The sequence below is a fragment of the Diabrotica undecimpunctata genome, chromosome 4, assembly GCF_040954645.1.
Source record: "Diabrotica undecimpunctata isolate CICGRU chromosome 4, icDiaUnde3, whole genome shotgun sequence".
Lineage (NCBI taxonomy): Eukaryota > Metazoa > Arthropoda > Insecta > Coleoptera > Chrysomelidae > Diabrotica > Diabrotica undecimpunctata.
In genome coordinates this window covers 72,176,644-72,420,436 of record NC_092806.1, presented here as the reverse complement: position 1 = coordinate 72,420,436, position 243,793 = coordinate 72,176,644, and the positions used below count along the sequence as shown (strand labels likewise).

The following is a 243,793-nucleotide window of genomic DNA, read 5'->3' as shown; positions in this document are numbered from 1 at the left end:
ATTTTTTAAGACAATATAAAAAAATGTTAGTTCACTTATGTGAAATATTTTATTTTTTTTTGTTGAAATATTTTGTGGTTTCCCTAAATAAATAATATATTCAAACCAATCTAATATATATATACATATACTTTATACTTCAGCATAACCATAATCGCGATATTATGGTCGTAAAATGCAACAGGCAGAAACGATAGCAAGTTGTGGAAACAAATTTCTCGAATCGCGATATAGTGTCCCAAAAGCGTTTGCGTACCGAGCAACCTTTAAAAGCCGATCTCCTCTAGTCCACCCCTTACAGTTTCCCATTTCACTTACACAACACCCTCGAGTAAAGCACAAAATAAAATAGCGCGCCAAAAACTTTCAGACCTGTTGATACTCGTTAACCGTGACATGTTTTGAATTATTCGCGAAAATCAACGATGACCGGGCTGTTAATTTGCATGGTTTTACTAATTTCCGTCGAAGGGCTACCGATAGGAAAACCACCTTTGATAGAAGAATATCCCGATTACCAGCTAGGCGTGAGATATGACGAATATCCGGTAAGTGACAATGATATATAGTCTATTTTTTGACACTTATTGCTCCAGAAACGGATGCTATTTTTCATTTTAATTTGATAAATGTCACGTGGCTTCCTGATTTTGGATACCAGAGACAAACAACGATGACTTTTAAAAATCAAGCATATTATGAAGAAAATCGTCAATGCGGCAACTTAAAATTACAAAATTATTGTCCTTTAATTTTTTACTTTGTCTAAACTTCCTTCATTGTATAAAAAATATTCAAACTTTGTAAACTAAATTTCAAATATAGTTATTTTGATTTTGATTTGTTTTTGTCGTTTTATGATAATCGCTCTTTCTATAACTTATACAGAAACTTAAGGATATCGTTAGAACCTAATAGAAAATAATTTTATTTGTGTAATATCGACTGATGTTTTTATAGGAAGTAGAGTATATCTGAATTTATCAGATTATTATATATATTATATATTATATATTATATATTATATATTATATATTATATATTATATATTATATATTATATATATATATATATATATATATATATATATATATATATATATATATATTATATACTATATATTATATTATTTATATATGTTAAGACTTTTTTGGTATATTATTTATTTCGTCTATCTTTTTAATATTTGGATCTTGGTTGATTGTAGTGGTGTGTCTAATTTTTATTTACTTACACATACATTTGATTGTTTTAGCTGTTGTATGTTTTCATTTTTTTTCATTTTCTTATTAAATTATAGTGTAGATTATTGTTGACTTTTATACGTATTTTTCATGGTTAATGGTGGTGAATTGATAGTTTTACGTCTTTTAATGGATTTTCTGTGGACAATATATAACCTATTTAATTTTTATTTCGTTACGTTTATTTTTAAGTAATTTTAAGTAAGTTTATCAGTAAATTTAGACAAAATTAAGGCCAAATGTAAATGTTCATTTTTCTTCGTCAATAGCATTATTGATTTTTTCATTAATGAATTCTATATTATGAAATTACGATCGTCAGTTTTGGGGATATAAACTTGAATTATATTTAACATTATTATCATCTTTATTTTTAATGTTAGTTACTTAATTTATACCAACGGATATAGACAACCCAACATCTATGTTTTAATTTATTGTATTATGTATTCTATTCATTTTCGTTACCATGTAATAGAATTAGTTCAGGATATAAAATAGTAGAAGGCCTCTGAATTTTTTTATATGCATCGATTTGCTTAAAATTGTTACAATAGTTAAAAAATAGCTTAAAGATCAAAATCTCTCCTATGGAAATATGTACTTTTCCTTTTGGGGTGATAACCATCCCAACTCAGGGATGTAAAAAGTTTATATAAAAAAAAACGACGGTGGTCGCTAGAATAGTAACGTTTAAGACAAACAGTTCAAAAGCGTTGTTGAACAGCAGGAGGTAAAGCCTATCCGAAACTAACAAACATAGATGTAGGGGACACGATTGAGATTGGACAGATCTAAGAGGTCATAAAACTTTTCTTGAAATCGATTTTCAAAAAATCTTCGTCAAATAAGAAATGAACAATTGCCTAATATTATATCAACTTTTTACAATAAACTTGTGTACTATGTAGAAGAACAGAAATTATATTCTAAGCATCAAATTATTAAAAATGTTGGTGATCCGATCATGTTAATTATGTTGAAGAAAACTATTCTAGAATAAACGTTTTTCAATAAGTTTCGACGGATAAAAAGTTATGTCTTTAAGTTATTTTGGAGCAATGGTGTAACTAGATGTGTTTTTGTAAAAAAAACAAAAAGCGAAATAGGTTGTGAAAATTGGAAAAGTAGTAAAAGGGAAAGAAACTAAATCTCCAGTACTCTGTGATAATAATTCTAATTATAATTTTAAACATTAAAAAAAAAAAAAGTCTGTTAAAAAAAGTTAAAAGACAAGAAAAAAATCTGAATTTTGGTTTCGTCAAAGAAATCTTCGCATTTCTACTTTGGTGATTTAAAAATTTAACTTTTGCAAAACTAAAAGGTGGTGTGTATTTAATTTTTTTCAAGCCCTTCTGTTTAAAAAGGGTTAAGCTGAAAGGGCTTGAAGATGGTACTAAACGCATGCGAATACAATCTTTAAACAATCATATCTCAATTAATTTGTAGTGTATAGAAATAAATAAAATAAATTCTTCAGTAAAATAAGCTGTTTTTTTGTATTGTAGCATGTTTCTGTATCTCATTTTGGTTGTTGAGTTATTTTGAAAAAATGGAGACGTTTTGAGAGATTACGAAAATAGTGTCTTCATATTAAACTCGGATATTTTCAAAAATAAACCTTTAAAACTAGTTAAACGTAAATAAACAACGAATAATATAAACCAGGATGGTTTTGGCGGGGGTTGGTTTTGCAACATTCTGCGTCACAAAAAATTTAGGCGGACATTACTTTATTTATAACTTACCTTAATTTTTTGCAAGTTTCAGTCCTTTAAAAAAAATTCTATAAGTTTTCCATAATAAACTTACCGTTTTCCGGTTATTCAACATCATATGTTTGGATTTTTTATTCAATTAATAAAAGTATACTTTTGAACAGCCATAATTTCGTTAATATTGAGTTTACGGTAATAATAAAAAACAAATCTTTGTTTTTTATGCCTAATTTAATATCCAAACAGTTTTCCCGATAAAATCTAAATTATTGGAGTTCTTCGCGAAAAACCGCTTAAAAACATACTTTCTTATTGACAAATTGTGAACTTTCAGTCAAGAATAATAACTTTAAAAATATTGGTTTTTCGAAAAAAACTCCAAAGAACATTTTTGTTTTCAAATTTACTATTCAGGCGATTACAATAGTTTTTTTGATAAACTTTTTACACCGCCAAGTTGGGGTGGTAACCACCATCATTATTCTCTTTGCCTTTATGCCTATGCGTGGTCGGCTTCCCGAATTACATTGCTTCATAAGTGTCTATCTTGGGTCATATCAATATTAATACCCTTTACCGACATGTCCTGCCTAAGCGTCTCCCCCCAGGTTTTTTTGGTCTTCCTCTCCTACTACTTCCAGGAATTCGCATATCAGCAGTTCTTCGTATTAAGTGAGTAAGGTCTCTACGTTAAACATGACCAAACTATTTTAGCATATGCTCTCTCATCTTGGCAACAATTGGTACCACCTCTAAGACTTCTCCTAATGTACTAATTCCTAATTTTATCCTCTTTTGTCACTCCACTCATCGATAAAAGCATTCTCATTTCCGTCACATGCAATCGTTGTTCCTCTTTCTTTTTAACTGTCTAACATTTAGTTTGTACATCATAGCTGGTTTTATAGCTGTTTTATAGAATTTTCCCTTCAGCTTCATTGAAATTTTTAAAAAACACACAACACAACTCGTTTCCTTCCACTTCATCCATCCAACACTAATTTTACTGCATGCATCTCTATTTATTCCCCCATTACTCTGCAACACAGATCCTAGGTACTTAAAACTATTATTTTTCACAATCACTTCACCATCCAGATATATTCTGCTATATATTCTATCATTCTATTTGTACTAACTCCATCTTTAAATGAACATTCCAAATACTTTATTTTTGCCCTACTAAGTTTTAAACCTTTTTTCTCAAGAGCTTGTCTCCGCTGTTCCAGTTTTCGTTTTAAGTCTTCTTCTTCTTCTTCCTTCTTGTATGTAGGCTTTAAAGCCTGTTTCTTCTTCAAATTTAGCCTCCTAAATTGTTTAAATTGTCGCACCATCTTTTTCTTGGTCTGCCAATACTTCTTCGTCCATTTGGTCACTTATCTCGCGCTATTCGTATTATTCTATCCTCTGTGTTCGTTCCACTCCTGTTTCCGTTTTGTCACCCATCCATTTATCTCTTCTATATTGCATGATCTTCTTATGTTTTCGCTTCTCTTTCTATCCAACAGACTTATCCCTAATATTTGTCGGAGTATTTTCATCTCTGTTGTTTCTAGTAGTCGTCTCGTTTTAGATGTGTCAGCTCTTGTCTCCGCCGTGTATGTTAATATTGGTCTAATTGCTGCTTTATAGATTCATGTTTTTGCGTCCGTAACTAGTTATATCTATTCCCAGATATCTAAACCTTGCTTCCTGCTTTATTATTTTCCCATCAATTTCGATTTTATATTGTAGTGAGTATTTGGATGTTGTCATACATTTGTTTTTTTCTGCGGATATTATCATATTGTATTCCTTGGCTGTTGTATTGAAGATGTGTGTTAATATTTGAGCTCGTCTTCTGTCTCTCTCAGCGATTAATGCGGCGTGGTCTGCATAACATAATATTTGGATTTCTTTGATCCCCATTCTGTAGTCATGACGAATTAATACTGCTTGTATTATTTCGTCCATGATTATATTAAAGAGAAGTGGGCTTAATGTGTCACCCTGTCTGACTCCGTTTTGTACTGGTATACACTGTGTTTGTTTTCCATTTATCTTTGCCTGTATTCGATTATGAAAGTAGATGTTTTCGATGGTTTGTATACTATTGATTAGTATGTTTCTTTTATACAGTAGGTGTAAGACGTCTTCGACTTGATCGAAAGCCTTTGTCAGGTCTATAAAACATAGATATGCTGGTTTATTGTACTCGATGGCCTTTTCTGTGATTTGTCTTACTACAAATACGGCGTCTACGCAGGATTTTCCGGATCTGAATCCTTGTTGTTCATCTGATAACGTTGTTAGTTTATTAATTTTGTTGGTTAGGACTTTTGTGGTAAGCTTATGTGCAGTGTTTAGTAGATTTATAACTCTATAATTGTAGGGGGCTTCTTTATCTCCTTTCTTGAGCATTGGTATCATTATGCTGTTTCTCCATGCGTCTGGTATCTTGCAGTGCAATATTAGTTTTTGTATAAGTTTTGTCATCTCTAGGGTTATACTTTCTCCTCCGTGTTTTAGAAGCTCGTTGGTTATTCCGTCTGGTCTGGTCCTGGTGACTTTCTATTTTTAAGTAAATTTATGGCTATTTCTACTTCCTGAAAACTTATTTCTATTTCGTGTCTTAATTCAAGTACGTTATTGTGTTTATTATTATTTTCCTTTGCTTTAAACAGCTCCGTCAGGTATCTTTTCCATTCGTTTGCTGGTACATTATTGTATTCCTTCAATTCTGCCATTTCTTTCCGTTGGTTTCTTATGAATCTCCATATTTGTTTTTGTGTACCGTAGAAGTCGCTTTCCATCCTTTTTGTAAACTGCTCGCAGTGTTCATTTTTTGTTTTTTTTTTTACCAACTGCTTTGTTTTATTTCGGTTTTTCTATAAGTGTCTCTATATTCTGGGGTATTCGATGTTTTTCTATTTCACTTCACTATTTCCTACTAACACTACATTATCAGTATAATTTAAGCACCACGGATTATTACCATGTAGTTGCTCTGTTATTTGTTCTAGAACTAATAGAGTAAATAAGGAATAATAAATATATGGTAACCACCATAAAAGGAAAAGCACATATTGGCATACAGTAGATTTAACATGCATATAAAAAGAATTCTGAAAAGAAAACCGTCATATCCTGAACTAAATCCCATAAACGATTATTTTCACTTTATAAAAGTCTCCATTTGCAGGCAAATATAAATAATATAAGATTATTGTTGACTACTGGTTATAGCTCAGTATATCTGCTGCTGGGAGTAGACTGAATGCCCACTAACACTTTTTAATAAGAAAACAATATAATGTACGTCATTATTGGTCGTACGTTTCGTGATCTTTTTGAGCATTGTGCATTAATATTATCAACAATTATTTTCAATGTTATTTGTTCTTCGTCTAGAAATTGACTGACCGTCTACAAATGATTTAATACCTTTATCATAGTAAGTGGGAAATATTCCTACTAGTATACACAAATTGACTTTGTAACTAATCCCATAACTGAAGCCAAGCTTTGACAATAGCGTTGTAATAACTATTGTTTATGGTAAAATGCTAAGGCGATCGTCACGAAATTAGCGTCACGAAATAGTTATGAGAGTCAATTTACCCGACGCTGTTATACGGACTCCCCTCGTCATAAACTACACTTTCGAGCAAAAAAATCGACTCAAAAGTAAAATAAGTTATATTTTTTGGCTACGTTGTTTGGCCAGTGTATATCCACACATATATAAAATTAAAAGTAAAATATAGTGAAAAGTACTAATTTTTATTGTAATGACACCAATATTTACAAAGTTAGCAAGTAAAGAACATGACAAAGATAACTTAATATTGTATGTGAAAAAACATCTTATGAAAGAAAGTTATTATGTAATGAATATAAAAGTAAATTAACACAAAAATTAAAATTAATACTCGGTATTTCTTCCTCTACGTTATGTTACATTTCCATGCGATTTTTTAAGGACCTTAATAAATTTCTGACTGATTCTCGAGGAATCGCTTCCCACTCTTCATCTATTGCGGTTTTGAGGTTCACCACTGTCACTGCTGCTGGATTACGGACCCAAACCCTACATTTCAGTTCATCCTATAGGTGCTCGATGGGATTCATATTCGGACTCAATGGAGCCAAGTCCATTGTTTTTATATTGGTGTTGTCCAGGTAATCTTGCGTAATTCGCACGGTGTGAAAATCGAGCGTTATCATGCATAGTCATGATGCCGTCGCCTATGTAGCCGGTTTAAGAGACAACATGGTCTTGGAGAATATTCATAATGTAACGTTTTGCTGTTAAACCCTCTCCGCGACCACTATCGGGCACCAACGCAAGCTCCTTTTTTCTGTCCAAAGATATACCGTTCCAAAACATATACGAACCACCTACATAACTTATTGTTTCGACACTGCAGCACTATGCAAATCATTTTTAGAGTCTTCGATAGATGCGTTATATTCTGTCATTGTTATACAAGCCCAGTCGACTCTCATCAGAGAATAAAACTCTGCTTTATTGGCCAAGGTCTCAATTACGTGTTCTCGGGCAAACTAAAGTCGATTTTGTTTTTAACGTGCGTTTAATTTGGGACCTGTGTTAATTTGTCTTCGCGTCAAAGTGGCAGCCTTAAGTCTTCTCCTAACTATCCACTGAGTGACGGTGACACCTCATACATTCCTCAAGGATTATTAGCTCAACTCCTATCGTGTGCTTATTTCCGCAAGGCATCCAAGACAATGAATTGATCATTTCTCTCTGTCGTTACACATCGCCGACCCGAACCTGGTCGTCGACTGTAGCTACCGGTCTCCTGGTATCGACGGTAAACCCTTGAGAGTTCAAACTGCATCATAAGTATGTGATCGGCGACAGTCCTCTGACTATAACCCTCTCGTAATAATGCAATTACCTGAGCCGCCTTAATTAGTATATGTTGTATTAGTCCTGGGTCTATATTACATAGAACATGCTCATTACCATGTTTGCTGCATTCCCTGTGCCATACAGAAGGAAGCACATTTTACATTACGTTGCCAATTTGCATACAAAAATTATTTTTTGGAATCTCTATAATGGATAATATTTCTGAGATATAAAACAAATTCAAAGTGTTCCAGAAGGATCAGTCCAGAGAAAAATACTCTATTTTCTTTCTGTAATTTTCATTATTTCTCCGCAGGCAAGTATAGTGTAGTGAAGAATTTACTACAATATTTTAAAGAAATCAAATAGAGGAATAAAGAAAGAAAACCTAATAAAGTTAAATAATATGTACAAGCAAAAATAATTACGAGTATATAAAAATAATATGTTACATCTATAGGTCAAATAAGCTAATATATGTATAAGTTAAATGAAAGCACTCAATTAGTGGGTTAATTTAGACGTGTCCTCCAATTTTATGAGTAACCAGTTTCCAAGATAAAAAAAAACATCTCATAAAAAATAAAATATATTATAACTATAGTCTGCATTAATTTACTATTTACTTACCAATTCTTTCAATTTTTGTTGATTTTTATAAATAATGTAAAATTTAATTTCATAGAAATTTATTTTATTTTAATTTTCGTTATAACCGGTTACCGATCTTTCTATGTTGATTTACCGTTCCATTCGGTTTCTGCTTTTTTCATTTTCTATTAACTGCACATACATATATTGTGATGTCCAATATTTAACATAATTTTTACAAAAATCGTTTTGCATTATTTTAACTACCAGTCAAATATTGCTCTCTCTGAAAACCGTATTAAAAAAGGCGTGAGATTGGAGAGAAAATATTATCGTGCCAATCTGGGATACAATTCTCCCAATTTTGAAACTCCTCATAATATTATTATGTGAAAAAATGTTAAAAATTACCTTAATTATTATCGTTACTTCCTTAATTATCATGAGACAACATGAAATTGTAAGAATATTGTCCAACTCCTACTTATTCGCCTGATCCCATTTTATTCTAGTAGGTATATTTGATTAAATATTGTCTACAACTCGTAAACGTGGGGTTGAAATTTGAGTTTCTTTGATGTTATGAAGTTCAATCAATTACAGCTCCCAAGAAGACACCGGTTTACTAAAGGAACGAAAATATGAAAATCAAATGCAATCAAAGATACAAGCTATATATAGTATTTATGATTAAACTTGCCATCATCTTTTTGTATAGTTTATATTATGGAAATAACATCTTATTAGTAACTTTTTCTTAATTTTGAAATTTGAATTATTTTAGTTTTTTATTTGTATTAATGCTTGTTTCATGTTTCTCATTCTTAATTAATCATAACTTTTTATATATATCGTGGATCACATAATATATATATATATATATATATATATATATATATATATATATATATATGTAGATATATATATATATATATATATATATATATATATGTAGATATATATATATATATATATATATATATATATATAAGGAAAAGAAGTCTTTGCTGACAACGTTAGAAAACAGAGCTTTAAGGTTTATTGGGATTTGCAGCGGTGAAATAAGTGTACTCTTTTAACTAAGTTTTAAGTTCGAAAATGTTTATTTTTATCATCAGGAAAAACTGAAATAAAGTGCTAATGTTAGTAAAGCATCCTCGAAACCTATTAAGAGTGTAAAAGGTTATAAAAACTTACGTTATTGAGATTTGGCTTTCGTTTATGTTCTACTCACATGTGACAATATCACGCACCACTCATTGATTAAGTCATTAATTAAATAATCTATAAATTGCATGGTGTAAAAGACCAAACTTGACAATTATTATTACTTTTAACACATAAGAAAAAGACAATTACAACAATTTAAAACGGCCACGTGTGCCGGCCAACAGTGGAGCGTTAGGTTAAGAGTAGCTGTCATTCCTGGACATGGCAAATAACAGATCTTCTTCTTGTCTTCTTTGTCTTATGTAGTACTACTAATATTACACATCAAAATTTAACAAGGATTGTATTTAGGTTGAAAGAATAATTTTTTAAGATGAGAATATACTAAATGAAGAAACCTGGAAACTTTACAATGACTCAGATGTTGAAACATCATTGAAATGTGAATGTGTATCCAAATATAATAGGTAGAAGTAAATGGAGCTTAACTGATTAATGTCACTCCTTTTGTTCATTGCGTTTGAATTTTGAGCAATGAATGCCATTTCTAAGAAGATTCTTTTTTTGTAATTGGATTCAGTAGCTAAAACTTTGACCGATTCATAATTCATTATGTGATGTTCTTTATTTACATGTTCTGCAAGGGCAGATCTTTCCGGATATAGTCTGCTGTCGCTTCGATGACTGATTAAGCGACTACCTAGGCTACGAGTGGTTTGTCCCACATATACCAAATTACAATTGTTGCAAGGAATCTGGTACACTACGTTGGAACAATCTGTGATGTCACTTTTATCTTTGACTTTGGAATATATTGATCTTGCAGTAAATGAAGTTTTAAAGGCTATTTTTAAATTAGTGAAATCTTTAAAAAGTCTTGTCAGTCTGGGTGTTATGCCTTTTATGTATTTTAATGAAGTATATGAGCAATTGGCATTTTGTTCTCCACTTGTGACAATAATTTGCACCTCATCATTTTGGCGTGCTATGTTCGGGGTCAAACTAAATAAGATCTTGGTGACTAGGTGTTTTGGGTATGAATTGTCGATGAAAAGGTTAGAAAGGATTTTCAGGTTCTTCTGATGGAAAGAAGGATCACTGATTGCTATGATTCTAGCTTTCATTTGCTTAAACAAATTGATTTTAATTGAATGTCTATGATATGACCAACAGTTAAGGGAGCGTCCAGGACTATGAGGTTTTCTATGCCAGTCGATAATCAGGGAGTTGTTCTTTGTTCTGATGAACCGGGTATTATGAAAGGGGACTAAGCATAGATCATCCTCATGTTCGATTGTGAACTGTAATAGAGTTATTAACAAGCATTAATACAAATAAAAAACTAAAATAATTCAAATTTCAAAATTAAGAAAAAGTTACTAAAAAGATGTTATTTCCATAATATAAACTATACAAAAAGATGATGGCAAGTTTAATCATAAATACTATATATATATCTTGTATCTTTGATTGCATTTGATTTTCATATTTGTATATATATATATATATATATATATATATATATATATATGTATTTACATACATATATTTAATATACAGCTAATTATAATTAAGCTAATATAATAATATAATACATTACTTTAAAATAAAACACATTTATTCATTTTTAAAGTATAATTGTCCAGTACTTACCAAACAGTACTGATATTTTCCCTTACCTACATAGTACCTACTCATTGAGAAATAATTGCATATATTTTGTACAAACTTATAAACAAAGAATGAATTAATGATAAATTAATGAAATTGAAAAGAAAAATACTTAATACTTAAAAAAGTGTGTAAAGCATTTAATTCCTAGCTACGCGCTTCCGGTTTACAAAGCTATCTTCAGAGCAATGCTACAACAGATACTGATGGCAAAAATGCAACACCTAGAAGGACAAATATTTTTTAGAATAGTTGTTCATGAAAGTAAACATTTAACTATTCTTATTTTATGGTAAGATAAATAAATTTGCAACGATATTTTCGTTAAAAAATTAATAATGACTGGCCCCTCCTAGATTTTCTATCGTTAATCGAATTAAGTAGTCTATCATATTGCGAGATACTCATTCAGATTCTTCTTATGGTATTCCACAGGTCTTTTAAGTTTGCTTGAGAACGTGGTAATCGATTTACTTTTTGACCTACTAAATCTCAGACGTGTTCAATGGGTGACAAATCAGCTGATCTTCATGCCCACTTTAAAGTTTTTATACCAGATTCTTGTATAAAGTCCATGGTTTTTTGGACAATATGGGGTCTTGTGTTATCCTGTTGAAAGAACGCATTTAAAACGATTTATAAGTAGGGATGTAAAAACGGTTGCAGTACTTCACTAATATATCGTCGAGCTGTCAAAGTGCCATTAATAAGAACTAGAGGTGATTTGCTTCCCAAACACAGCCCCCCTATCAAAATACTTGGTTGTTTTGTTATGTGACGTTCAACAGCCAAGTCTATATTTCGTCTGCCACATCGAAAACGTATTACTTCTATGCGCCCATCAGGGCCACCCAAACAAAACCTACATTCATTACTAAAGTAGACAAAATTCCATTGACTATTTCAGTTTTGCGGAGCTCTGTATCCTCCTAAGCTTCGAGCCTTATGCTCTGGTGTCAAAGGTAATACCAAAAGTGGACGGTATGCTCTCAGTTACATTTAAAGTAATGTTTGATTAACTACTCTTCTTGAGACTACCTTTTCTGTAGCTGCAACTAAATCGTCTTTTACTTGATAAACACTTTCCGTGTATTTCTGACAGCAAGAAGTCTAAGATGGTGCAAATCACGGCGTGGCAATATTCTACGACGCCCAGACCCTTCACGACGCCGATAAGTCTCATCATTGGACCACCTTTTTTAAATTCTTAACACCGTTGTTGGATTAGATTTTGCCTACAATGCGTCCTTTTTTAAAGTCACCTAAATAACGAAACGGTCGACGACCGCGAACTATTGACATTTTTAAATTAAAGACAAACCAAAATGACAAAAAATTATAAATAAACTAAACTTTAATACACAGAAATAAACTTTCTTATCTTTTTGTTTTTGGGAAAAAAAAAATGAAAAGAACTTCAGTTCTAATTTATTAATTTATTGTACAAACTTACCTGTTGCTTTAGCTGTTGTTTCTTTCACAGTTTTCAAGGTATCTGCTTCAAGCTTAAAATTTTTGAAATAATAACACATTATATATGATCTCACGAGATTGTCCATCAATAACAGAATTAGTCTTTCTATTACTTTCTAACGCCATCATTTAAAGAAACTGCCACAAACACACTTAACTATCCAAAATAATAAGAAATCTGAAAATTAACAGCCGCACTTCACTTTTGTGTTACACACCTGACCACTGGGAGGAGACTGATGACAACCACCTAATCCACCCTAAGCGGACTTCAATTTTGGGTTTGTGCGCCTCGCAAACTTAAGTGGCGTTGACAGTAACAAAATAAAAACGATAATAGCTGCATGTGTATCCTACGACGCGACGATACAAAAGAAAATTTTTTGAAAGATAGGATTAAGAAGATTTTTTGGGTTTTTTTTTATAACAAACGAAACAAAAGGAAACATATTTTTACCAGGTAATTTTAATAGCATATGACAATATAAATCAAGATTTCCTAATACAAAACAACTAACAGTATTGATAAACCTACTCTAAAAGTATAAAGTTCCCACTAAAGACTACGTCAGGGAGATGCCCTATAATGCATCTTATTCAAATAAGATAAAAGTCATCAAAAATAATAAGAATTAATATTCAAGGAATAATAATTATTAAAAGTATGCAAATACCAGCCTTTGCAGTAATACAAAATCTAACAATGGGAGAATACAACATTAAGGAGGTAAAAACTTTACATACTTAGGATTCCTAGTCACTTCTGATAACAACGTTGCAGAGAAAGTGAAGAGGTAAATATGCATTACCAACAAATGCTACCATCTCTTATTTAGACAACCAAGGTTAGGTAACGTCACAAGCAAAACAAAATGCCAAATATACAAAACCGTTAAAATACTGGTACTTACATGCGGTTTAGAAACCTGGACACTCTTTAAAAATAGATTATTAGCAAGCTTTGCGAGAAAAATCTTGTGACACTTACACAAACTCACAAATAAAATGAAATTTAGTAAAGATAAAACTTTGAGCTATACAAAATATACCAGTATCCAGATATCCTAACATTAATTAAAATACAAGATGGTAAAAAAAAATAAGCAAAGAGGTGCCAGTAGAAAAAAAACAAGGGGAAGACCGAAGCTGAGATATATATACAACAAATAGTAAATGTACTATAATACACCTAAAAATAAAAAACTGGACAAAAAAACGAATGGTCGAAACAGATTACAATGGACAAAAATCCTAAAATAGGCCAAGATCCAAAAAGGGTTGTCGAGGCGGGGATGATGATGATGAATTTTAATAGTAGAAAGAAAATATAGTTTGTACAAAGAAGTGATAGTAATACATAGCGTAAACAACAGAAAGCAGAACGGAAAAAGAATGCTAAAATTTTATTTAATATAAAACTTATCATATCTAATATATTCTACAAGCACAAATTCACCAGAGAAGTGAAGAGTAGAGATCAAATATCAATAATTGACTATAATTGAATATAACAATAATGGACACAAAAACCAATAGAGAACCAGAAATAGGTAGTAATCACTTTTTATTTAAAAAAAATCACCAAAAAAAAATCAACAAGCATTAATTCCAGCAATTATTAAAGTGGAAACTATAAAGAAATACAAACTTATGTAAAAAATACAGCTGAGAAATACAAAATAGCACTAGAAATAAAATTTAATAACAATAAAGAAATCAGCAGAAATACCAGTGTAAAATATGTTTATAATATATATCTGAATTATTATTATTTATGAGTGAGACGGATAAAATTAAAGTATCTACACACCAAGGGTGTTATTAAGATGATTACGCCAGGAGAGCAATATAATCCAACCAGAGGGCTTCTGGCCCGAGGGATGGATGTTGCTCGATAGGCGTAATCATCTGGTAATAGCAGAGGTACATAAAAGATTTTATGTTTCTCTAGTAGTCTGAGAGTTGTTGATATTTTGGCGTTTGTTGATTATATTTTGTAGTTGTCAGTGGAATTTATATTCAGTAGTTACAGATTTATGTTATTTATTTATGGTAACCGTATCCAAGCTAAAATAAACAAATAATATGCAAGTGACAAATAAAAAATTTTTTCGATTTCCAAAAAGACAAAAATTTTTTTATTTCGATTTTTATATCGATATTTGAAGTATAACTTAAAACGTTAAATATTTATTTTATTTTATTTTTTAGAAATAATATAATCTGATCAACATAAGATCAATCAGCAATTTTGTTTTAACCTAATTGAATTAAGTTTGTTCCTAAAGCAAAGGTTCCACGCACTAGTGTTTCCTACGGTCGAATAATTTATCTACATTATAACTAATGACATTCATTTTATTAATTTAAAAAGGCTTTGTCCCTGTGAGCCTTCTTACTATATCTGTGTTTTCCAGTAGCTGGATGGCCTTGACGCTAACATGTTGAAGCAGTCGTTTTTGGTAATTATTGGCAATCTTATACTTAGCTTACACTCTTCATTTGAAGGTTTCCATGAGAACGGGTCATTTCATCCACTACGTAATCGATATGCTTAGAGCGATGTTGATTTATTAAATACATTAACTCTACCCTAAATGCATTTTTATAGTACGTAATCATTTTTTCGCAGCCATTTTTGAATTCCTGCCTTTCGGCTGTTTTAAGTGGGAATTTGTTCACTCCGGTAACTATGATATGATTGTCCATAACGATGACGCAGTTGACAATTGACCCAAGTTTCGTCTAAATAATAGATTTTTCTATTTCATTCACGGAACTTATTTTAGGCAGATAGATGCGATGCCATGTAATGATTTCAGGTTTTTCCATCAACGCTGAATTCCTGTTGTACTTAGCATAAGTAAATTCCAATTATGAAACTGCTTACGCAAAGTTTCACGACTCATTTGGGGAATTACTTCATTAGTTTTTATTGAAGAAAAGATTTTGTCTAGAGTACGAATTTCCTTATTAAAATAAAAAGAATGTACTGTACGTCTTATTTCTGAATTGTTATATTCATTAAATTAAATTTGTTTTCAACCTCGTAGATGTGTCTGTACTTCACTTGAGCGTTTTTTACGAACAATCCTGTAAACAGTGGATGACGATACTCCTGTTAGAAATTCACAACACTTATTGCCTCCGTCTGGGACAATGTTTTTCTCAAAAACTCATACACATTAGACACTGTTTTTTTAGCTTCAAGTCCTAACCGTTTGCGATAACTTTTCACATTTATACCCTTCCCCTAGTACTAGGTTCTTCCATTTTTATTTAATTAAACACAAAGGCACCCGTATACTTCTAACACACGATGTACTTATAACTCTAAATATATACTAACCATATACGCACCATTTCTCAGCTACTGACACACTTCTTGGTAACCTTCATTACTAAACGATATGAAAAACCCAACCAAGCACGCTCATGAGTCATTTTATTTATTATTTGCCAGACTATAGTAGCCAATACAACTCTTTATTTTAAATTACATGTCTTCAAGAACTCGATTCTTGAACTTCAAGTTTTACACGATTTGTTTACATGAGATTTTCAGCGGAGTTTCGCATCAAGGGTCATGTCCAGGTATTTTGCTATATTTGCATAAAAATATAAACTTTTTCTAGTAATACCGGCCCTTAAAATTTTTATTGTACTGTAACTATAATATCTCATAGACTGCCTTTATTGCCTCTGTCTACGTCTTATTTCGTGTAGTCATATCATTATTTTCGTCAGTGTTTAGACAAAGTTAGAAGTGAGTAATACTTAGGCCATAAAACTAATTGCGTAATATAAACACAGACTCACGTATCTAATAAAAACGCTTATATCAACATTTTCAAGTTTTCTGACAATTGGGTATATACAACCTAGACGCCAAGTTTTAAGACATTTTAGTTTTGTATTACGATGGCAGCAGACGTTAAATAATCAGTTTATTTAAATAAAGTTTTTGTGGCGAAAACATGCATGCTATGGTCTATTTTTTTGTTATTTGTTTATAAAATATAGAAGGAACTTGCCTTTCTACATTTTTATTGCCAGGTTGCATTTAAGAAGCTCGTGTTGTTATTAGATCATCAGTTCTCTTTCTTTTGGTCTTTTACCGACGCCACGCTAAAAGGCTGAACGAACGTGGAATCGTTGACCTAAAATGTCAAAAGTAAGTGCGAAAAAGAAAATTTATGTTGGAGTTTTATGGTTGACCAAAGATACATTTATGTTATTCATTTTATTACTTATACTTAATTGTCATTTATTTTGATTATTAAGAAGTTAAATATTTTATTTTGAGAATATTATGAGTTTGAAATATAAATTTTTTTGAGAATATTACTAGTAATTTGTAATGCATGATCTACGAACCTACAAAAAGCTTTTTCGATTGACAAATTGTGGTCCTTATCCTATAATTTTTACGTTTTAAGTAATAAATAATTCACTTTTTAAAGAATCGTTTTATTTTTATTTAATCGAGGGCCGCAATTTATTTATGTATTAGATTATCGATGTCAGTATATGTCCTTCTTTATAGTAATGAATAAACTTTTCGAAGTTTATTTTTTTTTATAATTCTATTCTATTGACGATATCATTTTTTGCATTTTGCATAGGTTAGCATGTCAATTTTAATTGTTTTTCTTATGTCTCAACTTGATATATTTATTTCATTTGAATCCTTTATAAATCTCTGGTTAAGATTTATTGATCCCCATCTTTGCAGTTTAGCTGTATTTAGTATTTATTGGCTTTTTGGTCAAACAGTTCTCTATCTTTTATCTGTATTATCTATCTAGTGTTTATATTCTTTACGATTATCTCCTACTGCCATAACTGCTATGTCATCGGTGTAGATAGATACTGTATAATTTTGAAACTCAAAGATATCGCTAGTGTATAATAGATAGAGTACTGGATCTAATACACTAGCCTGAGTTACTCCTCCCTTGATTTTTTTTAAGTCCTATTACTTTATTTTTAAGTATCTGTTAGTCAAATAATACTTTAAAATTTGAGCTTATTGTCATGCCAGAAGCATCTTCAATTCGTGGAATACTCCTTTATTTTATGCCACTCTTTACTGAATCGTAATATATAATATATTTTAATTTAAAATTGTTGTTTATTTCCAATAAATACAGTAGTTATTATAACAAGAAAATAATTTCAAAATCGCAAGGTGAAAGTTTCGCAGAGTGCTGCATTATGGAGAGATTTTAGTATGACGGCAATTTATTCATAGTTTGTATGAAATGTTACATCGGTTATATTTGAGACATTTTTTACTTCTATGCATAATAATGCAAATTCGTACACTACTTGAATTGTTCAGATCTATATTGTAGAGGTCGATTTTCGGGTTATGGTCTGGTCAGCATGCAATCCGGTCCTAATTCCAATAGAGCATTTATGTGATGTGCTATAACGAACATTACAATTTAGTTATCCTGTCCCAAAATCGATCCCACAGATCGTTACACTTCTTCTTTTTCTGGTGTACTACATTACTGGAGGTTTGCGATCACTGCATCAAAATGTTCTCTATTCTGCGTCACTCTTAGTAATTATTGTTGAACTTTAAGTTCTGATATGGCGAATCCATGACATGGCTATTCTGCCTACTATTATTCGAACCAGAGGAGATTTCACGCTTATTAGTAATGGTATTAGATTTTGAAACTTTGTTTTGAAATGAAATTTTATATTGTTCTATCCAGTTAACTACATAAATTTTTACCATAATTAAAAGTTTTGTTAAGTCTATAGATATCTTAAATAATAAAAATATGCTTTATTGTCACTGAAAATTGTACAATTTTATCGACAAAGCTTACAAAAAGTCAAAAAAATGATAATAAAATAATTAAAATTATATAAATCGTCAATATCACAAAATAAAACATAATAAAAAATATATTAAATTGCACTAAATCGCAAATTGCATAATAAAACCCTACGAAATAGTTTACGAATAAGTTTAAGCTGCTGCATGTGATACCCAAATATATATCAAAATACTTTGTTGCTTGTACCTAAACGGACTGTAATTTCTTAGCTATTCGTTAAGAAACTCTGAATAATATGGTCTTTCAGATAGATAGGCTTTTGTTAATTTACGGAACTTAAGGAAATAAGTTGTAGATTTAAGTTGCATAGGGAGATGGTTGTATAATTTTTTTGCCGAGTATAATAAAAATTTCTTTACTCACTCAGTGAACAGGATCGGTAAATACACATCAAAGCTTGAATTTCTAGTGGAGTAGTCATGATTAGGTCTTGCTGAAAAAACATGTAGATGTTTACGAATTAAACAAACAGGTTCTAGAATATATAGAGAGGGAAGAGTTAAATCCCGTGATTTTTGAAGTAGCTTCTGCAATGTTTTATTGTACTGAGGCCAAAAAGATACCGTATTGCTGTTTTTTGTAATTTAAAAATAACATCAGCTTGAGCAGCTTTACTAGAACCGCAAAAAGGAAGGACTTATCAAAGATGAGACTCGAACAAAGAAAAGTATGTTATTTTGAAAGAAGCTAAATTGTTTTCCTTCGAAACAGATCTTATTATGTAGCAGGTTGGAGCTAGTTTCTTACTTAACACATCGATATAAAGGGACCATTTAAGGTTGCTGTCCATAAAAATACCAAGAAATTTTACAGAATCAACGATACTAATCTGGCTGTTATTAAGAAGCAAGGGTTGAAGAGCTCCTTTATAGGATAATGCTACCGCCTTATCCACATTAAAAGAGAGTAAATTGGAGTCGGACCAGGATTTTATTTTAAGTAGATCAGAAGTTATAATTGCATGAAGAGTTGCAATATTCGAGTTCCTCTAGGTAATACTGGCATCATCAGCAAAAAAAAAATTTTTTCATCGATTTTTAAATCAGTGATGTTATTTATAAAAATAAGAAAAAGTAGAGAACCCAGTACTGAACCTTATGGCACTCCACACACAATGCTTCTGTGACTAGAGTCAGTATCATTTGCTGTAACTAGTTGTTTCCTATTTCTCAAGTAAAATTGGAACCAATTTAAAGAAATACCTCGAATTCCGTAGAAATTTAGTTTTTTATCAAAATGTCGTAATTTACACAATCAAAAGTTTTGGCATAGTCACAAAAAATAGTGACAGTATAAAGGTTATGGTTTAGTGCTTGATAGACTTCATGTAGTACAGAAAACATAGCATCGCTGGTACATTTATTAGATATAAAATTCTTGTTATAAACCAATGAAAACTCAAAAAAGGATTCATTCAACACAAAGTTATATTTTGTGATAGGAGAGAAATCATTATTTGTAGAAAAAATTAGGGTGCCACCATAAGCTGAACTTGGACGATCATACCTAGCAATTGAAAGCAAATAAAATAATCAATTACACGTTATAAAGGCTCATTCTAATTTGATTGCAATTTTAATAGGGGTAACTTAAGTTTCTTCTTAGAGAGTACACAAATATTACAAAATAATAGCATACCGTATGGCACATGCATCCAGCAATACAGTTACGAGATGTACATTATGGGATAATATAAAACGATTAAACATAAAAATATTTAAAGGGGTTTATAAGCTTTTAGCGTAAATAAAAGTTTATGGTTATATTGCTGTTTCTCCTTGGCAATACTCAAGTTCTGTTCATTTCAGTACTTTACGTTTCAATTCATAATTATATTATCTTTCGTTAATTATTAGGCTGTAATGGTATTTTCATTAATAACGAAAATAGGACAAACATAAATATTAATTTGATTTTACTGACAGGTATTCATCATTAACAATTATACACTTACCGGCAAAAATATTCATTGGCCAGGCTATAAATGTCAGAAATAAAATCACTTGAAAATACACCTTATTTCATATTTTTCGTAATTACATTTCAGCAATAATGAGTTTTACTACTAATGAAATGGTTGATATGATCTGGATATTGGGAAAATGTAGTAACAATGAATTATTATCAGTTATAATTTATCAAGAACGGTTTTCTGATAGGCTTTAACCTAAACAAGATACTTTTGAACAATTAAAAGATCCTTTGAAATAAAAAATTTAACCTTTGAAACAAAAGTCTGAATATGAAAACCAAATGGTAGAAAGCAGTTATTAAAAATTAAAAGCCCATAAAAAAATTATATCCAAAAACAAAATTCACCCTTACCACAAATGCACAAAGAATTAAATAATGATGATTTTGAGAAACGAATAGTATTTAGGTAATAAGCTTAGAAAACATTAATCAGAAAAAGATATTTTTTGATTATGTACTATTTGAAGATGAAGCTACATTCCATCGAAACGGTTCGTTAATAGGCAAAAATTTCACTACCATTCAACCAGTAATCCATACAACATATTAACACATTATCAAACAAGCCGGTCTCTAAATCTGTAGTAAAATGTCGTCGATAACTATCTCGTAGGACCGTATTTATTAAAGATAACTTAAATGGTGAGATAGTATATTCGCATAATAATATAATAGATTCGCAACAAAATATTGCGAATCTTTTATATCTGTTGCGATATTATAAGAAGAAGTTCCACTTTACATACGTCAATAAATGTGATTTTTACATGATGGTGCTCCTCTTCACTATTACAAATTAGTATGTGGTACACTTAATATACCATATGATGCAAAACTATGGAATAAATTTATTATTTCACAATTGGACGCTTTTTGAAAAAAATCTGAAAACACGTCAGTTAGACATTACGTTCTCAGTGTTGGCGTAATAACGTAATCGACGATTTTTTAAATGCAACCGAGGTCATGAAACACCTTATTTAAAAGGTCTTCTAATCGCCATTGCAACGATTTATTATTTGAATATTTATTTCTACAAGGTTAACCAAAATTATGTATTTAGGGAAGTATAATGCACAAATATGGAATAAATTCATTATTTTAGAAACAGACGACTTGTAAAAGATTATTAAAACATGTTAATTTAAATTTTTGAATCGCCGTCATAATCATAATCATAATCATCATAATCACTATTTTAACGACCAATTTCAAGTTCATCACATTCAAAATAATGGCCTTATGCTATGTTTGTCCGAATCTACGAAAATCAAGAATTAAAAACAGATACAATTCTGAATGATCAACTTGAGACACACAGTTATTACCTTCTCAACTTATTCACTTAACAACTATTTAGTGTGGAGGCATAGTAAAATACAATACTTGAGAAAGGCACTCTGCCAAAATAGCTGTAGTGAAAATAAACTTTATTTAATTTTGTCAAATTGTTGTTTAACGATAAGACTACCTAAGAGAACTGAAATATTATCATAAAATAATACCTCAATCAACTATGGGAGCTTATCGTCTATGCTTTGCCTAGCTCAGTCTCACAAGTGTGAATACATCTTGTCTTAAACCATGAATTAAACAATGAAATTTCAGTTGGTAACAAATACAACAATGAATTGACTAATCATATTTATTTAACACAAAACAACCAAAATAATGATATTTTGCACAAGCAAACCCTGCTTATTGCTTTACAATAAACAAATTTAAAATTGATACTTATGGCTGGCTTCATGTGGTTGACAGGGTAAGTTCTTGATGGCTCCGATTGTGGTTGGATAGATTGTCACTAAATGAGCAGATTTCAAGTTGATGGAACGCATTGTAGTTTTAAGCAGAATTCATTGATATAACTTTCATCTTCGTAGATATCGTTCCGTCTTACTACACTAGTACCAATAAATTATTCCATAAATTATTCCATAAAATATTCCATTAAATATTCCAGAAACTAGCTGTATTAGAAAGACATCAAAGGAGGTTAACTTCCTTGTTAATTATTTTACAAAATCACAATCAAACAAATAGCAGATGGTAAGGATAAAGTGAAATAAAAATATTATTAAACCTAGTTAAGTTTTGTAAGATTCCGGCATGCATAAAATTGAAAACGTGGCTTTGGAAGAAATGAGATTATGAATATTGAAAATATAGGATAAAGTGAAATAGAATTATTATTCAAATTAGTTTTTGTAAGATTTCTACATGCATAACATTGAAAACGTGGCTTTGGAAGAAGTGAAGTTATGAATATTTATTAAAAATAAAGTCAGAGTTGTAAAATATAGGTTACAATGAAAGTATTCACCCCAAGAGATTTCTACAGATCATAAAATGAACCATATTTCCTTCTTTTATAAATTTCAACTACAGGCAAAAAAAATATATATCACATCACGTTTGAAAGCTAATTGACTAAAATTAGTGGGGAGTGACTACAATGAAGTATAGCACAGAAGCCATAGAACGTATGCCTATGATGGAATTAGTTGTTCTGTCAATATAGAACAGAATATTTAGTTTACCGGACAGAAAGAGAGAGGGCGCCAACTATTTTTTAAAGACAAAAAAGTAAAACAGAAACTGAAGGTTAAGGAATTATAAATTAATAAAAAAATTAAAATAAAATAAATATTTAAATATAAATTAATAAAGATGTGACGATTATAGCGTTACAGTAGAAAACAAAAGTTTTCAGTGTTTTGTTCTTATACAATATGATGTAGTTAAACGGTACTAATCGTCAAACATTTCTAATATTTAATTAATAAATCATTGTTTTACACCCAATTGGGTGGACAAACAAACAAAAATTTGAGTTTATTTGGTGGAACAGCTAAATTTAATAAATTCGATAATTAATAAATGGGACATGCCAAAAAAAAAACGCTCGAACACGTAGATTGATATTTTAGCTGCGCATATTCTGCAATAAAAAACTTTTTATACATCATATAATAGTGGTTAATACCAATTTTCTTATTTCAAATACATTCTATATATTATTAATTTTTTGGATTTTCCAGAATACTTTACATATATTTCATGTACAATGTCCAATATCTGCTCTTAACTTTTTTGGACATTTTAAGTTTTTTTCGATTTATTAAAAAATTTGCTTATTTTTCATGTAGGTCTTGATATTGAAAAAGTAGGCAAAAACTAGTTCAGGGTTCCTTTTTACTGATATGAAATAACAAAAATATTTTTATAATAGTTTTGTTTATTTTAGTATAAAACGCCTGATAGATGGAAGAGTTAATTTATTCGAAGGGATGAGTCTGTTATATAACATGTAAAATTCTCAATTTTATTAGAATCTAGAACAAGATATTAACTAAAACGGTTTAATGTACTTTCGAATGTACAAAAACTTGTTAAAATAAATAAATGAATGTTGTAAATCGATGATTGTAAAAAAAGCACAAAATAAAAAAAAACGGGAGTGGCAGTCCAGTGGGACTGCCGGTAGAAGTTATACTTCTATACACGCGTTCGTCGTTACTAATTTATATGTGAGTAAATCTGCACAAGCATTACATATGTAATGCTATAGGTAAAAGAGAGCAGAAAGAGAAAAATAATTAGGTATACAGGTATATGGTGCATCGTTTGCTGTATATAAACATTTGACCTATAATAGGAGTATAGTAAGTAAATGAAGGATTGAATCAATATTTTAATGAAAATATATATTTTTATTTTCATATATCTATAAAAGGAGTTGAATGCAAAAAAATTTTTTACACATACTCTGCAGTAAAATTCATTGTTAATTTTGTTATTAAATATAAAAGACTAAAATAATTATGAACATTTAATAAATAATACAAAACATATCACATAAATAATATTAATAAATATTATATTATATATATAATATTATATATATATATATATATATATATATATATATATATATATATATATATATATAATAATAATAAATATATATACAAAAGGAACATTTTTATTCTCGAGAGATGAAGAGAGAGAAAATATATCTTCTGTCTCTCTCTTACTCATTATCTTACATATGTAATGATTTCACCGATTCACTCCCGTACAAATTTCCAACGTGGAGCGCGCGTATAGAAGCATAACTTCAAAAAATATTAAATAAAAAATAAAAGTGCTTTCTTCAATTTTAAAATATGATTTAAAATTAAAAAAGTATAAAAAACAGTATGATTCTTTGTGCTAGTCTACAGTATCAGCTACTGTACCACTTTTTTTATTATAGTTTTGTTTATTTTAGTCTGAAACGCTTGAACTTAGCAAATTGATTTCTCTCGCCATGGCAGTAGTTATCAGTGGTTTGAACATGACAGTCGTTTGAATTTTGTTAATTGCATATTAAAACAATGATTCATTTAACACACGAACACAAATGGATGTTGCTGGCTTATTTCATAAAATATTTCCAAATTTACCGCCTGTATCCCAAGGAACAATTACTAAAATCGAAAAACAGTTTGGCGAGCTTGGATATATAAAGCAAATAAAAAAACAGCTGGCAATGCAATAATTGGATATTATGCTTGGTTCTAAGCAAAACCCACATATTTCTAGTCAAAAACAGCCCCAATATTTTATGTTAGCCATTCATCGATTATTGAAACATTAAAACAAAATAAAATGCATGCCTATAAAATGATACCAACTCAGGAACTCATGGAAGACGATTTTGATAGGAGGACGTATTTTTGTGAACAATTGATGGCAATGTTAGTATAACAATGTAATCCAATTAGAAGATGTTTTGGTTTTTAATGAGTGTCCCTTTACGGTTCAGAGGCATGCTAATCAGAATTGACACTATTGGTGCAGGAAAAATCTTCAATGGGTGAGAGAATATCAGATACAATACCCTGCAAAGGTATGTATGGACAGGAATAGTAGGAACATATAGGTATATCATAGGACGCTGTTTCATTGAGGCACTTTGAATGGCGATAATTATTTAGCATTTTTCCAAAATAATTGGGAAAGCTTATAACCTGATCTACAAAACCCACAAGTTACAGCAAATATGATATACTTTCAACAAGATGGAGCACCACCCCATTACAAAATCAATGTTCTGAAGTACCTTAACCGGACATTTACAGAGTTAAAAAGATGAATAACAGTTGCGTTTAACGTTAGAAGAAATTTATATTTAAGACCTTTTTGGCGAGCATTTTAAAGATCTGCTACAGCCACATTAATGTATTTTTCTACATTATCAAGAAATACACAGTATCACTAATTGGTTTTTAAGTGTGCTGTAGCAAATTTAGAGCACAAATCTAAAAACACTTAATATTTTCAAACGATTGGTATATGACATTGTACATGAGATATATCTAGAATATTTTGGGAAATCTAAAAATTGAATAATATATAGAGTGTTGTATTTATAATAAGAAAGTTAGTATTGGCCACTGTTATATGACATAACCAATATAAACAATTTTTATTGCAAAATCTCCGCAACTAAAAATACCAATGAATGTGTCCAAAAATTTTCTTTTGAATCCACCGTCATTTGTTAAGTATCGAATTTATTTTATTTGGCTGTTCCACTCTATATATATATATATATATATATATATATATATATATATATATATATATATATTATCGTACGAGCTTTTATAATTTTTCTTTTAATTTAAATATAAAAAAATATAAAAATTATCAATAATTTTATTACATCTTTCAAAGATTTATTACGAAAATATATTGCACCCCCCCAAAACTGCTATATACTTATATCCCAAGGGGAACTAAAGATAGGTAAGATCTGTAAGTTTTACAAGAAATTAGCTCTTGAAATATGACATATCTTATAGCACTCTACTCGATGAAAAAACAAAGTAATGTTATGAGCTTTATTTATCACTTTCATTTAAGAAAAGAAACTTTTAGGAATATATTAAACGAGCAAAACTGAAAATTATAAACCCAGCAATCAGATAAAAAATGTTCAATATAACAGATTAAATTATTATTAATGTGCTAATAATTTTTAATGATTTTATAAAAAATTTTATTATACCAGCACCATAATCTTTGTCTACATAACTTAGCGTGCGTATTTCGATCTTTATACAAAACCGTGCGTCTAAAAAAATCTTCTTCCTTTTTATGTAGACATGACTCTGTCTGTTTTTCAATGTGCCTGCAATAATTTATCGTTCCATTATTTTCAAGGTCTTGCTACTGATCCTCTTCCTATCGAGAAACCGTTCCTCACCGTCTTTATTACACTATTTGTTTCCTTTTGGCTTATATGATCGTTTTGTTATACTCTTCTTTTTCTTACCCAGTCCTTGATATTCTCCAACCTGCATCTTTGTCGTTATGTACTTCTAGCTCTGTCCCATAGTCCCTTACCATCAATTTTCTTAAGAGTTTTCATCTGTGCTGTTTCTAACATTTTTTTTGTGCGCTCTATGTCTGGTCATGTTTCTGCTGCGTATGTCATTATTGGTCCGATGACTGTTTTGTAAATTCTGCCTTTCATTTCTTTCCTGATGTTTATTTCTTCATATTGTTTCATTAAGGCAACCTGCGGCTTTGTTTGCTCTATTCACTTGATCTTCCACTTCTGTTTTCGGCTTTCTATAGCTAGTTAGTGTGCTGATATTTAACGTGACCTTCCTGCTCCAATTTACATTTAAGTAAATTATAACCATGCACTTTGTCTTTTACTTTATACATAATTTTCTAAGATGCTGAAAGAGAAACATTTACCATTAAGATTACGTTTTATAAATCTACAATTATGAAACCCACAAACTTATTTCTATAAAATCAAATCCTTTGCTGGTAAAAGCTTGTACTGGTATACTTCTGCTAGACAGACTTAACTAATACTCCAGCAATAGTCTGTCATGATACTATTCTCTCAAAATTCTTGGTAGCTCATTCATGCTTTATTTCCCACATAAAATCCTATAAGAAATTGTTAAGGTTCATTCTGTTCATTTTTTGAGCGTTTTGTGGTGCACCACAGCTGAATAAATCCTAACATGCAAAATAGTGAATGAAAGGAGATATAACGAATATATTCAGACAGAAAAAAACAAACAAGGTGACTACCAAAAGGGCACTACACAGTGTCTTCATTATTAATGAACGTATAGCAATATACGAGATATCATAGTCAACTTTAATCTATTGACTTACAGTCTGAGTAGAAGGTCTCAGGCTGAGTACAAAATAAAAAACTGATCGAATCGTTACATGCGACATAGCAAATAAAAGGGGAGGATATAAGGAATGTATTTAGATAGAAAAAAACAAACAAAGAGACTACAGTAGACTCCCGTAAGTTCGGCCTCGGTTAGTTTGGTCTCCGCTTAGTCCGGCCGGCTCTCTGAGCATGAGTCACGCACTGGGCGAGCGCCATCTAGACGCGAGCAGACAGCAAGTCTCAACTTAATTACAGTATTTTATTATTTGACAATAACTGTTTCGCGTCGTGTATTAAACTGTTTTTAAAATTAGTGAAACGTAAGTACAAGTCGATAAAACGGAGACTACAAGCTCTGGAAATATTAGACAAAGGAGAATCCGTATCTGCATTGATTTAAAAGTGGACAAATGTTGGTGAAATAAGTTCTGTGGTTATGGTTCGATCAAGAACAAAGACAAGAAAAGCCGTTAAGTGGACCAATCCTAAGAGAGATCTTGCACTCAAACCTTCAACCAGAAGAGACATTCTCGACTAGTGAGTAATTTTTTCACCGATGGAAAAAGAGACAGGGATTACAATTTTTCTGCAAAATTTTTAAAAATCATTGGTGATAAAAAGTTAAACCCAGAGAAAATGTAGAACATCGGCAAAACTTAGTTAAATTATAAACTTCTGCCCAGAAAAACCTCTGCTGTCCCGCAAGAAATATCTGCTGCAGGGTTTAAAGTCAGTAAAGAAAGGATAACGGTAGCTTTGTGTTTAAATGCTCCGGTGACCCACAAGATACCCCTATTTGCCATTGACACAGCAGTAAAATCCGAGAGCGTTTAAGAACATAACGATGAGAAGCTTTAGAAATATAAAGCGAAACGTTTTCGATAAACTTATGAAGTAGTTGACTTCTCTTTTTATTTGCCAACCTGAATGACCGATTAAACCTCTGAATTCACTAGTTGAATACTTTAATATATATATATATAAATACGTTCATGATATATATATATATATATATATATATATATATATATATATATATATATATATCATGATCTTTCCAGTTCTTTACACTTTAAAATACACCTTAATGTTTTTTACTTAAGTTATTATAATAACTTTTTTATATACATGTATGTTTATCACGTGTTATTTTGCTGTGCTAATTTTTGTTAAATTGCAAACTATACCAAGTTTCAATTAATTGTTTTATACAACGTTAACTCTGAATGTCCAGCTTCGTAAGCTTTTTCATATTTTTAATATCATTGACTGCTACATGTCTTTGTAAGGTAACACACTTTTATTGTAACTTCTCTATGGATGTTTGGTTTCATATTGTTCTTTTTAGATGAACTGATGATGCTTTCTGAGCAGAAAGCGAAACGTCTTCAATAAATAGATGAAGTAGCCACCTTCTTTGTCTTTTATTTCTCCACTTTGACCGAAAAACCCACCACTCTTCGAGTGGTGGGTTTATATCATATATATATCATATATATATATATATATATATATATATATATATATATATATATATATTATATATATAATATATATATATATATATAATATATATATATATATATATATATATATATATATATATATAATATATATATATATATATATATATATATATATATATATTTATGAAATATTAAAAGTGATTATTTCGACTCAAAAGTGATTAAGATTTATAAATATATGTACAATATAAATGTGTGTCAATCACAGCTGATTGATTAAATTAGAAGATAAAGACTTTTTTTGGGAAAACAGCTGAAAGAATATAAGTAGGATATGTGTAGTTGTGTAATCTTTATTTTTTTTTTCCAATATTTCCAATTTTACAAATTTATTCTTTAATACCAATGCGAGGGTAATGCCATGTCGATAGCTGGTCATTATTTTAAAAAATATATTACAAAGATATAAAACATTGAAAAATGCTACAAATAAACACACATAATTGCTATTGTAAAAGCATGCTATTTTCCTTTGTGTTGAATTAACATTTTATTTAATGACTTTGAATAGTCTTAACCACATGTTCAGTTTATTGGCGTTTGAAGGATATAACCTTCAAAAAATTAAATCTTCTTCGTTTCTCTGTATGGGCTAAGAAGAAGGTTTGTTTGACCATTGTATTGGCTAGATATATTAGCTCATATAGTAACTTCTTTATTTAAGCACTATTAAATTTATTTTCGTAAATCATAAAGTTCTGCAATTGAGGTTTGGTGATTTTAAACTTTAAGATATACGCCACCGTTATAATTTTCTACCTAATAGTTTTGTTAAAAACTATTTTGCACCTTTAAAACCTAGGTTGGTAAATTTGACAAATGTTTTACTATTATGGACGTTTAAAACACTGTTTCGCAAAGTAATAAGCGATGAAGATCTTTCATTTATTAAAGTGCATATTTAATAAAAATTAATGAAACGACTATAGTGCTTTGTACAATTATCATAAAAATTTTTTAGAATATAAAACGAGCGTAAAACAAAATTTTTAATTGAAAAATTCATGTCCCACTTTTAGATTGTCCGTCGTTTGTAGAAGCACTTAATATAAAATGTACATTGAGATTCTCAGGTATGCTGAGAATCTCAATGTACATTTGTATGTACAAAATGTATCATAATGTAAAAAAAAACAATGAATGGTATTGAGAACAAATTAATCGATGCGATTGAAAGTACAAATAAAACATTTCTAAAACTATATAAAAAATATAGTATAATTATGTAAAATAGATCAAAAGTGGAGAAAAAAAATACAAATCAATCAGCAAATTTCTTACAAGACAGCACAAGAAAAATTCTTACTCGTCTTGGGATATTTAGTCAAACACACTTAATAAAATATATACAAGTACTTTACGAAGTAGATAATAAACTCTAAGAATAAAAATTTCTAAAATAGTGGATAAAAAGAAGCAGCAATATCTTCAGAAATTAATACCTAACAGTTCTAATGAAGAAAAGATCATCAAAATTTTTAAGAAATTATTCAATATTAGTTTAGGTGGGATCTGTCGAAAAGCAGGCCATAATGGACATATTCCATAGGAATCTATTTTTTTAAAAATCACTTCAGGATGTACCTTGTGTCAATAATCACGATATACGTTAGTCGCAAACCTTATGCCCAAATTTTTATCTACCAAAATTTGAGATAAATTAAAAATTTTTGCTCTTTATAATTTCGCCTGTAAGCCGAAAGATATTGCCTCTACAAAAATGAATTCGTTTTTCAATTTTACATAGTACTTGACTAGCTAAATTTTCAAATTTAGTAAATTATTAATTGTTATAAAACTACTGAAATAAATTAATTTTAATACATTATTTCTTGTTAAACGTTAGGGGTCAAAAAACTAATTGATTATGTTATTTACAAGTTTAGAAACAAGAACTGCATAGAAAGAAAATACGATTATTGAATGGCATAAAATACTTACCGTTTTTTCCGTTTTTCAGTTAAAATAGGTGTTTGAAAATATTATATTTAAAATCCTTGTCATCCGCCACGTCGATTTAAACAAAAAAGATCAAAATCAGATGATAGGAAGCCGAGGAAATGCAATTTTTGGAGCGCGTTGTAATTTTGAACTCATCGATTCACTTTTGGCTCGGCGCGCTTAGGGACTACACCCACCCTAACTGCCATGCACTTCGAGCGACTTTTTACTAGAAAATGATGTTTTTGTCTGTTTATGCATGTTGTTATAAGGCGTATCATGCAAAAAAATTGACAAGAAAAGGGTATTTGTTTAAAAACGAGCCCTGTATCACTTATCGTAAGGCGGCAAATACATGCCAACTTTAAACTTCGATATCTCGGCAAACAATAAACCGAACGCTTTTGTTTTTTTTTTTTAAGGAAAGTCTTTCAAAGTCCTTTAAGTGTAAAAATTTGAAATTTATATGTGTAAAACTCGCGAAGTTGTTTTATATATTTATAAGCAAAAAAATTGATCATAAATCTAAAAAAAACCATAGGCTCTCCTAGTTGATCGATTGTAATTTTTCAAAGGTTGTTTGAGAGCGTTCGAGACTTTCTGTAAACATACAAGAAAACTCGACCCTTTAAAGCATAATTTTGCAAATTTGCAATTTTTTTGCGGACCCTGGATTGCAAATTATTATGCAAAAACTATTACACTGATCCTAAAAACAGTTTAGCTTACATTTTAGTCTTGTTATAAAGTTTTTGTAGGCAGAAATGGAAGCCGTAGATTATGTTTAAGAGGTCGAAAAAATTTAAATAAAAAACTTTTTCTTGCATTTTGTTCTCAATTATTGTAATTTTTGTAATTTTTCTTGTAGGAGCAATACCTCTCGAGGTATAGGCGAAAGTATGGGTAAAAAAACCAAAAATTTTCCATTTTTTTTTAGATTTTAGTAAATAAAAAATTTAGCACACGGTTTTAGGCTGGCGCATATTCTGAATATTGACACAAGATATATCATAAAGTGATTGCAGAAAAAAAGGTGGATATAAAAGAAGCATAATAAGAAAATTATTATTGCGTTTAAAAAAATTAAATTTAATAGGTATTTATATGTAGTATACTTTTTCAGTAATCTCCAGTAACTTTTATTTACCATTTTGGGTCACCGCAGAATGGTCAGATGAAACTAGTTTACTCATTAATGAGACTATTTGTAATCTCGTTATCGGTAATTTATTTAGGCTCTAATCCTTCCTGTTATCCAGAAAAAAACTATTTTGTTGTGTATCCGCAGTTACTTACGGAGCTGTTTATACCTTCAAGCGCTTACGGATTCACTAATTGCAGATATCAAAGAAGTACAGTTTGACTGTCAGAAGTCAGAAATTTTAATAACTAAAAGCTTGTTCTATCTGTCTACTTGCAAAGTAGATACTTAAGTTATAAAACTTATTTACATACATATACATCATTTAACTTTCATTTGCCTTTCATTAACTGTAGAAAATACAGCATGCTTTTCATATGAATTGTTATATGTTCACCCGATAAATATTATTTAATTCAATTTTAATATGCTTTCTACAAATGAAATGTTCTCGTCTCATAATTTATTCGGTATTTTGCCTTTTTCGCCAAGACCCATTATTCAATACGATCAACATGAATTTTACAATATAGACAAAAACTACCACTAAACGACATTAGCGTTTAAGTTTCCATGGTGTTCTCAGAATATTTTGTACTCTATTAAGAAATAAATATATAAGAGAAATCTAATATCACTTTTCTTTTTGCCTTATCTTTAAATCTAACCCTTAGCCGGAAGGAGCTTAATTCAGTTACAACGATTTGTCTAACATTGCCTTTATATTTAAATATTAATAACGTTTTTTCCATATCTAATGTTAAAGTGTTGCTATAACAACTGTTTTGAGTAGATAAAGTATCACTTTAACCGCAAGGGTAGATAAAGTGACACTTTAACAGCAAGAGTAGATAAAATGTTTTAACTTTTTTTATTCAATAAAATTTACAAATTCAAACACATTAAGAATTAAAAACAACTGAAATTTTACAATTAACATTATTAAAAATATCCATTTTTGGAGCATCACAACTTGTACTCGTTTGCTTAAACACTTGATTCGAGGTACTGGATTGATTTTCTGGTCCGCCAAGTATACACTTGGATACAGCAATCTCATTCCTTTTCTTGTGTCAATTATTTTTCGTCCATTTCGTATTTATTCACTTTGTACACAAAACGCAACAATATTCTCCGCAAAAACCAAAACGTAATATTTGTTTGACATTTGTTGACAGAGTAATTCATATCCCTAGCAACGGAGCAACACAATTGCGATTTTTGTGCTAAAAATTACAATTTTCTTTGAAATTCTATTTTTCACCTGAACTTAAAGTCTTGCTATAGAAAAAAATGTTGTATTGCACACGACGATAAAATCGCACTACCTTCTCGAGCATACTTAGCGTTTTGACTGACGTCTCGACACTAAAAAACGCTATCGAAGATAAAGTACAATTTTATCGTCTTTTACAATAAATAACTATTATTTCCATGAAATAAACAATTAATAATATTACAATAAAATAATTACATTATAATAAAATATTTAAAAATATTACTTTTATTTTATAGTTCCGTAAATGGTTCAAGGTAAATAAACAGTAGTGCCCATTAAACACTGAAGTCGAGCATGGGCCATTTTTTAAATTTCTTATTTATATTGAACTTACAGCAAAACGAGAATAAATACTTTATTAGTGATAATTATTACCTATATTAAGATAAAATAAAAACACAATAAAAAATTTTACAAGAGAGAGACAATTCATGTATATAATCAACGCAGATAATAACTGATGCATATATAAATTTTTACAATTTCGTAATCTATTGTTAATTTGACTTTATTTATTACCTAATTGGTCTCAAAAAGGTGGCTGAACATTTCTCTGTGATTTTGTTTCAAATACCTAATAAACAACGTTTTAATCATTTTTTGCGAATTTATAGTGGTTAGGTATGTTTTGTAAATTTCATGGAGCAAATTGTAGATTCTGCCTTGTAAATACTCAAAATTTTGTTTACCAACTGTTTTCTTTGCAATATATAATCTAACAAAAGACTGTGCTCTATTTCTCATATGATAGGTATGCCTTATGGTGTGAGTAAGTGTTTATTTTTGTATAAATTGGTGATTATCGTAAGAATATAATAATTGTCTTGTATCTAACATTTGAGATTCTGTATAAAGATCATTAGTAGGGAATCTCCTCGTAGGTCTATTGTAAATAATTTATTTTGAATAATGTCTAATTAGTGTAGATATGTATTTGCTACTCCACCCCAACTAAGAATTCCATAACGTAGACGTGATTCTATCAAAGAATAGTAAACAACCTTCAGATGGTGGATATCCAGTATGTTACGTAAATATCGCATTTTATACAATAGACATCTCAATGTTTTACACGTTTGGTTTATGTGTATATACCATCGTAGATATGAGTCGATTTAAACACCAAGGTATTTTGTATTACTACTGCATTAATACTCAGATTTTTTATTTTTATAAATTTATAATCTGGTAGACCTCTTATAGCTTGTAAATGGAACACAAATTGTTTTATCCATATTTACTGTAAGAAGTTTGTGGTTAAATATATCAATAATTCTTCCTAAGTAATGTTCCATTTTTCGCTTTAGTTCCATCCACGTGTCTGCAGAGTACAAAATTGCTGTGTCATCTGCAAAACTTAATATATCACCTTCAGTCCGACAAGTAAGGATATTGTTTATGTACAGTATAAATAATATGGGTCCTAGTATAGTCCCTTGTGGTATACCAACATTTATGCTTCTGGCACTACTCAATTTCCCTTCTAGCCGCACTCTTTGATATCGATTTGCTAACTAGCTTTCCATTAAGTTAAATGTGTTTCCTCTTATACCAATGTCTGCTAAAGTATATAATAGTTCTAAATGACTAACCGTATCAAACGCCTTTACCAGGTCTAGGAATACACAAGCTGTTGATGTACTGCTCTCGAATAAGGTGTAAATTTTATTAGATAGGTACGATATTGCATTTTCCGCTGATACTTCCTCCCTAAAACCACATTGTTTGTTTGAAATTAACTTATATTTTTCTAAGTATAATACTAGTTGATATTTTGTATCTTTTTCCAATACCTTGCAAACTGAAGAGATTGGTCTGTAATTGTTTGTTAATTTTGGATGGCCTTTTTTATGAATGGGAATCACCACTGTTGGCTTGAATTGTTCGGGCCATTTGCCGGTAAAAAATACATTATTTCTTAAAATAAGTAATGGGACCAGTTAGTATTTGCCATAGTTCTTTAAGTACTTTAGATTTAATACCATCTGTTCCTGGAGCTTTGTTCGATTTTAAGAAGGCTACAATCTGAACAACGCCATTTTCATTCACAGGTGATAAAAAGAAGAAGTTTATTGTAATGTTTCTCTTTGGTGGTGAAGAAGAAGGTTTTATAACCTGAGTATATTATGTTTCTCCAACTTTTGAAAAATATTCGTTGAGTTCATCATCAATATTCGTTGACTCATTTGTGTCGGTAATACATTGGTTATTTGCAGTAAGTATTTCTTTGATATTTTGAGTATTAACATTTTCATTACTATGGTTATTTACTATTTTCCACATATTTTTTGAAGACTTATTGTTTTTCATATTTCTTTTTTAAAGTAATTTTTCTTTGTCAAAAAGTATGTTCAATTGTTTACGGTAATCTAGGTAAGCTTTCTCTTTTTATTTATTTGTTGGCTTATTTATGTGATCTTTATATAGTTTATTTTTTTATTAATTGATTTGACTAGTCCTGCTGTAATCCATTTTTTTCGCTTTTCATTTGCTTGTTTAACTTTGATGCTTTGCAACCATTTATTGCCTGTCCAGATTTAAATTTAACAAAAATGGGATCTAAGCAGTTCTTTTGCCTCGTTGGTTTATTAATCATAGAAACAAAGTTATGTTGTGAAAAATTATTTAAATAAGCATTAGTTATAGAGCCAAAATCACAGTCTAGTTCCCTTACTATTACCTCAAATTCATCGATATTCTTAGATAGGCTTCTGATGTTTTGATGCAGTATCTTAAAATGTAGACGATCATCCTGTAAATATTGTTTAAGGTTTTTTAGATCATTGATCTCTTTGGTTGCGAATGGTATGTAATTGATGTCCCTTATATAAGCATCTATTATACAATTAATTGCACAAGTTCTCTCTAAATATTTCTAATTATTTTAAAAAAGGCATCAAAATGTATATAAAATATTTATAAAAATTTTAGTTAAATTAAAAGAAAGAAAAAATAGAAAACAAAAATGGACAAAACCATGATTAAGTTAGAATAGGTCGAATAAGAATATAGAATTTATAAAGAATATAATATATCTAAATGCCAAAGTATTGTACCAATAGGAATGTTATTAGTACCAGTTAAATATATAACAATATACAGTTAAAAGACAATAAAGATAAAAATAATTAAAAAGTACATGCAAATACAAAAATATAAATCCTATTTGAGCCTAATTTATTGATATTTTCTGTACAAGCTGAAATTAATACCAAGCTGAAATTAATAATTTATGTAATGATTGAACTTTTCAAACTCTTTCTGGTTCTATTGGCGATATTGAGATCCGTATTCTCTTTGTTAGAATTATCTGTTTGGTGTTCCTTGATGTGTTAATTTTTGATTTGATGTTAATTTTATTTCAGCCTGTTGTGGTTGTGATTTCTTGTATCCGTGTTTTTCCTGAGATGATGAGTTTGCTGGTTGTTGGAGTTTCACGTTAGTTTTACGGGTAACTGGTATTTGTAGCTGTGTACTTTCAACTACTCTTTCGACTAAAGAAGTTAGTGGGGTGCTAGGTTCACTTTGTGTACGATGTTCGCTTTGTTCCTCTTCTTCGGTGTGATCTAGATTTTTTAAATCTTCTATTGTATACTTTCTACCATTTACAAAGAGAATATCTTTTTTAAGGTAAAAGTTTGGTTAGTTACTTTCTCTGAACTTGAATAGATATTTTTTTATTAGTTTGGGCTCTTGTCTTTGAATTTCTCTTTGGTCGTTAACAATGCTTATTTTTGAACCTTGTAGGTTTTTTTATTTTGAAAAATTAGTTATATTGTGAGGTACGACAGAAACTCTATTTTAATTGGCGCAGATTTACCTCTTCCCACATATAGTTAGTTATAGATATAGTTATAATTAGTTAGTTATACTGCCCTATTAAGAAATAACCCCGTATCTCAAAAATTTGAAAAATTGGGATATTTGCACCATATAAATAATTATGATTTATATAACATATTCACATACAGAAAAACCCGTATTTTACATTTCTAAATATTTTATGAAAGAAAATAGTTTCCCCGTAAACGCCAAAAATGACTATTATGCTTAGTATAAACCTGGCATTTAACGCTACGTAGTATCTATAGTTATAGATAGTCTATAGATATAGTTTATATCACGCTCGTTTATTTTTATTTTTAATAGACTATTTATCGACGCTAATACTGCATGAAATGTCGAACATTTCTTTTGTACTATCCAATCCAAATTTGATAATATTATTTTTTCTATTTGGTCTCTGAAGTCGTTCTATTTATTATCTTAGATGCAAATTTTCTCTTTCAATATCATTTATTTTTCGGTTCAATTCTTCGATTCTCATTATTTACTGCCTTTATAGCATCTTCCAGTTGTTTTAAATTTTCTGGTTCAGGTTGATACATAATTAATACAAATTTTCGTGCGTGGCCACCTTAAGTTCGAATTCTTGTTTAGCACAACAAAGTTAGTAATTGATAAATTATTATTGTATCGTAGGTTAGCATTATTCTTGTTTTTAGGTTTTATCTAATTGGTTACTGGTTCAATCAGATTTATTATATCATCAACAAGTAGTGTAGTGAATATAATATATCAATTTACAGTAGTCTGAATTTATTATATTCGCCTTATTCCTTAGAGTTTTGCAACAATTTTTGTTCTTGTAAAACTTTTTCTGTTTGTCCAACTGTGTGCTAAGTCCTATCCATATAATCCATTTTGAGGTCTAGTCGAAAATCAGGGATTTTCTTTAAATATGTCTTGTTTATTTCATCGTTTTACAAAGCGTATTAAGCGTTAACTTCGATAAGTTGGTGATAATTGTAATGGCGACTTAACTTATATTTAACGAGAACCTCTTTTTAACTGAAGTAAAACCATGAAATTTTGTATGCAGTGCATGTCCCTTTACGTTACCGTTCTTTATCTTCATCTGTATCGGGTTTACACGTAAGTTTTCATAATGCGTTTATAAATTTTATAATAGGTTTTCGATATCCTTAAAGCACAATAAACATTCGATCCAGACAATCTTTCATCATCTTCTCATTCTATATTCGGAGCTTTAAATCCTTCGTAAACATTAATTCGAAAACATATGAAGTCTTTTTAATGACAAACTGCAAAATACATACCTGCATTTTTAGTTTAAACTACTGTACGATAGTCGATTTTGTGCATGATATGAGCGAATTATTGGTTGTGTATTCGGGTATAAATGCTTTTGAAGTTTAGCTCACAATTATCTGAAACTCATCGTAGTAAATACAAAAATTAGAGTTCAGAAATATAACAGACGCTTGGAAAAATAACAACGAAAATTATTAATATTCTATCGTATAACAACTTTTTAAAACTTCTCAACAATATACTTATTGTTCTCCAGCTGTCATATTTCTAATATGAAATAAAACGACAAATAATGTTTTTTATGGGATTATGCCACAATTATTGGTTATGATTGTGATGAAAATTACATTTTTAATTAACTAATATTTGACGTTTTGATTTCCACTCCGGCAATCATTCTTAAAAAAAGTTTTTTTGGACAAATTTTGAAAAAATGTGTATAACTAAAGATTTTGTTATTGGTTATGTCATTTCGAAATTGACATGCCTGATTAAAGTTGTCAATTAAATTTTTTTTAATTTTGATTATGATTGTACCAATCTATATATTTTTTAATTCCAAGATGGCTTCCGTTATTTGCGAAAGAAGCTAGTATATTTTATGTTTCTAAAACCGTAGCTTCTTTTTGCAATTTTCAAAAAAATTAATATATTCCCGATACTCCAGTCTTCAGAGACCAAAATGCCACTGAAACTCTAAAAAATCATACGAACAAGCTGAATTTTGTTGAGAATGTTAATTTTTGGACCCTAAAAATATGCAGAAAGTTTACCAACTCCTAACCCCCGAATTCTCGCTAAAGCCACCCTTTGTAGGGGGAAGGGGGAAGGAAAAAAATCGATTAACCAAAAATCTTCTTCCTCTTTATAAGTAATTCTGCTTGTTCATTCGCAGATTAATACCTTCATCTGTTACTTCATCTTTTGCGCGGTCTTCCTTTACTTCTTCTGCCAATTGGCCACTTATCTCTGCTATTTTGACGACAAGGGTCTCATCCATTCTGCTTAAGTGGTTATGTCATTCTTTTTTCTATTTAGTGTCCATTCGTTTATACACTGTATGTTACATTTTATTCTAACGTCTTCACTTCTTTTCCGATCTATCTGCATATTTCTTGTAATTTTTCTCAGTACTCTCATCTTTGCAGTTTACAGTAAGATTCAAGATTCAAGATTCAAGATTCAAGATTCAAGATTCAAGATTCAAGATTCAAGATTCAAGATTTATTTTACGTTTACAAATTTTACATTTGTTTGTAGCAAGTCAATTATATGTATAAGTAAAAAAGATAATACATAACATACACAAAATACAATAGGAGATGAAATACATTAATGCGCATAACATAAAATATAGAAAATAAGACATATACCAACATAGTGAGTACATCCATGTTCATGTTACTGCCTTGAAGTGATCAAAGCATTCACTAACAGAGTAAAAAGCAAATCTCAAAAGGTATCTTTTCAGACTAACTTTAAATTTATTTATCGACAGTTGTTTAAAATCCTTAGGTAGGACATTGTATATATTATAATCAATTGAGTTTTTTTGTGATTTACTTAAACGATACGTTCTGTTCTGATGTTATTTGCACCTCTTGTGCTATAGTTATGTAAGTCAGAGTATTTAATTAAAGTATCAGCGTTTTTATGTATTTCTATATTAACGCTGTATAGCCATAATGTTGGCAAGGGCATTATCTTATATTTAATAAACAACGGTTTGCAAGACTCCAAGATTCCAATTGCTAACGTTTGCAATTATTCTTATTGCTTTCTTTTTGCAATTTAAATATTGTTAGGGCATTGCAAGAGTTTCCCCACAGAATAATAAATAATAATAACACCATAGCTTAAAAATGAATGGAAAAGAGCAAAGTACGTTTATTTTTCAAGGTATCAACACTTATGACAAGTTTTAATTGTCTGAGTAAAATAAGGTACTAGAAAATTTACCCTTGAGATGGTCAATATGGTTATACCAAGTCAATGTGTTGTCAACTGTTATGCCCAACCAACAATTTGACATTATTTTTTTCAACACACATCGAAGCTAGACGAAAAAAATAAATTTTGAGTTTTGTTACCATTTAGTTTGAGTTTATTTGCTAAGAACCATAATTGAGCATTGGAATTTACATACTCAGACGTATTTAAACTAAAACTGTTTTAAACGGAGCCATGAAATTGGTCAAGTCATTAACATATATTATAAATAATAGAGGGTCCAGAACTGATCCTTGTGGAACTCCATGCTTTATCTGCTTACATCCAGAGAGACAATTTCCGTACTTAACTGCTTGGTATCTATTCTTTAGATACGATGAAATTAGTTCCAAATGAGTACCTCTAATACCGTAAAAATGCAGTTTTTTTAGCAAAATATCATGAGAAACATAGGCAAAGGCCTTTGAAAGATCACACACTGTTATGGCAGAGTGATTATGCTTCTCAAGGACATCAACTATGGCACTCATCACATCTAAAAGTGCATGTGTTGTGGAATGATCCTTTCTAAACCCATATTGTGAACTAGTAAAAAAGTTATTTGTTTCGAAGTACGATATAAGACGTTTCTTCACAATTTTTTCAATTATTTTGCCGAATATCGAAACGATGGAAATTGGTACAAAATTAGGAATTAAAAAATAGTAACAATCTTGGAGCATTTAAATGAAGTTGGGAATATCCTGATTGAAAAAATACTATTAATGAGATGTGTTAAAGGTTTAGTAATTATTTGACTAGTGCTTTTGATAAAACATGCGTTAGGCTCATTAGTATCCAAACAATTTGAATTTTTTAATGTTTTTATAACTGTGGATACTTCTTGTTGATTGGTTGGAGACAGAAAAAATGAATGCGATGGAGCTGGAAATTTTTGATAGTTCAAAATTGTGTCGTCTGGTGTATTTGGAAGGAATTTAATAATATTCTCAGCAATTTCAACAAAAAAGTTATTGAAAGAGTCACAAGATATGTTGGTTGTTGAATTATGTAAACTATTTGTTTTATTTCGCTCATAGTTAATTAGTAGTAAAGTAGCCTTTGTGTTGTGGCTGTGTCGTGTCTTGTTTCTAAAGCATATGTCATTATTGGTCTTACATTTTGAGATGAAATTGTTATATTAAATTCTTTTGTTCTTATGTTAAATCTGTGACCAGTCTTTGCAAACTGTCTTTGTATTGGGCTATCACTATTGCGTCGACTATTTTTGCTTCTTTGTTCTCCATTGTGTATCCTCTTCCTTTGTTAACGCTTTTTATGATTTTACCTGTGATTAAATTGAAGAGGATAGGGCTCAAAAATCTGTCACTACAAATATCTGTAATTCCGTAGAAAAAATGTTTCAAATAAAAAATAAAACTTAGATAATTTTGAAAAAAAATATTTATTAGAAATTTTTGTGTATAATAAACCGTTCTATCAGTCTCAAATTTAAATAAAATTTGTCTTAACTCCACGGTAAAAATTTGATCTTTTAATCAGAGTTTCCTATCCACAAAAATCAAAATGCGTTTTAAAGGTGAATGGTGCAGCGTTCATATACAATTTTTGGATTTTGCCGCAAATAAAGCCAGTTTTTATAAAGGTATTAAATAAATGTGCGATTTTTGTCATTTTTTATAATTCTCATGAAATCAATAAAATTTATCAATTCCATTGACCGGTCGCTATGGAATATTCATTGTTTAATCTTCAAAACATATAGCATTAAATTTCGGTTTTGAGTTTTGGCAACAAATCTGCGCATTTGAAATATGAATAAAAAACGCTGAATTAAAACTTTTACATTACAAACAATCTAAAATATTTAAAATTGTTTCTTTTTATATACCGTCTTTCTGAAGGCATTTTCCGTGACGTGCGATCGTTTGTAATGTAAAAGTTTAAATTTTAAATTGCATACGGAAGCTGTACTCACCATTTTTAAACAACGTTTTTATTTTTGTCGATAGGTCACTTTATTTTCATTTAAAATTAATTTTGCGCGCGTAACTTACATTCAAAATCGCCACATCGAAATTATTCTACACAAAAAGTTCTAATAAACCTTTTTATTAACATTCATTGGGCCATACGGGCTCAATGAATCCCCTTGTTCATGGATTTGGATCATGGATGAAATCATCAAAAGCGTAAACAAAGGTAGATGATACAGAATGGGAAACAAAGAAATCAAAATACTCTGTTAAGCAGACGACGCAATATTGATAGCCCAAGATGAAGATAGTCTGCAAAGACTGGTCCGCAGATTTAACATAAGAGCAAAAAAATTTAATATGACAATCTCATCTCAAAAAACTAAAACAATAGTAGTCAGCAAAGAACCAACCAGATGTAAAATAGAAATTGATGGCATCAGTATTATTTTATAACTATAAAAAGCAAATAGACTGTCAGGATGTCTTAATAACACTATATGGCCAAACAGGCACAATAACACTGAGATGAAGTCAAGAATTTATAAAGTCAATGTAAGACCAATAATGACATATACCTCAGAAACAAGACCCGACACAGCCACAACGCAAAGGCTACTGTAATCTGTAGAGGTGAGAGTACTGAGAAGAACTACAGGAAATACGCTGGAAGATCAAAAGAGAACTAAAAACATTAGAAGAAAATGTAACGTACAGGGTATTAATGAATGTAAACATAAAAAAAATGGAATAACCACATAAGCAGAATGGACTTCAAATAGCAGAAGATAAGTCATCAATCGGCAGAAGGACGAACTTATAAAGAGAAATAAGACAAAGAAGAAGAAGAAGATTATTATTACCTAGGAGTGAACCCTTGTGAGAAGACTTTGATTGAAGAAGAGTCCGAACGCTTTCATAGTGAATACGTACGAACTCTATTTGACTACGAAACACTTACAAGAAGGTGTAGGAACCAGAGTAGTGCTGTTGGTCATTCTTTCGTCGAGGTGAAGAAAAATTTAATAGTAAACTTGTCGCCTTATGAAAGAAACTATCAGCTTGGAGTGAACATTCCCTGTCTGGGTAGGCATCAATCTTTGGGATAGAAAAGACAGTGTGCCTTATACCTATTTCAGATCGTGCCGAACTGTTACAGTGTTCCACTGGACCACCGACGCGCGACGGTTAGGAGTAAATAAAAGTCTCAGGTGGACTTAAAAATTGCTCCTCACTCGGTAGCCGACCTCGAGTCGTGCTTCGCGGTTAGAAACCTCCTCGACGGAAATATTCAACGCTTTTACAAGACATAAGATTGTTTCCGCGAGAGGTAACGTGCGAGGCGTAGCACCAACGTCGAAATCGGCACTCCGACGGTGTTCCCACTTACTTCGTGGGGTGTGTGCTCGACCACACGTCAAAACGTGAAGGGGTGGCATCTCTGTAATATCCAGGGCGTACACCGTAATTAGAATACTCATATTCAATACATGAAAGAAAATAATACACGGTCAAGTAAGAACCATCGAACTGTTAAAGTATTCTGAATTGTTGGTGGGCCTTCGAGGACTACAGAGCCACCGGTGAATTTCACGTGGAGTGTGGTATAAGTGCACCCCACTAACCACGAGGTCGAGGATGGATGCGAAGAATCTTCGCTTCGCCTCACGAACGGCGGCCGAATTACATCCAGATACAAAACATACCTTTGTGGATGTTACGACCATACGACAGTAAGTATGACCAAGAACGACATCGTTACAATATCTCTAACTCTCTAGTAGCAGTAGCTCTAGGTTAAAAGTGTTTCTATGTTAATATAGTTAAATATCTAAGAACTATAAATATTTTCTCTAATCTGTAGTTATTTATTTTTGGTTTTAAAATTTTGTTCCGTTGCTAATAACCTTTTGGTTAGGTAGTCACGACTTTTTTTCTAATAAAAAAATAAGTTAAGGCACACTTACTAGGATTTCTTAAAATTATCACATTTTTCAAGAGACAGAAAATGATTAAGTTACGACCCATAGGAAATAGCAAGCATATTAATGTAATGGGTCGATGAAAGGAATCGGTGAAAATCATAAGACTAATAAAAAAATTTTTTACCAACATTAATAAATGTATTGTTTTTTAATAATATACGTAATAGAACTTAATTACAAAAATTTGTTTTGCAAAATGATCAATAATACTGCGTATAATATTACATCTAATTAAAATCAAATAAAAATAAAATAAAGAAACACGATATTAATTCATTCTTTTCTGTAATAATATTGGAAAAGTCAGTACCAAAATAGAAACCTAATTAATGACGTAACAGTATTTGTTCACGTCAAGTATTAATGTACAAAAATTAATAAAATACCTTTTCAGTTATATGAAGAAAGGAAACATATAACTAGGGATATTTTTTTACTGTTTCGATGTTTAAATAAAGGCTCATATTTTCTTACATTATTAGGTGGTAAGAAATTTTTTTATTTATTGTAATACCTATTATAATAAAATTATATTAAAATATTGCAAAGAAAATTATGGAATTAAATAACAGTGGTAAACTTATAAAACTATCATGAATTAAAGCGCACTGAGGCGTAAAACATATTAAAATTTGGCAAAAGATGTCCTAAATGTAAATTATATTAGTAATTATAAATATAAACCTTTAGATTTAAATATATTTTAAAAAAATGAAATGAAGCAAAAATGCAAAATTTGGTATTCTGAAAGTCAGAGGGAGCATTTTATAAAAACATACAAAGTTCCATTGTATGTTAAATTATACTTTGGTTCCATTCACCAATTTAACCCAAGCCATTTTTTTACCCGTTTTTCATTAACTTATTACCAACCCAATAATTTTTCACCCTTAAACCACTCTCCCTCCCATTAGGGGAATCTTAGCTTTTCAAACTAGCAGAATTCAAAAAGAAAATATTTTTAACTTTTTACGAATTTATTACCACTCTAGTAATTTTTTACCCCTCAGCTACCACTTGTGTGAGAAGTCAATAATTCTATTAGGTTTAAATTTAAGATGAAGAAAATCTTTTGCTTTTAATTTCACTGTACTTTTCTTATAGCATTATACTACTACAACTACATAGTGTTGTTCGGGAATACTAGAATAATTCTGCTAGGTCAACATTTAAGATAATAAAAAATCTATTTTTACAATTTTACGGTATTCTACTTACAACTAAAATAACAAAGTGCTCTACCAAGGTTTTACCGAATTTTAACAACCCTCATAATTTTTTACCCCCTAAGCTACACTTAATGGAAAACATTTCACCAGCTACACATTCAAGCTAGCTGAGTGCAAAATATTTAAGAAAATACTAAATGACTCTGCTATATTTTTACTATATTTCTACCAGACTAGTCATTTTTTTCCTAACTACCCTAATTAAAAAGCAGAAATATCATAAGACCAACGGATATTACAGGATTTCTATGAAACATTTGACTACTACTTCATATTTTGCCATGATTAGTTTATGTTATGTACCAACCGCTACAATACAGTCGCGTTCCCCAAGTGCGACCGAGGAAACCTGACGCAAACTAGGTCATGCATCTCTGTTTATTGGGCCGGATTTATCGACCACGTGACCTTGTCATTGGTCATTTAGGTCATGTGGCCGATAAACCTGGTAAATCATCCAGTGTCTCTGTCGAACTGGATGAACGAGCTGGTATTCTAATAAGGGGTCGGCCACAACGGCGCACCGCACATCGCACAGCACCATACCCCGCACCTAGCTTACCCTGTGCTTTGCACATTATTGGCCGTATTGACGCACTGTACACCGCACATTTATTCTGTTTCTTTAATCATGTCGTTGTCGTCCTCTTCATCGGACGAAGAAAGCATTGTTTTAAATTCTAATTTTAAGACATGGTGTTTATGCAGAGAAGAAACAAAAATAACGGTGCATCCTCTAAATAAGAAGCGAATTTACAATGGCGAATTTCATCACCTTTATAAAGACCTTAGAAAAGATTCTCAACGCTTTTTTGAATACATGAGAATGAGTACAAATACGTTTGATTATATTCTAAACAAAATTGAAGGAAAAGTAAATATCACTTGGAAGAACTGCCATGTCCAACCCATATCAGCTGAAGAAAGACTTATGTTAACATTACGGTAAGTAAAAAAAGTTTTAAATTAATATTTTATTGAAAAAAATGTAATACAAATTAGTGTGAAAGGTGCATGTCATCAAAAACATTGGGCATTCTTGAGCGCTGAAAATGAAGGTTTTCTGACTGAGCTTCATGATAAGTTCGCGTATCGCCTTCAGAAACCCTCATGGATTGACCAGTTTCTGTACTGATGTTTAATTTAAGACTTTTGTAATTTTCATGACGGATGGGCAGTAAAATATTCGTTCTGAGGCATTATGGAGACGTATTGTGTATTTTGAGGGATGCTGCTTAATCTACGAGAGTTGTCATGGTAAATGGGCCTTGCAAGTGAACTAATCGGTGACATTACAGATGGCGATTGACTGTCGTAATAAACATTTGCTGAGCAGTATTTTGTGGGCCAGTAGGTTGTTTTGGAGTCAATGCTTTTACATGCGGTAAAATGCTTTTAAAAAATGCTTCATCTTCGTCTATTTCTATATTTTTCTTTGATTTATTTTCTTCTCTGCAATCGGATCATTTCTTTTCGACATCTTTTGGGTCTTTGATTTTTTTGTATATGGCGCGAATGAAGATGTGTGTGCAGGTGACACTTCTCTTAAAAAATATGCTGTAGTTAGCGATTCATTCCCGCTTGTAACTTCATCAATATTTGGCGTCTCACCCTCATCATCACGACCTTCTGGTGGCAATGAGGTTTCATCTTCTTGTTCAATTTTCTCTAGGAAAATTTCCCGTACTTTTTCTAGGTGAACATTGTTCCTTTAAAAACAATAGAGATTCGAAATATGGCCAGTTTGAGTGTTCATTATCATCTTCTTCAAATCCATCTCCGAAATGTTTTATTGGTATGTCAACAAGCTTTTTTATGAATGTCTCTCTAAGCCTTTTCCATTGCCCTTTAGCAATCGCCACTACAAAGGAAAAATACGAATTAATACGAATTGTATGTTTCTGTTACTTTGATCTAAAATTCTTTTTTATATTATTAGTACCAATGAAGATATTTGCATAAAACCTGTTTAAGTGAAGACATAAATTATTAAAGGACATATATTGTTTACAGGTATTTTTTTACAGGAATGTCATTTAGAAGTTTGGCCTTCTCATTTCGTATGGGTAAAACTACAGTGAGTAATATTATTTCACAAATTTCCGAATATATCTGGAATTATTTATACGAATCTCATATGCCCATTCCTTCTCAAAGAGACTAAAATATAAAATTGTAAAAGATTTTAATGAACTTTGGAATTTTCCTAACTGCGTAGGAGCGCTAGACGGTAAACATATTAGTGTGCAATGTCCAAGTAATTCTGGTTCTATGTTTTATAACTATAAAGGATTTTTTTCTATTATGCTTCAAGCTCTCGTTGATGCAAACTATAAATTTGTAAATATTGATGTAGGTGGTTATGTCAAACAAAGCGACGGCGGCACATTTAAAGCATCAGCTTTATACAAACAGCTAACTAATGGCACTCTTAACTTGCCTGAAGACAGTGCCCTTCCTGGCTCAGACTTAATTATGCCATATTTAATAATTGCAGATGAAGCTTATCCGTTAATAAGCCATTTATTAAAATCATATAGTAGGCAATATTTAAACGAAGAGCGTGAATGCTTCAACAAACGTCTGTCACGAGCAAGAAGAACTGTAGAATGTGCCTTTGGAATTCTCAGGTCAAAATGGCAAATTTTGGATAAACCTATATTAACTAGTATAGACCTTGCAGATAAAATCGTTAAAGCTATCTGTGTTTTACATAATACAATAATTGACAAGGAAGGTATGGAACATAACTTATGAGAGATTCAATTTGGTAATGATAATGAAAATATACAGGTTCCCCCTGGAAGGCTCAAAAACGAAGCAAAAGAAATACGAGAAAACTTTAAAACTTATTTCTGTAGTCATTAAAATATAATTAATTATATTTTTATTGTTTTATTTATCTGTTGTTTCACATTCCTGTGCCACTTCTTTCCTTAGTTTTGATAAAACCAAACTATTGTGGTGGTTTTTGCGTTTTTTGTTCCAAATTGGTTCACGCGTAAACACACAACTAATTAATTTGTCTTCATCCATCCCTATAATATAATCACAATCACTTTATAGAATAATCACAATCACTGTGCGATGTGCAAAGATCAGAAAATACTAAGCTCAATTTATGTAGGCGAGACGTTGGTACCCAGCGATGTGCGAAGGAAAGAGCGGTACGTCGTTGTGGCCACGCGCATTTACGGCAATGCTTGTATTTACTTTGCTTCAGCGAGGCTTTGGTCAAGGCTAGGTGCGGTGCGATGTGCTGGGCGTCGTTGTGGCCGCCACTTAAGCTCAATTTACGTAGGCGAGGCGTTGGTACCCAGCCATGTGCGAAGGAAGGAGCGGTGCGTCGTTGTGGCCACGCGCATTTACGGCAGTGCTCGTATTTACTTTGCTTCACCGAGGATATGGTGAAGGCTAGGAGCAGTGCGATGTGCTGTGCGCCGTTGTGGCCGCCACTTTATTTATATGATAAACATTGTATTAAGTGGCGGCCACAACGGCGAACAGCACATCGCACCGCACCTAGCCTTGACCATAGCCTTGCTGAAGCAAAGTAAATACAAGCATTGGCGTAAATGTGCGTGGCCACAACGACGCACCGCTCCTTCCTTCGCACATGGCTGAGTACCAACGCCTCGCCTACGTAAATTAAGCTTAGTATTTTCTGATCTTCGCACTTCGCACAGTGATTATTCTAGGGATGGATAAAGACAAATTAATTATTAGTTGTGTGTTTATTCGTGAACCAATTTGGAACAAAAAAGCAAAAGCCACCACAATAGTTTGGTTTTATCATAACTGTGGAAAGAAGTGGCAGAGGAATGTGAAACAACAGGTAAATAAAACAATAAAAATTTATAATAAATTATATTTTCTTGACTACAGAAATAACTTAAAGTTTTCTCGTATCCATTTTGCTTCATTATTGAGCCTTCCAGGGGTAACCTGTATATTTTCATTATCATTACCAAACATTACCAAATAAATGTGCGGTGCACGGTGCGTCAATACGGCCACTAATGTGCAAAGCACAGGCTAAGCTAGGTGCGGGGTATGGTGCTGTGCGTTGTACTAAGCGATGTGCGGTGCGCCGTTGTGGCCGCAGCTTTAGAGTTGTTTGGTAAATTACTTGTTTATTCAAAAGTTTAAAACTTTTGATTGGGAATTTTTGTTGTTAAATCCGAAATCAGTCCTAAGTCTTAAAAAATCCATTCAAGATGTCCCTGAGCTTCGACTAGTAAAAAATTAAAAGAATCTCGTCAGTTGACAAGTAACGCACTTAGTACAAAAATGATCAAAATTGACATTTTATTACCAAATGCATTAATGGTTTAAGATCTTTGCCTGGAAAAGTAACTAACTACAAACATCGTTTCAACACAGACTTTCAATTTGAAATAATTCATTATTTGCAAATTTTGATAGGTTGCCGGCAGGTAAAAGTCATGATTGCATGCTATTTTGTGGATTATGTTAGTTAAATTAGTTAACTTAATCAGTATTTAATATTGTGTGCCGTTCTTAAATTGTAATAATTCCTTTATTAAGTAAAAATTTGTTTAAAACTCATTTAAATTCCGTTTCTGTTATAGTATAAGTTTTTATACAATATTTCGGCAGGTAAAATTCACTAATTACATTTTTCTTAAAAACGTCAAAAATACATATTTTTTTAATAAAAACTTGTGCCTTCTGTCACAGCATGCGTTTTTAGACAATATTACGGAAGGTAAAATTATTTAAGTACATTTTTCTCAAAAACTTCAAAAATACACAATATCTTAATAAAAACTCTATAAGAAAAGGCAGTTTAAATGGTGTCTCAAAATAATTACCTTCCGTTCTAACATTGATTCAACAATGGATTTTTTACATTAGAATATGCTTTAAAACTTCAATATCTCTGTTCGTTCAATATGGTACCATAGTCTGTTTTTTAACCATGAGGAGTAAACTAAAAATACAGATTCACACCTAAGAAAGTTCCTAGAAAAGTCACCAAATACATCTTCTTTTTTGGTTGATTATCTCGGCCTTGCGGTAGTGATGGTGTGAGTCGTGTGGGTCTCAATTGCAGAAAAAGAGTTATAACAATTGTTTACAAAATATAAAAATTTATTTCACAAATCTATTGGACAATTTTCGATTTCTGATACCAAAGTTACACCTACCTTACGTAGATCTTCAAGAATATGTAAACCTATTGTAAAAATGATTTGAAAAAAAATTCATTGTCAAGGAAGAATAAATATTTAAGTTTGTATTACAGATGGTAAGAGATATCAAAAATTAAAAAAAAATGGGTTGAAGAAAGTTTAATTTCAAAGTTCAAAATTGATATACATAAAAAAATGCATTTTCTCAGCTTCCAATCAAGCAATTTTCTTCTTTTTTTTTTAATCCGACGTATCTCGAGTAGAGCCAGCTAAATAGCGTATTATCAAATTCCAAATGGGTTTTAATTTTATTATAATAAATAAATTAATTTTTTTCTAATTAACGCATATTAGGGGTTGGTTTTAGGCTTTAGTTTTGTTGTAATAAATTAATTTATTTATAACAAAATAAAACCACATAGGTATTTCTTCCTACGTTGTGGAATTTTTTTTAGAAAAACTTACCACACGTGTACCTTTTAACGTTATAAATAGAAATATTCTCATTTAAATGGTCTATAATTATTTAAACAATCTTTGTTTAAACAAATTAAATTTTTTTGTTAATTTTTTTTACCGGGCGGGGTACTTATCAGTTTCAACGGTTCTAATTTCGCCCCAGAAGAATATGTCATCTGTGTTTATATTTACTTGATCAAATTAAGACTAATTAATTAAACAAAGATTGTTTAACTAATTATACAGATCTCAAATGAGACAATTCGCATTTAAAGCGTTGAAAAGTCTACACCATAGAAAAAAATAAGTGGTTATATTTTGTCAATTATTTATTTTTAACAACATTAAAGCATCTTTAGGATTAATTAATGGATTGATGGAAATGATTAATGGTATTTATTGCTATTTTGCAGAAAGGGTAATAAATTAAGACATTTTTAATTTCTATTCGTATATTAGGAAATTTAATCATTATCTTTATTTTATTTTTGTACGACTTTGCTCCAAAATGGATAATTTTATAAGCAAAGAAAATAGAAAAAAAATCGTTATTTTCGAAATAAAATTGATTTGCTTCAAGAATTTATAAAATAATGAACGACACATATCTGGAAGATCTGGCCGGTTGTTTAGTTCACTTAAAATTTTATTTAATGTAGGCATTTCATTCTTGAAAAAGAAGCTATGTACTATCTGGCATACAGATGTTTTAACTTTTCATCGTATGTTGTAAGAATCGAAGGTCGACCGCCAATATTTTTAGGACATCTTACTGTTCTAGTATGCTTATATTCTTTACTTGTTCGGTAAATAGTTGAATTCGCAACACCTAAAATTAGCACATTACTTTAGTAAGTCTTGATTTTATTCTGCAAAACTAACCTGTTGCCTGTTTTATTTTTGCTACCGTGGCTGTTATTTTCATTCCAGAATTATGAATTTTGATTTGTTTATACATGTTTATATTGCATTGTTTCTAATTTGAAGATAAATGACCCAAATCTACTCGGCGTTTTTTAGGTGGAGAAGAATAATGACCACTAGTACTTGTGAATTCATTGAATCCATATTGTAATCTTAATAACACTAATATGTAGCTAAATAGTTCTGAAATGAACTGTTTTTATATAAATACAAACGAACAATCTAAACGTGTAAGGAATAACGCAGAAAATACAAAAAATCGTCGATATAAATTTTGAATTTTAAAATTTCACAAATATCATTAGTGTCAAAATGTCATAATTTAGTGGAGTAAACTTGCCTGCAGTTGAACCAATTAGAAATAAGCAATACGGCGCGAAAAATTTGAATTACTCCTCCTGCTTAAAAAACAGACCATAGTGAGTTTTACTTCTCACCTGACGACTGTCACTAAAAGATTCGATTCGTAACAGTTCTTGTCAAAATTGAATGCACATCATAAATGTCATCCGATATATAACAACATTAGATCATCTGTTTAAATATTTATTTAAACAGATTCATATTTTACTTAACATAACATAACATAATTATTTATTTATTTACTATCAAATGATATTTGTTTACATTTTATTAGTAATATTTGGTCTTAATTTGACAGGTTTTTCATAAGTAAACACCGTATGCTTTTTTAATACGTTAATAGGAGGCGTTAGGAGAAAATTTAATAATTTATTAAATTTGTTCAAAATATAAAAAATAAAAAAATTACTTTATTTAATTTTAAACTTAATATTTCTAAAAATTCCATTTAGTTTATGTAATAATTAAATTTACCACCAAATGATAGTTATTTATATTTTCATAATTTCATATAAATATAATGTTGGATTTTAATTCAACTATTAGTTCAACTATTGTATTAAGTGCAATAGAGGTATAAGTAAAACATTTTTATATTGTATACAGTCACAGCGGAAAAGTCAATTTGTGTACCTAACGAGGGAGTAGCCATTAGGTATACAATATGTCAAAACTGGCCATAATTTGTTATTTTAATTTTTGAAATGTTTCATAACTTTTTTTTCAGTAAAAAAATTGTTCTAACGAATGCGATAAAGCATACAAAAGTTAAAAAAGGTACACCTACAAAAACTGCTGCTGAATAGAAGTTTGATTGAAAATATTATGAAATTGTAGAAACAGCAATTTTGTTGATTAATAGCTTCAAGCTAGTCTACAGTACCGCCTACTAAACTCTTTTTTTTTAATCTTGATTGTTTTTGAGTATTTTTAGTACTAAAAAACAGTATGTCACATTCATCTAGGCACGATCATCTCTAGAATTAATTTTCAACTTTTTACGTGAAAACGTACACTTTTTTATACCGGACGAAGTATGCCTTTACGTCCCCAAAATTAGAGTGTAAAGTGCCAACTTTACGTCTGATGTGCTAGGGTGAAAAATATGAAGATAATAAAGGATCGAAGTAAAAGAATATAGAAAAATTATCAAAAATACCGTTGTTAGTTTTGTTTTGTTAGTCTAAAATTCAATCTAGCAGAATTATTGGCTTTTCATAACGGGTAGTTGATGTTTAAACAATTATTAGGGTGGTAAACGAATACCAAAAACTTTACAAGACATTATGGTATTTGAATTTTTTTTTTTATTTTGCTGCCTTTAACATAACGTAACAAGGGCTAGTCCAGGGGTAGAAAATTACAAGGGTATAAATGAGTTAGTAAAAATCTAGCAGAACACTGGTAATTAAAAAATATGTTTTTTTTTGGAATTCTGCTGGCCTAAATATTAAGCTAGCGGGAACGTTTCCAAATAAGATTGGTTTAGGGGTTGAAAATTAGCAGGGTGGTCAAAGTTTAGTAAACACTTACCAAAAAACTATCTTATTTCATTTATAAGTACAGTATAGTGACATAACAAAATATTTGTTTTATCTTAAATTTTAACCTAACAGAATTATTGCCTTTGAACAAGGGGTAGTTGAGGGATGGGTGGAAAATTACTAAGGTGGTAATAAATTCGATTCGTAAAAACCTAGCAGAACATTCGTATTTATTTTTTTCTTTATTTCTGCTAGCCTAAATATATTTTTTTGTATAACACCTGTACGGTGTTTGTATACTGCTGTTTGGTCACAATTGACCAACTATCAGTTATTTTCTGACATAACTTAATAAACAGCCCATACTTAAATCTACGGGCTTACCATATAACTCACTTATATTTTATCCTTCAACTAATGCACTACAACTAACATGCAATAATTTCACAGCACTATACTCTGCTTTTCACACTAAACTGTTACACATTTACACTAACTCAAATAGTTTTGTCCTTATAAGTTTTCTTTTTAGTTCAGTGTTGTCAAGATGCTAGATTGCCTCGACATACCCAGGTCCTGATGGAGGTGACTGTTACTGATATACCAAGGAGTATCAAGAATGTTCCTTAGTACTTTGATTTGAAATCTCTGGATAATATGTAGATTACTAGCTTTGGTACAGCTCCAAAGTTGGCACCCATATACTCATCCTGGCCTCAGTACTTGCTTGTAAATGGATAATTAATTATGAATGGATATATATATATATATATATATATATATATATATATATATATATATATATATATTGCTGATATTGCATAAGAAACTTGGGTATCATTTATTCTAACTGGGAAATTATCTATTTTTATATTTGTTAAGTTAATAATTTTATTCGCCATTTTCTGGTCCAAGTAGGTATATATTGTATTTACTGATAGTTGCACCTTATCAGTCGGTTCTTTACTAGTGTCTTCTATCGCTAATATGGCTGTATCATCCGCGAAGGTGGCAATAGTGTTTTGTTCTAGCTCTGGAATTTCACACGTATACAATAGATATAGGACCAGACCTAATACACTCAGAAATATCTATTCGCAATGCATGATTCTAATATTTCTGAATACTGTTTAGGCATAAACGTTCTTAGTTTATAGTTAAAACCTTCATGCCAGACTTTATCAAACGCCTGTGCTACGTCCAAAAATATTGTAGACCAGACTTTCTTTTCTTCTAATGTTTTTTCTATTATATTCGTTATTCTGTGAACTGGATCTATAGTGGAATGTTTATTTCTGAAACCAAATTGATGATTTGGTATAAGATTTTTTCTTCCTATAATTGGTTTTAATCTTAACAATAAAAGTTTTTCAAATAAGTTTGACATCACCGGAAGGAGTGATATTGGTCGATAGGATGTCACTTTATTAGGAGCTTTACCTGGTTTGGCGATCATAATGACTTCGGCTACTTTCCAGAGCCTGGGAACATATCTCAATCTAAAAGCAGCATTTATTAGGTGTGTCAGCTTAACTGTGGCTTTTCTTGGAAGATTTTTTAATAGTTCTCCTGTTATGAGATCATATTCTGGAGCTTTCTTAGGATTTATTTTCTCTTTTATTTCTGTTGATACTTCTCTAAATGATGTCAATGTTATTCTTTCTTCGGTTTAGACTGGTTCTTCCCATCTCAGTTCTTCACCAACATTGTCGTTGGATTTGAACGTTCCGCTAGCTTAAATATTAACCTAGCGGAATTTTTCTTATTAGAGGTATATTTAGGGATAAAAAATTATTGGGTTAAGGGTCCTGAAAAAGCTGACTTTCATGAGTCTACATACAGATCGTCACGAACATAAAAGGGTCTAGCAAACAAAATCCTAACACAAAATAGTATCAAATGGGCTATCAGTAGTTTTAATCAATACAAATCTTCTAGAGACGATGGTATCTTTTCAGCGCTGTTGGGCGTTGGCACCGCGGCGTTGGTATTCAATTACCTCATGTATCAAAAATATTCAAGATGAGTTTCATCCTAGACATCTCCGCTAGTATTGACCATAGATGCTGCCATTTTCCTTTATTATAGGACTACCTATTACCTACTAATATTTCTAAATTCTAATCATCTACGTATTAACCTTTAAACAATTTGTGTATTTGACAAAAACATCTAAGCAAAAAGTTTGCATTTCTTGTGAGAATTTGGTAGTCTTAAAATAGTTCTCAAATATATTTTTCTTAAATAATAGATCGGTATATCAATGGTCTAATGATAAACTAAAAGAAAGAGTAGATAAGTAGTTCGTTAATACCAACAATCTGTTCTGTTGTCAATATTTATTTATGTAGCTGTAAAGGATAGATATAGAGATTTCTTAGATATACGGTTTAGAGGAAAATGGATTATTTAAAATAAATACTAATTTTGCTCTCCAAGATTACCGATCTTAAACTCTTGACATTTTTATCTGGAGCTACATAATGTACTTATTGTACTAAGCTAACTGTATAAAATCTTATAACCAAACTTTAAACTTCTGCTAAACTTATTTAGTCAAAAGATTGCTAGCAAATAAACGACCAACATTTTCAATATTAACCGTAAACTAGTTTTTTGGTTTTAATGGCTGAACTCCAGCGAGGAACTGGTAATTTTTTTCCAATTTTTATATCTATATATTTTCCATTATTTCTGATCTGTTCCAGAGTCCTCCAAGTCTTAAAGGCTCCAAGTTTTAATCCAGAGATGCACAGATATAAATCAAAATGTATACATATATGCAATCGATTTTGAAAAAGCTTTTGACAAGGTCCGGCATACCAAAATTCTAGAAATATTGAAAACTGCTGGATTGGACTATAAAGATTTACCATTAATTACAAATCTATGCTGGCATCAAGTGGCAAAAGTAAAAGTTGAATAAGATCGGTGGGATAAAATAAAGATAAAATGGGGAGTGAGACAAGGATGCATACTATTGCCTTTACTCTTTAACTTGTATTCAGAAGAAATATTTAAGGACGCCCTAATGGAGGCAACAGAAGGTATTATTGTTAATAGTGTAACCGTAAATAATATAAGATATGCCGACGATACCTTAGTGCTGGCGAATTGCGGAGAAAACCTTCAAAGTCCAATTAACAAAATAAAACAAACATGTGATCAGTATGGATTATAACTCAATTAAGAGTAGTTAGCAAACAAAAATATATACAGAATGACAATAAAAAAGTTGGAGTTGCCGTATTGGCCAGAATAGAGAAAATCATGTATCTTGGCAGTAATATCAATATCAGCTGAAATCCAACCATAGAAATTAAAAGCCGTATAAAACAAGCCCGAGTCACTTTTGTAAAAATGAGGAACGTACTTTGCAGCCACATTGACCTTCGCGTTTGATGACATACTGCTATATTTTCTAGTGCTTCTGTATGGAGTGGAAGCATGGACTCTAAGTGAGGCGATGCTTAAACGCTTAAAGGCCTTTAAAATGTGGTTAAATAGACGACTACTACAGTAACCTGGGTCGGTAGAGTTAGAAATAAGTGGGTTCTTAGACGCCTGAACTATACTACACAACTGGCCAATATAATAAAGAGATGCAAGCTGGAATACTTCGATAACATTATAAGACACTTTGAAAAATATGAACTTTTACATCTGATCATTCAGGGAAAGATCCAAGGTAAACGTGGTAGAAGAAGAACATCATGGCTGAAAAACAAAGACAATGGTACGGAAAATCGACTACATCATTAGTTAGAGCTGCTTTCAATAAAGTCACGACAGTGAATATGGTAGCCAACATTGTATCCAAAGATCAAAAACAGTCATGGAACTAGAAGAAGAAAAAATCAATGCAATATAAGAAATATTAACAAATATTTAAATTAAAATTTATGTAATTTTATTGATAAACAATTACAAGTATCTGTTAAAATACGTTGTTTAATCTTTATTAGAAACATTCAGTAAATGAGTTTATTTTCTCTATTTATTTTTATAACTCAGACAATGTTTTCAGACATCACATATATTTGTCCATGCAGTTATTATATGCATACTCCAATACCTATTTTCACAAATGATTTGTTGTTGTTTTTTATCTCATCAATTAATCTAGGATATTCTACGCAGTCATCGCCAGCTCTTGCTCGTTTAAATAAAGAGTAGTTTGATTGCACAAAAATAGAAATCTATATTGATTTTTCATTTAAATACTTCTGAGGGCAAGCATAAATATGATCGGCGAAATGTATTAATAATGTTAATAAGAACTCATACAAATCTTTCTTTAAACTAACAAAATTTAATTGTATATTTATCCTCCATATGATGAAGGGTGACTTCTTAGCATAAAATTTTTCAAAAACGCACGCATTTATGTAGGTATATGCACAATTTTTCCCAAAAATATTAACATGTAACCTACTATTTTTATTTAAATGTGCACTAGTTTTTGCAAATATGAACTAATTATTTAATAATACTGAAGCCAAAATTTGATTATAGCACCGTTTTCAATGTATTTGGTGACATTAAAAAACATTTTTATTAAACATTTTTTTTTAAAATTATCGAAATTATTTAAAATCAAATATTTTATTCGTCATTACAGCTATTAATTATTGTACTTATTTGCTACAGTAAAGTAACACTTTATTGTAATGAAAGAAGAAGAATTTTATCTGCCATAAATATTAACCAAGTTGACTGAAATTGAATGTAAGTGGCCTGTGGCAGTAATCGATTATTAATTAGAATGAATTGAAATTTTGTCTTATCCGAATTATTAAAAACATTGCACAATTTTTTCATGACTATATTATATTTTTTGTATGTTCGTGCATTAAAAATATAACACAAAATATTACTTTTGTTAATGTTTTTATGATTGGCAATAAAATTTTGTATGCACCATGTCAGTAAACACTTTTTATCGAACTCGTCTGTTACTCGTAATATCAGACTCTATCGATACAAGAATTACTTTTGCAACTTACTCTATAAAATACTATAAAGCAAATTGGCATACAGTTGATATATTATGTCTATTATGCGTTTTATCTACGTATCAAATCCTTATTATCAAAGGCAGAGAAACAATAAAGAGGAATTGCTTATGGAGTTAGTTGCTAAGAACCCACCACTATTTAATCCTCAAGTAGAATCCTTCAAGGACGTTATCATCCTCAAAAATATAGATTCCTTCTTCGCGCCTCGTTTTAAATAAAGTATTTATACACCTCGGTTTTTTTATACACATTATGTAAGACGAGAAATATATCATCATTTTCTTTTTCTTGTCGCACTTGTCGCTGTCGCTTGTCTTTTTGACGTACTTATTTTAAGGAGCCACAGTACGGTTGGTGTCTCGGTCTCGTCTATTTATCATCTCTCTCGGTCACTTGTTGCGGAATGGGACCTTAAATCTTCCAAACCCAAACTAAATTTAATAAGTAATTTTGTTCTATGATTACTATATATATATATATATATATATATATATATATATATATATATATATATATATATATATATTATTGTGATATTCAAAGTCTTGGTGCGCCAAGCAATAATTAGCTAATTAATTTTTTTTTTTAATTAAAATTATTTAAATGATATGATTATGACTCTATCACAAATTTTAATTCTTTTATCTCAGGGTTAAATTCGTGCTTCAAAATCTATGCTATTACATGTGAAAGGTAAGGTCCAGAGAATACCGGAATAATAAAAAACACATATGATCTAACACTATATATTGAAATAAAAATAATGAAATAATTCACACTCAAAAGTTTTCAATAACAAATCTCATATAAGGATTCTCAAAATTTTGTTCTCCGTACGTGAACAATCAAAATTAATGGTCCAAACAATATTAATTGAAAACTCAAAATCCAAACTATTCTAACTCTCCTAATCAAAATATTTATATCCTTTCTAAATTACGTGTAAAAATTGTGTTATCAATAAAAGAAAAAAAACTGCAGAAAACAAAAATATCTATCATCTTTTTCATTTCGATAACAAACAAATTTTTACCTATAATTATAAAATTTCCTAAAACTTATTTACAAATAATATTTTCTATAATTCTTAAAAACTAACAAAAACCTCTATCTAAAATCTCTTCTATTTGTCCCTAATCACTGCATTAATGTATTTTGGAAAACCCCGTTCAATTGTTTTTTTTTTTTCACTTAAAATTATGCGGGTCACTCAAGTATAACAAAGAAATAATTTATGCAAAGCTTACTTTTTGTTTGGTACAGGTAATTCAAGAAATTAATAACTCTCCTTCTTCGAAATGTTTGTTGGATATTATCCTACTTATCTGAATTATTTTAATGTTATTGAATTTTGAAATATTTTTAAACAAACCAATATTTTTCTCGATTTTACATATCATAACAAATCCCCGCCATTTGATCTGCCGAAAACTCTTTGTTAAATTTTAAAAATGACAAAAGTTTTCTAGGATCAAATTATTCCACTATGTTATTAAAATCTATTCATGATATTGATAGATGTCGTGAATGTTAAAAATACCCCGTATATTTCCTGTCTCTATGTGCACTAATTCATAACTATTTACCCCATTTTCCGTATTGACCCTATATGGACCTTCAAATATCGGCATCAATTTAGCACAAATACCATTTTGTAAATTCGACACCCTCAGTGCCTTCACTAAGACTTTATCTCCTTTCTGGAATTTGATCGGCCTTCTTCTTCGGGTTCTCTCTTGTCTTTGGAGATATTTCTCTCCACTTCGTCTCAATCTTCTTTGAACCAACTCGATCACTTCTTCGTATTGTCTGGGGGCGGTGTCTTCCCACGGTCTTGTAGGCATTATTCCTTTCATTATATATAAAGGCGTCTCTTTGGTAACCGTATTTGGAGCACAATTCAAATAGGTCTCGATCTCAAACACTTTTCTGTCCCAATGTCGATGATGTTCTTCCGCGGCAATTCGTAGAAATTTTGTGACTTCTTGTATAAAACGCTCCGATGGGTTGCTCTGTGGATGACGGATGCTTATAAATTTTGTATCTATGCCCCTCTCTCTTAATTCCCTTTTAAAACGTTCGTTCCTAAAATATGTCGCATTGTCCAATAAAATATTGTCTGGTCTTCCCACCGTTTCTATAAAATTGTCTATCTTCCTAAGTATTTCAATTCCTTTTGTGGTTCTGCATGCGTACAATTTAACATATTTTGAGAAAAGATCCACCATAACTAATATGTGTTTATTCCTTTGAGTTGTTGGTATCAAATCGCTCAACATATCAATAGCAACAATATCCAGTTTCTTCCGAGCTACGACGTTTTTTGTGACGTTTTCATTTTTAAAGTTCCTACTTTTACACTTTTGGCATGTCACACAATTTCGAGTCACCTCTTTGGCTATTGTATAGTCCTGTCGACAAATGTAGTTCTCCCTGAACATAAGCCACACCTTTCTACTTCCAATATGTCCGTTGTCACAGTGTAACTTTAAAAAAACTTCTTTTGCCATTTGCTCCGTGATTACATAGAGTTCTTTACCATCGACCCTCTTAAAATATAGGTTATTTTCTTGTTCAGCCCTTTGCTTTTCTCTTTCATTCAATTCTTCCTGATTTTCCCTGATTTTGGCCAACGAAAATAAGCCTGCTTCTTCTCTCATTATGTTCATGCCTACGTGGAGAGTTTTGTGATCCTCTTTGCGGAATTGTTCATCTCTCGTCAACGCATCAGCCAAAATATTGTCCGTTCCTTTGATATATTTAAATTCAAAATCATATTCTTGGAGTAAAAGAATGCCCCTATGAATTCTATTATTTACCAACCTATTTTTCATTATGTGTATCAACGCTGCATGGTCCGTTTCAATGGTGAATCTTGCCCCAAGTAGGTAAAAACGTAATTTGTTTACACAAAATAACACACTCGCAAATTCTAATTCAGTAACGCTGTATTTTCTCTCATACGTTTTGGTTACACGGGAAACAAAACATATTGGCACCTCTATATCGTCTTGTATCTGTGATAACACCCCTGCAAATTTTTTTATGGAAGCATCGGTCCTGAGAATGAAAGGTTGCTCATATCTTGGGTGGTGCACTCTTACAGCTGTGGAAAACGCTCCTTTTAAATTTTTGAAAGCGATTTCTTGTTCCGTTCCCCATTTCCATCTGACATTTTTCTTAAGTAATGCTATTAGCGGTATTTCTTTTGTACTGAGGTCTGGTATCAGCTTTTTGAAATAGTTTACCATTCCTAAAAATCCCCGCAAAGTTTTTAAATTGGTTGGCCTAGGGTAGTTGTTTATGACTTCAATTCTATCTTCTGCAAGACTAATCCCTTTTGTGTCTAATTTGAATCCTAAATACAATACCTCTTTTTGGAAAAACTGACACTTTTGAATATTTAATTTTAATCCGGCTTGATCAAGTTCTTCGAGAACAGTATGAATATGTCGTAGATGGCTTGTTATATCCGGTGAGAAAATTAATAAATCATCTATGTAATGTACAACAAATTCTCCATGCCTATTTAAAATTGTGTGTAATGCGCGAACCAAAGCAGCGCATGCACTTTGTAGTCCAAATGGTACTACCCTAAATCGGTACACCACTCCGTCGATAGAAAAAGCGGTATAATTTCGACACTTTTCTGCCAAAGGTATTAACCAAAAACTGTGTTTCAAATCGATTTTGGAGAAAATGTGTGATCCTGTGATTCGTCCAAAAATGGCTTCTATGTTCAAAGGCGCTTCGTATTGCGCGATTGTGTGCGAATTAATGTTTCTTGCATCTAAACATAATCGCAAATCACCATTTGATTTTTTTACGCATACTATCGGGTTGATATATGGAGAGTCACATCTTTCGATCACCTTGTCTTTGATCATATTTTCAATTTCCTGTCCGACGCTTTGCCTGTATTTATACGGGATTGGATATGTTTTCGATTTAAAATTTTCTAAGTTTTTAACTTTAAAAGAATGTTCATAATTTTTAGCCACTCGGCTTTCTTCATTAATAAGATCTCCATAATTTTCTAAAATCTTCTCTATTTCCTTCTCCATGTTTTCTCCACATATTATTTTTCTTTCATCCTCAGTTTGTTCACATGTGTTCACTGTCCGTATTACTTCTTCACAAAATTCTGGATTCTCGTCCATAATTGCCATTTCTTCTCTGTCCTCTTCCGTTATTTCTTCTTCTATTTTTTCTTTATCATTAATTTCTATCTGGTATTCCGAGCACCATGTTTCGGCTCCTTCCATTTTTCTGCTTATAACTTCCTTTTTTTCCTGCTTTCTTTTCGAACTCTTCTTCTTTTTTTTTATTCTCTTTTCCTCTTCGGATTGATTTTTTTCTTGAGCTTTCGATTTATCCTCTACCGTCATATTGATTTCTTTATGTTTTTCTTGTCCATTTATCCTTTCAGAAAATTTTCTCCTATCTGTTTCCTTTTCTTCTTCTATGTTGTCTGGTTCTGCTCTGATTTCCAGTTGATTTTCCGAAAAATTGATGGTGATATGTTTTTCACTCAATTCATCAATTCCCGCTATCATATCATGATTTAGATCTTCGATCACCACACATTGCATAATATAGAATTGGTCTCCCACTCTGATCCGTACTCCTAAACCTTCGTTTACTGTCGTCAATTTTTTATTATTTGCACCCACTAAAGCAACCCTCGGAATCTTATACACAAATCTGTCCATATTTAATTCTTTTACTAGTTTTTTATTGATTAACGAAATTTCCGATCCAGAATCAATCAGAATTTTAATCGCTTTATGTTTTATAAATGCATCTAAAAAAATTAGACTGGAATTAGAATTTTGTTTTTCGTTTCCCGCCAACTGTATAAACTCTCTCGGGTGACAAAATATACCGGAGAGTTTTTTACTTTTGTTTAGTGGATGCCTTATTGAAAATCCTGTCTGGATTCATTGAATACTTCTTCTTCCTCCTTTTCTATTGCCACATGATTCATCTCTCTTCTGTTTTGTCGTTGGAATCTCTGATTATTTCTATCGTCCCTTTGTTCGTTCGTATTCCTATTCGGAGGATTTTGTGCATCTCTATTCCTGTTGTGATTTTCATTTGTTCTATTTTGTGTATCATTCCGGTTATCGTAATTTTGTTGTCTATTGTAATTATTGTAATTTCTCGGCCTATATTCGTTTGTTGATCTGGGATGTCGGTTTCTCTGGTCATAATTTGATGAATACCTTCTTTCCGGTCCATTATATTGGTCATGTTGTCTTCTATTTCTCATTTCTTTTCTTTTCGCTTCTTTTAATTGAAGGAATTGGCACAAACTATCAATATCTTGATAGTTTCTCAAAATCACGTGATCTTCCAAGGTTTCCTCAAAATGTCTGCTGATCATTTCTACCAGCTGTTCGGTAGAATATATTTATTCTAGATATTTTGAATTGTTATATATCTGCAAAGCATATCTTTCTTCAGATATTCCCATTTTTTCGTGATATTTTCCATTCTGTAGCTCTTGGTTGATTTCTCTCTGTTTATTTTTCCCCCAGAAATAGTTGAGAAATTTATTTTCAAAATCTGTCCAATTTTCAAACTCATCTTCCTTGCTTTCATACCATAACGCTGCTCCTTCTTTCAAATGGTTTCTAATTGTTTCTTTGCAATCGTCAAAATATCTAATATGTTGTAATTTGGTTTTCAAATTTTTAACAAACGGTACTGGGTGTGTTTTCCGAATATCCCCGCCAAACTGTATTTTTATGTCACCCGGACTTTGGATGAGTACTTCTCTCCTGTCTCCCATCTCTCGTTGTTTTCTGATATCCTCAATTTGTTTTTCTATTTCTTTCTTGTCTTCTTGTAAAGCCATTTCAAATTTTGTTTCTAACTATTCTAATTCCTTTTTCTGTACAGTCTTAATATCTTTCATTTTAGTTTCTATTTCTTCTCTCTGCATCTCTAGTTTCCTCTCTGTTTCTTCTCTGACTTTTTCTAAACAGACTTTTACCTCATTTTCATATTTGTCCAAACGCTTTTCCATTTTTCTATCATTTTCTTCTAATTTTTGTTCATAGTTTTCCAAACGCTGCTCTATATTTCTGTTATTTAGTTCTATTGTTTGTTTTGTTTCTTGTTGATTTCTATCCATTGTATCCATTTTCTTTGATGTTTCATTTTGGTTTTTCTCTATTGTTTGTGTCTGTATTTGCATTAGTTGTAATATTTTCTCTATTCCTGATAATTCTTTTTTCTCCTCAACTATTGTAACATTTCCTTCATTATCCGATCCTTCTTCAACAATTGTTTCCTCTTCTCTGTTATCCTCCTTCCTTTCTTGCATTTTGCTTTGACTCCTTGTGGTCGACATGTTGTTTCTTTTCGTTAACGTTTTTGTCCCCGCCAAATGTGAAATTTTACAACACTCTATATGTTTCAGAACACGACAATATTTCTCCCCAAATGTATTAAATTTTCACGACAAATATCAAATATGCAATCAGTAAAATTCAAATAATTCAAAATAAATATCAAATGTACGATTGGTAAAGAAAATAAAATCAAATAATTCAATAGCAGTAAATATCCACTAACTACGATCAATCAATAAATCAAATTTATATTCCCTGGAAAAATTGTCAAAATACTTTCAAATTCAAATTCCCTCAATGTTATATGTTTTTATCTCTGGATCACCTGTACTTATTCCAGATCTCTTTCCCTTCCTTCAAATGTAAAGCTGCGATATTTTCAAGCCCCACGTTTTGGAAGCCAGTTATTGTGATATTCAAAGTCTTGGTGCGCCAAGCAATAATTAGCTAATTAATTTTTTTTTTTTAATTAAAATTATTTAAATGATATGATTATGACTCTATCACAAATTTTAATTCTTTTATCTCAGGGTTAAATTCGTGCTTCAAAATCTATGCTATTACATGTGAAAGGTAAGGTCCAGAGAATACCGGAATAATAAAAAACACATATGATCTAACACTATATATTGAAATAAAAATAATGAAATAATTCACACTCAAAAGTTTTCAATAACAAATCTCATATAAGGATTCTCAAAATTTTGTTCTCCGTACGTGAACAATCAAAATTAATGGTACAAACAATATTAATTGAAAACTCAAAATCCAAACTATTCTAACTCTCCTAATCAAAATATTTATATCCTTTCTAAATTACGTGTAAAAATTGTGTTATCAATAAAAGAAAAAAAAAACTGCAGAAAACAAAAATATCTCTCTCTGATGATGAGTGGTCCAAATCCTTGTTCCTTGTAGACTGTATTATCTCCTCTCAACCACTCCCTATGTAATCAGCAATCTTACAACAGATTGTTGCAAGTATATCGTCCTTAATGATCTCCTTCAAAAGCAATAAACATTCAAATTATGATAGCCTTTCTCCTCTCGATAAACTGAATCTCTCGTTGGCCCGAGTGAAAAATGACTCTTGGAATATCTTCTCTTTACGATAAACTGAATCTCTCGTTGGCCTGAACAGTGACTCTTGGAATATAAGTAGGAAAATATGACTTACAATATTTTGCTGCTTCAGCTTCTGTCAGATACACTAACTCCACAAAAACTCACTAACATTCAACACTACTGCTTGCTACTTCTTGAGAACTACCAGAGAACAATCACTGTTCCTCTTACAGATTTGGAAAACCAACTGATGCTCCTCTCTCTTCAATCTCGCTAAACTTTTTCCTACATACTTCCCACCTTTTTCCATCTCCGCCAATCAAAACTCGTCACAATTCCCCCATTTTTTCATTTCGATAACAAACAAATTTTTACCTATAATTATAAAATTTCCTAAAACTTATTTACAAATAATATTTTCTATAATTCTTAAAAACTAACAAAAACCTCTATCTAAAATCTCTTCTATTTGTCCCTAATCACTGCATTAATGTATTTTGGAAAACCCCGTTCAATTGTCTTTTTGTTTTCACTTAAAATTATGCGGGTCACTCAAGTATAACAAAGAAATAATTTATGCAAAGCTTACTTTTTGTTTGGTACAGGTAATTCAAGAAATTAATAACTCTCCTTCTTCGAAATGTTTGTTGGATATTATCCTACTTATCTGAATTATTTTAATGTTATTGAATTTTGAAATATTTTTAAACAAACCAATATTTTTCTCGATTTTACATATCATAACAATATATATATATATATATATATATATATATATATATATATATATATATATATATATATATATATATATATATACAGACATTGGCGGCTATTTTTTCCGACTAATTTGGTATGCTGTAGATTTAACTTAACAAAAGGTCTCCCTACTGCGATTTATCGAATAAGTGTTTCATTATATATTTTAGAATTCAAAAATTAGTTTCTAAATTTCTGAAATATTTTCATTGGCTCTCATTTGCCTGCAATACACTTCCATCCCCTATATACACATGAAATTTACCAGCTTTGTGGGAGTATTCGTAAGGAGTTATTGGTAAGGGTTCTACATTTGGAGGAATGTGTACTTTAAATTAAAAGCGAATATTCTGGTAATAAAAAAACTCGAATATTTGTCTTTAACAGACAATGGAATATACCAATTTTCGTTTAGGGATGATTTTTGTGTAGGAAATTCATATTAATTGCGGTTAATTTGATAATCGGCGAAAAATATACGTTATACGAATAAACTTTTAATAATAGGTTTTTTAACTACTAACTACATTTAGAAGTAGAGTTACACAAAGTATGTTTTTAATTATTACTGTCACCTTCTGGTTTAGAATAGTAGGAATATTCTGGTACCCAAAGCAAACGACAAACATTTTAAAGCTTTGAATTATGCAAAATTAGGTAATGTAATACAATAAATAAAAATATTCAAACGCTTTTTATCTGTGACATTTCAGTTATTGGATATTATCTATCAAAAATACAAACTAAATTTATTATAACTAAAAATATCTAAAAAAAATCAACTTACCTTATTTTGTTATATTTAATACAAATTACTAACATACTCTAACAGAACTTTTAATAAAATTAACTTTCAACACAAATAGCTCCATTCGGCAAATACAGGTAGTGTGTGATTGGTGTTCATAAATATCATCACTAGAGAGACCGGAAATATATATGTGCATATATATCCACACATTTTTGCAAATAGATACATAATTTTAATTTAGATATTTTTTAACACTTTAATTATGTAAATAACAAACAAACAAAAAGTAAGTCAGTAGTGGCATTAAAAACGCTTTTAAATTACATTTTATTATGTTAATTCTAATATAAAAAAGCGGACGATATTTTCTTTATGAGAGGTCTCCATGTCAAAGGTAACAGTATGCCGTCATCTCTTTTATTGAGACAGTATATTTTAGTTTAACACAGACAGTTCTCACCGGAATCATAGATTATCGGAATCGTAGATTCAAAATAATAAAATATTAGTTTATCTCACCCTTTATGTGTGTTTCATATTTTTAGTTATTTAAGACTCAAAATTTTACCTTTTTATCATTTTAACGTGGAAATACCTCTAGGTTACACTGATGATTGCCTGATTGGACCAAAAACGTTTTCAAGAAATTTGTAATCCTTGGATAAATTTTGAATATTTTAATAATAACATATACCATACATCAAAAGTTTTTACTTCTTGCTAAGTTTTTTTTGTTTACTTTTACATCTATACTGCTGTAATATTCATTCATAACTGCATTCAGTCATTTATTCATCAAGATCATCAAGATTAACTTTTTCTGGAGGCAGTTTATTGTAAGCCGGTCGTATTACAGCCAGTTGGCTTATTGTATATATTCCATTCACTCATGGTACCTATTCCAGGATTCTGAAACCCTATATCAGCTTGTATAGAAGATGGGTACTATATGTTTGTGGAGTCACTGATAATCACCGAAAAATGTTATACAAACATGCGAGATATAATTGTTAGTTACAGGTCTTATATACATATTTATTATTCCAGTGGGAGTCATGTTGTATTCGAATCCAAGCTTTTTTTCTTTCGAGGACGTTGCTTTTTGGCACTCCCACGGCCGGCTCTGAACGAAAATATTTTGTAACTCATGCTCTTCTGGCAAGTTCATCAGCTTATTGATTGGCATGTATTCCCCGGTGACCTAGAACCTATACCAGAGTGACACTGATATGTTCCGCCATTTTGTTAAGTTCCTCCCGGCATATATGTGCGTATATTGGTACCCTTCAGTTCGAAAGCTCTTATGTTAATTTTTCTTGCACAGCGTAAGGTTACAAATATCTCCATCTGAAATACAGAGGTATACACTCCTAGTTTTGTTGTTTGTTGTTTGTGTTGTTTGTTGTTGAACATTTTAGTTGAACAGAAATGTTTATAAACAAATATATTGTATACTATACTCCGTAGCATTACAACACTTCGCGGGTTTTAGTTGACTTGACAAGATGCCTCTATTCCTCTATGTTTTGACCAATTACCAACCAATTCTCCACACTTATAGCTTTAAGATCTCCTGCTATATTATCTTGCAACCGAAGTCGAGGTCGTTCACGTGGTCTTCTTCCCATACCAGTCTTACTACTCTTTTTTCAGAATGTCTTCTCAGGTGTTCTGCCCACTGGAGTCGTTTGGCCCTTATTTCTTTTATTATATTTGCATCCGGATATAGTTCTTCGAGCTCTTTGTTAATTCTTATCCTATACTGTCCTGCTGCTCTATCAAGTACAGGCCCAAAGATCCTCCTTAGACTTTTTCTTTCCCAAAAACATAGTACCATACATTACTACGCTACCCTTTTATATGGAGTTGAAACCTGGACAGTTACGGAAGCAACTGAAATCAGACTTGTTAGCTTTGAGACGTGGCGTTATCGAAGAATGTGAAAAATATCGTAGACAGAACACGTAACAAACACGAAAATATTAAGAAAGATGAGAAAAGAAAAAGAAATACTAAACACTATAAAGAAGAGAAAATACGCTGCTTTCGTCACATATTAAGAACTGAAAAATATGAGCTGATGCAATTAGTCATCATCATCATCATCATATAACGGGGTCCTACGGCGATTGCCGCTTCCCGCATTTCAGCCTCCATCTTTTCCTATCTCTCCAATCTCCCTCTTCTAAGCCTCTAGATTGCATTTTTTTTGTAATTTCTCTTCTCCAGGAATTTGGTGGTCTTCCCCTTTTTCCTCTTTCTGGCGGAACATACATTAAGGCTTTCTTTGGCCACCGCTCCTCCTCCATTCTCATCACGTGACCATACCATTGTAATTGCCTTCCTTGTATTCTATCTGAAACAGTATCTCTAATTCCTGTACGGTTTCGTATTTCCTCATTCCTGATTCTTTCCATTTTCGATACTCGACATGACCTTCTAAGATAATCCATTTCCACAACGTCTACTTTATCTCGTTCATTCTTTGTCATCGTCCAACATTCGGCACCATATGTGGTAATTGGTTCTACAATTGCTCTGTATACGCGAAGTTTGGTATGCATCTTTATTTTATTAGACCACAGTAATGAATTCAGTATTCGGATGCATTTTTTCCCTTGGGTTATTTGGTTTTGTACATCTATCTTAACTCTGCCATCTGTTGATATGATGCTTCCTAGATATTTATACTGGTTGCAGCCTTTTATGACTGCGTTTTCAAGCCTCAGATCTGTGGTATTTCCTCCAATTTTTAAATATTCTGTTTTGCTTATGTTTACAGTAAGCCCCCATTTGGCATATTCCTCAAATAATTTTCGATTCATATAATTTATATCTTCCTCATCGGTTGCAACCACCACCTGATCATCTGCAAACAACAATGTATACAGAGTTTCTTGTCCCACTTCGATGCCCATAAATCTACATTTATTTCTCCAATTCCTCAATGCTTCTTGGACTTATATTTTAAAGAGTGTCGGTGACAAACAGCATCCTTGCTTTAGGCCTTTAGTGACTTTAAATTCATTTGAGGTTCTGGTTCCAATTTTTACACAACTAACTGCATTTTCGTACAATTTATATATCGCTCGGATATACGTCGAATTCAAACCGGACCTTTCGAGGACCTCAAACATTTTCTTTAACTGGACACTATCATATGCTTTCTCAAGGTCTATAAATACCAAATGGGTCTCTCTACTTCTTTCGACACGCTTTTCAATTATTTGTAGTAGGATAAATATATTATCAAGGCAGGATCTCCCGGTACGAAAGCCGCTTTGTTCTTCAATATCTTGTATCTGTCTTTCAACCCTCTTCTTTAATATTCTACCGTACAACCGGCCCACAGAGCTCGGCACACTAATACCTCTATAATTATACCTCTTTTATTCCCTTTCTTATATATGGAGCTTATATAAGATTTATTCCAATCTTTAGGAATTTCCTGGTCTCTACACATACATTTATTGAAAAGGTCTACTATTAATTCTAAAAGTGCAGTCAGCCCATATTTAACCAGCTCTATGGGAATGTCTCCAGGCCCTGCGGCTTTTTCGTTTTTAACCTCTTTTAAGGTTTCCGTCAATTCAGATAATGTTATTATAGGGATTTCCTGTCTTTCGTCTCTGTTGTCTATTAATTCCCTTATCTTTTTTCATCTGTACTCTACTCTATCCTCTTTCAGCAGTTGCGTATAATATTCTTCCCATTCATTTAACTGTATGAGAGAAATGTTGTCTTCATTTTTCTCGTTTTTCCTAAATTGCTTTAATGTTTTCCAAGCTTGTGCCTTGATGCGATTAGTACACAAGGGAAAGTGGAAGGAAATAAGAACAGGGGAGACAACGCAAGTCCTGGTCAAAAAATTTAAAGCAGTGTATCCTAAGGTTCATTTCTTGTGATCCGTTATTAACTTAAGTTGTTGTTGTTCCAAGATACTTAAATTCTCCGATGCGCTCAAAGTTAAAGTCATTGATGGTGTTGTTCTGTCGGAAAATATTTCTGTTTCTGTTATTGAGGCTAATATGCATATATTTAGTTTTATTTTTTTTTATTTTCGATGTAGAGTTTTTGTTTTCATTAAATATATTGTAGAACAACATATTATTATTAAGTACATTGTATTTGAGACAAAAATTCTTAACGGACCTTCGACATAGAGACCTTAATTCGAAAAGTAAAACGATAAATTTGATAATGGTTATTTCTTCTTGGCTAAGTAGGTGCCAACGAGGGAAAAGCGTTCCTAGGAATCATAGTACAAAATGATAGTATAACAAAAGCGAGAACAGTTTGCTCTTATATACAGTACAGATTATATTAATGTTGAGTATTGCAATGATACGCTTTAGAACAATTTAAAAAATAATTGAATAAAATAAAGATAAATATAAAAATGAACTAAGTCAAACCTACCTGTTTTTTATTTTGTTCTCTTATTATATAGACTTTAATGACAATAAACGTAACCTAAAAATTACCACTAAAAATAAACTGTACTGTTTATATTTTCGTACTGTTATAAATATATATACATGTCGAGTGACTCGACACTGGGGAGTAGGCAGATTGAGACCTCAGTGCCGAGAGACAGTTCTTGCAATATAGAACACGATACTGGTACGTCTCGAGTGAGGGGAGTAGGCAGATTGAGACCCCGAACTCGAACCGAACCGTATACCTCTTGATAATGGCTCCAAAATGGGTGCCGAAACGTCGAGTTTTAAATTCTCAACGCGGTTCTTCCCGAGAACTCAGTAATTTTCATTTATCTGACCGCGGAAACTTATCCGAACATATATATATATATATATATATATATATATATATATATATATATATATATATATATATATTATATATATATATATATATAGATATATATATAAATAGATATATATATATATATATATATATATATATATATATATATATATAGATATATATATATAAATAGATATATATATATATATATATATATATATATATATATATATATATATATATATATATAACGTTAACGTTCTTTATTTTCAGTTGTAACTGATTACGGATTTCTTGGGTTGGTTTTTGTTCTGTTTTATAGAGATTTGTATATTATTCGTGCGTTATCTGTAAAATTTCTTTTATATTGTTGGTCTACACTCCTTCTTTGTTCTTTATGCTTTTAATTTGTATGTTTTCCAGGTTCTGCTTTAAGTACTTCATGTTTCTATTTTTTTTCAATTGTTTTCTCTATCTTTTCCTCCTGTACTCTCCGTTTACACTCCTTAATATTTTTTCTAATAGTTTTGTTTAATTCTTATTCCATTTTATTTCTGTCCCCTTGTTCTAGTAATGTTCTTCTTATGCTCATAAGAATCTATGTTTCCTGGGATATGAAACTTTCTTTTTTTGTTGTTGTCTGTGCTATTTCTTTACCCACTTTCATTAGAGTTTCAGTAAATATCATGTTTATTTCATCGATATGTTTGTATTCTATATCTTCCTTGGTCGGTAATATTTCCTTTAGTCTCTCTTCGTACGTCTGTTTTCGTGTTTTAGTTTTTCTATGTCTAATTTCTGAATATTTTTCATTTTTTTTCTTGTTTCAAATCTACTATCAATGATCAGCTTGGCTCGGACTAGTCTATGGTCGCTACCAGTTAAGAAGCGATTTAGGGCTGTTACGTCTTTAACCATGGATTTTTGTGTTGAAAGAATATAATCAATTTCGTTTTTAGTTTCACCATTGGGACTAATCCATATCCATTTTCTTTGGGGTTTTTTCTTAAAGAATGTATTCATTGCATATAGTTGCTTCTCCTCCAAGTAACTCAATCAATGTGTGTCCCTATCGTTTTTTTACCGTATCCATGATGTCCTACTTTGTCTTCTTCTTTATATAGTTGTTCTCCTATTTTGGCATTGAAGTCCCCGATTATTAGCGTTAATTTTGATTTGTTTTCTTCCATAGCTGTTGTTTTTTTTCGTAGAAATGTTCAATATCTTTATCGCTATAGGTACTTGTTGGAGCGTACACCTGTATGATTTTTAAGGACGTTCTTTTTAATTTAAGCGTCGTGTTTGCTTCTCTATCTGATATGCCCTTGGTAGATTGTATGTGATTGTATGTGTATTGTATGTATAAATCCTACTCCATTGTTGGTATATCAACATTTTGTTTTCTGGGTTTTCTTGGTTTTCTTCATTACCTACAACGTTAACTCTGACCTACAACCAGAAATCAGTAAAAATGAAATAAAAAAGGCACTCAAAGAAATGAAGAATAACAAATCTCCTGGGAAAGATGGAATAACTGTGAAAATGCTAAAAAATGGGGGTAAAACTACAGTGGAAGTCCTTTATGTACTAATGAATAAAATATTGAACACAAAACAAATACCCACCACATGAAACGAGGCAATAACACTATTATTGTTTAAGAAAGGCGATAGAAAAGATCTGAAAAACTATAGGCCCATAACGCTACTGAATGTAATGTACAAACTGTTAGCTAAACTACTAACAAACAGATTAACAACTAAGTTAGATAATTACCAGTCAAGAGAGCAAGCCGGATTTAGAAAAGGATTCAGTACAAGCTATCATCTGCTTACGATAAAAATATTAATTGAAAAGGCCAACGAATATCAAATCCCAATGTATATGGCATTTGTAGACTTTGAAAAAGCATTCGATAAGGTTAAACATTGGGCAGTAAAGAAGTCTTTACAAAATGGGAGAATAGACTATAGATACACGGACTTAATTTCCAATGTATATGATCAAGCAACAACATCCATCAAAATAGTTGAACAAACGGAGCTCATTAAGATACGGCGAGGAGTCAGACAGGGTGACACTATATCACCCAAACTATTCAATCCAGCTTTTGGAAGACGTTATGAGGAAATTACAATGTGAAAAACGGGGTATTAACATAAATGGCCAATACTTGAATCACTTAAGATATGCAGACGACATTGTATTAATAACAGATAAAAGGGAAGAATTGCAAAATATGATGGATGAATTAAATAGCGAATCAACAAAAATAGGTCTACAAATGAATTATAATAAAACGAAAATTATGACCAATCAACCAGAAGAATTAATAATTACAATTGCACAAACAACTATAGAACAAGTAAAAGAATATGTATATTTGGGACAACTAATTAAATTAAATAAAGAAAATCAGACCGGAGAACTTAAGAGAAGAATACGGTAGTCTTGGGTATCTTTCGGAAAACTTTCCTATATACTAAAAAATAGAAAATACCCCCAATATTTAAAAACAAGAATCTTCAACCAATGTATACTTCCTGTTCTCACGGGTTCTTACGGTTCTCAAACTTGGGGGTTTACAAAGGAAAACATGGAAAAAATAGCAAAGACCCAAAGAGCCATGGAAAGGCAAATGCTGAGCATCAGGCTATCATACAAGAAAAGAAATACTTGGATCCGCAACTAAACAAAAGTGGCCGATGTATTAACGCAGATAGCAAAACTTAAGTGGAAGTTCGCTGGACATATCATAAGACAGAAAGACGACAGATGGAATAATATGATGATACACTGGAGACCATATAGTTACTGATGTGATATTAACCTCCTTAGTATTGCTTTGGCTGTAGACTTCTAATATTGTAGGCAACTTTATGCTGTCAGTGTTTGAAAGAAGTCACTGTCACTGCCATATTAATTTCTATTGTTTTTGTTAACATTATATGTACAATTTATGTTGATTAAAACCTTATATCCTAGGTTTTGCTTTATCATTTCAATTTAATCAACATAAATGGAGAAGTATCTGAGACCCGAGAGGTTCGACGGGGATCCATCTGTGAAATCAACAGCAAAGGAATGGGACCATTGGAAAAGAACTTTTATGAACTTTTTAGCTGCCCATATTGTCACTCCCGCTGTTTCTGCTGATAGTGCTGCTGTACCACCCCTAGATATTAATGATACTAAGCTACAACTGTTAATAAATCATATTTCGCCACGAGTATATACATATATAAGTGATTGTAACACTTACAACGAATCCATTCAAACTCTTGACAAAATATACATCAAACCAAACAATACTATTCATGCTCGTCACATACTAACCACTAGACGACAACAGGCAGATGAGTCTATCGATTCTTACATGCAATCTTTAAAACAGTTAGCAAAAGACTGCAATTTTACTGCTGTAGATGCTGATACTAATAAAAATGATACAATCCGTGGAGCTTTTATCGCTGGAATGACATCCACAAAGATACGATCGAGACTGTTAGAGAGTTTAACGCTAACTTTAGAAGAAACTTATAATATAGCTATTTCAATGGAAATGGCAGAACTCAACTCTCAGGTTTATTCAAACCAACATTCGACACTTAGTGCGCTACCTGGTAACTATCAATTTGAGTCACAGAGCTCTCCAACAAATTCTGAATGTGTCACTGTGACAGCTGCTACCAACTCTACTAACTCTTCTAGGTCAGGACACAAATGTTTTTTCTGTGGTGGGCCAATACATTCAAGGAAGAACTGTCCCGCTCGAGAATCCATTTGCAAATCCTGTAATAAAAAGGGACACTTTGCAAAGGTTTGCCGCTCCAAGAGCACTAGTGCATCTGCCAACGTATTTGAAGGCTATGAAAACTGCACAGCCTGCATTATTGCTGCTAATCCTGCTTCATTGAAAAAAGCTATAGTGCCTGCATCTATAAAAGGTCTTCGTGCTGATGCCCTTATAGATACTGGTAGCTCTGTCAGTTTTATTAATGAAGACTTTGCTAACCTGTGCAAACTCCCTAGGAAGCCTTGTATTCAGACTGTTTCTATGGCCTCATTATCACACACCTCTGAAGTTAAAGGTGTGACTACTCAAAATATTAAAATTGGTGGCCACTCCTACGACAACATTAATTTACTTATAGTTAAAAATCTCTGTGCTGATATTATAATTGGTCATGATGTTCTATCTAACCACTCGAGTCTAGAGTTTGAATTTGGAGGACCTAAAGAAGTATTCAAGGTATGTAGTGTAGTTGAAGCCTCAGTACCTGCAGTTCCTTTATTTTGTAACCTGACTTCAAATTGTAAACCTATCGCAGTAAAATCGCGCAGGCATAGTGCTGAAGATCAGATTTTTATTAAAAATGAGGTAAAGAAGCTTTTAAATGATGGCATTATTGAAGAAAGTCAGTCCCCTTGGAGAGCGCAAGTGCTTATCACCAAAAACGAAACTCACAAGAAGCGGCTTGTCATTGATTATTCTCAAACAATTAATCGATTCACTCAACTTGATGCCTATCCACTGCCAAATATCGAGGAAATGGTTTCCAATGTATCACAATTTACTGTCTTTAGTGCAATAGATTTCCAAAGTGCATACCATCAGGTTCCAATACTTCCACATGAAAAGATGTACACAGCTTTTGAAGCCGCTGGGAAACTGTACCAATTTTGTCGCATTCCGTTTGGTGTTACCAATGGTGTAGCCAGTTTCCAAAGAACAATCGACTGGCTCATACGCACAGAAAACCTTGAAGGGACATATGCCTATCTTGATGATATAACTGTTTGTGGTAAGACGAAGGTAGAGCATGACAAAAATCTTGAGAACTTTCTGAAGGCCACAGACAAATATGGCTTGACACTAAACAAAACCAAGAGCAAATTCAATCAAACAGTAATAAACTTACTTGGTTATACTATAGGACCAAACCATGTCATAAAGCCCGATGCTAGCAGACTACAACCCTTATTAAAGATGCCTCCACCGAATGACACTGCATCTCTCAGAAGGGTATTAGGTATGTTTGCCCATTATTCAAAATGGATTCCCAAATTTTCCGAAAGGGTCCACACATTAGCTCATGTCAACAATTTTCCATTGAACGAAGATGCTTTATCTTGTTTTGAAAATCTGAAATCTATAGTTGCAAAGTCATCTGTTCACGCTATCAACGAAAATATGCCATTTGTTGTTGAAACTGATGCTTCAGAACACTCAATTGCTGCTACCTTGAGTCAGGATTCCAGACCCGTTGCTTTCTTTTCAAGATCACTTAACTCTAGTGAGCTGAACCATTCTGCTGTGGAGAAAGAAGCATATGCTATTGTTGAATCTCTAAAGAAGTGGCGCCATTTTCTTATAGGAAAGCCTTTCACAATCATTACTGATCAAAAGTCTGTAACATTTATGTTCAACACGAAGCATTCCAGCAAGATTAAAAATGAGAAAATACAAAGATGGCGACTTGAATTGGCACCTTATAAATATGACATTGTGTATCGACCAGGAAAAGATAACCAAGCAGCGGATGCTTTATCGCGCATCTGCTCTTGTGCTACTACCACGGCGGCAGGTGCATCAAAACTCAAGTCACTTCACAATGCACTTTGTCATCCAGGGGTAACACGTATGTTTCATTGGATAAAATCAAAGAATTTGCCTTTCTCTCTCAATGAAGTCAAGACTATGACTCGTGACTGTGGGGTATGTGCTAAAATTAAGCCGAGATACTTTAAAAATGAGGGGCTTTTTCCAAAGCTTATAAAAGCCACATCTCCCTTCGAACGCCTTAGTATTGACTTTAAAGGACCAGTGCCTTCGAATACCAATAATCATTATATTCTTACGGTAATAGATGAGTATTCCAGATTCCCATTTGCTTTCCCATGCAGTGACATTAGTGCCAAAACAGTAATCAAGAATTTAAATAACTTATTCATGATGTTTGGAATGCCTGCATACATTCATTCGGATAGGGGGGCTCAATTTCTGTCAGCTGAAATCAAAGAGTTTCTCAACGCCAGAGGAATCGCTACAAGTAGAACTACTGCTTATAATCCTCAAGGAAATGGTCAAGTGGAGAAGTTGAATTCTACTGTCTGGAAAGCTATTCAACTGGCCTGTGAATCACATGAAGCACCTATTGAGAATTGGGAACAATACCTACCTGTCGTGCTGCATTCCATTCGTTCACTGTTGTGTACCGCAACTAACTGTACGCCGCATGAAAGGATGTTCGTGCACACACGTCGATCTCCAAATGGGAATACAATACCGTCATGGCTAGCAGAATCTGGGCATGTCTTGATGAAAAGGTTCGATCGGAAGAACAAGTACCAGCCTATCGTAGAGGAAGTGGAGGTAATAGAGGCAAATCCTGAATACTCTTTTGTTAAACTGAAAGACGGACGGGAGACCACAGTGTCTAATCGTCATCTGGCTCCATGTGGACGAGGTGAAGGGGAAATACTAGATATACCAGGTCAAGAATCAGTGTTCGTAGAAGACCCACATGAGTTACATTCGAGTCTTAATGATTCCTCATCCAATACAACCACGCAAAACATGCAGCCCCTGGCAGATACATCTACATCTCCCCCTCCACCGGATTCATTACTTCTTGAAGAACCCCCAATGAGTTCTGAACAGAGCTTATCGCCTCCTTCAGCACTACCTAGAAGATCTAAAAGAATTCGTCATTTACCACGGTATTTGGAAGATTATAGTGTGGGAGAATGATGTGATATTAACCTCCTTAGTATTGCTTTGGCTGTAGACTTCTAATATTGTAGGCAACTTTATGCTGTCAGTGTTTGAAAGAAGTCACTGTCACTGCCATATTAATTTCTATTGTTTTTGTTAACATTATATGTACAATTTATGTTGATTAAAACCTTATATCCTAGGTTTTGCTTTATCATTTCAGTTACAAACGAAAAAGAGGAAGGCCACAAATGCGATGGTTAGATGACTTGAAGAAACACGCAGGCCCGAAGTGGATACAACTGCCTACAACAGAGAGATGTGGAAGAAGGAAGAGGAGGCCTATGTCCAAAATTGGACAGCAAGGGCTGTATATATATATATATATACATATATATACATATATGTATATATATATATATATATATATATATATATATATATTATATACCTTAATTTTAAATTGATTTAATTAATTCGTAATTTTTGAACTAAAATATTGTTTGTAGTATTTAATGAGTAAAATATTGATTTGTTAGTTGGTATTTATTAAGCTCTAAATTATTAGAACTCAGTTATTTTGTTGACAGTAAACACTTTATGTAAAGTAGAAAACAAGATTTAGCTTAAAGCATCCATTGCAGTTAATTGTCCGAGATAGTGACCGGAGCCCTTATTTCTGTCAAGTGCAAAATGGCATTAGGAAAATTAGTTGCAAGAAGTGTGAGTACTTACGAGTAGGTATACTCAAATTTCATTATTTTACATATTCCGTAAAATGTGTAATTTAGATGTGAATTTAAGCTTATTTTAATTTATAAAATATACGTACTCTGTTTCAAAATAAAAAATTCACAACCGAAATTAAATTTCTGGAACAAAATTTAATGAAAAAGCACCCAACGTATGTTTATAATTGCCGGCGTTAACATTTCATTATTACTAAAATAATATAAAATAATTTTAACATTTCACCTTCAAATTTGCCTTAATGTTAAATGCTGACAAAATGATTATAAGGAAATAAAAGCTTACTTATATACTTTAAAGTTTTTGTTGATCTTAATATTTTATTACTATTTGATCTTACTTATAATATTTTTTCATCAATGAAAGATTACAATATCGGATTACAATTTTTGTTATTACTTTTTAATTCACTTCATCCTTCTCCTGTTACTTTTTTATCTCAAAATATACATCTGTTTCATATTTAAATGTTCCTTTTAATATTTTATATTTTATGTAGGTACCGCATTTATTTTGTTTAGTTTTCTAGTGTCTATCTTTTATACATAATGCGTCGAAATTTTCTCGTTTTTAATTATTGTTTTTATAATATTTTAGTGATATAATCAATAACATATCGGACGGGCACCATTTTGTGAAATGATGGTTAAAAAGATCATAATCTAGGTAATACTGTATTTGAAAGCGAGTTTGAAGTTATTTTCTAACGACACCTACACTATTATCAGTTTCGGCCCAAAAACCTCAAAAAAACAATAATAGATAATTCACGCAAATTATTGTTATTATTATTCCGATTAATTCCATACCACTTTCATACCCTCTAAGTATAGAAATAATTTTATAACACCTTATCCGTGGTTCAGTTTTGTTTGTCTACTAAAAATGTATTGAAAGGCCCCTTTATGAGAAGCAAGAAGTGACACCGTATGCTTGCTTATCGTATCTTCTTCTATTAGTTATCCGGTAATTTTTTATTAAACATAGGATTGTTTATTTGCCTGATTAGGAAATCTAATGCAACTGGATGAATGACTAATGTCAATGCCATTAAAAAAAGTATATAATTTACTCAGATACTTATGATATCAAAAGGATTAAGCTTTGGTGGGACTTTTTAAATATTCGAGAGACCTGGTATGTCAGAGTAAAAGGGACCTGTGCCCCAAAAAAAATTCTTCAGCATGCGAGTGTTAAGATCGCTTTCTGCATGGTTTTATTGAAGTCTTATATATATAGAAGTGATCATTACCATTATCTTCTCTATACTTGGCCATTTTCTCGTTATATTTATCATACAGATTATGGTTGTTTGATATCATCAAATCAATAAGAGTTGTTGTTTTAATAACTAGTAGAGATTCTATTTACCACTGGTTGGTCTGTGAGTATAGTGCATACTATTAGGGACATATTAATATTAAGGAAGATAATTGGATTAAAGAAGGTGCAGGTTTTAAGATATGTCTGGAATGGAATATTATTCCTTCTCAGTCAGTTCCGCCAAATGCCTGGCAGCCTCCGATAAGATGTTAAATGGTTTCTTGGGTTTAATATCCATACAGGCATTTGTTATTTTGGACCTGAGGATTTTTTATGTATTTCAGGTTATTTTTGTTACAAAAACTCATAGACATATAATACAAGATAGACTGACTGCTGCAATATAGTAATGTTCCCCCAGTGCGACAGAGAAAACTGACGTAAAGCAGTTTCTGCATCTCTGTCTAATGGGCCGGATTTAATCGACCACGTGACCTTCTCATTGAACATTGAGGTCATGAAGTCGATAAACCTGACAAATTAGAAAGATATGCAGAGACTGCTTTACGTCAGTTTTCTCTGTCGCACTGGGGAAACGGGCTTGTATTGTAACGATCAGTCTATCTGTATTACATGTCTATAGAAAAACCTAATTTAGAATGCTACTACTACTACTAAGGATTTCCACAGTTTTCACTGTCTTCCTTCACTCAACCGTTTTCTCCAATTTTTCCTGCCATTCCAGTCTCCATCTCGCAGGGTTCTTTTCTCCATAGCCTCGTCGATTTCATCTCTGAATAACCTTCGGGGTCTTTCTCTCTTTCTTCTTCCAATCGGGCTCCATTCTGTGATTTTGATCCAGCGTCCTCTGTCCGCTCTTCTGACGTGGCCCATACCAGGATAGTCTCTTCTCCTCTATATAGTCGATTATGTCTGATTGCACTCCCATTCTCCGCTTAATCTCTGCGTTTTCAATTCTGTCTCTTTTTGTAAGTCTACAGCTTCTCCTCAGGAACTCCATTTCTACCTCTATTTCTCTTGTTTATTGTCCAGTTTTCGGACCCATATGTCAGGATACTTCTTGTCAGGGTATTATATATTCTCTTTTTTGTCTTTATCGTAATGTTCTTATCCCACAACACTGAGTTTAGTTGTCTTATACAGTTTCTTATTTGTCTCAGTCTGTTGTTTATATCTTCTTCTGTTGTTCCCTGGTTCGATATTATGGTTCCTAAATACTTGAATTTATCTGTTCCATTTATTTGTCTTCCCTCGTCTATCTCTAGGTTTCTCATATCCTTGTTTTCTGTTGTTAGGTATTGGGTTGTCTCTAAGTTTATTTCCATTCCGTTGTTTTAATATTCTTCTTCTAGTTTTCTGAGCATAAAGCTGAGATCTTCTTCATCTTGTGCGATGACTACTTGATCGTCGGCAAAACTTAAGGTGTATAGGTATTCATCTCGTACTGGTATGCCCATTCCTTCGCACTTTCTCCTCCATGGTTTGAGTGCCTTTTCCAAGAATATTTTAAACGGAGTAGGGGACGTAGCACAGCCTTGTAGAAGTCCTTTTGTCGTCTTAAATGGATTGTAGGCTTTATTTCCACATTTAATAGCTACTTTGTTTTCTTTGTATAGTGCTTTAACTGCTTTTATTAGTGTTTGTCGGATTCCGAGATCATTCATTGCTTCCCATAATTTGACTCTAGGTATTGAGTCATATGCTTTCTTTAGATCAACAAACGCCAGATGGACCGGTCTACCTTTTGCCATTTTCTTCTCTATCAGTTGTTCTAATGTGTACGTATGATCTAGGCATGATTTTCCTACTGTGAACCCTGCTTGGTCTTCTCCAATTTTTCCTATTATTTCAGTTTCTAGTTTTTCCTTAATAGTTTTCCCGTAAAGTTTACCTACCGACGATATTATACTAATTCCTCTATAGTTTTCACATTTTTTCCTGTTTCCTTTCTTATGTATGGATGTGATGTATGCTTGTGTCCATTCCGCAGGTATTTCTTCTCCATTTAGTCCTCTTTCGAACATTCTATGTAGCATGCGGAATAACTTTTCCGTTCCGTTTTTAATTAGTTCGTTTAGTATTCCTCCGGGTCCTTTGGCTTTTTTGTTCTTCAATGTCTTGATTGCTCTCTAATTTAGAATGGTGAGTAGAAAAGTTTTCGTTTCTGAAAGCATCCCTATTATTGAGGTTTAAGCTATATGGCTTTCATTTCCCCTAAGAGGAAAATTCATTCTTTCCAAATGAGTAGAGGTTGGGTACTTGCTATATGGTCCGATTAAAAACAAATTACAAAATGTAGTCATCCACCGTGTTCAATTATTGCGTCACTAAAATATACCAAAACCTATATAAGCCGGCGTTTTAATTAGTTATATAAAATTTTATTAATTTAGGTTTTATCGTCCAGAGAATATATTAACGAAAAAATTCTTGACGTACACTGTATAATATAGAGTGTCTACGTTGTTTCTGTCGGTAATTTTACTTCGGCCTCTGTTTCTTACATAATATTCTTTGTCAATTTTTTGACATACACAAGACAAGGCAAGACATACGCAAGATCGAGTCGCATCTCCTGCGCTTCTGAATCTGTGTTTTTCGTCTGCTTTATAACGATTTTGTTAGTTTATTTATTATTAGTTTACGTTAAGAGTGTCAGAGTGATATATAACAAGGGATTAATTTCTCTGTAATTATTTGGATAATTTTTTTGCTCTTTTCATAATGCTGGTTCTCGAGTGCTCTGGTATTTTTGATAATTTAAAGATTTCATAAAACCGGATTGTTAACTCTTTTCATTAAATATAATTTTACCTTAAATTTTGATTTGAGTATTGCTGGCATTCGTCGGTGTTTCTTATGATAATTACTTGTGTTCATTATCTATGTTATCTAAATTTTAACTTTACATCTAGTACTTGCTTATAGTATATAAATTTATTTATAAGCAGATATCATTGATTTAATTCTTAGTGACTTTTGTACCAGTGCAATCCATACATAAACGAGTGTACAAAGCCATAATACAGTGCTTGTTAGAGACACAAAACTCAAGTCAGTTTTGAAAAACAAAAAAAGTGTAAATAATAAAGAAGGGGTCGCACAATATAAACCTAGACTACGCCCTCAGACTAAAGATCTTCCTGAGGGTTGTAAGTTTGAAATACGAAACATTATATATAAAATGCGTAAAAATAAAGAACATGTTTCTTTAGAGACGATAATAAAAAAATTAAAAGATAGAAATATATTCGAATTTTCCATTCGAATTCGAAACTCTATAGAGTTTTCAAATAGATTGGTTTTATGTTTAAAATGAAAGTCAATAGAAAACTCTTATGTTAAAGAGCTCGTTTAGTTCGAAAAAGACAGGAATTTTTAAGAAACTATAATAATTAAAACAAAACACGGTTTATTTGTGTATTTTACGAAATGTTGATTTTTGCCAAAGGTGAAATAAAACGGATTTGGCAGGACGAGAGTATAAAATCCATAAAATACACCGATATTGAGAGAGGGAGACATATTATATTGCATGCAGGTAAAAACATGGTTTTATTGATGGAGCGGATCTTATATTTTCGTCAAAATCAAAATTGGCTGATTATCACGATAACATAAATACGGAGATGTTTGTGAAATTGTTAAAAGAAACAGTGTTTGCAAGTTTACATGAACTATCTGTTATAGTTTTGGATTGTTAAATATTGTTAAGATGTTAAATAAGCAACGAACAAATTCCTGGACAGTACATTATAAAATAAAAGAAATATTAACATATAAAAATATTTTATTTTCTCAAAATTGCTTTAAGCCAGAATTATTACAGTTAGCCTAAAGGAATGAAAAACAAAAAATATTTATAGTAGACGAGATTTTACATAGTTTTAGACATAATATGTTACCACTTCTGCGTTCTTATTTTTCTACGGCACTACAGCCCCAATTGAGCCTTGGCCTCTTTTATTTTTTGCGTCTACCCTTGCTTGTCTGTGGCTGATCTTCTCCATACACGGACTTCTAAAAGGGCTTGTGCGTCGCTGTTTATTGTGTCTTCCCAGGCTATCATCTCCAGTTCTTATTACATGTCCGACCAATTGCAATCTTTGTATTCTAATGAAATCTGACAGTGGTGCTTCCTTGAGTTGATAAAGCTCGTTGTTGTATTGACTTCTGAAGATTCCGTTTTCTCTCACAGGTCCTAGTATTCTCTTCAGTACTTTCCTTTCGAATGTATCGGGTTTGCTTTTAGTTGTCTCTTTCAGGACCCTTGCTTCACTGCCATATCATGCTATTGGTCGAATTAAGGTTCTTTAGACTCTTATCTTTGTATTTCGGTAGACATTTTTAGACGGAAATATATGGGAGAGAGCAAAATAAGCTGTGTTTGCCTGCGTTATTCTCTTCCGCATTTCTCCATCTTCTTATCCTTCGGCATATATTTCTACTCCCAGACATATGTAAACTTTCTAACCGTTTTAATATAATCTTCATTTATAATGTTTTTTGAGACTATATTTCTTCTCGTCTGTATCATTATTTTATTATTTTTGTATTTTCTGTGTTAATTTCCAGACCTAGCATTTTTGTTTGCGTTTTTAACTCTGCTTATGTTTCCTGTGCTCCTATTGATGTTCTAGTCATAATATTAATATTATCGGCATAAGCGACCAGTTGAACCGTTCGGTTGGTGTAAATTCAGTCCCACTGAACATATTAAGAGAATAAGCAAAACTTACTACGATAACTACATATATTGGACGTAAGTGACGCAGCAGTTTTGGAAACATGGCAAGAAACATTGAACACTTCTACTCCTGCAATTTGAGAAAAAGTCTGCGGAAATGTGAAAAGTTAATATAAGAATGTTTGATGCGTAAAAATCAATTGATGCAATTAACCCAGTCATGATTTACAATTGAAATGAATATACCGACGACAGTGATAATGAGTATAGATCTAATTCTTATTCCATCCACTCGATGTTATTTCTTCATTTTTCATGTTCAAGTTTTAGTAAAATCACGCTTTCTTTTTGCTCTTATGTTACTAATTGGTAGCTTGGATGAAGGTAACGTGTATGTGTGGGTAAATGATAAGTGTAATATATGAATGATATATGTGTGTGTTTTATTGTGAGTTTATGTGCGGAATTGAGTGAAGGTTTGGGTTATAGAATTGTTGTACCAGGAGGTTGATACCCATAAAATGCATTAGAAATTTGATTTAAATGGCGGAGTGTGTTACTCCTCTTTTCAGGGAAGACATTGAAGAGGATCATGGATGTGAAGTGGATTAGGGATTTTATGTCCGAGGATAGGTCGTATGAAGGGATTTGCTTGGAAGTGTGTACGGGTTCTGTTTGTTTTGTTCTTTTGGTTGGATTCTTCAGTGTGGGCATTTTTGTAAAAATGCTCGGTGGTCTCCATTACAGTTGGGACATTTAAGAACATCTATCGTGGGGCATGCAGTAGACCTGTGTTGTTGTTTACAGTATGGACAGATAATTAATTTTTCGGAGTTTTCTTTGCTGAGGTTTCCGCTTTTGCAGCATCTCAAACAGTATATAAGTCAAACCGGAACGGAATTGCTTAATCTTTATCATCATCATTCTGGCTTTACAACCCTACTGGGTCCTAGCCTCCTCAAGAATTTCTCTCTAGTCGTCCCTATCCATCGCCTTTCTTCGCCAAGCACGTATTCCCATTTTTCTCATGTCTTCATCGATGTTATCAAGGAACCTTGTTTAAGGTCTTCCTCTTCTTCTCTAACCAATAGGTCTATGAAGGAGCGTTTTTCTAGCTGGGTCATTTTGTTCCATCCGCATTACATGCCCTATCCACCTCAGACGTCCTATTTTAATCTGTTTTACGATATCAGGTTCCTGGTATATTCTATAAAGTTCGAAGTTGTATCATCTTCTCCACACTACATTGTCATTCACTGCTCCATAAATTCGCCTTAGTACTTTTCTTTCGAAACATTTTAACATGTTTTCATTATTTTTTGTTAGAGTTCAGGTCTTTAAACCATATGTTAGGACTGGGCGTATTATCGTTTTGTAGAGTTTTTTTTTGTATTTCTCGATATAATTGTGGATTAAAGATGATTGGGCCCAAAATAGCATCTATTGGCCATGAAAATCCTGCGGTTTATGTCTGCGGTAGTATTATTCTCAGCGTTAAGGAGCGCTCCCAGGTATAAAAATTCGTTCACTGCTTTGATGACATCGTTTTCTATACCAAGTGGTCGTAGTATTTGTGGTTGCGTGCTTATTTTCGTATACTTCGTTTTGTTTTTTATTTATTAATAAACCCATTTTTGTAGCTGATTCTTTTAATACTGCATACGCCTCTTGTACAGCGTTTTTCGTTGTCCCAACAGTATTGATATCATCAGCATAGGCCAGAATTTGCACTGATTTGTTATATATAGAACAAGTAGTTGTAATTTTTGACATACGTATGACTTTTTCCAGAGCCAGATTGAACAGTATACAGGAGAGAGGATCTCCCTAGCGCGGCCCGTTATTTGTTTTAAAAGGTTCAGACAGTTCCCCCTGATTTCGTAATCTACCTTTAACTTTTTCAAGAGGTAGTTTAGTTAAGTTTACCAACTGATTTGGTATTCCTAGCTCTTTCATTGCTTTGAACATTTTTCTTCTATTTACAGAGTTGTAGGCTGCTTTGTAGTCTATAAATATGTGATAAGTATCAATGCCATATTCCAGTGTTTTTTCCAAAATTTGTTTCAGGGTTACAATCTGATGAATTGTCGATATACCACCTCTGAAACCAGCCTGGTATTTTCCTACTATCCGTTCTGGATATGGTGCCATACGATGATATAGTACTGTAGAAAATATTACATACCCTGCATTTAGAAGCGTATTTCCTCTGTGTTAGAGCATTCAAAGATATCCCTTTTTTTGGGTATGGTACAAAGTATTCCGATATTCCAATCATTGGGAAGGGATTTCTGTATCAATATTTCTTTTATAAGCTGCTGTAATGCCATTATGGTATCATGGCCACCTTCTTTATATAGATCAACTGGGAGATTATCTATTCCGGGTGATTTGTTTCTGGCTAGTTTTTTAACTGCATATTTAACTTCAAGAATCGTTGGTGGTTCCTCTTCCCTCTCGTCTGTTCTCCGATATTCCCTTGTCAGCTATATCTTTCAATAAACTGGTCCTAGGAATTATCCACCTGCTAGCGCCACGCCCGTTTGATTTCGATGCGTTGATTGCAGGTTTTGGTACCTTACATGATACCTCTAAGCTTGCAATTCCGCATACACTGTCTGTTTCTGGTAGTCCACGCGTCCACATTTGCGACTCATTTATACCGTGATACCGTGCGCGGTTTTCGCACCCGTTGATAAACGTATATGCAGTTTAGCCATCCGTTTTGAGGGTTTTTCGATTTGGACCACTGCGTAGTCTTCTCTTGATATACCGGTTTTCTAGAACTGGAACTGTTTTTTCGGTGGGTGACCGTTTACTTTGCGAGGTAACGCGAGACTGTGTCTACCGAATAAGAAGTGTTTACAAGTGGTGAAAACCGTAAAAATTGGCACTATTGAATATATTTTACTACTCGGTTTTTTTATGGAGTTTGAATCTATCTTTAATATGTACCTATATTTTTTTTTTGTAGTTTTTCTATTTTCTAATAAGCAGTTGATCTAGTGTGTAAATGTGGTCTACGCATGGTCTATATCTAGATCCTGTCTAATCTTTACCGATTTTACTCTTTGATTTTTGCTATATTTTTTTTATTTCAGTGGCTTTCTACATTATTTTACCATTGATGATATTACGCATGTCCATTTCTTTAAGAGTTGTTCACCATTTCTCCCTGAAACATTTGTTTAGTCATTCTGTGTGGTTTTTGTGATTCGTATATTTTAAATTCAGATATGATACATCCAAAAATATACCATAACCATATATTTAAATATCATTCTTGCTGCCTTTGAACATATATATCTTTATCAGACCGCGTTGTTTTTATTCAATTAAACATGTTATAGACCTCTTCATACCCAGAAAAAGTTATATGCTCCAAAATTGCTTATTTACCATTTAAAAGTGTATTTAAAAGTTGTATTTATTTTCAAAACGTCTTATCTTGGTTTTAATTTGCAAGGCATCTTAAATCCGCCTGACTAATTTGCATAAAAGTGTGCATAAAAGTCACGTTTGCTTCTAGTTGATGAGTACAGTAAGCGGCAAATATCTGTGTTAGAAACGTGCATTGTTTTTTTATTTATCTATGTGAATAACGATAATGGCAAGTTTTGAAGAAGAGGTCTCACACGGGTCGTACGGCGAGAAAAAGATCACGAACAAGTTATTTGCCAGTAGATCGGGTTTTTAGAAGAGTATAAAAACATTACGAAAAACTAAAAAAGCTATGTTACCAACTATTTACTACATTGTATTTGAAAGGTTTAAATATGTGTTTTTCCTTGGCAAGAACTGGTTTACTCATGACTAGAAACTATGGTTATGAGGCACATAAAATCCAAAATGGACTTCAATATACCAGAAATTAAATCAAAAGAGATAATAGGTAGCTGAGTGGGTCCAGCTACTCGGATCTTTTCATGTTTTTATGCACTATTAAAAACGGGAAGAAATGGTCATCTATTAAGCCAAACAGGGAGGCCTTACGCCATTTAATTAAAAAAGAGAAGTTGAAAGATGTTAAATTTAAGCTAGGTATTTTTGAACAGCATTCTACCATGTTATTTTGGCAGAAAGTTATATCACCTGATGTCAGTAATGCTGTTGAAAATTCTATTTCTAATGACAATGATGATGATTTAATAACTATTAAAAGCTGTTTTGTCTTAATTATGTAAATGTAAAAGATCTAACGTATTGTGCAATTCTAAATGTCATAATGCCTCACCAATGCCTTATTTTAATTATGGCAAGATAAAAATAATAAACATTAAAATTAAAAACTGACGTTTTATTAAACATAATCTAACCATATTACCATATTACAATTTATATAACTTATTTTAATATTTTTATTTATAATTATACAAAATTTATAACAATTAATTTATTTAAAATATATTTGTAATATTTTTAGTCAAGAAAAGTAACTTTATAAATACTAATAATTCAAGAAAAATTAACGGGTATAGATTTGATTTTAAAATAAAAAAATTTATTTTTTGAAAATGTTATTTATAATTATATTACACAAATATTTAAATTACCTTTCGTTTCGTAACCACTAATAATGATAAGAGAGAAGTAAAATTTAACAAAATAAATATTTATTGTAAAGGGTTTAAACAAATTACTATATTTAAAAATAATTCACAAACGAATTAATTGGATTTTTATAATCTATGCCAGTGGTTCTCAACCTGTTCACTACTGAGGACCACTTGTACCTTTCAGAATTCTTGGCGGACAACTTAGATATTATTATTAATATTTCATAATAATAGGTAAATTGAGATTAAATTAAGACGTTAATCACTCCCTTGGTCTTGCTTCTCACTTGAAAGTTTCTCAATATTTGGCTCGAAAGAAGTTAACGCCAGTCTCATAGGAGCATTTAAATTTAGCAATCTATTTCTGTGTTTATTCTTAATCGCATATAATGTTGAGAATGATTTCTCACGGAGATAAGTGGAATGAAAAGGAAGAAGTTTCAAAGCTTTTTCACTTAGCAGTGGACTTTCATCAAGTAATCCTATCCAAAAATCTGCAACATTTTCGCAGTGAGATTTTATCACTTTTAAATTATCATCGGATGAAATTTCAATAAGCTGTTTATTTTCCTGAATAGACAGATTATTATCGTGGGTAGCTAAAAAGGGATCAATCACCCACAGATTATTTCTCCTCACATCTGTATCAGCAGGGAAGTACTTCTCAATGTAATCTTGAAGCGATTTAATGTAGGACTTAACCAGTGAATGTAAAACATTCTCATTTAAGCCTTCATTTTTGGAGATAAAATCTGAAAACAAGTTGAACATTTCAAACGATCCTTTTCCAGCTTCGGACTCCCACAGCAACAATTTTTTCTTAAATGAATCAATTTTTTTTTCAAAGATCAAATGCGGTTTTAGATGGTCCCTGCAGGCTTAGATTGAATATGTTAAGCTATTCAAAAATATCTGCTAAAAAAGCTAACTGGGCCATAAACTTTTCGTCACACAGTATTTCCGCTAAATTAGGTTTTTTTTTCATCAAGATACATACATACTTCTTCTCGAAGTTCACAAAATCTGGCTAAAACCCGGCCCCTTGACAGCCACCGAATTTCGGTATGTAGAAGGAGATTGGAATGGATGGATGGATCCCATGTCCTCGCATAAAAAGAAAACAATCTCGAACTAAGAGCATTACTTTTTATAACATTCACGGCCTTTACCACAGTAGTCAAAACCTTGTTTAGGTCGGGAATCTTTTGGCAGCAAGCATTTCGCGATGAATATTACAGTGTGTTAAAACAATAGCATGGTTTCCTTCTTTCCTTACAAAACTTGGCAAGCCTGTTTTGTGACCTGTCATTGCCGTGGCACCATCAGAGCAAGTCCTACACAGTCTTTCCAAGAAAGATTTTTAAGTGTGAAATATCCGTCAATGGCTTTAAAAATGTCTTTTCCGGTTGTGTTACGTTGCAATTCAATCGAGGTCAGGAACTTCTCAGATAATTTTTTGTCGTCTTTATCTATGAATCGTATATAAACAAGAAGAATAGCTTTATTGGTAATATCTGTAGATTCATCAAGTTGTACAGCAAAAATCTTTGAGGAATGAATTTTCTTTAGATGTTGGGTTTCAACTATTCGGCGCATGAGGGAAAATACGAGGAAATTTGAGGTGAATGAACCTGTGTTCAGGCGCGTTTGGTCGTCTGGAAACGTTTTTAGTTAAAAAAAAATAGGCCGACGCATTAATTTACGTCTCAAGAGCCAAAATTTAAATTGATTATTATTTTATGACTGTTCACTTTGTGGACCACATGAAAACCGTTAGCGGACCACAAGTGGTCCGCTGACCACAGGTTGAGAATCACTAATCTATGCAATGAGGTACCTTAAATTAAAAAAAAATAAATTTTCTTTTATTAGAACCGTAGATATTGCGACTTTTAAAAATTTGAATTTATGAATTCAGTTTTTTAAATAGTAAATCGAAAAATAAAAATGGCTAACTCGGGTTTTAAAGGTACTGGTACATTGTATTTTTTTTTTAAATTCATGTATGAATGCCAACATTTGAATTTAAAAAATATTTTGATGTGTCTGAGTTATTTTAAATAACTCAAACACATCACGTGTAACTTTTAGAAAACTACGAACGTCGCGATCCTTATAACTTTTAATTAATAACTTTGGTTCTGAAACAAGTTTTAAATGTAAAAACGCCTTAAGGTCCGTCATTGCATCCAATTATAAATAATAAGTGTGAATTTTATGTTTAGTTTTATAAACTAAAAATTAGCTGACTTCAACTCTAGACTTATACTAATTGATTCTAAACTTTAAGTTTAAAATTATCAAAACATTAAAAACTTTTCAACAGTATCCAGATAACTACATATTGCATAAAATTTTGTATACATTAAAATTTAATTAACAACTTTTCTTTTAATATGTATAGTGGAGAATTTATATAGCTGGATATCCTTATGCCAAGCTGCCGAATAAAGGTAAGATAAATTAAAATATCAATGATAGCCAACGAAAAAAGTTTGCAATCACAGATTTTTTTTTGTAGTTTTTGGCTGTCGCGGAGACAACTGACCAGTTTTTTTTATTTAATGTTTCATCTTCGGTGTTAATTTTTAATATGTATTTTATTAATTTTTCTGTATTTTTTTTTGGTTTCTTTTATTTATTTATCTTCTTTTGTTGTTTCCCATTTCTTTTTACTAGTTTTTTATTTTTCTGTAAAACCCAAACTACAATATTAAATGCCTTGGATTGTTTATGCAACAATTTTCATCTTAATTTTAAGATTAGTAGATTGAATATTTGTAATTATGATTTTTGATTAACCGGAAAATACATTTTACAATTTCTTCCTTCCTCGAAAAACTAAGTTCATTTATGATTACACAAAAACGAATGTTTGGGTTACCCGAACGATGCTGTTTGAGATTTTTTATAATGGGATTGGGATTGCCATTTTAATTTCAGACGGTGTTAACTGCATGCATTGATGTCTGATCTTCTTGTTACCTCCGTACCATGTTCATTACCGAATGTTAGTTATCATATTGGCTGTCATAATTTTATTCACCGCAGCTCTAAATAGTGGCGATGAAGACTGATTAAACCAACCACGCAGGTTAGAAAATCACGATGTTCTTCTTTGAACAGGACCATTATTTTTTTTACATATTTTGCAGTGAATAATAAGATCTCCCTCACCATCTTCTCTCATTTTGGCAAAAATTCTTGTTAACTGACCACTATTCAGTTCTGTACATCATAGCTGGTCTTATCATTGTTTTTAAGAATTTGCTCTTTATCAGGAATTTTTCGATCGCACTCCAGTACACAACTCGTTTCCTTCCACTTCATCCATCCAACCCTAATTCTACTGCCTTAAAGTACTCAAAACTATTATTTTTTACAATCATTTTACCATCTATAAAATATATCATTTTATTTGTAGCAACTCCATCTTTAAATGAACATTCCAAATACTCTGTTTTTGTCCTACTAAGTTTTAAACCTTTTTGCCCAAGAGCTTGTCTCCACTGTTACAGTTTTTGTTCTTAGTCGCTTTCACTATTTTCTACCAACAATAAATCATCAGCACCATCGCTGTTACCTGATCCAACAAGTCTTCTTCTTACGGTGCCTATTCGTTCCGAATTTTGGCGATCAGCATTGCTATCCTAACTTTTCTTGCAGCTACAGTCTGACTAAATTCACTTTGTATTTTAATTCGCACTGGTGTTGACGTTCTGTGAACGGGGAGATATCAATCGTAGACTAAACGTCGCGTCGCGGAACAAACGTAATCGATTCTATAGTTAATACAATCGATGAAATAATTTTTGAATTTGGTTTTAAAATCGCTAGTCTTCTTCTTCTTTCTCTTTGTAAGCAATTCTGCTTATTCATTGGTGGAATAATAAGTTTATGGAAAGTTGTCACTCCATCTTTTGGTTTAATTGCTGATTGCTCTTGCTATTGTGACGACACTGGTTTTCCCCATTCTGTTCATGTGGTTACTCCATCATTTTTTTCTATTTAGTGTTCTCGTTTATCCACTATACGTTACATTTTCTTCTAATGTCTTCACTTCTATTTCGATCCTTAACGTATTTCCCGTAATTCTTCTCAGTACTCTTATCTTTGCCGTTCCAGTAGCCTTTGTGTTGAGGCTGTTGGTTCTTGTTATCTTGTTCCTCTTGGAGGCATATATTATTATTGATTTACTCTGGCTTTATAAATTCTTGACTTAATCTCAGTATTACTGTGTCTGTTTCATCATATAGTGTTATTAAGGCATCCTGCCAGTATATTTGTATTTTGTACTTGATCCCTCACTTCTTTTTCCAGATCTCCATAGTTTGATAGCGTAATTCCAAGGTAATTTATTTCCATTACTTGTCCAATACTAATACCATCAATTTCTATTTTACATCTTGTTGATTCTTTGCTAATTACTATTGTTTTAGTTTTCTGAGATAAGATTGTCATAAGAAATTATTTTTTGCTCTTACGTTAAATATCTGGACCAGTTTTTGCAAACTGTCTTCATCTTGGGCTATCAATATTGCGTATTACTTATTTTTACATAGTATTTTTACTTCCTTGTTTCCCGTTCTATTTCCTCTTTCTTTATTAACGCTTTTAATGATTTCATTTATAATTAAATTGAAGAGCATAGGGAGCAATGAGTTCTTCTATCTTATTTTGCTCCTTATTTCTATAGGTTCTGTAAGTTGTTCATTTATTCTGACTTCCATTTTGTTGTTTTGGTAGATATTTTCAATAGTTTTTATAATATTTAGGGGAATTTTTCTATTATACAGAAGATAGATTACATCTTTAAGTCTTACTCTGTTAAGTACTTTCTTTAAATTAATAAGATATCTAAACTTATCAACATAAATGCTATCTATAAGGAGTCTATTATACTTTAATGATTTCTCAGTAATTTGCTTTAAAAAAGAGCTTTTTCCTTGAAATTTTCTAATTTTGCAGGGTATAACTTTCTTTTTAGGAACATTTGCTTAGTTAACCCGAGTTATGTGAGCAGGCCCTGTCCTATTCATTCACCTAAGAATGATGATCCAGGATTTGTGTTCTAATGAACTTTGTAATTAGATTAACTTGCACTTTTTATATTAACTTAATTACCATTTTACCATTGCATTTTTAACTAGACATATTTGTCAGTCTCTTCTTAAACTTTAAAGACGGAACATACGGATCTATACAGGGTGTTTCAAAAAGGTATGTCATAAATTAAATCACGCTTTCCGAGGACAAAAATAAATTGATTGAATCCAACTTACCTTTGTACAAAAGTGTACACAAAAAAAGTTACAGCCCTTTGAAGTTACAAAATAAAAATTGTTCTTTGCATTATCTCCTAAACTACTTGACATATTGTAATAAAAATGGACACGTTACTTTTTTCTTCTGAAAGCATTTTTCATAAAAAAGAAACAACAAAATCTAAGCTCACAGAAAAATTTTAAAGGGGGTCCTAAACTACTTGACATATTGTAATAAAAATGGACACGTTACTTTTTTCTTCTGAAAGCATTTTTCATAAAAAAGAAACAACAAAATCTAAGCGCACAGAAAAATTTTAAAGGGGGCGTGCAGCCCTAAATTCTCCCAAACTTTTGAGTACGTTTGAGTAGTTTTGAATTTTGTGGCATCATTAGTTTAACACATTATTTGTAAAATTTTTTTGCCTCGTATCACTTTTTTCAAAAAACAGTTTTTATTGAGTTACGACCCTTTTCATTAACCTTTAAAAAATTACGTGCAACTAAAGAAATGGCTTAAATGAATTAACAAGTACAAAAAATGTATATAACCTTTATAAATATGATATTACAATAAATGTTCAAAATTACCCGCATTTTCTTATATATATTACGAATACACATTCGGTATCGTTTTACTAAGGAAAACCGAATGCGCTGAAAAATCATATTTTTCTGACGAAATTGATTTGCAGCTTCAATTATTCTAACCCTCAATTGTTGTTCGTCCTCTATTTTTACAGAATACACTTTCTCTTACATAAACCTCCAAAAGCAAAAGTCATGGTGTTAAGACCTGAACTTCTGGGTGGCCAAGAAATAGGTGCGTCACGACTCTTCCAATCCACCGACCAGGATACTGTCTGCAAAGGTATTCCCGTACTTCATTACTGTAATTCGGTGGAGCGTCATCTTATAGAAAGGACATATTTTGCTTTATTGCAATATTCACTTCTTCCAAATACCCTTGTAAATCGTTTGCCAAGAACTGCAAATAATTATCACCATTTAAATTGTTGGGAGAAACTACTGGGCCTATTAGATTGTTATCCACAATTCCTGCCCAAACATTAACCTTGAAAGTCCTTTGGTGATGAGTATTTTTTTTATTAGAAAAAAAAACATTTCTAACAAATTAAGATTTCGAGTGTTTTCTATTAACAACCAATCGCAAAATCCATTCCTTTTAGAATAATCTTCAACCAATAATTCTTGAACCGTTGTTAAGTGATAGGGTTTTAGCAGCTGATCCTTCAAACGCCTCCAAACCCTTACGTGAGGAACATTTAGTTGAGCAGCTATTACCCTTGTACTTGTTCCAGGGACTTCTTCAATGATTCCTAAAATGTCTTCATCAGTGGCATCCAATATTGGACGACCACTATTGCCAGCAACTTGCGGTTGGAATGTACCCGTTTCCCGTAAACGACGATCAATGGTCAGAAATAATCGTATATTGCGAAACGCCTTGCTGCTGCACTATTTCCTTAACATTCACCTACGATATTCCCGATAGTTTATTGAAATCATAATTTAATCTGATCCAACTTACCCAAAGTTAAATGCATATCTGCCATTTCCTGAAATGTGTAGGCCATTGTAATATCAAAATTTTTATTATTAATCTTATTCACGCAATAACCGTTAATTAACGAACTGTTTGTAATTATTGTATCCGTAGAAATTAATTGTAATTTTATGGCCAACTAGGAAAAAACTAGTTTTTCGAAAAAGTGATAGGAGGCAAAAAGTTTTAAAAATAATGTGTAAACTAATGATGCTACAAAATTCATTTGATTTGAACGTACTTAAAAGTTTGGGGGGATTTAGGGCTGCACACCCCTCTGAAATTTTTTCTGTGCGCTTAGATTTTATTGTTTCTTTTGTATGAAAAATGCTTTCAGAACAAGAAAGTAACGTGTCCATTTTTATTACAAAATGTCAAGTAGTTTAGGAGATAATGCAAAAAACAATTTTTATTTTGTAACTTCAAAGGGCTCTAAATTTTTTTGTGTATACTTTTGTACTAAGGTAAGTTGGATTTAATCAATTTATTTTTGTCCCTGGAATGCGTGAATTAATTTATGACATACCTTTTTGAAACACCCTGTATAGATCGGTTTAAAACGTTCTCCTACGTCTTCCGATACCCAATTGCCACTCCTCTCGATTCATCCGTAAGTCTTCTTCTATGTCTCTCTCTTTCATTTTTCTATTGATGCATTCTCTCCAACTAAGGCGGGGTCTTCCTCTTTTTTTTTACCGTGAGGGGTCCACATAAAGACTTGTTTTGTGAGACGTTCTTCAGACATTCTCTGTACATGACCGTACCATCTGAGTTGTTGGGTACCAATATAGTCTACTATTGTATGTTTTAATTTTATAATTTCCCTTATTCCGTTGTTGGTTACTCTTTCTAGTCTAGATTTTCCAGCTGAACGTCTCCAGAAATCAAGTTTTCTCTTGTATCTTTTCGTTATTTGCCATACTTTACTACTGTAGGTAATTATACTTTTAATGATTGTATTATATATCTTATGTTTGTTGTTATTAGAGATTGATTGATCGCAAAGGATACTATTGAGAAGTGAAATTGCTTTTCTTGCTTGGTTGTTTTTCTCCCTAATTGTTTCGTCTACGTTGCCTTCTTTTGTAATGAACATACCTAAATATTTATATGTGTTGCAATGTTTAATAACTTCTCTATCTTCCAATACGAGGTCCTGTTTTTTCCCATCGATACACATATACTCGGTTTTTTGGCTATTAATTTCAAGTCCCCATTTTTTATACTCCTCGATTAATTTTCGAGTCATATACTCAATATCTTCATAATCTTGTGTTATCACTAGTTGGTCATCTGCAAATGACAAAGTGTATATGTTATTGTTGCTAATCAGCATTCCCATATTTCTACATTTGCGCTTCCACAGTTTTAGAGCTCTAGACAAATTTTAAATAATGTCGGGGAGAGACAGCAGCCCTGCTTAAGTCCTTTATTTATTTGGAATCCACTTAACAGATCATATTCCAACCTTAACCTTTGAGTTAGCATTAGAGTACCGTTTCTTCGTGGCATATATTAAATTCGTGCTCATGTTTGTTTTCTCTAACGCTTCCCATAATTTATAATGTGGTACGCTATCATAAGCCTTTCGTAGGTCTACATACAATAAATGTACTTCTTGATTAACGCCTATTTTCTTTTTAATAATCTGTGTAATGCAAAACAAATGGTCAAGAGTAGATCTAACTGCCCTAAATCCTGCCTGTTCCTCAGCCTCTAAGTCTTTATATTCGCTTTCTATTCTGTTTTTAATTACTTTTCCGTATATTTTACTAACCGAGTTTGTGACGGCAATGCCTTTGTAATTGTCACATTCATCCCTTCTGCCTCTTTGTGTATAGTGGATATGAATGATGTCTTCCACTCCACTGGCGTTGTCATTTCATTAATACAGTTTTGGAACACTTTGGCTAAACTTGTATGTAGTTTGGTTGTACCGTGTTTAATTAACTCTGCAGGGATGTTACCTGGATCCAATGCTTTGTTATTTTTTAGAGATCTACATACATCTTCCACTTCTTTCGTTGTTATTCGTATGGGCGAAGTTAAAATATTTATATTTTGTGTTTCATTCCTGTCTTTAAATTGTGGTCTATCTTCCCTTAGGAGTTTTTTAAAATATTGATCCCTGTCATCCATTGTTATTGTTGACACTATATCTCTATTATTATCTTGTCTTAAAGATTTTAAGACTCTTCAACTTTCTGTGCTTCTTTGTCTTCCTAGATGTAAATTTATCATGTTACACTTTTGTTGCCATGCTTCATTTTTCTTCCGATATATCATTTTTCGTACTTTAGCTTGAAACTCCTTGTAGACTATTTTATCTGTTATATTCTTTGAATTTTAAAATTTTTGATATTGGTCTCTTTTTTTATTTATTTCTTGTTCTATTTCTTCGTTAAACCAATATGGAAGTTTCCTTTGATTTTGGATTTGGTATCCAATGGCTTCTATTGCTACCCCATGAAGACACATTTTTATGTGAGTGTAATGTTCTTCATTATTATTAAATTGTTTATTTTCCAACTTTTGATTTATTCTATTTCTGTATAATTCTCTAACGTTTTCTTTTTCTAAGCTGATTAGGTTATACCTCTTCTGTATCAGTTTCTCCCGTTCATTTCATTCTTTTTCTTCTTTAGGTTTATCTACTCCAAATGTGATCTTAGCTTATAATAAGTAATGGTCGCTTCCACATGTATCTTTTCTTAATACTCTTACATCTTGTACATGTAAAGTTACATGTTCTGGAAAAAATTAAATTTGATTTCATGTTAAACCAATCGTTTTACTTAATACACTTTATGATATCTAACGAAAAGTATACCTACTTTGCTCATACTTGTTTTAAAAAGAAGAGATTTTATTTATTGTAACTAATAACAACAAATTTAAGGTGTCAACACGGCAACTCTCAAATAAGTGTTACGAATTTATTCCAAATTGATTCCAAAATGTCACCTTTGTTCGATCGCAGATATGGTTTGATCCGGACAGGTGTGCTTCATAAAAACGCCTTATAATCCACTATCAAATTAAATGAAACAGGATATGGTGTATTTCTTCAAGTTTACATTAATAGAAATCTTCAAATATTATTTCTACGCGTATAATAATAAAATATGCCTTGTGGCTGTAATCCAGTGTACTTAGCTAAAAGATTCTAAGAAGAAACAGACATACGACTTAAATATTGATTGTTGGTAATATGTGATGTCCCTTACTATGACGCGGATGACGTGTATCGGGATTTATACTGTGTCAACTGTATGTTTAAATTTACTGTAAAACTTGGCTTTATTTACCCAATAAAATTTTTGAACTTCTTCTAAGTGTAGTCCCAAGGTGGTCAAAAGGATTAAATTATAAGTAGCTGCAATTCTATTTTATTATTAAAATAATAAAATACATAAAAAATGATTTAAACAAATAAAATTGGACTTAGAATATTACCTTGTTATCACTAGCGATGTTATCATCCCAAAGAGCTTTTTAAAGATATTCATGAAATCAAAGCTTTTAAAATCGAACATATCTAATCTGAAAACAGACAAAAACGCAACTAGCGAGTTGGCAGATCTCAAAGAGATCTATAAAACCCTTTTATCACTACGTGCATGTATTTTGACCATTGAAGTTGGCAAATTTGTTTCTCCGTTAATTAACTAATGCGTTAGAGGCAATTAACAACTTCGCTCGTATAGAATGCTCTTTATCTAATTGTGATCAAAACTCTAAATTGTTTACTTGAGGAAACACTTTGATAATATTACTTAAACGTTGCGATTGAAAATTGAAGGTAATATGTTTTTATGTTTAAAATTATATCCAATGGATAAATATTAAATCAGTAGCTATACTAAATATACAACAAAAAAAAAAGAAAAAACATAGACAGTTATAAAGTTTTAAGGTATATCCAGAACCAAAACCATAATTTTATGCATTACTTTTCTTACGCATTATATTAATAAGTTTGGTGACTGGTCATTTTCCAGAGTTGGAAAAATATTTCATTGAAAGATCAAATATTGTAAAAGTTATAAAAGTACAAGCACTCTCTGGTAGGGGCATATTCAAAAAATGTCAAAAAGATACTAAACTAACTAAAATTATAGTAACCGGGGATATTGGAGGAAAACTATGAACCCAAGATTTAATGAAAAAGAGAAAAAATAGATAAAGAAATATAATTTAAAAATATTCTTTAAAAATAGAGCAAAAACAAAAAACAGGAATATATATATATATATATATATATATATATATATATATATATATATATATATATATATATATATATATATATATATATATATATATATATATATATATATAGATACTTATATATTATATATATATTTATATATTATAAATATATATATATATATATATATATATACATATATATATATATATATATATATATATATATATATATATATATATATATATATATATATATATATATAAGTAAACGTTAAATATTGGGTTTGCAGTAATAAAAAATGAAACGTGTACTCTTTTAAATCTTTATTCCAAGCTTTCGGACATTGTTTATGTCCTTCATCAGGGAGCTACAAATGTGATGAATAAATTGTTGGCGTTGGTATAATTAATTAAAAATTCACTACTTACAAACTAAATGAGGTTGTATCAACGAAGATGTATTATAATGTTGATAAAATTTCTCACAGTCTCTCATCTTTTTTTAATATACAAAACCTATTTTTATGTTTAAAAATTTAAAAAAAAATTACTGTACATCCAAAAACACTTAATTATTCTAAATACATAAATGACATTATTCTGACAAAATTCTTTTAAATGTCAATTGATAAATTATTGTTTGTGTTATTATTGCATTTATCTAGTAGTAACAAATAGGAGAACATTTCATTTAGATGACCAATATCCGTTCTATGATTCATTGCATTGTTATTTTGGCAAATGTAGGCCATTTCAAGAAAAAGTCTTTTGGTGATGTTACTTTCCTGTTCTACTACTTTGATGTTATTACAATCTATTTGATGCCCATTTTTAAATGTATGTTCACCCAATGCACTTTTTTCAGGATGCAGTCTATTATCTGACTTGTGGGATGTAATGCGGTCTTTAAGGCATCTTGATGTTTGACCATAGTATACTTGTTCACATGATCCGCACGGTATACAGTAAACAACATCCGTTAAAGACAAGAGTGCGGATTGGTCTTTAAGTTTAGAAAAAACTTTGTTAACTGTTAGTACCGTTTTATGTGCAATTTTGATATTATTAATTAATGAAAAAATTCTACTTAGTTTCTGTCCAATGTCCTTAATGTATGGAAGAGATACATATCTAATTGTAGTTTGTTTTGGTAAAGGATCTACAGGTCCAATTCTATCTTGTGATACAGACAGATTTTCTTCGTTTCTTAAATGACTAGTTAAATTTTGTGGAGTGGTAAACAAAATTTTCTTTAGTAGTATACTTGGGTATGAGTTTTAAATGAATAGGTTATAAAGGATTTTTAGATTTTTTGTATGGAAAGCGGTATCGCTGATTTTAAGGACACGATTTTTCATTTCTTTAACTAAATTAAGTTTCATTGAATATTTATGGTATGACCAATAATTGAGATATCTGCCTGAACTGAGAGGTTTTCTATACCAATCAACTAGTAAATGGGTACCTTTTAGTATTAATTTGGTATCTAAAAAAGGTACTGAACCTGTAGTATCTTCACATTCTAATGTGAATTGAATGTATGGGTTGTAACTATTGAAATACCAAAGTATATCATTTATCCCTGTGCTTGGTAATGCTAATATTATGTCATCAACATATTTTTTTATAAAATGTAATTTATAAGGTAGGACAAAGATGATGGTGTCTAGTATGTGATCCATTACATAACAGGAAATTATTGGTGATATAGGGTTCCCCATAGGTGTACCAAAAGTTTGTTTGTAAAATTTGTTGTTAAATGAAAAATAATTGTTTTCGAACAGAAAAGTTAACAGTTTGAAAAATGTGTCCTTATCAATGTTACAATGTTGAGCAATAATCTCCCATTTATTACTAATGGCAAGTGTACATATATCTAGATAAACATTGCTAAATAAGGATACTACATCTAGGCTTGCAATCACGTAGCCTTCTGGCAATTGTATGTTATTAAATAATTGATTAACTTGAAATGAGTCTTTAATATAGTATTCATTATCACAATTATATGCATTCGTTAAAATATCTATTAAGTAATTAGCAATGTTTATCTAGATAATTAATACTTGTAGTATCCTTATTTAGCAATGTTTATCTAGATATATGTACACTTGCCATTAGTAATAAATGGGAGATTATTGCTCAACATTGTAACATTGATAAGGACACATTTTTCAAACTGTTAACTTTTCTGTTCGAAAACAATTATTTTTCATTTAACAACAAATTTTACAAACAAACTTTTGGTACACCTATGGGGAACCCTATATCACCAATAATTTCCTGTTATGTAATGAATCATATACTTGACACCATCATCCTTGTCCTACCTTATAAATTACATTTTATAAAAAAATATGTTGATGACATAATATTAGCATTACCAAGCACAGGGATAAATGATATACTATGTATCTCTTTCATACATTAAGAACATTGGACAGAAACTAAGTAGAATTTTTTCATCAATTAATAATATCAAAATTCCACATAAAACGGTACTAACAGTTAACAAAGTTTTTTCTAAACTTAAAGACCAATTTGCACTCTTGTCTTTAACGGATGTTGTTTACTGTATACCGTGCGGATCATGTGAACAAGTATACTATGGTCAAACATCAAGATGCCTTAAAGACCGCATTACATCCCAAAAGTCAGATAAAAGACTGCATCCTGAAAAAAGTGCATTGGGCGAACATACATTAAAATACGAGCATCAAATAGATTATAATAACATCAAAGTAGTAGAACAGGAAAGTAACATCACCAAAAGACTTTTTCTTGAAATAGCCTACATTTGCCAAAATAACAATGCAATGAATCATAGAACGGATATTGGTCATCTAAATGAAATGTTCTCCTATTTGTTACTACTAGATAAATGCAATAATAACACAAACAATAATTTATCAATTGACATTTAAAAGAATTTTGTCAGAATAATGTCATTTATGTATTTAGAATAATTAAGTGTTTTTGGATGTACATTAATTTTTTTAAATTGTTAAACATAAAAATAGGTTTTATATATTAAAAAAAGATGAGGGACTGTGATAAATTTTATCAACATTATAATACATCTTCGTTGATACAACTTCATTAAGTTTGTAAGTAGTGAATTTTTAATTAATTATACCAACGCCAACAATTTATTCATCACATTTGTAGCTCCCTGATGAAGGACATAAACAATGTCCGAAAGCTTGGAATAAAGATTTAAAAGAGTACACGTTTCATTTTTTATTGCTGCAAACCCAATATTTAACGTTTACTTCCTTACGTTGTCAGCAAATACTTCTGATTCATTATATATATATATATATATATATATATATATATATATATATATATATATATATATATATATAATATATAAATATCTATATATATATATATATATATATATATATATATATATATATATATATATTATTACGATCTGCTTAAGTTTAAATTAAGTTAAATTTAAGTGAATTAAATTAAATTAAATAGATTGAATTTCTCAGGGTTCTTTATTACAAACAAAAATATTTTACCTTCAATTCGTGGGTTCTAGTATTTTCTGGATTCTTTGGGATAGACAAGGAGAATAAATATTATATACACAATTTATGATCTTTAAAAAAAAACACCATTTATTTTAATACCATATGTATAGATATATAAAAACAAAGATCATGTACAATTTATTATCTATTCCTCCGAACAGAAAGGAAACTTAATTTTCTTATCTCCCTTTTTAAAAAATTATTAAATTTACTATAAAAATTGTTCTAATTAACTTTCTTAAAAATAAAACAAAATTTTATTATGTGCCAATTATCTGATTTGTGAATTCAATTCTTTTTAATCAATTACTTTATGAAATAGGTTTAAAAAAACATATATGGTACAAATACAACGCTTATTTCACAAATAATTTGACTGACCTTTTTGATTTACTCTCTGCGTGTGGCTCTGCTTCCTCTTTTCAAAACTGTTACACAAAACAGCACTAGTTCAAATTATCTCCAAAATTAAACCTCCGACTCCTTTCAAAATAATAATAATGGCACTTTTTCAGCCATATGGTTTTCCCGCCTCGACTGGTTATCTCGTACAAACTTTATATAAATTTTCTTTCTCTACTTACAAAGTTAGAAGTCTCTTCGGACACAAGGAGTTTGGGATTCTAGTCCTGGTCTCGATTCGCCTTAAACTATTCTGCTATCACCAACTTAACTCACAAACAACAACTTATACTTATTCTTCACACACTGTCCTCAAACTGGACTTTTCATTCTGGATGGTAAAAACACAATGATTAAAATCTTCTGGTTCAATTTTAAAATCGACTGTCCTATTCTCCTACCCTCGTTTTTCCTAGCCAATCATACACATTCATATTTCCTACCAATTTTTAAAATTTTCTATTTTGAAATTTTAAGAAATCAAGCGTGTTTTACCCACTTAGGTTTTTCCCTAAATTAACAGAAGATAATACCGATTAACCTTTCTTTTGAGTCTACAGGCAAATCCGTATTTGTAAAAGATAACGTCTAATTCATAGCAATACCTTCAAAGAAAAATAATATACAAACCATTGTCTATCAAACATTAATTTGAAATTCTGATCTGATACAAAACCATGTATAATTATTTGTAAGATTTTAAACAATATTTAATACTTTCTAAATAACCCCGAATTGTTTTTTCTATACAAATTGTCCTTAGAAACTATTCACTATTGAAGTACACTGGTACATCCGGTCCGGATGTTGGCGATCATCAAGGCTATCATGGTTTTGTTGACTGCTCTGCGAAACAGCTCCGCTGAGGTCATCCCAAACCATTATCGGATATTTTTCAACCACGAGATACGACGGCGTCCCGGTCCTCTTCTGCCAAATACTTTACCCTGCATAACGAGTTGAAGAATTCGATATTTTTCTTCGTTCCGCATCACGTGGCCGAGGTACTCAAGCTTACGTTGTTTAATTAAATTAAGCACTTCTTTTTCTTTTGTCATGCGCTGTAGGACCTCAACGTTGGTGACATGGTCCACATAAGATATTTTTAGTATCCTTCTGTATATCCACATCTCGAAGGCTTCGATTCGTTTTTCAGTGGCTTGCCTCAGTGTCCAGGCCTCAACTCCATATAGTAACACTGGAAGAACGTAGCACCTCATATAAATCATTATATTTACAAATTCGTAACCTATACAGTGTGTTGAATATTTATGATCTCATGGTATTTTTCATACAAAAATTTATTTTATTCTTGATCTCTTTTACAGTCATAACAATATATATATATATATATATATATATATATATATATATATATATATATATATATATATATATATATATATAGTAGCAACACTGGAATGGAACTGGGCAGGTCACGTGGCTCGAATGACAGATAATAGATGGACAAAGCGGATACTGGAATGGAGACCAAGAGATGATGCCTACCGAAGCAGAGGTCGTCCACCAACACGTTGGACTGACGATCTAAAACGTTGTCATAGGAATTGGATGCAAGAGGCACAAGACCGAAATAGATGGAAAATTATGAGGGAGATCTATGTCCAGCAGTGGATAAGCGAAGATTGAATGATGATGATGATGATATATATATATATATATATATATATATATACACTCATGGACAAAAATATCGGATATTTTGGAATTTTCTAATTTTTGTTTTTTGAAAATAAATTCTGGTCAAGGTCAATCAAGTCGTTTATTGTAAAATAGAGTTTATTTTAGCAATATTTAATGAACAATTTTAAGTTTTTATGCGGAGAAAATTGCGAAAAAAATAAATGTTGAATATTAGGTAAATAAGGTTATTTTACTCTAAACTTAAATGATAATTTAAATTGCTTAAACAAGTCGTTTTAACTGAAAGAAGTGCATGATCAGTAACAAGTATTCCCCCCTCTAGCTCTTATTACTGCTTGCATTTTTCTCATCAGTCTTGAAAGTAAATTTTGGACATATCCTTGGGAAATTGCATTCCATTCATCCTGTGCAACAAGCCGAAGCTGCTCTATCGTATTTGGAACGAGATTTCTTTGTCGTATGCTGCGTTTAAGATGATCACACATGTGTTCTACTGGATTTAAATCCGGGCTAAACGGTGGCCAATCCAATCTTCGAATTTGGACCTAATCAAAATATTCATCTGAATATTTTCTTTCTAGTGAATCTTTCATATTCAATGTAACCAACATATGACAAAACATGATCTTGCAGGATGTTTTAAACGTAAGAATCACCAGTCATTAGTCCAATCACTTGGACGGTAAGTACCTCTCAACTAATACCTTCCCAAAGAATTATGCTATCAACTCCAAAATTAACGATCTGGGCGAGACTGTAGCTTGCGAATCGTTCTCCAACTCTTCTGTAGACGTAGTTTTGACCATCTGGCTTCCATAATAGGATTCTGGTCTCATCCGTGAAAAGAACGTTTTTCCAGTTGTCGATATTCCACTAAATATGTGTTCTTGCAAATTCCAAACAACGAGCTTTATGATTTTGGAGAAGACGTGGAACTTTGGCGGGGCGCCTGGGCTTTAAGTTTGCTTCTTTTGATCTTTGTCTAACTGTTTGTGAACTCACATTAACTTGTCTAACATTTATTAGCTCATTTCTGAGGTGCATCGATATCAATGAACGATTTCGTGTAGAATTAAGAACCAAAAAACGGTCATCAATTGCGGTTGTGCACCTTGGGCGTCCTTGACCAGGCCTTCGTACAAAATTTCCTGTTTTGCGGTACTTTTTTAGAGTATTCGAAACTATAGATTCAGTTCTGCTGAGACGTCGTGCGATACCTTTTTGTGCATATCCTAATTTATTTGAACCAGCCCTATGTAATACAGTCCTCATTAACTGAAATTATATGCATAATTTCACATATGTACACCCTTTTGGTACTGACTTCAAAATAAACATCAAAATATTTCAAACCAGTTGAGCACATTAACCTACTATATGAGTATTATCATTAATCTAAAATTATTTTGAAATAATAGTGACTTCAAAAAAAAAATTCACAGCTACAATTTTAGTGTTAGCTTCAATTACAAAAGAAGGCACTGAGAATGATCTGATCTAGACCGAAAACGTCACGTTATGCTCCTGTATAAATTTTGACGACACTTTTTAAAAAAGATTTAATTATATATTTTATACCTAAATACAAATGTGAAGTGGTTTACTTCTGTATAAGTTTTTTAAACGATGGTATACAGCCAACTACTGGGATTTTCCCATTAATTTTTATAATAAAATAAATCTTAATTTTATTAAATAAAAAAAGACGTTTTATACATTCTCAGATTTCTTTATTTTAAATTCTACAGGTAGTCAAAGAAAGCGGAAAATCGTATTAGTAGTTATACTACACATCATTGCTTTCCAAATTTCCTTTACAAATTAGAGTTAACTCATCTGAAAATTATAATCTTAGACTTATACCGGATTACGCAGCTTTATAAATTTCCCCTTTCAGTTCTATAAGTGAATTAACATAATGCGGATAACGGTCTTGTCGTATTTTTAAATTTGTAATAAAATCTTGAATATTGTTCATTTAAAGACTTTCGTGGATTTGTGCTTTAATAAAAAAATAAGCACCAACTACGAAAGAAGAAAATTATATTCATAAATATTTTTTAAGATTTTAGCAGACTTTTAAGTTTTTTTTAGTACGGGTTATATTAAATAAAAAAATACAATTAGAGTTGTCTCTAAAATTGTAGATTTTGCCAAGATTGGCAGTTTAACTATCCATCAGATTTCAACTAAAGACATTACAGTTGTGATTTAAAATCGTAGATATAAGTAATTTGTGTCAATTGATATTTTTTGTTTACATGTTAACATGTTTTAAAAAAATAAGTAAATTTAAAGGTATCCAACGAAGTATAAAGTATAAATGGTTATTATATATTACTCACGAGTGGACTAGGGTGTTGAACTACGAATTTTGTGCAAATTAGACATAAATAAATTAATTAGGTGCAGTATTTAAAATATATACACAGAATTGGTAGAAGAGCTGGAAATAAAAAATCTCTAAATGTACAGCTAAACATACTATCGGTATATAATATCAAAATCCAAAAACATGCATTTAAGCAGTAGCTTAAGAAATTATTTAATAAATGGTATCTATCATCTTAATTCATTAAAGTACTTATAATAGCATAAAAAATAGAAAGTCACCAGGACCAGATGAAATAACCAACAAGCTTCTGAAACATGAAGGAGAAAGTATAACCCTAGAGATGACAAAATTTATACAAAAACTAATATTGCCCTGCAAAATACCAGACGCATGGAGAAACAGCATAATGATACCAATGTTCAACAAAGAAGATAAAGAAGACCCCAACAATTATAGAGGTATAAATCTACTGAACATCGCAATTATTAAGCTTACCACAAAAGTCGTAACAACTTGATCACATGAACAACAAGAACAACATCGTATTTGTACTAAGACAAATTACAGAAAAGGCCATCGAGTACATAAACCAGCATATCTATGTTTTATAAACCTGACAAAGGGTTTCGATCGCATACAAATTGAAGACGTCTTACACCTACTGTATAAAAGAAACACACCAATCAATATTATACAAACCATCGAAAACATCCTCTTCTATAATAGAATACAGGCAAAGATAAATGGAAAACTAACACAGTGTATACCAGTACAAAGCGAAGTCAGACAGGGTGGCTCGTTAAGCCTACTTCTCTTTAATATAATAATGTACGAAATAATGCAAGCAGTACGTAAAGGTCATGGTTACAAATGAGAACATGAACAAAGAATGAGGAACAAAGAAATCCAAATAATATGTTATGCAGACCACGCCTTATTAATCGCTGAGACAGAAGACGAGCTTCAAAGATTAACACACATCTTTAGTACAACAGCCAAGAAATACAATTTGGTAATATCAGCAGAAAAAACCAAATGTATGACAACATCTCATTACCCGCTACGAAGTAAAATCGAAATTGATGGGAAAATATTAAAGCAGGAAGCAAGGTTTAGATATCTGGTAATAGATATAACTAGTTACGGAGATGTTGAAGAAGAAGTACGACTACAAAGTTTAAAAGCAAGTAAAGCCGTGGGATTTCCTAATGACACAATCTGCAAGAACAAATATCAAAGACAAGACACAAAAACAAGAATCTATAAAGCAGCAATTAGACCTATATTACCATACACGGCGGAGACCAGACCTGACACATCTAAAACGAGACGATCAATAGAAACAACAGATATGAAAATACTTTGACAAATATCAGGGAAAAGTCTGTTGAATAGGGAGAGAAGCGAAAACATAAGAAGAGCATGCAATATAGAAGACATAAATGGATGGGAGACAAAACGGAAACAGGAGTGGAACGAACACATTAGTAGAATGGCAAAGGATAGAATAGTTCGAATAGCACGATATAAGTCACCAAATGGACGAAGAAGTATTGGTAGACCAAGAAAAAGATGGTGCGATAATTTAAACAATTTAGGAGGCCAATATTAAAGAATAAGCAGGCTTTAAAACCTAGATACAAAAAGAAAGAAGAAGAAGAAGACAATAGCATGCTATCAAGTGGCATTGTTGTCAAGAGCTTTTTCCAGTGAATTAAGACTTTTGATGTTTTGTCAAGGGTTCAAACATAATAAATAATAAGTAAATCTTAATTTTTGATTATGTTTAATAAACACTTTGTTAACATTTGTTAACAACAACATTACCAACATAAATCAATTGAATGGTAAGAAGTTTTTATTGGCTGATAATAATCAGGAGTATCTAAATCACATTTTCAAGTAGATTTTGAGATTTATTAACTAGAAAAACTCAGAAACCATATAATATAAAAAATGTGAAAATATCCAGAACCAATATTCTTAAAATAATACATCTAAGTTATAGTTAAACTTAGGGGCATATAAAGGTATTTTCTTATTCTTACTTTGAATATACATACAAATACTCTTAAAAAGTGATAGTAATATTAACGAAGCTATGCAACAATTTAGCAGAACAAAACAGGAAGCCGCCATGGTTAAAAACCGTAATAAATCTGCACCAAAATAATAGTATTCAGTATTATATAAAAAAATTATTAGCAACAGTAATAAAGTACTCCCTTTGGGGGCGGAAGTAAGACAGTACAGCAAATAAACTAGCTACTGCTCCTCGTATTTAATTGAATAATGGATGCTGAGCAAGCAGCATCTAAAACAGAAAAAAGCCGATATAAGGCAATACGAACCGATATGAACTCAAAAAAGCCTGTCCAAAAGAACTGTCTAAAAAAGAGATAAAGTATTAACACAGATATTTAACGCAATTCTAAGAACTCGCTACTATCGTTTATTGTGAAAAACTTTACAGACTATCATAATTATTAAACCAAGCGAGCCCACGAAATAAATTAAGTCTAACAGACCTATTAGTCTTCTGCCAATTATGTCAAAGGAATACAGATATTATATCCCAACATTTCTTCCGACCAACCTTGACATAATACTAATTTGGATAAAAAGGTGTAGAATTTCATTAAATTAGGTTATATATCGACCAATTGCAACAAAATAATTTTGTCAATTACCTAGGTATATAAATTGACGGTAGATCAGCATGAAAAAAACAAATATTTACGGAGCAGTTGAGTCTTAAGCTTAAGCTTAAGTTACAAGAATTAAATGTACCGGCATCATTTAATTTACTTTGTACCGCTTGACCTGAAGATGCTTTGCAAATTTTAGAAAGCGAAACCGGTCGTTTTGGGTAGTAAAATTAAATTGATTGTGAGTAAGTTTAATTTATTTCTTTTACCTATTTGAAATGGACTCACACAAGTAACACATTCATGGTTTTTTTTTCGTTATCTTTCAATAAGAGAATAATTACTTTTCATTTTTAAATGGGTATGCCCGCATAATAAAACCTTGTAATTCATAATTTTTATCTATAGATGCTTATGAATTATCCACAAGTAAAGCTGAATATTACCATGTTTCTGTTCTGGGATGCGCAATTGTCGGACCACATAATAATCTCTCTTACGTTTTCATTTAAAAACTTTAGTCCCCTTCAAAAATCATAAAGTCATTTCGTTTGCTTGCCCAACGTCTAGACTTTGCCCACATCATGCAAAAAGTAACATTACCTGAATTCTCTGAAATCGTATAATTGTATGTCCATAACTTGAGCTTATAAAAACTCTGCTGGTTACTTAGAATAGGCGTTGGCAGATATTTCTGTAAACTAAGTGTCAATAATTTTATTGTTTTACCACTTGTTGCTGCTCTTTCCTTATCAAGTACTTTTAATTCATACCGGTTACTAGCCTCCAGAAGATGTTGTTGATAATCTTGTTCAATATTTTCTTTTCTTTATATGATCTCAATTTTAGCCAAATTTAATTTGTCACATTCATCATACGAATTATGAATGTTCTTGGGAAAAACACTTTTTTAAAAACTGAGCTCACAATTAAAACTTTTATTTTCGACTTACAAAGATTTTAGTAACAATACAATAAATAAAAATCATACTAAGAAATATTGATTTTTACATGGAGTTTTATAATTTTATAATTGCTGATCTTGCTGTCCAATACGTCGCAATTCAGTCCAGAATGTTCAAACGGTAGCCCCGTGTTGAATTCACGTGGTAGAATTCGCTGGATGGTAGCGGTCATTGTACTGTAACTACTCCGTCCCCTGAAGAAGTTTTGTGAGGGACGAACAGAACTGTTGAGTTGGCCTCTTCTGGAGTTTTGTTGCTAGAGTTGGGTTTTTTGTTATTTGTTTTATTCCTGTAACATATATAGAGGCAGATTATTGTAATAAAGATATGTAAAGGAGTCATCCAAAAATGGTTATGGCTATGGTTCCATAATTTCGGGTTAATTGTCTCTAGATGTTCCTCTTCCTTAGAGAGTTCTAGCAGTTTACAAAATTTCGACCAAGCTCTTAGATACCAATTAAAATCTGCTCAAGAAAAATTCAACTTAAGAAAAAAAAATAAGAGGATTTCTTGGACTACTGGGATATTATAGGAAGTTTATTTGAGACTTCGCAAAAATCACATAACCCCTAACAAGATGCTTGAAAAAGATGCAAAGATCGAACATGCATCCGAATTCGAAAAATGCTTTGAAACGTGCAGGAAATTATCAATGAATGAGCCGTTATTGCAATATCCAGATTTTTCCAAACCATTTACCTCACAACAGATGACTAACTATATCAATCTTAATCTACTTATTTTCTATCTATTAATCTCTTTGTTTATTAGTATATAGTATTTATTAAGCTATTCAAATTTGTCTTTAAATAAGCTTCTGAATCTGACTCTAAAGTCAATCTAAGGACTTAGAGGAGATATTTTTAAATTATTTTAATCTTTCTGTTAATCTATTCAAATCTTTGTTTAATTTATCTTCTAATCTAGCTCTGATTCAATCTAAGGACTCAGAGGAGTCTGATTTAATAAAAATTCTTTCAAAATTTAATCTTCTTAATTCTAAGTAATGATAAAAATTGCTTACAGGATAAAGACGATGCGGATGTGCATTCCTTTGCTCCTGAAGGCTTCTAACTTCTAATTCCCTTGGGTGAACTCTGCAGATGGTTTCCCTGGGGCTGGTTCTTGGAACAGTGGACGAACACTTAAAAGTGACGAGAATATATAAAGGCTCTTCCACTATTCTACTGACTGCGCCAATTATGAATGTTCTTGAGAAAAACACTTTTTTAAAAACTGATCTCACAATTACAACTTTTATTTTCGACTTACAAAAATTTTAGTAACAATACAATAAATAAAAATCAGACTAAAAAATATTGATTTTTACATGGTGTTTTATAATTTTATAATTGCTTATCCTGCTGTCCAATACGTCCCAATTCAGTCCAGAACGTTCAAGCGGTAGCTCCGTGTTGAATCCACGTGGTAGAATTCACTGGATGGTAGCGGTCATTGTACTGCAACTCACTTGTTAATGTATGGAAGTTTACATGAAAGATTAAATTTGCCAAGGTCTAGCAATGTCAGCCTAGCAGAACCAAACTGAAGATAAGCTTAAATAGAAGAAAAAACACTCTCTCAGTAACCTTCCAATCAATCTTCTAAATTGTTTGAACTATGCAGTCACCATTTATTTTATTCTTCTTATTATTAGAGGTCCGTCTAAGGAGGTTAGCAATCATAATGGCTATTTCACGTAGTTTCTTCAGCCAAGAATTTTGCCTTGGCCAATAGATCTTTTTACTTGAATTTTTCCCTGTATTATAAGTCTCAAAATTTCATATTTTGATCCCCTTATCACGTGGCTTAGGTATACCAGTTTTCTTGTTTGTATAGTGGTGATTAGTTCTGTTGCTTTACCGACCCTTCTCCAATACTTTTTTATTTTTAATGCTTGTTCATAATATTTTTAATACTCTGCGGTATAATAATATTTAAAATATATGACATTAACAAATTAAGATTTTTGCACTTAGGAGTGGCTCCATTCGTGAAAATGCTGCTTTGGCAATCTCTATTCGCCTATTTATTTCTGCAGTATGATCGTTGGTTTCATTGATCAAAGTTCTAAAGTACTCAATTTATTGTCAATATATTGTATATTTTGTGTTTTTTTAGCATTTATTTAATTTTTTTAGCGTTTATAATAATTTTTATCTTAACACCATTCATATTAAAGCTTTCGATTAAATGTTGTAGGTTTTTTATGCTCGTTGCAATGATCACAGTGTCATCTGCATATCGTAAGTTGTTAATTAATTTTCCGTTAACGGTAACGCCCGCTTTAATATTATTGACCGTGTTTTTAAAAATTTCTTCAGAATATAATAGAAGTTAAACAAAAAAGGCCATAAAATGTCTAACTCATCTACAGATCTTCATTTCTTCTGACCGTTGCTTAACAAGTTGAACTACGGCTCTTTGGTTCTAATATAATATTTGGATTATCTTTATGATTTTACTGTCAATGTTACGAAATGTTACCAACGAAAAGTGATCAGAAGTGGGTAGATCGGAAGTGTATAATAAATATAAGAGCGGACCAAGCACACTACTTTGAGGTACGCCAGCTTTATAAGTCTCAATGCTGTTACTATCGTACCCTATTTTATCTAGAAATATCTGTCTGTTATATAGGATTTGAATATCCTATAGTATTCAGATGGTAGTTGTTGTTTAATGTAATACAGCACCCCTGTATACCACACTTTACTAAAAGCTTGTGTGATATCCAAGAAGACTGCACAACAATAGCGCTTTTTCTTCAAATCCTGGTTTATGATATTAACAACTCTATGCACTTGGTCAACTGCAGCGTGTTTTTGTCATGGAAAATCAGGGTAAAATAAGCTCAAAGCAATATGACATCAAATGATAATTTCAAGCTAATACTTTTTAACAGTTATACTTTTATATTTTGTATCCGTAGCCAAATAAAAATGGTAAATACATGCTAGCTTAGCTCGTTTTCAACAACAAACTAATGCAAAAGTTAACAATGACGTTTACTGATATTATGATATTATAGTACCATAGATTCTCCTTGTAGTGAAATGTCAAAATTTTTATTAAGTAACATACAACAATTTGCAAATAAAAATGACACATTTATAAAAGATACACAACATTGTAGCGAGTCTTGACATAAATGGTTTATTTACAAATGTAAATGTGGAGTTATGGACATTAGGTACTGATAATACTTATTTTCAACTAAATATTGAATTCTATAAACAAAATTTTGGTTTAGCAATGGGATCTAGTTTATCTTCATGGATTCTATCAAAATTTAAAACCAACAGTATGGTGGAAAAATGTAAAAAATGTATTCTCAATATAACCTCATGGAGTAGAGTTGTTGGACACATTCCTAAATGATATAAACGATACAGACGAGACAATAACATGTACCGTGGAAAAGGAATATAATAACACACTACCTTACCTGGATGTTTTAATCTCAACAACGATACTAGAGATGCGACTCAGGTGAATAGAAAACCAACACACAACAACAGATATACATTTGATAATTCAAATCAAATCAAAATATCAATATTAAAAAGGGAATCATTAAATCCTAACGAAAATTCCTTCTTAGAGGAAAAGCATTTGTTAATGTATGTTTTATTAAAAAATGATTATCCCTTTTCGTTTATAAATAAGGAATTTTTAACAATCGACCGAATAGAACAGCACAACTTAGAACGAGATCCTACAGCATACACATAGAAATACGAGGAAAATAAAAATACCATACACAAAAGGATTATCGGAAAAACTTAAAAAGATAGGAAATAAATTTAACATTTCAACAACATTCAAAACAAAAAACATATTGAGCTCTATTGTATCTAAAACTAAATCTAGCAATGAACAAGAAAGAATAAAGAATTTTATTTACAAAATACCTTGTGAATGCAACCAGATTTATTTAGGTGAAACATCAAAACCATTATAGAATAAGTGAATATCAATCTTATAATAAAAATAGAGAGTTTAATAGATCTCAAATATGTAAACATACATGGTAAAATAGATATGAGGTTCAATGGGACGATTCAAGTATAGTCCTAAAAAAACAGATAGTAAAAAAAATCTAAAAGCGGCTCTAACTATGCTAAGTGAGACCAATTGTGTCGCAAATTCCTCGGCAGGATCTGGTTACACATATTAAAAGAGGAAGTTAATAAAAGGAAACCACTATTAATAAGTCAGTAATATATCGAGGATACATTATTTATATTTTTTAAAAACATACATATAAAATCAGAATTTGGTGTTTATTGAGAGTAAACTAATTGTAAGACCATATACTTATTATGTCGGGATAGTATTATGAGATTTTTTGCTCCAATTAAAATACATTTAAGAAAAAACCTCCTATCCAAGATATTGACAAAAAATTACTACCTATTTTCATTTATAAACAAGAAATTTCACAAGATTAAAGAAAAGAAACAACAAAACACCACAAGCAATGTAGACGCCCACAAGAGAGATTCAAAGATGACGACAATACCATATTTAAAAGACTTAGAAAGAAAATTAAAAGTAATAAGAAATACGTACAACATTACAACAACCTTCAAAACAACCAACACACTAAGATCTATCCTATCTAAAGCCAAAAAACCCATTAACACACAAGATTTATTTTTATTTATCGTATGGCACTTGACACATTTACATTTAAATTTACATATATTTTGTATAAAACATTACATATATGTTTACAAACGAACATCTAACTTATTTGTATATTCTATCGACTTTGCAGTCGCCATTAGGAAATCCTCTGACCTGCCTTGATAGGATCTTGTGGGACACTGTTCTGTAATGTAACACACAAGAATAATCATATAACTGAATCTATAAAACACCCTGTGAATGCAACAATTTCTATGTGGGAAAAACTGCAACACCACGAAGTGTCAGGATAAACAATAATTAAACAGACATCAAAAACAGAGACTTCGACAAATCTCAAATATACAAACATGTCTGGGATAACCAGTATAGAGTAAAATGGAAATACGCATCAATAATCATGAAAGAAACAGATATAAAAAAGAGAAAAATCAAATAAGTAGCTCTCATCAGCAGAATGTAACAGGCTATGGTTGCCAATATTAAAAGAAGAAGTCAACAACAAGAACCTACCAACAATAGCTAATTAAAATAAGTCGCAGATATTATCTACAATTATATACAATAGACATGTAACACACAATACACAAACAAATAATCTACGCTAAACACATATTATACTCGTACTAACAAATACAACAACAAAACACACAAAAGAGCCAGAATTATATCCCGAGGGTCAAATCACCACAACATAAGGGCTCCTGCAGGGTTGTTCCACATCTCCAACCCTATTCAAAATATACTTAGGGAAAGCCTTGACTACATGGAAAAGAAAATGCGAAGGCATGGGAGCACCGGTACGGAACAAATACCTATATACGTTAAGCTTTGCAGACGATCAAGTAGTGATTGCACAAGACCAAGACGACATCAGCTACATGATGAAGAAACTACAAGAAGAATATGCCAAGGCTGACCTAGATATTAACCTCGCGAAAACAGAGTACCTATCTACAAGTAAAGAAGACAGAGAAAATCTACAGATTTATGAAAACGTAACAATCAAAGGAAAGGATAAATTTAAATAATTGGGGTTTATAATCACGAAAAAGGCAACACCAGAGGAAGAAATTACACAAAGATTAGGACAAACAAGAACAGCAATCCGACAACTTAACTCAGTATGGTGGGATAGACACCTAAATATGACGACAAAAACACAGATTTATAAAACGTTAGTGCGAAGTATTATGTCATATGGGACTGAAAATTGAATCATAAACAAGAAAAACAACAGTAAGATAGTAGCAACAGAGATGGAATGACGAATTAAAGCAAAGAACGTCAATAGAAACAGACATACTAACATATATAGAACAACAAAGACTAAAGTGGTATGGACATGTAAGAAATACTAGCGACAGCAGATGGATAAAGAGAATAACCAAATGGAGCCCCATAGGAGGGAGGAAAAGAGGACGAGCCCGAAAATCCTGGAGGAACGAAGTAGACGACGCCATGAGCAAGAGAGGCCTAAACGATGGAGAATGGGACAACAGAGAGAGAGACGGAAACGGTTAAGAGAGGAAAGGCAGTGAATACTGTATATATATATATATATATATATATATATATATATATGTTTATATATATATATATGTTTATATATATATATATATATATATATATATATATATATGTTTATATATATATATATGTTTATATATATATATATATATATATATATATATATATATATATATATATATATATATATATATATATATATATATATAAATCACCAACCCCAGTTTCCTCCAACCAAAAGAAGTCTAGTGCCTACAAAATCAAGGCCAAGTAAGTCAACACTCAGTTTTGAAAAACATAACCCAACTTAATAACTTGTTGGTTACACCTTTCGCCCAATTTTTGAAATATGGTTTTTAAAAACGATTTCCGGAGTGGAAATTGAAACGTAAATCATTATATAAAAATGTAATTTTCATTACAATCGATTGGCTTATAATAAAAACATATTTTTTAACTTATACTACATTGAATGGTCATATGCCCGTCATGACACCGCCAGATATTATTCTAAAAGGTTATTTAATTTTTACTGAATAAAACTTACTAGGCATGTTGAGTATCTTTACATTGGCTAGACAAAAGTGGAAAACCCCAAAAATAGTTTTTTTTTGGTTTTCTCGAATTTAATTTCGTAAAAAGACTGTTTATAAGTTTGCTTTGTGATGGTAAATGATATCAAACGATACGTGACCGCTAACTTTGTTAGTTTGTTGTGATTTAGTCATTTAATATGCATTTTAAAGACTAAAAATATTTTTAAACTATTTTAGACAAAAAAAAAATACCTAAAATTTAAATATTTTAAATTGAAAAAATAGTTCTAAAAACTTTAACATTGTTTATTACTTTGCTTCCATGAAATCGATTTTCCACGAAACTTCTAACTTACTACTTACAACTAAATCATTATTGGCTCGTGACTGTAGGTATAGGGGTAAACGTTGCCCTCATCATTACGGCACACTAGTCACTATTCACACATATCAACCTCCATTTACCTCCCCCAAGGGGCAAAATGCGAATCCATTAATGCACCTACATCGTCTCCTGTTTCGTTGCGAAGTTCAGAGTTAAAAGCTGGAGGCACAGAACTCTGTCGTGCTGTGACCGAACAACAATTGCATTAGCCTCCCACGATGGGTACAACTCGAGTTTTTTCATTTAAGCTTTCAACTTATACGATTATTTACGTAAATTATAAGAAAATTGTTTTGTTTTAAGAAAAAAATCATTATTTAGAAACTCACAGACAATATCATTTTTTTAAAACAATAATACACTTAGGGATTTATTTAGTTAGTACGAGATTTTGATTTATTTCTTTAAAGTTATAGTTGGGAGGCTGTGAGAATTATAAAATTTTTTAAAAGATCTTAAATAAGGATAGCTACGACTATCTTTTTCTGAGAGTGCCTTTAACTATTGAATATTGGAATTATTTTTGATAAATTTTTCTCTATCCTTGGCCATCCTCAGCAAATTGCTTTAGCCCAATTCTGCCCAATCCCCTACTTTTACGAGAAGCACAGTCCATATGCTGGTTCGCGTCTACCTGTGATCTTACCCTCTATTATGAGTTAAAAGAAGTGATGTCTATTATGTCTTATGGTATGACCAATATTATACAATATCCGCAAAATTCTTCGATATACCCAAATATCAAATGCCAAAATTATCTTGTATTTATATAACGAGCGATCTTTCGCTTAATAAAAACTTTAATCTGGTTATTTCAATCCGAGCTCTAATTTCTATGTCGGGACTAACTAAGATTTTCCTCCATTCAGCTGCCCAGATATTTGTACTTGGAAACTTTGGTTTTTCTGTTCCATATACATTTACGTATACCTAATGATCTGAATTTACCACCAACATCCTTTTTCGATGCTAATCTTCTGCGCCGTTGAGTGCCTTTTGGTGACTACGTCAAAGTATATGTTAAGAAGTATTGGGCTCATTACACAATCTTATTTGCCTCCATGCTTAATTGGTATAGGTATTGTTTGGTTATTTTCGAGCGGTCGCTATTTGATATTTGTTGAGGTGCTGAATAATTTTTAGATCATCGAAGTCCAAAATTTTTCCTTCCAGAATATTGAACATGCCAATACGTTTGACAACTTTTTTTCATTTTTCTTCTTATTCTTCACTTTCTCACTTAACTGCCTTGGAACCTCCTTTCTTAACATTTTTCCAGACCATGATAGCGAGAGTATTAATATATATATATATATATATATATATATATATATATATATATATATATATATATATATATATATATATATCGCTACCTACATTCCAATACCACGTATGAGTAAATGTAACGGGGATCTATTTTCAGGAGAGCGAAAAAACTGATTTTTTCTTTTGTGGCATACATTCTAAATAGTTTTATTGCATATTCATTTATAACATACTTGCTTTTTACTATTTGTAATAATAAAATTCCTTAAGATAAGCTTTGGTGCCACAAAGGGCACTTACGCGGTATTAGAATTATAATTTTATTTGATACGTGGTATTTTAGGTTTGTTACGCCACATACACGGTACTAGAATTATCCATTTTCATACGTGGTAGCTCTTACTTATATAAGAATTTGCTGTAATATGATTTTAAATAAGTATATCGTATCGACGAAGATCACCCAAAAGCTCTGTGTTGTTTTAAAGTTGATCTCATGGGTGGCATGCATCGATATTAATACTGAATATTATGTTATAGAAACCTTAAAATAATAAACTTAAAAATAGTAAAAGTAACAAATATTTTTATTCAGATGACTTAAACCATACAGTAACAAATAAATTTAAAATAAATGGAGTTTCATTCGTTCTTTTTTTGTTTTAACTTGGTTTGATTTTGATTTTTTCTTCTTTTCTCTTCTAAATGTTTATTTTGCTCATTGGACTTTTTTGTCTTGCAGTTTTTGTTTAGGTGCGGTAAATTGTCATAGTAAGCATGGAAATCCGGTGGAATGACAATTTTAATTCTTGTAAATGTTTCCATTTAGCTAATGGAATTGGAATCGGATTTTCAAGTAGAGCTAGAGGTTCCTCGTCAATCGACGCTTTAACCATTCTTCCCGGTAAAATTTGGTATACATCCTCGTAGTTTATTTTATAATCTTATAACTTATAACTTGAGAAAGGCAATCAGCCGAAACAGCTGTAGTGATAAAAATTTAAAATAAATTTTGTGGAAGTTTGAAAACAACGTTTTCAGTGTTTTATTGTTACATAAAATGAATTTCCATCAAGTAACGGTCGAATCCATCAATTATTTTATAATCGGTACCATTGATGCCATATTTTAGACACACAATGTCTGTGACGGCCGGGTGACCTGGTTTTTAATCTGGACAGATGAAATCATAATACTGCAATTTGGTGGAGGTAAAATCTTTATAAAAAGCTATGTGTGACATATTTTACGTCATATGGAAATGGAATTTTTCTGGCATCTTTACAAGCAGTCACATAATCAACGGGCACATAAATATCTTTGTTATTCAATTGCCTCTCAATACAGACGTGGACAGAGTCACAATCCATCTGTTTATGCCCTTTAATTTTAAATTTTTGCTCTATTTCTAAATCCATTTGGATAGCAAAATGTAACAATGCATTTGCAATTGTGACGTCGTGGTCTTGATATGTGTATCCATCGCTATATAACACAACCGGTAAATAAGTGTCAGGCAGTGTTCTTTTAATTAGTCTATTCAAAAAGAGACAAAAGTGGAAGCTTGTAGGTCACTGTGTGTCTCATTCCACCAAAAGTTCGTGCAATGTTTGGATACCACACTAAAGACAGTAAAATTGTAACAGCACAATTTGGTTTTGTAGTATAATGCTAAAGCTTTTGTTCAAGGTGGCAATTTTACTGCTTCAACATTAATGATCAAGACCCTTCTTATTTGTGACTACTACCTTGAATTATCTTTCAACTTAATTTTGCTCTTTGTACCGTGTTTATTACCCTCTATTTTCTCATCATTGCTGTATTTCTCAGAGTTGCTCATGATAACGCTTTTACCTAACTGACTACGTAGTTTTCATTCATTAAGCCCAAGCGTATTTAAAAACGTCTTCTTGCATACTACTTTTTTCTCATCGTTTAAAGAATAGACGTAGAAATAACAGCGACGTAACAAACTCTCAGGCTTAATAGATGTCTTTTTTGTAGGAACTTGATCAACTAATGAAGCAACAAAAATTTGTTTTTCTTTCCAGTCCAATTCCTTCAAAAAATAATTAAAAATTGCTAGTCTATTCTGTTCTGTAAATTTCTCACAATGTCGATTTCGTAATCAATTATACTTTTTAGAGCCAGAACCATCAATACGTTCGCTGCGACAAGGTACACGTATAACTTTACCTTGCTTGTCTCTTCGGTACCCCACAATTTTTGTTCGCCCATCTGAGCATTTTTGCCTACATTTACTTCCCATTTATCTGGCTTAGCTTTCTTGTGGCGTTTCTTTATCTTGTTCCTAGATACATCGGTTTCCCTGGAAGTTGTAGGCTGACTGAGATTTATTTCAGACCCATCGGATTTAGGTACAGTATCTAAAGTCTTACAGTTTGTAATGGTCTTCACAATTTAATTTAAGTCGATTTCATGTAGTACACATGAAGATGCTGGTATGGAAGATGTAAGATGCGGAATCGGGCTCATCGGACTTAAGCACAGTATCTAGATTGATGCTGTTCTCTATAATTTGATTAAAATCGATTTCAAATAGTACACATGTAGATTGGTACACATGGTAACGATATGGAACTAATGTTTTCAACAAAATTGCACTATTAAACAATACAATAAAAGCAAAGGCGGCAACTCATATCTTTTAGGTTAGAATATAACGTGCTGTTGTTCAGAGTTCATAGGTAGCGTGGCTGATACGAGCTATTAGAACTTAAATTTAGCAGAACACTATAACGTGGTATTAGAATTAAACAAATACGTGGCATTAGAACATATTTGCGAAAGAATCTGATCCGTGCTATTACAAATTTATACATAATGTGCTAAATAATGTGTTATGGTACTTGGGATTAGAATTATTCGGTAGAGCGTGCGCAATAGACTTAGAGTCAATATCTAACTCATTTTGTCTAAAAATTCTCATACGTGGTATTTTAATGTAGGTAGCGATATATTAAAAGTGATTATTTCGACCAAAAAATAATTTATAAATATGTAGGAGTTATCAGGTACAGTGGTCTCTAATAAAAATCTTTGTTTTTCTAAGACTCAATATTTCGCTATTTATTTGATAGCTTCGTCAGGAGTAAACTGTAAAACAATTTGAACATTACAAAAAAATGGAGTACAAATAGATTTAAAAAACACTCACAGTAATTTAAAGATTTCACAAATAAAAGCTGACATTGGAGTATGTAAAATATTTAATGTCCAGATTAAACTGTCTTAAGCACGTTCGTTACAGCAATACGATAAAAAAAATTAAAATTACTTATTATTAAACTACTTATTATTAAAAATTAAAATCTTTAGACACAAGGGTAATAATCATACCGCCCGTTAAAAATATAATACCGTACTAGGTATGAAAACAGAATAATGTCCATTGTTGATGACAAAATTTTTCGTAACAACGGCTATCCCAAACAAATTAAAAAAATAATTTATGGATTCGACCGTTACTTGATGGAAATTCATTTTATGTAACAATAAAACACTGAAAACTTTGTTTTCAAAACTTCCACAAAATTTATTTTAAACTCTTATCACTACAGCTGTTTCGGCTGATTGCCTTTCTCAAGTGATCTATTTTTTGCATGCGTTTACACTTTATAGTCTCTAATGAAATAGGTTGAGGAGGGGAGAACTGTTTGTCTCAAGTTGGTCATTCAGAATTATATGTGAGTTTTTTAATTTGTTGATTTCCATAGATTCTAACAAAGATAGATTAAGGCCTTTATTTTGAAAGTGAAGATTTTTAAATTCGGTATTAAAAGAATGATTATGATCTAGAAGGGGAAGTGCATATGTAGAATCTGTTTTTCTATTATTGAAAGCCCTTTTATGCCCTGCTATTCGTTTATTAAAATTTCTACCAGTTTGACCGATATAAGTTTTTGGGCAGTCGCCACATTTTAGTTTGTACACACCACTGTGTAAGTGTTTTTTATTTTGGCTCTTGTTGTTTTTAATATATTTGCCTAAGTTGTTATTTGTTCTGAAAGCTGTTGAGTATATAAAAGTAATGTTGTTTATGAAATACTGTGTCTAGGATGTCAAAATAGCTATATTGGCCAAACATCACACAACTAAAAAATGATTGCCGCTTGGAAAAAATACGTGTGCATTAGTCGAGGACTATAAAAACACCGGTCATATGCTTGACTATAACAAAGCTCATATTTTGGCACAGACTGATAACTACAAAAGTAGATTATTTTTTGAGATGTATCACATTAACAAAAATAAAAACACTTTAAATTATAAAACGGACACTGGACAGTTAGGAAATTAGATTGTAATATATTGAACAAAATTTATAAATATTCAAAATAGCTAACATTCACATTAATAACAACTAACCTTAATAATTCATCAAAGAAATATCATTCTTCTAACGTTTCTTTTATTGTTATTTTTATTTTCACATTTGAAGTGATTTTAATTTTTTTATCGTATTGCTGTAACGAACGTGTTTATCCCGGCATCCGACAGGTGAAATTTTGTAACGCTGTTCGACACGTGGAGTGTGACAAACCCCAAGTTGAAAATATATAAAATTCCTATATCTCGTAGATTTTTATAATAACATGTAATACTATAGCTTCAGGATGCATTACGGTAATAAATTCCAGAAGAACATTTGTTAATAATAGTTTACTATTAAACATATAGCCAATTGATAAACAATAATGGCATGAATGTGTTTAGAATAACTAAGTGTTGTGGATGTAAAGTAATTTTTGAATTTTAAACGTAGAACTAGGTTTTTTATATTGAACAAACATGATAGACTGTGATAAATTTTATCAACATTACATAACATCATTGATGATACAACCTCATTAAGTTTCTCCCTGATGAAGGACATAACCAGTGTCCGAAAGCTTGGAATAAAAATTTACAAGAGTACACGTTTCATTTTTTATTGCTGTAAACCCAATATTTAATGTTTACTTATATATATATATATATATATATATATATATATATATATATATATATATATATATATATATTGTATATATATATATATATATATACAATTTTTTGTTTAGTATCGACCGTATATTTCATTTGCAATTTATTTAAATCAATATTAATTTACGATATACCTGCTACCTTATTTTTTATACATAAAAATTTCAGAAAAATCGTCTAATCCACTATACACTTTTTGTTGTTTTATATGTATATTAACTTATTTTGAAAATTGTCAATCTAATTGTCAAAGTGTCAAACTAATGTTAATCATGTCTCTTTTTTTGTGAACAATTCTACCTCTGTAAGTACATATTTATGTAATTTTATCGCAATGTTGCTTATCTCTTTGTTTAAATAAATTTGTAGAGGCTATGTATGACGACAATAATGAATTGGCGAAATATTAAATGATTAAAAAACAGAATTGTTTTAATTCCAGACCGATAGAACCTGACATATACCCAACAAAATATTTTGTATATATATATATATATATATATATATATATATATATATATATATATATATATATATATATATATATAGTTGAGGGTAACCGAAGACGGCCCAATACTAAGGAAGCAATAAAAAACGGGTGCTTCTAAGTGAGTGTCTTTTGTTCAAAGTCAAGCTTTCGCCACATAATTTTGAGCTTCATCAGAACTTGCTGTAATGGAAAAACATTGCTCATTACTTTTACTAAAAATATGCAGCTATTTCTTCTAAATTTGCCTAAACATGCAACTGCACATTAAAAATACTCAAAAGTAAAACTAACTACCAAATATAAACATTTATGTACAATACATATTTATTTTTCATATAAAATAAATGAAATGACACACAAAAACTAATATTTTACTAAAACATTATACTATGAATTTATAATTAATTATTTGTAAAAATTTTTAACTAAATCTTTTGCCTTCTATCACTAAAAATATGTTTGGACATATTTCAGTCTTTATCAAACATACAAAATCTACTGACTTTATAGGGCAATATTTTAATTTAGGCAGTAAGCTAATTTGCTCAGTCGTAATATCTTAAGAAAAGTTGCCTTCAAAAATACGTACTTTTCTCAAATAATCGAGGCTCTCATTTTTTTCTAATACATTTTCTAATTTATTTTTAATACTTGTATTTCCGGGAATTTTTTGACAATGAACAGAAAAAATGTTAATATTAATAAACGATTCTGTCTACCCACGATTAGTTTATCGTGAGATATATTTGCTATAAAATACTATTTTATCAAATTAAAATAATATATGACGACAACTTCGATAGAACTTTTTATTGCTTAACTATACATGTTTACAGAACTGAGTGCCGAATGATACTACTAAAAATACATTACAAAACGTCTAACACAAGCCCCTAGGGGAGGGGAGGTCGTTCTTAAAACTATAAAATTTTAACTTTTGGAAATAACGTACATTTCAAATTTATTCATATTGTCCTTATCAGAACCATCTACAGACGCAGTGACTGCGACAACAATAGCCGACGGATTTGCCGGGTACATACTTTCTAAAGGGAGGGTTTAATCTACAAACTTTCACCAGAAATATGTAAAACTGACAAACATTTTAATCTTTTAATAGATTTCTGGAAGCTAATTTACCCAATCTTTAAGAATTACCGATATGAATCTAAAATAATAAAATAAAATCGACAATAACATGAAGTGAATTATAATAAGACGGAATAGATTTACTTAATTGTAAATTCCTTTTTTCCAATTACTTTATTAGATCTAAAAAAACTAAAATTACCTTTTATCAACTAAGTCCTTTAGCCATTTGTACGTTACTTAAAAGTTCTTGACTTTCGTTACACACTGTGAGTCATTTTAAATATCTGATACATCGTCTTTTATGGCATTAAAATGGTATCAAAATTATGGCGATTTGCGTAGAAAATTGCAGCTTTAATCCATGTTCCCCATATTGTAATTACGGACTCTGGAGGCAAGCTTATACATCGTAATTTTTCTTTATAGATTGGCACACGTAAAGGTGCTTTCAAAAATACTTTTTTTATATTTTAACTAAATTTCATTTAATTTTAAGCACTTCTGCTACTATGTTTATGCCATGTACACGACCAGTAACGTGTACCACATTTGGATAAAATATTTTAAAATAATGTCCTACCTTTACCATGTACGGAACACCACCTGATAAAAATATTAAAAAATGTTCACTTTTTATTTCTTTTCGCAAAAAGGAAGCTGAGAGTGTTAGCTCAATGTAACGGCTTACAGTCTTTTAATTGGGTTTTTCCAGTTGTTTTGCAGCTATTAAAAAAACATTTTCCTGGTTCTCTTGTTTTTAGGCGCCGATTATAAGATGCACCGTATAACGACCACATGCATCTGTACTTTAATCGACAATTACATAAAAGATGTTATTGCTTAAAAAAACTTTAATTTTTCCTCAATTAATTCATCATACAATGCATTCATGTCACTCTTTTTTAGTGTTGCTTTGTTCTTCTTCATGTGCCTTGTCCGTTCCGAACGTTGGCAATCAACATGGCTATTCTGACTTTGTTTACGGCAGATCTGAATAGTTCAGCAGATGACAAACCGAACCATTGCCGCAAGTTTTGGAGCCACGAGTGTCTTCTCCTCTCTGGACCCCTTCTGCTGTCTATTTTCCCTTGAACGATCAGCTGTAGTACTCTATATTTTTTATGTCTCATAACGTGACCCAAGTATTCCAACTTTCTTTTCTTTATACTTATTCCTACCTCTCTCTCTTTACCTATCCGGCGTAGTACCTCTTCGTTGGTCACGTGCTCAGTCCAGGATATACGTAATATACGTCGGTAAGCCCACATTTCGAAGGCCTCTACTTTTTTCATCAATTGCTTAATCAATTTGCTTTGTTATGAATATTAAAGTTACAACATTTTTGCAAAAATCGCCTAAAATGTTTATTTTGCAATTCTTTTAACAAAATCATTGCTACTAACCGAGCGTTATATAGGTCTTGATTAAACAAACATTTATCTTTTTATTAATCATCTTAATCTTAAACATTTTGAAGAGATGTATGAATCGACTGCTGTACGGGTCCTAATGCAATTTCTTTTTCTTCAACTTGCGAGTCGCAGTTTTTGTTAGTTGCTAGTAGCGCTAGCAATGTTAATTGACTTGAAACTGCTTTGAAATCAATTTTTGTACGAGGACCTAAAGCACAAAAGCGAAATTGTATACAATTTGACGAATTTTTGTATTTTGATGATTCTCTCAATGTCTGTCTTTATATAAGTAAACGAGAGTTTGTCCAATAAAATATTTTTGTCTGAAAAATCTCTTTTGTTGGACACAATGGCTTTTTATGACAGTTCAACATTTAAGAAATAAAATTTGAAAATAAATGTATCATACGATTTTGAATAGACCTTTCAAATTATTTTTTTTCACTTTCGCTTTAACTCGGAAAAACACTTTATCCAAAGTACTTTTTTAAATGATAGACATATTTAAATTTGATATATACTAACACATACTTTGAAACACTTCAAAAACACTAAACACGATATAATGTTTACTTTAAAACACATGTTGGCCGGAAACTGACAAAATAATTAGAACCTTTAAAGTAAGTAAGTACCTACAACTTGCTACGCTAATAAAATAATATTTTTCTTAGAACACCCATAATTATTAAATTAAAGGTAGTATTAGAAAAGTCCAGATAGATAATGAGCGATAAATAAAGAGCTCATTCATATCCAAGTTATAAAATTCCAACTAAAAGAGGAAATTTTTAAACTTTTGTACAATTTATTTATTTTTAAAATACACAAATTAAATCGTGTTTAGCTTAAATATGCAATGTTGTTTAAAATAAGGAAAAATATGCAATATATGCATCAATATGCACTCTACTGTCAAGTAATGAATATAAACCCAAAAACGACAAACTATTAAAATTTTGAACCAACGTAACTTACATAAATTTTCTTTTTTTGACTATTCATAAAAAAGATTTATGGTTAAAAATATCAGCTACGACAAGTTTTGTACTACTGTAAATAATTGAAATTAATGTTTGACGTGTAACTGTGACACATGACGTGACTCTTCTTCTTTCATTCATTTGCTTGGCCTTAGCTACCAGGGCTATCCGGCCAGGATCTGTATATTTATACTGAATGTTCTAGAGCCGTACCTAAGTTACATCTGGGCTTAAGCTCATAGCTTCTGAACCTGCAACAATAGTTAAAGGAGAAAAAAAATAAATTAAAGTCAAATGTTTTTTCACATAAGTTCTAAAGTTCTATTGTTCTAGTTCTAGTTCTTCACTAAGCACATGTAATCCAAGTAAGCAGATTAAATCTTATAATGTACATTAACGAATTACACTTGAGACCTTGTTGAAGCTAAAAACTTTTGCACTGTAAGCAGTGTCTTTGAATTTAAGTTTTTGAACAACACATCGATAAATGTTGTATCACCTTGAAATTCCCTGTGATATCTAGTACATTCGAACAACAGATGCTGTAAGGTGCCTAAACTGCCACATGAACACAGATTTGTATTGATCACTTTCAATCTAAATAAATGAACCGGAACGTTGCAATGTCCACTTCTCATAAGACACATTTGTGCAATTATGCCCCTCCCCAGGTTGGGAAACCTTCTAAACCAGGCCTTTTTGTATGGAACTGTAACATTTGAACAATATGTAATTCCTCTTACCTGTCCTATTTGTTGGAACCGATTTTTTCAACTTATCCATAGGTTTTCCTTATATTTAGTTTAAAAATCTTCTTCCAAGTTTAGCAAGATAATCAGCTCTATCATTCCTCACTATCCCGGTCTGACTTGGAATCAATGCGAATTTAATTTCTTTATTTTGTTCATGGAGTTGACTAAGCTTTTGTTTTACTTGAAGAGTTTGTGTGTCTGCTGCAGCCTTATAACTTGGTCTTGTAATTTTGTCCAGAGCACTTTTTAAATCAATACAAATAAGGCTTTTTTCAAAATCATTCTGTTGAATTAAATCTAATGCCTTTTTTATCGCAAATAATTCTGCTGAACAAATTGAATTAGCAGATGGTAATCTTGCTGTTAATTCGGTGCTTTCATTAAGGTATATACCAATTTTTTTTTAACTGGGACAACATGAGTTTGGTTTGAATAATGGGAAGCAGAGGAAGGAGGTTTTAAGACAACTTGGGTAAATGCTCTAAAAGAACTTTCTGGAAGAGAAGGAAAATCCCTGCTTCTCCTTTGAAAAATTCTAGTATTCTCTGGCTTTTCTTTTAGTGAGGGGAACAGCTTAGCGGCTTCAAAAAATGTAAGGTCTTGAAAGACCATTACCCCATTGATGTTTTTCTGTCTTTCAAATTCTTTATATACCTTATTAGTTGAGAGGTGATCAAGATTACAATATAGGCATTTTGGGACAGAAACCGTGCAATTTTGTAGTGTATGTTCCTCAGCACATTTAGGACATCTTTCTTTTCCCCTGCATTGTCTTTGAGAATGACCAAATCTTAAACATTTAAAACATTGTTCGATAGGGAGAATGTAGGGGTAAAAAACTGTTACCAAGTTCGAATAAATGATAATTTCTTTTGGAGGAATTCTTCCATTAAAAATTAGATGTACAGTACCTGTTGGAATATATGTTGTAGACCCATCTGTACTTACAACCCGTCTATTTAGTCTTCTGGCAGAAATAATTTTCCCGTTTTTATAAACAGAGTCTTCAATTATGTTTTCCATAAAAATATTCAAACTGACACCTCGAATAATGTCTCTTGATGTTAACATTTTTTGTGGAATATAGAAATCCTTTTTTAAGTAATTCTGTATCATTTAGGATTGTATTTGCTTGTTTGGAGGTATTAAACTAAACTCCTATTCTATTCATTCCTTTTCTACTGATGTCTTTGATGCCAGTTGTACCCATTATATGAAAAATTTTACCAATATTCATAGGACGGATATTACCGGCTTTTCCTTTGTCACTCTCTATCATAAGAAGAAATGGACCGAAGTCAGTGTCTTTATATTCAACTTTTCTCCTACTGATATTTTCAATCCTAGAGGATAAATTATTCACTTCTGTTAACATAATCTGATCATATTGAAATCTATTTTTCAATTCAAAAAGTTCTTTTTCAATTTGACTAATATTTTGTTTATGTCTAGGAGCTAAAATGTAAGTAGATTTTAAAAAGTTTTGAGAATCCAATGAAAGCAAAGCAAAAATTCGGCCCCTTTATCAGGGGGATCGGGAGTATTGACATCCATGCCTTACGATCTACTGTTACTTATGTAACTTAATGATGTAAAAAAAAACTTACAATAAAGTCCGTAGGATTTTCTTACTCACTATTAACTTAACTATATTGTTCAAAAACTAAATAACTTTATTTTAATTTCAATTATTTGATTAAAAATGAAAACACTTAATTTTCACCGGTTAGATTCAAAATTTTCTGTTTATTTATTTGCGTAGGCAAAACTTAAAATTTTCATATCAAAAACAGAAAAACGTCATCATTCTATGACGTGACTCAAACGTATAATTCTGTCATTATTGCTAAAAATGATTAAAATCCGTATTTTCTCATTTAAAAATATGTAACTCCGTTTCCGTATCTCCCAAATCAGGAGAATATCATAAAACCTACTAACAGATATTTAAGTTTAAACCAACAGATTTATTAATCTTAATTTTATGGTTCACAAAATATGTTCACACAATGATTATTTAACTAATGCTGCTTAAAATAAATACCTTGATGTTTTCTGACTGAAACTTATAATTGTGCACGTGTTGAAAAGTATTTCAAATAAGCTTTCAGATCAAGTTAATTACTTGTAATGCGATCCCGTTTAAAATTGTCTTACAAAATATCACCTATCCGCCATTTTTTATGGTTACGTTACTGAAACAAATGAACAGGTACCTCAAAAAGGTTACAGTAATAGTACACTTTTTAATTAGTGAACACGTAGAGGTGGAAGATTTTGTACGGCCACTATACAGGGTGGCCGGACAAAAACTAAATATAATCAGGAACTGCGACAACATTTTTGCAAAACTTTGATTTTTACTTAAAGGGGGACAGACCTTTCGGTATTTTTGATTAATAATAATATTAATAATAATGTTTATTGATTTCAACATACAAAAAAAAAGTATAATTAGTAAAAAAATTTTTCAATCAAATCCTTTATAAAAAGGTATATAAAAAACCCAGTTGGGCTATGTTAAATTGACAAAACGTTTTCTGGAAACCCACACAGACTGACCACGTAATTCCATTTTCATCCAACCATCCCATGTCACATAAATACGCAGCTTTTCATAGTTACATCCATCGCCTAGAAAGCATTCCACTGTCAGATTTAAACTACAAAAAAGAACTAAATATACTCAGACAAATAGCAGTCAACAACGGATATGATCATAACATCATCAACAAACTCATCCACAAAAAACGCCTTAAGACCCTGCGGGAGACTGCGTTCCCCAGAGACCTTACCACCAAACCCAACTATGTTTCACTCCCATTCTATCATGAAAGTCTTTCTGGAGATATTCAAAATCTCATCCAACGTTCGGTTGAAAACACCCATGTTTCTTTCAAAGTACCCAACAATTTGGGACAACATATTTCTAATTCCAAAGATCCAATCAATTATATGAACCGGAGTGGAGTATATAGACTTAAATGTTCAGATTGCAATGCCACCTACATAGGTAGAACATGCAGATCTCTTTCTTCACGCTCTCTAGAGCACATAAAAAGAGAAAATACTTTCACTTTCTCTCAACATCTCAAAGAACACAACCACACCCTCAATATCCCAGAAGACGTTTCACTTATCCACAATATCTCCCAAAAAAAATTCCTCAAATTAGATTTATACGAAGATCTTGAAATTCTTAAAGAAAAACAAAAAAGCCCAAATTGCGTTAATCGTCATGTTTTATTCAATCGAGATTTTCTCCCTCTCCATCGCCAACTATTCTCCTAACCCACATCCCCAATTTACTTCTACAATTAAAATCTATATTCATTATTAGTTCACCTAATACTCATCTTCCTTAGTTCACTCTAAAAACCTTTCTTCCAATACATCTTACTCTCCATCTATCCCACTCTTTTCTTTTCAACCCAAACTTCATGTCTTAACCACTATAACCAATACTTTCCATGCTTCTATCTCGACACTACCAAATTCAGATCAGATCATCCGTCATCCCCCACCCCTTCCAGATTATTAAATTCTTATTTTACTTCTCTACACAACTCCCTCAGGGTTTGGCTTCGGTTCTCTGGGGACCTCAGCCTTCCGTAGTCTATCCGTTTATCACAATTTTCTCAAAAACACCTTAATTTTCATTCTCTTTACTCAAATTTAACAGAGCCACCTACAACAATTTCATTTTACTATTATAGTCAATATAGACCAATAGTTCATTCAACTTACCAACTTATAACTTAATCTTTAATTTCCCTATGTACCTAGTGTTGCTTTATAACAGATAGGGTCTTTTCTCAAGTTATAAGTTGAGTACTTTACGATCAATATATTACAAAACCACTTCCAACCATCAAATTTTGTCCATTTCATATACTTGTCAACACACAAAATATAACTACATCACTCAGTTTGTTAACACCCAATCAGATATTTATATTCATGAACTTGCAACTCAAGAAGTTTTACATTTTCCAGGTACCAAATGTTGTTTTTTGACATACAGGGCCTAATATAATTGAGTTATAAGTAAATTTTTACATGAACTTTATATTACAATAGTTTTATTTCATTCATTGAATAACATTCTCACATATTAAATATATTAATTCTTATACTTTTTCAAGAACCCAACTTTCCACCTGTTTTTAGTTTCCATTTTCCAGGTACCAAATGTTATTAAAACATAAAGGGCCTTATATTAGAATCTTTTCATCACACCACTTGACACTGTATAGTTGGTTGTCTAACTATAATCACATAATTTTCTCACCACAATTTCATCTCACATACATAATTTATAACAATAACATTGATGGTTGATACTGTTATAATTTTATTTTATTTCAACTTTCACAATTTTTAAACAACGTTGGCTTCTGTCTTAAATAGACATATAAAGTTACACTGACTGCTCTGTCACAACTTCCGTCATAACCTGCCAAGATTGTCATTTCAATCAGTTGCTTTAATAAAGTCCTCGTAGACATACCGCCTCAGGACTTGCAACTTAATGTAGAGTCATATGTCGCCATGTTACCAATCCAACGGTAACTTTACCATCTTAATTTTAAATTAGACATAATGTAAACTAAATTTCATCTAGTAATTTTTAAAGGGTTTTTACCCCCATATTTAGTGGCTACATCCATGTATTAACTTGTAAGTATTAACCACATTTCACATTAACCTTAGTCAAAACTTAAATTATTTCATGTTCTTTTTAATTAAGTGGTTAAATACTTTTTAGGACACTGATGATGGAATACTTATTCCGAAAACGTTTTGTCAATTTAACATAGCCCAACTGGGTTTTTTATATACCTTTTTATAAAGGATTTTATTGAATTTTTTTTTAATATATGGTATACAGCCAAATACAGGAACTTAGTTTCCTTGTGGATTATAATTAGTAGTTTTTTTTACATACATATTAATTTTACATTTGTCACTCAAAACTCAAAAAAACATTTACTCATTACCCGTTAAAAGCTATTGGTCAAGCACGGGAATAGTATGTGACGACATTTAATTATATTTATTTATGTGTATAATAATCTACAAACATTGTGTAGTACGTATATTACATGTATTTAATTTTTTTATATTTATACGAACAAATATAAAAAATCACTCTCATGCAAATATTCTTCTTTTTTTTTTAAATTTTGATTATTCTTAATTATACAGATCGAATAGTGTATGCACAAACATTCGATCTAGACTTAACACATACTTTTTAAATATAGATTTTACCATATTTATTGAATTAAGAGTATTAATATATATATATATATATATATATATATATATATATATATATATATATATATATATATATTATATATATATATATATATAAATATATATATATATATATATATATATATATATATATATATATATATATATATATATATATATATATATATATATATATATATATGTTCGGAAAGATTTCCGCGGTTAGTACAATTAAACTTAGAGCTAAGATTAATATTATTATAAAAATTAATATTAAACTCACCAGTCTTCCGGGTTGAACCGCGTCGATATCCATTTTGCCGAGCTTTCGACATCCTCTCTGATGTCTTCTTCAGGGCTTCCGAGGTCTCAGTCTCCCGAGCCCCCAGACACTACTACACTCACTAGTCACTTCTAGTTCACTCACTAGTTCACTACTACGACTGGGACCAGGGGACGGTTCATTTATACCGTCGATGGTGACGTGGCCTAGGTGGGGGTTAGGGTGGGGATTGGCGCGAGAGTTGGCGCGAACATTTTCGACAGTGGGATTTTGATTCGAAGATGGAGGGGGCGATATTTTGTTTATGAGAGGTCTCCATGTAGAAGGTAACCGTATGGCGTCATCTCTTTTATTAAGGCAATTTGGTCTTTTTTCTATTTCTATGGCTTCTCGGATAATTCTTGGTTTATAAAAGCGGATGGGGGCTATGGTTCTAGAGTTTTCGAAATCAATTTTGTGACCTGTATGAAGATGGTGTTGACCGAGAGCTGAAATTGAATCGGAATTGCGAACAGAAATGGAATGTTCATAAATCCTATTTTGAATTCTACGATTTGTTTGGCCTATATAGGATCGGGGACAGTCTGCACAAGGAATTTCATAAACTCCGTGCTGTTCGTTTGGAATATTGTCTTTGATTGATCGAACAAGAGATGAAAGTTTTTGTTGGGGGGTAAATATTGTTTTTATTCCTCTTGGTTTAAGAATTTTGTCGATTTTGTCAGTGACACCTTTGATGTAAGGAAGAAACGCTTTCGTATGATAAGGGTCTGAGTCTTTGGATTGAGATTGAGTGGGAGATTGATGTCTGTGGATGCTCCTATTGATGTGATTTTCGCGGTAGCCATTTTGGATGAGGGCTTGTTTTAAACAAGAAAGCTCAGCGGATCTACTTGCATCATCGGAAAGGCGTATTGATCTGGATACAAGAGTATTAATGACTGAATTAATTTGTGAAGGTGGGTGGTGAGAGTTGGCATGCAAGTAACGATTGGTATGTGTGGGTTTTCGATAGACAGAGTAATGAAAACCTTGGGATTGGTGTTTCTTTATGAAAACATCGAGAAACGGTAGGGATGAATCAGTTTCTACCTCCATCGTGAACTGGATACTAGGATGTATACCATTCAGATGGGTTTGGAAAGACACCAAAGCATCCCTGCCATGGGGCCAAATGACGAATGTATCGTCAACATATCGTAGCCAACATGTGGGTTTGAGCATTGATGTGGATAGTGCTCGGGTCTCGAAGTCTTCCATAAAGATATTGGCAATCACTGGAGATAGAGGGGAGCCCATTGGGGCACCATTTATTTGTCTGTAGAATTGATTTTGGAAGATGAAATAGGTGTTGGACATACAATGTTTAATGAGAGATAAGTGGTCTTGTTGGATACTGTACTTAGTTTTCAGAATGTTTAGAGTTTCATCTATAGGAATGTTTGTAAAAAGTGAGACAATATCGAAACTTACTAGAATGTCTGACGGTGATATAGGGTATTGTTTAAGAAGTTCGATGAAATGAAAAGAGTTTTTGACGAAGGATGAAGCATTTTCGGCGAAAGGTTGTAGAGTTTTGGCCAAATACTTGGCCAATGGTTGTGTAGGGCAGTTGTATGCACTGACAATGGGACGTAGAGGAATATCGGGTTTGTGAATTTTGGGGAGGCCATATATTCGAGGTGTTCTTGAAGACTTTTCACGAGGAATTAGAGATTTTTTGATGTCAACAGGAAGAGAGGTTTTATTGATAATGGCTCTTGTTGTTTTCTCCAGATAGGTTGTTGGATTATTAGGAATTGGTTTGTAGTCTGGAGTGTTAACGAGATTTGAAAGTTTATTGATGTAAGAAGAAGTGTTTAGGATGACGGTGGCGTTTCCTTTATCGGCGGGAAGATGACTAGATGAAAGAACTTCGGTCAAATCCAGATCTAGTCATTCTTCCCGCCGATAAAGGAAACGCCACCGTCATCCTAAACACTTCTTCTTACATCAATAAACTTTCAAATCTCGTTAACACTCCAGACTACAAACCAATTCCTAATAATCCAACAACCTATCTGGAGAAAACAACAAAAGCCATTATCAATAAAACCTCTCTTCCCGTTGAAATCAAAAAATCTCTAATTCCACGTGAAAAGTCTACAAGAACACCTCGAATATATGGCCTCCCCAAAATTCACAAACCCGATATTCCTCTACGTCCCATTGTCAGTGCATACAACTGCCCTACACAACCATTGGCCAAGTATTTGGCCAAAACTCTACAACCTTTCGCCGAAAATGCTTCATCCTTCGTCAAAAACTCTTTTCATTTCATCGAACTTCTTAAACAATACCCTATATCACCGTCAGACATTCTAGTAAGTTTCGATATTGTCTCACTTTTTACAAACATTCCTATAGATGAAACTCTAAACATTCTGAAAACTAAGTACAGTATCCAACAAGACCACTTATCTCTCATTAAACATTGTATGTCCAACACCTATTTCATCTTCCAAAATCAATTCTACAGACAAATAAATGGTGCCCCAATGGGCTCCCCTCTATCTCCAGTGATTGCCAATATCTTTATGGAAGACTTCGAGACCCGAGCACTATCCACATCAATGCTCAAACCCACATGTTGGCTACGATATGTTGACGATACATTCGTCATTTGGCCCCATGGCAGGGATGCTTTGGTGTCTTTCCAAACCCATCTGAATGGTATACATCCTAGTATCCAGTTCACGATGGAGGTAGAAACTGATTCATCCCTACCGTTTCTCGATGTTTTCATAAAGAAACACCAATCCCAAGGTTTTCATTACTCTGTCTATCGAAAACCCACACATACCAATCGTTACTTGCATGCCAACTCTCACCACCCACCTTCACAAATTAATTCAGTCATTAATACTCTTGTATCCAGATCAATACGCCTTTCCGATGATGCAAGTAGATCCGCTGAGCTTTCTTGTTTAAAACAAGCCCTCATCCAAAATGGCTACCGCGAAAATCACATCAATAGGAGCATCCACAGACATCAATCTCCCACTCAATCTCAATCCAAAGACTCAGACCCTTATCATACGAAAGCGTTTCTTCCTTACATCAAAGGTGTCACTGACAAAATCGACAAAATTCTTAAACCAAGAGGAATAAAAACAATATTTACCCCCCAACAAAAACTTTCATCTCTTGTTCGATCAATCAAAGACAATATTCCAAACGAACAGCACGGAGTTTATGAAATTCCTTGTGCAGACTGTCCCCGATCCTATATAGGCCAAACAAATCGTAGAATTCAAAATAGGATTTATGAACATTCCATTTCTGTTCGCAATTCCGATTCAATTTCAGCTCTCGGTCAACACCATCTTCATACAGGTCACAAAATTGATTTCGAAAACTCTAGAACCATAGCCCCCATCCGCTTTTATAAACCAAGAATTATCCGAGAAGCCATAGAAATAGAAAAAAGACCAAATTGCCTTAATAAAAGAGATGACGCCATACGGTTACCTTCTACATGGAGACCTCTCATAAACAAAATATCGCCCCCTCCATCTTCGAATCAAAATCCCACTGTCGAAAATGTTCGCGCCAACTCTCGCGCCAATCCCCACCCTAACCCCCACCTAGGCCACGTCACCATCGACGGTATAAATGAACCGTCCCCTGATCCCAGTCGTAGTAGTGAACTAGTGAGTGAACTAGAAGTGACTAGTGAGTGTAGTAGTGTCTGGGGGCTCGGGAGACTGAGACCTCGGAAGCCCTGAAGAAGACATCAGAGAGGATGTCGAAAGCTCGGCAAAATGGATATCGACGCGGTTCAACCCGGAAGACTGGTGAGTTTAATATTAATTTTTATAATAATATTAATCTTAGCTCTAAGTTTAATATATATATATATATATATATATTATACATGTTGGGCAAGTGATTAAATATTTTTGGAGCAAGATACATAGCAGATCTCTGTCCTATTGATTTTTTGATATGCCCCAATTGAACATGTTGATTGGTTTTAGTGCTAGTCTCGTAGTGATGAAGTAAGGTACGCAGAATATGCTTATGATTGTATGTGTACAGTAGCAGGGAATACATATAAAGTTGCCTCGTATCCATTACGTTAGTATCACAGAATAATAAATGAGAGGAGTATTATTTCACTTTAATCTTTAAGCTAGAGTAAGAATCTCCTTAACATTTTTTAATGAAATGGAGTTCAGGTAAAATATTGTTTTAAAGCATTTGTAATTCCTTATGCATACTCGAGCCTTCAAATTTTTAAATTCGGTTCAATCCTTATTTTAATTTATTTTACACAGCTATCCAGTTTCTGAAGCTAGAAAACCTACAAACATTATATATATTTATAGTATATAATACCGTTCATTGAATAACCCAATTTCGGTTATTCAATCAACGATAATACGTAATTGTATCTTATATATAACTGTATCCACGGTACCTCGTGCTAATGGCCGAAGCTGCCACAAACACGTTAAATTAAATTAAAAAAAAATATTTTAAAAATAAATACATTTTGAAATTATTATTTTTAGCTGGTTACTAATTTCTTAGTTGACCAAATATTAAAACCTCTGGCGTCCATACAATGATAAAGCTTTTGTTGGAAACGTTATCACACATTACAAAGCATTTGCGGAAGGATTCGTTGGCAGTCGATGACAATTAGTTAATGTAAATCTTTTATCCTTCCTAGTATACCGAAATAATTGTTACACTCCTTGCCTATGGGTACAGACGAACCCAGTGAATAAAACTCGTACTGATTATGGATTAAATTTTGATTTTATTTTGTTATTATTTCGCAAAAGCTTTTGTCGTTCAACGTGGTCGATGTTTCAAGTTTAAAAACAATATTTTGCAACGGACATAATAATAAAACCTTACATTTAATCAAAAGTATCTTTTTGTAGAAAAGAAGAGTTCTATTGTTGTTTTTTCAATCCACTGCTTTAAATTTTTTAATCAAGACATGCTTCGTCATCCTAGTCCTCTTTTTCCTTCCTTCTTCCCTTGTATAACTCATCGCATCAACTCATATTTTTCATTTCATTTACATGTGATCAAAGTAGCCCATTTTTCTTTCCTTCATAGTGTGGAACATTTATTTTTCTTTTTTTATCTATCTTTAAGGTTTCCTTATTTGTTATACGCGTTGTGTCCATGATATTTACCACATCCTTCTATAAAACCACATTCCAAAGTTGGCAAGTGTGTTTTTCAATTACATTCGTAATTATTCAAGGCTTTAACTGCATATAATAGAAAAGATAATATGTAGCATCTCAACACTCTCGTTCTAATTGCTATTCTTAGTTTTTCATTGCATAATCCTGCTTTCATCTTATTGAAAGTGCTTATGGCTATCTCAATGGGTCTTTTTATTTCAAGGTTATGGTATCATTGTTTATTTAGCTTACATCCCAGATACTTGTATTGAGCACTTTCTTTAAAGCCTTTTCTTTACCAAACATTTTTTCGTCTTCAATCTTCTTACTGACAATCATAATTTTGTTTTTTTTTGTATTCAGAGACATTCCATACCTCTCGCAGTATTGCGTAGTGCGATCAACTAAAATCTGAAGCCTTTCTTTATTGTCTGCAAGAAGTATCGTATAGTCTGCATATCTGAGATTACGATCTAGTTTATAACTTCCGTTAATCAATACGCCTTTATTTATGTCTTTTAGTGTCATTTTAAACACCTCTTCTGAGAACATATTAAAACGTTAAGGAAAAAGTACACATCCTTGTCGTACTCCTTGTTTTATAGTTACATCTTTAGATTTTTACTTGTATTATGCCATTCTGATATTAATATAAATTGGTAATGAACCTTACGTCTTGATTATCTATTTTTTTGTTCTGTAATATGTTGACAAGTATATCTTCCGTGTTTTATTATGTTAAAGACTTTTTAAAATTTTACTAGATACATAAATACGTCATAGCTGACACCTTGACACCGTTCAATGAATTTTTGTACAGTAAATAATGCCCCTTTAGTGCTAAAGCGTTTTCTAAAAGCTAGATAGTTTCCTGTTAGTCTATCGTCTAGTTTTTTGTAGACACGTTCATTTGTCACTCGCAAAAGAGTTTAAAACATGATTCAAAATACTGATCGTTTTATATTCTTTACATTTCATTGCGTTGGGTTTTGGGACGAACACATATATCAGCGAAACTTTCGGAATTTTGCCAGTATCGTAGATTTCATTGAATAATTCTACTAGTATATCAATGGGGTCGGTCAGATAGCCAAGCTGGCCAAGCGGCCGATTCTCTTTCGCTTCACTGTCAATGGTTCAGTGGATGTGGGTTCAAGCCCCGGCTAGGTGTACAGAAAAATAAAAAAAGCTAATGCAGCAGTTTAAAATTCTAGATGAATTTGCGGCTCAGACTAGAACATGCTGGTGTCTGATCGGCCTATGGTGGAGCAGTACGGCAAGAGATAAGGGCTTGCGGATCGGTGATACTCCTCCATAGATCCCTACAGGAAGGGCGTGAAGCCTAAATATCGGTCTATATATATATATATATATATATATATATATATATATATATATATATATATATATATATATATATATATATATCAATGTGATACTTTGTTAGCATTCTTCATATTTATGTAGGTATTTCATCCGTTCCAATTCATTTTTATACGTTTAAGTGTTTTTTTAATTTTCCCTTTTGGTAATTGTAGGTCCATCTCTTTCTGTTGGTTCTCTTGTCTCCATTTTTTATTTCGTCTTCAAGTAATTCTTTTATTATGTTCTTCGTTAATTTTTCTGTATATGTTCAAGTTGTCTTGTTTTTCTAATCTTTCTGTTTATGCATATTTTCTGATAGCCACAATTTCTTCGGTTCTTTGTTTTTTTGTTTGATTATTTTATTTAAGATTTTGTGTTGTTGTTCATTATTTTCCTTTTATTTCGTTTTTTTGACATTAATGTCTCTATTTTTTATATTATCTATTGTTTGCTTTTAGGAGATAATCGCCCTCCAGTTATATTTCTACTTCCTGAATTTTTTTGCGTATTTGCTCTTTGATCTGTTAGCAAATATCAGCGACTTTTAGTTTCCTCAGATTAATTCTAGGCATTTTGGTAACTGTTTTTATGTTTTTTTTTTTAGTTTGAGTTTAATGTCTGCTAGAACATGATTGTGATCACTTGCTCTATCTGCCCCTGGGTAAACTTTAGCTACGTCTTGGTGTTACAGAATCTTTGGTTTATAATGACGTAATCAATCTGGTTCCTGACTTTATTCTTACTGCCATTTCTAGGGGCTTTCTAGAAGTATTTTATTTAAACTTGTAGTTTGTATCATATGTTCCTGATAATGAGTATTATTAAGTAGTATACTTTACAAGGCGTATAAAGCATGTAGTTATCTGTGTCATTCTTAGACGTCAGCAAGGCACTCGATAGAGTACTACATGAACGACTTAATTAAAAAATAATAAAATAAGGCAATGACATATTTTATCGCTTAATAGTTGGTAGACAGGAAGTTCGGGGTACAATTAAGACCTATTCAATTCCTATCCAAAGTCCAAACATAAAAAATTGGAGAATTATAGAAAGCAGTACTGTTACCCTAAAATACACCGTAAACGTTATATGCTGACAGTACGACCAAATAGTCTAAAATCGGACCTTCTCAAATAAAGACTGCAGTAAAACATAATGACGGTATTAGATTTTTGTTTTGATACAGGGCAGCGGCAAGCCGCTTATACGTATTTCGACCTCTTTAGGTCTCCTTAGTGCGGTATAGCCACTGCTCTGAATCAAAACAAAAATCTTTCCCGTCCTAGACCAATAGTTATCAAAATAACTACTTACGGACATAACTACGTCATCTAAAAACAAAAAGAAAAATCAAACGATTTCTACCTGGCGAAACCGAATTGAAATTTTTACCACTGAGCCTTCTCAAACTTGCAAAGTAAACAGCTGGATAAATTACTTGTCAAGAGAATCTAAAAATTGCATTCCACCTGCCGTTCATCATGGTCAAAATTCGTAGTGAATTCAGCTTCTGGACTCCAAACGGAGTAAAATAATAAAACATAATGACGGTATTAGATTTTTTTTTCGATACAGGGCCCGCTTATACGTATTTCGACCTCTTTAGGTCTCCTCAGAGCGGTATAGACACTGCTCTGAATCAAAACAAAAATCTTTCCCGTCCCAGACCAATAGTTATCAAAAGGAAAAGATTATCGGAAAAGAGTTTTGTTTTGATTCAGTGGCTATACCGCTCTGAGGAGACCTAAAGAGGTCGAAATACGTACAAGCGGCTTGATGCTGCCCTGTATCGAAACAAAAATCTAATACCGTCATTATGTTTTATTACTTTACTCCGTTTGGAGTACCAGAAACTGAATTCACTACGAATTTTGACCATGATGAACGGCAAGTGGAATGCAATTTTTAGACTCCCTTGGCGAGTAATTTATCAAACTATTTACTTTGCAAGTTTTTGAAGGCACAGTGGTAAACATTTGAATTCGGTTTTGCCAGGTAGAAATCGTTTGAGTTCTCTTTTCGTTAAAGACTGTAGTATGTACTCAACGACTTAAAAGAATGATGAATCCTATGAAAAATAATCTTCAATTTTGAGAAGACTAAAGCTAAAATGGTCAAATAAAGCTATATATCTAGGACTGGTACTTCACAAGAGACTGACATTTTCTTTATATGGTGAAGAACACAAGGAAGAAAAAAAATCAAATGCATACCAAATGGCTGAACTAAGTAAATCCAGATAAAAAACGAAGATGATACTAGTCAATATCATTGTTCATAGTCATATAGGCAATGCAAAATAAGAGCATAACAGCGGTTAGTGGGGATTCCCGTACTATGCCGCTAACAGGAAACAGAGATGTCGGTAAGTCCTAATCCTAACCGCACCCTGAGAGAATTAACAAGTTACGATGAAAACATAAGATAGTATCTGGTCTAAAATATAACTGAGGGGATACCAGGATTAAGTATCCAGGACATGGAGATATAATACTACTGGGAGCACAGATACCAACTTTATTTTGGGTCAGTTCTAGACTTAACATTACATACATATATTATTAATAACTTAGCTTAAACAAAATTATTAAACTACTAACAAAACTGTCTACTAAAAAAAGGTAAACAAATAAAACAAAAACAATTTTACAGATGGAACAAGGGGAATCAGCTCACCGGATTTACGTTTAGGCGTGAAAACTTATACGACCCGAACGAAAGTTAGAAATACCGACATACTCAAAACACATATGAAGATACACAAAAAATTTAGCACATAAAAAGAAAGGAATAGCACCAGCTTTCAGAACAAACAACAACTTAACTTAAGCAAATATATTAAGGAAAACAAAAGTCAGAAGAAAAACCAGTTACACAGTGGTGTATATAGACTTACATGTAACGACTGTCAAATTTACAGCGGTCAAACGGGAAGAACCTTTACTATAGAACGTATAGCAGAACATAAAAGGTCTTTTAATAATAGAAAAACAGATTCTACGTACGCACATCACCTACTACATCATAATCATTCTCTTAACGACCAATTTCAAACTCTTCACATTTAAAGTAAAGGCCTTAAGTAATCCTTTTTAAAATCTATGGAAATTAGTAAATTAAAAAGTATAGATATATTTCTGAATTACTAACTTGATACGAACAGTTCTCCCCTCTTCGAATTATTCAGATAAAGACTGTAAAGTGTAGATGCATAACAAAAACAGCTCACTTGAGAAAAGCAGCATTGAGAAATACATTAAACTAAAATACAAATTAAATACTCAATAAAGATTAGTATTTAACTTATTATTGAATAGTAATAGTTATTATTGAATTATATTATATTTTGATTTACTTTTTATTTCACTGTTTATATTTATAAAAAATAACTAGTATTCATTAAACCTCGTATCATAAAGGTTGTGTGTTTCCGTGTCTGCTAATTACCATTTGATAATTAAGTCGAAAATAGATAAGTGACAAAAACTGGTAAGATAAATCCAAATTACTTTTAAATTGTTTATAGTCCGGGCGCTTGGTTAGAAATAATGAAGGGCACCTAGGGACTGCTATGATTTTTGGTTCTCGCTAAAATGATCCAACAAAATGCGGGTCTGCAAACACCTAACGAGGTACTGTTAATACAACAAAATAGTACCCTCTTTCAGGAAAATTATGCAGGGTCCCAGAATGAACAGATGCTGTACACGGCATGGAAACAGACGGAAATTTAGAAGATTTACGCTACGGATAGAGTAAATCAGCTCCAACTCCAGTTAGATAAAAATTAGATAAAAGCTTGCAATTAAAATTTGCAGGTCTAGAGAAAAACTTGTCCAAAGAGAAAGAACCTAAGAATGAGGAAATTCATACTGACGAGGAGGAATTAGCTAAGGAGACAGAGTGGATATGTGTCAAAAATTTCAAAAATCGTAAAATGGATACATCATTGACCCCACCTCAAAAAGAGTTGTATGTCCAACAAAGAGAAGAAAAAACTAGAAAAACACAAATCCCACCTCCAATAATTGTGGGGAGTATTTCCGAATTTAGCCAATTTCATGAATTAGTCAGACTACATACTGCTAAATTCCAGATAAAAGTACTTGGAGGCAAGAGCGCTAAAATTAATGTCAATAGTGAAAAATTCGAGTGAAGTAAATTATCCGTGGCATACGTATGAAAATAAGCAAAGCCGACAAATTAAAGTTATGGTCAATAAGTTACATCATTCAGCCAGTAAAGATTCAATCATGAACGATTTAAGTAATAGAGGATTCAAGATAATAGATGTCATACCGACATTAAAATACAAAACAAAGCAACCACTAAATATGTTTATGTTGGTATTCAAAAATGACGAAAACATCAATAGAATCTATAAGATCTCAGATATCATGAGCGTAAAAGTACAAATACTTCCGCTAAGAAAATCAAAATTGGTACCTCAATGTAAGAGATGTCAGGCATATGCACACACAAGGTTACTGTGCAAAAGAACCAAGATGTGATCGCTGCACAGGAAAACACCTATCAGTCAAATGTGAGAAACACAAAAACGCAAAACCTAAATGGTAACCTCAATAAAAATGTACAACAAGCTGCTTGGAAAAACAGCGGGAACAGTGTCGAACGAATAAAAGGACATAACTACCCGAAAGAAATCAGAGAAATAATAACCAAAAAAAAAAACTGAGACGCAGGTGGCATCAGTCTAGAGCACCAGTTGATAACACTAGATATGCCACAAAACAATAGAAACAAGAAATAAGAAAAAATAAATCGGTTAGCATCTATCTAATTGAACTATCAAATGATAGTGCTACTGATTACTCATTGTGGAAGGCTACCAAACGATTAAAAAGGCCAATTTTACAGAATCCACAATTAAAAATACTACTGGTAACTGGGCAAAAAGCAATATACAAAAGGTCAACAGGTTTGCTAACCACCTAGAAAATACTTTTCAACCAAATGAAGAACAAGAAATAATTGACTGGAAGCTCCCTGATCAAGATGAAACGCAGATTAGCCCCGTAACTCCAAAAGGAGTATATTTGGAAATAGAAGAAAATATGAAAATGAAAGGTGGCAGAAATTAGAATGACACTAAAACTAGGAAAACGTCCACAAGAAACTTCTTTATATAGGCCTATTTCACTCTTACCTGTCATGTCTAAATTATACGACAAATTACTCTTGAAGAGACTAAAACCGATTATAGAGAAAAAAAATCTAATTCCTAATCATGAGTTTGGGTTTAGAGCAAGCCATTCAACGATAGATCAGGTGCATAGAATAACAGATATAATAGAAAAAGCTCTAGAAGAAAAAAAAGTCTGTTCCGCAATTTTCCTCGATGTATTACAGACTTTTGACAAAGTATGGCATGACGGAATATATCATAAAATGAGATGCTACTTACCAAAACAATATTCTGAACTACTAGAATCATATATATCCGACAGATACTTTCGAGTTAAATATGAGGAAGCATATTCAGAATTAAAAGAAGTTAAAGCTGGAGTTCCACAAGGAAGTGTCCTGGGGCAGTGCTATACCTGCTCTATACCAGCGATATTCCATGATTAGAACCTAACACAATTGCGACATTTGCAGACGACACATGCATTCTAGCAGTCGGACAAAACCACGAGGATGCAGCAACCATGCTACAGAACTCTGTTGAACAAATTAACATCTGGACCAGGCGATGGCGTTTTAAATTGAATGAAACAAAATCTGTTCATGTCAATTTTACTAACAAAAGAGAACAACATATCCCAGTTAGTATAAATAGAAACCAAATACCTTATGCAGATACGGCAACATATTTGGTTATGACATTAGATTCCAAGCTACGTTGGAAAGCACATATTAAGAAAAAAAAAGGGAATTAGAAATTAAGTTCAGAAAGATGTACTGGTTGATGGGAAAAAATTTCACTCTGTCTACTTATAACACATTGTGATTGTATAAGCAAGTCCTTAAACCCATATGGACATATGGGATACAGCTAGGGGGCTGTACAAAAGAAAGTAACATCCAAATTATACAACGATATGAGAATAAATTATTAAGGAACATCGTTAACGCTCCATGGTACTTCAGAAACTGTGATCTTCATCGAAATCTCCAGATGGATACGGTTATTTAGGCAATAAGTAAGTTTGCCGAGAGTCATGAACAAAGGCTCTCCAACCACGTGAATGTCGAGGCTACCAAACTTCTAGACAACGCCAACCAGATAAGAAGACTTAAGTGAACGAAGTCGTTTAACAGGTTAAGTGCCATGAGAGGCCAACACGGACTCTCACATAAAAGTATATACGGCTGCGTCATGCCACACGGACATTTTGAGCCTGGCCAGATGGTCTATAAACTATATTTGGCCTGTGCCTCTGAGATGTCAATGAGGACTCACATAGCCCATAATATGTATAAATAACAGTTGCGTACTTATACATATTTTTGTTATATATTCATAGTAAGAACACATTTTGGGCAAAATAAGCGTTATTCTCATAAAACAAACGTAATAACATTATATCAAAATTGTATCTAAAGTAATAATTTAATTTTTTGTTACGGAATGTGTGACAAAAAAACAGTCAATACAATAGAATTTTTTACAGCCATCACATGTCAATATGGTGTTGGTTGTTTTCCTCTGTGCTACTTGCCTTCCTTCCTCTTCTGCCATTTTTGCGTAACACGCTATACATCGTCTTCTGCCTGCACGGCCAACATCGATGAGTTTGTGACTGTTTTCCATAATGACTGGTGTGACAATAAAATCTCCTAATAGACCCCGAATTACCTCTTCCTTAAATTTGGTAATCGTCATGCTTTCATTGGCAATGCTTTGATGGGCGACATAGGCATTTATAAGTGCTGTTCCAGTCAAGAGCTCCATCGATAATTTTCTGTACCATTTTAGTCCTTTACGTAATGGCGAATTATAGCTTTTCAATTGATCTGATATGTCAATGAAGCTTTTGAATTTATTATATTCGATGACATTCTTTGGCTTTACAACATCACCGCGTGCCTTCTGCATTGTCACCATTTCGTCTGCGAATTTGGTACTAATCATCAGCACATCTCGCTTGTCATTCCACTTCTGAACAACGATGCCCGAATGACTTTGTTCAGCTACATATTCGCCTACTTTTAATTTTTTGAAAAATGAAATTTTGACCAAAATTCGCATTTTAGAGTGTTAGTTTTTGATGTGAAAGTTAAAAAAAGTAATAGAAATACTTTTTCAAAAAAAAAGTGATTGGCCAATGGAGACCGTAAAATTTTTAATATGGTGGCACTTAACCTGTTAAGTTAGTGCAATAAGTGAGTGAAAGTGAAAAAGCAGAGCAAAGTGCAGCTAAAGTGTACACATTAGCTAGTAGAACTATAATGTATTAGAGCCTAAGGAATATTGCAGGATGTAACCTTAGATAAGTTTTTTGTAATATTTTGTATATAGAACTAACTTGCTTATTGATCACAGTAAATGATCACATAGCAATAGTCATAAGATTCCTGTTGGAGTTTTATTAAATAAAAAAAAATAATAAAAAACAACTATTGAGATTCTTTTTTAATTTGATACCATTCCATTAAGTCTGATTGCTCTGTTTGATATTCTTTGTTCGAAATAATTACTTGTTGATTAATTACTTGTAAGTACTGCGTGTGTTTTTAAGCTTCTAATTTTTAATTCTATTTTTAGTTGATTGTTCCAAAGAAACGGACAGCTATTCTAGTAAACAGACTGATGGTTGCTTTAAAGGAAGCACTGGATAAAGAAGGAAGAAATGAAATGTTAAAAGCTAGTAATAGTATAGGACAATTTGCATCAAAAAATAGTAAAACGTTTTCGATGAACGATGATGATTTAAGATCAGTAAGTATTCATATTTTTAATATATTGTTACACTTTTTTAAAATAACCTTATTTGGAACACCAACAATATTACAACACTCGTTCACAATAACTCAATAACAACTAAAAACTCGGATACTACTGTTCAAACTGTCAACAACAGTTTATATATATTTTTTTGACGTTCCAGACCTCATTAGACATTTTAAATTTTTTAGATGGCATCTCAAAAATTCTAGACTTCTTCATTACTTCTTCTTTTTCATCAAGGGACTTTTTCTACACGAAATAAATCTCACGGAACACTGCTCCCTTCTTTATAGTCTTCTTCTTCTTTGGGTGCCGTGTCCTTATTCAGACGTTGGCCGTCATCATGTTTACAATTTCCTGAAAGCTCTTTCTGTCGGCTGCTGCGCGAAATAATTCTTCTACTGTGGAACCACACCATTGTCTAATATTACGCAGCCATGAAAGTTTATTTCGACCAATCCATCTCTTTTCTTCCACTTTTCCTTGTATTATAAGGCGAAGTAGATGTCATTTAGGTCCTCTAATTATATGGCCGAAGTATTCTGTTTTTCTCCTCTTTATGGTGTTTATGAGCAGACGTTCTGAATTGATCATTTGAAGAACATCTTCATTGGAAGTGTGCGAAACCCACGATATCTTTAGGATTCGTCTATAGCACCACAATTCGAATGCTTCTAACTTGTTTAGCATTGTGGTTTTTAACGTCCATGTCTCACAACCATACAATAGGATGGACCACACATAATTTCAGGATCTTCTTAAGAATATTCATCGACAGGTTTCTGTTGCATAAAACTGGTTTCCAGATCATAAAAGCCTTAAGTGATATTTCGATCCTGGTTATTATCTCTTTATGAGAGTCACAATTTACATTTAACCAGCTGCCAAGGTATTTGAAATGATTTACCCTTTCGATCTCCTCTCCATTAAGAGAAATCAGACCTTGATCTATATTGATCTTTCCAACTGCCATCCACTTTGTCTTTGAAATGTTGATTTTAAGGCCTCTCCGATAACTTACTTCACTGACTAGATTTAGTAATGTTTGGAGATCTTGTAAATTTTCTGCAAGAATGGCTGTATCGTCAGCGTATCTAATATTGTTGATTACTTCTCCACCTAGTCTTACTCCCTCTTGTCTGTCATCCAAAGCCTCCCCAAAGATTTCTTCCGAGTACAGATTAAAAAGTGTGGGTGACAAAACACAACCCTGCCGTACTCCACGTTTGATGGATATTTTTTCAGTCGGACTGTCTTCAATTTGGATAGAGGCTACTTGATTGTAATATAAGTATTTCAGCAGTCTTATATCATAGTGTTCAAGTCCTGCTGCCCGTAGGCAATCGAAAAGTGTATCGTGTTGTATTCTGTCGAACGCCTTCTCGAAGTCGATGAAACGAACATAAACATTCTTTCGGAATTCACAACTTTTTTGTAATAGAACGCGCATACAGAATAGTGCCTCTCTAGTTCCTAGACTGTTTCTAACTCCAAATTGCTTATTACCCATCCTACTTTCGCATAGAAGGAATACTCCGTTTTGTATAATACGTAAGAGTATCTTCAGTGTGTGACTCATCAAACTGATTAGTCTAAAATCGCTGCATTTGGTGGGCCTGCTTTTCTTTGGTACTGTTATAAACAGTGACTCTAACCAATCATCTGGTATTTTTCCTTCGTTGTAAATTTTGTTGAAGAAAGTGGTTAGGCAGGCAATGCTTTCCTTATCCAAAAGTTTAAGTAGCTCAGCAGGGATTTGATCTGGTCCAGGTGCTTTATTGTTTTTGGCTTGCTGTATTGCCTTCTTGACTTCCGAATTCAGTATATTGGGACCTCTGTCTAACTGGTTGTCACAGGCAGTATTTGGAGCATTTTCTCTAGAAGCACAGTCAAAAAGGTCAGTGATGTATCTCTCCCATTCTTTGCACTGTTGTTCGTAGTCACAAATTTTTCCGTCCGCGCTTTTAAGTAAGTGAGCATTTTTCTGTTTTCTAATTCCGGCAGTATATTTAAGTTCTTTGTGGAGGTTGAAACTGTCATGCTTTTTTTGGAGGTCTTCTATCTCTTTACATAAATTCTCAAGCCAGGATTCTTTGGCTTGCTTAATTTTCCTTTTTATCTCTTCTTCCTATGCCGTCCCCATTAACGGAGGTTGGCGACCACATATTTAAAGGCTTCTCTATCTTTTGCAACGTGGAATAATTCGTCTACAGTCATGTTTGTCCAGTCTCGAATATTTCGCAGCCATGACTTCCTCTTTCTACCTATTCCCTTTTTGCCATCGACTCTACCCTGCATGATGACCTGCAGAAGACTATATTTATTATTTCTTAGTATGTGTCCAAGGTATGCAGTCTTGCGTACTTTTATCGTTCTCAACAATTTTTTGTCTCGACCCATTCTTCTCAGCACTTCCTCATTGGTGACCCTGGCAGTCCATGGGATTCTCAACATTCTCCGGTATATCCAAAGTTCAAAGGCTTCAATCTTTTTAACTATTTGCGCTTTTAGTGTCCATGTTTCTACCCCGTACAATAGTTGCGACCAAACGTAACATTCAACAAACCTCAGTCTCAGCGCAATATTCAGATTTTTGTCACAGAACAATTGTTTGAATTTTAAGAACGCTGCCCTTGCCATTTCTATTCTTACCAGGATCTCTTGGTCTGGATCTAATTCTGTGTTGATGTAAGCTCCCAGATATTTATATTTTGTCACTCTCTCTATTTGCTGTCCACCAAGAGTTAGTTGTTCATTATTTATTGGACTCCTTGATACTATCATAAATTTGGTCTTATCTGTGTTGATGTCAAGTCCCATTTGAATGCATTCACTATTTATTGCATCTAGTAAAGTTTGTAGATCTTCTATACTCTCAGCCATAATTACCGTGTCATCTGCAAATCTCATGGTGTTTATGATTTCTCCACCAATTCTTATTCCCTCTTTTCTTTCCCATAAGGCTTTTCTGAATATGACCTGTGAGTACACGTTGAAAAGCGTCGGAGACAAGACGCATCCTTGCCTAACCCCTCTCGCAATCGGTATATTATTTGTTTCTATATCGTTCACCTTTACTACTGCTTTCTGGTTCCAGTATATAGCCTTAATAAACTCAATGTCTTTTTTGTCTAAATTGATGTTTTTTAGTTCATTTATTAACTTCATATGCTGCACTCGGTCAAAGGCCTTCCTAAAGTCTATGAAGCATACATATGCACTCTTGATATATTCCCGACATTTCTGCAAGAGTACCATTAACGCAAATAATGCCTCTCTTGTACCCATGCCTCCTCTGAAGCCAAACTGAGTTTCATCTATCTGCTCCTCACATTTCTTATAAATTCGGTTTTGAACAATTTTTAAGAGAATCTTTAAAGGGTGGCACATTAGGCTTATCAATCTATAGTCATTACATGATTTGGGATTGTTGTTTTTTGGTAGAGGTAAAAATATCGATTTAAGTCATTCTTCCGGGATGTTGCCCTCTACATATATGTGGTTGAGAATTCGGGTGAGTCTCTTTATATTACCGTCATCTAAGGCTTTTAACAGTTCAACTGGAATTTGATCAGAACCCGGTGCTTTTCCTTGTTTTGCATTCTGTAGGGCATTCTTTACTTCTGAGGGTAAAATTTGTAGGTATTGTTTTTCTTCACCTATATCTTGTTCATTTTCTCTCTCGTCATGGAAAAGATGGATTATATATTGTTCCCATACTTCCTTTATTTTGCTCTCTTCAGTAAGTATTTCTCCATTATTATCTCTTGTTATGAGTGTTCTTCTTTGTCTGGTGTTGCCTGTAAGTTCTTTCATTTTTTATGTAAGTTTGAGGTGTCATGTTTGTTGCTGAGTTCTTCCAATTCCTGGCATTCTTTGTTCATCCATTCCTCCTTAGCCTTTCTGATTTCATATTTGATTTTATTCTTGATGGTTTTATATTTATTTTCATCTTTATTTTTGTATTTTCTTTTTTCAGTTATTAGCTCAACTATTTCCGGTGTCATCCAGTCTTTTTTAGTTATTTTCTCTTCTTCGCCTAGGACCTCCTTTCCCGCTTTTAGTATGGCTTGTTTCATATCTGCCCATTCAACGCTTCCTTCAGTTAATTTATTTATCTCTGCGTTTAGTTGCTGTTGGCAGTTGTCGTCTTTTAGGTTTTTGATGTTAATTTTGGTGGTTTTAACTTTTTTCTCCGGTTTCCTGAGTTTAATGTTGACGTTTGCTAGTAATAGATTATGATCCGTATCTGCATCTGCGCTTGGATAGGTTTTTGCACTTTGTACTCCATTACGAAACCTGCGTAATGCGTTTCCTGCGTAATTCCTTTTAATGCGTTTATTGATTTCACGGTATTCGATAATATTTCTATTTTTGTGTTGCCGTCGAACTTCCATCAGGTCTAGAATTTCTTGTGTCATCCACTCATTTTTTGCCAACATGGTAGGTGTTTTCAAAGACTTTTGTCAGTTCTCTAAAATTGAGTTTTGAATAGTGATTCTTTATAGTGATTCGTCTCAAATACCTGGTCTATTAGGGACCGATTGAAGCCAACAGGGTGGATCAATTTTATGGTATGAAGCTTATGTCTCGATATGAACTACCATGAGTCTACTTCTGGCTAAAAACTAGATTCGGTGTATTAGATCGTTTATTTTTTGAAAGGTGGTGTACGAACCTTCCCAGTTTCGTTGAAGTTTCAAAAAAAGTCCTTTTTTACGTATAGCATTGTATAACCATACTTGGTCACCTCTTTTGGAGATCTTACCTGTAGCGTGCATGTCGATGCTGGCCTTATCTTTGTTACTTTGAAGCTTCAAACTTTTACAAGTAAACTCGTAGTCTTTTTCCAATTTTTCTCTAGAATTGTCGATGTATGTTAGGGATGAGAGTTCTTCTTCGCAGGGAGGCAATCTTACAAAAATAAGATCTTGAGGAAGCTTCATTTTTCTTCCGGTAATCATCGTGATGAAGAATAACCGGTTGATTCATGTTCGGAATTTCTATAGGCTAACAGAAATAGTGGAGTTAACGTATCCCAATCTTTCTTATTATCAGCGACAAATATTAAACGGTATTGACAAACAGTTCTATTATGTCTTTAGACCATTCTCTCTGATTGTGGATTAAGATGCGTAGTGCGAAATTTTCTAATACCCACGATTTTCATGACTTCTTGCTAAAAATTCTTTTGTAAATCTAAAAATTGCTTCTGATTAAAAATTTCATCCACGATAAAAATATTACTCTTAAGGAACTCTATGTATTGACGCGACTTTTGTTATGAATGCTTCTGCTACTGTAGTTGCTTCTTGATCAGAAAGGGGAGCAATTTCATTACATTTTGAAAATAATTCATTACGACAAACAAGTACTTGTTTAGTTTCTCTGTCCTCAGAAGTCGTTCAAAAGGCTCGCCGGAAAGATATTGTTTAACCACGATTTCTTGTTCTAGGGCCTTTTCTGCCATTACATAAATCGCATTTCTTACACCAATTTTCTACATCCCGGCGACAATTATCCAGTAAAATCTGTCTTGAACTATGACAAGTATTCTTTAAACTTCAAAATGTCCTTCCCAAAGGCTGCTATGAAGTTTTTGTAACACACTTTAATGTGTGATTTTGGCAGTTCTACTTGTTAAACTGTACTTATTTGATCAAAAATCTCCCACTTTCGTTATAATCGACCATTGACAAGATATAGAGATTCCCATTATGTCACCTCGGGGGGAACAATTAAGGGTCTAACCACCTTCTGATATCCCCAGGTGCTCAGTAGAGGGCTTCGAATATACTGTCGAGAGCTCCTCTACTTAAGTCCATTTTCGGGTTATGGACTTGGAAAATATTTATCTTCGGTGTCTTGCCTTGAAAAAGACAAGATATTTCTTACATGACAATTTCTTTGTCGAAATAAAAAACCAAGTTAAGTTGAAACAATTCTCAGCCACAGAGTATGGTAAATAAATACAGGAAGCAGAGCCCCGAGAGCACTAAGCTCTCGGAGAGCCCGTGAGGGACTGACTTGGCTGACCTGAAAATCGCCAATATTTATATGCGCTGTTCGAGAGATAAATAGGGATTTCCAGGTCAAGAGCCAATGGGAAAATTCGAGGCGGGGCGATGCGCATCGAAATGCGTACTAGTCCACAGACTATCGCATTCGATGACAATTAAGCCCAGTACGCCTTAATAGTATCACTATATGTGATTATTTCCTGCCAAGTAGATTTTACTTAATTTTGAGTACTCTTACGTCATTATCCTTATTTTGATTATTTTTAAAGTTTTCCAAGAAAGTCTTATCAATATCTTATTCCTGTATAACTGTGGTTACTTGTCTTTTACAGTGCTAACATTCACTGTCACACATCAAAGTTATACTGTTGGAGTATCTCTATTCACCGAGCAACTTGTCGTTCTGGCTTTTTAAAACTTATTAGCCACTGCAAAGCGCTATGGTCAGTTCTAATTATAGAATTCATGTTCTAAAGGAATATTTGAAAATATTCTAGGGCTTTTATAATAGCTAGGAGCTTATTTCTGGTAACGCACTAACTCTTTTCAGCCTTTAGTATTGTTTTACTAAAATATGCAATAACTTTGTCTTCGCCTTCCTGTTATTGTGATAATACGGCAGTAATATCATACTGAGATGCTTTACAATCAAACAGAAATTTGCCATCTTCTTATGGATACGCTAGGATAAGTGCTGTTGTAAGTCGTTTTAATAAATCTACGAAAACATCTTGACAATCCAGTGTCGTCAATACCAATGTTGTTTTCGGTTAGTCGATAGGGGCTTAGCATTATTAAGCGTTTGTGCCCTATGATTAAAAACTGGCAGGACTCTGGTCTATCTAGCCTTTCGGCTATACGACCGTTAACGAATCCACTGCCCCTACTAGTCCGACACCAAAATTAAAGTGCCACGCCACGTATACCAGAAACGTTTCGTGGGGCTTCACCTTCCCCGTAGTACCTGTGTTGCGATTACTGCACCTACCCGTTATTCCACCCACGGGCGGATAGGCGAAGCAGGCAGAGGAATTTCCACCTCGCACGTAGACAGATCACCGCCGAGGATCTCTCCTCTACCACTCTTGGATCTCTCGGTGGGTATGTGCCGGGGCACCCACACCACGTCTGACACAAGGCCAGTAAAGGTATGTACGGGCCCAGCTCGTTCAACCTCACCAGGCTCTTTTAAAATGAGAGTAGAGTGGTCCCACGAGAGTCTCGTCTCGGATACTAGGAGTGTATACCGGTGACCGTGTCGCCGAAGGGACCGTGTGCGTTTCTACAAACCCGACACCTCAAGCGACGGGTCTCCACCTCCCGATTCCTACCCATTAGTCGCCTTTTACGACAGGCAGGGCTTTGTGACTTCGGCCGTATTCTTATCTCCGCGAGCCGGACGGAAGTAGTAAATTCTGTTCATTTTTATTTAAAGTATAAGTGCAAATTTGGGGACATTTATTAGATACAGCTGGCGCCCTCCTCTTAGTTTGGACTTTAATTCCCTGGCTATTGTTTGGATATGTGTGGTCAGTTGTGGAAGACTGATTTCTAAAAGACCTATTATCATCATCAACCTGTTTGCGTCCACAGCTAAACATATGTCTCCCTCAGCTCTTTCTATCTGTCTATGTCGTGTTTGGCTTGCATCCAGGTATTGATAACACGCTTCAGGTCGTCAGTCCATCTAGTTCATGGGCTCCTCTGCTTCGTATTGCTTTTTGCCTTGGTATGCACTCTAAAATACGTTTTGTCCATCGGTTGTCTGATAATCTGGCGACGTGTCCTGCCCAATACCATTTTATTGATGCGATTATTTCGATAGCGTCTGTTGTTTTTGTTCTATGACGTGTATCTTCGTTTGCGATTCGGTCTCTCAGAGAGACACTCAACATCTAGCCATCTGCAATCTAGCCATCTGCATCTTTAAGATTTTGCAGGATGCTTAAAGTTTGGGTTAAAATAGGTTGTTGGTTGTCAGCGGTTGTGACTTCTTTAATTTCTGGAAATCTTATTTTTTTTAATTTTTGGACGAGATCTGGAAATGTTTTTCTCAGCTTCATACTCCTGGACAGTAAAATTTTAAGCATTTTAACATCATGTAGTCCATATATAAATGCCTGTATACCAATTTGTTCCAGAAAATCTTTAGGTATCTAAGGATACGCCAAATGTAACACTATTATAGTATCGGCTTTATATTCTTGCAGGCTTTCGTTATGCTTTTAATGTCGAACTTTTAGCTAAGTTTAAACAACCTGCTTTAGATGCTGTTGGCCATATCTAGTCTCAAAGCTTGAACGATAAAGGAATAACTGAAAAGAAATAGCAAGACGGTTGCTGCCTGCCCTTAAAGTAACACTACTATTTCTTTCTCAGTTCAGGCATTGCCTCTAGCTGCAGCTTCGAATTAAAACGATAAGTTTTATATAATGTCTGACCATCGAACGTGAGTGGTCTTAAGATTTTGCTATGTTAAATTGTGTATGGTTTAACTATAGAAGACGATGAAGCTGTTTGTTACTTGGATACAAACCTTGGATATAAACAAACTAAATTGCGTTGATAAATTTATTAAAGTACTAACTTCTGACCTACATATACGAAGGTGTAATGTATAAATTAAATTGTTAAATTATTATTTTATATATTATATTATTATTATTTTAAATAGTAATCTGCTTGCTTGTTAATTTTGAAGATTACCGGATCTCTTAATATTATTTGAGGTACTGTAAATTTTATGTACTTTGATTTCTTTTCTTTAATGACTAGGTTGCGTTTTCCTGCTGAGGTTTAAATAGACTGCATAATTATGTCCCTCAATACATCTGCAGATCTAGCCAGAATTGCAACATCATCCGCATAATCCAGTATCTGATAGCGCTTTGTTGTTAAGACACTGGTTTGTTTAAATTGCTATCTCTTATCACCCATTCTAGACACAGTTTAAAGAGGGTTGTAGACAGAGGGTATGCTTGCTTTAAACCTTGTTTGGTTTCGAAAATGTCTTTCAACAGTTTTCCGTTGTATTTAAATTTATGCTAACATTACTGATTGTCATTTTAAATAGTTTAATTAATTCGCTTGCTGTTTTTAAATTTTTTAATAGATTCAGTAATTTTTGTCGATTTACCGAATCTCATGCTTTTTTGAAATTTATGAAACAGCATTAGATAGGAATATTATATTCATAGCACATTTTCAAGTTTTGTCTTAATGTAAAATTATGATCCGTGACTGATCTGCTTTTTCAGAAGTCACATTGATACTCTCTTATTATTTGTTGGGTGTACGCTTCCAATTTGATTTGTATATCAAAATTTCCGTAACGATCTCATAACTTTTCAAATTTTAAGTTGAAAATGAACAAAATAGCAACAGAAAATCTCTTTTCGTTATTTAAGAGACAATGTGACTTTGGATCCAAACTACGAAAACGATAATGATAATGGTCGAAAAAATTTGTAACCTTACAGTTCCTAATAGTTGTAAATTTTCCAATATAAAAAGTGAAAAGTCTTGCCTCTTTTCTCTATCGTCTGAACAAGCTGACGAAGCTCTGAATAAATTGGATATTTTTATAAAGATTTACAAAAATATGTTGCCAGATAAATGGATGCAGTCAGATGTAGAAATTGGTAGTGCAACAAACGGTAATCTGTTTAAAGAATTTATTTCCAGTATAACTGATTTAACTGAAGACAAAAAACTATTTCTACGTCGAAAGCACATCACGAAATGACACTAACTAATTATCAACGGCAAGATGAGAACAGGGTTTATAGTGTTTTTGACAATTACTTATGAACATTTTAATCACGTTTTGAATATGTGCCAGTCTATCCTACGATTCTCCTAAGTACCTTTATTGTTAAAATGCATCCAACTGATTATTTATATAAGAAAACTGTCAAAATGACAATATATAAAAATTTTCGTTAAGATCTCATATATATATATATATATATATATATATATATATATATATATATATATAAATATATGTATATATATATATATATATATATATATATATATATATAATATATGAGATATTTATATGATATATATCTCATGGTACTACTTTATTATGTTAAAAAAAATTCAACCCTCACGTACAAGTTGTAGTCCATGTGACACACAACTTCTGTGAGAAACTGGGTTTATTTATATATTGTATAAAATTATTGTTATAGATAAACTCTATTATTATTATTATCCAGATTTAGCCATATGGCTTACATTCCCTCCAATGGAAAAACCACTCATCCCAGATACCTACAGTATCAAAAGGACTGAGCTCTGGTGGGATTCTTTCCATGTTATCGAGTCCTAGGTGACTTGGTACGTCGGTGTATCTCCCAAAAATTGTCACACGCATCTGGGCGTTGAAAGAAGCACAGCTTTCTGCATGATCTTATATAGAAGTTCATTTAGACCCAGCTTTTTTATGTTTTCTAGGATGTTCTTCGGAATGACTCCAGTGGTAGAAATAATAATAGGTATCGTCTGGGTACTTTCCATTCTCCATTGTCTCCTTATTTGTATTTCCAGATCTCTGTGCTTGGCGATCTTTTCGTTGTACTTAACACGCAGATTATTGTTGTTAGGTATCGCCACATCGATTAGTGTTGTTTGTCTCGTTAGTTTATTAACTAGCACGAGAACTGGCCAATTATGTACTACAGTTTGGTCTGTGAGCACAGTGCGATCCCAGTATACCTTGTAGTTGTCATTCTTAAGCATACGCTCAGGAACGTATTGATAATATGGGAGATGGTTTATTTATAAAAGTCCCAGTTTACAAGCTATCTCTTGATTTAGGATCTTCCCTACTGAGTCATGCCGTTCCTTATATTCAGTTGCAGCAAATGCCTGGCAGCCCCTGTAAGATGGATGCTTTCTTAGGCTTGACATCAATATCGGCATTTGTCGTTTTGGAGCCGAGGGTCTTTGACGATATATTTCAGGTAATTTTTGGTTGGTATAACCTGATCCTGAATGGCAAGTAATGAGCCTTCTATTTCAGGGAATATCTTTCCTAATGTCAACCAATAGTTCGACGCTATATTGTCGACATAGTCTTGACTGACTTCATTCGGATGTCGCCCGTGCAGAGGTTTACCCATCCAGATGCGCATTTTTTGTTCGTAGTAAGATGGTTTATGCGCATTTCTTGTTCCCTCAGTTTTATCGTTATTGTGTCATCTACTGCACAAATCGCGAGATGAAGAGTACATGTCTCCGTGTGCACCTGAAAACAAGTTTTTAAATTAGTAATCTCTTTTTCTAATTGGTCGCTCCTCGTCCTCGTCTTCCTAAATACCGCGGTAATGTCGTTATTTCTACTGCAGTTCGAGAATGGTGTTGTTGTGCCTTTGTAAGGTGTAGGTGTTTAATGCCTTAAACACATTTTTACCATTAAGATGTGAGCAAAGTAGCTGTTTTACCCTTCGTTTGAACTCTGATGTTAATTCGATTTTCATTCTTTATGGCCAATTTTCCGCGCTTGTTTTACTCCTAGATATTTATACATGTCATTTTCGCCCATAGCCCGGATGTTTTGGCAATTTTGTATATCGAATCCTCCGGCCTGAACCTTTCTCTTGACTATATTTAGTACACGACACTTTTCTAACCGAAAGTGCATACTGATATCATTTGAAGGAGTTTCTACAGTTTTTAGCATTTGGTCTAAGTGATTTCGAGTTAAAGCCATAGTTTCAAATCAGAAATGTACAACAGATAATTAAGCTTCGCCACTACAGTATTGTTGATTTTAATGCTAAAATCTGAGTCAGCGGAGTTTAATAGCTGGGATAGTGGATCCATCGTTAGACAGAACCACAATGGACTTAGCGAGTCTCCTTGGAATAGGCCGCGGTTAATTGCGATATTTTCCGTTTCGATATTGTTTTCACCAGGTATTTGAAGGTGAATTTTAGTCTTCCAATCTGTCATTATATGTCTTCAGAAGGTCACTATATTATCATCGACTTTATATATTCTTAATATATCTATCAGCCATTCATGCGGCACTGAGTCAAAGGCTTTTTTATAGTCAATAAAGGCAGTGAGGTTTCTTTTCTTGGTGTATGCCTGGTTAGAAATGATTGAGTCGATAATAAGTTGTTCTTTGCAAACCATTGAACGCTTAGCGCATCCTTTCGGTTGAGGTTCTATGATATTGTTTAGAGTGCAGTCTTGGTAGATACGCTGGGCTACACAGGATGTGAAGAATTAATACGGAGTTGGAAAAAGTAATTGGGCGGTACTTGACTGGATCTTGGGTATTATTTTGATGCTTCGGTATAAAATAAGTTGTTCCCTGAGTTAGGAAGATTAGAAATAACACGATTAATTAGTGTTGACAAGCACTCATGAGCACTCCAAAACTTACTAAGCCAGAAGTTTTGAACTCCAGAATTTCTTTGAGTTTATTGTGGCGTACTTTGTCAAAGGCCTTTTTAAAGTCTATAAAGCAGACGTGTACCTCTTGGTTAACATCTAGACATCTCTGTGTTAGGACGTTTAAGGCAAACAGAGCTTCTCTTGTACCTAATCCTTTTCTGAATCCCATCTGTGTATCGTTAATATCGATATCTAACTTTTGATAGATTCCGTTGTGGATGACTCTAAGAAATATTTTAAGCAGATGACTCATCAAGGAGATTGTTCGATGATCTGAACATTGCATTGCCTTAGTTTTCTTCGGTATGGTGACAAACGTAGACAGCAACCATTCTTGAGGTATTATACCAGTACTGTATATTGTATTGAATAGATGTAATATTATGGTTACGGATTTGTCATTGATAAGCTGCAACAGTTCTGTAGGAATTTCATCAGGTCCATTTGCTTTTCCATTTTTAGCCTTTCTTATTGCGTATTCTACTTCTTCTTTCAATATGTCTGGCCCAGTTGCATTGATTATCTGAGTTAAGTTGTTGCTATTATCTTCAAATAATCCATTCAGGTATTTCGTCCATCTTTTTATTTTATTCTGTAGATCTACAATAAGATTTCCATTTTTGTCTTTAAGTTTACCTATTTAGCATTTCTTTATGATTCCGCTTATCCTGAACGCATCGTTATTTGTCTCATAGGTTTCCATTTCTTCATACTGTTCTTTAATCCACGCTTCTTTGACTTCTTTTATTCTCTTTTTATGTGTTTGTTTATTTCTTTGTATTTGTTTAGGTAATTCTTCATCTTTCTTCTTTGTTTCATCAAGTCTAGTATATCTTGTGTCATCTACCCCTTATTCTTTGTTGTTGTTTTTGTAAGATGTTTCTTTCCTGCTGTTTGAATAGCTGTATTTATGTACTTTAATTTTTGGTTAACGTTATTTGTATCGTTAATTTGTTGTTGCACTGAACGGAGGTTTTCATTTATTTCTTCTCCTGTTTCTTGTGGTATGTTTTTGTTTCTAAGTTTATTTAAATCTAGTGCCTTTTTGTGTGGTCTTCTAATCTTTTTTGGTCTCGCCTCTATTACAGTAACTACCGGATTATATCTGAGCCTATATCAGCTCCTGGGTACGTCTTAATACATTTAACAGCATTACGATACCTTCTTGCTATAATAATGTAGTCTATTTGATTTCTCACTATTTTTTCTTTAGTATGTTGTGGAGATGCCCATGTATATAACCGTCGAGGAGGTAATTTGAAAAAGGTGTTTGTTATTGCGAAGTCTTCGCTTTGGCAAAATTGAATCAATCGATTTCCTCTGTTATTTCTGTTTCCAAGTCCATAGTTTCCTACTTGTTCTTCTCCTTAACTTGACCCACCTTGGCATTAATATCGCCCATTATAAGGTTAATGTGTTCCTTTTTTATTGTTTTCAGCATTTCTTCTAAATCGTTGTAGAATTGTTCTATTTCATTGTCATCTTTATCTGCTGTTGGTGCATAGACTTCAATAAGATTTATTAAGTTATGTCTTTCTTTAATCTGTATTAATATTAAGCGCTCTGAATAAGGATTACAGGTAATCAGAGAGTTTTTTCATTTCTTTGAAATAATGATTCCAAGTCCGTAACGATGGGTGTTGTTGTCGATTCCCGAGTAATAAAATACGCCATCATTTCGTGTTGAACATTTCCCAGATCCTGGCCATTGCGTATCGCTGATTCCTAAAACATCGATGTTTAGTCTATTCATTTCTTGTTCAACATTATCCAGTTTTCCTGCAGAGAACAAACTTTTAACATTCTACGTTGCAACTCTTAAAGTTGTTGGTTTCTGCGCTTTTGTACAAGGATTTCGCATTCTTACAACAAAGTGGGCCTTGTAGTCTTGTGTTTTTCTCACTCTGCCGAATCTTGGTATCCTATTCCCATGATCAGTAGAGTTTCCAGTATTTTTGGTGTGATAGATGAATAGACAATTAAGCTTTGCCCAAACAGTAGTGTTATTTTTGATGCTAAATAAAACCTGTGTTAGTTGAGTTCAGTAGCTGAGATAGGGGGTTCATCGCTAGACAAAACCACAGTGGGCTCAACGAGTCTTCTTGAAATAGGCCCCGGTTGATTACTATATTTTCAGTTTGGATATTGTTTTCACCAGGTATTTGGAGGTGAATTTTTGTTTTCCAATCTGACTTATTATTTAAAAAGGTCACTATGTTAACATCGACTTTATATATTTTTAAAATATCTATAAGCCATTCATGCGGCACTGAATCAAACGCTTTCTTGTAGTCGATGAAAGCAGTAAAGAGATTCGTTTTTTTTTGCTATATGCTTGGTTAGAAATGAGTCGATGATAAGTTGTTCTTTGCAGCCTATGGAACCCTTAGCGCACCCTTTCTGTTGAGGCTCTATGATACTGTTTAGAGCACGATGTTGGTATTTTGATATTTTGGTATTAAATAAGTTGTTCTCTGGATTAGGAAAGATGGCATTTCATGCGGATTAGAAATACTGTGAATAATTAATGCTGTTAAGCACTCATGAATACTCCAAAACTGTTCTTTATTGTTTTACATTTACATGTAAATATTTACCTGTACATAAATTACACTTGTATGCATAACATGTTGCATACCATTAAGACAGGTTTAAAAATTAAAAAGTAAAATCCCCCAACTTGGGCCTCTAGTATTTCTTAAAAAGAAATATAATATTAAGTACACCTAATTACTTTTTAATCACAGGGTTTTTACTTTTTGTTCTCTATGTGTCAGAGTTATAACACACCTAAAAGATGCCATAAACTAAGTTTTACTATCTTTACCTAAATTTTAAAAATTTTAGAATGTATTTTGTCCATTATTTTATATTTTATACATGTGTTATTAATGTTGAGTGTCAATGCTTTATAATCTCAACGTTAGTAAGTTGCACTGAAGAATTGTGATATTTTATAAATATTTACATTATTTTCTTATTACAGTGTCTTGAAAAAGGAATAAAACCATTCCCAAAGCTAGACAAAAAGTCAAAAGAGTGTTGCATTAACATCCCGGCCAATTTTCTGTTTCTAATAAACTGTGTTGTTTGTATATATATATATATATATATATATATATATATATATATATATATATATATATATATATATATATATATATATATATATATATATATATATATATATATATATATGTATAAACGCATGGTAACCAATTCTGGGGGTGTGCCAAGAAAATTAATATTGAAATAATCCAGAAATTTTATAATGTAGTACTGAGGAACGTTATGAATGCTTTTTAGTACGTGAGGAACAGCGACCTCCATAAGGACGTTAGTATGAAATGAGATAACAATAAATTATCAAAACGACGTCAGAAAGGCATGAAAAACTACTCCATAGCCATAAAAATGTTAAAGGAATCCAGCTCCTTGACAACACAAGGCTAATTAGAAGCCTGATGAATAAAAAGCACTTTGAATTAATTAGTATATTATATTCAATTGATCTGCTATTCCGGAATCCAAATTCTTGGGGTACTAGCTGTTTTGCAGGTGTAGCTTTAAAATAGTCACATACAAAACATTCAAATATCTTTGGTATTACACTAATTATACTAATTAGCCTGTAATTATTTACCACTGAATTATCTCCCGCTCTAAAAATAGGTGGTAAAAAACTATTTTTTTAGCATTCTGGAAATTTACCCTGATTTAAGGATAGGTTTAAAATGTGAAAAAGAGGTCTGGATAATATAAAACAACATTTATTAAGAAAGCTAGGAGGTAATACATCAGGACCAGGACCCTTATTCACATCCAGTTCTGATAATTTTAAATAAATATCAGATATAGTTATGTTGAAACCAGTCAAATTAGTAAGACCAAGGGAAGGTGAATCGCTGTTTATGTCACATATTTGAGTGGAATAGACTGTAGAAAAATATTCTGCAAAAAGATTTACAATCTCTGGTCCGTGACTGGATTCAACACCACCATAACTCAACACAGCGGGCAAGGAAGGCTTTCCCCTATGTAAATTCACAAACGACCAAAATCAGGTCCTTCAACTCTGGAGAGAACCAAGAAGGGAATCTACGTTTTGAATACCTTTTTAGAAAGATAAATAATTCTATAGTTAAGTAAACCATATCATAAAAAATATTCACAATTTGATTCAGTGGTTTTCCTAAAAATAAATTATCCCAACAGAACTGTGATAAAGAATCAGTTATTTCGACATAGTCAGCCGACTAAAGTCCCTATAGAAACCATCACTAACCAAACCACACTTATTGGGGCACCTTTTGGCCATCTTAATCTTAAATTCCAGGGTTGGGTGGTGCATACCCTCCCTCAAAAGAGCTTCATCTGCTCTGGACACAGTTACATCAGCATCATTAACCAGCACCAAATCGAAAATATTATTAGTGGAATTCACTATATTGTTGAACTGAAACAAAGACACAACCTGCAGGGCTTCAACTTCAGATGATCTGGCAGCTGGTAGTGGAATTTTTGTAGAACACATGTCATTTGAAAACCATTCACAGTTTGGTAAATTAAAGTCAGCAGCCAGATAATAGTGTGCAGATGGATAAACTTCAGCTATTTGTTCAAAGGTTTCACAAAATAGTTTTTGGATTGTCTGGTTAACTGTTAAAGATCTACTGCTAAAGCTCTTATGCACTGCAATAAGGACTCCACTACCTCTTGGGAATGAACTTGTTTCCCTGGAGTGATCACTGATCAGTTCTACATATGTTGAGATTAAACAACTGCAGCTCTTAATTGGCATAGTAACACGTCAACCAAGTCTCGTTGAATATAATAATGCTATAATGAGAATAGGATACATTCATAAATAAACTAAACTAAAATAAACTAAAACTGGAACTAAGAGTTAGGTTGGCGAGGTGCTATGTTTTTTCGACCTTATTTTATGGAATGGAATCTTGGACCTTGAATGCGACATCAATGAAAAAACTGGAATCATTTGAGCTGTGGATGTACAGAAAAATTCTGAAAATATCATGGACAGAACACGTCACAAACAAAGAGGTTCTGAGAAGGATGAACAAATAAATGGAAATTTTAAATTCAATAAAAACAAAAAAATTGGAATATCTCGGACATATTACACGTGGAGAGAAATACACCTTGCTCCAACTTATCATGCAGGGAAAGATCCAAGGAAAGAGAAGCATAGGGAGGCGTAGAATGTCATGGCTGCGCAACCTGAGAGAGTGGTACGGATGTACATCAAATGAACTTTTCAGAGCAGCCGTCTCAAAAGTTCGAATAGCTATGATGATTGCCGACCTCCGCCGCGGAGATGGCACTTGAAGAAGAAGATAAATAAACTATCATTTTGTACATTTTGTACAAGTGTTCATTTTAAAAATAAACTCACACTCCAGATGAAGACTGTGTTAGTTTTTTGTCATTATTCTAGGAGTGCCATTTAAGTACTTGATAAATAAATTTTGTTCACCTTGTTTCTCTCTTTTCTTAAGTTCACTCTTGATAGATAGTGTTTAATGCAGTTCTCTGGTGTGGGGTGAGATTTGAATCGATAAAAATCTTTAATGACCTGTCAATATTTCTTCTATTTCTGAGTATTGACAGATAGTTCTAATGGTTACGAAGGACAATTCTGTATGAACCGTATCCATTTTTGTTCTTTTTTCCAATTCGTGCAGCCTCAACAATATCAATGACTGAGTTCATTAATCCAGATAAGAGGGATCTGGCTTTGTTTAAATCGTCATCCTCATCATACTCAGGCATATTAAAAATCATAATGTTGTTGGATCTTTTCTGTCTTTCGATCATTTCGCCAATCACTGATTGGTCTGTTGTGTTTTTTTGCATGAGACCAGTTGTTTGAGTCATTCTTATATCTTTTAGACTGCAAATTTCAAATCGAATTTCAGATTTAAGTTCATTGTAGCTTACCTGAAAAGAACAATTCAAAGAGTCCAGCTCACTTCGAAGGGACTTTATTTTTTCTATCATGTCCATGGCCTGCTTAGTAGTATCCTTTATGCATTCAACTTCGCTCTTCATAACATTTACTCGTGCTGAGAGCCCAATCAAATTTTTAATTTTGGGAGTACAATCCTTGCAAATATATGGTATTATTCTACTTGGCATCACTTGTTCTGATTTCTGTAGCAGTTACATTGGAACAATTTTTACACAATACCAACTTGCAATAATCACAAGAAAAACCAAAGACATCGATGTAAGACTTTGATTTCTTAAAAATACATGATTTATTGCATTTATCACATGTGCCTGACACTATAAGTTATAATTTTAAGACTGCACAAAAACAAGAAATAATGTAATCACATAATTGACTTCAATTGTATGGATAGAAAACGACAAGGAACCAATTAAGGCTGTTTACAAAATAAAATGAGCCTTTTAAATTAATTAAAACTAAAACTTTTTACACAACATACAAAACAAAAACATAAAAAAACAAAAACATAAACAAACAATTAACATAACCTTCATGAATTTTTTATTCATGAATTTAACCTATTATGATTGAAGTTATTTAGACGTAATGGTTTAACAGAGAAATCTACAGTGACTGACGTTTCTTATATTTTTACTTGTTTTATTTACATATATAACTAACATAGTTCTTTTTTAGATGGAAAGAAGAGGACAAGGTGGTATTGGTTCACAAAAAGCGAGAAGTTATTGGAGATGCTATTTTAATGCTGTAACATGTTTTTAAATCTTCTTATTTAAATAGAGGTTAGCGTGAATGTGTTAGTGGACTACCTTTACGAGTTATTTATACTTCAACCCAACATAAATATATCGCTTCATGCGAAAAGTGCAGGTGGTGTAAACTTGAGGTTTGAATTTTCAGTTTAATTAATGGCCGGTTTCACATTATTGAGTTACCGTCTGGTTAGTAAATATACAGTGGCAACCAGCCTTACGGCAAACAGGTGGTCCATTTTAGTTTATGTTTTGGAATAAATAATTTTGATTTTGTTTACTAAAATCTAATTTTAGTTAAATATTTTGCTCTATACACCTATTAAATACATTTAATAGCCTGTTTAGTGTTTTATTATTGTATGTTGTTGGTTCTGAGGTTTATTGGACAATTGATTTTTAATTTGTTTTATTTAAGCTAACTTATTTATTGGTTTCGAAGGCTATCATCAGGCTATACGTTTTTTGATATTATTAATCCAAATAATTGGCCAAATATTATAGTTTTACTATTCTCTTTTCCCATATTTATTGCAGGTCTCTTTTTTATTGGTAAGTATGGTATATTTTTTTTTGTATTCTTCGCATCACCACAACATTTGTGATTCTCGATATTTTCAGTATTGTGCAATACATTTACATCTCTGCCACTATTTTCTTAAAATGGATCGTCTTTTAACATTTCTAATTTCATTTCATAGTAAAAAAGCGACAGAATATTATATCTCACAAGAAAAATGTTAATTTAACATTTAAATATTTTTTGCTTAATATTCCTTTTATTATGTGACTAGTCATTTCTATCCTGTCATATCTATCTAAATTTTATGTTTACATAGCTATCTTGGTTAGCACTTATGAGAGTTACTAAAATCGCCAAAGGCGAAAATGCCACCGAACCTCTAAAAATTACACGAATAATCTGAATTTTGCTGAGAATGTCAATTTTTGGGATCCCAAAAAGATGCAAAAAGTTTACTACTACTTCTTTCGGGATTTTTCCTGAAACACCTACTGGAAGGGAACAAGGGAAAACATTTCTTGAACAAGAATCTGTACGCCGTACAAAAAATGTTTTAAATAAAAATGTAGCTGAGATAAATTCAAACAAAAATACTTGTTCACTTTTTGTGTAAAATGAACCGTTCTCTCCGAAACAGCGCTTGAAGCGAACGGCGGTTTTAAATGTTAGTTACTTCGAAAAATTCGATACTTTTTGATCGATGTATCCTATTGACAAAACTCGAAATGCGTTTGAAAGGTGAAAAGTGCAGCTTGTGTATGCAGTTTTTATATTTTGCCAAAAATAAGGTCAGTTTTTATAAGGGTGTTAAATAAGTGCATATTGCTTGATTGTTGTCATTTTTTACGATTCTCATGAGATCAATAAAACTTATCACTTTCATTGCCTGATCACTGCGGAATTTCCATTGTTAGAGCCAAATCATTGAAACCGGAAACAAATGTGTGGCGTTGAAATTATGCCTAAAAAACGCTGAAAACGATTAAAAACGATCTAAAACATTAAAAACTGCTTTTTTTCGACGATACTAGTACATTTTTCATAAATACTCGGCTTCAGCTGCAAATTCCACCCATTACCGTATTTGTGGCGGTATTTCCCGTCACGTGCGATCGTTTGTAATGTAAAAGTTTCAAAAATCGAAATTTCATTTTATTGATGTCATGAAATTAATTAAAAATGACAAAAATCGTACTAATTTTATTTATTTAACACCTTTATAAAAAATGGTTTCATTTGCGAAAGATATCAAATTTTATTTAAAACTGATCTCACGCGCGTAAGTAATATTTAACATCACCGGTCGCTTTAAGCGTTTTTTTTGAGAGAACAATCTAAATTTTAAAACTACACACACAAACAGAATTTAAATAGTATTTATCCCTGTGTTATAATTTTCTTCATTTCAATTCCTGTAGCTGTTTTCTGTTGTCTGTTGAGTAAAGTAATGCTATAATACCTAGTTTTAAGTAGGCTTCAGAAACCGAATTGAGCATTACAGATACCCATTTCTATAAATTGTGTGAATTCTTATATGAATCACTTTTAAGAATATCTAACGTATTAAAAGTATTGTCAATACGTGTATAAATGTATTTATTTTAATAAAAGTAGTTTTAGTCATTGCTATTCTTCGTTTTATTTATGTTCTGGATCTGAATCTAGTTGGTCCGTTATGACAAATCCCAAATATGTCATTGTGTGAACTTTTTCAACTTGGAATCAATTTAATGGAAGCTCTGCATCTGGATGTGGGTTACGAATTGACTAAAAATTTAGTTTTGTTTGAGTTTATTTTAATGTCCATTTCTTCTCCTACTTCGTGAATACGATTAAGCAGAATTTAGAGTAATCTAACTTCATTTAGTAATTCCCCGTCAATTTTGATTCCATATGACTATCAATTTTTACGATAACAGTTTGATTCCAGTACAAATTTTGAATGAAACGAATATCTTTGTTACATATTAATACCTTTTTTAGCATCTACATTAATTTTTCATGCCGCAATTTATCAAATGCCTTTTCGAAGTCCACGAAGCAAGCAAATATGCCTTTTCTTTGATCATGGCATATTTGTAATAGGATATTTAGCACAAAAAATGCCTTTCTAGGTTCCATAGCATTTCTAAAACCAACTTAGGTAATATTTGAGATCTTCTTCGCATTTGAGTATAATTCTGTTGTGGATTATTCTTAGGAAAATCTTAAGAGTGTGGCTTATTATGCTAATTAATCGATATTTTAAGCATTTTCTAGCATTGTATTTTTTAGGTAATGTAATAAAGATGAACTTGAGTCAGTCTACGTAATCTTTCCAGTGTTATACTGCATTAAAAAAATTGACTAGTATTTTATGTTATAGTCATCTATTAGCTTTAGCAACCCAGTTGGTGTATCATCTGGATCACAACCTTTCTTAAACTTTAGCATTTTTAAAGCGTATTCTATCTCTGATTTCATAATTTCTGGGCCGTCATTACAATTTTGATAGATTTCGGTAATATTATTTCTGTCGTCTTCGAACAACTCTGATATATACAGTTGCCATCTCTCTTCTTATTTCGTTCTCATTTACAATAATCTTGTTGTGATTATCAACTAGTACAGAGAAAGCTCGTTTTTTAAATATGTTGCTTATTTCTTTTACTTTTTTGTGCACGTGAAGAAAGTCGTACTTAGATATCACAACCTTTATTTCGTTGCACCTTTCTTCAATCTGCCTTTTAGTTCTTCTCTATAGATGTCTATATTCTGTAGCATTCGATTTTATAGGTCGAGGTTTTTCCATCAATTTCAAAATGTCTTATTGTTCTTGATTAAGTTACTCTGGGCTGCGTTCTGTTCGGAGACTTGGTGCTCAAGAGTTTGGGCACTACGTGCCTGGGTTTTTTGATTTTGTTAGTTTTTTTTTGTTGGCTTGCGCTTGTTTTGTAGTATTTATTGATTTCTTTGGTGACCAAAGCCTTTTTTTTTGTTTGTTCATATATTTTTTTGCAGGATATCCTAAAAATAAAATCTTAATTAGTGAGGTCTGCACAGTTCTCATTGTGCATGTCTGTATTGATAAAGCTAGGAACTATCCTCGGATTACAGATTATATTTTTTCTCGGCGTACATTTTATTTTAATCCAGTATTTGCTGTTTCAGACGTAGATCGATCGTCCATCGATGAAAGGCATCATATCTCATTATCTCCCGCAATATGGGACTTGGGTGGTTCTCCAATTCCGAAAATTTTGTCCTCGATTTTTCAGTTATTATGTCTGCCACTCTAACTTATTGTAGTTCTCTGAATATAAATCGGCGACGTATCTCGGTACGTTGACTGCTTCTCTTAGGCTTCTGTTATGAGCCGCTTGTATCCTCTTCTGTGTTGTGTTGCAGATGTGTCCCTATTCGAGATATACATAATATGTTAGTATCGGTAGTATGATGCTGTTTATTAATCTTATTATTAATCTTATTAGAAATAAATTTTTTGTTTAAAATTAAATTACCATTAATTTAATTAAAAATATTTGTGGCCACTTTTTGACTGGAAACCTGTTATCAATGTATTCTCCTATTCTTAAGTATGTATATGTAAAAATGTGAGTTTGAATAACTACGATATGAACTTAGTGATCTTGTAGTGGGATCTTAGACTTAATGTTTTTAATGTAAATTATTGCCTTCAAAATATGGAATTATATTTGCGAAATCAGCATTTTACGTTTCTATGTTTATTTCATATTGCATATTAAAGTGATAGTGGCGTCTGACAGAAGTAGGTTTAGATTTGTGAATAACATTAATAATCGATGAAGTAAACAGCAAATAACTCAAAAAACCATGAACTAGTGATCCCGGGTATAAAGTAAACTATTATAATTAGTTATGGAAAGAGATGGCAATTATAGGGATAAAAATTCACCTGACTTCATATCACGATATTGATTTATTAAGTTAAATAAAAGAAATATTTCTTTTGCTATTACAAACTAAAAAACAATCAACTATGCTTATTTGCATGTAGTGTGCAGAAAATGTTGTTTACAATACAATCAAAACTTGTTGAAACTTTTATCCACCTGTTTGAATATGCCGTTGCATTTTTCAAATCTTTTTGTGCAACGTTTGAACCTCTATTTCATTTATTAGTTCTATTTTATTTCTGAAATAAAGTTTATTATTTTATTATTTCTGGTTTTATGCCAACATACGGATAATAAGGTTATAAAATAATGTTCTCAAACTCATTTGTTATATACAGGTATAAATCATATACATGCAGGATTCTCTACTATGATGAGAGCAATTATCTTGTATAATCTACATTAAAAATATCATCACACGGTAAAGCGGTAAAGTTATTGTATAACGTTCATTCTGAATATAACAATTTTACTGTTGTTGTCGAACGCGTTGGTTCTATCCTGTTTCAGTCTAATTGTATTATGAAGGTAGCTTTAAAATGTCGTATCCGTTTTACTGCAGCTTATTATTTATTATCTAAAGCGCTCCTACGTATTTTTTTATCTATTTCATATACTGTAATTTTTGATTTAATGACTTTTTTTGTATGTTAAAGTCGATGATATTCTTAAATTTCACAAATAAGAAAGAGACCAGCTAAGGGGTTGTTTATAATTCAGTTACTCACAATTAGTATTTATTAATGCTGCTTTGGAAGAATCTTTTTATGTTTATCTTAAAAATATTATTCTAGTGGTTAAAGAAATAAATTAATCCGTTAATTTGTATCATCATCATCAACCAGCTCTTTGCGTCCACTGCTGGACATAGGCCTCCCTCATTTTTGTCCATTGTGCTCTATCTTGATTAATTTTCATCTTGATATCCAACTTCTTAACATATGGGCCTGCGTAGCGCAAGCGGTAAGATGCTTGACTCGCAAGCCGGTGGTCCGGGGTTCGAATCCCACCGCCGGCAAGAACATCTAGACATTTTAAAAATGTCTATAGGCCCCAGGTCGACTCAGCCTGAATAAAAATGAGTACCTTGAGTAAAACCAGGGGTAATAATAGACGGTTGAAGCGTAGCACTGGCCATGTTACCTTCCTTGTATACCGTAGGCACTAGATATAGCAGACTACCCTGCTATACTCCCAAAGCCGCGACAGCGGTATAAAACGGGAGACTATTACTATATATTACTTCTTGACATATTTTCGAGATCGTCAGTCCAACGAGCTTCCTTTCAGTCCTTCCTCTACTTTTCCGTGTCCGGCCCAGTTCCATTTCAGTATGGCAATTCGGGAAATTACATCGATAATTCTTGTTCTTCGTCTTAAGTCTTCATTTCTAACTTGGTCACGAAGCGATATACGTAGCATTGACCTTTCCGTTTCCCTATAAGCTATTTGCAGCGTTTTAGAAATTGTAGCTGTCAATGTCAAAGTTTCGGCACCATAGGTCATCAAAGGCAACACACATTGGTCAAATGATTTACGTTTTAAATATGTCTTTGAGTATTCCATACTCGGCCCATGCTATGTTTATTCTTTTTCGTAGTTCGCATGTTTGGTTGTCTCTTGTGATCTTTATTTTGTGTCCAAGGTATATGTAATTTAGCACCAGCTCTACTTCGTTGTCACCAATATTGATATTTCCACTAGGTACTAGATTCGTCACGAATTTTGTTTTGGAGATGTTTATTTTAAGACTCACACTGGCACACACTAACTAAAGTTCATGTAACATTGTACACATTATGTTCTTGAGGTTGTCCGAGAACAAAACTAAGCAAGCAATTTAATTAAACCCAGCCTGTGAGAAATGTTTACCCCTAATAATTACGTTCGTGTGTAACAATTCATTGGAGCGAAGTGTATTAACTCGAGTAAAAACAGGAGTCACTCCACCGCGCTCCAATGCTCCAGACCATCCCTTTCCCCCCTATAGCACTCCGATGCGCTATAGGGGCACAACTATCAGCCAAATGCTCTTCATGTGGAGATCCTGGGTAATAGAACCCCAACATGGTTTCCTAACTGAATTCAAAACTCAGGACAGCGCATTGTCGCTATATTCCTGTTATCTTAATGTGGCTTATCCGCGAACTAAAATTGCTTACTTGGGCATCAAGTCTCCGCTCTGAGCTAGGCTCAGTTCGGCGACTTGGTGCTCAAGGGGTTGGGCCCTACATGCCCGAGTTTTTAGTGGTTTTGTTAATACTTTTTTGTGTGGCTTGCGCCGGTTTTTCTTAGTAGTTTTTGGATTCTTTTGGTGGCCGAAGTCGTTTTTTGGATTTTTTTTGTAGGATGCCTAAAACATAAAATCAGAATTAGTGCATATTATTATAATAAATTATCTACTTAAAATTAACTGGGTCCACGCTGTATGGTGCGATTGTCCACGAGGGTTATGAGCTACGAACTATCTTCATTGTGCGTTGTTGTTGTTTTTTAAAGTGTTTTCTCTCTGGCGTTTTGTTTTCTCTCTGGTGTGATTGTTGATTTTCTCTCTAGTATTATGATTTTATTCTACTATTTGTTGTTTGGGTCTTTTGTGCTTCCATCTGTGAAAAGCGTCGTACCTCATTATCTCTAGCAATATGTGGCTGGGGTGGTTCTCTATCTCCGCGAACTTTGTCCTAGTTTTTTCTTTCATTGTGTCAGTCACTCTGATTTGTTGTAGTTCTCTAAAGAGGAACCTTTCTGCTACGTATCTCGGTACGTTGACCGCTTCTCTTAGACTGTTGTTATGTGCCGCTTGTATTTCCTTTTTTGATGTATTGCATATGTGTCCCCATGCGAGAAATGCATATGTTAGTATAGGAAGAATTATACTATTTATTAATCTTATTTTTGTTTTCAGTCTAAGTTTGCTTTTTCTTCCTGCTAGGCCTCTTATTGATGCTCTTGTCATGTTGGCTTTTTGTACTGTAGCTTCTACATGTTTGCTAAACGTTAAGCCTTTGTCCATGATAGAACAAAACTATGTCGTCTGCGAATTTCAAATTTGTTAATTTTCTACCGTCAATGATCATGATCAGACCTTTCTCTTGTTAATCAAATATTCGATAGTTCTTTCTATTACCGTTTTATCTACTAGAAAATCAACTATCATAATAAGCATAATTTTTGGTGGTACAAAACACATTTTTAACGGATTCCCCAATTTTTTTTTTAATTATTTTAGACATTTTCTTGAATATTTACACTGTTGGACAAATGTTTACTCTAAATTCCCTTTTGTAATGCTACCAGGTAAAAGAAAAACTTTTTTTTCCTATGTTAACTTTAAAACATCTTGCAGAGAGGACAAGGTACAAGGGTGGTGTAAATTGAAATTATGCTGTAGCCTTTGGTTCCTTGATATATTTAAAAACAAAAAAAATAGACGACTTTATTCTCTATCATGTGTTCCAATTGAAATAATATTAAATTAACAATAAAACAATAAACTAATATAGCGCGTCTTTTCCTCTACTTGTAATAAGAGTTCTGATCGACGCTGAAAAGTTATACGTCCACCACATGAGTGGTATACACGGTGCAATATAAGAGAGACGATATAATTTAATGGAGGCTCTGTGATGTTTGTGAGTGGAATTTATTTGACAGCAATAACGGATTGATATACATCCAATTGGCCCCCTCACAGTACTGAGATGAATCCTATTGAACACTTGCGGGATATTGTCAGTAGAAAATTATGACTTCGTCGGGCTCTTTCTGGTTCTCTACAAAATATTGAAATTATTATTGATTAAGTTAGCTAGTTAACTGTTATTTTTTGTTAATAATTCAAATTTAGTTTAAAGACATGGGAAAGAATAAATCCGTCTATATTTTTTTAACTTTTCTCTAAATTTATTCTTGAACCTTGTTCTCCCTACAGGGTGTCACAAACATAAGAAAAACATTTTTTTCTTTCACCAAGTATAAGCACAAAGAAGAAGTTTCAGTTAAACATTTGCCCAATAGTATAAATAACAAAGAAAAAGTCTGAAACAATAAAAAAAATTAGCGTAATCCATCAATCCGCGAGAAAATCAGTTCTCAATTGGTGGTTCAAAACTTTTAATTAAATTATAAATACTAAAAAATAAAAAATTTTGGATTTTGGCTTTGTCTTTTTTAAATTTTTTCAGTGGTTCTTTGAGCTCTTATTCCTGTATAATATTTCTTTTTACTTCGACTTGTACTAGTACTTTTCTGTTCTACTTATATCGCCATGTTCGTTTTTTGTTTCGCTGGTAGCATTTTTACTATTCCCTGTTGCTACTTCACAAGATATTCCTAAGGACTCAAGTTTTTAAATTTTCTAGAACACTGGTAATATGGAGCACATAAGGATGCTAATAAGATTTAATAAATGCGAATAAATTAAATCGAAAACGTTCTTTATTTTTAACTTAATATTTTATATTTAAACATCACTTATCTATAAAAATATAAATACCACATGTAGCTACAATGGCGGCACCACACGTCGCTATGTGTTATTTATTATGCAGCTTCGCTGTATTCGCCCAAATATTTGTTATTCGTCAGCGAATAACAAATACGCTACTCCACACTTGTGCAGGCCAAATATTTGCGTCATGCGTGTTTGGCACAACCAAAATAGACGTGAACGTATTGACGGTCACTTCAACTTATTTTTACTAAAATGCAGTTTACCAATACTTGTATGTGTCATGCATTCAAGGCTGCATCTGGTATAAATCCCGAAATCTTATAACCTTTTCATTTGTCCACTCAATTTCACAGTAAGTACACCACAAATCAAAACGTAATATGTGCGATAGTTGTATATAAACACAAAATTTATTGAAATAATGGTTTAAAAATAGAGTGAATTACAATAGAGAGTTAGATTAAAATAAAAAGCGACACTCGGCGTGCATTCGGCTTATTCTTGTCCTTTGAAGTGTGTCAAAAAACCTACAAGTGGACGGATAGGTGTATTTGCTATTGAGGTATTTGCTTATGCGTGCGAATCAAGCAAATAATTGACGAATGTACCCTCCACACTTCGTGTGGTTTTGGTGGTTCGTTTTGCAGCCGAATATGGCCCATAATAATACATGCCGCCATAATGTCCAAGTAAATCACAAAATTTATAGGTTTTGTACAAACCTAAAACATTGTAAGTCCTCGGGCTCCTATTGTTAAGATGGCCACTAAAAATTAAATTTGGAATATTATATGATTTAATAGTCAGAACAAAGAAAAAAATATATAAAAAGGACAAGACAGTTTGAACAGGAAAGGACAGAATTTTGTTTCGAAAATTAATTTACGGATTTAAAAAAAAAAATATAATTTTAACGCTAAGTCTAAGATACAATTTTGTATCTTTGTATATTTTTGGTGTAACATTAAAATTGGCGCATTATTCTCATCATTTTGATAGCTGTAATTTCTTTGTTAGAAAACGTTTGTCAATTTTTTTTTAATCTCAATACTAATTCTAAACAATCGTTATCGTTAATGTAAAAAAGTTGTAATTTTAAAATTTTTTTACATACACACAGTCTGCACTTTACTGATAATGTAGTATATATATATATATATATATATATATATATATATATATATATATATACGCTATTTATATTCGAAATATCCCCATAACGTTATTCGAACAAATTCGAATTCAAAACATTGAAATAATTATTCAAATATTCAAGGCGTACTACGATACTTTTCATTAAAATTAACATTGCCTTCAAATGTTATTATTTTATCGACCCATCCTAATTAATAATGAAATCTAAAAGATTGAATATTTACTAATAAATAAATATACATTTTATATAAAGAGAGTAACAACAGAAACTTTATATATACTTAAATAAAAAAATATACTACAGTAGTAAAAGACCTATTTAAAAAAAAAAATTAACACTTTCATTGTCATCTCCCAACCTAAGTATAATTTCAATTTTTTGCCCCACTTTTTTAAAGAGTGGAAGTAAAAAGTGTGGCTAATTAGTAAAATAATATTGACATATAATAAATTACCCTAAATTTACGATTACGATTTAAGAATTACGATTTAGAAACTGCATCAAATCAGTTAAAACTTATCTAGGTGCTGACTTTGGGTGATTACAATCCCATAGTAGCTGTAACCTAAAATTAAAAAAGGTGATCAAAAAGAAATCTCGCAGAAATATTGATTTAATTTAATATATATGACAATAATGTTAAGAAAACGGTTCAAAGACAACTAAACGAAAATTTAGTTTGGGAAAATATCGGCGAAAATGTCGATGAAGGCTCAAATAAAATTATAACAACAGTAGAGGAAATCTGTAATATGAATTCAAAAGGCATAACTAAAAAAAGCTTGGATGACAGAAAACATATTGGATTTGACAGATCAACGCCGACTAGCAAATAACAACGAAAAAATTTATAATAAATACAAATTCGACATAAATTACCGGAAGGAAACAGTCAATGTCTATACAAATAGTGTCATGTAATTGAAGAACTCGAAAATAGATACGACACATTTAACATGTATTAAAAAGTAAAATAAGAGGCTGGTTCATTAAGAGACCAACTGCAGTGCTTTTTAATAAACATGGTAAAGTCATATTTGAAGTAGATGACAAATTAAAAAAAAAGAAAAATTACATTAGGAACCTATTTGAAGACGATAGGAATAGTTCACCTTCGGATATTACTAACTGCAATGGACCCCTAATAACACGTTCTGAGGTAATATAAGCCACGATCATTAAAAAAGGGAAAGCGACAGCTCCTGATAAAATTTTAAGTAAAATATATACGCTTATAAATGATAGCAATATCTTAGAGGCCATAACTTTGTTTTTTAATACCATTTATACCACCGGACACCTACCTAATGGTTGGTCCAATTCATTTTTCATAGCTCCACCTAAGAAGACAACAGCAAAAACCTGTGCCGATTATTTATAGAACCATCAGTTTGTTAAGCCATTTATTTAAAATTTTTTTAAAGGTAATACATGGCCGTATCGATAATAAATGCGAGGAATACCTAAGTGACACAGAGTTTGGTTTTGGTAACATGTTTGGAACGAGAGAGGCATTGTTTGGGATAAACTTACTTGCTCAAAGATATCATACTGTTGTTTTATTGACTTTCAAAAGGCTCTATATGGATTGAAGTTCTAAGAGACATAGGCTTGGATGTCAGAGACGTTCGCATAATTGCAAATTTGGATTGGAATCAAACAACTATGGATTAGTTTTATTGGACGGTCTGAAATTACAGGCTCTTAATATTACAAGAGAAGTATAGCAAGGATGCCTTTTGTCGCCCCTGCTTTTTAACGTTTATTTCGAAAGAATTTTCAGAAATGCACTTTTTGGAAAAAAAAAGGAATAATTGTAAACGGTTAAGTTATCAATAATTTGTGATATGCGGACGACACAGTACTTCTAGCGTCCACTCAAGAAGATCGTCAAACATTACTTGACAGTGTCGTTGAGCGCTGTGAAGAAGCAAGTTTGGATCAGAACAAACAGAAAACCAAAATACTTGTAATAACTAATGAACTGAATATAAAACCGTCCATATATGTACCAAACTTGAGCAAGTTAAAATTGTTTACCTTGGATATCAGTTAAATTGCAACGCAGAGAGTCACGTCTACTTCGCTGCTACGTGTTTTCGTCTTACTTTATGGTGTCGAGAGTTGGACTGTGAATAAAGTCAAATATCTAAATCGCCTTAGAGAATTAGAAATTTTGTGCCATAGAAGAATTTTAAAAGTTCCTTGGATGAAGAAAATTCGAAACTTCACAATACTAGAACGTCTTAGTTCCCAAATATAGGTTGCTACAAAATGTACAAGGGAAAATAGCAAGCAAATGTAGTCAAGGACGAAGAAAGACTTCATGGTTGAAGAACTTGCGAGATTAGTATTGTATTGATACAAGCATGTTATTTAGGGTGGCAGTGAATACAATTAAGATAGCTATGATGGTGACCAACGTTCTGAAAGGACGTGGTACAAGAAAAAAGGAACTGATAGCTAAGTAAGGTTTTAAATTTTACTTTGTTCTAACTCTTAATATTATATTTATTATGAAATTTTTGACCTTTGTGGGTACTCTAAATTAAGGAATGTGGCAACTTTTGCGACTACTGAAAAGTATGTGCGTGCCCTGAAAATTGGAATGGATGAGTAGTAATTGATTTAGTTTTTTATTATTTTTGTTTTATTTAAAATGTGAAATTTTCAACACTAATAGATACATGGTGTTTATTTTCAGTAAATTTTATCGTATTTTAACTTTTTTAATAATAAAATATACTTAATTACTTACTACTATCACTTAATTTTTGGGAATAAACCACTATAATAAAAATATTTTCAATTTATAATTACGATTTTCATCTTCTTAACCTTCTTAAAATAAATTTTTGCAAATTATTCAAATTTTTGAATTAAAAATCGAAATGGTAAATATAAACTATTTTTAATCATAATTGGGGCATTTTCCTAAAAAATGTAGCAGTTAGTCTAAAACAAAGCACGATAATTAATTTTCGAGAAATATATTTGATGAACTTTTTGATCATAACTATTTGGAGGCAATCTAAATCAGTTGAAGTGGTAATTTTTTTAACTAACACCGTTTCTTTAGTTTTGATTGTAGACAAGTTTCGTATTATGCACTAACTTTTTAAATAATTTTACCTACCTATATATTTTTTTCAGAGTACACCTTTTATTATTGAATATTTAAATAATATGTAGAAATCGGTTATTAACTTTAAATTTCATAATAACCCTGCGTGGTTGATGTGGATTGTATGTTTCTATATAAAAAAACTTTATATTTAATGGGGTGTTTTTAATATAGCTACCATAATTATATTTCTTGTATTTATTTAATTTAAATATATTTATTTCAATTTCAATAACACTGTTCCTTATTTATTTAAAAATAAAATATTCAATAAAAAATCGCAGTTTTATTCTAAATAGTTAATACCTTTGGCTTTCTTTATTACACCTTCTCTATTCAGGCTTAGTACTACCTGCTGTATTGCTGTATAAACAAAAAAAAACGTTGAAGAGTCTCGAGTAAAATGGAAAAAGAAAAACAAAAACCAACAAAAGAAGAGGCAACAAGCTTAACACTAAATCAAATTAAAACTCAGAATTGAGATATTTTGAACAAAAAAGTAGAAGAACTAAAAAAGTGGCGGAAAAGACAATAGAGGCAATGTTAGAGATTTTTTAGAGGTTGAGTTTGAAGATACATCACTACCAACCATTAAAGTAGTAAATAAATCATTTCATTTTTTAGCTAAAAACAAAAAACATGAACCAGATAATCTACTTGCCGAAATATTTAAATTTGGCGGTTAAACGTTTGCAAGCTTCTGACGGAGGTATGACAAGATTGCAGTCTATCTAAAGAATAGAATATAGCCCTAATACAATTATATGCCCTTTATACAAGAAAGAAAATTTTCCTAACTGTTCCTTTAGTTCCGGGAAACTTTAAATAAGACATACAAGGTTTTGTAATATTGCACAAACGACTTAATTCTAATGAAAGTGGCGAAAGTCGAATAATAAATTAAAGTACAAGAGTATCTAACTGAACTATTTAAAACTAACAGAGGACTTTGTCAGGGAAATGCACTATCATACACAATTTTCATCTGGAGTTAGAGAAAATTATGGGATACTCGTGGATAAACTTAAAGGGTAGGAGATACCCTTAAAGTCTACAAATAATAACATAACATACAATTTAGAATTCAACAGGGTAATTTATAGATACAATACAAAACCTTCGAAACAGTGGAAGATTTCTGTTAGTTGGGACCACTAGTGGAATGCAAAAACAATCCACAAAAAGAAATAAGAAAGCAATGGCTAACTGCTGCTACTGAGTAACCAAATGTAAACTTTATAATACGATTTATAATATAATACGATACTACTCCCAATGCTTTCTTACGGATCGGTAACATGTGTAATGACGAATAATGGAAAAAAAATACTGAGAAACATAAATGACAGTTAATAAATATATTCTATAAATAAGTCAACATAATTTTAAACCCTATAGAATTAGACTTACTCACAATCAATTTAATTTAACTAATCAGACGACCGGTTTCGCTTTCTACAATATGCAAAGCATCTTCAGGTCACGATACAAAGCTAAATAAATGCTGAAAATAATAAACCCATATTAGGGTGTTGTCTAATAAAGATAAAATAAAGATAGATGATATAAATTATATAAATTACAGTAATTATGCCAATATTACATGTCTGTGGTTTTTCAAAATGAATAAGATGTTTAAGCAGACAAGGTAAGACCCACAAATTGGTAAAATAGTCTATTAAACTGTAATGAATTAATAAATAAACAAGTAAATAAAACATTACTTACATGCCGGTACTCTATTAATTGATGGTTGAAAGAACATGGTTCAAACTATCTTGTATTGTTGATTGGAGAACTCAAGTCAACTATTGTAATTGTTTAACAGTAAACAGGGAAGTTCTTGAGGAGACAGATTTTATCCAATGAAGTAATGATAGGTGAAATGTAATTGTTTGTTTGATGAAAGTAATGTTCTATACCATTAAGTTCTTTAAAAGTTATTTATATTTATTCTGGAGATATATTTATGAAATGTTTCATAAATATTTCATAAATATATCTCAAGAATAAATATAAATACCTTTTAAAGAACTTAATGGTATAGAACATTACTTTCATCAAACAAACAATTACATTTCACCTATCATTACTTCATTGAATAAAATCTGTCTCCTCAAGAACTTCCCTGTTTACTGTTAAACAATTACAATAGTTGACTTGAGTTCTCCAATCAACAATACAAGATAGTTTGAACCATGTTCTTTCAACCATCAATTAATAGAGTACCGGCATGAAAGTAATGTTTTATTTACTTGTTTATTTATTAATTCATTACAGTTTAATAGACTTACTAATTTGTGGGTCTTACCTTGTCTGCTTAAACATCTTATTCATTTTGAAAAACCACAGACATGTAATATTGGCATAATTACTGTAATTTATATAATTTATATCATCTATCTTTATTTTATCTTTATTAGACAACACCCTAATATGGGTTTATTATTTTCAGCATTTATTTAGCTTTGTATCGTGACCTGAAGATGCTTTGCATATTGTAGAAAGCGAAACCAGTCGTCTGATTAGTTAAATTAAATTGATTGTGAGTAAGTCTAATTTATTATTTCTTTTACCTTTTGAAATGGATTCACACAAGCAACACATTCATGATTCCTATAGAATTTTTCGTGGTAAAGATATCGTTAAGACCATCAAAATAAACCACCTGAGATGTGGGGCTACGTGATAACTATGCCAAATAAATTAGTCGGAAGACGAAGGAGAGTCCAACTTAAGCCCATATATCTGGACGATGTAATGAAAAATTTTAAGAAAGATAGCAGAGAGGAGATATAAAATACTGGCATCCGACAGGGAAGTATGTAAAAATATTTTGAGATAGGGCAAGGTTTACTGAGGGCTATAGCACATCTGATTAATATTATCTACAAAGAAGAAGCAAAGTTTAAGACACACTAAAAGATGTAATTATGATCTTGTAGCATTACGAAAAACGTGGTTTTGAGAATGATATAAGTAAAATGAAAAACGTTATTCTATTAACAAACGGTGTAGAAAGCAGAAGATACGGGGTAAGCGTCCTAGTTAATGAAAAAATACAATATTGTATAAAAGATTTTTCACACAATATAGGATAGACTATGTATGTTACACAAAGAATTAGAAAACGTGCAAGAGCTAATACTAACCGCAGAGTAAGTAATGACCATGGAATAAAATTAATAACGCTGATAATTGAGAAGGACCTCAGTACCCAGTTTGAGAAAAAAATATATTTATAAAGTTACTTGGTAGATGCCAGGAAGAGAGAAAACTAACCACAAATATTATAATAATATAGATACAAATTATTTTAAAAGTGAAAAGTTACAGAGAAACAGATAGTGAATTTGATCATTTCCTAGTGCTAGTGAATATGATATATCAATTACTCAAAAAATAATAAAATAAAACCATAATAAAATAGTTAAATATGGCATGCAAGAATTTCAAAAAAATATATAAAAAAAACTTTAAAAGATATATTAAAACCAACAAAAGAGAGACAGAAACACAAAAAATCGAGCAAATATGGGAAGGAATGTCCAGTGAAGTAACAGAAGCGACACAAAAAATACCAATAGAGAAAAGAAAATATAAATATGAGTAAAAAACAATGTAAGACACAACTTTTATTTAGAAAACACTCAGAGATATTGGCAAATATGATTTGAGGAATATAAAAATAAATATTAAAAGCAAAGGAAGAGAAAAATAAAAAAAGCAAAATAGATTAAAAAGATAAAAAATAAAAAAGGCAATTAAAATAAATGAAAGAAAAGTATAAAAGGAAGTCAATAGACAATTTTATAAAGATACTAAGGAAATAGAGAGTGGCACTGTATTGTAAAAATAAGAATGGACATTTAAAAGGTAATCAAGATTATGTAATTCGTAGATGAAAAGCATGAAAATAGTAGGCCCAAACCAAGATAAAAAATCGAATAAATTTGGATGTGATAAGTGGCATTCGGATTTTTGCAGAAATAGTTCAGTAATAGCTTCAGTAATAATAATTGACATATACTCCCTCACAAATAGGTCGGGAACAATAACAAAAAAAATTAAAATATAATTTCCTTATAACTTTAAATTAATTTATTTTAGAGCACAGTCGTAAAAAAAATACTACTACTACTTTCTATAAGTTACGGCTAGTTAGAAATTTTTTAATTATTTACCATTGCTATAAAATAGCAATAAATTTAAAAAAGGGAATAAAACGGGCTTTTTCGTATTCAATGATTTTCAACTAATTAAATTACACTAAGAACCTTCATATTTCGTCTAGAAAATTTGTATAACATAGTAAAACAGTTCTCGAAATTTTATTAAAACCGATTTAACAGATTTCTTATTTTTTATTTATTTTTTTATTTTTTTACTTTACAAAAACGTTCTTAACATATCTACCGTACTTTATGGAATTAAAATTGGTTTATTTGGACGGTCCCAGAAATGTTTTAAAATTAAAAACAATTTTTTGACTTATAAACAAAAAAAAACTCTGCAAGAAGTTTCTTGTAAAAGAAAAAAAGTTAAATTACGAGTTTCCTGAGATACAACTGGTCAAAGCTGACCGGCATTTGCGACGAAGTTATAAACAATATATAAAATTTTAAAGATATTTGTAACATATATTATAATAATAAAAATCATTGCTATTGCGCGTGAAAAATACCAAAAACATTAGGTTGAAGCAAATTAAATTTCAAATATCAAAATCGGTTTACGTAAAAAAATGTATTGTCTCGGCTTCCAACGAAGTGATTTTCTTCATTTTTTTAACCAACTTAGCTCGAATAGAGCCATCTAAAAAACGAATGATTAAATGCCGGAGATACTTTAGTTTTATTAAAAATAAATTTATTTATTTATACTAAAGTCGTAAGGCAAAAATGCCACTGATCCTATATAAATCTTGTATGATTTATATGGACACAAGCTGAATTTTCCTGAAAATGTAAATTTTTGCACTTCAAAAAAAAAGTTTACTATTCCTACCATTCGCTTCCCCCAAAACCACAACCAATAATTGGAGAAAAAACTGAAAAAATCAGTTTATCAAGAATCTGTAGGTCGCAGAAAAAAATATTTTAAATAAAAAATGTAGACTGAGACAATTTTAAACAAAAATATTTAAAAGCACTTTTTGTGTAAAATAAATTATTGTTCTCTTAAAAATATCGCTTGAAGCTACGCGGCTATGCGCGCGAAATCAATTTTAAATAAAATTTTTATCAATTCGACGGTCACAATTGGATATATTTTGATCAGAGTGCAGCTTTTTTATACAATTTTTGCATTTTTCCGCAGTTAAAGTTAATTTCTATAAAAGTGTTAAATAAATAAGGAGTTCATTAAAATTTATCACATTTCCATTAACCGGTCACTATAGAATTCCCATTTGTTTAGCTTAATCTTTAAAACCTATGATCAATTTCAGTTTTATGTTTTGGCAACAAATGTGAGGCATTAGAAATATGCCTATAAACCCCTGAATTTAAACTTTTACCTTACAGACGATCATCATCATCAGTGGCGTTACAGCTCTTTACGAGCCAAAGCCTTCTTCAGAACAATCCTCCATTCGCTCCTGTCTCTGGCAACTCTTCTCCATGCTCTAATTCCGATAGACTTCAAATCATTTTCTAGGTTGTCTTTGTACCTAAGTCTCGGTCTTCCTCTTCTTCGTTGTCCGATCGGCCCTCTTCGGTCAAAAACTTTTCTGACTATGGCATCTTCCTCTCGTCTGATTACATGACTTACCTTAATGAATTTTACAACGTCAGGTTCTCCAAATCATCTATACAACTCAAAATTGTAACACCTGCGCCACAAACCTTGTTCTTTTATGCCTCCATATATTCGTCTTAGTATTTTTCGCTCAAAACGTTTGACCAATTCTTGGTCATTCTGTGTTAGTGTCCAAGTTTCTGAATTATATGTTAGCACTGGTCTTATTAGTGTTTTTTATACAGTCAGTTTAATTTTTCAAGGTATTTTTGAGGCCATGTGTCTTCTTAAGCCATAGTAACACTTATTGGCGAGCACTATTCTTCTTTTGATCTCTTCACTCACGTTGTTATCTTTGGTTAGCAGCGACCCTAAGTATGTGAAGGTGTCAACACCTTCCAGTTCTAGGTCATCAATTATTATTCGTGTAGGTGTCGGGTGGCTCGACCTAGTGCAACACATATATTTGGTGTTTTGAACATTTATATTTAGTCCCATTCTGTGTGCAGATGCTCTTAACGACCAAAATGCTTCAGTCAGAGATTCTGTGGACCTACCTATGATGTCTATGTCATCTGCGTATCCGACAATTTGTACTGATTTGTTAAATATAGTATCATTCGTAGTAATCTGCGACTCTCGAATTATTTTTTCTAATGCCAGGTTAAATAAGAGACCCGATAGTCCATCACCCTGTCTTAGTCCATGTTTGCAATGGAAGGGTCTTGAGAGATCGTTTTGGATTTTTACCATGCTCTCTGCACCTGTAAGTGTAAGTTCAGTTAACCGGACAAGATCAAACGGAATGCGAAATTCTACCATAGCAAGTAGAAGTTTATTTCTATTAACGGAGTCGTATGCGGCTTTGAAGTCAACAAATATGTGGTGGGTGTCGACGCCGAACTCTAGGGTTTTTTTCAAGGATCTGCTTTACTGTAAATATCTGGTCTGTTGTTGATTTATTAGGACGGAAACCGCACTGATATCTTCCCACTATTTGTTCGGCGTAGGGGAGGAGTTTTTTGTACAATACGTTAAACAACACTTTATATGCCATTTACAAACGATCAAAAATTTTTAAAAATACATTTTTTTACTGAACAAGTACCTTTTTATAAGCTACACCTTTAGCAACAAATTTCATTCAATGCCGTATTTTCCCAAGTGTTTTCCATGACGTGTAATCGTTTGTAATATGAAAGTTAAAATTCAGCGTTTTTTAGGCATATTTGAAATGTCTCACAATTTGTGCCATAGGTTTTGAATATTTGGCTTTAAAAATGTAGATTACGTAGTGATCGATTAATAGTAGAAAGGTGATAAATTTTAATGTTCTCGTGAGAATCGTAGAAAACGTCTAAAATTGCGCAACGTTTATTTATTTACCACTTTTATAGAATCTGACTTTAATTGCGCCAAATGCAAAAATTGTATAAGAAAACTGCACTCCTCGCCTTTAAAACGCTGTTTGATTTTTGTCTCTGACCAAAAGATATCAAATTTTTAGTGTCAAATTGATAGAAATATTATTTAAAATTTGTCACTTCAAGCAATATTTTTGAGAGAACGGTTTATTTTACACAAAAATTGCTATTAAACATTTTTGTTTAAAATTGTATTAGCTACATTTTTTATTTAAAAATTTTTTAAATCAATTTTAAAATAAATTTTAAATTTTTGTTCTTACCCTACTTGAGGAACACCGTTTCCTAAATTTAATTTAAGCTAATAGTTACCGAGATAAGAAGAATGGGGAAAATTTAAAAATGCGATGATAAAAACAGCTAAATCAGTATGTGGAACCACAAGAAATAACAACAGAGGGAAACGAACATCTTGGTGGAACGATGAAGTGAAAAGAGAAATAAAAGAAAAGAAGAAATTATGGAAAGAATACATCCAAGACAAAACGTAACAAAAATATGAAAATTATAAGAGACAAAGAACAAAAGTTAAAGAGATAGTTAAGAAAGAGAAAAAGAAAAGTTGGGAAAAATTCGGGGAAAAAATGGAAGAAAGCAGCAAAGAAAACCTAAAATTATTTTACAGAACACTGAAAAACCTAAGAAGCAACAAAGAAACGAAACTGAAACAAATAATGAACAAGGAAGGAACAATAATAAACGACGATAAGATAATAATGAAAAGATGGAGGGAACATTTTCAGCTGATACTGAATGAAAATCAAGTGAATATAATGAAGAACGAAAGCCACAACAGGAAAGTATCCATAAGAAACACGGAAAATCCAGAAACTATAGAAAAAGAAGAACTGGAAGAAGCAATAAGAAAGATAAAGATTGGAAAAGCACCAGGAAGCGATGAAGTAGCACCAGAAATGATGAAATATATAGGAGTAAAAGCAAAAGAAAAATTGTTATACATATATAACCTAATATGGAAGAGAAAAGTAATACCCAGAGAATGGACAAATGCAGTAATTATACCTATATACAAGAAAGGAAACACAAGAGACTGTAGGAACTATAGACGTATATCACTACTATGTGTAGCAGCAAAAGTATACGAAACCATAATAAAAAGGAAAATTAGAAAAGAAATAGAACATAAATTAGAGGATGTACAAAGTGGACTCAGGAAAGGACACAACACACAAGACCATATATTCACCATGCAACAAGTAATAGAAAAAGCCTTAAAGAAAAATAAAGAAATACATCTGAGCTTTATAGACATGGAAAAAGCATTCGACTCAGTCAAAAGAAAAGATATATGGGAAAGCCTAAAGAAGAAACAAGTAAGTGAAGAACTGATAGAAGCAACAAAGAGTATATACATGAAAACAACAAATACAGTAAGAATGTTAAATATACAGTCAGAACCATTTGAAACAACCCAAGGAGTTAGACAAGGGGGAAGTCTCAGCCCAGTACTATTCATAAATGTAATAGATGAGATAGTGAAAGAATGTAAGAAAACATTCAAGAAATACTGCATCGGTTGGAACAAAATGCAAATGATAAATGCTGAGATGTGTATATTTGCAGACGACATAGTATTAATTGCGGAAACTGCAGAAAAACTGAAATACAACTTAGAGAAGTGGAACCTAGAAGCAAGCAAATACAACTTAAACGTAAACAAAGAGAAGACTCAAATGATGAAAATATCAAAGAAACAAGGGACGGAAGATCAAATAGAAGTAATCATAGACCAACAAAAAATAATACAGACAAATTCATACAAATACTTAGGAACAGTAATCAACAATAAAGGTGACATCGAGGATGATCTTAACAACAGAATGGAAAACACAGGAAAACTATTCCAAGCACTAAATAGAGGATTCCTTAATAACAAAGAAATATCAACAAAGACCAAGATGACAATATACAAAACAATATATAGACCTACAGTGACATATGGAGCAGAAAATTGGATATTAAACAAAAGACATAAGAGCAGAATTCAGGCAGCAGAGATGAAATACCTCAGAAGAACGATAGGAGTAAAAAGAACTGATAGAATCAGAAATGAAGAAATAAGAGAAAGACTCAAAATCAAACCGATACTCGAGTCAATCAAAGAGAAATAATTGGCATGGTTCGGACATCTAACCCGGATGGACAATAATAGACAAGTAAAAAGAGTGTGGGACGCCAAACCAATAGGGAAGAACAGAAGAGGAAGACCCATTAAAGAATGGAACAGTGACATCTCGCAGATACTGCAGAGTAAGGGTAAGACTTGACAGGAAGCAACACAGATGGCATCCAATAGGAAGGAATGGAGAAAGTTCGTTAAGAGCTAGAACACCTCAGAAGACTGTCAAATATTGTAATTTAATGAATTGTATTGTAAACGGCCCAACACCGAAAGGTACAAATGGGTTCTACTGATTAAGTAAAGTAAAGTAAAGTTACCGAGATATGCTATTTGCTTATAAGCCAAAAAATTGTTTATAATTTTAAAACGTTCCTGAGACCGTCTAAATAATCTGATTTTATTTCTATAAACTACGTTAGATAGGTTAAGTATGTATTTATAAGTAAAAAAATTGACTTCTGTTACGTAAAAATATGAGTCATATTTAAAAACCTGTAAACATGTTTTTTTATTCACTAATATGTTGTAGATTGTACGAGGTAATTCTAGCAGCTGGCAGGAAATTTACCTGAAAGAAAAGGTCGAAACGATGACCCGGATTGACCTTCTAGTCTAAATCAGAGGGATTCTCCTGAATTCTAGGCCAGTTGTGTTTTCATATATAATAACGGATTTTTCATTGAAGGGGTCAGTTAATATCTGAAGACCGCGCCCACGATTTTAATTGTTACGCTCGGCTATATAAATTATGTATTATTCTTTAAATAAATTGATATAAATTATTGTGCTTTTTGATAAATTAAAATAAGAACCTTTTAATAAAGACATTATAAATTAAATAAAGACATAAATAAATTTCATTTCACTTCTATATGGTCTAGTTTCTACTGTCCAAGATTTTAAATAAATTCGATTTATATCGAAACATTTAGATTGGAGGACTGTTTAATTATATTATAAAGATTTTCTAGATGAATTATGAAGGTCCTTAGTGTAATTTAAGTGATTGAAAAACATTGAATAAGAAAACGGTTGTTTTCCCCTCTTTTTTTTATATTTATTGCTATTTTGCAGCAACGGTAATTAATTAAAACATTTCTAACTAGCTATATCTTATAAAAAACTTAATTGACCGCTATTTTATTTCAATAAGACTGGGCTCCAAATTGAATTAAATTGAATTTAGTTGAATTGATTTAAAGTTATAAGCAAAGAAAGTAGAAGAAAATCGATGTTTTTAGTAATTTTTAAATATTTTAATTTTTTTATTAACGTTCCCGACCTATTTGAGAGGGAATATAAGTCACTTATTACTGAAGTTGCCACTTAACTACTTCTGCAAAAATCCGAAGGCCATATAAACTATTTTACACCTTTATTTACCCTAAAATCCTCAGAAAACTTAGTACTAATTTTATCTTAGACTTCAGGTTATGGCAAAATCGTTGTATAACGGTATTCAAAATTACCAAAATTGCGATATTTTCTAGAGCTTGCGACAGCTTGCGCAATGCTACAATGTCGTACAATTTTGTTAAATACATAAAAAACATATGGCTTCCACACAGTCCTTTCAACTTCTCACAGCTCTATTCTTAGTTCCACATGGTTTTTAAATATGCGAAAACAGTAAAATAACGTTCATCACACATGTAATTGATGTTTTACTCTGCGTTGTTTACTATGTAGATTGCCTTTCTGTTTTTTACAGTTTCTCATCTCTCGTTTTTGTTTTCCAATAATTTTGTAAAAATTTAGTGTATATGCACATTACTGACATACAAAATAAATATAAATCAAGTATCCTGTCGCCTTTCATTCTTTTCTTAAGGCACTGCCATTGCTTCCATTAGATTGCTTATTTATAAATCCTTGTAACGTTATGCAAGTATACTTACAATACACTTATACTCTCATAATTTCTACTTTAATAACTTACAATTGTATCATTTGCTTCTAAGTAACTTTTTATCGTGGAACTGATGATGACTTCAATTTGTAGAGCCCGAAACCGGCCGTCTTAGTTACAATAAATCCAACTATGAACAAGTCTTTTTTACCTTTTAAAAATAATGTAATGGTGTTGCCGTAATGCAAAAATAGTAAAGAATTTAAAGAGAACAGAATTATACAATTTATTGTGAAGAAAACTGTAGCTTAATAGAAGACCGATCGATAAAAGCAAGACTTACGACGGGTTGACCGGGGTCTACTTTTTACGCGATTGGGTATTTAAACTGAGCCAAAATCACGAGCACAATTAGAAAGCAATGAGTAGTGAAGACGAGTACACCACGGATGAAGGCAAAAGAAGGAAAGGCTCACAAACATTTGGTTTTGGAAAGTGCGCAAAAACTAAAAGATCTCCAGACATGAAAGAGAAAAAAGAAGATAACTCAGGAAAAATAATGGATATGATCCAAGGCTTGCAACAATTTATAGAAGCAGAAATGAAGGAAATAAAACAAGAACAAAAAAAATGTCTAACAGAAATTCAAGAGCTGAAAAAGGAAAATACGCAAATCAGGAAAGAAAATCAAGAGATCAAGAAAGATCTTATACAAGCAATGGACAGAATCGAAAGACTTGAGAACGAGAAAAGAAGAAATAATGTAGTAATTCAGGGACTACCAATAGAAACAAATAACGTAGAAACAGTGAAGAGCAATATGCAAAGATTTATAAGTACGCACCTGAACATTGAGATTGAAATAGAAAGAGTAATTAAAATAGGAGAAAAGACCTGTTTATTAGAACTAAAAGATAGTAACCAGAAATACACACTTATGAACAATAAAGCCAAACTAAGAAATATTGGAGAACACAAAGTATATATAAATGATGATATGAGCAAACAGCAGAGAATTATTCAAAAAGAAATTAGAGCTAAAGCTAAGGAAGAAAAGAGTAAAGGGAATACAGTCCAAACGGGGTTTCAAAAACTTATTATAAATGGAGAAGTATGGACGTGGAACAGGGAGATGAAGGCTCTCAACAAATCCAGGAAGAAATAGCAGACCATCAGCCAAATAGAACTGATCAACATGGAATAACAAACAAGGCGAGAATAAGGTTTAACGATATAAATGATTTAAACAAAAAAGAAAACTGTAACAAAGAAAATTTAATACAAGATCAAGGTGCAAATAGATTACAAACGTACATAAAAATGGCTACGTGGAACGTCAGAAGCCTCAATGGAAAAGAGAAAGAATTAATAGAGGAATTTGACAAAGCACAATTAGATTTTTTGGCAATCACGGAAACTAAGAAGAAAAGTCAAGGAATGGATGAATTGGATAAAGAACATGTATTTTTGTACAGTGGAGTCAGTACCGATAGTAGAGCGGCAGAAGGTGTAGGATGCCTAATGAGAGCAAGCTATATGTCATATGTTAAAAATTGGAAATTTATATCACATAGAAATTTAAAGATAGAGATAACACTAGATAATTCAGAAATAACAACTATATTAGTCACATATGGCCCTAATGATGACAAACCATTGAAAGTTAAAGAAGAATATTGGGAAGAGCTCAATGATGCTATAGAAAATGTGAAAGGTAGAATAGTCATTCTAGGCGATATGAATAGCAGAGTTGGTAAAAGAGACGATGATAACATAGATATTTTGGGTATGCAGGGAGAAGATACAAGAAACGATAATGGAAGAATGATGATAGACTTTTGCATGGAGAATAATTTGATTATCACCAACACATTTTTTGAACACAAGGATATACACAAGTTCACGAGAGAAGTCAGAAGCAAAAATGAAAAATCAATTCTAGATTATGTTCTCATTAATAGAGAATTTAGGAAAGAGGTCACTGATGTCAGAGTTAAAAGAGGGCCGGAAATCTATAGTGACCACTATCTGGTAATGGCAAAGATAAGACTACCTCAAAAAACCCCTAAAACCACTAAACAAAGAACGAAAAATAATAAAGTGAACGAGAATATTAAAAACTATAAACTAAATGACCAAAAAGTCGCGGCCATGTTCAAAAGTAAAATAAAAGAAAAACTAGCCAAATTAACTAATGCACATAGTACTGACAACTTACAGAAAACTTGGAAACAATTTAAAGAAACCATCGTGACGACAGCAAAAGAAACGTGTGGAATAAACCATGTAAACAGAAATAAGAAGCAAACACGATGGTGGGACGATGAATTAAAAGCCCAAATAAAATATAAAAAACAGAAATGGAAAATATACTTAAACAAGAAAACAGAAAATAGTTACGAAGAATATAAACGACAAAGAAAGGTGGTGAAAGAAATGGTACTGAAGAAGAAGAAGAAAGCCTGGGATGAGTTTGGAATGAAGATGGAGGTAGATAGTCGGGGTAACCAAAAATTGTTTTACAAGGCAGTAAAGACGCTAAGAAAAGGTAAAGAAACAACGATGAAACAGGTGAAACGTAAAGACGGCACACTGATTATCAGACCAAATGAGATTATGGAAAGATGGAGACAATACTTTAGCGAACTCCTAACACCAAGACAACCGAAAGAGGAAACTGTAATGATAGAAGTAGAAGGAGAACATGGACAAGAAAATTATATTCAAATAGAAGAAGTCAAAGAAGCAATTAATAATACAAAAAGAGGTAAATCAGCTGGTCATGACAAAATCACTGCTGAAATGTTAAAGACAATGGGACCGAAAGGAGTTGAATTTTTAACCAAAATTATGAACATGGCTTGGAACCGATATACAGTCCCCGAAGATTGGAGAATTGGCATAATACTACCAATCTTTAAGAAAGGAGACCTTAGTTCTTGTGAAAATTATAGAGGAATTAATCTACTCAGTATCGTCTCCAAAATATACGAAAGCATCCTAGAAAAGAAATTAAGACACATTGTTGAACCACATCTGGATGAAGTACAAAGTGGGTTTAGGAAGGGACACAGTACGCAAGACCATATATTTACGTTAAAACAAATAATTGAGAAAGCTAGAATAAAGAACACAGAAATATATATGGCATTTCTAGATATTGAGAAAGCATTCGACAGAGTGTCCCAGGAAGCAGTTTGGAAAAGTCTGCAAAATAGAAATATTGACCATCAACTAACAGGTGCTATCAAAAGTCTGTATCAAAATAACAAGAGTTATGTACGTAAGAATAACTTGGAATCAGAGATGTTTGCAATAAACGAGGGTCTAAGACAAGGAGGTGTTATGAGCCCCACACTGTTCATATTGATTATTGACGACATAATTAAGGAAACAAAAGCAAGTATACACAAAGTACATATCGGATATAGTAAACTACGACCGGTTGGTATAGCTGAGTGTGCATTCGCAGATGATCTCATGTGCTTCCAACGAGAGGGACCTCCAGAAAAATATAGATAGATGGAATAATGAGCTGGCAATTAGAAACATGAAGATTAATGTTAAGAAAACCAAGGTGATGTTAATAGCGAAAACTAACCGAAATGTTAACATAGAAATTAACCAACAACTCATAGAACAAGTAGATGCATTCAAATATCTAGGGGTTACAATAGACAGAGAAGGTACCATGCAGAATGAAATAACAGAAAGAATAAGTAGTGCTTCAAAAGTGTACCATAATCTTAGTAGAGCATTCATAGGTAAACCTGAAATCAGCAGAAGAACCTAAATGACAGTTTATAAGACAGTATTCCGACCAATCTTGATATATGGAAGCGAGAGCTAGGTTTTAACAAAGCAATTAAAAAGCAAGATACAAGCCATTGATATGAAATATCTAAGACGAGTCAAAGGAATAACACGACGAGACAAAATAAGAAATGAAGATGTTAGAGAAGAACTGGGCATAGAATCTGTACTACACGCTATTGAAACACAACAAATAAAATAGTTTGGTCATCTGTGTCAAATGAGCGACAACCGACCCGTTAAGCAAGTCTGGAAGGCTAAAGTGAAAAAGTTTAAAACCAGAGGCAGACCACGGAAAACCTGGGATGACGAAGTAGGGCAGATTTTGAAAAGTAGGGGAATGGAATGGTCAGAAGCTCAAAATAAGGCAAAAAACAAGAAAGAATGGACAAAATTCGTGCACAGATTTCCATTGGATTTGAGATGTAATGTATATCTGTAACCTGTATTTGTATTTACCTCACACCTTAGGGTAGAGAGGTGTTCGATTATATATATATATATATATATATATATATATATATATATATATATATATATATATATATATATATATATATATATATATATAAAAATAATATAATAGTATTTGCAATGTTTTGTTATATATATATATATATATATATATATATATATATATATATATATATATATATATATATATTATTTTGAAAATATCAGTAGAAACAGTCTCTCTGTATTGTAATAAACTTTGAGCCTGCTAAATAAAATCTCGACAAAATTTAGTCTCAAGCGTATTCGTATCTCTCCCATGCAGTAAATAAATTCACATGCTTGCCCTTTCAACCAGTTTGAGGGACAACACTTTTCTTTATTAAAGAGCGAAAGTGGCTATATATTTCTTCAGAAAAGAATGTGACAGCAAATTGACCAGATATTTGATAAAATGGTGGTCCCAATTTACTCTTGAAGTATCAATAAGGACATTTTTTATGAACGCGACTGCCGTATACATGATATTGTTAAGAAATTATGATATTAAATCTAGTTTCTAATTTATTCTTCTTTTTTTAACTTCATGAACGAAATTTTTGCTGATTATGATAAGTAATTTACTAGTTAAACAGCCAAAATACTTTAAAATTATTTGAGATCAATATTTGTACCCATAACAGAAAAAAAAAATGAAAAAAAATTTAAAAAAAATATCGAAAGATGCAGTAATCAATCATATTTTAGCATTGCTGGGATCATATATCTTTGTTTTCTCTTGAGTGATAAATACAGAGGAATTGGAGGTTAATAAAAAAGTTCTTTATATTAACACGGTGGATACCAGTGGCTGAAAGGGTACATTCTATAAATATATAGGTTATGTTTACTAACTACATTAACGCCCGTGGATCAGCGAGAACATAGCAAAGATAGGGAGGTTAGTACAAAGAAAAAAGTGTTTCCTTCAGCGAGGCCGCAGAAAGCATCCAAACTGTGGGGAATTATAGCCTTATAAACTTAAGACAACATTTCGTCCGAACTCTTCATCAGGGAAAAGAGACATGGCTCAGAAGGGGGCTTAGAAATGAGTGATCTTTTTAAGTCTTAAAGTAAAAACATAACGGCAGACAGGCGACTCCAATCACAGACTCTATTTTACTGAGCCTAAAGTTGTCCCAGGAGCCACAAACTCTGAGTGAATTATAAACAAAGGCCCAACTGAAGCTCAGAAGATGAGGATCAAAAAACATATAAAAATAGCTTCTAAAATCTGAACTACAGAAAACCCGTTCAAAACTAGAGTGGCGGAAGTGGTGAGATCTGAAGGTATTAAAAAATTTCGAGAGAATATAAATAGTGACGTCGCAGAAGTGTTTAAGGAGCAATCATAAAAAACACTAACGAGCAGACAAGGTCATATACTAACGTTTCAAAACTATTCAAGATAGAAGTAGTATACAGACTCCATTCTTATACTCAACTAGAACAAACTTAAGCAAACCTGATCATTACCAAAATAAAACAAGCAGTAGCTGAGACTCCTAACGAAAGTCACAATCCACTGTAGTATAAGAAATGGACTGTGGATGTAGTAAAGGTTATAGAGGGCCTAGAGATGCGAGCAGATTTGAATAGTATACCTAAGCGCCCTATGGTTCTCACTTGCTTCCCCGAGAAGAACACTAAGGAAGCAATAATCAGAATTCACTTAGGGAAACAAAACCTAGATATCAAGATGTAAGACAGACTTCTTCTTCTTAGAGTGTCCTGCCCTCTATGAAGTTTGACTACTACAAATGCAAACTCTTATATACCTTCAGCTATTCTTATTACTGGTTTAAAATTTAGTCCTGTCGATTGTCGGATGTTTCTTATTCTCAGTATGTTGTTAAGGTATGTTTTTTTTTTAATTTTTACTGTGTTGAAAAGTTCTTTACCTATTCTAAGCATCACTTCTTCGTTTGAGGTATGCGGTGTCCATGAAGATTCTCCGATAGATATATACTCCAAAGACCTCTCATTTATTAACGCTTGATGTTTTAAGGGTTTACGTTTTAACTGCATATATAAGAGTCGACCAGATATAGTACTTTGAGAAAAGCAGTCGAATTTCGAGTTTTATTCGAGAATCACATAGCAGTCTTTTTTTTTTCAAACGAATTTCTGGCCTCTTCTATTCTCGATCATAATTTCGATTAAATCGCTGATTAATTTTAATAGTTCCGGAAATGTTCCATGTAGACCTGAGCTTTTATTTGTTATCTTAATTTTGTGTACTGTCTGTTCTATGGTGCCGTTTCTCAATAATTTGATGTCTAGTTTTTCTTGATTAGTTTCCATCTTTCACGAACATTCTTGCAATAACAGGATTATGATCAGAATTAATGTCAGTTCCTGGATATGTTTTTGCACTGATGATAGCGTTGTGATATTTTTAGTTGACCAATACATGATTTATTTGGTTACGAACTACTGTATTTTTATTAAGTTGTATTGAAGTCCAAGTGTATAATCTGCAGAGATGTAATATACCCCATGTATTTCTCTTTGTTGGCAAAATTCAATCATTTCCTCTTCCCTGCCGTTCCCCACATCAAGTTTGAAGTCTTCAAATAATCCACAACCCCTTTATGTATTAAGGTAGCGCTAAAGTCCCTTTAGATAAAAGTTAGGGCTCGTTTTTTGGTCATCATTATAAGTTTTTCTATCTTAGCATACTACGCTTTAAGCTCTACCATGGGCTTATCGGCCGTACAGACATAAGTATAAATGATTTTAATATTTACCGGCTTTCCAGATAGTTGAATAAGTAGACATCGGTCTGGAAAGTGTTATAAAATTTCTGACAGCATTATTGTATTTGATGGATTCGACCCTTACTTGATGAACTACATGAACTACATGAACTTCCATTCATGTAGTTACAGTAAATTTTATTAAAATTTGTGGAAGTGTTAAAAACAAAAGTTTTTAATGTTATATCGCTTGATTATTGACTGTTTCTGCTAAAATTACTTAAACTCCGTTACGATGATCTGACTTATATCCGGTACACAAACGGATTTAAAACTCCAGGAATGCCAGGTGTAGGAATATGCAGTTATGGTGGAAACGTGAAAAAATATTTTTTTCTACTAGAGAATGGCAATAAATAAGCATAAGCTACAAAGTACTTTGGTTTAGAGCTGACCTTGAAAATGTTTAAAAGCATCGTTCGTGACCGAAAAAAAAAAAGGCTGGGTCTGAACTCTTAATTAAAAACAAGCAGAAAGTAGTTTAGAATTATAAAACACTTTCTTGTTGGACATTTCAAGTTAACTGTCGACTGCAAACAATAAGGATGTTTCAGGGATATTTAGGCTGCAGACTCTGTAGTAGAGGAAGTAAAATACTATTTCGAGACTACCAAATAACTTTAACGACCTATGTTACCAATTCACTAGACCTGTACAAAATTTGCAATGTATCAGAAATCAGAGAACTTCAAAACAACATGAATTAAAACGGTTTTCAAAATAATAAAAATCTAATAATAATAAACATTATTACAATACATAACAAACACAATAAACACAATATTCTCTAAACAATATCAACTGAAAGGATGCGATAAGGGTTTCATGGTCTGCAAAGAAAAACTTATTATAGACTAAGTTATTTCTAATTGAGCGTACTCCAAAAAAGGAGTAACTTCGTCGACTAGAAGAAAGCCTTTGATTCAGTACCGCACGAATGGCTTATAGATATATTGAAAATATATAAAGTCGATGATAATACAGTGACCTTTTTAAAACATAAAGATGAAGTATAAGACTAAAATTCACCTATAAATACCTCGAAATAGATAACATCGAAACTAAAGATATCCCAATACTCATTTGGTAATATAAAGTGGGCAAAATGGATATACAGAAAGTTTATAGCGGAAAGTAAGAACACATCTCACAAAGGCGCAAAAACAACATCCACGCAGTGCAGTAGAGAGAACAACACTACCGCGGAATCAAGGAGGAAGAGGACAAAAGTGAACAACTGAATAAACAAGTTGTCTCAAAAAACCTAACAAAAGTTGATAATAAAAAGTTTTTTTACACAATACTCAACGAAGGCCACGGTGCTTAAGTCAGGGAGCTTTATTAGGGTGAGTACGAGTACATCGTAAGTATGTAGATGGTAAAAAAATTGTAGGTCAAGAGAGAGAAACGATAGATAATAAATAGATAACAAAGTATCACAGTTTGACAAATAAAGACACTAAATACAGCTAAACTGTAAAACAAAACGGACGTCAATAAATTTTAACCGAAAGCTTATGAAGGATCTCAAGAACAAAAAACTAAAATAAACATTTGTCTCAGAAACATCAAAAAAACAAACAAAATACACGTCAGAAAATATATCAGCAAATTATCGACAAAAAACTATAAAAATAATCTTTGACTACAATCTGATTGAAATCACTGGCCATTGTTTCGTTTTACTTAAATTATTCTTACAAAATTATGTTACATAATTTAGTAACATACTCAAAAAAATTTTAAAATAAACTCAACAAAAAAATTATAAGTTACTCTTCCTAGCAAAAAAGCATTATCGTTATAAAATATTCACTCACTATGATTTGGTGACCTGTGAATATAATATAATATTAACATAAGGGTATTTGGCCTCTACATAATAACAGGAGCTTGTGAGTGAATAGTAATGTCACAAGTGAATTGCCAGAGGGAGGGACTCACAATTATAGTGAGTTCCTTCAGATGGTAACTGAACAACAAATATTTACGTCTAAATGCATATCGAAATTTAAATATTAACTTACAACTGACAACTAAAATGGGATTTTGGCTTTTTATAAATTATTAAACCCAAGTTTATTAATCGGAGTGCTGAACGGTGCGATTTAGAAGAAGATGTATATGGTAACGATTTTGTAGTAAGAAAGAATAGATTAGTTGGTATTGAACCACGTGCAGTATAGAAACCAATAGATGTTTTAATCATTTTATAACAGATAAAATATTGGATATTGTTGGTAATGTAACCAACATTTATGCTGTTCAACAATTAGGTACGCAACACTCAAGAATATCCAGATAAAATTTATAGACAGTCACAAACAAAAATAAAATAAAAACAATTCTAGCCCTTAACCACTGACATGCGGTATGCTATACCGAGTCGAAAATATATTTTGTTGTAAAACGTGTTTTATAAAAGATTCTTAGAACACCATCTGTGTACCTTCAAGTGGGGTTTAATTGTACCTGCTCTCAACTGCTGCAGTTTTAGTACACGTTTCGTCTTTGAGCTACGTTGACATAAAGTTTTCTTGCGGTATCAAGTACCGCATGTCAGTATTTACGTTACTATAGTTAAAAGCAGTGTAGTGTATTCTTTTGCTGTTAGTATGACAGCAAGTTCATCCAGTTGTTCTAAATTTAGCCGCAAAACTGTAAAGCTTTCAGATGATGATTTTGAGGCTGTTTTATCTCAATGGGCTGATGAAGTACCTAGTGATTTAGAATATTTTAGTGATAGTGATGTTGACGATGCAAGTGAAGAAGTATGTATTTAAAGTTCACACGACACCGGAAGTGAGCAGTCGGAAAGTTCTGAAGACGAATATCATTTAAATGATAATGGTAAGTCATATTTTTATGGCAAAAATCGTTTTAAGTGGTCTACTACAGCACCCTCGAAAAATGTAAGAACTCCGTTACACAACCTTGTAACAAAAGTACCAGCTGTGCGGTCCAGAGATGTAAGAAACGAAATTTCATCATATTTTTTTAATTTTCTTATTTCTGAGAATATAATACAAGAAATACGTAAATGGACAAATATTAAATTACGTGCAATTCGTGAAAACTATAAAAGAATGAATAGACCAGAACTAAATGAAATTGATGAAATAGAACTAAAAGCCTTTTTGGGATTGCTTTTATACTCATTAGCTTTCAAATCCAATGACGAAGATATAAATTCTATATTTGCTACAGATGGCACTGGTAGAGATATATTTAGATGTGTTATGTCAAAAGAAAGATTTGCCATATTTCTAAAATGTTTACGTTTTGATAACCCTCTGAATAGAGAAGAAAGAAAAAAGATAGATCCAACAGCAGCCATTAGTAACATATTTAATATATTCATATCAAATTGTCAAAAACTGTATTCCGTAGGCACATGTGTTTGTATTGATGAAATGTTGGTCGGCTTTAGGGGAAGGTGTAGGTTTAAAATGTATATGCCCAATAAGCCTGTGAAATATGGCATTAAAATAATGTGCCTGACTGATGCACGAACAAGTTACTTATACAATGCCTATATATATATATATATATATATATATATATATATATATATATATATATATATATATATATATATATATATATATATATATATAGAGGCAAGGACACTGACGGAACTGGGTTATCTGAGGAAGAAAAGAAGATGAATAAACCAACTCAATCTGTTCTTCGGCTTGCTAAACCTAATTATGGAACTAACCGTAATATCACAGCTGATAATTGGTTTAGTTCTATAGAATTAGTAAAGCAGTTAGAAGTAAAGAAGTTAACGTATGTGGGAACCCTCAAGAAAAATAAACGGGAAATCCCTCCGGAATTCCAGCCACACCGATGTAGGCAAGTAAATTCAACTACTTACGGATTTACGAAAAGTTTATCCCTAATTTCCCATGTGCCAAAAAAATCGAGGGCTGTTTTACTTATTTCTTCGATGCACCATTCAATAGGCACGGATCAGAATACTGGAAAACCAGAAATTATAGCTCATTATAATCGTACGAAAGGAGGTGTCGATACTTTAGATACCAAGTGTGCCAAATATTCTGTAAAACGTCGTTCTCGCCAATGCCCACTTACTATTTTTTACCGCATCATTGATATAGCTGCTGTTAATTCGCATGTTGTGTACCAATCACTACAAGAAGATAATATGGAAAGGCTAAACTACACAAAGGAGTTGGCGAAACAATTAGTTTTACCTCATCTACAAAGAAGACTCGAAAATCCCAGAATCCCGAGAGAATTATTATGTGGTATTGAACGAATACTAGGACAAAAACGCCAAAAAGAAGCAGATTTTGAAGAAAGGCTAGAGAAAAAGAAGGCGTGTTACTTATGCCCAAGTGCATTAAAGCGAAGGACTTTTTATGTGTGCTTTTCTTGTGGAAAACTAGTGTACTTACAGTGTACAAAGAAAAATTGCGGACCTTGCGCGCAAAATGACTAGTTATTTTATTGTAATTTTTGGTTATTGTCAGAATTTTGTATTTTAGTTTCTCATAATTTAAATCATTAGTCTGTTTCTTTTAACATTATTTTACCATTTGTTAGTCACAAGTAATCAATTTTTCTTGTAATTTAGTTTATAAACGATTTTGTAGTAACGTCCACCATTTTTTTTTTAAATATTATGCATGCATTCATAATATTCTTGAAAAAGTAAGTTTATTTTACTTGTAGCAGAATATTATGCTACAGCAATGTGAAGAATCATTCCGTAGTTGATATAAAAAACAAATACAGTGATATAAGATAAATTCATATTAAAAACAAAGGAGAATAGGCACCCATATGACATACCGAATGTCAGAGTCTACGTCCTGAAACATCCACGTCAGTAGTTAAGGGCTAGGGTAATAACCGCATTGGGTCTCACTCAGGTACCGCATTTAAATTTATATTGGTCTAAAGATGATATATTTTATAATAAATTTATTACAGAAGTTTTAAGTCAAGATCGCTTTTTGCTTTAATTGAAACTTCTTCATTTTAAAAATAATTGGTGATCTAATCTGATACAATCAATAGATTATACAAAATAGAAAATTTAGTTATGAAGCCGATTCAAAATTTTCAAAGAATAATGGAGCCTGGCAACATTGTGTATAGTCGAGTCCAACGATATTTCGGCCGTCGGCAAATTCAAACAGATAATCTTTGTATGTTATGAAATTCGAGTAACCGATGTCCAGGGACGTATCGCGACATAAATTTTTTGATACAAGTATTAAATCATAAAATAACAATGTGTAATGTGTATGTTATAGTCAAAGAGCAGAAAATCTGATTTTGGAAAAACAAGCTAAACGTTATATTTCTTTGTTTTTTAAATGATTAAAAGTGAAACGTAAAAAAATTATCACTCTACCACCCTGTCGGAAAAAATACTAGGTGATACAACGACATCTTCTATAGGGCTTTTTAACGCTTCCCATTTGTTTCAGGCACTTGTTATATGTCATACAATTTTAAGATATCTACGTCATACGTCTTTTGTATGTATAGTTATTGGTATATACTATATACCAATAACGTATGACGTAGATATATTAAAATTATACTACATACCATAAGTGCCTGAAATTAAATATTAGCGTTTAACGATGATGTACATAGACGAAACTGTTGAAAAGTATTTTACATTTAAGAAAATATTGTTTTAAACAAAGTTAGCAATTTATAATGAAAAACTGAGTTGTTTTAACTGAAATAATCATCATGTTAGGGTACCTTGTTTAAAATATTTCTCCTGCAGGCGAGCTCTCATCATCGTCACTATCCACCAGATTATTAATAAGTTGTCCACTGTTTGAAAATAATTGTCCTAGTCTTCTGTACTCATTTTCTACTTTCACTACACGGTTTACTGCTTTTTTCCAGTCGCCACTTGTAATCTCTGATATATATTGTGTCCAGTATATATTGTTTCTTATAAGTTTTAGTACGAAGCACTTCAAGTAACGGTTTCTTATTATAGTTGTCTTCAAAATACAAATCATTTTCTAAGAGGAAATCTTTAAGCTCCTGTTTTGAAGACGAACTGTTAGGAATTTTTTTATAAAGCCTTGCGTGGTATCTAGCATTGTCCATAACTATCACACTGCCCTGTGTTATATTGGGAAGTAGTGTATTTTTAAACCACTCTTCGAATATAGTAGAATTCATATTCTGATAATAATCTACACTACATTTTTTTATTTTTTTTTTCGCAAAGCATTAACCCATTTGGCACCCAACCATTTGCAGATCCACAGTGCATAATAATCATCCGAGAACCTTTATTCGGAGGTACTGGCACCCAAGTGAACCATCAGTCGAACCCTTACTAGCGGTATGATACGTGTAATACTATGTCTCGTCTAAATAATATATAGTCCGCTGTTGGTCTCGATATTCTTGAATTTTTTTTTAAATAATCTAAACGCGAGTGTACTATCCTCTTACTTTCCATAATAGCCACCCGTTTATCAACGATTTTGTATTTGAACCCAAGTTTTTTCAGCCGTCTACGTAAAGTGGTTTTAGGGCAGCATCTTACCATGGCAACAAGCTTGGTGAATATAATATCAATTGTTGGTATTACATTTATTTGTATTCCTCGTAAACCAAATTTCTTAAATATTTAGCATTCACGATATTTACTTGTTTAGGTTTTCCAGCATCCGATCTTGTTTTTTTTTAACACCACTTTTCACGATGTCGTGGATGGTAGAATACGGAATTCCTGTTAGAAAGGCCGTTTCTCTTATAATACTAATAACTATTTTCAGGATCATGTTGAAGATTTTTGTAAACATTAATACAAATTCTCTTAGATTGTTCATTCAAAACAATCCTTTTCTTTGGAAGTCTTAGACACTTTTCTACAGTTACAGTCTCAGTGTCATTGTTTTTTGTATCTCTTAAAAATTGCTTCCACCGGAGGAACAAATAGCAACATGTAGCAACATTTTTGTTGCCTGTGTTTCTTCTTGTTTGTAAATTTAGGAACTTATTAGCAACAAATGTAAACTTTTTATTTCCACTGACAGAACTTTTTGTTTCCGGTCGTTTCTGATAACTGAGAGAGAGCAACTTAGTGTTTCCACCGCGGTTGGTAAACATGGATCAAGATGATGAAATAGCTGCAGCAGCGGCGGCCTATATAGTGTTGTCGGCAAAAAAGAAAAAAAGAAAGCACAAATGTTGGGTGAAACCAAGTCTCTGTGATAGAAGTGAATATGGTGGCATGCATCTACTCAATGTATTAAAAAAAGACGATGTATACATAGGAAATAATAAAAATAATGGTAGTGTCAAAATTTTTTTACGAATGTCCAGCACCGATTTTGAATGGTTATTATGTCAAATTGCCCCCAAAATACAGAAAGAAGATACAAATTATAGACAAGCCATTTCACCAATGGAACGACTACTGCTCACACTGCGATTCCTTGCAACAGGCGATTCTTACCATTCCTTGATGTACTTGTTCAAAATTTCGGTATCATCAATTAGTAGAATTATACCAGAAGTATGTAAAGTAATCGCTGAAGTTCTGAAGGATAAACTTAAGGTAAGTAGATACCTCGGTAGATATACAGCTTTTCAATCAAATGACATAATGTAATTAGTAGGAGACATTTTATTAAATTTTAATAAAAACCAATTTTTTGAAGTGTGAGAAAAAAATTAACAAGATATTCTATTTAAATTCTAAATAAAAAATTTAAAAAATCTAATTAAAAAATTAAAGAGATATTCTTTTTAACAAATAATATTTTATCAGTAATTTACATCAAGTCCTGCATCTGACATGGCCAGACGTATCGCATCAGATATAGATGATTCTTGAAGATTTCTACAAGGCTGCTTTTCTTTTGAGAGTGTCGAATTGTTTGTCTCTGTTTGGGGAAGATAATTAGTTTCATAACAAGAGCTATTTGTGGATGGCATAGGTGTGTGTGTTGTTGAGGCTGGTGATGTTACAGAATCATTGGTACTGGATGAGTAATAGTTCTGGTTATCTGAATAATATCTTGCTGTGTTGTTATTGGCCGAAGGTGTATGCCAACTTTGATAACATGGAAATGGCTGATCGTATTTACCCATAGATGCGTCATACAAAATATTAGAGATCAAATGCTCTACCGTGTTTTTAGCGTTTTCATTTTGAAGATTTTCGATTTTACAAGCAACTAGTTCGCCGAAAATTTGAAACCGATTACGTGGCTTTTTATTTTGTAGCTGCTTCAGCAATACATATGCCTCTTCCTGTCGTTCGTCAGTTTTCACATCAGCTTGTCTTTTCTTCATTGTTTTTGGACTTTTAAAGAGCCTAGGTCCCTGTTTACTTTTTGTAGTGCTGCTTGTGGAAGGCGTTGGAGATCTGGTTCTGTTTTCATTAGGCTGTGTAGGTGTTTCAGTAATAGCAGCAACAGTTTTGTTCAGAGTGTCGACGTCATTGTTCGCCTCTCCAACAATAAAAGAAGAATCAGTTACTGCATCTGCCTCGTCTGCTATATTGGAATCTTGCGATTCAACTTCCCCGCTGTCCGTTGCACTGCTGTCTGACCCATCATCTTCACCCTGAAAATTAAAAATATATTTTTACTTCTTACTCTTTTAATATGAAATACAAATTATATTTAAAGCGAGAGAAGTTTTGATTAAACAAATTTACCGGTTTTTAATTTTTCAGATGCCTCAGAGTATAGAGGAGTGGCTTATTACGGGACATCAATTCGGTAATCTTTGGAATTTTCCTAAATGTGCCGGGGTTATGGATGGCAAACACATTATGATACAAGCACCAAAACATAGTGGCAGTGAATTTTATAATTATAAGTCCTTCTTCAGTGTGGTGTTATTTATTGTGGCCAACGCAAATTATGAGGTGATGTATCTTAATGTGGGCAGCCAAGGTCGTATATCCGACGGTGGAGTGTTTGACAGTACTCATTTCAAAAAAATGTTATATCAAAACACGCTCAATTTGCCTGAATTAGAACCATTGCCAGGAAGAACAAAAGCTGTTCTGTTTGTTTTTCTAGGAGATGACGCTTTTCCCCTATCACCAAACTTATTGAAACCTTACCCTGGCACTCAAGAGAAAGGTTCCTCAAAACGAATTTTTAATTACCGCTTGTCACGCGCTAGGCGTATTTCTGAGAACGTTTTTGGAATCATGTCTGCTAGGTTCAGGGTATTAAGAAAACCCATGCTACTTGAACCCGACAGAGTGGAATTAGTTGTTGCTGCATGTGTATATCTCCATAATTTTCTGAGAAGCAGTTTACATTCCCGAAAGTCATACTCACCTCCTGGCACCTCTGATTCAGAAGACAAAGATACGGGCGAAAGGATCCCAGGTTCTTGGAGAAACGAAATAAAGAACAATATGTTTGCATCACTGCAAAAACAAGCACGTAATTCAACGTTGGAAGCTAAACAAGTTCGAGATGAATTTGCTCAATATTTTATGTCACCCGAAGGAATGGTTCCATGGCAAAATAATTTTTAACTTTGTATAAAAATTACAAATAAAACAAAAAAAATACGTACCTCACTTGTAGTTATTCCTTTTTCAGTACATTTTCTAACTTTGTTCCTGCCCGCAAGAAACAACAAGACTTCATAAGCAAACCATTTTGAAATAAATACGGCGCCGGCTCCCGACTTTTTTAACGTACGATATTTTTTTCTTTCTCTATAGAATTGTGCAATAACATTTTTCATTTTTCTTTTCACTTCTTCTATATTTGAGCCTGTTTTTCTGCCAATGTTGTCCAAGCATCGTGTTTCGCATTTCTACATTTATACTGGGCGTGCTTTGTATTCCATAAACACTCACAAAGCTTATAGTTTTCGATTAATTCGAGTACTAACTCATTTGTCCACATGAACGGCATTTTTCTATTTTTTCACACGTCCGACCGACTATAAATTATTCCACGTTCGCCGTCGAGCTGCACTAGACAAAAACAAGTCACTACAAGTTGCTGTATCTGTTTCCACTCAGACAACAATATGTTTATGTTGCCTGTTGTTGCCGTATTTCTTTTGAAGTTTACCGCTAAAACTGGAAACCACCAACAATCGCAAACATGCAACATTTGTTGTCGAAACAAGAAGAATCACTTAGGAACTTTGAGGAACTTTGCGAAACATTTTTAAGCAACAAGCAACAGAAACACAAAAGTTCCTTCATGTTCCTCTGGTGGAAACTATACTTTACACTTAAAAGATTGTTGACTACTACTTGGGTTCTCTTGCTCCCATGCACGAAAAACGGTAGGTGATTTTTCCCATGGTCTAAACATTTTTTTCACAAATAGACAGTTAAAAAAAAAACAAAAAAAAATACTACAATTATTATAACTACTCTGCACATATCTATAAACAAGCTAGTTGCAAAGATACAACTAAACTAAAAATTTGCAAGTTCAGTCCTTTAGATAATGCACGCGCCGGCATTTTTACAACCGGATTACTCATCGTAAATCAATTAGTTTAAAACTTGAAAATTGATACTTGGGCATTAGTACAGTTAAAATTGTTACACGGTTATATTTAGACGAAATATTAAGCAATATAATTGAAACTTTTTTCTACTTTTAAGGACAAAAAAGCAAGTTCATTAGCGGAACGTAATTCAAAATTATTCTGCACATTATATTTGAAGCTTTATTTGGTTAAAACATCTCATTTTTGGTGGTAAAAAATATATTAAATGCATGTAATAATTTGTCTGGCCTAAAGGTGATAAAAGATGGTCTGGAAGTTATAAATATTTTTGTTTGAATTTGCCGACGGACGATAGAAAGTCGGTGCCAACTATACCAATCTATGGTACCTTTCAGAGGGAGACTGCATTTTCGTCCGTACATTCCTAACACAATCAGTAATCTCTAAAGCAGATATTTTTTAATTACTTTAAAATAGTGTTTAAAAATAAAGCTGGCAAAATATTATTTGTTGATAACTTTTATTCAGGAATACCTTTCGTTAAAAGATTGTTAGCAGGAAATATGATGTACTGTGGGACTCTGAGAGTAAACAGAAAAGATAAGCCATCTTTTTTTTAACCAGTTCAGTCAAAAGTTGATTCTAACAGAAAACCAGAATAGGCAAAAAAAGGATATTGTAAAAAAGAAATGTATTGATTACAACTCTGCAAAAAAGGCGTAGACTATTACGATCAGATGTCATCCTACCATACAGTGCAACGTCGAAGCTTGAAATAGTACTGGTACGAAATAAAATAGGTTTTAATTTTAATATCTCTTTCTTTTAAAAATTTTTTGTTTTATAAAAGTAGTATTTGAGATGATACTTGGAACAGCTGTTGTTAATAGTTTAATTATATTCAATATGTGCTCTGAAAAAAAAATTAAGCATTACATAATTTAGACATCAGTTTGCTTATAATTTGTTAAAATCATTTGAAGAAAAACCACTCCAAAAAAAAAGTGCATACTTTTACCATACCCCAAGGACCTGGAAGGAAACAACGAAAGCCATGTAGAGGCTGTCGTTAAGTATTAAAATCTCCAGGTTTAAGGTACCGTGAAGTAGTTAAAAAAGATCGTAAGATTACAACTTTTTTTCCGATTGCCCTGGGCAACCTGGATACTGCTTGTCTTGTTTTAACAAGCCACATAATAAAATACAACAAGCAGAAATTACCAATTAATTTTAAAATGCGTTTGTTCTGTTTATTTTAATGTAAAATATTTTGTTTTTAGCCATTTACCTCCAAGAAAAAATTTGTTTAACTGTCTGTGCTACACATGACGCTGGCGGCATGTCCTGTTTAAAAGGAAAAGAGATTAATACTATAATAGTTTTAATAGTAGTAGTAGTGACGCATAGACAGAATAGACCATAACGTATCTACGGAGGTATGTGAAGCAAGAACTAGTATATTAAATATTTAACCTCAGCATTTAAGGTGTTATTATTTATGAATAATAACTACATACCCCTTATTCGGGACATTAGAACAAAAAATGGTAAAAAATTATTCATTAGCATTTTTAAATAATTTATTGCACTGCTAAAACATTTACATTAAAAAATAATTGTACATTAAATCCACAAATTTCTTCATAAATATTGACAAATACAAAATCAAAAATCATAGTTAGTACTGACGTTACTATCAGTCTCTTTCTCTGCTTGATCTACAATTATTGGAGCACTATTGTAACAATTTTCTTCCGAGAACATCCACTACAAGTTAAATTGCAAAAAAGTCCAACTTTTTGGCAGCTGCATGACACACCACAAGCTTTTTCACAAAAAATCATTTTTATTCTGGTGCAGGCCTCTTTTTCGTACTGATTGGTTACAAAGATTCTTTAATAAATTTCTACTCCAATCAGTTTTTATTGCCAAGCTCCACTTGTCTTTAATAAAATGTTCTCCTAATATGTTTATTTAGGGAATCTACAGAGGGAATAAGGGATGATAATTTGACAGCACTGTTTTATAAGTTCTTTTGGTGCAGGCCTCTTTTGCCTACTGATTGGTAACATAGATGTCTGTCCTATGTATGTTCGTAAGCAACTGGAACAATGTAATAGACACCACGGTCTTCATTGAGGATTTGATCTTTTACGGATCTGACGAGATTGGATAACTTGGAGTGAGTATTAAAGATGGTTTTGATGTTTAGAGGGTTAAGAGTTCTACTGATCTTGTCAGTAACACCTTTAATAAAAGGTAGAAAGATTTTGGGTTGGATCAGACAGCAATGTTTCTTTTTTTGATGGAATGGGGTTTGGATGTTTTAAATGCTTTTATTAATTTGATAATTATTAAGCAGAAATTTTGTAAGAGTGTTTACCTTATTAAGTTGATTTTGCGAGAAATGAGAAATTTTTATAGAAATTGGGGAGAAATACACTATCTGATAGAGAATAGAAACAAACTGGATTGCAGCAGCTAGAGATAGAGAGAACTGGAGACGTTTGGAGGAGGCCTATATCCAACAATGGATGTGAAAATGGGGCTGGATGATGATGATGATAACACTGTCTGATTTCTGGGCTGATAAAAAATAAGGAGCAGGAGGACAGAGGAGGAAATTGAAGCAGTGATCTGAAATCTGAATTATTTTTTCTCTAAAGACAAAAACCGACAAATACCAAAATTAGTTAATGGCGTCACGGAAATATTTTCACTTTTTTGTTTTCTTTTGGTAATAGGCAGTGCTTAAACTATATATACATATATACATATATATATATATATATATATATATATATATATATATATATATATATATATATATATATATATATATATTGTAAAGACTACGACCGTCAATTTATATTTCTAAAGTATTTAACTAGTGAATTCAGAGGTTTAATCGGTCATTCAGGTTGGCAAATAGGAAAAGAAGTCAACTACTTCATAAGTTTATCGAAGACGTTTCGCTTTATACTTCTAAAGCTTCATCAGTTCTCTTAAATATAAAAGATGACATAGAGTTTATAAGAAATACAGATAGTTCATAACTTACAACTCAATATGTAGTATTTTATCGATATTATTATATATCTACTGTAATCTGTTATGTAAACTGTAAGTTGTAAGTTATAAACTATAAACATCTGTATTTCTTATAAACTCTATGTCATCTTTTATATTTTAGAGAACTGATGAAGCTTTAGAAGTTTAAAGCGAAACGTCTTCGATAAACTTATGAAGTAGTTGACTTCTTTTTTTATTTGCCAACCTGAATGACCGATTAAACCTCTGAATTCACTAGTTGAATACTTTAGATATATATATATATATATATATATATATATATATATATATATATATATATCTATATATATATATATATATATTGTTATTATGTGTTTTTTTTGTTTGAATGATGAGCAATGAGTATTTTTAATAATATAATATATAGGGTTTTTATCGCGGTTCTCAAAGAATTAGCTTGTAAGTACTTTTTTAAATTATTTTTATTATAACTATTATGAAACACACATATATATCTAACCTAGCCAATGTAAATTTAAAATAAACTATCTTTAAATTGATATTCTTATAAAACTAATTAATTCTATAGACAATGTAAAATTTAAACAAACTATCTTCAACATTGAAATTGTTATGACACTAACTAAATTATATTAACAAAATTTTGTACCTTTCTTTCACTGAATGCCTAAATGAACTGTTTTCCACTATATAGATTCTAATCACCACTGAATGTCTTCGTACTTCGGTTATCCTTGTTTTTGGTGAAATTACTTTTTCCAATTATCAGCTTCTACCAATTTAAGATATATTTTTCTTCACCAGCATTTATACAATACCAAGCAAACCAGCAAACACCATTTATATTTATTCTTCTTTTCAATATACCAATATCCAATTATTATAAGTTGATTTATACTAATCTCCAATCATAATATAATTTTAATTCCTTCCAATGTCCATCCAATATTCTTCTAATATACTTTTATAATCTTCAATAATTATTTGTGTATAATTATAAATGTGCATTAAATATATGCATAATTTTTCATCTTCATTTAACTCACTATATTAAACAATTGGACTATTTGTACTTGATTCACTGACTCCAACTAACTTTCATATTTCTTACTAAACTTTTCTGACTGACTTCTTGAAAATTCTGAACAATTTTCTTCACTAACTAAATGTATTTACTAACTTTCATAATGAACTGGCCTGACTTCTGACTAAAAACTGCCATCTTGAATCCAAATCACGGGTATTTATATCTTTTTGGATATTCTAGAACCATCTGGTAAGAGATCATGTTCCAATTTCGTTCTATTTCTTCGATATGGATGTTCTCGAAAAAATATCTGTTCCATCCACCAACATAATCATTATTCCAGAATGTTCGACCGTAAACAATGGTCACACTCTGCACTCTGGAGAATTTGTTTATGTTCCATTGATAATTTTGTTGACATTTAGGCTTTTCAGATCAGAATAAACATTCAAATTAGTAACTAACACTCTAATTTAATAAAATACACATTTCAAACAATATATTATTATAACCCCACTTATATTCGTATTATGATTAATTTCTATCTGTCAATTACTTACTGTATAGTTGGTTGCCTAGGCACATGGCTCACTTAAATATATTTACAACATTAAAATACAACTTTTTACACTTATTATATGCTAATTTATTAAAAATGCCCTCACATAAATAAATTTTTATAAAATTCTCTAGTATATAATTTATTTAAAACAACCAAATATCTAATATTATGTAGTATATAACTTATAAATTATTTTCTATAAACCCCAATCGTCACAATATATAAATATATATATATATATATATATATATATATATATATATATATATATATATATCTATATATATATATATATATATATATTTATATATATATATAAATATATATATATATATATATATATATATATATATATATATATATACATATATACATATATATGGTTAATTGAAAGTTTTCCTTAATATGATATAGTTATTCTATGGTTTTCCATCCGAAATGGAAAAGTGGTAACAGATAAAGATAAGATTATTAAGTAGATATAAGATTATTATGAAGTAGTTGACTTCTTTTTTTATTTGCCAACCTGAATGACCGATTAAACCTCTGAATTCACTAGTTGAATACTTTAGATATATATATATATATATATATATATATATATATATATATATATATATATATATATATATTTATATATCTATATATATATATATATATATATAAATATATATATATATATATATCTATATATATATATATATAAATATATATATATATATATATATATATATATATATATATATATATATATATACATATATACATATATATGGTTAATTGAAAGTTTTCCTTATATAGTTATTCTATAGTTTTCCATCCGAAATGGAAAAGTGGTAACAGATAAAGATAAGATTATTAAGCTAGTTGAAGAATTTTACACAGAATTATATAGAGAAAGGGGTAAGAAAGACAGCACCAAGTTGAGAAAACTCCAGAATGTGGGTTCAGAGGATATCCCAGAAATAACAATCGAAGAAATCTCAAAGTAATTAATTCGAATGAAAAACAATAAAGCAGCTGGTGATGATCAAATCGTTATTGAGGCAGTTAAATCAGGAGGAAAGACAGTATTTAAAGCATTGACACAATTATATAACTTATGCCTTTCAAAAGAGGTTACACCATCTCAGTGGAATAAAGCTGTTATAGTAGTCATGCACAAAATGGGAGATATAACAGAGCTAAAGAACTATAGACCTATTAGCTTGTTATCTTCGGTATAAAAGTTGTTTATGAAGACAATAACTAATATGTTGACATCAAAACTAGACTTCTAGTAGATACTGGGACCTTTCGTATTGAAAGAGGCGTTTGGCATGGAGACAACATGTCTCCTAAATTATTTACAACTTTGCTAGAATACGCTTGTAAAACAATAGATTAGAACGAAAAGGGCATCAATGTAGATGGAAAATTTTTAAATAACCTTAAATTTGCAGATGATATCGTTCTTATTGCAGACAGCTTTGATCAGGCACAGATAATGCTCCAAGAACTCCATACTGCCACAAAAAGAGTTGGTCTTAAAATAAATTTTTCAAAAACACAATTTATTACAAATTTAGTCCACAACAAAGACATCTCAGTAGAAGACAAAGATATTGAGCCAGTTGACTCCTATAAATACTTTGGCCATGAGAGCAGAATAAGCCGAGACAACCAAACAATCGAGCCGAAAAGAAGAATAAACCTCGCTTGGGCTGCATTTGGAAAGGCGAAGGATATTTTTAGGTCCAAGATTCCAATGTGTCTAAAAAGAAAAGTATTTAATCAGTGTATTTTGCCAGTGATAGAATACCTATTACCTACGTGATAGAATACCCAATGCTCCTACTATACGCAAAAGATCAGGAGTAGCAGACATTATCGAAAGGATAACAACACTAAAGTGGAACTGGGCAGGTCATGTAGCAAGATCAGTTGATGGCCGGTGGACAAAAAGAATTTTGGAATGGAGACCTCGAATACAAGCTAACAGAAATAGAGGTCGACCCCCAACGAGATGGAAAAATGACATAAAAAGAGTGACTACAAATTGGATTCAGATGGCGCAAAATCGGACTAAGTGGAAAAGCATGCGAGAGGCCTATGTTCAGCAGTGGACGTTAGAGGCTAGTTGATGAAGATAATGATGATTCTCAGGTTTTAGCCGGAACACGATTAATCCGGCACTACCATGGGGTCTTCTGGCCTAGTGTCATACTTAGCCGGAAGATGCCAGGGTGTCTTGCTTCGTGACATTAGATGTCTAAAAAAGGTCTCCCCCACCGCTGTCTGCCAGAATTTAATGGATACCTTTTAGACTCTTACTGGAGTCTGACAATACGGCAATTAAAAAAAGGTATACAAGGAAAGAGTTTAAACTTCATCACTAACTTTTAAAAACCGAAGCGTCCCCTAAAATATACCAAATCCTTGGATGGTCATAAAACCCTTCCTAGACATAAGTTTACCAAGACAGTAATCAACTTAATGCTTCCTCTAGGATTAAACAATTTTACAGTAAAATTAATAAGTACGAGAATTACCAATATATTTATACTAATGCCTCAAAATCAAAAGAAGGAGTGTATATTGTTTCTTAAAAAATCTCAGACTTTAGCACGATATAGACGGTAGAACTATTGCAATCTACAAAGCATTAGCATAATGCCCATATATTAGGCATCTGTCTAACTAACTTAGACAGATGCCTAATAATGACAGATCTTCACGACAGCGGTCTTCACCTTTAGTATTTAAAATCAAATTGCGATTTTAAATTATTTATATATTGTTTATAAGTAAAAAAGTAAGTTTAGTCTTATACATATTTCATTTATTACATAGTGATATCACTAAATTTATCGAAGGCACTTGTTAGATACCTGTACCAATGAATGTCACTAGCAAATCCTTAGTTCTCTGGTCTTTATCTAGCTAATTTGAATAATACGCAAATATCCAAGAAAAACTAGTTTTACCCAATTTCGGACTTTACCACAAATCCCTTTACTAGTGGTTATTTTAAAGGTTTTTTAAGATCTTTAAGAAAGTTTCTATGAAAAGCTTACAGTTTTCCAGTTATTCAACATCATATGTTTGGATTTTTGTATTCGATAAATAAAAGTTTTTTTTTGAAAGTGTACGGTAATAATAAGAACAAATATCATGGTAAATATTGTATCTTTATCAGCTTCATTTTATATACTAACAGTGTTTCAGATAAAATGTAAATTTTTGAAGTTGAAAAAACGCTTGAAAAACATGCTTTTTTCAGTGGAATTTGTCAACTTTCAGTCACAAATAATTTAAAAAATATTGACTCTTGGACAAAACTCTAAACAACATTTTTGTCTTAAAATTTACTGTTCTAACGATAACCATGTTTTTTATTAACATTTTTCAACCCCCGAGTTGGGGTAGTAACCGTCCCCAAATTAAAAGCACATATTGGTATAGGATATATTTTGATCTTTGAGGTATTTTATATCTACTTTCAAAATTTTAAGCAAAAAATTCCATGCATGTAAAAATACATATTTCTGACCTGAAAATCTTCATATCCTAGACTCAACAATTTTTATATGCTTTCCAAATAATTTACCGTTCTTCACCTCTAGTATTTAAATTCAAATAGCGATCTTACATTTGATAATATTGTTGATAATATTGTTTATAATTAAAAAATAACGTTTAATCTTCTGCACATTTAATTAATTACATATTTTTATCACCAAATTTATTAACAGCAACTGTAAAGTTGGGCATTCAAGTTCCGACTTGCGGTCTCACTTAGTAAGACTACTAGTTGGATATTCGTCTCCACTCACGTTCCGACTTGCTATCCAACTAGTGGTCCACCTTCAGTTCTAGTTTGTTTTCATGACGGTGTACATCGCTTAACGAAAAAATGTATCGAATAAACACTACGCAAAATATAATTAGGAGGAGGAGGAAATCGTTATCAAAATATTCCGAAGTTGAAGTCAAAACGTCAAATAAATTTAATTTCTTACTAATATTCAGGCTTATTTCCAATTAAAATAGTAAATTTGCATAAGATGCCACAAGAAAATAACTTCAGAATAACAAAAAAACAGTTATTTCTATTTTCAGTACAACTATGATTTAATTTTCGTTGTTTGTTGATAATTCTTTTGTAGCCAATCTGGAGTGTTGAAACAAAAAGTAGATGATGATGAAGAATCATGTATTTTAATAGGGGCAATTTTCATGCAATTAAAAGTTTCTTTTCTATTAAATATTTGCGAACTGGGAATCTTTGCGTAAAGTAATTCATAGAAATCTCATACGTAACAGGTGCCGAAGGTCAACTGACTGAGGAAATTTTCGATCCGACCTCTGATCCGACTTCCAATTTCACCATTCACGCTCCCACTTCGTCGCCAGTTGGAAGTCCGACCTTCAAGTCGTCCCTCTAGATGTTCCGACTAGTACCACTAGTTGTCCAACTAATCCAGACTCACGGTCCGATTTCAGATCCAACTGCGAAAGTTGGACCACTAGTCGGACTAAAAATCGGAACGTGAATGGCCTGTTTTAGATACCTGTATCAAAAAGTGTCATAAAAAACCTTTTTTTTTTGCTAATTTCCCTTATGTGTATCATGTCATTGTTATCTTAGCTTATGAAAATGTGGTAACACAAAAATTTAAAAAGGGAAAATAATTTTTATAAAATAGTATATGAAAAAGTCTTAATACTATATGCAATTAAATAAAATAACTAATGCGGTAACAATAACACTCCTTGGCAAATTTTAATTAATATTTTTTACTTTTAATCTATTAATATAATGATGATTTTATAGTTGGCATTACAAATGTCACTCTATAATACTTGATGTTCGCTTAAAAATAAACAAGCACAAAAAAGTTTACAAAAACATTGTTTCCATGCTTGCTTACTGATTACGCACGAAATTCTGTCAGTATTTGTGGGTGTTTGTTAGAATGAGTTTTAAATCACCATCGAGTTTTATAATGTAAAAGGATTTTAAAAGACATTAATTAAATTTTATGTACTCGTGTTAAGATGTGATATATTATTAAAAATTATAGTTCGGTGTGACAGGTGGAAGTATAAACTCCCGATTGGTAAGGTTTTGTTTAAAAACAATTACTAATAGCGTTAAAAATATGTTATTGTGTAGCAATTATTATTTTTTTTTAAATCACAAATAAATATAAAGGAGAGGGTTTCTTTAATCCTTAAGTGACCATAAAACCTGGGTACTTTTGTAGCTTTCTATGTTTTTTTAGAATTTAAAGTCGCCTTGAGTTCCGTGACATCTCATAGGTAGTGTTGTAGTTCACTTTTTTTTAGCTTCTTGTCATTGTTGTAGATACATAATTACATCATAAGCTCTTTTCTCTAATGACTTTGTAGGCAGACGGGTACTTTTATAGATTTTGCACACAGTAAGATGATCTGCAATTACAAGTTTACTTATTGAAAATAATCCATAATATATATAATGTAAATTAAACAAAAAAAGTACATTATGATACATAAATAATGTTATAATCGCCCGTTAGGTGCAGGTTTCCCACATTGATTTGCTTACAGATTGGTCACTACAAAGCGGGTTTCTGAATACGTGACACACTTTTCTTGTTTTATGTTGTCTAATTAAACGACAGATAGTGCAACTACAGTGTAAAATTATTACGAGATGGCTCATCTCTGTGAACTGGTTGGATTATGTGCCGACGAAGAACCATTTCCATGGTTTAACTTTTAGTTTTTTATTTGTAATTAACGTGTCTCGACAACTTATGATTATTGACACAGGTACAGTTTACAACAGTAAACTTTACCCTCTGGTTTCTTTTTATTATTAGCCCAGTCTGATAAAAAGTTAAAAAAAAGGTCGAAACATTTTTCCCAGATATCTGAAGCTTTTAGGACATAGGTGGGGGTTACTAGATGACGAATAGATGAAAAGGTACTCAGATGAAAACGCAAGGTATTTTTACCTTGCGTTTTTTTTTAAACAATAATTTATGGTCACAATTTGATTTTGTGTCTATAAGTGTTTTCCCTTATATTTTAAATAAACAATATTTATATCATTTTTTTATATCAAGAATATCCTTATTTTCCCGTTTTTTCAATTAACACTGATAAATAATTTACGGAGATATTGGCAAAAAAGCAGTTTTTTGCACTAATTTATAAATTTTATTAATTTTTTACCGGAATTACCGTCTTTTAAATTTGTGCGAAATTTCCCCCCGATCGGTCAAATAGTTTAAAAGTTATTTAATTTATTTATCCCTGAGGCTAATTATTTTAACTATTGAACTTGCCCTATGAATGATGCTAGACACATTTAGCAAATTTCATAGGATTCTTTAAGACTTAAACTATCTCAAAAGTTAAATGCATATTGCGTTTTCATCGAAATTATTTTCAAAATAAACGTTTGAAAAAGGGGTATCTTTTTAAATATAAACAATTGTAATAACTTATATATTTTTCAAGCTACAGACTTGTACTTACAACCATTGGATAGCTGGTAAAAAAACTCACATTAAAAAAAAACCTATGACCAATAGGAACGAAGAACGAAAAAAATCATATCTCCATTGTTTATAAACATTAAGAAATAAAATTTGCACAAATTTAGAATGAGAATCTAAACTTTATATTAAAACTGATAGCTATAAAATTCATCTAATTTTTCGAAACTTACAGCCCTTCGAAACGAAGGTACTTTCGAAACATCGACATAGGAAAGTGGAGAGGATAACTGTTTCAGCTCCGTTTTTTTTTCGACATAGGGACTTCAAATTGAAACACGTAGGAAAAATTTACATTATCTCGGCTTCCATTGCAGCTGAAAGCCTCTTTTTTTATTCTGGGGTAGCTCGTCGAAATAGTAATAACAATAACTACATAGTTTTCACTGGCCGGAAAATATGGGAAACCTCGGAAAAATTGAGTCTATTTGAAATTCACCGTAAAAAAACTAATTTTTTTTGTGGCTGGAATAGTCTGATATTAATATAGTTAACATATATTTTTTTTTCATTTTATATCAATATGACCTATTATTACCTAACTACATTTGTAATTGATAGTAAACCCGAAGAACATGCTGTTTGGCTGCACATTCAGTTTGTCTGCACGGTGGCAGAGTTTCTAGTTTAAAAGATGATTTACCGATATTTCTGTTGAATTGTAAGTATCTTAAATCATTTAAAAAAAGTGTGTCGTTGTGTTTTCTTATAATTATTTATTAAAATTATATATTCATTCAATAGTTTTAAATATTACTTACAATTTTCAATCAAAAAGTAAGTAAATACGTTTAGTTAAAACTTTTTTGTTCAAAATACACCAAATATTTTACTCACAGAAGTATAAGTATATTACTTTTTAAAGAAACTACACTGAGATTGACGAAATTTTGGAGCGTGGAGGTGAAACAGTTTCCCCTAAACTCTCCTATGTCGATCTTTCGAGAAAGTACCTTTCGAAAGGCTGTAAGTTTCGAAAAATTGGATAAATTTTATAGATATAAGTTTTAATATAAAGTTTAGTTTTTCATTCAATATTTGTGCAATTTTTTTTTAATGTTTATAAACATATGATTCTTTAAAAAATAGTCACTAACTTCGTTCCCATTGGTCATAGAAGGTTTTTTTTTAAATGTGAGTTTTTTTACCAGCTATCCAATGGTTGGTCGTACAAGTCTGTAGCATAAAAAATATAGAAGTTATTACAATTATTTATAAGTAAAAAACATTTATTTTTATTTTGTAAATAATTTCGATGAAAACGCAATATGCATTTAACTTCTGAAATAGTTCTTAAAGAATCCTATGAACTTTGCTAAATGTGTCTAGCATAATTCATAGGGCAAGTTCAATAGTTTAAATAATTAGCCTCAGGGATAAATAAATTAAATAACTTTTTGACCAATCGGGGGAAAATTTCGCACAAATTTAAAAGAAGGTAATTCCGGTAAAAAATTAATAAAATTTATAAATTAGTGCAAAAAACTGCTTTTTTGCCAATATCTCCGTAAAGTATTTAACAATGTTAATTGAAAAAATGGGAAAATAAGGATATTCTTGATATAAAAAAATGATATAAATATTCATCATCATAAGTGGCTCGACAATCCGTTGTGGACCTTGGCCTGCTCACAAAGAAGTCGCCACTCCTGTCGATTCCTGGCAACTTCCCTCCATCTTCTAACCCCTAGAATCTGTAGGTCTTCTTCCATATCATCAATCCATCTCATTCGTGGTCGTCCTCTGCTTCTTGTGCCCTCTGGTTGTGAAAATGTTAATCTCTTCGTGTATTCGTGATCTGACATCCTAGCAATGTGTCCAGCCCATCTAAGTCTCTGCACTTTAACGAATTTCACAATATCTGGATCGGTGTATAACTGATACAGTTCAAAGTTGTATCTTCGACGCCATAGCCCATTTTCATTTACGGCCCCAAAAATCTTTCTAAGAATTTTTCTCTCAAAAATACCAAGAAGTCTTTTATCATTTTGAGATAAGATCCACGTTTCAGCCCCATATATCAAAACTGGTCTTATTAAGGTCCTGTATATATTAAGCTTTAGTGCACGTTTTATATTTTTATTTTTTAAATGTCTCTGGAGGCCGTGAACAGTTCTGTTTGCTATTGCTATGCGTCTTTTTATTTCGTCGTTTGTCGTGTTTGTTGCGTTTACTAGCGATCCAAGATATGTGAATTCGTTGACTTGCTTAAAGGTATGGTTGTTAATTTGAATTCTTTGTTGGATATTTCGAGGGTTTTTAGAAACCAACATATATTTGGTTTTTTCCTCGTTTACCACAAGTCCTAATTCACTTGCTGCGTCCGCAAGCCTTGTAAAACACTGCACCATGTCTCTCATACTTCTGCCCACTATAACTATATCGTCAGCGAATGCGAGAATTTGCGTCGATCTATTAAAAATAGTTCCATTCATTCTAATATTTAATTGTCTGATTGCCTTTTCCAAGGCAATATTAAAGAGCAGACACGCCAACGCGTCTCCCTGTCTTAGACCATTATTAATGTCAAAGAACGTAGAGTTTTCTCCTTCAATTCTAACGCATGAGCTTACGTTTTGCATTGTTAGGTGGGTCAACTTAACTAACCTAGGTGGAATCCCAAAGTCTATCATTGCATTATATAATGCAGTTCTTTTCACACTGTCATAGGCTGCTTTGAAGTCAATGAAGAGATGGTGTGTTTCTATGTTATATTCTAGGGACTTTTCTAAAATCTGCCTATGTGCTTGAATTTGATGTGTAGTTGACTTTCCAGCAGTAAATCCGCATTGATATTGACCAACAATATCCTTTGTAAAATGTTTAAGTCTTTCAGATAATACATTGCCGAAGATCTTATACGCAGATGCTAACAGAGTAATGCCTCTATAGTTCTTACACTCCAGTTGATCCCCCTTTTTATGCAATGGACATATTATTCCCTTCAGCCACTCTTCTGGTACCCATTCATTCTGCCATATAAGTACTATTAGTTTATGGATTGCTGCAAAAAGTTGATCACCACCTTTTTTATACATTTCCGAACAGATGTCATCGATTCCTGGGGCTTTATTGTCTTTGAGTTTTAGGATCGCATCTGACACTTCTCTTCTTGTTGGGTCTTCACTGTGTAGTTGACGTTGTATATTTTGTTCATTTTCTATATTGTACTCTCCTTCAATATCATTTATATTTAGATGTTCGCTGAAATGTTCTGCCATCTGATATAAATATTGTTTATTTAAAATATAAGGGAAAAAACTTATAGACACAAAATCAAATTGTGACTATAAATTATTGTTTAAAAAAACGCAAGGTAAAAATACCAGTACCTTTTCATCTATTCGTCATCTACTAACCCCCACCTACGTCTTAAAACCTTTAGATATCTGCGAAAGATTTTGCCGTGAAATCGATGATTTTTGCATAACCAGACTGGGCTTTATTGAGAACTTTAGAAGACGGTTCAAATCAATAAAAATATCTTTTAGGCCTGCTTTTAAGTTATGCTGACTTCTAGAACAATCAAAGTGACGGCAGTCTATTGTCACGTATTTGATGGAAAGTCGAGTATTGCAGTAGTGGCATAACGGAGGGTTTTCTGACGCCATAAGGTATCCATGAAAGATTTCGAAAAAAGATCTTAAATAAGCAACATATTTTAGCAATTGCTCTCTCTCTTTACTCCAAAATGTGATCTTAATTCTTAATAAGTGATGATCACTGCAACAAATAGTTTTTCTGGAAACTGGATTTTAAAATCACATTTTCCTGTGGGTTTTTTTTTTTATAAATTTTAAATTCAAATTTTAAATTTAAATTCTTATATGTATAATGGATGCATATTTCCATATTTTTTAAATTTAATTAATAAAAAATATTTGCATGTTCTCTCTGTATGTTCTGAACTAACAAATATTTTCTTTGTTACAGAATTTAGTACGCTGCCAGGTCGTTATTATCGGCAAAGGTAAGAGAATGTTTGTGGTGGAGATGTGAGATACATTAAGTTTAAATAATATAAAATGCAATACAAAATTACCGATTAAATAATAAAAGATCAAGTATTGAAATATTTATTTACTGGAAACTCCACAGTGTAAGAGTTAGAATGCAATTTGATTATTGTGAGATGGGATCATTAACAGTTTTTGGGTCAATAAGGGTGACTAATCTGTGAGTCTATCGAGACTCTCGGGTAAGTTGTTCGAGGCTGATCCAGGTAATTCCAAAAAGTTGTCTAAAAGCGGAATTTTGATATGAAGAAATAGAATAAAAAAGATTAACGAAGTTACATAACAACAACAGTACAAGTATTGATTAGAAATCATCAAAATTCTCTCTTTAGACAGCTTGATGGTTAGCTAATAGAAACTGTTTTGTGATGGCGTGTATGTATGTCAGAATGAGTTGGTCGCCGCCGGGATCAGAAGATATCCGGAGTGATTCACGCGAATTCGGGTTGAAAGAATGCAGAGAAGTGCCAGTAAGGGTAATATATGCTAATTAAGATCAGCAGAATAGATTTAGTTCTACGTTTTAAAGGTAAGTTTTAAGTTTTTTATTGCTGGTAAAATATATATTTTCGCTATCTCATTTAAAAATATTTACATGAAGTTTCCAATATGTTCAATGAAATTGTTAATATATTTATAACACGAGTTTTTAACGCAGGTTTGTATTAATTTTTTGCAAATTAATCTTCGCACTGTTTTTTTTTGTGGCATTTTAAGTTAAATCTTGTGTTTATATATGAATATTAAGAATTATTCCATACTTCTTTGATTTTAGAATTTTTCTCGGTTTATATAATTGTATAATCTGCAGACTGTATCTTTCATTTATATACATTATGCCCTTAATTTGGACATTTTCATTGGAGTGTTACTCGAATCTGCTCTGACCTGATTTAAAGTCTTACATATTTTTTTTCCCAGTAACGTTATTTTAATGTTAAAAATTTTTAGATTTAAATCGTCAAGGTGATTATAAGTCCTCGTAGATCGTATATTATTATGTAGTTATTTAAAAGGAAGATACGTTTATTTTACTTGGGGCTTTGTTTTTAAAGAAAAGCTTCTGTACTGTCGTTGTATTTTACTTTTTTCTCTATAGTGAAATGCTGAGACGAGCGTCACGGAACTAGCGAATTACGGTGCAGTAACCCCGGAGGTCAGCAAACCCAATCAACAGTTTTGTCAGCATTTAATTTTTATATAAAAGAAATAGTATTGTAATTAAATTCAGTTATTTTCAATCAATAAAGCAGTGCAGTATAGTTGTAAAAGTTAATAAAGGGTCTTTTTAAAAAGTACCTTCGTGAGTTTAAACCTTTAAGTGGCACAGTGCAGTAAGATAGTGGGAGAGTCTACAGAAGATCCTCGTCGTTCTTAAACGTTTACCCGCTACGAACCAACCAACTTCCAGGGAAAACTACGGCCGTTCAACCCCAGAAGTCAACGAAAATCCAGAGTTAAAGAGTAGAAATCAATTTATATGACGAAAGACGATAAAAAGAAAGCGAAAGAAGAAAAGAAACCAGTTCCTTCGAAAAGAAATGCACCCAAGCATCATCATTTATCTGTAAGCAAATTTAAAATATTTTCTAATCATAATTTAATTGCTTCACAAGCTTCATCTTTTAAAATTAGTAATTCTCTTTCAACTATTAGTGAATCGATTATCGAACCTGGTGCTGCTTCTATTTTGCAAAATAACTCAGCTTCTCAATTTAGTTTAAAAACCAACGTTAGTTCTTTAGATAATACTTTAAATAGCTTAGATATACCATCTATAATTATTACTCCCGCTAGTGAATTAAATACTATGGCCATGGCACCCGCTCCCGCTCTAGTTTTCGACGTCAATAAAGATCTTTCCATCGTGCCTGATTACGATGGTAACCCTAATGAACTTCACAACTTCATTGAAGTTACTACAATGCTTCTTAATCATTTCTGGGATCACAATAATCCCGATAACTTCCAAAATCACATAATAACTCGAGGTGTAATGAATAAAATTAAAGGAAGAGCTCGAGAAATCATTTCCGTATATGGGTGTAAAGATTGGCCCACGATAAGGACAATACTAATTCAAAACTTTGCCGATCAACGTAATGAAAATTCGCTTACAAGAGACATGGTAAACTTAAGGCAAGGACCCAACGAAACTCCTCAACAGTTTCACGAGAAAGTAATGTCACTTTTAAACACAATTTCGAACCACATCGAACTACATACCGACAATGCAGATGTAAAGAGGAGCAAAAAGGAATTCTTTCAACAACAGGCCCTAACTACGTTCTTAGCAGGATTACGAGAACCAATGGGATCAACCATACGATCAATGAGGCCTACAAATCTTGCTTTCGCTCTTCAATTCATCCAAGAAGAAAACAATATTAGGTATTTGCAGAAAACAACCAATTTTTCATTGCCAAATAAGAATTCTACCCACACACAACCCCAGAGACAGCCGCAGTTCACAACACCGCCACAATGGCAACAACCCATGCCCAGGCCACAGTTACATCAACAATTTTTCGGAAGTAATCCAGCACCGTTCCGACCAACATTTACCCCAAGATGGCCAATACAACCCGCTCGATTCCAACAACCAAGGCAACAATTCATGGCAAACACACAACCTCCAAGACCTAACCCATGGGCAAGCAGACCACCACAACAGTACAAACCAACACCGATGTCTATAAGTACACGCCAAACGGGACATAACAGAGGTTCAAGCTTCAGAAACTTTAGGCCGCAGCAACCGCAACCACACACCCCAAAGTTCACCGTAGAGGAGCTATTCAATATTGAACAACAAGACGAAAACGATACCGATGCCTACTATGGAGAACAGACATACTACTATCCAAATCAGGACGCATATTCAGATGACTACCACGTAGAAGATTACCAAAATGCCCAATACGAAGAAGAAGATGTAAATTTTCCAAAACTCCAAGAGGAAAACGAAGAAACGTAATCGAACTCAATTCGTATTCAGATAAAAAAGAACTTCCATATATCGAAATTAAAAATCCTCCCCTTAAACTTCTTCTTGATACAGGGGCAACCAAATCATTTCTTAACCCCGAAATTGCATTCAAATTTTATAAAAATTTTATCAAACATGAACCGTTTGTAGTCAGTTCAATATTTCAAAACCATTCACAGGAATATTGTGCTGAAATTCCAATCTTCCCAGAATTTAACTCTAATATTAATTTAAAATTCTACCTTTTTAAATTCCACAAAACATTTGATGGTCTTATCGGCCTCGATAACTTAAAACTTCTACAAGCAAATCTTAATTTCCCAGCATCCACACTAACTACAGCACACTCAGTTCTCCCTATCTTTTATTATGAAACCAACAAAACACAATTTTATACAATTCAATTGGAACCCAGAACAATCACACAAGTAAGACTTCCAGTAAAACAAACAAAAGGCACCATACTTATACCAAAACAAGAAATACAAGGGGCAACTCTAAGAGAAACTCTCAGCGAAGCCTGCAATCAGCTAGCCTGGACCGAAATGATCAACAATACTGATGAACCTATTCAAGTAGCACTCACCGATCCTGTTAGAAGCAATCCAATAGATCTTCATGAATATCACCTGTATACCTCGGACATCATTCCAATGGAAACAGAAACAATAATAGATAGCGATCCTCTCATCAGAACAGATCATCTAAATCCAGAAGAAGAGATGCACATCAGACGTTTATGCAGAAAATTTGCAGATATATTCCATAATCCTGATGATACTTTAACATTTACAAATCAAATAAAACACCACATACGAACAACGGATGAAGTCCCAGTTTTCACAAAATCATATCGATATCCACACGTACATCGAGAGGAGGTTCAAAAACAGATCACATCAATGCTGGACCAAGGCATCATCAGACCAAGTCAATCACCCTGGTCATCTCCAATTTGGGTCGTACCAAAAAAACCAGACGCCTCTGGAAAAATTAAATGGAGAATCGTAGTCGATTACAGAAAGATAAATGAGAAGACTATAGACGATAGGTATCCCATTCCAAATATCACGGACATCCTTGATAAACTCGGACGCTGTCAATACTTTTCCACCCTCGATCTAGCCAGTGGATTTCACCAAATAGAAATGGCAGGGGAAGATATACAGAAAACAGCATTTAACGTGGAAAATGGCCATTATGAATACCTTAGAATGCCTTTTGGTTTAAAGAATGCACCCTCTACATTCCAGGGAATAATGGACAATGTGCTTAAAGGACTCATAGGAGAAATCTGCCTAGTATACATGGATGACATAATCGTATACTCAACCTCACTTCAGGAACACATGGTCAACCTTAAGAAAATCTTTGAAAGACTACGAGAAACTAGGTTCAAGATACAGATAGACAAATGCGAATTTTTAAAAAAAGAAGTTGAATTCTTGGGCCACGTCGTAACTCGTGAAGGAAAAAAACCAAATCCAAGCAAAATTAAAGCCATCATAGACTATCCCATACCAAATACTACTAAGCAGATTAGAGGATTTCTAGGACTACTTGGATATTACAGAAAGTTCATTAAGGATTTCGCAAAAATAACAAAACCACTCACCTCATGTTTAAAGAAAGATGCCAAGATAGAACACACAGAACAATTCCTAAACTGTATCAAAATCTGCAAAAACCTGTTAACCAACGAACCACTTCTACAATATCCGGATTTTACGAAACCTTTCAATCTCACGACAGATGCAAGCAACTTTGCTATAGGCGCTATCCTGTCACAGGGTCCTGTAGGACAAGACAAACCCATTGCATATGCATCAAGAACACTGAACGAGACCGAGCTTAAATATTCTACCATCGAAAAGGAAATGCTTGTAATCGTATGGGCTACTAAATATTTTCGACCTTATTTATTTGGAAGGAAGTTTAAAATTCTCTCCGATCATCGACCACTTCAATGGCTATTCTCTTTAAAAGATCCGAACTCGAAACTTGTTAGATGGAGACTAAAACTCGAAGAATTCGATTATGAAGTCATATACAAAAAAGGAAAATCCAATACGAACGCTGATGCATTATCCCGTGTCGAAATCCACACTAAAGAAGTAAATACCATTGACGAACACGTAGAAGAAATAATCAGTCTATTATCCAGAAAAGAAGATGACAACATATCTATGATCAACCATCCAAACTCAGTATGTGATCCAGATGAAGAAGATCCTATGGTTAACTTAGACGAAATTATCAAAGAAAAACAAACATCCGGCCTAACTGCAGAAGAAATGAAAGTAATAGACGAACTTCTACAAGAAGAAAACCAAAAGATTGACAGTCAGCCAACAAAATCGCTATACCAACAAGACAACAACACAGATGGTACCCAACATTCTACAGAGGAAAACCCAATACTCGGAATTCCAATCAGCGAAAGACCATTGAACTGTTACAACAACCAAATCATATTCAAATTGGTAAATTACAATCCTGCAAAACCTATAACAGAACAGTGCTTTCTAACAAAGAAAAGAATGCACGTCCAACTAGATAAAAACGACCTGAAAAACGATATTTTTAATTTCTTCAGGAACTACGTCGATACAAAAAAGAAATATGCCATCCTATTCGAAACTGATGAACTCTACCAGTCTGTCTGCAACATACTTCGAGAAACATTCAAGAATTCTGCATTTGATCTTGTAAAATGTAACAATTTACTTGAAGATATAAGCAGTCCAGAAAGACAGAAAACCATCGTACAAGACTATCACCAAGGAAAGACAAATCATAGAGGAATTAATGAAACAGAAATTCAAATCAGAAAACATCATTACTGGCCAACGTTGAAAAAGGATATAGAAGATTATATTAATCTCTGCGATACTTGTCAAACAAACAAATACGACAGAAATCCAGAAAAACCGAAGTTTATGTTAACTCCAACACCAACGAAACCACTGGAAATTGTTCACATAGACACATTTCAAGCAGCAGGACAAAAATTCCTTACCATCATCGACGCATTTTCAAAATACGGTCAAGCGTACCCAATAGAAGGATCAAACGCGATTAACATCTTAAACGCATTCCTGCTATTCATCACCCACCATGGACTACCACATATGATAATTTCTGATAGTGGAACTAAATTTAAAAATGGACTTGTTCAAGAATTCGTGGACACTCACAAGATCTTAATCCACTACACAACACCTGATAACCCGCAATCCAATGGAATGATCGAACGCTTTCACTCCACAATCATCGAGCATCTTCGAATATTAAAAGAAAAAAAGAAAACACTTAACATAAAAGACCAGATGCTATACGCCATTATGGCATACAACAATTCTATTCACTCAGCTACCAAACAGAAGCCCATCAACGTCCTTAATGGTCACATAGATGCTCAAGATCCATTCGATATTGACATTAATAAAACACTGATAAATAATTACACACAGGAGCACAGATTGAAAACAAAAGAGATGTATAAAGAAATAAATAAGAAATTGCAAGAGAGCAAACAGAAAAACATTGAAAAGATAAACGAAAAACGACACTCTCCGATAACATATAAACCCAGCACGAAAATATACACTCGAAAAACAGTAAAACGAAACAAACTGCTCCCCAGATTTTCACCTAAAATAGTCCAAAACAACAATCCTGTTACTGTTGATACCCAAGATACTACGGTGCATAAGAAAAATATTAAACATCAACCACCAATAAAAACTAACCGCAAAAATACTTTACAGATGTATCTCAGTAACAGCCCAAGAAGTGAAAATCCAGGACCTTCGAGACAATCCAGGGATCCTCCCAGTTAAGCTTGGAGAAGCCAGAATCCAAACCAGCACCCATGATTTCATCCACTATTTCCAATTGGAACCAATGGCACAGGAAATCGAAACATTGGCATATCAATATCAAACTACAACTACAGCTATAGAAAATGGACTAAGTCAGCCGTACTTCGACAGTCTACAGAACTTCGACAAAACATTGCAGTATCTTCTTAAAACAGTCCAAGAGAAACTCGACTCAGTTTATCCAGCAACCAGAAATAAAAGAGGTCTTATCAATGGATTAGGAAATATTATAAAATCCATCTCAGGAAACTTGGATCAAGAAGACGCAGAAAGATACGATGCAGGAATTCAGTCACTTGAACTCAATCAACAAAATATTATTAACAACATTAATAACCAATTAAGCCTTAATAAGAAAATAATGAACAACTATAACGAGACAGTGACACTACTAACCCACAATCAAGAGATAATAGCCGCAGAAACCAACAAAATCCGAACAGACTTAAACCAATTCGTCTTTGATTTCAACCATTACATGCAAGTTCGAAACGTTTTAGACCAGATGAATTTAGCCTTACAAACCATTATCCAAATATAAGATGACCTACAGACAGCAATCACATTCGCAAAAATCAAAACTCTTCATAATGGACTTATAAAACCAGACGAAATAAGATGGACCATCCAGAAAATGCTAGAACATCATCCAGCTTCTCAGCTACCATACCTCGAAGAAGAAGACCTGATGAGATATTACGAGATAGTAGAAGTAGATGGTTACTACTCCAACCACTCTCTAGTCTTTATCTTACATTTTCCCATTCTTTATTCCAAAGTATTCACATATTTTCATCTATATTCACTTCCAACCATAAATAACACAATAATTATTCCACCTGGACCATATTTAGCTTCTAACTCAGAACTTTTTCAATACATGGACCTACCATGCAGAAAGAGTGAACCAAAGAAATTCATTTGTCCAGAGAAGTTCCCGCAAGAAAATACAGAAACTGACGACTGCATCAATCAAATCCTAAAATTATCCAATGATGCCGCCCATTGTCAAAACGTGCCGATCACAATTAGCACAACAATTATCCAAAAAGTATCGGAAGCTCACTATATTGCTGTTTTCTCAAAAGCTACTAAAATCTCCACCCACTGTTCTACTTCCAAAATTGAAGTACTCAGAGGAACATTTCTAATAGAACTACCCCCAGGATGTGAGCTCAGAACCAACAACGAAGTTTACATCAACTCCAAAGCAACAATAAAAGAAGAACCGTTAACCCTGCCAAAAATAAAAATTAGTCTTCAAGGAGAAAATCCAACAGTAAAGCCTCTAAAATTAGATAGAATCCAGTTAGATGAACTACATAAACTCTCAACGGAAGAAGAAAGACTCCAACCCGTGTCTTTAAAAACAATGGACCATTACCATCTATGGACACCACCAATATATATCCTGGCTATCATTATTTTGGTTTACAAATTACGAGAGATATGGAAAAAGAAGACAACCGAAGAAGAAGATACAGCCGATCCAGAATCCATACCTTCAGTTTTGTTCATCCCTCACAAAACTTCCTAAGGGAATGGAGAAATTACGGTGCAGTAACCCCGGAGGTCAGCAAACCAAATCAACAGTTTTGTCAGCATTTAATTTTTATATAAAAGAAATAGTATTGTAATTAAATTCAGTTATTTTCAATCAATAAAGCAGTGCAGTATAGTTGTAAAAGTTAATAAAGGGTCTTTTTAAAAAGTACCTTCGTGAGTTTAAACCTTTAAGTAGCGCCATAAGCAGAAGGCGTCAGGGGTGGCGTTAAAGAATAGCGGGTCTTATATCGATTTACTACTCTCGATCAATTCGTTTTTAGTCATCATGTATTTACTCTAAGCAAGTTTAAATTAAAAACTTGAAAAATAACAGAAAATAAATAAAAAGTAAAAAAAAGTATATCTTTAATAAAAGTCGTAAATGTCATCCCATCCAATTAATAACAATATAAATTTGTCTGTTTAATTACGCCCGATATCATTATCAATTTACAGTGAACATTAAATAAATTAAAAGTCCACTTTAAGTGTAAAAGTTTTTTTTAAATATTATTTTTTTCAAATTTAAAATGATGCTGATACCTTCTTTAAGTTCGAAATAATCCAAAGATAAATTTATATATGTACGCCACACTCAAAAGTTCACAGAGAATGGATGAATTGTTTAAAATAATATGATGATTTATACTTCTTTGAAAGGTTTTCCTTGACAAAAGATACAGCTATGTCTTTATTTGAAAAGATCAAATCTTTAATAAAATTTCGTAACAAAGAGATAAGTAATATAATTACGATATAATAAAATTTCTCATCACATTCACATTGGTGGATAAAAAATCATCATTAAAAAGGCAAACCAATAAACATTTAATTTTTTTTATTTTATTGATAACAGCATCGACCACTTTCAGTTATTAGCTGTATCATAGTTAATACAGAGATATTTAAATCTAAACAGTATTTTTGATTAATTATTAGGTTCACAATTAGGTAAGAATGTCATATTTTACAATTTGTAAATAGGATTTACAAAACATTAATAGCTACAATTTGCTTAAAACATTAATATCTTTCACATAATTAAAAATATTTGTAAATTTACAATGTGCTCCTAAGACTGCTTTTATATTGTTATAAAGCCAGTATTTTTGTCTTTCACTAATATATTTAGGACACTATTATAGTTTATTTTTATGAACGAGAGAGTAATTAGCATAATTTTAACTGGTAGCTCCGACCACTCCATGGGCGTGCTCAAGATTAATTGAAAAATTACTTTGAATAATTGTAAAAAATAAATGAATTATTTCAGTGTTATAAAGTGTTATGTGTATGTAAACAAAAGTGACCTCTTTTATCAAACACCTCTTTAAAAAGGGTTTTAAAAAATTCACATTTTTTTTAATTTTTAAAAATTACAAAAGAGAAAAAGAGTTTTTAAAACCGTCTAAGGTATGTTAAATAGATGAATAAAAATATTAATATAAAACTTACAGCTACTTGTTACAAATCCAAATCAGATTTAGAAGATGAACTTTCAGAAACAAGATTTATAATAACTGGCTCGATCATTTTATCAGTAATATTGTCCAGCTTCCACATTTTTTCCTCTTCTTTAATAGTGTGATTTACTGCCTTTTCCCAGTTTTCAGGTTTTACATTATTTACGGCCTCCAAAAACAACTGTTTAACATCATGAATTTTAAAAGTGGTATTTTTTCTTGAAACTTCACTCTTTATCTGTGCCCATACCAGTTCAATCGGGTTTAATTCACAATGATATGGTGGGGATCTAAGTACTGTCATTCCACGATTTTTGGCAATTTCATCAATTTCGTATTTTTTAAATTTTTCTTTATGAAGGGCACACAACGAATAAAGTTCCTTTCTTATAGATCCGGGATGGTACGTAATATTTTTTGAACTCAGCCAATTCTGCAAGTCTTTTTTTAACCACTTGGTTGTGGGCAGTCCTTCTACAAGTCTGGAGTGATAACTTGCATTATCCATTACTATTACACAGTTCTTAGGAAGAAGATCTATCATTTGTTCGAACCATTCTTGAAAGACATCAGCGTTCATGTCATCATGGTAGTCACCGGTACGAGTTGATTCAAAAGTTAATAAACCACCTTCAACAAAATCGTCTGAACTGCCAATGTGTACTATTATCAGCCTGCGTCCCTTTCCTGATGGTGGGTTTAAACCAGTAGATAAGTTATTTACAAAAGCGTGCCTTTGACTTGTAACAGTTTCATCCTGCCAAAATTTATTTGGTGTATGACCCTCGTTGATCCATGTTTTATCAAGATAAAATATTTTTCTTTTTTGGTTTCTCATTTCCTTTATGGTTCTTAGAAAATGTCTTTTCCATATGACAATATCGCTTCTTTCTAATAAAATAGACTTTCTGGGATTCTTTTTCCAGCGGAAGCCTATTTCTTTTAAAAGTTTCCATAACGTACTTCGACTCATTTCTGGGTAATCCTTATCATCTCGAACTGAGACAAGAACTTTATCCAATGTTGGAAATTCTTGTCTAAAGAAGAATTCATGCACTTTCCGTCAAAGTCCTTCTTTAAAATGATATTCTATTTGAAATTTTGGTTTCCCTGGAGCATTACGTGGCATTTGAAAACTACCACATTTCTCTTCTTTAATAACTCTGTAAATCGTAGATTTCCCAACACCAAGTGTACTGCTAACTAACTCAACGGTCTCATCAACACTTTCACATAAACGTTTGTCTGTAAATGATTTAAAACAATTAAATATTAATGTTTTTTCATTAACTGTTGGAGGACCAATTTTTCGGCGTTTACACGGCACTTCCAAATTTTCCATAACACTAGTATACACAATAAACTGCACCTTGCAACTGAAGTACCTACTTTTAGTGAACTGTTAAGAATTTTGAATACGCCACTTGGACCTTCCTATATACAAAATGGAAAAACCCACTATCACATTTTCTGTGAAATAAGTTTAGAAGGTAATTATCTAGTCAATTACTGTCGTAGATTCCTGGAATTAAAGAATTAAATGTTTGATTGTTGAAACCCTTACTTCGTGGAATGCACTCATTTCAGATCAAATAAAACGTTTTATTTTATCTAAAGAATTAAACTTTATTTTGCAAATAGGCAAAGAATTAAACTTTATTTTGCAAATAGATAAAATAAAACGTTTTATTTTATCTAAAGAATTAAACTTTATTTTGCAAATAGGTAGGTACTTATTAAACTTTTATTGGTTATATATAACCAATAAAATAAACATCTTACATTTCTTGCAAATTTATTAGTACCTGTTAACCTCCATCACTCCGACACTGGCAACCTTATTTAGGGATTAGTAACCCTCACAACTATTGTATTCTATTCTGCTCCAACCTTTATACCTGGTGGTCATACTCAATTTAAAATTGTTTTCCTATATACTTCTGTAAACTTGTTGACAAATATCTGTTTTTCATTGAGTCACCCGTATCAACAGTTTAGGGATTTGCATACATAATTTATTGTTTTATTACTCTCTCATACATAAAAATACACTATAAGATATGTGTTATATTAATGTCGCAGTTACATAAGTCAAAAATAGGGCGATTTGATTTTGAGATTAGGTAGCTGTAAGTTAGTCTGCTATGACCTATCGTAAACGGGTTAGCTTAACAAACAGCTGGCGATTTAAATTTATCTCGCACCAAGATTCGGTTAAGGGCTTTACGATGTGTCGAGTTGATTGTGAAAAATTCCATTTGTTTTTTCCATTCATTTGTCACTTTTTCTTTAAGAAACAAATTGTAGTCGGAAACAGACACTAAGTTCACTAACACTGAAGAGGCACTGTGTATTACTTCCCTGGCATGAAAATCTGCTTGCTCGTTTCCTTGAGGTCCAATGTGTGATAGATCCCATATAAAGCGCACTTGTTGCCTGGCGTTGTTTAGCAAATGTAATTGTTCGTTTATTGAAATACCTAGGGGATTACTTGAACATAACTGTTCTATCGTATGTATTGCACTGAGAGAGGCGGTTATTATGACAGAATTTGGAATTTTTTGGATATATATATATATATATATATATATATATATATATATATATATATATATATAGATCGGTTTAAAACGTTCTCCTACGTCTTCCGATACCCAGTTGCCACTCCTCTCGATTCATCCATAAGTCTCCTTTTATGTCTCTGTCTTTCTTTTCTCTATTGATGCCTTCTCTCCAACTAAGGCGGTGTCTTCCTCTTTTTTTTTCTACCGTGAGGGGTCCACATTAAGACTTGTTTTAGTAGACGTTTTACAGACATTCTCTGTACATGACCGTACCATCTGAGTTGTTGGGTACCAATATCGTCTACTATTGTATGTTTTCCTTTCATAATTTCTCTTATTCTGTTGTCCGTTACTCTTGCTAGTCTAGATTTTCCAGCTAAGCATCTTAGGAAATTCATTTCCATTGCCTTAAGTTTTCTCTTGTATCTTTCATTTATTTGCCATACGTCACTAGTGTAGGTAATTATACTTTTAACGATTGTGTTATATATCTTGTGATTGTTATTATAAGAGATTGATTGATCCCAAAGGATACTATTAAGAAGGGAAATTGCTTTTCTTGCTTGGTTGTTTTTCTCCTCAATTGTGTCGTCTATGTTGCCTTCTTTTGTGATGATCATACCTAAATATTTATATGTGTTGTAATGTTTGATATCTTCTCAATCTTCCAATATGAGGTCCTGTTGTTTCCCGCCGATACACATATACTCGGTTTTTTGGATATTAATTTCAAGTCCCCAATTTTACTACTCCTCGATTAATTTTCGAGTCATATACTCCATATCTTCATAATCTTGTGCTATCACTAGTTGATCATCTGCAAATGACAAAGTGTTATTGTTGTTAATCGGCATTCCCATATTTCTACATTTGCGCTTCCACAGTTTTAGAGATTGTTCTAAATAAATTTTAAATAATGTCGGGGAGAGACAGCAGCCCTGCTTAAGGCCTTTATTCATTTGAAATCCACTTGAAAGATTATTTCCAACCTTTACCTTTGAGTTAGCATTAGCGTTCCTTTGTCGCATTTATTAAATTCATGGTTACGTTTGTTTTCTCTATGGCTTTCCATAATTTATAATGTGGTACGCTATCATAAGCCTTTCATAGGTCTACATACAATAAATTTACTTCTTGATTAACTACTGTTTTCTTTTCAAGAATCTGTGTAATGCAAAACAAATGGTCAACAATAGATCTACCTGCCCTAAATCCTGTCTGTGCCTCAGCCTCTAAGTCTTTATATTCGCTTTCTATTCTGTTTTTAATTACTTTTCCGTATATTCTACTGATCGAGTTTGCCACGGCAATGCATCTGCAATTGCCTGGGGTTGTCATTGCATTGATGCAGTTTTGGAACAGTTTGGCTAAGCTTATATATAGTTTGGTTGTACCGTGTTTAATTAACTCTGAAGGGATGTTACCTGGTGCTTTGTTATTTTTTAGAGATCTACATACATCTTCCACTTCTTTAGTTGTTATTCATATAGGCGAAGTAAAAATATTTATATTTTGTGTTTCGTTGCTGTCTTTAAATTGTGGTCTATCTTCCCTTAGGAGTTTTTCAAAATATTGGTCCTAGTCATCCATTGTTATTGTTGACACTATGTCTCTCTTCTTATCTTGTCGTAAAGATTTTAAGACTCCCCAACTTTCTGTGCTTCTTCGTCCTCCTAGATATGAATTTATCATGTTACACTTTTGTTGCCATGCTCCATTTTTCTTCCGACATATCATTTTTCGTACTTTAACTTGAGACTCCTTGTAAATTATTTTATCCGCTATATTCTTTGTATTTAAGAATTTTTGATATTGGTCTCTTTTCTTCTTTATTTCTTGTTGAAAGTCGAAAGTTGAAAGTTGAAAGAAGAAAACTTCTTCTTGAAGTTTTCTTTAATTCTGGATTTGGTATCCAATGGCTTCTATTGCTGCCTCCTGGAGACACCTTTTTATGTGAGTGTAATGTTCTTCATTATTATTAAATTGTTTATTTTCCAACTTTTGATTTAATCTATTTCTGTATAATTCTCTTACGCCTTTTTGTTCTAAGTTGATTAGGTTATACCTCTTCTGTATTTCTTTCTCCCTTTCATTTTCTTCTATTTTATTGTTTATTTACTCCAAATGTGATCTTAGCTTTTACTAAGTTATGATCCCTTCCACATGTAGCTTTTGGGTACATATTATAATAATGACGGATTGCAGAATTGAGTATACATAGTTCTCCAGAGTAAATACTGCAACTAGAATATAATTTAAACTGTAATGCAATGTTCGGAGTTATAACTGCTGATCTTACACCATCAATAGTTTTGGATGTTTCTAAATACTTATTGTATTTAGAAAGTGTTAGATCACATATTGGCAATTACAAAATTTTGGCAATTGAATATTATGGAGAGAGAGATATATCTTCCTGATTATCTCGTAAAAAAGAGGGTTTGTCTTGTTTTTATTTATATAAGTTTCTTTGAAACGTTAATAACAAGTATCTTCTAAAATTTAAAGGTGGTTTCCCGGTTAAACATTGTAGACTTTTAATGGGGGTATTTTGTATGACTTCTAGTTGAGCAGTAAGAGTCTTCTCTGCAGATGAGTTACAACTGATCCATAGTCGAGTTTTGATCGCACTAGTGATTTGTAAATATGAATCAGACTTTTTAAATTCCGATTGCACAGTGTTCGCATTAAATTAAGACCAGATTGACAAGATTGATTAATTTGCATAACATGGTATTTCCAAGATAGTTTCTTATTAAAGATTATTCCTAAAAATTTTAAGGGTTTTACATAAGTTAAGTTGTTTCCATATAAATGAAGATCTGGATTTGTAGAGTGCCGTATTCTTTGAAAATAAAATGTATCTGGTTTTGGTTGTATAAAATTGCAATCCCACAGCTTTTGCCCAGTTTTCAAGGTGATTTATTGCACATTGAAAGTGTTTCTGTGTAGAAAGAATAATTTTTCCTTTTGAATATATAACCAAGTCATCAGCGTATAATCTCGCCTTAAAGTTTTGGAAAGTTTTCTACGATTTTTTTTATCGCTACTAAGAATAGTGTAGAACTAATAACGGATCCTTGAGGTGTTCCATTTGCAAAATTTAACTGTTTTGTTTCAAAGGTAATATACACTGTGTACAACTTTTACACTTACTTTCTTTTTTGTCAAGATAAATTTTATGGGATATTGTAATTCTGATATTTCAGTAATTTGCATTTTTATAATTTTACATGTACCGTGTGGTCCAATAAGCCGATCTCTCGGATATATATCAGAAACTATTCATGTTATAACTTTAGGAGAAAAAATTCCTTAGTAAAAGTGCCCAAGAGAAATCGCTGGAAATAACTTTTAAGTTTCTGGGTTAACCGCTAGAGGGCGTAACCTGTG

The 243,793-nt window shown here is 32.1% G+C and overlaps 1 protein-coding gene across 2 annotated transcripts; it reads left to right on the top strand.

Moving 5' to 3' along the window:
* The first annotated feature begins 313 nt into the window (after positions 1 to 313).
* On the top strand, positions 314 to 172,371 carry AstCC (Allatostatin double C). Of its 2 annotated transcripts, none has more exons than XM_072527966.1 (3): positions 314 to 548; positions 151,544 to 151,717; positions 170,831 to 172,371. In XM_072527966.1, exons 1-3 carry the CDS (start codon positions 426 to 428, stop codon positions 170,915 to 170,917), a joined length of 384 nt encoding a protein of 127 aa, XP_072384067.1. In that variant the 5' UTR covers positions 314 to 425; the 3' UTR covers positions 170,918 to 172,371. The 2 variants fall into 2 exon arrangements, with proteins under 2 accessions (XP_072384067.1, XP_072384068.1); XM_072527967.1 differs by lacking the exon at positions 314 to 548 and adding an exon at positions 80,336 to 80,443.
* Positions 172,372 to 243,793: the final 71,422 nt, after the last annotated feature.

Coding starts and splice junctions, on each gene's coding strand:
- AstCC (XM_072527966.1), top strand. CDS start 426: ATGACCGGGCTGTTAATTTGCATGGTTTTACTAATTTCCGTCGAAGGG. Junction 549..151,543: donor TGAGATATGACGAATATCCG/GTAAGTGACAAT, acceptor TTCTATTTTTAG/TTGATTGTTCCAAAGAAACG. Junction 151,718..170,830: donor ACGATGATGATTTAAGATCA/GTAAGTATTCAT, acceptor GTTCTTTTTTAG/ATGGAAAGAAGAGGACAAGG.